The following is a 285898-nucleotide window of genomic DNA, read 5'->3' on the forward strand; positions in this document are numbered from 1 at the left end:
TTCTCTAGCTCAGGCTGGTCTTGAACCTGTGAGCTCAAGCAGTCTACCTGCCTTGGCCTCCCAAAGTTTTAGGATTATAGGTGTGAGCCACCAAACCCAGCCCCCAATTTATTACATTTTTAATGAAGAGAAATCCAAAGAAGACCAAAAATTGTCCTTCATCTTCCCAACTAGAAAATATTTGTTGATGTTTTTGAAGGAAATAAAGTAGTTCATTTGGACAGAAAAATCAAGCAATATAAAAAGATATGAAATTAAAAATGAAAGGTGTTCTTCCCTATCATGAAAGACTCAAGTCTTTTTTTCTAAAAGTAATCTCTGTTAGCAAATTCTTGTAGTTTCTTCCAAGAAAAAAACCCCACACTAATTGGCATCTATATTTTGTTATGAGTAATGCTGAACCTAACATCCTTGTTGTACATAAATTTTGCACATCTCTGATTATTTCCCGAAAATAAATTTCTAAATTTGAACTATCTGCATCAGGGATATGAAAATTATTTTTTAGGGTGGTGCCTGTGGCTCAGTGGGTAGGGTGCCGGCCCCATATACCAAAGGTGGCAGGTTCGAACCCCGCCCCGGCTAGCTAAAACGGCAGCGGCAACTGCATCAAAAAATAGCTGGGCATTGTGGCGGGCGCCTATAGTTCCAGCTACTCAGGAGGCTAAGGCAAGAGAATCACTTAAGCCCAGGTGTTGGCGATTGCTGTGAGTTGTGACGCCATGGCACTCTACCCAGAGCAACATAGTGAGACTCTGTCTCAAAACAAAAAAAAAAAAGAAAAGAAAATTATTTTTTAAAATATAGTTTATTAACTAAGTTTGAATGGTATATAGATTTGTCAGTTTCTAAGCTTGGCCCCAAATTCTTAGAACTCAAAAGTGTGGATTATGACATTGGACTTATGTAAAATATGGCTTGATATCACTTAAAATTAAAGGCAAGTATAAAAACTGGAGAAAGGGATAGTAAAGGAAAAATAATCCCTTTACTGTTATTTATGGCATTATCAAGCTCTAAGGTGTCTTTATAATTAGAGATATTTGAAAATGTCACAGCCAAACAAACCTGGTAAGTATTAATAAAACTAATTTTACCTATCTACTATTTGGCGAGATACAAGAGACTTTAAAAAAAATCACTGGCCTGAGAATTAGATGATGTCCCTTTTCTATCCAGAATGAGATATGTGACCTTGAAGGGCACCAGTGAACCTTCTGAGGCTGAGTTTTCCTATTTATAAAGTGGGAGGCTTGGACTCCAGACCTCAATAAGCCAGCTCTAAAATTCTAAAATGAACTCATCTCTAAAGTACAAAAGTCCCATACTAGATGCCTGTCTAGCACCCAGTTAGATAGGTCTATCTATTCAGAGAAAGCATAGACAGGAGCAAGGATAGCGTGTGACTCTGTAGTAATCATAATGTCACATGATTTGTCATTATAATAACAATAACAATACTTTATATTTTATGAGGCCGGGTAATTAAAGCACATTGCAGAGGGGAGATTCCTTGCTCCCTGAAAGTATATACAACTACAAAACAGGTGGTGTGTGCCTGCAGTTCTAGCTACCTGGGAGGCAGAGGTGGGAGGATTGCTTGAGCCCAGAAGTACCAGGTTACAGTGGGCAATGATCACACCGCTGCACTCCAGCCTGGGTGACAGAGAGACCCTCTGTCTCTAAATAAACAAAAAACAAACAAACAAACAAACAAAAAACCCTACAAAACACATTGATGTACCAATAATAATAGTTAATAGTATCTTACAATATACACAACTCAGGACTATGTCTCATGGGTGTTCATTGCTGGAGATGAAATCTCTTTTTGTGCAAATTCTCCTCTCTATAAGCTTACCTGTCTTAAAGCAAGAGTGAATTATGAAAGGACTGATAGTCAGACTTTATGCTGGTTCTGCCTGTGTAGGTCCCACCTGCTCTTATTGTCATACCTCCCAGGTCATTGTAGCTCAAATGATCACACTCATTTAAAATTTCCTGCTTGGGCAGCACCTGTGGCTCTGTGAGTAGGACGCTGGCCCCATATACCGAGGGTGGTGGGTTCCAACCTGGCCCTGGCCAAACTGCAACAACAACAACAACAACAAAAATATCCGGGCATTGTGGCAAGCACCTATAGTCCCAGCTACTCGGGAGGCTGAGGCAAGACAATCACCTAAGCCCAAGAGCTGGAGGTTACTGTGAGCTGTGATGCTATGGTACTCTACTAAGGGTGACAAAGTGAGAATCTGTCTCTAAAAAAAATAATAATAAAAATAAATAATAAAATAAAATTTCCTGCTTATGATCTTTGCAAAGCACTTGGCAGGAAAGGGATAATGCAGAGTTTTCCATTCAGTAGGAGAAAGCATGAAAGGAAAAAAAAAAAAGGATCAGTGATGACAAGTGTTTGAATGAATGTCCTGGGAAAGAGATTTGAGATTTTCTTAATCTCAAACCAGATTTGGGAATACAAATATCTGGAATCCTGGACTGTGATTCCACAGGAAGTCAAGACTTCCTTCTCCACAGCTGCCCTCTAGGAAGCTGGTATGTCCCAAGTATATCTTCTTTCACTGTGCTACCCGAGGGTAAAAAGCAAAATACTGCAGTACCACATCTGCTAAGTCAGGCAAGGTCCTTACCCTGACTACCATCCAAAAAAAGGTGCTGGATCTGACGTCCTGTCTGGTGTAAACCACATCCTTGGAGGCAATTGAAATTGCATCATCCTCTGCTTTGTTGAGGCATCTTTTACTTTAAATGAAGGGCAAGGGACCATTAAAAGTGGCTCCCAAAATAACTCCGTGGTTTCATTACAATCGGAATGTCTGACATCAAGAACTGAGGAATGGATGTCCTCCCCTGCAGGGGGAGGGGATGGTAGTGTCTCCCTTCACACTGTGACTCTTCACTCTGTTACTCAATAGAAACAGCTGCCAAACTCACAGGTGCTTAAAAATCCAGACGATGGATTATTTCTTAGCTATGTGTTTCAAACATTTAAAAATTAACTCTATCCTATAGGCAAAGGGGAGTTAATGATAGTAAAAGACATTTGATAAAGAGTCAGAATTTTCTCATCATTAGAGTGTAGGAAAACATGGTATTAAAATGCGGAATAAAAAGAAAAGTAAGGTGGGGCTGGATATGGTGGTTCATGCCTGTAATTCTAGAACTCTGGGAGGCCAAAACAGGACGATCTCTTGAGGCAGGAGTTTGAGACCAGCCTGAGCAAGAGCAAGACCCGTCGCTACTAAATATAGAAAAAATTAGCCAGGTGCAGTGGCATGCTACTTGGTAGGTACCAAGTACCCAGCTACTTGGTAGGTGAGGCAGGAGGATCCCTTGAGCCCCCAGGAGAGTGAAGTTGCAGTGAGCTAGAATAACTTCATTGAACTCTATCCAGGGAAATGGAGCAAGACCCTGTCTCGAAAAAAGAAAAAAAAAAAAGGTAAGGTGGCATTTCTTTGTATGGAATAACTTCTGTTTACAGTAACCAAAATCTTTTCTTATTTTGAACTTCCTTAATGAATTTTTTATAATAAGAGAATACAAAAAAATCTTAATTTGTAAGGGGGCAAATATGGGCTTGCCTCTAAAGTAAACTCATAAATTGATGATATCATAAAGTCATTGATCCTGTAATATCAACTGGATGTGAGCAAGGCTGAAGATAAATGTAAGACTCTGTGACATAAACAGAGATTATCATTGGCTAGTGTATCAAGAATAATTTTTATGGCTCTGCGCTTGTGGCTCAAGAGGCTAAGGCGCCAGCCACATACACCTGAGCTGGAGGGTTCAAGTCCAGCCCTGGCCCGCCAAACAACAATGATGGCTGCAACAAAAAAATAGCCAGGCACTGTGGCGGGCACCTGTAGTCCCAGCTACTTGGGAAGCGGGGGCAGGAGACTTGCTTGAGCCCAGGAGTTGGAGGTAGCTGTGATGCCACAGCACTCTACCCAGGGCAACAGCTTGAGGCTCTGTCTCAAAAAAAAAAAAAAAAAAAAAAAAGAATGATTTTTATGACTCTGCACTTGTACCTCAGTAGCTAGGGCTCCTGCCACATACACTGGAGCTGGTGGGTTTGAACCTGGCCTGGGCCTGCCAAACAATGACAATTACAACAACAACAACAAAATAGCCTGGCATTGTAGCAGGCATCTGTAGTCCCAGCCACTTGGGAGACTAAGGCAAGAGAATCGCTTAAGCCCAAGAGGTTGAGGTTGCTGTGAGCTGTAATACCACGGCACTCTACCAAGGGCGACACAGTGAGACTCTGTCTCAAAAAAAGAATGATTATTACTACCTTTTTTTTTGAGACAGTGTCTCACTCTGTCGCCCTAGGCAGAATGCTGTGACATCATACCTCACAGCAACCTAAAACTCTTGGGCTCAAGTAATCAATCCTCTTACCTCAGCCTCTCAAGTAGCTGGGATTATAGGTGCCCATCACAAGGCCCAGCTGTTTTTTCTATTTTTAGTAAAGATGCAAGAACGGTTCTCACATTTGGTCAAGCTGGTCTCCAACTTGTGAGCTCAGGCAACCCACCCCTCAGCCCCAGAGTGCTAGGATTATAGGCATGAGCCACCACACTGGCTGTTATTACCCTTTTAAAACTTCTGTTGTTGGGCGGCGCCTGTGGCTCAAAGGAGTAGGGCACCAGCTCCATATGCCGAAGGTGGTGGGTTCAAGCCCAGCCCCAGCCAAAAACTGCAAAAAAAAAGAAAGAAAACGGGTGGCGCCTGTGGCTCAGTCAGTAAGGCGCCGGCCCCATATACCGTGGGTGGCAAGTTCAAACCCAGCCCCGGCCTAACTGCAACCAAAAAATAGCCGGGCGTTGAGGTGGGCGCCTGTAGTCCCAGCTACTCGGGAGGCTGAGGCAAGAGAATCACTTAAGCCCAGGAGTTGGAGGTTGCTGTGAGCTGCTGAGGCCACGGCACTCTACCGAGGGCCATAAAGTGAGACTCTGTCTCTACAAAAAAAAAAAAAGAAAAAGAAAAAGAGAGAGGAAAAAAACCCAAAAACTTCTGTTGTTTCCCCCATAATAAACTAATATTAGTTATATAATTTAAAAAACACAAAATTTTAAACAGAAACCACAAAATTCTCAGTAGACATAAATATTTTAATGTGAAAAAGGTCTATCTTATTCTTTAAATCTAAAAAGCAAGACAGGACAAATAAATTTGGGTGAGTCTACTCCATTTTCTGGGAACAAAATTTTTCCATGAATTTATTTTTCTTTTTCCTAGTAATTGTTTTATTGAAATATAACATACAGGGCGGCACCTGTGGCTCAAGGAGTAGGGCGCCGGTCCCATATGCCGGAGGTGGCGGGTTCAAACCCAGCCCTGGCCAAAAACCACACACACACACAAAAAAAAGAAACATAACATACAGACAGGAGAGTGCACAAATCATAAATGGAATATACTGTTATCAGTTCCCAGATTAAAATAGCAGACATCACTAGCACCCTGAAAGCCCCCCTCATTTCACCTTTCTCTTCCTCCCCTCCTCAGGATAATCACTACTATCTCAAGTTCTATCCAACACGGATTAGATATACCAGTTTTTGGCAGTGCCTGTAGCTCAGTGGGTAGGGCACCGACCACATACATGGAGGCTGGTGGTTCGAACCTAGCCTGGGCCAGCTAAAACAACAATGACAACCGCAACAACAACAAAAAATAGCCGGGCGTTGTGGTGGGCACCTGTAATCCCGGCTACTTGGGAGGCGGAGGCAAGAGAATCACTTGAGCCCAAGAGTTTTTTTTTTTTTTGTAGAGACAGAGTTTCATTTTATCGTCCTCAGTAGAGTGCCGTGGCATTATATAGCTCATAGCAACCTCCAACTCCTGGCCTTAGGAGATTTGCTTGCCTCAGCCTCCCGAGCAGCTGGGACTACAGGCACCCACCACGCCTGACTATTTTTTTTTTTTTGTTGCAGTTTGGCTGGGGCCGGGTTTGAACCCATGACCCTTGGTATATGGGGCCAGTACCGTACCCACTGAGCCATAGGTGCCACCTGAGCCCAAGAATTTGAAGTTACTGTGAGCTGTGATGCCATAGCACTGTACCCAGGGCGACAGCTTGAGACTGTCTCAAAAAAAAAAAAGATTTGCCATTTTTGAATTTTATATAAAAGAAAAAAGCAATTGTTGCTTTCTTGTGTCTATTACTTTTTTTCTACTCAACAGGATATTTATGAGAGTCATTCATGGCCGGGCACAGTGGCTCATGTCTGTAATCCTAGCACTCTGGGAACTTGAGGTGGGTGGGAGCTCATGAGTTGAAGGCCAGCCTGAGCAAGCGCAAGACCCTATCTCTACTAAAAATGAAAAACTCAGGCAAGAAGATCGCTTGAGCCCAAGAGTTTGAGGTTGCTGTAAGCTATGATGCTATGACACTCTACCAAAGGGGACAAAGTGAGACTCTGTCTCAAAAAGAAAAAAAAATGAGAGTCATTCATATTGTTACAAGTAGTCTACTTTTGTAGTGCAATAGACAATTCCATTGTATGAATTTACCACAATTTATCCATTTACTGTCAGTGGACACTTACTTGACTTGTTTTTCCAATAACTATTACAAATAGTGCTGCTATGAACATTCTTGTACTTGTTTTTTGGTGAACAAATACAGTCATGTATCATATAATGACATTTTGAGACAGAGACTCACTATGTCACCTTTGGTAGAGTGCCATGGCATCACAACTCACAGCAATCACAAACTCTTGGACTTAAGCGATTCTCTTGCCTCAGCCTCCCAAGTAGCTGGGACTACAGGCACCCACCACAACACCTGGCTATTTTTTGTTGCTATTGTCATTGTTGTTTTAGCTGGCCTGGGCTAGGTTCGAACCGGCCACCCTTGATGCACGTGGCTGGCGCCGTAAGACTGTGCTATGGGAGCTGAGCCACATAATGACATTTTGCTGTTTGGTCAATAATAGACCATATATATGACAGTGGTCCCATATGTTACAATGCCATATTTTTACTATATCTTTTCTATGTTGCCATAACATTTAGATATACAAATTCTTTTTTTTTATTGGATATACAAATTCTTACCATTGTGTTACAGTTGCCTACAATACCCTGTACCATAATATGCTGTATGGACTTCAATCTAGGTTTGTGTAAGTATACTCTATGATGTTTGCACAATGATAAAATTACCCAATGATGAATTTCTCAGAACATATTCCCATTATTACATGACACATGATGGTATATTGATTTCTTTAATTTTATTTTTTTATGTGTGGGTTTTGGCCAGGGCTGGGTTTGAACCTGCCACCTCTGGCATATGGGTCCAGCGCCCTACCCCTTTGAGCCACAGGTGCCACCCTGATGGTATATTGATTTCTGTAGGTATATGCTTAGGATTAGAATTGCTGAGTTGTAGGAAGATGTAAGTTCAGCCTTAATAGATACTGCCAAAAAGTTTTCCAGACCCATTGCACAAATTTATAGTTCCACCATTAGTGTTTGGGAATCCCAATTATTCCATATCCTTTTTTTTTTTTTTTTCTTTTTTTTTTTGGCCGGGGCTGGGTTTGAACCCGCCACCTCCGGCATAAATCCTTTTTTTTTTTTAAGAGACAGAGTCTCACTTTATTGCCCTTGGTAGAGTGCTGTGGCGTCATAGCTCACAGCAACCTCCAACTCCTGGGCTTAGGCAATTCTCTTGCCTCAGCCTTCCGAGTAGCTGGGACTATAGGCACGTGCCACAACGCCTGGCTATTTTTTGTTGCAGTTTGGTGGGGCTGGGTTTGAACCTGCCACCTCAGTATATGGGGCCGGCGCCCTACCCACTGAGCCACGGGCGCTACCCATACATATCCTTATCACCATTTGCTATTGTCTTTTTCAGTTTAGCTAGAATGTGGATGTAGAATTACATTTGTGTGTGTGTTTATTGTGATAAAATATATATAACAAAAAATTTACCATTTAGATGATTTTTTTTTTTTTTTTTTGCAGTTTCTTGGCTGGAGCTGGGTTTGAACCCACCTCTTGCTGGTGCCCTATTCCTTTGAGCCATAGGCACTGCCTGATTTTAATTTTTTTTAGAGGTAGGGTCTTGCTATGTTGCCCAGGCTGGCCTCCAATTTCTGGGCTCAAGGGATTCTTCTACCTCAGCCTTCCAAGTAGCTGGGTCTGTAGGAGTGCACCATGGCATCAGGCTTAGAGTGGTTTTTTTTTTTTTTAGAGACAGAATCTCACTTTGTTGCCCTCGGTAGAGTGCTATGGTGTCACAGCTCATAGCAACCTCCAGCTCTTGGGCTTAGGTGATTTTCTTGCCTCAGCCTCCTGAGTAGCTAGGACTACAGGCACCCACCACAACGCCCAGCTATTTTTTTGTTGCACTTTGGCTGGAGCTGGATTCGAACCCTCCACCCTTGGTATATGGGGCCGGCACCCTACTCATTGAGCCACAGGTGCTGCCTATGCTTACACTGTTTGTAAGTGTACAGTTCAGTAGCATTAACTACTCACATTGTGGTTTTAATTCATATTTCCCTGATAACTAAAGAAGTTCAGCATCTTTTGATATGTTTACTGACCACTTGGAGATCTTCCGTGAAGTTCTGTTTAAGTCTTTTGTCCTTTTTGCTATTGGATTGTCTGTCTTTCTTCTTGTTAATGTGTGGGTTCTTCATATATTCTGGATATGAATACTTTTTGGATATATGCATCATAAATGTCTTGTCTCTTTTCACTTTTTTTTTTTTTTGAGTCTCAAGCTGTCACCCTAGGTAGAGTGCTCTGGCATCATAGCTCACAGCAACCTTCAACTCTTGGGCTCTAGTGATCCTCTTGCTCCATTTTTCTATTTTTAGTAGAGATGGGGAGTCTCGATTTTTGCTCAGGCTGGTCTCCAATGCATGAGCTCAAGCAATCCACCTGCTTAGGCCTCCCAGAGTCCTAGGATTACAGGTGTAAGCCACCGTGCCAGTCCAATTTTTTTTTTTTTTTTTGAGACAGAAGCTCATTTTGTCACCCTCAGTAGAGTGCCATGGCATTAAGCTCAAACTCTTGGGCTCCTCAAACACTTGGGCTCAAGCGATCCTTTTGCCTCAGCCTTTCGAGTAGTTGGGACTGTAGGTGCCCACCACAATGCCTGGCTAGTTTTAGAGATGAGGTTTCACTCTTGCTCAGACTGGTCTCAAATTCCTGAGCTCAAGCAATCTACCTGCCTCAGCCAATTTTAATGTTTTTAACTGAAAAAGTTTTATATGCATAATAATATTCAAACAGTACCAAAGCAGCAAAATGAAATGGAAACCTGCTCTAGCTCCAGACTTTTCAAAGCTCCTCCCCAGAGGCAATCACTGTCAGTAGTTTCTCTTTTATCCTTCCAGAGAGTTTCTATCATATCTAAGTATATATACAAATAGATCCTTTTTTCCTCTGACAAACAGTTACTGCACAATGTTCTCCTTTTTTTTCTTTCACATTAATAGATTTTGGAGATCTTTCTGTATCAGCATAGATAGGTCTACTTCATTCTTCTGAGTGACTGTACCGCATAGTACTTAGTTAAATACGTGATTGCATGTGATAATTAAACAAAATAAAATAAAAAGGCATATAATTTATTTATTTATTTTTGGAGACAGAGTCTCACTCTGTTGCCCCTGGTAGAGTGCCATGGTGTCATAGCTCACAGCAACCTCAAACCCTTGGGCTCAAGGAATCCTCTTGCCCTAGCCTCCCAAGTGGCTGGGACTATAGGCACCCATCTCAACGCCCAACTAATTTTTCTATTTTTAGTAGAGACAACATCTCCCTCTTGCTCAGGCTGGTCTTGAACGTCTGAGATCAGTCAATCCACCCATTTCAGCCTTTCAGAGTGCTAGGATTACAGGTGTGAGCCAATGTGCCCAGCTTTTGTGTGAACATTTTTTTTTCTTTGAGACAGAGCCTCAAGCTGTCGCCCTGGGTAGAGTGCTGTGCCATCACAGCTCACAGCAACCTCCAACTCCTGGGCTTAAGCGATTCTCTTGCCTTGGCCTCCCAAGTAGCTGGGACTACAGGCGCCCACCACAACGCCTGGCTATTTTTTGGCTGTAGTTGTCATTGTTGTTTGGCAGGCCTGGGCTGCATTCAAACCCACCAGCTCTGGTGTATGTGGCTGGTGCCTTAGCCGCTTGAGCTATAGGCGCCAAGCCTTGTGTGAACATTTTTGAAAAGCAAATTGTTTTCTGGAAAGCCTATACATTATTCTTCTTCCAGCAGATTACTTTTACATGATGAAAACCTACCACATCGTTTATCTAGCTCCTGTGTATTAGGCTCTATTGTTTCAGGATTTCGTTTAATTCTCACATAGGTCTGGCACAATGGGTAATATAATTTTCATTTTATGGATAAATTAACTGAGGCCCATAGAGATTAAGTAACCAGTCCAATGCAGAACTGCAATCAATCCCAGGTCCCTCTCTCTCAAGTTCATGCCCTTTTTTGATTGTTTTCTTTTGTTTTGTTTGATTTTGGACCTTAGATATAAAGGTTTGAGGTAAATGTACTCCTCAATTCATGATATATTTCATCATTGGTTGGCCTTGTATTTCTTGGATGCTCACAGTTGTGATCTAACTACACTATGTGCAAATGGGATGAATCAATATTTGCACATTTTGACCTACAAATATGGCAGCCTCATATGGTTCAACCTATGACTTATGTTACAGTGTTTATTATATTGTAGTCATTAGTTTCTACATGTATAGTTGAGTCTCATAGTGTATGTTCAGCATCTATGTTAGGCACTCAGGGAAAGTGGACAGAACTGATGAATCACTGCCTATCTGAAAAGGAAATGAGGAAAACAAACTTTTCCTCCTTGAACTATTCTACAGACTTTAACCATGAGGTCAGTTCTTCAATTGGATTCCTTTTCAGATCATGATGAGGAAGGTTTAGGAATGTTATTCAATGGAGGCTGATTCTTTGCAGCATTATAGAATCATAAAATTTCAGAACTGAAAAGAACTTCATATTTTTCACAGGGTGAAAGTGAGTTCCTGAAAATTTGTTAGTTACTCAAAATACAATTAGTTTTTATTTGCACTAGTAAATATAAAAGTATACCAGAATTCAGATAGCCTACCTTGCTAATATATTGCTTTGAAAAGTTTCAATTAAAAAAAATTTTTTTTTGAGACAGTCTTGCTCCTTTGCCTGGGATAGAGTGCGGTGGCATGATCATAGCTTACTGCAACCTCAAACTTCTGGGCTCAAGTGATCTGAGCTACTGCAATCACAGTAGCTGGGACTACCGGTGTGGGCCATCATTCTTACCTATGCATAATATAATTTACTGAAAAAACCCTCAAACTATGAGTTCACACTTATAACCTCCAATTTTTTCTCCCTTCCCATATTTGTAACTTCATTTCCCAGTGATAAACCTGGCTTCATCGTGTTTAATATATTAGTGATTTATTTGATCAATCATCCTGTATGTAATCAATCTCCCAACTACGAGACCTCCCGCACTTGGATGACACGTTTTTTCTCCTCTTGGGCTCTTGCGTTAGAAGACCCTGTGAAGGGCTGCCTCCCTCTTCATCTTTGAAGATTTCCATAGCTTCCTTACCTGCTAGGTCAATGACACCTGGCTCTAGACTACTAGGTGCAAATGCTTACTTTGTTCTCTATACTTAGTATCTTTTAGGTCTACATATTTTAGCAAGGAAAAGGGGAAGAGGAAGCCTATGCAACTGTGAGGTACTGTACCTCTTTTATTAAGCTTTTTACTCACATTTTATTTCTTAGAAGTGGGATTATTGGATAAAAGGGGGTTTTTAGGGCTTTAAAAAAGTATTATCAATCTATCTTTAAAAAGATTGCACCAGGGCGGCGCCTGTGGCTTAGTGGATAGGGTGCGGGCCACATATACCGAGGGTGGTGGGTTCGAACCAGGCCCCAGCCAGCTAAAACAGCAGTGACAACTGCAACAAAAAATAGCCAGGAGTTGTGGCCGCAGGAGTTGGAGCCTGCTGTGAGCTGTGATGCCACAGCACTCTACCAAGGGCGACAAAGTGAGACTCTGTCTCAAAAAAAAAAAAGATTGCCCCAATTTACAATCTTTTAAGTACTGAACACCCATTTCCCATTTCCCTGCAGCGTTGTCAGTATTTACCATTATATATAATAATGCCCTTTTTTGACTGTGTCAGTTTGTGAGGGATAAGGGGTCGATAAGTTTCCTATTCCCCCAACTGCTTCTACTAGGGACACAGAAGAGGTCCTTTTCCTTATTTATTTTGTTATTTCATCTCCTTTAAAGTGATTTGGGGGCGCCGGCCCCATATACCGAGGGTGGTGGGTTCAAACCCAGCCCTGGCCAAATTGCAACAAAAAATGCCAGGTGTCGTGGCGGGCGCCTGTAGTCCTAGTTACTCGGGAGGCTGAGGCATGAGAATCGCCTAAGCCCAAGAGCTGGAGGTTGCTGTGAGCTGAGATACCACAGCACTCTACCGAGGGCGACAAAGTGAGACTCTGTCTCTAAAAAAAACCAACAAAAACAGTGATTTGGGCCGGGGAAGGGGGAGCCAGTTACCGCAGAGGGGGAGGCCGAGCAGCACCTGGCCCCGAGGCGCTCACCTCACAGAACGCCGCGGGAACCAGGCCCTCCTTTCCCAGAGGGTCACCTATGGGTCTCGCTGCAGCAGATGGCGCCGTGGAGCGCGCGCCCGGACCGTGCCTCCGTGACGTATTTCCGCGTCATCTGCCTCCGAGGTTTGCTCCCATTGGTTGCTGGCAAAGTAATAGGGGCGGAGCCGAGTGGGTGTGTGCCAGGCGCCGCAGCTCGGGTGGGGGCTAGGTTTCCCCCTCCCCGGTCCTCCCCCGTCCTCCTGTGGCTCCCGGGGACCGCTTCGCGGAGCTGCTGGGAGCCCAGCTACCGCGGCGGCTGCACTTTCTCGGGCGAGAGCTGGAGCAGGGCTCTAGCGTGCGCGTGGCGGGGCCGCTCGAGCCCGAGGGACTGGCTGACTGAGCGAGAGAGGAGGGATTCCCGGGCTGCTAAGCCGCACATACTGCCGGCTCCGCACCGGCTGGACAGCCCTTTGGCTCCCCACGCGCCGAGCCCCGGGCGGGTGGGGTGGGGAGGTCCCCGGAGACCGCCGCCGGCCGGTGGGGGCTGACAGGACCACGCGGGACGCGCCCCCGGTAGGCAGCCAGTCCCCGGGCACCGCGGCCCCGACTTGGCCCCGCGTTGCGGGCGCGGGGCAGCGCAGAGGAAGCGAGAGGGGCCGCCCTCCCCCGGAGTTGGAAGCGCCTTTCCTGGGTCCAGAATGCCCAAGAAGAAGCCAACGCCCATCCAGCTGAACCCGGCCCCCGATGGCTCCGCGGTTAACGGGACTAGCTCTGCGGAGTAAGTATGAGTTGGGCGGCAAACCTGGGGCTGGGCTGGGGAGGCCCCCGCTGGGGAGCAGAAGCGCGCGCCGGGCTTCGCTCCTGTTGGTCACGTACGGCTGGGGCTGGCGGGGGGCGAGGAATTCCCGGCCGCCGAGGTATCGGTGACTAAGCACTGATTGTGCTCCTGACTCAGACCAGTTAGTAGACTAGGGAGTCTCGATTTTTTAATCCCTTTTCCGGATCTTTCCGTCGTCCCTGGCTAGTGACCAGTTGTCTTCTCCCAAGAAAACAAAAGCTGGCACCTTCCTCCTACTTCCTCCCAGCTGTTTTCTAAACGTGATTCCCCTGGGATTCTGCCCTGTAACGGAGAGAGGAGGCCAATGTCTTGGAAAGAATTAAGGTCACGTCTTCGTCTTTGAGACCGGCTCAGGATATGGAGTGTGAAGTTGGAATGGGCAGGCGAGCAGCATCGTCACCTTCGTGCCTGACACCTGTGGGGCAGGACTACCTTGTTGTAGGCCAGCTGTCTGGCCAGCGGGGGCGTGCACACAGACTTCCCCGTGGCTTTTCCATTGCTGACTTGGGGGCTTCTGGTCCTTGGCTTTCCTGGGAACTGTCTTGAAGGATGGGGCTTTCCTCTTCATTCATTCATTCATTCATTCATTCATTCAACAGGCCATCCCCTCCCTAATGACTCTCTGGCTTTCCTCACTTGACCAGCTTTCTTAAGCGTCTGACCTCAGAAATGAACAAACATCAGGACCACTCCATATTTGCAGCTTTCAGTTTTGCTCATAAACCAGCATTTTATTTCATTAAATAACTATGAGGCTGTTTAATGGGGGTTTCTGAGTTCCCACAACTTTTTTGGGTCCTGCGTAAGGGACAAGACTATGTGAAGAAGAGACAGACACTCTGCTAGCTGAAAGAATAGCCAGAAAAGATGAGGTCCTTAATCTTTTACTGGCAGACTTTAGGAAGCTAGCTGATGAAATGAGCAGAGTAGGCCTGGGCCTTCTGCCCTTTAGTAGTTTCTGTAACCTTCTCTACCCCTCCCCCCTTGATTTTAAAAACTCTGGGACCTGTTGGCTTGGTGACCGTTTATCCCTGTAGTTATCACCACAGGCCAGCAGTGGACCTGTGATTTGAGTTCAGGCAGTTTCCTCACACCTGCTCCCACAGATTTCTTTCTTTAGGTCCTCCTCAATATTGCAATGTTTGTTTTGTGTGATACTGACTTGTATAGGTCAGTGGATTGCATTGCAAGCGTTTGTTTATTTCAGAGTATTTTATCCTCTTAACACAGACTGAAAGTTCCCCAGAGGATTCCTCAGCAGTCCTTAATGTTTTCAGGACAAATTTTGACCGCAGTGGATTCTGGTTCAATGTTGTGGCCTGATGACCCTTTTCCTGTTTAATTTGGAGATGGATACTGAGCAGAAGTACCTGTTGTCATTCTTTTGTTGATTGTGATACCACAGCTGTATTCTCTCAAGGGGGTGGAATTTCATTAAAAGAAAACAGAAGAAACTACCCTAGAGTTTGTGGCAGAAAAAATGTGCATGGATCTGAGACATTCTAACTGCGGGTCCTCTTTCACTTCCTCCATGGGATGGTCCATACTTACTCTAGTCCCTTTGCTGCAGCGCATTCACCTTCTTCCTTGGCTAGGTAGAAAGCATTTTAACCTATCTGCCTAAATGTCATTTCCTCAGAAATGCTCACAACCATTTAATCTAAAGTAGGTCTCTCTTGTGTCACTTGAGCTTTTAATGAGACTGAATCATTGTCATTTTTTGCTGAGGTGTTTTTTAATACCTGTCTCTCGTATACCATAAACTTCAAGCAGAGGGCTGCCTTTTTTGATTCAGTGCTGTTATATAGTACCTAAAACAGTACCTGGCAGATAATAGATGCCCAAATGTTTTTTAATGCATCAATGAGTGAATGAAATTTCGAATATTTGCACAATGTGTTAATAAATCTTTTTATGTCGTTTATTTCTCCCCTTTCTCCCATTCCCTTCATCCCATTTCTTTTTCTTTCACTGGTACCCACTCTAAGGCTTTAATGTATCCTATCTGTTAATTTGGTTGTATGTGTCCCCTTGGGAAGTAGATACAGTGTTGTGTGTTTTTGTGTTTAGGGTGCTAAATGCTATTATGCTATAAATCTGTATCAGACAGGATAGATTAGATATGTTGAGGTAACAAGCACAAAATGTCAGTAGTTTAACACTCTTTCAGGTCAGTGGGAAGCTCTCTAGGTTGAAGTCTTCAGGGAGCCAGGCTGATAAGGCACTGCCTCTGAAATATGCTTACATAAAGGAATCTTGTGAACTACATTCAGGCTCTTTTTTTTTTTTTTTTTTTTTTTTTTTGAGACAGAGCCTCTAAGCTGTTGCCCTGGGTAGAGTGCTGTGGTGTCACAGCTCACAGCAACCTCCAACTCCTGGGCTTAAGCAATTCTCTTGCCTCAGACTCCCAAGTAACTGGGACTACAGGCACCTGCCACAACGCCTGGCTATTTTTTGGTTGTAGTTGTCGTTGTTTGGCAGGCCTGGGCTGGATTTGAACCCACCAGTTCTGGTGTATGTGGCTGGCACCTTAGCCGCTTGAGCTACAGGTGCCGAGCCTACATTCAGGCTCTTAAAGTTTTTGCCCAGAAGTGACACATGTCACTTTACTGGCCAAAGTAAATTATGTGCCATGCTGATCTTCAAAGGGGATGGAGACCTTTTTGAGAAGAAAGAAAAGAACCAGGAGTATTTGAACAGAAGCAATGATATTCCTAAAATTTGCATTAGTTTTTTTTTTTGTAGAGACAGAGTCTTACTTTATGGCCCTCGGTAGAGTGCTGTGGCCTCACACAGCTCACAGCAACCTCCAACTCCTGGGCTTAAGCGATTCTCTTGCCTCAGCTTTCCAAGTAGCTGGGACTACAGGCGCCCGCCACAACGCCCGGCTATTTTTTTGGTTGCAGTTTGGCCGGGGCCGGGTTTGAACCTGCCACCCTTGGTATATGGGGCCAGCGCCCTACCTACTGAGCCACAGGCGCCGTCCTGCATTAGTTTTTTTAACCAAATACAACATTTTTGAGCACAGTATGAGTTATCTAGTTCATTATTTTTTCAGAGCAGTTAATCATGTGCATTTACTATATTTTACTTATTTATTCCCCTAGAATTAAGTATCTTTGTTGTTTCTAACCCCTTGTTATCTCAAACAGTAGTGACCATGACCATTTTCTACATGTCTCCTTTGGGTCTTTGTGAGAGTTTCCATTGGAATGTACTGAGAAGTGGCATTTCTGGGTCTTAGGGTATCTTGCTTCTCCTTCCAAAATGAGGCATATTTTTAATCTTTTTTTTTTTAGACAGAGTTTCACTATGTCACTCTTGGACACAGTGCCATGGCATCACAGCTCACAGCAACCTCAAACTCTTGGGCTTAAGCAATTCTCTTGCCTCAGTCTCCCAAGTATCCAGGCCTACAGGCACCTGCCCCAATGCCTGGCTGTTGTTTTTTTTTGTTGCAGTTTGTGCGGGGCTGGGTTTGAATTCGCCGCCCTCAGTATATGGGGCCAGTGCCCTACTCACTGAGCCACAGGAGCTGCCCAGCTTCCTCACTTTCTTCAGGCCTCTGTTTAAATGTCATCTCCTTATAAGAGGCTTGCCTTGATCACTCTACTGTAGCGCTCCCTGACATTCTCTTTGCCTTATTTTTCTTTGTAGCATGACCACTAAGTGATGTTGCATAGCATATAGGTGTCTGCCCTCTCCATAGACTATAATGTAAGCTTCCTGAGGGTTGGGCTTTGCTTTGCTCATTGCTCAGTGTGTAGAACAGTATCCGCCATGTAGTAGATACTTGGTAGATATCTGCTAATTAAGTGATTGGATAGTTCCTACCTTGAAGGAGTACTGTAAAGATTAACAAGATAACAGAAAATTGCTTTGAAGGCCATAAACTTAGAAGGGTTCATTGCCTGGCCTTGATGGTGTCTGGGTTTTGGATTTTGAACTGGTTCTGTGTAACCCTGAATGAAACACTCAGACTTATTGCATTCAGATCATAGTTCATAGCCTCAGTAGTTATTCACATGTTGGTAATATATACCTCCAATTCTTGGGCTTAGGCAATTCTCTTGCCTCAGCCTCCTGAGTGGCTGGGACTACAGGTGCTTGCCACAATACCTGGCTATTTTTTTGTTGCAGTTTGGCCGGTGCCGGGTTCAAACCTGCCACCCTTGGTATATGGGGCTGGCACCCTACCCACTGAGTCACAGGTGCTGCCCTGGGCATGATTTTAAATGTTATCAGACAACGTGAACTAGAAAAAAAAAATCCATTAACAGTGAAGAACTCGTGGTACCAAATTGGTAAAATCACTTTTCCCCAGGCACCTTGGGTTTATTTCAGACATTGTACTTAACTCCATTCAGAGATGGAGTTGGGTAATATGGAACTTGATGTTTATACAAGTTCTGGGGTCTTCAAAGAGAAATAATGCAAAAATATGTCTTTTGCCAATTTAGCAAAAATATGTAAGCGTATTGTCAGGATCTTAAGTGTTAGAATGAAATTAATTGAAAATAAGATAACATTCCTCTGTTTAAAGTGTTTTTCTGATTCCTTTGCAATTAGAATAAAATCCAAACTCCTTATATTGGGCTGTGAGACCCAGTGATCTGGTGCTGTCTCCTCCCACCCCACCACATTTCCTGCCGCTCCTTTCTTCCCCCGACCCTGGTCCTCTTTCACTTCCTCCATGGGATGGTCCATACTTACTCTAGTCCCTGCAGTGCATTCACCTTCTTCCTTGGCTAGGTAGAAAGCATTTTCACCTATCTGCCTAAATGTCATTTCCTCAGAAACTTACTTGGAAATAGTTCAGGAATAAAAACCACAATGGGTAAAGAAAATAGGGCAAAATATTCACAATTGTTTTGTTTAGTTGGTTGGTTATGGGATTCACTATTTCATTCTTTCGATTTTTTCTGTACGTTTGAAAAATGTTATAATTTAAAAATATTCAAAGAACAAAGTTCATCCCAAGTCTTATGTTTTGTAATGTCAGCTCAACATATTTGTTCTCCCATCCCTAATCCCTTTGTACTTCTGGTTTATATTGTATAATAAACATCGCATTAAATCAAATCTCACTTGCTAATGAATAACACAAATTAGTATTTTATTACATTACCATGTAATTTTTTTTTTTTTTTTTTTTTGAGACAGAGCCTCAAGCTGTGTGGCCCTGGGTAGAGTGCTGTTGCATCATAGCTCACAGCAACCTCCAACTCCTGGACTTAAGTGATTCTCAGCCTCCCAAGTAGCTGGGACTACAGGCGCCTACCACAATGCCCAGCTATTTTTTGGTTATAGTTGTCATTGTTGTTTGGCGGGCCCAGGCTGGATTCAAACCCGCTAGCTCTGGGGTATGTGGCTGGTGCCTTAGCCACTTGAGCTATAGGCGCCAAGCCTGTATTTTTTTTTTTGTCACCCTTGGTAGAGTGTTGTGGCATCTTAGCTCACAGCAACCTTATACTCTTGGGTTTAAGTGATTCTCTTCTCTCAGCATTTCAAGTAGCGGGGACTACAGGCACCCGCCACAACGCCTGGCTATTAGAGACAGGAGTCTTACTCTGGCTCAGGCTAGTCTCAAACTTGTGAGTTTAGGCAATCCACCCACCTGGGCCACCCGGAGTGCTAGGATTACAGGTGTGAGCCACTGCGCCTATCCCCCCTCCCCCCCCCTTTTTTTTGGATACAGTGTCTTACTTTATCACCCAGAGTAGAGTGCTCTGGCATCATGGCTCACGGCAATCTCAAACTCTTGGGCTTAAGTGATTCTCTTATCTCAGTCTCCTGAGTAGTTGGGACTACAGGTGCCCGCCACAAGGCTTGGCTGGTTTTTCTATTTTTAGTAGAGCCAGGCTCTCACTCTCCTCACTCAGGCTGGTTTTGGACTCCTGAGCTCAAGTACTCCTCCTGCCTTGGCCTTCCCTCATGTATCTTTTCCCCTTTCCTTATTAGGGCTCATACCTGTTTGGACCCCTAGTTCAACAGTACTGCTGATACACTACATCATTATTGGTAGATTTGAGAAAAACAAAATAGTGCTTAACCAAAACCTTTTGCTGGCTTTTCACTTTGTGGATGGTAGAAATATCCACCACATCCGTATGAAATGTGGGTCAAGCAGAGTGAATCTTTCTGACATGTTGAGAAAACAAACCCAGAGAATACAGGCTGGAAAGAAGATGAGGTAGGCCTGAGAAGAAAGCTTAGGGCCGAATTTCATTTCTGTTGGTCCCTTCCATAAACTGCCAGTTTTGAAAATCATTCAGGTGTCTCTTACTCGACTGTGTTTTTACTTCATGTCCTGTGCCTTTGTTTTGTTCCTCAAAAGCCAGAGAGAAGTGTTTAGAGACTCACATACCTGTTTGCTAAGTTAACTCCTTCCAAGATGAATGGTGTTTTGTTTTAAAATAGCAGGTGTCCTCTGAATCCTGATGAAGGGCCAATTACTAAAAATGCTTATCCTGTCTCCCCTTTCTCTGTGTACACTCTCAGGGGCATCCTGCTCTGACATCAGAAAGGGAATCAGGTTAAGAAGAGGTTACAGGGGTATTGAAGAAAAAGTGGACAGGATAGAATGACCTCTACCCCCTCCCCCACCATCTTTGTTTGAATAGTTGCCTGCTTAAGGACAGTTCTTCAAAAGTTTTAATGTAAGGTCGGGCTGGGCTCAGTGGCTCACACCTGTAATAATAGCACTCAGGAGGCTATTATTACAGTGGGAGGATTCATTGAGCTCAGGATTTCAAAATCAGTCTGAGCAAGAGTGAGGCCCTGTCTCTACTAAAAACAGAAAAAATTAGCCAGGCATTGTGGTGGGCATCTGTAGTTCTAGCTACTTTGGAGCTAGAGGATCACTAGGCAGGAGGATCACTTGAACCCAGGAGTTTGGGTGAACTAGTCTGACACTAGGGCACTTTAGCCTGGGCAATAGAGTGAGACTGTGTCTCCCCCCCTCCCCCCCCAAATTCAAATGTATAAATACTTTTTAGAGAAGGAATTAAACATTAAATTCCTTGGTTTAACCTCAGTTCCTTTCATTATATGCTTTTTTGGGGGGAGGGTGAGACAGTCTTCACTCTGTCTCTCTGGGTAGAGTGCCTTGGCATTATCATAGTTCCCAGCAAACTCGTAGATTCCTGGGCTCAAGAGATCCTTCTGCCTCATCGTCCCGAGTAGCTGGGACTATAGGTGTCCGCCACAATGCCCAGATAGTTCTTCTATTTTTAGTGGAGATGTGGTCTCGCTTTTGCTCAGGTTGGTCCTGAGCTCAAGCAATCTACCTGCCTTGGCCTCCCAGAGTGAGTGGTAGGAATACAAGCGTGAACCATCACTCTCGGCCTACATTTTTTGATAGTTGAGATCACTTAATGATTCTTCCCCCTAATTTGTACACACGGACATAATCTTTATACTTGTCTTTTTTTTTTTTTTTTTTTTTTGAGACATAGTCTCACTCCATTGCCCTAGGTGAGTGCCTTGGCATTATAGCTCAAAGCAACCTCAAACTCCTGGGTTGGAGTGATCCTTTTGCCTCAGTGTCTCAAGTAGCTGGGACTACAGTGCTCACTTGGCTATATACTTGTTATTTTTATTGGCTGTTGAGTAGAATTTGATAGTCTAGCTGAGCAAATGACACTTTGTTTATTATTTTGCTGCCCAGAGTTTTAAATTTAATGATCCTCTTGTTAATATTTTTGAGCCAGTTTGTTTTGCTTTTAGATGAATTCATCCAACCAAATCAGAGGCAATGGACCATGCATGCTGCTGTTGTTGTTACATATTAATAGAATATGTTCCAGAAAAAAGATTGAACACATTTAGACGGTATATTTCAACTGTTTTCTCAGAGCTCCAGAACTGTTTTTTTAAAGTTAAGTATTTTTTGATAGTTGAATAGGCAGATTAAGGCTCCTTTAAAGTTCAGTTTGCTTTACTTTTAGCTGTATTTTTGAAATGAGATTATTCCATCAATTTGGATTAAACTAATATTTATTGAATGTTTACTGAATGTAAGACATTATGCTGGGAGCTGCAGGTGGGTGACTTGAAGGTAAGTGAGATTATCTCTGCCTCCCAGGATCTTAAAATCTGATATGGGAGAGGATGAGGAGATTGCAGGAGCACAGGAAAAAGCAGAGTAAGAAAAGTGCCCCAAAGAAGAGGTACAAAGAAGTACTGTTTCAGTGCTTGTTCAGAGGAGGGAGCATGCCCAGCCAGAGGGGAGATTAGGAGAGCCTTCATGGAGGAGATGACATTTGAACTGGCTTGTGAAGGATGGCTAGGATTTCCATGGGAATGGGGGGCGTGGCAGGAAGAGAGCACAGGATGAGCACACTCTCACAAATGGGAAGGCTTGGGATGTGTGCACCGGCCAGCAAGGAATTTAGTGTGATCAGTGGGTCCATCGGTGCAGCGCTTGGGAGATGAAGCTGGAGAGGTAGGTTGGGAGTTCTGTGGTACCAGGCTGAATGTTTTGAGAAGTCACATGCAAAGTTTTCTTTCCTTCTGTCCATTTTTAAATAGTATTTCTAAATAGTTTTTGTGTGCTTTGTGTTTTAAAAAGTTATGTGGTGATTCCTACATAGTTCCATTGTGTTAAATGTTAGAGTATGAAAAAATATTTTTACCTTTTCAAAAGCTTGTCTTTTGTATAGGATAACTAACTTATTTTCTTCATTAGTATTTAGAAATCTTCTCTTCATGACCAGCAGGAGTTATGTGGCTTCATTTTCTTCTAGCCTTTTTTCTCTCCCTTATGTAATTAACTTTCTCCCATCTGGAATGAATCAATGTGTTTGGTGCGAGGTATAGGTCTAAGTTAATTTTCTCTGCAGTGAGTTCTATTATCTTACTGGAGTTTATTAAATACGATTTATTTATCCATGTGTTGTACTTCAAGTTTATCTTTACTTGGTTTTGGCAGTTTTTGCTCATTTCTAAAATTGCTTTTTAACCCACTCTTATGTAGGTTTCTTTTTTGGGGGGTTTTTTTGAGACAGAGTCTCACTCTGTTGCCCCTGGTTAGAGTGCTGTGGCATCATAGCTTGCAGCAACCTCAAATTCTTGGGCTCAAGCGATCCTCTTGCCTCAGCCTTCTGCCACTGTTAGGTAGTTTTGATAGTCATGTATATATTTTTTGAATTTGTTAGGGTTGAAGAAAACTTTGAAAATTTTCGTGGAATATCTTTCTATTTATTAATGTCTTCCTCTTTTTTTCCTGTTATGGCAGCAGTTCTCAACCTGTGGGTCACTACCCACAGGAACTGTATTAAAGGGTCGTAGCATTAGGAAGGTTGAGAACCACTGTGTTATGGTATTATAGTTTCTTCTCAATAATTCTATGTGTCCAGAGCTCATATTTCAAATACTTAATATTTTGATGTGATTGACCATTTTTTAGTTAATATTTTTCATCTTGACTATGGTTTGATTTGTATGAATTGTTTATATCCTGCAGCTTTGTTAAATTTGCTTATTTGTTAAATTCTAGTAAAATTTTTTAATTACATTTCTAGGCTTATTAGCATTATCTGCAAAACAGCTTTTAAAATGCAGTTATTTTATAATTGTCTTGCATTGCTCTCAGTAACTGTTCTTGGCTTCCCAAGGATTTTCTGGGTCAAGGACTGTTCTTTCCAAGGGGCCATGAAATAGGAAGCAGCTACCCAGTTTTATAGAAGCAGGGACTGTTAGGGTTGGATGAGACGGTACACATCCTCTAGCTCTGTGTCTTCATTTGAGAGATGTGAAAACCAGACCCAGAGAGGAAAAGGAACTTGCCAGAGTTCACACTCCTGGAGTGGAGGGAGCTGTTTGAGCTTTTTCCTGACTTATTTTCTTATTGTATATATATTACAGTACATTTGGGACCCTTGCTTGAATATTTTTCAAGTTTATCCAACACTGAATTTTGGCAACTTTACTCAATATCCTAAAGAAAATATTTTCAAGTAATAACCTGAAGGTCTGGGGAAGGTATACTCTCCTAGGTGGTTGAGGGAAAAGATAATAGGGAAATGGGGAAATGAAAGGGTATTTTAGTCCTTAATCCTTAGTAGGAGGGCCTATTTTTAAGCTTCATAATGTCAGTTTTAAAAACAGTAGTTTTCAAAATAACCACAAACAAAAGTCCCCTTAAAGTGCTGCCTTTCTGGAATTGACCTGTTTTGAGGTTTAACTGTTATCAAGAAGGATTCATAATCTTGAATGTACTTAAGTATATTTACTTTTTGGGCCAACTGGAACAATTGAATGAGTCAACCACATGGGTTCTAGATTCAGGTTAATTCTTGAAATTTGGGGATTTGTAGGGAGAAGACATGACTGATTAGCCCATCATTGTTCTAAAAAGTTTGTCTGGATCAGGTTAATTGTGTTTCCTTCTTTTTTTTTTTTTTATTGTTAAGTCATTGCATTAGTGCAATCGCCTGTACTGTTTCCTTCTTTATTGAGTTATAAATTGCATACCCAGGTTTTTAAACAGGTAGGAACCTCACCATATTTGAGAGTCCTGAGTCAAAATTGTTTGCCCTCTTTGGTTTCATACCACCGTTCAATAAGTCATCCTACAAGAATGTCCTTAACTCAGGAGGCCTTAGAAGTTAACAAGAATTCTGACCTCACTGTAGACCTTTTGTGTAAAGGCTTATTCAAATCCAGATTGAAATCCTACTAAAATGGCAGCCTATGTATATATTTCAGCTCTTCTTTGTCTTAGAGTCTGTAGAATAGTGGGGAAATAGGAAGAAAGAGCTGCTTAACATTTCAATAATTATTAATGATAGAAAATTTATCCTGCTTTTTTGGCACTCATTTGTGTCCACTGATAAAACTTGGTTATTGCAACTAAGGAAAGATTCCATTTCACTAAAGGAAAGACCAATGGAACATTTGGGCTAAACTTTCTTTTTAAATAAGAGGGGGGGCAGGGGGGCCGCACCTGTGGCTCAAAGGAGTAGGGCACGGGCCCCATATGCCAAAGGTGGCAGGTTCAAACCCAGCCCCAGCCAAAAACTGCAAAAAAAAAAAAAAAAAAAAATAAGAGACAGGATCTCACTATATAGCCTAGGCTGGAGTGCAGAGGCCCAGTCATTGCTCACTGCAGGGTAAAATGACATGGGCCCAGCTGATCCTCCCACCCTAGCCTCGCAAGCAGCTGGGACTACAGGCACATGCTACCAAGCATGGGTAGTTTTAAAAAAATTTTATGTAGAGACAGGGTTGTATTATGTTGCCCTGGCTTGTCTCAAACTCTTGGCCTCAAGTGATCTTGCCTCAGCTCCACAAAGTGCTGGGGTTAGAGGCATAAGCCAGTGTGCCTGGCCCAGCCCTTGACACATTAGTTTAGCTAGAGATTGCAACACTTTTATTATTTTGTTGGAACATTCCTCCTTCTTCTTTTTTTTTTTTTTTTTCCTGAGACAGTCTCACTTTGTCACCCTGAGTAGAGTGCTGTGGTGTCATAGCTTACAGCAGCTTTAAACTCTTGGGCTCAAGAGATCCTCTTGCCTCAGCCTCTCGAGTAGCTGGGACTACAGGCAACCACCATAATGCCTGACTACTTTTTTAGAGCTGGGGTCTTGCTCTTCCTCAGGCTGGTCTTGAACTCATGAGCTCGAGCAATCCACCTGCCTTGGCCTCCCAGAATGCTAGGATTATAGGCATGAGCCACTGTACCTGGCTAGAACATTCCTTCTAAAATATAGTCTCTTTGCCTTGTTTTATTTTGGTAACTAAACTCATGCTGGGTTAGCCATAAATGTAACTTGCCATATTTCTATTTCTGAGTGTTCTAAATCACTGAATAATTTAAAAAAAAAAAAGTCCTGAAGCATTTCCAAATAAAAAAGCTATAACATATTTATTAGGGGAAGTCAAGGGGGGAGAGAGTTAATGAGGAAAGTGCCAAAAACCACTAAGAAGTATTTTGGTTGTATTGAATAAAGATTTAGCTTGGAATGCAGTCACAGGGAAGAGTTTTTAGATTCCTGAATGATGGTAAGAGGTGGAGGGAACACAGTATAAGCAGAAATCAGTAGTTCTGGAGGTAGGGAGGGCTTGAATTACTGGAGGCTTGGGTTCCTGGAGGACCTGGAACAATTTCTGAGTAAGTTCCTTTTGTGATAGACAAGGCTGCATCTCTACCTGCGTGTAGGACCATGGCTGTGAATCTGTGAGGTAAGAATGGGTCCTTGCTATCACACCACGGCACTCTACCCAGGGCAACAGCTCGAGACTGTCTCAAAAAAAAAAAGGAGTGGATCCTAATGAAGGGAGGAAGAGTAGAATAACATCAGAAGATATGAAACTTATTGCTAAAGGATGTCAACTGGAAAAATAGCTGTCTTTTTACTGAAGGCCTATCTTGTCTCTTTACATTTATTATCATCAGTTTGTACTAAAATTCTGCAAGAAAGGTCGTAGTAGTCTGTTATACAAATGAAATGGAGTTTAGGGAAGTTAAGTCATTTCACAAGGTTGCCTAACTAGTAAGGGGAGAGCTAAGTTTAGAACCCAGGTCTGTTCTACTTCCCGAGACTGTAGAACACTAGAGGTCTTTGTAGAACTAAGCTTTCCAAAATTGTAGCAGCTAGCCATATGTGGCTATTTAAATTAATTAAAATTAAGTAATGTTTCTAAATTTTCACTAGCCATATTGCAAGGGTTTAGTAGCCATGCGGAGCTAGGGGCTTCTGTATTGGGCAGCACACCAGGGTGTCCAGCCTTTTTTCTTCCCTGCTGTACATTGGAAGAAGAAATGTTGTCTTGGGCCACATATCAATTACACAAACACTAAGGAAAGCTGATGAGCCAAAAAAAGTCCATGCATAATTTCTGTCACCGCAGATAAAACAAGCCTTAAATAATCTGCATGTGGGTTGCAGGTTGGACACCCCTGGAATGCTACCATCACTGCAGAAAGTTCTATTAGTGCTGGGTCTATATGTCAGTCAATTGTGGCCTTTAATTGTTTTGTTTTTCCTTTTGTTTTGCAAAGGAGAAGATCCAAGCCTTCAGACTGATTGGTGGGATTTCCCAAGCCCCACACTCTGCCTTAAAAAAATGAACAGAATGGAATTGTGTAAATGGAGTGATTTCCCTTCTCTCACAGCTTTGCCTGGCCTTTAAACTAGATTCTTTCTCTGAAAGCACAGCTCTATGTTTTCCCAAGTTCAAAGGGCATGTCCAGATTAGTTTCCCCCACGGAAATGAAAGATGTTTGTTGGAAAGGAATTCCATTCTTAATGTATGAAATAGCACTTGGATTTCCTCTGTTCTTTCTGGGCCTTCCTACCAAGCACTTTGTAATTGAACTTGCGGCTGCTAACCATTTGTCTTCCAAGTAAGACTAACTTCAGAACAGTTCAAATGACAGAGGTATGTATACTTTTAATGCAAGCAGCTGCCTTTTATTTGCTGTTGATTCAAATGGCATTTGTGTTAGGGTCAAATAGATTTAGATTATGACCAAAATCACAACAATAGATTTCTTTCTTTCTTTCTTTTTTTTTTTGCAGTTTTTGGCCAGGACCCGGTTCAAAATGGGCCACCACCGATATATGGGGCCGGCGGCCTACTCCTTGAGCCACAGGCGCCACCCCACAATAGATTTCTAATTTGTGTGTTAATATTAAGATGTATTTCATTCATTGAAATGATGCTTTATTTAGTACAAACCTAATACATGTCAGGCATTGAATTGCAAGATGGACTAAAAGGACATGAGGTGCTGAAAATTGAAAAAGATGCAGATGTTGTAGGCAAGTTGAATGCATTTTAAGTTCTTGTCTGAATTGTCAGTATTTGCATCCACATAGCTACCCATTTAGTCTTGAAATTCAGTAAAAGCCTCAGTTTGAATCATACCTCTGAAGTAAAGTGAAGAATCTTGTGTAAATGTCCTTTTGGTAGATGCTATTAAAGATATTTGAATGATAGACTCCAGTGTTTAAATGACATTCCGAAGTGTGTGCATGTTTGACAGCAAAAAGGAGTCATTGTAGTAGGGTAATATTTTAGGAAGCCTAAATGTGATATTTAATTTCAGCATAACTAACAGACTTTTGGTTTAAAAAGTTGTCTTTCAGAAACTGAGAAATTAATGTTTTGGCTTCTTTCTTTTTTTTTTTTTTATTAAATCATAGCTGTGTACATTGATATATTCATGGGGCATCATTCACTAGCTTCACAGACTGTTTACCAAGTTTCACATATACCCTTGTAAGATGCACTGCTGGTGTAATCCCACCAATCCCCTTCCCTCTACCCACCTCCCCCCACCCTCCCCTCCCTTTCCCCCTTCCCCCTATTAATGTTTTGGCTTCTTAAAGAAATGTGAATGTCATGTGCCATGAATATGTTGAGAGAGATTAGAAATGGGGAAATTGGAATGATGGCAAGGTGTCCAGGGAAGCACCTGCTCCCTGAGAGTCAAAGGCTGGGGTGGTACTTAGACTTTAAAGATGAGGGGAAGAGCTGGAAGAGGCCTCTGGAAATTCTGACATCTGGTCTTTGTAACTGACTGACATCACGTGGTGTGGAGTAGAGCCCCCAGAGGACTCTCTGTATTGTTTTGTAGCATAGGATCTAATTTCTAGAAAGTTGAGAATAGGCTTTTGTCAGTTTTGGAGTTGCAGGCTGGTCTGAGAAGGCGGCTGTTCATCTCTCAGAGTGGTGCTTGTTTTGGGTGCCCACAGTGCAGTGAGAAGCCCAGTTTCCCAATCAGGTTTTTTTTTTTTTGCAGTTTTTGACCAGGGCTGGGTTTGAACCCACCACTTCTGGTATATGGGGCCTGTGTCCCACAGGCGCCACCCCTCAATCAGGTTTTGAATGAGACTTTTTACCTGCCCAAGTGCTGCATTTAAGTCCAGAGACTAATAACCCTTCTCCTAGAGAGGGCTGAAAGTCTCCAGGCTTCACAATTTTTAGGCTTCAGTGCCTGTGGAGTAAAAGAACTCCTTTCCTGTTGCAGCTGTTAACTTGCCACATAACCACTCTGTGTCCCAGGTTTTTCTCTGCAAACCTGGGGATGATGGTGGTGACTTCCTGGTCTTCAGGGTTTCTGTATGAGCTCCACACTTCCAAGCTCAAAGTAGATATTAAGGAGATTATATTTTATTGTTGGAAGGAATCTTAGTGATCTTCTGTTGTAATCCTATCTTTCATCAGAGAAGGAATCTAGGACTATAAAGAACTACTAAGAAAAGCCAGCCATGTCACACAGCAGGTTCTGTTTTGAACTTTGTGACTTTTAAGAAACATAGCCTGAAGGCTGTACGGCACAGTGGAAAGACTTTGGAGCCAGCAGACAGTTAGAATCCCGACCTGGCTCATACTGTCTGTGTAATCTGGTGCAAATTCTTTCACATGTTTACGTCTGTTTCCACGTCTGTAAACTGGGTATAATAACACTCACCCAGCAAAAAGTATTCACAGAAACTGTTTGTGTAGACTGCTTTTAATAATTAACATTACTAAAGGTTTCCCAGTCCAGGGGAGAGGGTGAGAAGGAGAAAAAATTCCCACCTTCCAAAGTACTTCCAATGGTTGAACTCTTCAGCTGTTTTTTTATCCATACAGAATTAGAATAGAGACAACACCGGGCATACTTGCAATTTTTTAGTATGTGCAGGAAGTGAAAGAATTATTTTCAGTGAAACAGGAGTCTGCAAAAGGTACCTAGGAAACAACTGCCACACAGTACATCCCAATATAGACTCCTCTCAGCTTCTCTAGGACAACCATCTGCCCTGACAGGCACCGCTCGGGAAGCTCAGCTTTCTTCTCAGAGTTAAGGAGGATTTCCTCTGTGTGTGTGGGTCGGCCGGGAGGGGTGCAGTTCAGGGGTAGTCACTTGCCTTTGTGGCATAACTGGAAGGTGATGATCTCTTCCTGTGGCAGAAGCCAGATGTCTGGGATCATGGTTCACCCAGACGTCTTCTGAGTGGACTCTGGCCTCTGTTCATACCCTGTCTTCTACTGGGGATTCCCTTCTCCACTGACAATGTATGATGTTCAAATCCTAATCCTACATCAGAGCTCAATTTGTAGGTCACATCTTCTGTGAATCCATCACAGACCTCTGCTCAGCCCCTCTCCAGGCAGCGGTCATCTGCTCCAAATCCCATACGTGTACTCTGTGTATATCCTGTCACACTTTAGAAGTTTGTGTAACTCTGTCCAGTTAGACTGGCCCTGGGGAAGCCTGGGGCTGGATCTTACTCATCCTTATCTCTAATAGATAGATAGCATGTTTCTTAGCATCTGGTTTGGTAAAGTTTTGTTGATGTAAAGATCGAGGGCTGAAGACTCTTCGCCAAAGGACAAGGCTCAGACAATCCCTGTAAAAATCTGACTTTGATTTTTATCAGTGGTTGATTATTTTCAGTTTATAATATCTTGGGCATAGAGGGCCACAGTGTTGGTGATAATCATAGCATTTGTTCCGTGAGTCTCTGTATACTCTTCTTGCTTGTATAGTCACTTATTTCCTCACTTAACCACATGTGGCATATGGGGTATGTGTTTACTTGGTAGATAAAACCCCCCGGATTCTGGTTAAAGAACTTATACAAACCACATAGGCAGCTCTGAGTGCCCCATAGGCCTTTGGATTGCTTTTCAACCAACAGTCCCTTCCTAGCCGTGAGGCAGAAGCATTTGGGAAGCATGTCCTGGTGGTCCCTATTACGTGGTGCCTGGCACAGAGGAAGGCTCTGAGCACATTACAGATTGGTGAGCCTCTGCACGCTGAGCTGCAAACTTATCCCTAGCAAATGCTGGTTTCCTTGATGGATATGTGACATCAATAGCTGAATTTATATGGCACCTGGTGGCTTTTCACACGCCCCCACCACGCCTCTCCAGGGACTGGGATAGGACAGATGGCCACAGACACAGGATTCTCAGCTCTGCATCCTCTCTGCAAATCACATTTGGGGGAAAGTTAAGTTTGTGCAATAACACAATTTTGGTAACATGGTTTCATGCTGCTGGTAAGTTGTTTAGCACTCTGGGTAAATCACACTTCAGCAGAACTCATTTGGGAACAAAGTTTAATTTCACTGTAGGTGGCTGTGATTCCCACCCACCAGTCTTCCCACTCCTCCTAATACATCAAGGCTGATAAGGTGAACGCTGTGCTAAGCCAGCCTATTTCTGGGTCCAGCATAGAATTTCATTATATTAGTCATCTTTTTCTCTACCAAACCCTTTAATTCTTTCTCTCCCAAGTATAGCCACTTGTCCTTAGAATGGAAGAGATGGAAAAGATCATGATAGTTTAACCTCCTAAAGAAATCAAGGCCCAGCGAGACTGCCCAGCCTGTTGGGTTGTCTTTTGGCTGGTGAAGACCTGAATCGAGAGCCACAGATCTTCTTTCTAGTGTGAGGGCCCTTGTCTTCCGTCCTACCCCATTGCCCACTGTAAGCTATGTCTTATGACTGGAGGCGGTCTGTGACCCACCACCCCCTCCTTTTTGGGGACAGGGTTCTACTAGGTTGGAGTTAAGTGGAGCGATCATAGCGCATTGTAGCCTTAACCTCCTGGGCTCAAGTGATCCTCCTGTCTCAGTCTCCTGTGTAGCTAGGACCACGTGCATTACTGCCATGCCTGGTTAATTTTTTTCCTTCTGTTTTTTTGTAGAAAACAAGGTCTTACTATGTTGCCCAGGTTGAGTTTTAACTCCTGGCCTCAAGTGATCCTCCTGCCTTGGCCTCCCAAAGTGCTGGGATTATAAGGGTGAGCTACCACGCCCAGTCCAGTTTGAAATGAATGAAAGCGAATACTTGTTCATTGGTAAATACCCTCAGCATAGGACAAATTATTATAATTTCTCATTAATTCTTACATTTTCTCTCATATCTTTGGTAAGGGCCATTAAATTCTTGACAGATTTCTTTACAGTCATGTGTAGACTAGAGGTTAACCCTTTGATAGACTTTAGCTTTTAGGAAAAAGGAAATATGGAGGATAATTAGTATATTTGGTGGGAGAGAAAAATAGTTTTAACAGTTAATCTGTTTTGCTCTTTGCCTGTAAACATCATCAGATCTTGATGTTTCTTTCTTTCTTTGTATTTTTTTTTTTTTTTTTTTGAGACTGAGTCTCACTCTGTTTCTCCAACTACAGTGCCATGTGGTGTCATAGCTCATAACAACCTCAAACTCCTAAGCTCAAGTGATTCTCTTGCCTTGCTTCAGCCTCTGGAGTAGCTGAGACTATAGGCGCCCACCACACCAACTGGTTAGTTTTTCTATTTTTATTAAAGATGGGGTCTTGCTCTTGCTCAGGCTGGTCTTGAACTCCTGAGCTCAAGCAATCCACCCGCCTTAGCTTCCCAGAGTGCTAGGATTACAGGTGTGAGCCACTGCACCTGGCTTAGCCAGATTTTGATGTTTCAAATGTGGCAGACAGATATATAACCCAAAGGCAGGTGGCCAGACTGCCAAAGATAGTAAAATGTAACAGTACGTCTAATGAAGCCGGAAAAAATTTCTCAGTTGTCAGAGAAGTTCCAGTGTTCTACAGTCTCTTGCTAATGAATCTGGGTGACTTTGGGAGTTCAGCAGCTGGTGTTTGATCAACTGGTCTCTGGTCCTCTCTTCTCAGGATGGTTGTACTCTTTGTCTAAGTGGGAGCTTTTGGGAGAGACACACATGCCAGGCCAACCAGAGAGGACTAACTGACCTGCACTGGGGTGATATACACGTATATAGCAGGTATCCCAGTTGTAACCAAGCTGAAGATTGTAATTCTCCTCTTCTGCACAGTATCTCACACTAGTAGATGGTCAGTGTTTATTGATTTCTTGGTTAAAAAAAAAAAAAGTATTCCTTGACTACAAAGATCTCAAGTTTTTTTCTTTTTTTTTTTTTTTTTGGCCAGGGCTGGGTTTGAACCCGCCACCTCTGGCATATGGGGCCGGCGCCCTACTCCTTGAGCCACAGGTGCCGCCCAATCTCAAGTTTTTTTCTAATTAAGAGGAAAAGGAGATACTAACTATTCTGTGGTCCCCACAAATACAACTGTTTTGACTCTTAGTGGGGGTTTTTGCTTTGTGTCATACGAGTGGTCTCTGGAGACAGACAGCTGAGGTTATGATCCTGGCACCACCCCTGAACTAGTTTTCTGACTAGTAAATGTGGAGATAATAATACCTAACTTGTAGTATTGTTTTGAGGGGTTAATAAGGTCCTTAGCATGACACCTAACTCATAGTAAGCCCTCGATACAATATTTTCATTTCATTTGTGGTTTCTCCCTCTTGTTTTTTTGCCAGTGCTTGGGGGCTTATCTTTCCTTGAATGTTGAAGGCAGATATTATTTTGACCACTGTCTTCCCTGGAAAAAAGCTCTAGGGGGACTATTCACAACCTACCCAGGAAGCTGTTCACTTGGGGAGGGGGTATAGTGATCTTTAAACATATCTGTTTTGATTCATCACCTATATGAGCTTTTGGCGATCAAGAATTCAGCCTTGGTTCGGCACCCGTAGCACAGTGGTTATGGTGCCAGCCACATACACCAAGGGTGACGGGTTCGAACCCAGCCCGGGCCAGCTAAACAATGGCAACAACAACAAAAAAAATAGTGGGCGGGTGGCGCCTGTGGCTCAGTCGGTAAGGCGCTGGCCCCATATACCAAGGGTGGTGGGTTCAAACCCGGCCCCTGCTGAACTGCAACCAAAAAATAGCCGGGCATTGTGGCAGGTGCCTGTAGTCCCAGCTACTCGGGAGGCTGAGGCAAGAGAATCGCTTAAGCCCAGGAGTTGGAGGTTGCTGTGAGCTGTATGATGCCATGGCACTCTACCAAGGGCCATAAAGTGAAACTCTGTCTCTACGAAAAAAAAAAAAAAAAATAGTGGGCGTTGTGGTGGGTGCCTATAGTCCCAGCTACTTGGGAGGCTGAGGCAAGAGAATCACTAAGCCCAAGAGTTTGAAGTTGCTGTGAGCTGTGATGTCACAGCACTCTACTGAGGGTGACTTAGTGAGACTCTGTCTCAAAAAAAAAAAAATTTAGCCTTGATATCCCATCTTAATCTAAGACGTGCATCTAGCATGTGCTAGATGGTCAGTAAACGTGTAATGAATGAAAGCTGGCATTAGTTGAGAGGGCACATGTGGGACTAAAGTTTCGTTCAATTCAGTTTTCATTGGTATCAAATACAATGTTATATGCATTGAGCTTCTGGATAACTATTCTTAAAATTATGTTTCTTTTTGACTATTAAGACTGGACTGATTGGGACCCCCATATGAGACCAAGAGGTGTAGCTTCTGCTTAGGTTGTTGCTGGTAATGTGTTTAATATAGGGCTCTGGCATCAAGGAAATTGGGAGTACGTGTGTATTATCTGGTCATCTAGAGTTTGGTTACTTGATTGTTATGGTGGGTGTGGATGTCATAAACATACTGGTGGTTCGAGGGCCTGAAAGTGTTAAAGCTCCTCTGAGAATAGCCCAAGCAACTCCCAGGAAGTAGCTTCTGAGGCAGGATGTGGCAAACCAGTGGGTAAATGAGAGCCCTTCTTCTTTGGAAGAAAAGGAAGTAGGTGGGGAGAAGTGAAGAGGAAGAGGTCAGTGGACAAATCTTTTTATCTGCTGCTGTAGGAACGTGCCAGATAGGCCCTGCAGAATTTTGACCCAGAGTGACCAAGGTGCTAAGAATGCTAATTTTTCCCCACAGCTAATGTCTAAACTTTAATATGCAGCATAATATTGTTTCAGTAGATTTTATTTTCTAATCTTGATCATTGGTATATTCTTTAGTGCCTTTTGAAGATTCATAGTGCATGTGGCATGTCATACAAAATCACTCTCTTTTTCTAACCAAGAAAAAACAGAAAAGATATATTTTTTTAGGAAAGTGTCTTTAAAATATGTTTACCTATTTATCCATTTCAGATTACATTCTTTTTTTTTTTTTTTTGTAGAGACAGAGTCTCACTGTACCGCCCTTGGGTAGAGTGCCAAGATGTCACATGGCGCACAGCAACCTCTAACTTTTGGGCTTACACGATTCTCTTGCCTCAGCCTCCGAGCAGCTGGGACTACAGGCGCCCGCCACAACACCCGGCTATTTTTTTGTTGCAGTTTGGCGGGGGCTGGGTTTGAACCCGCCACCCTTCGCATATGGGGCTGGCGCCCTACTCACTGAGCCACAGGAGCAGCCCTCAGATTACATTCTTGTCCACTCTCTTTCCAGGTGCTCATAAAAATCCCTTGTGATAAGAGGACAAAAGTCTGCAGAAGAGAGATTATGTTCAAGGTTAGATGACCAGTTACCTGCAGAACTGACAGAGGATTCCATGCCTCCTGATTTCAAGTTTAGGGTTATCTCACATTTTTGATACCTTTAATAGTATATAGGGGCTCTGCGCCTATACTCAGTGGTTAGGGCACCAGCCACATAGACCAAGGCTGGTAGGTTTGAACCCAGCCCGGGCCTGCTAAACAACAATGGCAATAGCAACAGAAAAAATATGCAGGTGTTGTGGTGGGCGCCTGTAGTCCCAGCTACTTGGGAGGCTGAGGCAAGAGAATCACTTAAGCCCAAGAGTTTGAGGTTGCTGTGAGCTGTGATGCCACAGCACTCTACCCAGGGCTACATAGTGAGACTCTGTCTCAGAAAAAGAGAGCATAGTTTATACATTATAGGCACATTATTATTTGGGGATAAAAATAGCCCTTAAGGATCCAGTAAAGTATGTATGAAATGAAATATGTGAAGGGCGGCACCTGTGGCTCAGTTAGTAGGGCGCCGGCCCCATATACCGAGGGTGGCGGGTTCAAACCCGGCCCCAGCCAAACTGCAACAACAACAACAAAAAAATAGCCGGGTGTTGTGGCGGGCGCCTGTAGTCCCAGCTACTCGGGAGGCTGAGGCAAGAGAATTGCTTAAGCCCAGGAGTTGCTGTGAGCTGTGTGATGCCATGACACTCTACCGAGGGCCAAAAAGTGAAACTCTGTCTCTACAAAAAAAAAGGAAAGGAAATAGGTGAACTGAATTTGGTGAGCTTCACTGTCGCTGCAAAAGCAACAATGATTTATAAACTTGTTGCATAGATAGCAATAATGTATATCAGAATTGTGTTTAGGAATTGGCTCTGGAACTATGGTTAGATATGTGGACACACCTTCACCTTTTGGATGGGTTGGTATACATAATGGGCTGAATTTGGCTGTACTGTTAAAAGATGTTTTAGAGGTAATTCTTTGACCTAGGTAAAGAAAAGATTAAGCACCTAAAGAAAAGTCCCAGAGGGCTTTCAGGACCTGGAAAGCCAACCTCTGCAGGTTTTAGACTTCAGATTTCTGCACAGTTCTTCCACTCAAGGAAGCCAGTATCTTCTGAATTTGGCAGCTCTTAGCTCCATTTCTTTGAAGGTTTCAAACTATAATTTTACACTCACTCAAATGTCTACTTTGCATGAGCACATTATGGGTGATTTGGCCCAAAAGCTGCATACTTAAATTGCATCCTAGTCAAATTGGTATCTTGCACCCATTTTAGGTGTTTAAGTATTAAAACAAAAATTCTTAATGGCAATTCTTAATTTTTATTTATTTATTTTGAGACAGGGTCTCAACTGTGTGCCCAGGCTGGAGTGCAGTGTCTGTTCACAGGCATGAGCATAGTACACTGCACACTTGAACTACTGGCCTCAAGCCATCCACCTACCTCAGCCTCCAGAATAGCAGGGACTATGGTTGCACGCCACTGCGCCTGGCTCTCCCAGCAATTTTTAGAAGCTAGGATGTCAAGCTGTTCTTTGCTAAACCCCAAATGTCCTGAGGCCTTCTAGGCTGGTGTCTTGGACCATCTTGATCAGGAGAATAAGCCTGACTGTTCCCTTCTTGGTGTATGACGCTGCATTTTCTTTAGTAGGGCTGCTACAAGCATCAAAAGGAAACAAAACAAAATGTCGTAGGTCAGACTTACGGCAATTAACCCGCTCTAGCCAAAATGAAAAATTTCTTGATGTTTAAAGCTTTGACCTCTGTGTGTCTATTGATAATATACTAAAACAAATTATGGACTTAAGTGACAAGAGGAGAGTTTAGTTAGCATGAAAATATTTCTCACTGCAAATTCTCACCCATTTCTGTAGAGTAGGCTTTTTTTATTGTTTATCATATACCTTACCCTGGGTTAAATCCCACTTTAGGGGATACGTCCAGCCTAGTTGAGAATATGAGCAGACAGTTGCAAGGCAGTGTGACAAATGCTCTAACTTTGATGTGTGGTACAACACAGGCTGTGAGAACTCAAAGGGTAAGTGCCTGCCTTTGCCTCAAGATTCAAAGCAGGAATAGTGGCCTTCCTTTGGGTTTTTGGGCTCTCCTTTTAGCCTTTATACTTGCCCTTTTGGTTCTCTGCGTTCATGGCTATGGTCACCATCTTAGATTGCTGAGCCTGCCTCAGGCCTCTTACAAGTTTCTGGCCTATTGGTCACCCACATGCTGAGTAGCTCCAGGTGTACAGCCTGCAGGTAAATCTTCAACCCAGCTTGTCCAGACAGTACATTTATAATTCTCTTGTGCCCTATAATGACTTCTGATACTTACTCCCTGCAGTTAAACCAGGTTAAGAGCACAGTCCTTCATAAGACTGCCCTCACTTCAGATACCAGCTACAAACTTGGGGGTTCCCTGTTTCACGCACTTCTGATGAATTGACTACAAATTTGGGGCTTTCCACTACCCACTCAGGCTCTATAATTTGCTAGTACAACACATAAAACTCAGGAAAGTGCTACAGTTTTTTTTTTTTTAGAGACAGAGTCTTACTTTGTAGCCCCTGGTAGAGTGCTGTGCTGTCACAGCTCACAGCAACCTCCAGCTCTTGGGCTTAGGTGATTTCATGCCTCAGCCTCCTGAGTAGATAGGAATACAGGCACCCGCCACAACGCCCGGCTATTTTTTTGTTGCAGTTTAGCAGGGGCTGGGTTCGAACCTGCCACCCTTGGTATATGGGGCTGGCACCCTACTCACTGAGCCACAGCGCTGCCCCAGGTCTCTTTTTTTGAATTATTAAAAAATTTTTAATGTTAGTGCTAATTAGGATTGTAATTTTATTGCAGCAAAAGGAAACAATCAGGACCAGCCCAAAGAAGAAACATACAGGATGAAGTCTAGTAGGGTCCTAAATGCAAAGCTTCTGGTATCCTGTCCTGATAGACTTGGGGCACATCACTCTCCTAGTACATTGATAGGTAACAATATGCACAGAGTATTGTTAACCAGGGAAGTCCATCTGAGCTTCAGTGTCCGGAGTTTACTGGGGCTTTATTACATAGGCATGACTGATCGAATCACTGGCTGTGTGACTGAATTCAGTCTCTAGCGCTCTCTGCTCCCTGTGGGTTAAGCTGCCTCACATGTTTCCAAGCCCTGACCCTCTGATCACGTGGTTGACCTCTCTGGTCTAGCCAGCCCTCAACCTGTGTCAGCTCCTGAAGCAAACTGTGTAGGGGCCCACCATGAGTCACCTTCTTAGAATCAGGGCCCACCATTCTTATCACTGGAGAAATTCCAAGGATTTAAATTGCCTCCCAGTGACTGAGGACAAAGGCCAGACAAATTATTTACTATACAACAGCCTCCTACTCCCAAAGCTGTCTAGTCCTCTTCTTTGTGATACTGTAAATAACATTTCCCTGGCTACCCAGCCAGCAACTGGAATCATCCTCAGCGCCTACCTCTCTCTCTCCATATCCAGGTAATTACCCGGTCTTGCCCTCCCTAACTTCATCCTCTGTCCATTTCTTCTCTATTGCCTGGCTGCTGTGGTGGACAAGCTGTCATCTTCCCTTGTTTTCCTTGACTTCAAGCTGACTTCCCTGCCTTGTTGTCCCGCCTCTATGCTCTTAAGTTGTCAGACTCTTGGTTCCAAAATATGAAACTGATCTTGTCACTTTCTTACTTCAGAATTTGCTGTTGTAGAACAAGTGTGTATGTTATAATTCCATCTTTGCAAAACAAAAACATACTATATATACTCATTGGAAATGTACTTAGAAGAAATCTAGAAGAGTATATATTCAACAGTTTTAAAAGTAGTTATCTAAAAAAAAAAGTAGTTATCTAAGGGAAAATGGAACATAGAGTTTTACTTTTAGACTATATATTTCTGGACTAGTATTTTTTTTTTTTTTTTTGTAATGGACATGCATTACTTTTTTATGCCTGGTAAAATTACAGAAGTCTAAAATATCCTAGCTCCCTGTTCTCCCAAACCTAACTCTTTAGCATGGGTGCCATGCTCTTCGTGGTCTAACCCCAGCTTACCTACAGCCTCATCTCAGCGCTGTCCTGACGTACCTACTCTCTGGCCATTTGGAACGGCTTATAACTTTCAGTGTCATTTTACATGAGCTGATGCTCAAGCCTGGACCTCTTTTCTCTTCCCATCTGCTGCAAAAACTGATATTCTTCAAGACTAAACTTAGCCATTACATTTTATGACCTTCACTTTCCCTTTCTCATCTTAGAATTGGGAGTCCTTTCTCTCTGTTCCTATATCCTCCCATGCCCACCTCCCTGGTAGCATTTTGCCTCTCCTGCTGTAGCTCTACTTGTTAGGACCCTTTCCTGTGTTTGGCTTGCACTGTGATACCTCCTCCGCCTGTCGTCTGTCTGTGTATCTTCTCCCTCCCTGTCTCTCACATACACACGCACACACTGGGATAGTCTTGTGAGGGCAGGGGTCTTGTCTTCATGTGCGTCTTCCTAGGCCATGGCACATACAGCGCCGTCACAGAGTGAGTGCTCTGTAATAAATCCTCATTGCATTTTCACACTGTAGGCATAAATGGATATAAGCCAGATGTCCACTCAAGTTCCCTATCCTGTGTCCTCCTCCAGGTTAGAACAGTCCTGGAGGTTCACATTCTCATGGTCAGTTTTTCTACGGGACCCAGGTTTCCCTTTCTATGCCTTTTCTCTTTTGGTTCTGTGTTGAACCATCCTCAAGTTTGGCCCCTTTTCCCAGGTTTCCACCAAACAGTAAGAACAAATATGCTCAGAGCTACTTGTGTGCAAGGCAGGTTGGGCTGCAGGGCTGGGGTGGAGGGTGTATTACATTATAGCAGTACAGATAACTTAAGGTCTAATGGTATTAGGTATCTTTGGTCTTAAATGACCTTTACCACCCTGGTCTGTCTGTCTGGTCTATGATATTACTTCTTCCAGGGAGGGTTTACTTTACCAGGCAAATGGCTGCTGATTTGATGGCCTGGCTAGCAGTATATTTCACCTGCAGTTTAAGAAGTTGCGTGCCTAAGTGAGCACCTGTGTGCACTTCAGTCCTGATGGTGAGATCAGGATTCCCTGAGCAATGCTAGAAAGCAGTCTGGCGCTGGAGTTTTCCCCAGAGGTGATATGTGTTCAGAGATGAGATATTCTGACCCTGTCCTGTATGTACTTTGAGCAGGGAGAACAGTCCAGCTGTAACAAACATGCTGTTCTTCTATATAAGACGGAGACCAGGACTGGTGAATTGAAGATTTCTCAGCATAGACCAGAATTGAGACACATTTTGAGTGCTGTTTCCTCTGCTGTTTCCTGCCCTTAGGTGTGCTTCTGGGCACTGGCTGTTGACCTTTTATATTGGGCCTCAACTGTTCTCATGGTTTTGGGTTATGAGATCTAAGATTGGGTCACATTGAATCCTGTACCTTCTCCCTCGTAGAAGAGCAACCTATGCCCCTGATTCACAGGGCAGCATGGGCAATTTCATTACACAGGGACTTTCTAAAAGGTCTTTTTCTATATCAGCTTCTCAAGAACAGGGAATGAGTAATGCCCAGGACATCATCTTTCTAAGGCACATTCAGCCAGCTTGTCCTTTCAGACACAGCCAGCTATATACCATTTTGTGATTTTGTGGCTACCACAAGGCCCAGGCTCCATTTGTTTTTGTGATGGTGACCACATACTTATCGGATTTTGCTGCCTGGGTTGCCTTTGTTGCTTTCTTTTCAGTACTCCCGGCCCCCTCCTCTACATCCTTCCCACCCACAGTACCCTGGCTCTTTAGTGGTCTGCAGCAGTTTTACGGCTTGTACCAGCAGTGTCTTTACTCTTCCCTCCCCACTCCAATCAAAGTGTGTCAGCCTTGGGTAGATTTAATTTATTGTCCTTCCAGGAACCTTTACATTTTAGCAAAGGTTCTTTACCTTTTTATTTTTTTTTCCCCCGAGACAAATTCTCACTCTTCTTCCCCACGGCTAGAGTGCTGTGGTGTCAGCCTAGCTCACAGCAACCTCAAACTCCTGGGTTCAAGCAATCCTCCTGCCTCAGCCTCTGGAGTAGCTAGGACTATAGGTGCCTGCCATGATACCTGCCTAATTTTTCTGTTTTTGGTAGAGACGGGGTCTTGCCTTTGCTCAGGTTGCTCTCAAACTCCTGAGCTCAAGGGGTCTTCCCACTTTGGTCTCTCAGAATGTTAGGATTACAAATGTGAGCCACTGTGCCTGGCCCACAATTCTTTACCTTAAGGAGTGAATCACAGTAATGGGGGAAATGTCTGGTATTCAGGATGAACTGGTAGAGGGTTTTGTTTAAAGGACATTATTAGCTCTTAAACACAGTGTGGAGAAAAGATCAAAATTTGGAGTTCCAACTCTGGCTGTGTAAGTTACTTAAATGCTTCCGGCTTCTATTTCCATATCTATAAAGAGGGAGCAGCATACCTATGTTTTTTTTTGCAGTTTTTGGCCGGGGCTGGGTTTGAACCCGCCACCTCCGGCATATGGGGCTGGCGCCTTATTCCTTTGAGCCACAGGTGCTGTCCCGACCTATGTTTTAATGGTGTTTTGAGGATTAAATGAGTTAATAGATATACCGTGCCCAGCATTTAAGAAGGTCATCTCTTCAACTGTATCTAAATTTTTTTTTTTTTTTTTTGAGACAGAGTCTTACTATGTCACCCTCGGTAGGGTGCTGTAGTGTCATAGCTCACAGCAACCTGAAACTCCTGGGCTCAAGTGATTCTCTTGTCTCAGCTTCCCTAGTAGCTGGGACTACAGGTGCCCGCCATAACACCTGGCTATTTTGTTGTTGTTGTTGTTTGTTTGTTTAGTAGGCTCAGGTGGGTTTGAAGGTACCAGCACCCGTGCATGTGGCTGGCGCCCTAACTGCTGAGCTACAGGTGCCAAGCCAACATCTAAATTTTTATTCTTTACCGGACTATATCCCTCTTTTGTCACTATCAAGTAAAGGTGGTATTTCTTTTTGTCTTTTATCTTCTGATCTTTTTTTTCTCCCTCCTAACTCCATCATTTTTCTTTTCTGTGCTTCTCCAGAAGACTGATCCTTTAGAAAATAGTTCATTTGTGGCTAATAGGAAACACATTTTGGCCATTGCGGCAGAAGGAATTATATTGGCGATTCTTTCAGGGAACAATCTGACACCCTCTGCTCTGATTCAGAATGTTGTTCAATATTTGAGAAGAGTCAGTGTGAGTGGGTGGTCCCATTATGCGTGTGCGTGTGTGTGTATCAGTGTGACTATCTGCAGAAATGTGTTGTGGGAAGGTAATTTATATGATTTTAGAAACCTGTTTAATTCCGAGGGGTAAGTTGCTTTTTGTTCTGTTTTAAAATAATAGGAATATGTGATTTTTATTCATCTCTCTTTAAGCAAACGTGTTTTCTTAAAAAAAAAAATTGTTTATTGACTTGGAAACTACCTGATTTAAAGGGGAATGAAAAATAAACACCTGTGCTAATTCTCAGTTTCTTATATTTTTTAAAGCTTTATTCCTCTAATACAGTGGTTCTCAACCTGTAGGTCCCGACCCCTTTGTGAAAATGAAAATACATCCTGCATATCAGATATTTACATTACAATCATAACAGTAGCAAAATTACAGTTATGAAGTAGCAACAAAAATGATTTTATGGTTGGGGGTCACCACAACATGAGGGACTATATTAAAGGGTTGCAGCATTAGGAGGCTTTAGGAAGGGTGAGAACTGCTCTAATACATATTCCTTGCTTCTAATATTCTTAATCCTAATTCCATACCATTGTCCACAGAATAGCCCCTACTAGAACGCTATTTATTCTCTTATTTATTCTCTTTTGTTATCTAAATTGTTTTTTTTTTTTTTTTTCTTTTTGAGACAGAGTTCCATTATGTCACCCTCGGTAGAGTGCTGTAGCGTCATAGCTCACAGCAACCTTAAACTCTTGGGCTTAAGCAATTCTTTTGCCTCAGCCTCCCAAGTAGGTGGGACTACAGGCGCCCGCCACAATGCCCGGCTATTTTTTTTTTTAATAATTTTTGTTTGTTTGTTTTTTGCAGTTTTTGGCCAGGGCTGGGTTTGAACTTGCCACCTCTGGCATAAGGGGCCGGTGCCCTACTTTTTTGAGTCACAGGCGCCGCCCCCCAGCTATTTTTTGTTGCAGTTGTCATTATTGTTTTAGCTGGCCTGGGCCGGGTTTGAACCCACCAACTTTGGTGTATGTGGCTAGCGCCATAACCACTGTGCTATGGGTGCCGAGCCCTACATTTTTTTTTTATGACTAAGCACAATGGCTTAGGCCACATAGCGTGGGCAACATAGCAAGACCATGGGCAACACAGCAAGACCTTGTCTCTAAAGAAAGAAAAAAAATTATCTGGGCATACTCGTAGTCTTAGCTACTCAAAAGCCTGAGGCATGGATTCCTTGAGTCTAGGAGTTCAAGGCTAGAGCAAGCTATGATCACCCCACACTGCACTCCAGCCTGGGTGACAGAGTGAGATCCTATCAAACAAACAAGTAAAAATTTAATGTATGGGGCGGCGCCTGTGGCTCAGTGGGTGGGGTGCCGGCCCCATATACCGAGGGTGGTGGGTTCAAACCCAGCCTCTGCCAAACTGCAACAAAAAAATAGCTGGGCGTTGTGGCGGGCACCTGTAGTTCCAGCTACTCGGGAGGCTGAGTAAAGAGAATTGCCTAAGCTCAGGAGTTGGAGATTGCTGTGAGCCGTATGATGCCATGGCACTCTACCAAGGGCAATAAATAGTGAGACTCTGTCTCTACAAAAAAAAAAAAAAAAAAATTAATGTATCATTCTAGACCAATTCAAGTCTCATATCCCTACAAAACTTACTCTGATTATTCCAGCATATTTTGAACTATGCAGGCATCTGTATCCTAGGTATTTTGTGAGAATTATGGGAACTGTAGGAAAATCCTTGCCCCAAAAGTCTTTTGGGGGCGGTAGGTTGTGAAGCCATGATGGTAATAATTAGTTACATTGTGCATTTTCTCCAGGTGATTTATTGCATGAACACACGAAAATGCAAGAATTTAAAAAACTTCTATTCCATCCCAGCAACTCATTTCATTTATCTGTGTTTTCTTCCATTACTTGCTCAAATGCATTCACTTTTTTCTTTCATGAGCAGTTCAGTTTTTTATTCTTTTTCATCTAAGAGTCATTGTCAAAATTTCTGATGCCTTACTTCTCCTGAGACCCAGTTTCTCCATCTCTAAAATCAGGGGTTTAGACTAAATTCCCTGTAAGATAATCATGAATTATCTTATGCTTGTAGAGTAGTTCACAGTTGTTCAAGCATTTGTATTGATAGGCTTTTTGGTAACCACAAGGGGTTGCGTGAACACTCATCTCTTCCTCTTTTTACATATAGTGAAACTGAGGCAAGGTGAGAGTGCTTTCCCAAAGTCACCTGGTGCTTTCATGACAGAGCCCGAGTTCCCGCAGACCCTGGTCCTTTTACTTCTGGCTTGGGTTTTCCTCTGGCAATTCTTGCTGCCTGCCCTGTGAGAATTCTGAGTATCAAGATAGTCAGAAATAAGTGAAAGCTCTCATGGTATCTTAGGTGTTTGAGCTTAGTTTTATTTTCATTTTGAGATATTTTGGCTGGACATAGAATTCTAGGTTGATTTTTTTTTTTTTTTTTTTTCCTTTGTTACTCCATTATCTTTTCACATTGTTTCAGATAAGAAGTCTGCTGAAATTCTTTGTTTCTTGTCCATAATGTTTCTTTTTTTCCTCTGGCTGCTTTTAATCTTGATCTCTGATTTTTAGCAGTTTGACTGTGATGTGTCTAGATGTAGAATTTTTCTTTTTTCTTTTAATTAATTAATTAATTTGTTTAATTGAGACAGAGTCTCACTTTCTTGCCCTTGGTAGAGTGCTGTGGCATCATAGCTCACAGCAACCTCAACCTCAAGTGATTCTCTTGCCTCAGCCTCCCAAGTAGCTGGGACTACAGTTGCCCTGCCTGGCTATTTTTTTTTAGAGATGGGGTCTCGCTCTTGCTTAGGCTGGTCTCAAACTCGTGAGCTCAGGCAATCCACCCGCCTTGGCCTTCCAGAGTGCTGGGATTACAGGCGTGAATTTTTCTTTCTTAAAATTTTGCTTAGGGTGCTTTGGGTTTTTCTGATCTGGGTTTGTTGTCTTTCATTAATTTTGGAAAAAAAATTTTTTTTTTTTTAAGAATCTCACTCAGTTGCCCCTAGATAGAGTACTGTGTTGTCATAGTTCACAGCAATCTCAAACTCCTGGGCTCAAGAAATCCCCTTGCCTCAGCCTCCTAAGTAGCTAGGACTATAGGCATTTATCACATTTTTAGTAGAGACAAAGTCTTCTCTTGCTCAGGCTAGTCTTGAACTCCTGAGCTCAGGCAATCTGCCTGCCTTGGACTCTCAGAGTGCTAGGATTACATACAGATTTGAGCCACTGTGCCTGGCTAGTTTTGGAAAATTCTTGCTCTTTTTTTCTTCACATATTTTTTCTGCCCTGTGTTCTCCCCTCCCTCCCTCCCTTCATTTTTTTTTTTTTTCGTGTAAAAAAAATTTTTTTGTGTGTACAGAGTCTCACTGTACTGTCCTCAGGTAGAGTGCCATGACTTCACACGGCTCACAGCAAGCTCTAACTCTTGGGCTTACGCGATTCTCTTGCCTCAGCCTCCCAAGCAGCTGGGACTACAGGCGCCCACCACAACACCTGGCTGTTTTTTTGTTGCAGTTTGGCCGGGGCTGGGTTTGAACCCACCACCCTCGGCATATGGGGCCAGCGCCCTACCCACAGGCACCGCCCCTCCTACCTTCATTTTTATCTCATTCTTTTCTCTTCCCCGCCTTCCCCACTCAAGATTCCAATTAAATGTGTTAGACTGGGCGGCACCCTTAGCTCAGTGGGTAAGGTGACAGCCACGGCCTAGGCCTGCTAAGACAACAATGACAACTGCAACAAAAAGATAGCTGGGCGTTGTGGCAGGAGCTTATAGTCCCAGCTACTTGGGAGGCTGAGACAAGAGAATCACTTGAGCCCAAGAGTTTGAGGTTGCTGTGAGCTGTGATGCTACAGCACTCTACTCAGTGCGACAGCTTGAGACTCTGTCTCAAAAATAAATATATGTGTTAGACTATTTGGTACAACTTTTGTATATTCTGATTTCTTTTACTGTTCTTGTTTTCTCTTTGTATTTCAGTTTGGCTAGTTTCTATTGACTTATCTTTAGGGTTTCTGAGCCATTTGACCTCTGATGCCAAGTTTTAAAATTTTCTAGCACTTCTATTTGATTCTTTTAGTTTTTATCTTTGCTGAAATTCCTCATATTTTCATGCATGTTGTCCACCTTTAACATACTAATCATAGTTATTTTAAAGCCCCTGTCTTGTATTTCCAACGTCTAGGTCATTTCTGAGTCTGTTTCTGTTTATTGCCTTACCTCTTGATAAAGTTGTTTCTCTCCTCACCCCTCTTGATTTTTGTGTCTTGTAATTTTTGATGGAATGTTAGACATTGGATAGAGAACAGAGACTGAGGGAAATCATCATCTTTATCTCAGAAATGGGCATGCTCTTCTGTCATGGTGTTAGTGTGTGTTAGGCTGTTAGCCAGAAGTTGAACAAGGTTTGGTATTGTTAACTTCAGTGTACCACATGCTTCACATTTCTCCAGTAATGTAATCTTGTGCTTAGAGTGGAGCCTGAGCAACATAATTTGTTTTCGGTATTCCCACTGCTGCCTCAGTTTTAAACTCCCCTTTGCCACAGAGGCAGTCTTTTTCCATACTCTAGCCTATCCCCTGTGGTAAACTGCAATTTCTGTTTGGTGGTGCTAGGTTTGAGGAAAGGTGGTGCTAGGTAGGAAAGTTCTCTATTGTCTTGGTCTAGTCTCAGTCTTAAATATGCACTGTAAATATGGACCTTGGGTATGGGGTTTCCCCAACATTATTTCCTTTCCTCTGCATGGCAACCCAACTCTCCCTTTTGTATTTTTGGCAGGTCTAGAGCAGGAGAAAGTTTCCTGTGCTACCTTGAGCAATAACATACCTTTGCCTTATGTCGCTGTTGAGCCAGGCTTTGGGCTTAGATTCTTAATTAGCTGTGGGATCCTTCAATGCAGTCATTCTTTTGCATGGTTCTTAACGTGTTTCACTGAATTTAGCAGATTTTTTAAAATAGTTTTTCCTTGATGCTGGCTGTTCATGCAGATCACATCTTGGCCGCCTACTCTTTTCTGCTTACTGACAGATGTGTAGGTAAGAAAAGTCTTATAGTTATTGTTCCCAAAAGCAGCTTCTAGACCTACTTCCAGGGTCTGTGACATATGCAGGAAATGAACTGCTTCTGGCCAGCACAGAGCTGGCCTTTCATGGTGTAACATGAAACTACAGTACAACTCTGTAATCTGACCTCTGAAAGGAATATAGACTTTACCAAACTGGTCAACATATGGAGGTGGTCAAAATAAGGAACTTCCATTGAGTACATGTTGTGCATGTCTGGTCTATGAAAATTAGGTCCAAAGAAAAAAACAAAAAAAATTAGGTCAACTTGAAGTGGTCAGTGTAGGGAGCTGGTCAACTGTGGAGGTTCTACTGTACTGGAAAGAAAGAAAAACATACATGTGGCTTCTCTGTGCTTGGGAAATAAGGTGATGGCATTGGGAGTCAGGAGACCTGGGTTCAAGTCACTTGCTCTGTGAACTTGTGCATCACTTCTGAGCAGTTTTTCTTGTAGTTAAAAAAGGGTATTTAAAACTAGATGGTCTTTAAAGTTCTGTCCAGTTCTAAAATTCTCTAATCCTTATATATATTTTCTGTAGTGTTCAAGAATAGAACTCCATAGCTAAGTACCAGGGCCATACTTCTCTGTAGGCACAGTGGTTGGCTTCCCATGTTACATGGTTTAAGGTTGTGGTCATTACTTTTTGTCTACATATAAGCCCCACTGGTAGCTTTATCCTTGTTTTGTTTTGCGACAGAGTCTCACTGTGTTTGCTATGGCATCATAGCTCACAGCAACCTCAAACTCTTGAGCTTAAGTGATCCCCTTGCTTCAGCCTCCCAAGTAGCTGGGAGGCACCCGCCACAAGGCCTGGCTAGTTTTTCTATTTTTAGTAAAGATGAGGTCTCACTGTTGCTCAGGCTAGTCTTGAATGTGTGTGCTCAAACAATCCACCTGCCTTGGCCTTCCAGAGTGCTAGGATTAAAGGAGTGAGCCACTGCACCTGTCCAATCCTTGTTGTTTTTTTCTTTGAGAATAAATTGATTGTTTTGTCTTCCTAGGACAGCTCTGAGAATGCATTAGTTCTGGCGCTAAAAGGCCCTTGGTGAAATAGTGAAAGGAATATAGACAGCTGAGGTCAGTTTAAATTGAAATGTGATGATAAATATTACAGGTAGTTGTAGAGATTAAATGGGAATGAAATGTGAAAGAGTTGGAATCATCTAAATGCTAAACAAATATTAATATTGTATAGGCTGGGCATGGTAGCTCATTCATGTAATCCTAGCACTCTGGGAGACTGAGGTGAGGATTGCTTGAAGTTAAGAGTTCAAGACCAGCCTAAGCAAGAATGAGACCCTCATCTCTACTAAAAATAGAAAAATTAGCTGGGCATTGTGGTGGCTGCCTGTAGTCCCAGCTACTGGGGAGGCTGAGTCAGGAGGATTGCTTTAACTTAAGAGTTTGAGGTTGCTGTGAGGTAGGCTGGAGCAAGACTCTATCTTAAAAAATGCTGTTGTCATCTAATTATTGGTTAATAATATTTGATTTGCTAAAAATAGATATGCCATTCAATCCTATAATTCCTCTACTACGTATATACCCAGAAGACCAAAAATCACATTATAACAAAGATATTTGTACCAGAATGTTTATTGCAGCCCAATTCATAATTGCTAAGTCATGGAAAAAGCCCAAGTGCCCATCGATCCACGAATGGATTAATAAATTGTGGTATGTCTACACCATGGAATATTATGCAGCCTTAAAGAACGATGGAGACTTTACCTCTTTCATGTTTATATGGATGGAGCTGGAACATATTCTTCTTAGTAAAGTATCTCAAGAATGGAAGAAAAAGTATCCAATGTACTCAGCCCTATTATGAAACTAATTTATGGCTTTCATATGAAAACTATAACCCAGTTATAACCTAAGAATATGGGGAAGAGAGAGAGGGAGGGGAGGGAGGGGTGATAATGGGCAGAGGGAGGGTGATTGGTGGGATTACACCTGCGGTGCATCTTACAAGGGTACATGTGAAACTTAGTAAATGTAGAATATAAATGTCTTAACACAGTAACTAAGAAAATGCCAGGAAGGCTATGTTAACCAGTGTGATGAAAATGTCAAATAGTCTATAAAACCAGTGTATGGTGCCCCATGATCGCATTAATATACACAGCTATGATTTAATAATAAAAAAAAATTTGATTTGCCTTAGTCTCCTAACAACCCCATGACACGATTACCACTGTTAACCCTGTTTTATTGATGAAAAACCTGAGGCTTTAAGGCTTTTAAGTAACCTGGCCAAGTTGAGAGAATCTCTGGCCAGAGATTCATACCTAGATATTCAGACTTCAGGTTCAGGTTCATTTTTATAGCATAAATGCATAGCTTGATGAATTTTCAGAAACTGAACATACCACATAAGCAGCACTCAGATCAAGAACAGGGCATTAGGGGCAGCGCCTGTGGCTCAAGGAGTAGGGCGCTGGCCCCATATTGGTTGGCAGGTTCAAGCCTGCCCCGGCCAAAACTGCAAAAAAAAAAGAAAAGGGCATTACTAGCACCCAGGAATTCCCCTTAGGCCCTATATTCATCAAGGTTCTCTAGAGAAACAGAACTAATGGGTGTGTGTGTGTGTACAGAAATAGAAAGAGGTTGATGTTTATTTTAGGGAATTGGCTTGTGATTATAGAGGCCTGGTAAGTCTAAAATCTGCAGGGTAGGCCAGTAGGCTGGAGGCCTAGGAAGAGTTGTGGGCAGTTCAAGTCCAGAGGCACTTCAGTTTACTGCTAGAATTCTTCCTTCTGGGAAGGTTAGTTTTTGTTCTATTATGGCTTTCAACTGATTAGAAAAGTCCCACCCCCACAATGGAGGGTAATCTACTTTAATCAAAGTCCCCCCATTTAAATGTTAATATTATTCCCCCCTCACAAAAAACTTTCAAAGAAACAATGACCAAATATCTGGGTGCCGTGACCCAGCCAATTTGATACATACAATTAACCATCATATCCCCTGTTTGAGTTACTTCCTCCTAGTGCAGTGGCTCTCAGCCTTCCTAATGCCGCAGCCCTTTAATACAGTTCCTGTGGGTTGAGACAGAGAACCTCTGCCCTAGAGGGTTATCACTTTCCTAATTTATAATTGCATGGATTCGTTTTGCCCTTTTTTGAACTTTATATAATGACATAGTATGTACTCTTTTGTGCCTGGCTTGTTTCACGCAGTGGGTGCACATAATCCTACAATTGGATTGTCCACTTAGTTGAACAGTCCCTCCTGTGGGCTCGGGGTGTGGGAGGGTATAGCCCCTTCTCCTCCATGTTGTCTGGCCTGGCCCTAGTCAATGCATCTGCACTTCCTGACAGATGGGCTAGCCTCGGGGGGATCTGGAAATTGGTAAGCTGTGCCTGGGCACCCTCTTCTTCCTCCTTCAGGCCCATTCTCCTCACCTCTCTTGCTTCTCTTTTGTACCCTCATCTCCCAACCCCCAGCCATCTGTGGTTGATCCCAGATACCATTTCTTCTCTTTGTTCTCACACTCCCCTCCGAAGCTCTTCAGCCTCTCAACTTGAACACACCCTGTTCTGTTTCTCCTCAGCGCGCTGTCACATTGACAAACTTGGATTTAAGATATATGTGAGAGATACTTAGGGGACTTGTCCCTTTTGCCTCTCTCCCTCCCCATATGCTGCTCTATGGCTATGGAATCTGGGACGAGAAGGGAAAGTCCAAGACCCCACAGATGGGAAGTGGTAGAGGGTGTGTGATTAAGGGGTTGCCTTACCCTCTAGGTGCTGGCTCCTTTTAGCTTGGGGCTCTCTGCTTTTCCTTTCCTCCTCTTTCCCTGCTTCCTGACTTGTTTTCTGCCCCAGTAGTATTCCTACTTGCCTAATGTCCAAGAGAGGGACTACTTGGGCTTTGTGGTGAGGACACGCACCTGCACTGGGACTCTTCTCCTTCCAACATGGTGATTAGTTTTCATCCTCTGCCTGTCCCTGAGTGGACCCCTCTGGTAGAAGCAAGGCCTGCCACCCAGGCTAGAGCAAGGATCAGGTTGGTGACAGCTGACTGGTGTTTGGTGTGCAATTTCGGCCCATTTCTGTCTGGTGTGTGACAGTTTAAGGATCCTGTTTCTTCATTTAGATATCACCCCCATATTCCAGTCATTTCTTAGGCTAGCTTCTAAGTTCAGTGACAGTCAGGGTTGAATGGGGGCAGTGTGAGACCTTGAAAAGAGCTCTGTTCTAGGAGTTGAGGAGAGCTTCTACCAGCGAACTATGATCTTGCCCTCTTTGGGCCTCAGTTTCCTTATCTGTGAACAGAGGTTGGATTACGTGGTCTTTAAGGTCCCTCCATGTGCTACATTTTACGCTGCTGCTTGATTTAAACCACTGAGCCACAAATGAAAGGTTCTAGTTGTGGCAGTGTAATTACTCTCAGCAGATGGGTGAGATGAGCGGGAAGGCAATGTTCTTGCTGTTCTTACCCAGAGACCGTCCTTTCCCACCCTAGTGTCTGCAGAATGCACATGACAACCCTGGTTTTTCTTTGCTTTCCTATTTCAAGCCTATAATTTTCTTGTATCTTGATGAACTCATGTTTACTCTTAGATAGCCATGATGCAGAATTCAGGTTACGGTGTGCTGTTTTCTCTCTGGTGGTGAACCTCGTAGGGGTGGGAGATGATCACAGCTGGTCCCTGGAGAGAGGGCTGTGTCAGAGATTCATTGAGCTGGAGATCCAGGTGTTTTTTTTTTTTTTTTTTTGAGACAGAGTGTTATTATGTTGCCGTTGGCAGAGTGCGGTGTCATCACCGGTCACAGCAACCTCCAACTCTTGGGCTTAACCTATTCTCTTTCCTCAGCCTCCAAAGTAGCTGAGACGACAGGCACCTGCCACATGTCCAGCTATTTTTGTTGTTGTTGTTATAGTTATCATTGTTGTTTAGCTGGCCTGGGCCAGGTTCAAACCCACCAGCCTGGGTGTATGTGGCCAGCACCTACCCACTGAGCTATGGGCCCCACCTTGTTTTATATTTTTAATGATCTTCAGACTCAGTTTTTCTGATTTCATTTAAAAACCAAAGATTGTGCAGGAGGCAGGTTTTTGCCCTCTGAGTTTTGGAGACTCTTGAATACTAGTAACTTGTTAACTTGCCAATAGCGTTCCACCCCTGGTCCCCGCCCTACACTCCCACCATTGGGAAAGTCTTGTCACCACAGCTTATAGTCTTTGTCATGTCTCCACCCAGCTCCACCTTCTGAAAGCACAAAGCAGGAGCCAGTTCCTTAGGTAGCTGGTTCAACGATAGCACATAGGAGGTGGTAGAGAAAGGAGAAAAGTGACACAAAGACCAGACCTGATTTTTCTTCCTGAAGGTGCAAGAATTAATAATTTCAAAGAGAGTCAGGAAAGTGAACAAAGTCAGCATTTTTTTTTTTTTCCTTGCCAAACAGATTGAGTTTCCTGTGTCTGGTATTAATTATAAGGGAGTGTTAATCTGCCCCAGTAGACTTGCCATCAGAAAGGTGTGCAGGGGAGACAGCTTCGCATCTGGGGTAAAGGGCCTTTCACGCAGAGTATGCTGCCTTTGTGTATGATTGAGCCCTGGTGGGTGTGTTAAGTGCCCCATCCTAGCATCTTACCCATGTTTGTAAATTGCCTCCTTGGGTGTTTTATAAAGAAATGATACAGCATCATGGTTAAGGTTATAGAGATTTATTTTCTCTACCTGGGCCTGAATCCTGGCTATGCTACTTACCCGGTGTGTGATTTTGGACAACTTACCACTCCTGTGTTTGAGTTTGCTTATGTCTTCTCATCGTGGAGTTGTAGATTAAATGACTTAAGGTAAAGCACTGAGAAAGGTACACAGTGTTGTGAGAAGGGCGATTTTCCTTTCATGCAGCCCTCCCCTCATCCCCCCCCCCCCCACTCTGTGTATCTTTTTGAGAGCAGCTTTTGGAGCCTGCATTTCCAGCTATCCTGCTGAGCCCTCCAGGCAGCTGTAATCTCTTCCAGGGTTCAGTGTGGGATCCTTCTGCATTAGACATGTTTCTAAATCTGGTCAACAGTGGGCTCCTTTATGGAGAGATCTGGGAGAAAGGGCATTAGAAGGTATGCACTGTGCACTCGGAACCACACATGTTCTGGGTCCACACCCAAGGGACTGGGGACATTGTGAGACTTAGCTGAACCTTTTAGCAGGATGAGAATGTTGGCCAGCTGCTTCAGTCTGCTCTGGCTTCTGTAACAAAATACCGTAGACTGGTTAGTTTAAATAACAGTAGTTTATTTTCTCACAGTTCAGGGCTAGAAGTGTGAGAGCAAGGTGCAGGCAGGGTTGGCTTCTGGTGAGGGCCCTCTTCCTCGCTTGCAGACAGCTGTTTATCACTGTGTGCTGATGGGGCCTCTCCTCAGTGGTGCACTGGTTGTGGAGAATAGGATGAGGCCACCAGTCCTACCTGATTAGGACCCCACCTTTATGATCTCATTTCAACCTTAATTACCTCCTAGAAGTGTTGTCTGCAGATACGGTGACGCTGGAGTTTAGGCTTCAACATACAAATTTCCACAGGGGGCGACACAGTTCAGTTTGTAATATAGCTTGCCTTCCCCGGTTACCAGTGAGGAGAATCAGTAGCCTTGGGTCCTCTTTGGCCCCAGGTGCTGTTTTTGTAAGGCAGTGTCAGACCTCCCCATGTTGGAGGAGGAGTGGGTGGGAGGGAATCAGGTCTCCCTCTCTCTGCCTTCTGGACGTTTGGGGTAGACGAGAGTGAAGGATGAGGGGAGGATTATGCTTCTACCCTTCAGGCTCAGAACTGGGATGTGTTTGGGGGCCACTGATATGCTGAGGTGTAATGAAGGCTTATCTGTCACTTGTGCTGTCTGTTTGAGTAGGGAATGAAATGCATGAAATTTACAGTAGACACTTTCTTTACCACCCTCCTCTTAGCTCTCTCACAGCGGTGAGGAGCACTCTTCATTCTCTCTATGGTGCGCTGAGCACCACCCACAGCGTGCTGAGTGCTCACTAGCAGGCCGCGCTCTGCCGTGCCCAGTGGCTTTGGCACTCACTGGCTGAATTAGGTGTTTACCAAGAGCCAGCTTGTTCCCAAACCCATTCGTACAGTTGTGGCTGGTATTATAGTTAAGTAATGTATTTGGATATCAGATAAACTGATGAAATAAGAGCGTTTTTTTTTCTTTTCTGTGAACACTAGTTAAAAACGGTGGAAAGATTCAGTATAAATCACTAAAATACTGTCAAACTAGATAAGCGTTAAGATTGGGAGAAATTGGGCAGGGCCTGTGGCTCAAAGGAGTAGGGCGCCGTCCCCATATGCTGGAGGTGGCAGGTTCAAACCCAGCCCTGGCCAAAAAAAAAAAAAGATTGAGAGAAATTATAAAACTAAAATTTTATACTGTGATTACTCTGCAAGAGTCTACATTTCTTACTTCACTTTAAGGAAATAGGAATAGGAAATCATAGACAATGTGTAGGAAAGATGATGTGGAACTTTTACCACTGGCATTTATTCAAAGGACCTTGCCCTACATTAAAAAAATGGGTGAATGAGCACTCATTTGTATGTATTATGCAAAGATAAAACTTTTATGGGCTCGGTGCCCGTAGTTCAGTGAGTAGGGCACTGGCCATATACACTGAGGCTGGCTGGTTTGAGCCCGGCCTGAACTAGCTAAATGACAATGACAGCTGCAACCAAAAAATAGCTGAGCATTGTGGTGGGTGCCTGTAGTCCCAGCTACTTGGGACGCTGAGGCAAAAGAATCGCTTAAGCCCAAGAGTTTGAGTTGCTGTGAGCTGTGATGCCATGGTACTCTACCCAGGGCGACATGGTGAGACTCTGTCTCAAACCCCCCCCCCCCCAAAAAAAAAAACAAAACAAACAAAAACGCTTTTTTTTTTTAAGTTTTTTTTTTTTTTTTTTTGTAGAGACAGAGTCTCACTTTGTAACCCTCAGTAGAGTGCTGTGTCATCACAGCTCACAGCAACCTCCAGCTCTTGGGCTTAGGCGATTCTCTTGCCTCAGCCTCCTACATGAGTAGCTGGGACTACAGGGGCCTGCCACAACGCCTGGCTGTTTTTTTTGTTGCAGTTTGGCCGGGGCCGGGTTTGAGCCCACCACCCTCGGTATATGGGGCCGGTGCCCTACCCACTGAGCCACAGGCATTGCCGAACAACAACACTTCTATGTATATAGTTTTTATGATTCCTTGGTCTAATGTTTTTGATTAAGCTGGTTCCTGGATGTGATGACTTTGGAAATGAGTGTTTCTACCTTTGTGACTCAGTTTATAGCTGGTGTGGTTTAAGTTCAGTGGATTTAAGGAATTTTATTTTGCATGTGGTATAAATGTAATAAAACCGACATTAGTGGGACTTTTTAAACTGGGATTTTAAAGCAAATTAAGGTGACTCATTCTGGATTTTAGTAGATTCTTTGGTTCCTCTTGTGGACTTGAAGTATATTGAAAGACCTAATTCCCTCTTTTTACAAATGAAGAAACCAAAGCCTGTCAGTGGTAAATCCTGTGGGGTGACTACAATGAAGAGTGGGTTAGAGCCCCTCTCTTCTAGCCTCCTCCATTGGTTCTCAGTTGGCCCACAAGCTGGAGCTCTTCACAATAGGAATGATTTTCTGGCTTAACTTCTTTGGAGATGGTACTGATCTGTGTTCCTCCTGTGAGACAGGACCAACCTGGAGGCCTTGCAGAAGAAGCTGGAGGAGCTGGAGCTTGATGAACAGCAGCGGAAGCGCCTTGAGGCCTTTCTTACCCAGAAGCAGAAGGTGGGAGAACTGAAGGATGATGACTTCGAGAAGATCAGTGAGCTGGGGGCTGGCAATGGTGGTGTGGTGTTCAAAGTCTCCCACAAGCCTTCTGGTCTGGTCATGGCCAGAAAGGTGAGTTTACTTTGATACACAGGTAATTAGGTTATCTCTCGGGAGACTGGGAGGCCTGGCGACAAGGACTGAAGGAAGACTGGCTGCTTTCAGTACCTTTTTGTGCTGTTTGAATTTAAAACTCATGTTACCTGTCAAATTATGGGTAAACACATTATGATTGTATTCAGTATATATAGTATATTAATCCCCCACCCCAGTCTGGAAAATAACAGCAAATGACCCGTTAGCTTTCTATGGGCTGTGGAAGGAATGTCAGGATGCCTGTTGACATTTATCAAGTGCACAAGAAGCTGGTTTTGTTTACCCCAGCTCCAGTGATACACAGAACACTGACTCCAAGTTGATTCCTGTGCTGTGGCCCTGCCACTGTCTCCCCTTCATCTCCCTGTATTTAACATCAGAACTCCCCTCCATGGCATGCAGTCTCTGTGCTGGACTAACCTTTCTTGTGTACCCTTGGTGCTCTTCCTGAACACAGCCTACTGTCCCAGAGAGAGGTTGGTCTCTTCCAGAGTTTTCTGCATGTGCATTCACATTTTTGCTTGTGCTGTTCTGTCTTTTCAAACATTGCTCATCTTCAAGGCCCACCTTTTGTCTAGCATTCACTACTTGCTGCAGCCCACACTGATAACCACTGCTTCCATGTCCTCCTACACACACTATTGATGGTATTTTTTAGAAGCTTATCCTTTTAAATAACTCTTTAATGTGGCTGTGCCTTCCCTCCCCAGCTGGAACAAGGGAAAATGTTACAGGGATGTAAGGTAGCACCTGAGACTTTGGCTAAATCTCAGCCTCATCAGGTTCCTTTGCTCAAGAAGTAAACTTAGGTTAGCATACCTTAGTTCCTCCTACCCTTCTATCCTCACAACCCTTGAGTATGAACAAAGTCCTCAAGGCCAGTTTCCCTTCTTAGCTCAGTTCCAAAGGTCATTTTGGAGTAAGCCCTCCATTTAGCTTTGTTCTTTTTTTTTTTTTTTTTTTTTTATTTTGGCTGGGGCTAGGTTTGAACCCGCCACCTCCAGCATATGGGACCGGCGCCCTACTCCTTGAGCCACAGGCGCCGCCCCATTTAGCTTTGTTCTTAAGAGGAGTGATGAAGTGCAGCTGGCCCTCTCCTGCTTACAGCTCTCCATTGACACTCAGTACTTTGGTTGAGCAGAAGTTTGTTTAAAACTTACCTGGTGCCATCTATCCTTAAGAGCTTAAACATATATGAAAAATTTTGTCTATCTTCTCTTCCTCCTTTTCTTTCTTCCATAAAACCTTTTTCCCTCACCTTTCTTTCCCCAGCTAATACATCTGGAGATCAAACCCGCAATCCGGAACCAGATCATAAGGGAGCTGCAGGTTTTGCATGAGTGCAACTCTCCATACATCGTGGGCTTCTATGGTGCATTCTACAGTGATGGCGAGATCAGTATCTGCATGGAGCATATGGTATGTGGTGACGTGTTGGCCTCTGGAGTGATGGCCTGGGAGTTGGGTGGCTCTGGCCTGGTCTTTGGTCTGGGAGGAAACCAGTTGCTTCCCTGCTACTCCCTGGGTCCACATCACTGTCCTGTACATCTGAGAAGCCTGACTGTAGAAGTTCTAATATCCGAAAGATGACAAGCCTTCTTCCTGGGACCCTGCCTGTTTTTAAAGAGAGGTAGAAGGGGATGGGCACGGTGGCTCACACCTGTAACTCTAGCACTCTGAGAGGCTGAGGTAGGTAGATTGCTTGAGTTCAGGAGTTCGAGATCAGCCTGGGCAAGAATAAGATCCCATCTCTACGAAAAACAAACAAAAAAACCCCTAAAAAACTAGCAAGGCATTGTGGTGGGTGCTACTCTGGAAGCTGAGGCAAGAGGATTGCTTGAACCCAAAGAGTTTGAGGTTGCTGTGAGCTACGATGACATCATGGCATTCTACCCAGGGTGACAGAATGAGACTCTGATGCACCAAAAAAACAAAAAACAAAAAAAGAGAGAGAGAGCTGAAAGTATCCCTGGTGGGTATACCTAGAACACATCTGGTTTTTTTCCTATCCAGATGACCTTAAGATACATTTTTTTTCAATTGAGAAGCTTCATATGACCCTAAGATTTTGATGTGGCTAAATACGGTTCATATAGTTTAAATCCATTTATTGTTATACAGTGCTGTTTGTGAGGTACGAGGTTCTGGAGTTATGAAGACGAGTGAGACAGCCCTTCTTTTAGAGTTAAAAGAGCAGCTAAAACCCCCCTGAAGGGTTTCTTTGGGTATGAAGAGAAGTAATTCTACTTGGTGCACATTAGTGGCAGGAGAGGGTGAGAGGGCATTTATGGGCGGATGATATGCGTGGAGCTGCCGGTCCTTTTACCATAATATGCCTGGAGTCCCTCCCTTCTCTTCCCAGTGACTTAACAATAATGTTAATACTAATACTGATAAACTAAGATTTTTTTGGTGTATATTACATCAAGCAAATCAATATTTTATTACATTTTCACCGCAACCTTTTTTGGCAGGTACCTTATTCTCATTTCACACCAGTGAGGAAACTGAGGCACAGAAAAATTGAGTAACTTAGCCTAGGTCATTCAGCTAGTTAGTGGTACTGTAGAATTTAAACCAAGGCTGTCTGACCCCTAGTGGCTATACTCAATTGAATCCACAGGACAGTGATGAGGGGTCTGGTTCTTTTTGTCCATCCTTGAAGCCTAGAACTTCAAAGAGAGAGGCTGGCTTCATGGTTGGTGTTTATTTGTGCTGTTGTTCCCATTAGGCAGCATAGCATAGGGGCCTTTGAAATCTGACAGGTATATATTCACATCCCCTTTCTCTAAAAAAGTCCGAGTAGAAGCTTTACCTTATTTGCTACTGGGTCTCTAAAGCCCAGAATAGTCCTGGCATACCGCAGGCACGCAGTCATTGTTGATTGATTGTCACTTTCTCTTGGTGACTTTGGGTAGATTTCTTTCTTTCTGATTCTCAGTTTTCCTCTTCTGTAAAATGGCTGTTATTATGCCTGTCCGGTTGCGATGAGGAGTAGTTAAAATGAGAGATGCAAGTCTTTCACCACACAGCTTGATGTAGAGTGTGTGCTCTGCACACATTAGCTTTTGCTTTTTTCTCACTGGGCTGACATGACACAAGTCTGCATCCTTGTGTGTTTTTTGTTTTTAATCCCATATTAGTGATTTAGAACAGCAAAGTCTGCATACATTTTGGCTTTCAGTCCAGCATGATTCTGTCAGCTTCTCCTCCATGTCGTTCTTGACCCTCTAGATCTACTCTGCCCTCCGCAGTGAGAGCCCTGGTGCCTGGTCTTACTGAACTCCAGGAGAACCCTCCTGGAAGTACTGTTGTGGGCATCTGCCAACATTCCTGGTGCTATATGGAATGTTTTTTTTTTGTTGTTTGTTTTCTTTTTTTTTTTTTGAGACAGAGTCTCTGTTGCCTGGGCTAGAGTGTCCTGACCTCAGCCTAGCTCATGGCAATCTAGCTTTTGCTTTCCAGCCTAGCTCCTGGACTTGTGATCCTCCTGCCTCAGCCTCCTGAGTAGGTGGGACTACAGGCATGTACCACCATGCCCAGCTAGTTTTTCTCTTTTTATAGTACAAATGGGGTCTTTCTTGCTTTGCTCAGGCTGGTCTTTTTTTTTTTTTTTTCCTTTTGTGGTTTTTGGCCAGGGATGGGTTTGAACCCGCCACCTCCGGCATATGGGGCCAGCACCCTACTCCTTTGAGCCACAGGCGCTGCCCCTCAGGCTGGTCTGGAACCTCTGAGCTCAAGTAATCTTTCTCCTTCAGCCTCCCAGAGTGCTAGGATAACAGGCATAAGCAACTGTGTCCAACCTGGAACCTAAATTTTAAAATGTCCTCTGTATGTGTCAAGGTTATTGAGAAAGCTCCTATTTCCTTTTGCCTCAAAGAGAGTGAAGTAGTCTTGGTGGGAAGCACACGGTCAGCTCTGGCTTGGTCCCAGCCCCTGGCCTGGGTGCTGATTATTTTCCACTTGGGTTTGCCCTGCCATTCCTTATCCTTTGGGTTTCTTGTGTTCTTTATGTTGGTGTTGATTGATTTTCAACTTTAGCCTAAGACTTAAAGGATGCAATGTATAAATGGTGAGGGAGGTTCTGGAAAACTAGAAGGGAAAGAAGGTGGGGGGCTGATAATAAACCAATGACAGCAGAGGCCAAAGGATCCTTTTTTCCTCTTAGGTCTTGTGACATAATAGAAGTTGGGTGGAGGCATGACTCGATATAAGAGCAATAGCTTTTGAACCTTCCACCACTTGCCTAGTCCTTTTCTCATTACATAAGTTATTAATCACATCAGCACCATCACATGAGAAGATTGTTGACTCCCCAGCTGGGAGATGGAGAGAGGAAGGCCCTAAGAGGTTTTGTAATTTGTCTAAGGCACACATGTCTCTAACCAGGTCAACTTTCTTTAAATTTCATGGTGTTTCTATTATGCTATGCAAGTCTTATTTTCTCTCAGGATTTTTCATCTCTGTGGAGAAATAATTGTGTGAGAGCTTCTTTAGGGGCCGTTATCTGTGGTCACATCCTGTGTTTCCATGGTTTTTGGCACTTATAACCAGTCGGGGTTTACATTAATTAACATGGTTCCGTTTCACAAACACTTGTTGTTAGTGATTATTATGTACAAAATGCTGTGTGAGCTGCCAAGATCAGCATCTGTGTCCTTCAGAACTGCTCAAGGCTGGATGACTGTGTTCTAGTACCTTTTCAAGTGAGGAGAGGTGTCAGTGCAGACACGAGAGCTGCTGAGCACCAGGCACATGCCCTCTCATGCCTTCTCTTCTGAACCATCAGAAATTCTTTCCTGAGTGACCCCCAAGTTCTGTACTACCCAGAATTCTCACTTTAATTGGGGAACCGGGAGGCCATTTGTAGGGTGAGTATGGGTTGAACTCCAGAGTGCTTATCAGAGGTTAGGATTGGGCCCCAAACATTGAAAGCCAGTGGCCTATACATTTATTCAGACCCCATGGGAACCTCTTTTACCAGCCTGAATGTCCTTCTTTTATGCGAATAGGACAGTCTTTTTATTTGTCTCACCTTCGACTGCTTTTGAGATGCTGAGGAGGCCTCCTCATTCTGGAATCCGTATTTATTCACCCTGGATTTGTGGACATGGGTCTTAATCACATCCTTTGCTGTGCCCACTTCCCCTAAGCCTTCCTCTCTAGGAGGAGAAAGTGACACTGGACATGACAGAGGCTGATTTTCCATTCTCTTGGTCCATTCCCAGTAGCTGCAGCTCAGTTCCCTCCACTTCATCCCAGCCATGGATTTGGCTCTTTTGGAATAGTGAGATGTCCTCAAACCAATCTCCAAAGGAAAAATATCTCTGGAATTACCCTGGGGAGCCTGAGCCTGAAAAACTGGCTATCAGAGGCTAGGAGGAAAAATCTTTTGAGGGTCAGGTGGTGTGTGTTGAATGGCTGAATTTGGATAGCCAGGATGGGGTTCAATGGGGGAAGAGTTAGGCTTTTGGAATCTGCAATAAGGCCTTCTGTCTCAACTGGAACAGTTTCAGACCTGCCAGAGGGTCTCGATAGGACTCTATAGGAGGCAGTGTGCCTGAAGTCCAAGCAGCCATGAGTGCCAGAGTAGCTTTCTGCTCTATCTCTGGATACTCTCCCCACTTCCTGTTCCCTGAGCAGGTCCTCTTGCAGGAGAGCCCCAATCTCAGCTGCCCCTAATTGGAAAACTCTTGGACTTCCTGCTTCACCTCACTTTAGCATTTCAAAGGTGGTGTCAGGTAAAGAGCTCTCTTCTATAAGCACATCCCAACTTCTGAGGTTCTTTTGTCCTTTTTGCATCATAGTCTTTGCATGGTATTCTGTGTTGTGAACATTTTCCCCAACACTTTATTACGAAAAATTTCAAGTGTAGAGAAAGTTGAAAATTATGTGGTATATACCCAACTCATAAACCTACCACCTAGTTTCTACAACTAACATTTTGCTATATTTGCTTTACAATATGTTGATCATCTATCCATTGTTCAAATCATTTTGGGGGATGTGTTTTAAAGTAAACTTTGCCAATGGTGTTCATTGAGCCCCATCTTCTTCTTTTTTTTTTTTTTTTTGATTTTTACAAATATTGTTTATTTTAATGAAGCTGGTACAGACAATATCCATTTAAAACCCATATCCCAGGCCAAAAAGTACAAATAAAACCAAGAAGAGCAGTGTTCTGTTGTATACACTTCTGCATGAATTACTTTATTATTTGCTAATGAAAATTAGAACTTTTCTGGGATCTTCCAACAAGATTTTTAAAAAATCTTAAAATGCCTTCTCTTCAATGAAGCCATCTTTGGAGTTAGTCATTATTCTCACCTTATCTGTAATCTTGACTCCAACTTGATACTCCTCTTCTTTTGGTCCAAACCCTCAGATTTAAAAAGTAGCTTCAAGTTAAGGAAAGGTCATTTTTCTACAGTTCAGTTCTCTGAAAAACTTCCATCTCCCACTGAAAGTCACAGTCCAGGAGTGAAGCAATTACATGCTAGAACTTCAGGGCCAAATGGAAAGTCATTATGAATACTTCTTGCATTGATTGATCTTATTTATCACCACCACAAGCCTGAAAATGCACAGTCCAGAAAATGGTGGCCTCTCTGTGCACACATGTAATTTTTTAAAAGGAGTAGGCAATATGAAGGGGACTGAGGCTTGATCACCAAAAATCAGCACAATGAAAACAAACAATAATGAATAATGAGCACTAGAATTCAAATTACCAGATGTTTTAAAGAGATGAGGTGCCAGTTTTCAATTGTTTTGAACACCACATTACAAAAGAACTATTTTTTAAAAATAAAAAAGGATTGAGGGAAAAGAAAAAATAAAAGAATATCTAAACTGTTGAATGACCCCCCCGTTTGTTCCTGATAAACTTCAATCACCTCTTCTTCCTCCATTCCCAGTTCTTTTGGAGTATGATTATCAGCAATTCTCTGTCCTTCAAAGAGAAACCTGAGTGAATTCATTGGAACTCCCTGTCTTTGACAGTATGATTCTTTGAGTTTCTTGAGATGTGTTGTCATTTTCACTTTGAAGTGAATCTCACTGCTGTCCAATGACTTTGAGTTTAATGTATTCTCCTTCCTTCTTATCCCCCAAGTCTTCGGTTGAAGGTTTTGCCTCCTGGTCAGACATGATGACGGTGGCTTCACCCGACGGTCTCCGCACAGCAGCGGCCTCGGGTAGGCAGAACCTCGCTCCGGGGTTTACAAATCCGTCTCCCTTCCCCACAGCACAACACCAAGGCTGTCTGAGCCCCATCTTCTAAAGCACTCAGCCAGGGACTGACCTTTTCGAAAAATAAGCTGTGTGTGCACTGCTCAGTCTGAATTTTGAGACCCACCGGGGAAATGGATGTTCCCCCATCAGACCAGGAATGCTTTTTGTACCTGGGGAAGTAGATTTCTGCTTAGGTGGTAGCTGAGCAACCAGAGAACTGAGGACTCAGAGTTGATGGTTCTCATGCAGGAGTAAAAGCTTTTGAGCTATTATTTCCATAAAGCATTTGTCTTTTCTATAGAAAACCTTCACAAAAGCACCATTGACTTCGTTAATAATTGGCTTCTAAAAATAAGTATCATTTTAGCAGCTTTATTTAGTCAGTGAAGGCAAGTTCTTGGCAACAGTGAAGTAGAATTAGAAGGTTGTAGGGTTAGTTAATCCTGACTGGCTCGTGTCCCTTGCATTTCATAATTCCATTGTTCATACTGTAACAGCTTGTAACTCAGTGGAGGTTAAAGGGAAGATAGCCAATATTTCTTTCTTTTTAATAGAAATATTTACCTTACCCAACCCCCAGGGAAGTATAAAGCAAGATGAGAGGTAGTGCTGTCCATTGCTGAAATGGAGGAAGGAACTTGGGAACCACAGGGTTAGCTTTTCTACTTCATTTGAATCTGATTTTGACAGAGTGGCTTTGTTACCTTGTTTTAAGTAGGTAGTCCTCCCTGGTGATTAGGCAAAGCTATTTAAACAAAGGAGCTTAAAAATAATATTCAATTGGAGGCAAAATGGAAATAGTTTGGGAACTTTGTGTACTGGAATCTCTCTTCCCATTGGTAAAGGAAATTGAGAGGAGCCTGCTGGCTTGGGAGTGGTTCCCCAGGTGGGGTGGTGTCCTGCTTTGGCCACAGTAGACCTGTGGCATTGTCAAGGCCGCCAGGATCATAGGATTGATTTGATTGCAGGAAACTCAGGCTGGGTCAGAGCCTGGATAAGGGCTCTTCCAAGGGCTCTTGGAAAGGATGTTTATGGGGAGTTCTGTTTGGTTTTAGATTCATGATTCTATACTCCTCTATCTGTGTGGTGGTTACTATGGCATATTTGAAATTTTAGGCTGAATTTCAGGATCGTCCCCTGTACTCCTTGGTTGACTCACCCACTGTTGGGTAGTTGTACTAGGAAGTTTATTATGGTCAGAAGTCACACATAATGGGGGATGTTTATGTGCTGCATTTAAGAATCCACTCCTGTACCATTTTTTTTCCCCATTACCATCTATGATCCAGAGTTGACTATAACAGAAATTGATTGGTCTAAACTGTCCTTTTAAGTCAATAATCTATTTTTAGCATTGTTTTCAGGTAATATTTTTGGTCGATCTGTATGAATGAGTCTTACTTTCTTCTTTTAGAAAGAAAGTAGTTTTGTATCTAACCTTACAGTGCCTTTACAAACAATGGGTGTTCAGTACTATTAAGTGTTTTATTTTCTTCTCCACTTTCATAAATGAATTCAGTAAATAAAAAGGTAAAACATTTACTCATTATAGAAAATTTATAAATAATAAAAAAACACAAAGAAGAAACTACCATACAACAGAAATCCCTGATAATCTTACTGCCTAGATATGAGGTTAACATTTTTTTAACATTTTTGATTTTGTGTGAGTATACACGCTTTTTTTTTTAATAGAAATGGTTTGTGTTCTTAGCTTCTTTTGTTTATCATGTTATGTATTGTACATGACCTCACATTTGACGGCGGCCTCATAGAAGCTAGGTGACTTGGAAGCAGGTTTTGCCCACCTCCAAGCCTCTACTTCCCTGTCACTACTGTTTTGAGACTTTCTCTAAGCCACTTTATCTGGGAATCACTTTCTTCTTTGAGCACTGATAGCACTGTCTATTGTCTTCATTCAACTATTTGTTCTTGGCCTTATTTCAGAGCAGGATTTAAGGTGCCTTGCTTTTTCTGAATAGGTTCTGTCTTACCAAGCAGTCTGTTCCATCTGTGTCTTGAGGTGGTTTCTATCTCTCATCCTTCCATATTCCTGTGCCTTATACAGAGGCATTTGATAATGATAGTAACTGCTTGGTATAGAGAGAAGGTTTTAGAAGTCAATTTGACGTTTAAGGAATTATCTCTATCTCTGAAAGTAATTTTATTTATTTTTATTTTTAGAGACAGGATCTTGCTGTCACCCAGGCTGGAGTGCAGTGGCACAATCATAGCTCCCTGATAATCTTACTGCCTAGATAGGTGGTTAACATTTTTGATTTTGTGTGAGTATACACACTTTTAATTTTTTTTTTTTTTTTTTTTATAGAAATGGTTCTATACATTTCTAGGTTCAAGCAATCCTCTTGCCTCAGCCTCCTGAGTAGCTGGTACTACAGGTGCTCCCCACAGTGCCCGGCTAATTTTTTCTATTTTTAGTAGAGATGGGATCTCACTCTTGCTCAGGCTGGTCTAGAACTCCTGAGCTCAAGGGGTCCTCCCCCTTTTGCCACCGGTGCCTGGCCTAACTAGTTCTTTTCATATGTGTATTCCCCATAGAAGCAGACAGAGTTCGTGGCACTTTGTAGGAGTTTGTGGATTAAATTATTATTGCTTTTTATGACATTTTTCTTTGGATTTTATTAATTATGATTTGTTAAGATAATAGCAAATGTAAGTTATAACTTACTATAGTAATAAAATAATTAGCGTTGTTGAGTACTTACTATGCACCATACATTAATGTATGTGCTTTATGTGTGTTCGTTTAATCCTTATAATAGCCCTATGATTATTGTAATAGCTGTTTGGTTATTATCTTCATTTTTTTTTGAGACAGAGTTTAGGTCGTTCTCGATAGAGTGCGGTGGCGTCACAGCTCACAGCAACCTCTAACTCTTGAGCTTAAGTGATTCTCTTGCCTCAGCCTCCCAAGTAGCTGGGACTATAGATGCCCGCCACAATGCCCGGCTATTTCATTGTTGTTTTAGTAGGCATGGGCCGGGTTCGAACCCACCAGCCCTGCTGTAGGTGGCTGGAACCTTAACCACTGAGCTACAGGTGCTGAGCCTTATTATCCTCATTTCACAAGTTGAGTAACTTGCTCAAGGTCCTCTAGATAGTAAGTGGGATGCAAATTTAGATAGTTTGCTCCAAGAGCCTGCACTTGCAAACCACTATGCCATATTGTTGCAACTGAAGCCTTTTTTTGGTGACCACTGAATTAGTGATTTGTTTAATGATGTTAATATGGTTTGAATTACTTGCTTTGACACCTCCTACAATGTTTTGCAGTCATATGTTGTTTGATGTCTGGAACAAACCAGTAGATGCTTACCCTTGACTTTCTGGGAGGATTTGCTGTGTGTGAGATTCACTTTCCTCATGAAGTTTAAGATTTCACTTTCCCCCCTGAAGTTTAGCACATGAAAGAATAGTTAGATACATTTTCACTAATGCTCTGGTATTCTTTTTCTTAGGATGGAGGTTCCTTGGATCAAGTCCTGAAGAAAGCTGGAAGAATACCTGAACAAATTTTAGGAAAAGTTAGCATTGCTGTGAGTATGTTATGAAGTTTTTTTTTCCGCCAGGTTCTTCATTAATAAGTTAATGAATTGGTAAGAAATGGACAAGGGAGGAAGGCAGGAAGTCAATGATGGGAAATTTTATTTAAAAAGTGGTGTTTTGGCTTGGTGCCCATAGCACAGTGGTTAAAGCACCAGCCACATGCACCGAGGCTGGTGGGTTTGAACCCAGCCTGGCCAGCTAAAACAACAATGACAACTACAACAAAAAAATAGGTGGATTGGTGGGATTACACCAGCGGTGCATTTTACTAGGGTATATGTGAAACTTGGTAAACGGTCTGTGAAGCTAGTGAATGATGCCCCATGATCATATCAATGTACACAGCTATGATTTAATAAAAAAAAGAAAATAAATAAATATTAATTACAGAAACTATCAAAAATAATTGACTTGTACAAAGCACAGCACACCTATTAAAAAAGAAACCAATGGATAATAAAATATATAGAGTATTCTGTCTTCTAGACATAATTATTCCAAGGCAGCAATTAAATTTATAGAAAACTGTTAAGTTTCTTTAGTGATGCTTTACTACTGTGAACTCAAGACATTCTGAGTGAGAATTGCCTCCAAAAAATTCTTAACAATTGCTTAACATCTTAATAGGAAGCATTGTCATAAATTTAAACATGTGTGATATAAACAACAACAAAAAATTTTAATATACATAACATAACAGACTCTGTTGCATTTGTCCTATTTCTGGAGCCCACAGGACTAATTTTTGCTCCAGTTAGAAACGTCTCATTCTCCTACAGCCAAGTCTGAGCACAGTATAATAATAAAGAAATATTTAATTTAAAAAAAAAAATAGGTGGGCATTGTGGTGGGGGCCTATAGTCCCAGCTACTTGGGAGGCTGAGGCAAGAGAGTTTAAGGTTGTTGTGAGCTGTGATGCTACAGCACTCTACTGAGGGTGACATAATGAGACTCTGTGTCAAAAAAATAGAAAATAGTAAAAAAGGGGCAGCACCTATGGCTCAGTGGGCAGGGCGCTGGCCCCACATACTGAGGGTGGCGGGTTCAAACCCAGCCCTGGCCAAACTGCAACAAAAAAATAGCCGGGTGTTATGGCGGGCACCTGTAGTCCCAGCTACTTGGGAGGCTGAGGCAAGGGAATTGCCTAAGCCCAGAAGTTGGAGGTTGCTGTGAGCTGTGTGACACCATGGCACTCTCCGTGGGCAATAAAGTGAGACTCTGTCTCTACAAGAAAAAAAGTGTTTTCTCACTAGAATCTTCTCTATGTAAAATCTTGATACCATATTCTCTCTCTCACCTCATTAGAATGAGAAAAGTGACTTCTTTACATGAACATCTGTGTCTTAGGACAAAGTATCCAAGAAAATTCCCATTTATGGTCTCAGAAAACTTTTTTCAGATTGCAGATTTAGAAACACATGAATTCAAGGGTAGTGTTTTTGTAAAGTTGTTTAAACTTGTGATAGTTTTACTTAAAAATAATTACTCTATATACCATGTAAAAAGAGGTTGCTTAATAAAGCAGGTTAAAAAGTGAAACAAAAAAAGGAATGAGGCCAGGCATAGGGACTCATGCATGTAATCCTAGCACTCTTGGAGGCTGAGGCAGATGGATTGGTTGAGCTCACAGTTCGAGACCAGCCTGAGCCAGAGCAAGAGCCCATCTCTAAAAATAGCTGGGCATTGTGGCAGGCACCTATAGTTCCAGCTACTCAAGAGGCGGAGGTGAGAGAATCACGTGAGCCCAAGAGTTTGAGGTTGCTGTGAGCTATGATGTTAACAGCACTCTACTGAGGGCGACAAGGTGAGACTGTCTCAGAAAAAAAAAAAAGTAAGGTTTTTGGCAAATTTCTGAGGATAGATGAAATATTTTCCAGATTATTTAAAAATTGAGTGTTTTTAGAAGCATCATAGTTTTTATTTCCGATCTTTTTACTTTCCCTTTCCTCTAGGTAATAAAAGGTCTAACATATCTGAGGGAGAAGCACAAGATTATGCACAGAGGTAAGAAATTACTTGCTACTTATGTTTTAAGTTTTAACTCAAATCCAAAGGTTGTTGATTCTTTTTTTGTATTTTGTTTTTTGTGTAAAAGCCTTTTAATAACATTAAAGTATTACAAGTCTTTGTTCACTTTGATGACTGGGGCAGAAAGTCCTACTCTTGTTTTGGTCTTGGTACACCTGTTACCTGGGGCTGTAATAGGCAGTCACCCAGCAGGCCCAGGCTAGGCTTAGTTTAGCCTCAGCCAGAATTTAGTTGCCCTGGTGTCACTGTCTGTCCACTGGACTAGGTTGGGCATAGGCCCAATGCTATAACTAATCAGCTGCATAGGAATTTGACTATAAAAGACACTCTGGTTTCTACTAATAAAGGTACACATACACTTACCACTCTTAGGTATTCATCTAAGATAAAAGAAAACATGTATTCACACAGACTTGTACACAAATGGTTAAAGCGGCTATGTTTCTAGTAGAAACAACTAAAATTTCCTTTAACAGGCAAAGAGATAAATTGTAGTATATCCATATGGTAAGATACTTTAAATGATAAAACTGAATAGGCTACTGATAGACCTAACTTTGATGACTCGTGAAAAAAAAATTTATGCTGAGCAAAAGAAGATAGAAAACAGTTGAAAAGTTTTCCATTTATTGGTGTCTTGGTAGTCGGGGCCTCTGCCTCAGCTTGGCGACTCTAGAGCTGCTGTGCCCTGCCCATCCCCCACGCTGTTCCCCGCTCGTCCGTAGAGCTTGGCTGGCGCTCTCAATGCCGGTGAGGCGCTCTCTCGCTGGCATCCTTGAACAGCGCATTGTCTCTGGAGGGTCTTCTCCATAGCGCTTGAGGTTCTCCCAGCCCCACCAGCCGTGAGGTACAAGGATTCCTTAAAAGAAGACCTTCAGAAGGCAGATCATGTCATTAGTTACACAGAGGCAGGAAGCTGTTTGGAGACTCTGGAAAAAGGAAAGCCACTTGTTGTGGTTATAGATGAAGAGTTGATGAACAGTCATCAACTAGAATCAGCAAAGCAGCCACACAAAGAGGGGCATCGCCTCTGCTACGCCTGCAGCAGCTTCCTGGGTGTTACAGTCAGTGGACTTATCAACATGGAAATGTTGCCCTCCTGGCCAGCCAGAAAAATTGTCTGCATTTTTGGATAAAGTTGTTGGATTACAAAAATAAACACTGAATAAGCTCTCAACACTTTAAAAACATCCCTCCAAATCCAGCCTATGAAATGTGGTAAAATCAAATTAAACATGTATTTGCAGAATAAACTTTATCTGTAGAATGTAATAAACTTCCTATATCTATAGAATGTATAGGAAATGTGGTGGTGTACACATTTGCATTTGGGTCCAAATCCTAATTAGAGTTTAGTACATTTATTAGGTTTTTCCTGATCTTCAATATGTAGTGAGCATTCACAGGTTTTGTCCTATGATCCCAAGTGGATTTGGAATCATGAAAAAACGAACAAAACTTGGGAGACTTTGACAAGGAGCGTTAAATATAGTTAGTCAGATGTGTGCTGTTTGAGTCTTCTCTAGAAGCCCTAAAAGCATTTGCCGAGAGGCCTGGTCTGTGGAATGGTACTTTTGTATGACTTGATTTTTGAGCAAGAAGCCAGGGGGGAGTGGACAATTCCTAGAAACCTGAGTTAGGGTAAAAATGAGAGAAAGCACGTTTCCCTGTCTTTAGTCTTCCACACTGCTAGCTAGCTCTACCTTCGGTCAAATAAATTCTACCTTCTGATGAAATTTAATCTCTGTTTCTTCTCATTCTGTCCTTGAGGCAAAACAGGGAAGAGTAGAGAGGCTTTTTCTCTGCTTAAAATTTTTATTCTTATTTGTTGATATTTGCTAGAGATAGCTTAGTGATTACTTCAATTACCTTTTGTTATGTAACAAACTACCCCAAAACTTAGTAGTTTAAAAGAACACTTTATTACCTTAAACGATTTTTTTTTCCTGTGAGTTGGCAGGCATTTTTTCACATGTAATTGCTTATCCTCTGTGAGACCTAGCTTCTTCCTAAGCTGGTCTTAGGGCTTCCAGTAGCAAAAGAGAGCAAACCCCAACACTCAAGCACTTTTTACACCTCTGCTTGGGTTGGGTTTGTTAACATCCTATCAACTAAGGCAAGCCATGTGATCAATCCAGGATTCAAAAAGTAGAGTTAAGACTGTTCTTGGGAGGAGCTACAAAGTCATGTGGCCCGTTTTGTTTACTCCATCATATTAACAACAGTTCAAGATTCAAATCCTTATTGTGCCACTCACTGTGTGACCTTGGATGAGTTATTTAATGTCTCTAAACCTGAGGATAATAGAGAAAACAGCCTACCTACAGAGTTGGGAGGATTAATTAAGATAATGCATACCAAGGGTTGACACATAGTAGGCACTTAGTAAATGTTAGTTGTTGGTTAGCAGATAAATCAGTAGAGGTTTCTAATTACCAGCACACAGAAGGTTTCAAATTACGGGCAACAGAAACCAGCCTGTTTCTGTTTCAGCTTCCCAAAACTTATTAGAAGGATCTTGGGGGAAGTTCAGATAATCTTTTAAAAAGCTGAGTCAACAACCCTTAGTAGGGCAGGAACCAAGGCTACTCTGGTTGGGAAGCTGGGTCAGTCAAGCGGAAAAGCAGCTGCCTTAGTCCATGGCTTCCACATTGTTGCTGCTGGGCCCCAGTTGGCCCCTCTTGGCCTTATTGGCAGGTGGGTAGACTGTGGGCTCTGTCCCTTCCCAGAGGAGTCCAAAGTCAGTTTATGTGAAGCATCCACTCTCACAACTACTATGCAGGTATCAAGGGACACTATTCTTTCCTGCTGGGTGTTGGAGACAGGTTGGCATGCAGAGGTGACACGTAGGAGTTTAAATTATTAGGTTGAAAGTGGTTTCTAGGTGTGCCCTGCTCTAAGCAAAAGTAATGTACAAAAATAACTTATAACACAAGTTGTTCTAAAGGCAGTTCTTTACTTTTCTAAAGCATTCACTACAGGATTCCTCAAATATAAGTTATAGAATCTTCAAAAAGACAAGCAGATTTTATCAATTTGATTTAAACATTTTTTCTTAGGAATATATCAGTAATAAAAAGCTAGAAGGCCAGGTATAGTAGCTCTCCCCTATCATCTCAGCACTTTGGGAGGCCAAGATAGGAGGATTACTTAAGGCCAGGAATTCAACACTAGCCTGAGCAACATAGCAAGACCTCTTTATCATAAAGAAAAAAGAAAAGAAAAGAAAAATTAGGCAGAGTATGGTTATCCACACTTGTAATCCAGCACTTTGGGAGGCCAGGGCAAGGGGACTGCTTGAGGCCTGGGTAACATAGTAAGATCCTATCTCTATAAAAAAAAGAAAAATTAACTGGGCATGGTGGCATGTATGCTTATAGTCCTAGCTATTAGGGAGGTTGAGCCCAGGATTTTGAGACTTCAGTGGGTATGAGCCTGCTACTGTACTCCAACTTGCACTACAGGGTAGGAGCCTGTTTTTAAAAAAAGCTAGCATACCTGCATTTACAAATTTTTAAGTGAAAGGAAGTGCAATAATCTTGGTATTTGAGGAAAGGCCAATTGTTTCAGGTATAGTTTAGGTACTGTTTTTCCAACTAGGTAGTAGCCTCTTGAAAGTTTTTCAGTCATTGCTCTTCAACTGCGTGTGTCCTGGTCCTGGTTTGGTACATTGCCTTAGTTGTACACATGGTAGCTTTCCTACGTTAACATATCCACGCCAGGCGGGAACCTGGAGATAAGCAACTCCTCACCTTCATTCCTGAAACGATTTGTCTCTGTCTTCATGGAGCAGAACTTCTTGGACGGAATAATTACAACTAACATTCCCAGTGCTGAGCTGTGTCTGGCTGAATGAATCCATGGTGATTTATTCTGGTGTTGAACAGAATAGCGTATTCTCTTTTCTCTGAGTGTTTCAAATGGAGAAGCAATATCTGGGGCAAAGCCTGGTGTATGTGATTTGTGGGCTGTTGATCAGGTGGTGGGTATTAGATCTGTCACCCCTTTGGGAGTGGTAAGTTTTCTCTGAAAGCTTGGGGTAACATTCTGGTGGATAGTCAGGGGTAGGTACATGTATATGTTCCTCTTTTTTTATTCACCCCCTCCTCATAGTCTTTTCCCATCAAAGACAAGTAATTTATATTTCTAAAATATTTATAGAATACCTGCCAACTGCAAGGTACTGGGTGAATCACTTGTAGGCATAAAGATGGCTCATAAATGAACTCTGTCCTCTTAGAGTCTGACGGGTAAGAGACATCTCTGTAAATGACTCTGGAGTATAGTGGAACATACCACTTTCATTGTTTTGTGCATGAATCACAACCTGCTAAGTTGAAAACATAATCTGACGTGACGTAATTTATTAGTCAGAATTCTTTGATTGTCTCAGAAACCCAGTTTAAGATTACTCAATCAGTCTCGGCGCCCGTAGCTCAGTGGTTAGGGTGCCAACCACATACACCAGGGCTGGTAGGTTTGAACCTAGTTCCAGGCTTGCTAAACAATGACAACTACAAAATAAATAAAAAAAAAAAGTCAGGCGTTGTGGCGGGCACCTGTAGTCCCAGCTACTTAGGAGGCTGAGGCAAGAGAATCACTTAAGCCCATGAGTTTGAGGTTGCTGTGAGCTGTGATGCCACTGCACTCTACCGAGGGCGATACAGTGAGACTGTGTCTCAAAAAAAAACCAAAAAAACAAAAACAGGGCAGCACCTGTGGCTCAGTGGGTAGGGCGCTGGCCCCATATACCGAGGGTGGCGGGTTCGAACCTGGCCCTGGCCAAACTGCAACCAAAAATAGCCAGGTGTTATTGTGGGTGCCTGTAGTCCCAGCTACTTGGGAGGCTGAGGCAAGAGAATCGCCTAAGCCCAGGAGTTGGAGGTTGCTGTGAGCTGTGATGCTACGGCACTCAACCGAGGGCAATAAAGTGAGACTCTGTCTCTTAAAAAAAAAAAAAAAAAAAGGGAAAGTATTGGTTTGGGGTCTAAAGGCAGAGATGAAGATGGGCTTGAAATAATATCCTCAGGTCTCTGGTTACCTCCTGGCTTTATCCATTCTCGTGTGGGCCTCCTTTCCAGTCAGATTCTCTTTGCTGGGGGCAGGGTGGGTCTCACTAGCCCCAAACACATCTAGTCCTCAGTGCTGCCTACCCAGACACTGAGCTCTGCCTACTCTCTCCAGCATCCATATCTGTGCTCAAACCACTGCTTGGCAAATTAGCTCTGCCAGGACCGTTTGCCCACACCTGGCCCACTCACATGCGTAGTCTGGTGGGTCACACTGGGCTGTGTGCTCACCACTGGTAAGACAGATGGAGCCTCTCGTTAGTAACACATGATTCTGGGGAGGAGCATGTTTCAGATTAAAAGGGGGGCTTTGTTACTAAAAGATGGGAGAAGGAGTGGATGCTGAAAGCAAGCAAATTAGAAAAGTTTTCTCACTACAAATTCTGATAAGTATTGGTCAGAAAGACAAAAACCTGCTAACAGGCTCACAGTAGTCAGGCGGTGAAGGCAGGGGTGGCAAACTGGCCCACTTGTTACTTTTGTATGGTCTGCAAGATCCAAATGGTTTTCAGAATATTCTGAACTGACAATTATGTAAAATTCAAATTTTGGTGTCCATAAATGAAACTTTATTGGAATGTGGCCATGCTTGTTTAAGTGTTGTCTACGGCTGCTTTTGTGCTGTAATGGCAAATTTGAATAGTTACTTGTGAAAGAGACTACCTTGTGGCCCTCAAAGTCTAAAATATTAACTTTCTAGTTAATTTTCTGGTTTGGAAAAGTCTTCCAAACCACTGAGTTAAGGGGAGAATCCCTCGAGAGGGGAAACTTTAGAATTGAAGCACAAGATTCAGCTTTACATGGATCAACTTTAAGTTCTCAAGGAAAACATGATCGCTGACTTAGGTAGGAGAGCGGAATTTTTTCCTGACCCTGGGGCTCTGAGAAGAATTAGCCTCCAAAGTTTCTCTTTAGCCTTCCCACTTAGGACAGCTCCAGTTCATCCAAGCTGACCTGGGTAGGGAGTCCTGCTATGAGTTAACACATTGACTTCCACATTAGAAAAAATTTGTTTGCCTTGGGGGCACGGTGTTTTATTAGGTCAAGAGATATGTGAATTATATATGCTTCACAAAGCAGGATGAATATTAGCAAAAGTTAAATGCAGCTCACATGGCAGTTAATGTGTTAAAGAGCCAGAGGCGTAGAGGGTGCTAGGGTGCAGCTCTTTCAAGCTGGGTAGAGCATGATTTGCTGCCAACCTGCTGTTCTTCTAAGCCTATTCTAATTATGAAGGCCTTATTTTTATCAAGACCCGGAGAAGTATTTCATTATTTAGATCAATATGGGGTTCACATACCTTAGCCTGTAAATTTTCTGCCTTGGAGTTGCTGGTTGATAAAGATGAATAAATGCTAAGAACAGTATTAAATTATGTCTCAACTTCTGTTTCTTTACCTTCTGTCAGATGACACTGTGTGTAATCTGCTTGATCTTTATACCCAGTATTGAATGAGCAGACCTAGACTGTGGTGCGCTGAGAAAGTCAGCCTAGACTACTGAGGGGACATGTACGGATGTAGCCCATTGTAATCTGGCATACTGGGTGACTCTCCTCAGAGCCAGCATAACTTAGACCTTGGGGCCATTGTGCTTGGAATGTACTCCAAAAGTGTTCCTTTATTGCCCAGAGTAGGGAGTTCTGTAAAACCAGGGGCTCCCAGATCGGCAGAATGAGACTTAAGGCTTCTGTGCGGCCTTCGTGGGAGTGATTTTGGATCCCAGTCCTGGTGGGAGCTGGGAGTCTCAAGGCATCTCAGTGTCCAGCGGCAGTCAGCTCTAAATTCTCTGCCTCACTTCATTCCAACTTGTTGGCACTGACAGGCAAACTCTTAAGTGGCTCAAGTTTGTTTGTGTTTTGTTGTTTTATAAACCATTTGTAGCAGATTCACATGATGAGTTTTCGAGTGGCTGCTTCTGCACTCCTTACAAGGCACTGTCCTGCCTGCCAGGCTTTTCTGGCATCTTTCCAGGCTTCCCTGAGATGGCACACAGGGTCTTGTCCTGAGCGCAGTCCCTCTGTTTGGCAGAGAAGCCTCGTCTGCTCCCTGAACTGTAGATGGTTGCCTATGGTATCCGGGAGGTGGGCCTGGCTACCTCTCTCTTCTTTGCCCACTACTCTCATCCCACTTCTGTGTGGGCAACAACTTCAAGGGGACAGTGGATTTGTAGGGAGAAGGGATTTTTTTTTTTTGACCCTATCTAGACTGTCCTCCCTTTAGGATGGAGAGAAGCAAAGTGGCTAATTAGTAGCTAGAATTCAGTATGCTAGCCTCCTGATTAGAAATGTGAGTCTTGTTCTCTCTACAGTTTTTTCCTCTGCTAGACCCTCAGTGACGGATCATAGATGAGTCTCTCAGCTCCTCCAGAGAGGTAGAGGGGGTGTTGAAGGAGGGAGAAGGCTTTCTCAGAATCCCTTTAGGGAATCCCTTTAGGGAGGTGGCATTTGAGCTGAGTTTTGAAGCACAGGTAGAAATTGGCAGCGTCAGGGCAGGGAATTCCAGGTAGAGCGAGACACGTGAACAATGGCACAGAGACTGCTAAACACAGATGTTCCTTAACAGGAAACAGCAAGTGGGACAAGTTGCCTAGAACAAAGGGTTCCAAGTGGTGAGGGCTGGAAATGAAAGTATTAATAGTTCAAGTGATGAGGAGGGTCTTCAGTGCCGTGTTCAGGAATTGGATTTTATTATAGACAATGGGGAGCAATGGAATGTTCCTGCACAGGGAAGTGAAGTGAGCTGTCCTTTAAGGACTTGGGCTGCTGTGGCTAAGAGGAGGTGGAGAGGAGGAAGAGATCAGTTAGAAGCCTATTGCCAGGTCCACTGAGGGATAACATAGGTCTCAGGATAGTAGCAGAGTGAAGGGATAGGAGGGGATAGATGGGAGAGAAGTGGTCGGGGTTTATTCTGGACAGTCTCTGGACAGTACAGGGCAGGTACTGGTATGGAAAGGTGGGGAGGGGAGAAGCAGGAAGACTTGCCCATGGCCCTTTCTGTGGTGGGAAGGAGTCTGAGGCCCAAGGCTATGCCCCCGGTGATCCCTGGAGAGCTGTGTCCTGCTCCTTTTCAAGGCACAAAGCCTAATTTCTTTTTTTTTCTTTCTTCTTCTTCTTTTTTTTTTTTTGTTGTTTGTTCCTTTGTTTTTTTAAGAGACAGGGTTTGGTTAAATTGCTTAGGCTAGTCTTAAGCTCCTGGCTTCAAGGATCCTCTCAACTCCGCCTCCTGAGTGGCTGGGATTACAGGCTCCAGGCACTCTACCTAGGCACAAGGCCTCGTTTTTAATAGAGACCTGAGGCTGAGACTGCCACTGTCCTTAGTTATAGGTAATTTCCTAAGGATCCTGACTCCAGGAGACATGATCTAATTTGGCATGATCTAATCTGGTCACCATGTGACCAGAGCAAGATGGCCCCAGCTCATGATGTCCCACACCGTGGAGCAGCAATAATAAAGTCTAGTGGTGCATCTCAGCTGAGTGTAAGGCTTGATGAAAAATTAATCAGAAACGGGTGGTGCCTGTGGCTCAAGGAGTAGGGCGCCGGTCCCATATGCCAGAGGTGGCGGGTTCAAACCTAGCCTTGGCCAAAAACAAACAAACAAAAAAAAAACAATAAAAGCCTATTTATAAAAAAAAAAAAAAAGAAAAATTAATCAGAAACAAATGTGGTAGAATTTTCTTTTACATTTGGAAATAACATCTCAAAATTGGAGGTAAGTCCTTACTGCTTTGTGAAGTTAAGGGCAGTCATGAAGTGGTGGTAGTAGGCACTGGGTCCCCAGGGAGCCTCTGCCCACCATGTGCTATATGACATTGCATCCTCCTCTCCTTTTAGCATTCTTGGCTGTGAATGGAACCTTACAGAAAGTTCCTTTCAAAAAATAGCCGGGTGTTGTGGCGGGCGCCTGTGGTCCCAGCTGCTCAGGAGGCTGAGGCAGGAGAATTGCATAAGCCCAAGAGTTAGAGGTTGCTGTGAGCCGTGTGACGCCACGGCACTCTACTCGAGGGCGGTACAGTGAGACTCTGTCTCTACAAAAAAAAAAAAAAGAAAGTTCCTTTCAGCCTGGTTGTTGGCTTCCTGGGTAATCCTGGCAGAGTTCATTATGTCTGACTCTCACCATCTTCATTCTTTTTTTTTTTTCTTTCTTTTATTTTTGAGACAGAGTCTCCCCCTGTCACCCTAAGTGCTGTGATGTCATGATGTCATAGCTCACGGCAATCTCAAACTCTTGTGCTCAAGGAATCCTCAGCCTCCCAAGTAGCTGGGCGTCAGGCAATTTTTTTTTTTTAAGAGACGAGGTCTCACTCTTGCTCAGGCCAGTATCAAACTCCTGAGCTCAAGCAGTCCACCTGCCTTGGCCTCCCGGAGTGCAGCCCCAGAGTTTTGAGGTTGCTGTGAGCTATGATACCATGGTGACAAAGTGAGACTCTGTCTTTTTAAAAAAAAGAAAGAAAAAGAAAATTCTGAGGAAGGGCTCTGCTTGGACTAATACAAGTTTTGTGCCCAGACTTGCCGGGGTCACCACAGCCAGTGGATGGGGAGCTGTGAGTGGTTCAGCCTAGGTCGGGGGGCCGTTGCTCTGTGTCCAGGAGACAGGGTTCTCTGATATTCAGTCTCCACTGGAAGCTGTTGTTGGAGCGAGGTAGAAGTGTTTGCCCCAAAGAAGTATGTGTGTTCAGATAGTTGTTTTTTTTGTTTTTTGTTTTGGAGTCAAAGTCTGAAGCTGTCGCACTGGGTAGAGTGCTATGGTGTCACAGCTCACAGCAACCTCAAACTCTTGGGTTTAAGCAATTCTCTTGCCTCAGCCTCCCAAGTAGCTGGGACTACAGGTGCCCGCCACAACGCCTGGCTATTTTTGTTGTGGCAGTCGTCATTGTTGTTTTAGCTGGCCCAGGCCGGGTTTGAACCCTCTAGCCTTGGTGTATGTGGCCAGTGACCTACCCACTGAGCTAAGGGGCACCACCCAGATAGTTTTATTTATTTATTTTTTTTTTAGCAAAGTAAACAAGGAATGCCCCTTGTATTTGCCTGACATCTGTCTTTAAATTGTTAAACACATTCTAATCTAAGCTTTCCTTGATGGGCTATCTCAATCTCAGAATGACCAGTGAGTGCTCTGCTGACCTCTTTTCCAGACTTTTCTGGTGAATTATGCTGAGCCATGACTTTGGACGAGCCTAGGTCACCATAAATACAGTGACCTTACTAAATATTCTCCCCTACATACCATTTAAAACTGAACAGAAGACTGGCCTGTCTGCTTTTGCCAGTGTCTTTCTCCACACCCCCTCCTGCGGAGCAAAATTAGCCTTCAGCAAGTCAAAACAGGTTTTTTAGCTAATTTCTTTTGAATAGCATATGATTAAGTATACAAATTAGCCAGCATTGTTTTACTGCCTGTAGGTGGTTGATGGGCTTTGTGATAGATTTCCTATCTGCTCTTCTTCTGAGCTAATGCAGATGGTCTGGGGGAAATAAGCTGCTTTAAGGCAGGCTTCTTTTTTTTTTTTTTTTTTTTTTTTTTGTAGAGACAGAGTCTCACTGTACCACCCTCCGGTAGAGTGCCGTGGTGTCACGCGGCTCACAGCAACCTCTAACTCTTGGGCTTAAGCGATTCTCTTGCCTCAGCCTCCCAAGCAGCTGGGACTACAGGCGCCCACCACAACGCCCGGCAATTTTTTTGTTGCAGTTTGGCTGGGGCTGGGTTTGAACCCACCACCCTCAGCATACGGGGCCGGCGCCCTACTCACTGAGCCACAGGCACCGCCCAAGGCAGGCTTCTTTTAATGGAAAGGTTACTTTGTGATCTTTGGCAAGAGACTTCATCCTTGTGTTTCAGTTTCCAGAAATTATTATGGGGTCGTTAGAAATAAGAGATCAGGGAATCTAGGATCCATAGGCTGTCTGTTTGCCCCCACCCTAACATTATGTTCTGTCTTTTGTTACATCCTGTTTTAAAATTTTAGGTCATTATTTTGGAATGAGGTGTGCTGATGGAAACCAAATCTTAAACTCCCGCAACAATGTCTCATGTTCAATTGTCAGCGTAGAGATGTCTTTTGGGTCAGGGATGAACAGTGAATGGGTAGAGGGGTGCATGAGGGTAGAGAACCTAAAGCATTTCAAAACTAATGAAGCTTGGGAAGGAAGGGATAAAAAGAAACTTAAAGTGCAGTTGCTGGGCCCAGTTGTAAAAATCTTGAAAGTGGAGGGAGATAAAAATAGTTGCTTGTTAGGACCTGGCAGGCCTGCTCTGGCAGCTCACTGTTTGAGTCCATTTGTTAATCACAAAGAGGTGGGAAACAACCTCTCATTCCAGACTCCTCATTGGGGAGGATAATGAGCTGGAGCTAAGAAGCATCCTGCTCCCTGGCTTGTTAAACAGGGGCGGAGAATTCTCTTATAACTGGATTTCAAGGATTTCAGACCACCCTGAGTTAGATCCTGTTCCCAGAAATAAAACTCGTTGTTTCTGCAATGTGAGTGACTCCTTCCCCAGCCACAGTTTAATAATGGCTTTTCTGAAACTTTGGAGTACAACTCCTTATGGGTTGCTGTCTGGGCCCTGGTTATGACTGTGGAGACAACACTTCCTAGGAGATTGAGTTCTCACTCTAGTTCTCACCTTGAGCTCACTGTACAACCTGTACATTCTCTTTTTTTCCCATCAATATTGGGGGGGTATTTATAGGTACACTGTTACTATGAGAATTGAAGAAGATAATGGCCTAGCATAGCATGTGCTCCATAAATCAGAGCTGTCATGGATTCTTCTTAGGTCTCCCAGGCTCCCCCCACCCAGCCTTCACTTCAGTGCTCTTGGGCAAGGCAGTTTGGGTGGAAAAAAGAGGTTATAGGTAATGGCTAATTGAAGGGTTTGGGATTTCCTCTGAATTTTAAATATCTTTGCTGCCTAATTAGCTTCCTGAAGCCATGGATAGCAGGAGGTGGCTCTGTGGAGACTGTGATTTGACTTATCCGGGTCAGGTCCCTTTCTTTTCCTTTTCTTTATTTTTAGAGAAGGGTCATTAAGGCTCTGCCAAGCATTCTAGGGAGAGGTTGTTTGAAGCCGAAAGTCACCATTTAAAGATCTCATTTAATTCTTCTTCTTCTTTCTTCTTCTTCTTCTCCTCCTCCTCCTCCCCCCTCCTCCCTTCTTCTTCCTTCTTTCCTGCTTATTCACTTTTGGATTCAGACTTTGCCACAGTTGAGCCAAAGTCTGGCTTTCAGGTGTCACTCTGCTTGCTTCTCTGTGGGCCTGCCTTCCTTCCACCTCGTTTCTTCTGTGCCCAACCTCTGTGCCCCCTCGCCTCACCTCATATGGATCCTTTTAATATTAGCCTAAACAAACAAACAAAAAAGAAGGTATTGGGGGCATAGTGAGAACACACAGGAGGCTGATTTTCACCTTGGTTCATCTGCTTACGTGGCCTTGTTGGCTAGTCAGCCAGGCATCAGATGAGGGGATGCCAATCCCTTAGGCGGGAAGAATTTGAGTATGTGCCTTCACACATACTGACTAGGGCTTCATCTTTGCTCTTAACCATCAAGTGCATGTGATATGTTCCTGATACTTGGATTGTGTCTCCCTTGGTCTTGATAGTCTTGAGTACAGGGACTGTTTCCTTTTTAGTCGTAGCATAGCCTAGTGCAGGCACTCTGTAAGTATAGAATACAGAAAGGACCCCCTGAATTATTTTATCCAAACATCTTGTTTTAGCAGGGTAAACATAGTAGTTAAACTGCAGGATGTGTGCTCTTGAGGGAAAAATCGAGGCTTTGAGTAGTGGTTATTTATGGGACAGAAAATATCAGAGAAGAAAATGCTTTCTTCTGGCCAGGTGCAATGACTCACGCCTGTAATCTTAGCACTCTGGGAGGCCAAGGCAGATGGATTGCCTGAGCTCATAAGTTCGAGACCAGCTGGAGCAAGAGCAAGACCTTGTCTCTACTAAAAATAGAAAAACTGAGGCAAGAGGATGGCTTGAGCCCAAGAGTTTGAGGTTGCTGTGAGCTATGATGCCACAGCACTCTGCCCAGGGCGACAGCTTGAGATGCTGTCTCAAAAAAAGAAAAAAAGAAAATACTTTCTTCTAGTTAGTTTTTCACAAAACCTACTTGTTCATTTTTGAGGAAAGAGGGGTTGCTCATACTTATTGTTACAGGAGTGGTGCGGGATTGGAGTATAAAGTCTTAGCATCCTGCAGGGATGCTAGGGAAGCTTTGTTGGCCTCGGTGGGTAGTTGGTGGTTCCTCCAGATGGCAGCAGCCTGGCCCATCAGCTGCTGGGGCTCTTCTCAGCATCACCGTGTTGATACTGAAGGATCAGAAAGAGAACTCAGGCCCTGGAGGCGGGGTCAGGAAGTAGAGAGACTCCATCTGTGTTTGAACATTTGAGGGCTGTCGTAGGAGAATGTAGGAAGAAGCCCAGGACTCCAGGAGTGAGGCATTATCCTCAGTTGGGAAGGGGACTCAGAGGAACTGGGGACCTAGAAGTAGAGGTGAGAGGGTGGGTGGAAAGGAGGACATTTTCGTTGCACAGACCAGCACAAGAGAAGGCAAGACACAGGGACAGTTAGAGAAGCAGGCCAGCCTGACCCAGGAGGAGGTGACGACATGGAGATTTTTGCTTGGGGGTTGGGGAGGTGATGTTAGAGAGGTGAGGAAGAAACAGTGGAGGGCTTGGAAAGCCAGGCAGAGGGACTTGGGACTGCTCTAAGGCACATAGGAGCCATAGCAGACTATGTGTAGAGGCTGTCTGGCTGGAGGAGTGGTGGTTTCTGTGCAGACAGGGTAGAGAGGGAAGATCCCTGGGGACAGGACAGCGTGGGGAGGGGCTGGCTATTGTGAGAAAAGCAAGGGTGGGGTGCCAATTGTGATGGAGAAATGAACTCTCTCTGGCCTCATCTGATACCATATGCCCCTTTTCTGTCTCCAGAGAAGAGCTGGGCTTGGCTGGGACTTTGATGGCTAAGGGTGGTGGGGGGAAATGGGGAGCATATCCCTGCTTGTAGCTCCAGAAACATGCTGTGGAGTTTATAGATTTAGGTCTCCAAATGGCTTCTCCTTATGAGGCCGTCTGGGTCACCAGGAGAGGCTGTGAATTCTGCTTCTGGCTCCTAGGACTGACACAGTCCTAGTAGTGAAAAGCCCCTCAGGGTTTCCCCTCTCTTCCTCTCCAACCTCTTTCATCTCTGCAGCCTTACCAGGCAGTGTTGTTCCCTGGGGTGGGTGGGGAAAGCTGGAGCTGTCAGCCAGGGATGGAGGAAAGCAATGTTACATAAGTTTGAAAAAAGGAGGCTTACTTGCCATGTGAATAGAATCCGGATACAGGGACAGCTAGAGGCAGTGCAGCCGGGCCTTAGCAGCAGCTGCAGCATGGAGGGAAGTGTCTGAGCCAGCAGAGGAAGGAGCCCCTGGCTGGGCTGAGGTGGCTCTCCTCTGCCGGGTGGCGGGGGTGGGGTGGGGGTGTGTCTGGATCTATGAATTGCTCATCTTGGAAGGCAACCTACGAAATGATCTCTCTTCATATTCCTGTAACATGGTGTGCTGTTTAGATGCCACTCCTCTTCACATTGATCCTGGGCTATATCTTGTGATGGGCAAACCATGGCCCAGAGAAGGGATGTGATGACTTGCTCAAGGCTGTGTGCAGAGCAGGTGGAAGGGCCAGGATTTGAACACAGGTCCCCTGTCTCATTCGCCAGTGCTGCTCTTTTGCTCTAAAGCAGCAGTTCTCAACCTTCCTAATGCCCCAGTGTATTTTCATTGTTAAAAAGGGGTTGTGACCTACAGGTTGAGAAGTACTGCTCTAAAACAAAGCCTGGTCATAAAGCCTAAACAGGCCACGGGGAGCATTTGGGCTACGGTCCAGCACAGGACAGGGGCACTGGGCGGCTGTGTGGAAAAGGGCATGTTAGAGCGCCTCTGTGTGCTGCCCCGCCAGGCCCAGCAGGCGCCATCTCACGCTGGCCCTTTCCAGGCTCATCCTTTTCTCGGCGTCATTTTCCACATCCTGAGCACCTGACCTCTAGGGGCCAGGCGTTTGTCCTCTGAGGGGCTGTAGGCATGGTGACAAGTACCTGCTGGACTCACACAGAAAGTGTTTGTCAGGCATGTCCCAACACTAGGCATGGGGAAAGAACAAAGTCAGCTCCTCACTTCCTGAATTTAGAACCTCCGCATTGCTCTCCAGGAGGCCACCTGGCTCCCTCTCCTTGTCCAGCTCAGTGCTCAGCACCTTCCTCACAGGCCGCCCCTCACCACCCTGTCACAGCAGCATCCCCATGCTCTCTGTGCTGTGCCCTCACATGGTTTTGTATTGTGATTTTCTAGCTGCCACTCAACACCATCTGGCATTACCATGTGTTCAGCAGTTTATCATCTGTCTACTCACTCTGGCATTTTAGCTTCAGGATAATGGGGACTGCTTTGTTGACTGGTGTCCGTCTGGTGGCCACACAGTGCCCAGTGTAGTAGGTGCTCAGTGAACAGTAGTTGATGAGACTGTTGGGAAGAGCATGGCAGCAGGGAAGGAGGGCAGCTCTAGGTGTCCCGGGGCCTGTGTTCTGCTCTGCTTTGGCTCATGATCTTGAACAAGTTATAGGACTCCTTGGGCCTCAGACTTTTCATCTCCATCCTGAAGGATTGAGGTCAGATGCCTTGCAAGGCTACTTCTGGCACCTTTGTTCTGAAAGTCTTTATGTAAGAGATGGGGGTTGCAGAGGGGTTTGGGAAGGTTTGTATCCCATGCTCCTTACTGAAGAGCCGCTTGGGGGTGTGTGTGTGTGTGTGTGTGGGTGGGTGATGTGATGAGGGCCGGGTCTCTTAGACCATAGCAGTGGCTCTGTGTGTGTACCAGCGAACATGCATGTGTACGTGGTGAGTTCAGTGCTATTGATTCATGCAACAGGACTTTTGGAGTACCTGCTATGCCAGGTATTGTTCTTGCTCAGGGCTTGGAGTGGTGAGGCACACAGCCAAAGCCCCTGCTCCTAGAGCTGATGGTGAGTCAGAGGCTGTTGCTGCTAGAACTGATGAGGGGCCAGATGGAGGTGGGGTAGGGGAGGGGCTTACTGGGATATGAGGAAGTAATTTTATTTTTTATTTTTTACTTTACCCTCAAAAATAACCTTAGAAGACCTCTTAGAATCTGTTTAGGGATAAATAGGTAGGTGTGGTACTCAGGAGGCTCAGGCAAGAGTATCACTTGAACCTAGGAGTTCTAGAACAGCCTGGGTAACATATGGAGATACTATCTCTTAAAACAAAAATGAATGGCAAGAGGATTGCTTGAGCCCAGGAGTTTGAAGTTGTTGTGAACTATGATGCCACAGCACTTTAGTGAGGGTGATAGAATGAGACACCAAGGCTGGCAGCTTTGAACCCAGCCCAGGCCAGCTAAACAACAATGACAACTGCAACAACAACAAAAAATAGCTGGGCGTTGTGGTGGGCACCTGTAGTCCCAGTTACTTGGGAGGCTGAGGCAAGAGAATTGCTTAAGCCCAAGAGTTTGAGGTTGCTGTAAGCTGTGACATTATGGCACTCTACCAAGAGTGACAAAGTGAGACTGTCTCAAAAAATAAAAAAGAACGAATGAATGCATTTGCATGTATATGAAAGAATTGGAGAAAAATGAGCTGTTTTTTCATTTGACTCTGGTAGGTTAAAATTATGATTGGCTTGCTTTTTTCTCTGATTGTTTAGATATGCTATATGGTGTCTATATTATAGTTATTAAAGGTTCCCTGTCACGGCTTAGGATTTTGCCACTGGATGTCTCCAACCCTCAAAGTGAGTCTCTCACTGTTTATTGCTCTCTGGCCACAAAACCCTAACCCAGGGACCTCCTCCAATCCCATCCTCAGTTTCCCCACCTGTAAATGAGGGTAATTGGCCCTGGCTTGTGTACTTTATGAAGCAGTGTATGAATCAGAGGAGATGGTGAAAGAAAAACCATTTGGAAGTTTACATCTCTCTGCAAAGGAAAGACCACGTACTAGTGTTGTTGACAGCAGACCAGGTGGAGTGGTAATATGAGTGCAGGGAAGGGGGATGACTCTGAGGAGCAGCTGTCAGGCTGCCTGAAGACCCATGGTAGCAAGGGGCTCCCCTTGATTACTAGGTAGATATTGCTGTTTGGTTGTTAGGTGAGTGACTTCAGTAGGAGAGAATCACACGCTGGCTCCTACCCTGGCTACACATATTCATCAAACCACATGCTCAGCGCTTGCTACATAGGTCACAAGTAGGAATTCCTGCCCTTGTCCCACCCCCTTTTAGCCTTTGATTGATAGCCTCAGCAAGCAAATAGGTTTTATTATTTGGGGGTTTTTGGTATCTTTTGGGATCCAGTCATAAATATTGTGTGTTACCAGTAGGGTTGGTTGAAGAAATAGACCTTGAAATCTTGACTATTCTTAATAACTCTTTCCCCTGGGTCACCTGGCCAAGTCTCAAAGGGTGGAAATCTACTTGCTTTCTGTCCTTCAGCAGCTGGTTGTTTCATTTCCTGGCAACACTTTCTTAAACCCTGAATTGAGGGGCCTTGGTGTCCAGTGCTTTTAGGCCAAGGGCTGCCTCTGATAGGGGTGGGCCTGGGCTGTCCATCTGGAGTGCTGACCCTTTCCCTCCTCAGGCTACCACTGCCAATTCTCTACTTTTCTATTTTCTTTTGCCTGCAGATGTCAAGCCCTCCAACATCCTAGTCAACTCCCGTGGGGAGATCAAGCTCTGTGACTTTGGGGTCAGTGGGCAGCTCATCGACTCCATGGCCAACTCCTTCGTGGGCACAAGGTCTTACATGTCGGTAAGAATAGCAGGTTCTGTCTCTTACCTTCTCTTCTGGTAAGGGATAGGAGCCCCTGGGTGTCTTCCCTCTGGAGCCAGAGTCTTGTGCTGGGTGATGGGTGAGGCTGAGAAACGAGGACAGGATGAGGCACAGCAGTCCTGAGGAGGCGGAAGTGGTGGGGGGAATCTGGGCCTTTTGTAGAGATTGCAGATCTCAGCTCCAGAGGAGCCTTTCATTCTGAAGAGATTGTGAGCCCCAGCTACCCTCTGGGAATCTTTGTCAGATTGTCTTCAGAACCTTAGGCCACACATGCTCAGACATGACCCACCCCAGCTTCTCCCACCACCTTTCTCCCTTTCCATCAGCAATAAACATCTTCACTTCTCCTGCTCTCCCAAGACAGGGGCCTGAGCATTGACTTGAGCCTTTTTCTGGCTCCCCATCCTTTTAGCATCTGTTAAAATCCAGCTCCAAGAGTCTTCTCAGATTTTTCTAGCCTCTTTTCTCCCGTCTCACTGCGTCTCCCAGATACTACCCTTGCTTCCACGGCAGCTTACCCAGTCCCCCGGCTGGAGTCTCTGTTGTGCTTCAGCCAAGATCCTGTCCTGGGGGTCTTCCCTCTTGCTCCCAACTCCGCTGGCACTCACTGCTACTAGAGTGCTATGTGTGCCTGTCCCCAGTCCCTGGCAGCATCAGTGTGTTCTCCTCCCTCCTCCATATAACAGGCTCCTTGGGAGCAGGAACTAGGCTGTCCGAGTCTCTCTTGTCCCTAGGGTCTGGCATGGGGCCTAGCCTGTGGTAGGTGTTTAGGGAATGCTTGGCAAGTGGGTGAATGTGTGGTCGACTGAATGGGTGGGTACATGGATAGCATGTTCCTGAGAACAGTTCAGAAAGGTGGAAATGAGTCCAGGTGAGTGCTGAAGTGGGGTAGAGCAGAGAGCATTTGAGTAAGTGGGTGGTCTTTACTCAGGTGGTGGTAAGGCAGGCCCGGATGGTGTGGGGCCAGGGGCAGAGGCTCAGGGGATCTTAACACACATATGGAGTGTTTTATGTATTGTTGATAAAACCATTTTCACATCCTTGAAAGATCTCATTTGATTAATGCAGTTGTCCTGTGAAATAAAGATTCTTGCTTCCACTTTAGAGTTGAGGAAATTTAAATTCAGGGAGGGGAAGTGACCTGCCTGCTTCGTCTTGCTGAGTCAAGGTTGAAAGCCAGCGCCTCCTTGCCAGCCATATGCGCTTTGCACCACTCGTCCTCACTTATCTCTTAGCAAAGATTTGGCAGCTGTTCCCAGGTCCCTGTGTGAAAGTTTATGTCCACATCATTGTTTCTTCATTCTGGCTCTGACCCCTACTGTGACTCCAGCCACTGTTGGCACCACTCACCTGGCATTGACTCCTATCCCGCCCCCTGGTGACCCATGGTGGAACGCTATTTTACTCTTCTTTCCCTCGCTGCTGTTTCCCTAAATGTCTAATAACTGAACAGTTGGTGCCCTGGGCAACTTGACTGCTGACTCTCAAGTTCAAAATCAATTAACATTTGACAGTCTCCCAGGTGACTTGGGAGACTGAGGCAAGAGAATCGCTTAAGCCCAAGAGTTTGAGGTTGCTGTGAGCTGTCAGGCCACGGCACTCTACCAAGGGTAACATAGTGAGACTGTTTAAAAAAAAAAAAAATTAATTAACAGGGACTTCCCCCCCACCCCCAAATCTGGGACTTTGAGTTTTTGTGGTTATATGGTGAGTTCCAAAATGGTGTGGAATAGTGAAAAATCCTATAGGAGAAGTTGATTTAATGTGTAAATAAATATACTATGGTTGGAATAAAGATTTTTTTGCAGGGTTCTTGAAATATGTATGCTGCTCAAATAATGCTTGGTAAAAATAATGCTTTGGTATAGCACTATATACTTACTTCTCTTTGACTCCTCCCGTCAACATCAACTCACATTGGTATAGCATTTTGCAACATCTAATGTACATTTTTCATTCGATCTGACCTTTTCAGGAACCATAGTTAATAGAGTGGGTATTTTGTTATGTTGTTCTTAGTGTTTCTACCATTGCCAGCCCCATTCATAGATGAGGGGGCTGAGACTCAGGATCTCTCGTAGCTTAGAGATCTCAGAGTTGGGACTTCTACCCCAGGTCTCCTGGCCCTCTTTGTACTCACTGCACCACCTCATTGGTGACCCATATTTCCCAAGCTTCTTGTTTCAGACTCAGGTGGCAAGGCGAACCTCTCATGCTAGGCTTTTCACTGGCTGCCCTGCATGTGCAAGGCAGTGGCCAGGTTGGGCAAAGCTGGAACCATGGGCTGAAGTGGCAGCCTGGACCTACCTCATTAGCTGTCTTTTCAGGGCGGGTGATAGGGGTGATGGAACAGTGAGGAGGGGTCAGAGCAGTGGGAGCTAATGAGGATTTGGTAAACCCAGTTTATAGGGACAGTTGGGAGGCCAAATCTAAGAAGTTAGTGGAGCTCTTGAAACAGGGTATGAGCTATCGAGAAGGGACAGAAGACGAATGCATTAGCAGACCCAGAGGTCCTGGTTAGCTCAAGTGGTTATAACTGTGTCTCTGTTTCTCCTGCAGCCAGAAAGACTCCAGGGGACTCATTACTCTGTGCAATCGGACATCTGGAGCATGGGGCTCTCTCTGGTGGAGATGGCAGTTGGGAGGTATCCCATCCCTCCTCCAGATGCCAAGGAGCTGGAGCTGATGTTTGGGTGTCAAGTGGAAGGAGATGCGGCTGAGACCCCACCCAGGCCAAGAACCCCTGGGAGACCCCTCAGCTGTGAGTGGCTTGGTGTGTCCCCAGCTTGGACTGTGGGGGTGTCTTACTGTCAGGGGTTTTCTAGAGGGCTGATTCCCTTTTCCAGGATGCCAGGCTGGGGTTGGATGGGGTGGGGGAGAAGAGGCAGAGGTCTCCAGATGGATATAGGAAGTTATTGTTACTACCAGCAACACCCTGCCATTTGTTAAGAGTACCTACTTTGCTCCAGGTACCGCATTTAGCACTTTATATACATTATCTAATTTGTTTTTTAGTCATGACATTTTTTATTAGATTTATTTATTTATTTAGACAGAGTCTCACTATGTTGCCCTTGGTAGAGTGGTGTGGCGTCTTAGTCCACAGCAACCTCAACTCTTGAGCTTAAGCCATTCTCTTGCCGCAGCCTCACAAGTAGCTGGGATTACAGGCGCCTGCTGCAATGCCCAGCTATTTTTTTGTTGCAGTTGTCTTTGGTTAGCTGGCCCGGGCTGGGTTCAAACCGGCCAGCCTGGGTGTATGTGGCCGGCGCCCTACCCACTGAGCTGTGGGTGCTGCCCAGATTTTTTTTATTGAGGTAAACTTCACATAACAAATTTCATTTTAAAGTATATATCCCCTAAAGAAACCCCATTCTTACCTCCCAACTTCCTCCAACCCCATCCCCAACAGCCACTAATCTACTTTCTGTCTCCATGGATTTGCCTAACATTATCTAATTCTAATAGCATTCCTTTTGTGAACACTATTATCATTTCCAATTTAGAGATGAGGAAACAGGGGCAGAGCACTTAATCTGTGAAGGCCATGTATACTTTGTAAGTGGCCAAGTCTGACTCCAAAGATGGTATATGCTGTACAGTACTCAGTGAATATTCTGAGGCAGCTTCCATTTTTCTATGTAGTTTCTGCCTGGAAGCGCCTGTCTGGTTAGGGGGATCTGGTCTTTATCCCCTTGATGTCCACATGGACAAGGGTGCTGATGAGGGAAAAGCAGTGAGACCAGGGTCAGATGAGGATGATGTCAGCTCACGCAGGGGCTGGTGGCTGTGGCCCCAGAGGCTGGCCCGTGACTCTGGGACAGGAAAGAAGGAAACTCAAGTTCGGAGAGAATGAAAACTAAAAGTTATCTCATTTGTTTCTCTCTTAATATAAGAAAGGGGGGAAGAACAGACATAATTATTATCTGTCTCTGCCTTACAAAACTCAAAACCTTGGGCTCGGTGGTCAGTTGATTTGGCCAACGTCAGAAACCTAGAGTGTGGCAGAGTCTAGGCTCTCCCTGGCTAGCTAACTCTGTGGCCTTTGCTGATCCCTTCTGTGTTCAACCTTTACCTGTGACAACTCTGTTTTTCTTCTGTGACCATGTCCAACCTCTTGCCTCTTATTGGCACGTAATCTGTTTCTGAGAAGTGTTTTCTTTTTATAAAATTTGTAGCATATGGAATGGATAGCCGACCTCCCATGGCAATTTTTGAGTTGTTGGATTACATAGTCAATGAGGTAAGTACTGCCCAATTTCCTTGACCTTGGAATTTATTTGTTCTTTTGAGGAAATGCCCATGGTGGGGTTGAATGGGAACCTGTGAGTTCCTGTGTTATGGACTCCAGCATTCTCATGTTCTGGTGTTTGCATCATGCTTTTGGAATTGAGTGACTGGTGTAGAAAGTGCAGAGTCCCTTCCCCAGAGGACATCTTTAGGCAGCTTAGAGTCACTCCTTCTCTCCAAGATCCAGGAGCCCTCAGCTTGCCCATTTACATTCTTGTGCCTTTATCCACCAAACTTTCTTTTGCACTTATAGTGTGCTAAGTAAGCACTGTGGGGTGGGGGTAGGAATGGGGCAAAGACCCAATAATGGAAAACAAAAGTCCCTACCTAGTCTCAAAGACTGTTAATTGTGTTGGGGAGGCAAGGCAGATGCATATGTAATTGCAGTATAGGGTTTTTACTTGTAAGTGCCATTAAAAAGCTATGAACATTAAAAAATAGTTAAGAAATTAGATATGGAACATATTCACTATAAATTGTTTGAAAACAAATTATAAAATAGTATGTATACTGTGGTCATTTTGTGTGTGTTTTGAGACAGTCTCATGCTTTTGCCCTGGGTAGAGTGCCATGGTGTCATAGCTCATAGCAACCTCAAACTCTTGGGCTCAAGTGATTCTCTGACCTTGGCCTCCCAGAGTGCTAGGATTACAGGCATGGGCCACTTATTCTTTTTAAAAAATCTATGCATATATGTGCATATAAAGTCTGGAAAGTAATAAAATGATAGTGGTTATTCCTGAGTTATGAAATTATAGGTGATTAAAATTTTTCTTTCTGCTTGTTTGTTGACTTTCATGTGTATAACACATTATTTGTGAAATACAAATATCAGTATAGTTAAGTGAAAAAAGGAATAGGGAAGGAAGAGACTGACAATCATGACAATCATTCATTAAATTTGGGTTTGGGGAGTGGGAAGCTGCGAACAAGTACCAAGTTGCTTAGAGGGTGGGGCAGGGCTGGAGGTCAGGACAGGGTTTTAGAAGATGACCGGACCAGTACTCCTGACCATAGGAGCAGCCTTAGCATTTGAAGAGAAGGGACAAGTTCTGGTGTATTTGGGAGGTCCCCAGTTGGCTGAGGTTTAAGATAAAGGGTATTGGCTCATTCCTTTCTTCCTTAAGACATCAGTGGAGTAACTTCTCGTATGTTACTATTCTCTACGACTAGATCCCAAAAGGCTCAAAAAGATCCCCTTGCCCATTACAAACTCAACGGGGAAGATCCTGTTTCACCCCTTAACAAATCACTGTCTTTGGTCCACAGTCTACTGGGGAATTTACCTTTCTTTACTGACTGTATAGCTTTATACAAAGCACCACAGAATGTAGAAAAGCAGTTAAGGATCTGATCCTTGCTGCTTTAAGGAAGGCAGAGCATGTTGTATTTGCAGAAGTCGGGAAAAAGCCATCCATCATCTACTGGGAACTATGGTCATGGTTCTGGGTAGGAGTCATATTAAGGGAAGGGATGTCTGGGGTTAAATATGCAGCTGCAAGTCTCCTCGTGTACACAGCTTTCTTCCAAATTGTCATAATCATTTTCCTACTCAGTTCTCTCAAGCAATGCTGAGGTGAGCCAAATTGATTTTGTTACCCTCTTCATACAGGTGAGGAAATTGAGGCTCCAAATGAAATGTAGGCCCTGGTCCTTCACACCTCTCACCCCCCATGTCTGGCTCTCTCCTGCTCAGGAGGGATGGATTACTGCCTGTGGAGGCCAAGCTGCTGGCCTCCTCTATCTCCTGAACCTTCCCTTCATCCCCCCAGCAGCAAGGACAGTCTATAGGTTAGGGCTCACTCTGGCCCCTAGGAGCAGTTCCTAGGAGCTCGGATCTAGTGTTTGACCTCAGATTAGGCTGACATGGCCTTCAGGGAAGAAGTCCAGGCTGGGCTTTTTGGTAGGTGATATCAGTGTTGAATCGCCTGTTGATATTGGGCTTTGTATCAGAGCAGTGGCATCTTGGACACTGTGTCTGGAGGTCAGTTTCTACATATAGCTCTCAGTACAGGTTACATAAGCAACCTCACAGAGTGTGTGAAGTACCATGAGCCTAGTGCTCCAAGGCCTTGGTGCTGCATGATTCTCCTGGGAGAGAGAGCTATTGCCAGTGTTCTGATGCCTGAAAACAGACTTATTCCTAGAGTTATACAGGTTAACATTTTTCTAAACCAAGCCCTCCTCTGCCAGCCAATGTTTTATTTACCTTTTTATGCCTTTCCAGGGCTCAGAATATATATATATATTTTTTCTAGCTTCAGCAGGTGCTGGGAGGCTTAGGTTGTGCCTGGTGGTTTGCAGTCCCCCTAGCTGCTGCTCCATGTATTGCTGGTTACATTTCCATGCCTCACTCCCAGGCATTGTAGAGAATCAGAACTCGAGAAAGGGTCTCAGAGATCACTGGGCCCAACTTCTTCATTTCATAGAAGAGTGCATAGGGCTCAAAGAGGAGCAGAGACAAGAAGGGTAGAACTCTACACTTGACTTGGTCCCAACTCTGTGCTATGTGAGACCAATACAGTGAGCCAGTAGGCAGCTGTTGGCCTCCACCACTGCCTTTCTGTGATTGGATAGGGTAGCACTGTCCAGCGGTACAGGGTGGGATCGGGATAGGAGGTGGAGTGCAGAACTAGGCACTTCTAATGTCTTGACTTATGTTTGCAGCCTCCTCCAAAACTGCCCAGTGGAGTATTCAGTCTGGAATTTCAAGATTTTGTGAATAAATGGTAAGTCTTTGTCAGGTTCCCCACCCCATCTCTGGAAGTACCAGCTTTGCCTATTCTGGGCACAGCTTTCCCCTTCTATAAGCTCTTCTTGCAGAGTGCCACGATGTAGGTGTCTAATTATATTAGTGGATAAAACAACTGCTACTTTCAGCATGTGCTCTGTAAGAACTGGTGTATTGCTTTTTGATCTTAGTTTAATTCAGGGCGGCGCTTGTGGCTCAGTGAGTAGGGCACAGGTCCCATATGCTGGAGGTGGCAGGTTCAAACCCAGCCCCGGCCAAAAACCACAAAAAAAAAAAAAAAAAAGAAATGTATTACCTTACGGTGGGCATTAACATCATGCTCAGAACAGAAAGATGAGCCACCTTTTCTCAGAGCCGATAGTATTTAGGGAGGACAGACATGTAAACAGAAGTAATTTGAGTTAGAACTGGTGCTAGGCAATAACTCTCACATTATGTTTCTTCCTTGAAGCTTAATAAAAAACCCAGCAGAGAGAGCAGATTTGAAGCAACTCATGGTAAGTACATTTATTCCAGATTCTTACAGTGCCTTACTAATTTGTTCTCCTGTCAGCCATTTGTCCACTACTTCCTAAGCCCATTCCCTATCCTACCCACTGTGGTCCAGCTGAGCCTGGGGCTACACAATACCACATGTTAGATTCCTCTATCCTCCCATTAGTTTAAAGGGAAAGCTGGGATGACCCTGCAACCTGAGTGTGTATACTTGGGAGGAAGAGTCTGAGGGAGTCAAAGGAAAGAAACGGCCAGGCTACAAGGGTAGGGGCCTTTTACTTAACATGGACTGACTCACCTCACTCAGCACCCTCCTAAGTCACTCTCTGCCTGCTGCCTCTAGTTGGGTGGTGGGAGGAGGGGGAAAGTTACTGTAAGTATCTGGATTTATGTGCCCTAGCCTGTACAGTATAACATGCACTTAAGTTCACTGTTTGCTTTGTCCCTCCTGACAAGCCTATGAGGCACTGAAGACAGGGTTTCTGTCCCCATTACCCCATTTGATAAATACTGTAAGAGCAGGTTCAGAAAACCGAGTTATTTACTCAAGCCCTTAAGCTGGTGCAGCTGGTACAGCAGGTCTTTGGTTTGTAGCTGTTGCTGCTTTTCTGGCCCCACTGATGCTCAAGGGCAGCACAAACTCTTGATCCAAGGCTCTTGTATTTTCCTTCTTGCTGGATTTTTAACACCACTTCCTCTCCCTGTTTCCTTGCATGCAGGTTCATGCTTTTATCAAGAGATCTGACGCTGAGGAAGTAGATTTTGCAGGTTGGCTCTGTTCCACCATCGGCCTTAACCAGCCCAGCACACCAACCCATGCAGCAGGTGTCTAAGCGATTGGGAAGCAGCAAAGAGGGAGTCCCCTGCCCAATGGTGTGCCACGTGCTTTTAGGCCTCCTTCCCATGCCTGTCTCTGTTAAGACGTGCATTTCACCTATGACAAAGGATGAAAACACAGCATGTGCCAAAATTCAACTTGTGTCATTTTTAATATTACTCTTTATTCTTATTACTATTGTTATCCCCCTAAGTGGATTGGCTTTGTGCTTGGGGCTATTTTTGTGTTTAATGATGATCAAAACATGTGCCAGGCTGAATTAGTGAAATTTTGGTGACTGTGGGTAGTCATTCTTACAATTGCACTGCTGTTCTCATTCTGTGACTGGCTGGCCACCTGTATTTTTGGGATTCTTGGACACTTGGTGGCACTTCACTCTTGCCAGGCGTACTTTCTCTCTGTGTGAGTAGGAGGGAGCCTTGTGAGGTCCTTCACAGGCAGTGCATGTGAAGCATGCTTTGCTGCTATGAAAATGAGCATCAGAAAGTGTACATCATGTTATTTTATTATTATTTTTGCTTTTGATATAGAATTCAGCAGTTTCCATCAAAATCTAACCAGAGCCCTTCACTGCCATGATAGCTGGGGCTTTACCAGTCTGTCTACTGTGATGATTTGTAGACGTCTGGTTATATTTCTATATTTATTTTTAAATACGCTTCGTGGGATATTAGTGGTATATGTCTCTTTAAGTTTTGGTTAGTGTTTCTAAATTGGTGGAGTTGTTTTGAATGTCACCAATCAATCAAGGCATTAAAATGTGTCAGATTTATCTTTACCCATATCCAAACACCAATGCTATTGTAAACGTGTATAGTGCCTAAATTGTATGAAAATCCTTTTAATGATTTTAATCCAGATGTTTAACAAATCTAACCTCTTATTCTAATAAATATATTATGAAGTTAAAAAATGATGAAAGGTCTTTCTACTTTTGCAGTAGGCTTTTTGAAAGCAAGAAAGCAAATTATTTGGCCAAACATCATCAGAGGAGGAAAAGTAAAGATAGGCAGGAGGCTGGTGCTTTGGACTAATGGGGCTTCCTATAATTCCAATTTTTGGACTTGTTCCAACTCTTTTCACCCAATACCTTTATCTGTGACTGTTCCAACCACCTTCCTGTGGACTTGAGAACAGATCCTGTCTATTTCTTCCTTCTCTTTATACAAGGGAAAAGCAGCAGATGGAAGTTGGAAGCCAATCAGAAAAATCACAGACTGTTTCTCATTTTCTACAACACGGTTGAACTGGGGGCTTGCCTGCATTTCCAGGCTACCATGTTCATCAGAGGGCCTTGCTGGTGGGGAAACCTCTGCCTGAGACGAGACAGTCTCCTCTGCTACACTGAGCAGCAGTTTCTCTTCTTTCTCTACTTACACTTAACCACACCTTTCTGGTTGGCTTTGCTATGCTTCTGAGGTGGCAGTGAAAACAAAGCCATGTCCCCAGTGGTGTCCTTCTTTGAAAATTAACTCTTGGAACTTTAGAGGTTAGGTTGTGAGGTTACCTGGTCTCCCTTTACTTTCTTCTTTGAAAAGGTAGGTTATAGAAAACCAATGCCAATGGGCGGCGCCTGTGGCTCAAAGGAGTAGGGCACTAGCCCCATATGCTGGAGGTGGCGGGTTCAAGCCCAGCCCTGGCCAAAAACTGCAAAAAAAAAGTAAAGAAAACCAATGCCAATGAATGTATTTAAAAATAAAAGGCCTATTTAATTTTTAGATTAAAAACATCTTGGGTGTAATAATGTCCTCAGTAAGTAGTTCCATTCTACAACTATCAGAGCTTGGGATATAACCAGGATTCAGATTTATAAGTGTATGTGCTGCTGCCTAAACTAATTAATGGGGTTTTTTTTTTGAGACACAGTTTTACTTTGTCACCCTCGGTAGAGTGCCATGGCATCACAGCTCATAGCAGCCTCAAACTCTTGGGCTTAAGTGATTCTCTTGCCTCAGCCTCCCAAGTAGCTGGGACTACAGGCGCCCAACACAACACCCAGCTGTTTTTTGTTGTTGCAGTTGTCGTTGTTGTTTAGCTGGCCCAGGCTGGGTTTGAAACCCCAGCCTTGGTGCATGTGGCTGATGCAGTAACCACAGTGCTGTGGGCGCTGAGCCTAGCTAATGGTTTTTTCTCTTGCAGTGAGGCCAACAACTGTTCTAAAGTCAACAGGTGACCTTGTTATGTTTCCAACATTCAAGCTGAGTTTTAAAACTCATATTCTATGTCTGTTACTAAAAGACAGGATGCCACCATTACTGAGAATGTCTCCCTAAAATAAGCAAGCTGTATACTAGAAAAAGTAATATAGTATGACCAGATCTCTAAAACCTAGATCTCAACACTTGGTATTTTTTGGAGGGGTGTTTTAAATTCTCTCTTCATATTCAAAGGTACTACATTTTTAGAGTCAAAGGACTTTTTCCAGTTATTTTTTTATGAAGAATAGTCTTGTTTTCAGGAAAGATATCCCCTGTATCAGTCTTCCAGTGTTTTAGCTCCTCATACCAAATCCCTTCCTCAAACTTCTCTTACACCAATAATAGCTGGATTTTTAAATACCTCATTAGCACCTTATAACCTGTGAAACTGCTAGCACAGATATGAATAGCCTCATTTTACAGATGGGAAAGAGAACTGCAGAGTGGAGAGGGCAAGCAATTAGTTACTGAGCTAGAATTCATACCCAGCTTTTCCAGCTCTTAAAACTCATGCTTACATTTTAAATTAGAACCCCCAAATGTAAAAAACTCCTTGATGCTTTTTGTTCCAAAACTGTCTTCACATTTTGTGTTCTAAAGATCACACTCATTTAAACTTCTAGCTATTTCCTATAAGAGTAGCTCAAAAAACCTTTAATAAAAGTTTTAATTGATTAACAAAAAAATGTATCTGCTTTCTTCTGGAACAGTTCTATAAATTGTTTGGAGAGGCTTTTTTGCGTTTTATTTGGCTTTTCTACTGTATATTCACTGGAAAAAGAGCAGTACATAGAAATGACTGTCATTTTCAAACCAAGACCCAAGCATGGCACATTTCCTGAGGGCCAGAAATGGGTTTTAAACCATGCTACTGTATTAATCTGCCTCATAAGAGGAACTGGTTCTTTTCTCCCTTGGTAAGTGGAAGCCACCAAACTCCACAACAGTTATTTATCTGTAATTTATTTATAAGTACATTTTACCAGTGATGTCTCAAGTGAGATGTACTACCGTTTCCTCGAAAATAAGACATCCTCCAAAAATAAGACCTACTTACAGGAAAGATAAGACGTCCCCTGAAAATAAGACCTAGGGCATCTTTGGGAGCACACCTTAAAATAAGACACTGTCTTATTTTCGGGGAAACAGGGTAGCAGCCATACTAACCAGTCTATAATAGGCAGGGTGTTGCAATATCTGTGGGAGGTGACAATAGCTTGTACTTTCAAATGGCCCCTCTTTCCCCTTGTCATCTTTCTCTCCTAAACTATGGCCTAACTGCTCACAAGGGTTCAGTGACATGCAAACAGACTTTAATTGGTTTTTTAAAAAAAGACGCATTGTTGACTAGAAAGACTGGATTTTATTTTAAACTCTGCCCTTTTTGCAAATGCCAGACTTTCTCAATAATATTCCAGAGGAAATTCTGTTTTGAATTACTGAATCTGACCAGATTACAAAGCATCTTCCATGTTGCTCAGTTCTAACACACTGCATTTTTGATTTCCTATGTCACAACATTCTGAAGCTTGTTTTTGATAGAACCATTTTTACAATCATACATTCTCCTATAGTTTTTTTTTTTTTTTTGAGTCTCAAGCTATTGCCCTTGGTAAAGTGCCATGGCGTCACAGCTCACAGCAAGCTGAAACTCTTGGGCTTAAGCAATTCTCTTGCCTCAGTCTCCCAAGTAGCTGGGACTACAGGTGCCTGCCACAATGCCTGGCTCTTTTTGGTTTCAGTTGTCATTGTTGTTTAGCAAGCCAAGGCGGGGCTCAAACCCATCAGCCTTGGTGTATATAGCTCACTGAGCTACGGGCACCGAGCCTCTCCTATAGTTTTTGTTTCCTATCGAGCGGGCCACAGGGCCATGGCAAATAATTTCTTTGGAGAGAAAGAGCCTGAAACTTAGAAATTTAATTTGTGTAACTAACCTTTGCTCTTTTCACCTTTTAGGAATCTGATTCCTCTTCCTCCTCCTCCTCCTCCTCCTCCTCTTCTGTCACACAGTTCCTTGTGCTCAACTCCAGTGCAGTTTGGTTAATTGATGCTTCATTGTCTACATGCATCAGTGTCTGCATTAGCCAAGGACATTATAAATTAGTAAGAAGGATACCTACCTCAAACAGCAAATCCTTACAAATGTTTTAAAATCAAATCTCAATTGCATGTCCATCCTCAATATTTATGATGAAGAGGTAAAAGCACTTTCCTGTTTCTCCAAATTCTACCCTCATCCCTGTTGCCAAAATGGGGGAAGAATAAATGTGGCAGATTTACCAGAATGTTACCTGATTTACAAACATTCATGTGGAAAGATCTGAGGTAAGAATTGTGCCAACTTAAGACACACTGCTTTATAATGGTAGGTTTTTTTGTTTTTTGAGATGGTGTCTGGCTATGTCACACAGGCTGGGTTTGGACTTGGGCTTAAGTGGGACTACAGATGTGTGCCACCGTGCCTGGCTAATTTATTTTTTTTTAAGATAGGGTCTTGCTATATGGCCTGGACTGGTCTTCAATGCCTGGCCTCAAGTAGTCCTCCTGAGTAGCTGAGATTACAAGTATGAGCCACTACATTGGGCTGTAATGGTTTTAAATGCTTTAACATACAGTATCTGGGGGAACTGGTCAAATATTGACTTGAAGGCATTCGGTAACAGATAGGTATGATAGGTATGATGAAGATTGGGACTCATCTTTAGCACTGTGCTTTGTAGTTGAAAACATCCCCCCCCAGTACCAAGATTATTGAATTCACAAATCGGCAAGAATTTTGACATATCACTACAAAAATCTCCACATTCTCCTGGGTTGATTTGAGTAACTAGAGAATGGATGACTAGAAGGGTAGAGGCAATGTATTAGTAACTATATAATAAATTAATCAAAATATAACCAGCTGATAGAGATGTGGGCTCTTCCCTGGTTAAAAGAGTAGGGTGGCGCCTGTGGCTCAAGGAGTAGGGCACCGGTCCCATATGCCAGAGGTGGCGGGTTCAAACCCAGCCCCAGCCCAAAACACACACACACACACACAAAGAGTAGAGTAGCCAGCTTACTGAACTAGAAAACCCAGCACTTCCCAGAGTCCTTTGGTCTAAGTGATGTGATTTATAATAATTTTTGACCACCCAAGCACCACAGGAGAGGACAAGACTGCATTCTTTCCCTAGGCCTGCACTTCATTAAGCTTACATCAGCAGGTGACTGTTCAGGTGCAGGTTGAGAAGACACCATCTCATCTCCTCTTCTTGAGTTAATCATTGATTGCAGGGCCAGTTCTTCAACCTAGAAAAGAAGAGATGAGGATGCTGTCCTTACTATTCCACTGGGCTACTGACGTGGGTATACTGCTGGGCATGCTGTAAAAGGCTGGCATCATCAGAGGGGGTGAACACTGTATCTGATTCTCTACAGGGAAAGGGTGCCAAAAGAGCTCTTAAGCTTTCTCTGCCTTTTAAGGAGTTGAAGGAAGATTCCAGCCCCTTTTCCCTAGGCTGTACAGGTGTTTGGGGCAAGCCATGGCTTCCACTCCCTCAAACCTCTACACCAGTGGTTCTCAACCTTCCTAATGCCACAATGTATTTTCATTGTTAAAAAGGGGTCGTGACCCACAGGCTGAGAACCGCTGCTCTACACCTAGTAGTTCAGGGAGAAAATGCAAGTGTGGCATTTTAAAAAAAAAATAGGTACTATCATCTAATTCTACAGAGGGCCGGATTCCCTAGGCCTGAGCTTACCTAGTCAGTAATGAGAACACCAAGGCAGCAAGAACAGAATATGGAAGTGCTTCCTGAGGCAAGGAAATATGGGCTTTGGAGATGACTATCACACGGTCAGTAGATACTTACAGGGGCACTGTGGCAATGGAGGGACGTAAGTGTGGGCCCTTATAACTGACTTTATGGGAAATGCTTATTATTTTGATATATTACTCTGTACAACATTAGTTTACAAAAGGCTTTCATAATCCTCATCTCATGAAGAAGGATGTTGAGGAGGGGTTATCATGATTATCTCACAGGGGGCAAATTAAGCAAAGGTCTGGGAGTGGCCCTGTAGGCCTAAATCACGACTCTTCTTCTGGAATCTGTAACATAAGAAAACCAAACCCCCTAAGCTTTGGGACAAGTCCGTATTCCCAGGGCGAGTCCTCCTCCGCGCAGGGGAAGGATCCAAGTCATTTCTAGCTATGCAATACTACATACATTTCAAGCGCCAATACACACTAGTAAACAGTAGAGGGGGCTCAGAAGCAAGCGGCCGGTAGGCAGGGGAGAAGGGTCTAAGAGAGGCTTTGGGAGCGGAGACTTCCTCAGGGTGCCCGCCTGTGGGCATCAGCACTTAACGGGAGTCCGGGGTGGGATGGGACTACTTGTCAAACAGACTCGGAATCAAGACTCTGAGAGGGGTGGGGCCTAATAATCTCAAAGCAAACTCCTCAGGTGCTTAAGATGTACGAATTTGTTTGAAAACTAGTAGATTACCGCCGCCAAGGCCAGATGAGGAAGAGAATGGCCGTAGCCGGTGGGCGCCGTAGGCCTGGGTTCGGGGGAGACGGTCGCGCGGGCCCAATGGAGGGATGGGTGGGGGCCACGAAGTCACCTTCAGGCGGTTGAGCTGGTCGTGCAGGGCCGCTCTCAGCCGCAGCAACGTCTCCTCCTCCTTGCGCAGCTCCTGAAGGCGGCTCAGCATCGTTCCTCAACAACACGCCACGCTCCCCTTGGCGAGGCAGTCTGCGGGCGTACACTGATGACGCCATCACCTCCGCCTGCCGGAAACCGGGCGGGGCTAGCGGCCATGTTGGGAAAGAGCAGCAGTGCATTCCTTCTCGGCCCCGGCTGTCTCCTTCCGCCTCGCTGCTCCGTTGAGTCCCAACCTTGCCAAGCAACTAAACTCGACTCACGTGATCGGGACTGCCAAAGCGCAGGACGTTAGAACCGTGAAGAACCTGGAGGTCTTGGGTTTGGACAAGTAACCCTGTAATGTTCACTTCCGGGCAAAGTGGTTAAACGTGGTGTAACAATTCAGGTGGGCAGCACTCGCTATTATCACACAACCCATGTGATGTTACAAGTTGACCACCCACCGTTGTATTTCAAGCAAGGACCAAAACCGCCAGCATCTGGTACAAAGGTGAGGTGCCAGAAACAGCCTATTAGAGGTTCTGCAGGATTGAATTCTCACCGGACTTTAAAGGGGAAAGGTTGTTTATTACATCTTTGGGGCTTAGGGGACCCTAACATGTTTTGGAATCCTACAAATGTCAACTAATATACCTGGATTTAATAAAATCTTACAAGCGGCCTTTCTTCCAACTGTATTGTCATAGCTGGTTAGCAAGACTTTACAGGGCATTCAGTTCTACTCATTTACTCCCAAACTTGTGTTCTACAATTGTGCCCCTTACTTTTGACTTGGTATCACATCTTAAAACCCATTTTCCATTTTGGAAGTTGTTACTAGCCTGCATGATTTTTAAAACATTGATTTACCCAATGGATCTTACCCAATTTTTAAAAGCACCCCTTCTGGCTTGGCGACGGTAGCTCAGTGAGTACAGTGCTGCCACATACACAGAAGGTGGTGGGTTCCAGCCCAGCTCAGGCCTGCTAAAAACAACTGCAACCAAAAAATGGGCGGGCATCTGTAGTCCCAACTACTTGGGAGGCTGAGGCAAGAGAATCACTTAAGCCCAAGGGTTGAGGTTGCTGAGCTATGGCACCGTACCAAAGGCAACACAGTGAGACTGTCTCAAAAAAAATCCAAAACACAAAAACCCTTCACAGCATGGATTTATCATAAAATCCAAGGCTCCATTTTATACTGGATTATAAAATGTAAAACAATGTATTAAAAACTAAATTCTAACTAGGATTCACACACAACATACCCAAGCCATATTTCTTGATCAGGTCTTTATTCAAAATAAACTGTCCAAAATGATTTGATGTTTATGGAATAAACATTAAAGAGTTTATGCAGTAGGTTTCTTTTCTTCTGTGGTAGGTTTCTTTTCTGCTGGCTTCTTTTCAGCTGCTGGTTTCTTGGTAGAGGCAGACTTTTTTCCTACTAGAGGCTTTTTCTGCTTTTTAACACCAACAGGCTTTTTCCCCTTCTTCATTGCTACAGGCTTCTTGCCTGCAACCCCCTTCTCATCTGACTTGGCCTTTAGTCCTGCAGCTGCCTTATCCACCCGAAGTTTGTGCTGTAACAAATTAGGCAGAATCATTAACAATAGTCTTTCCAAGAACTTAATATATTGGTAAAATACAAATCATCACTTACATTCCTGGCCTGGCGAAGAATGGTATTCCGGCGCATGGTCTTTGCATATGGGTTTAGCTTTAACATGATTCTCAGGTTTTTCAGTGGATTCTTCTTCAGGACTCTGCGATGAATCTTTTTGCTAGTCATAAAAGGTAGACACTGTATTAACATCTTCACACACACACATTTTTAAAATAATAGTATTATGGTTGGGGCAAGAGCTACACTGTAAATATAAACTTTACCGTGGTGCACGAAGAGCTCTTTGGATCTCTGGGCTTTTCAAGATTCGGCTAAGGTCTGTGTTCATCATCTTGTGCATGGGAAGGCTGAAAGAAAAAGATTTGACAATGGATACCTAGATTCCAATGTACTGGTTAAAGAATGTGAACCTCCAGAGAGGTTTTAACCATTTATGCTCTCCAGAATTCAATCGTAATTTCTACTACATTACCACTTCAGAATGAGGTACAGTATTTTACCATGTTGCATCTATACATAAGGGAAATAGGAACAAAACACTATTCAGAAAACATGCAAACCAATCCTGAATGTGTATAAACATCTATTTTCAGTACATGAAAAAAACACTCACTTGTAGTTACTCTTAAGGGAAGCAGCTTTACGCCAAGTGCCATACAATTCATCTAACTTCCGGAAAGCACTTTCAGTCCAAATGCAGAAACGTCCCACATGTCCACCAGGAGCTAGTTTCAAAATGTTCAGCTTGCTTACATTAAGCAGAGTAATTCCTTTTGAAAGGAAAAGAGAATTAGGGAGCCTATACTTCAACAAATTATCATTTTAGTTTATGTACTAAAGTACACGAGATCTTATTAATGACATATAATTATTGACGTTTCAGTCATCACTGATGCAATTTATCCAGCCACGAATCAGAACTTCCACAAAAATCATCCGTCTCAGAAACACGGACCATAAAGTGGAAACTCATCATAAAAGCTGACTAAGCTTGCACAGGACAGGCAATCAACATGTAAATACTATAATTACCAGGGATGTTCCTAAAAGCCTTGATGATGCCATTGTCCTCATTATAGATGATACAGGGTCCCCTGCGCTGGATACGACGACGGTTTCTCATTTTGCCCTTGCCAGCCCTCATTCGCTGGGAGGCATAGACCTATAAAGCAGTTTTAGTAGTCTCATTAAGATTTCTGCAATAGATGTCACAGATGATGGGGGGCACAAACAACTTGCCCAGAGTTACACAGAGCCACAGCCACAAAGGCAGTCAGGGCTCAAACCAATCTAATCTGGCTCTGGCTCTAATCTTGCTGTCTTTTACACTAAGACTATACTGTCCTTCACATTTCAGTTTTAAAATTCAAAATGACAAAAATTTATATGGATTAAAGACTACCAAACCGTACATGGGCTTGCCATCAAACCTACCTTTTTGATATCATTCCAGGCCTTAAGTTTCTTAAGAAGCAAAACAGCCTCCTTGGTCTTCTTATAGCCTTCAACTTTATCTTCAACCACCAACGGAAGTTCAGGAACTTCCTCAATTCGATGACCTAATAAAGCCAATTCATAACCAACTGGTTACCCTGAACCCTTTGAAAACAAACCTTTTATATGCTCACAAAAGCAAAATGGTATACAATTTGCCAATTCAGAATTTCCACAAATATCATGTGTTTCAGAAACACGGACCAATGAAGTGGAATCTCATCATTTTGACAGTTAAAATTTAAAAAATGCAGTAGAGAACACAATGAGCATTTTAAGTAGAAAATTTTCTATCCATATACTGTATCACTATTTGAATTACCTAATAATAGGAAATTTAATCAGACACTCTAGGAAAAACAGAATGTACCAATTACAAACAAAAAGGGCCAGATGAAAAAGGATGTTTTGCACCACTCCTGACAAAAAGCATTACAAACCTTTAGACATGACCAGTGCTGGTAAAGCTGAGGCGGCCAGGGCAGAGCAGATGGCATATCGCTTTTGGGTTGTGTTCACTCTACGGTGCCAGCGACGCCAGGTTTTCGTCGGTGCAAACATGCGGCCTCCACGACACATCTATTTTCTCGGTTAAGAATCACATTATTCAAATTTGAGGAATTAAAAGATTATTATCTTGCTCAGTAAGAATTTTCGTCAACCTTCTGTACCAGCTTACTGACAGCAGGCAACTGTCGCTGAGAACAGAGTAAGACGCAAATTACGACATCATTGCAAGCAAACATCCACATGTGAATAGAAGCTGACTGCCCTGAAGAGTTAAGTTCAAGATAGTGAGTTGGCCACATACATCCAGGCTGGTAGGTTCGAACTCAGCCCAGGCTGGGCCAGCTAAACAGCAATGACAACTGCAACAAAAAAATAGCCAGGTGTTGTGGTGGGCACCTGTGGTCCCAGCTACTTGGGAGGCTGAGGCAAGAGAATCGCTTAAGCCCAAGAGTGGGAGGTTGCTGTGAGCTGTGATGCCACGGCGCTCTACCGAGGGTGTCAAAGTGAGACTCTGTCTCAAAAAAAAAAAAAAAAAAATGTAGTTCAAGATAAAATATAAACATCATTCAGATTCCCAATCTCTTAACTGGAACACTTTTATTACGGATGCAAATATATATCAGCATGGATAAACTAGTCTGCTAAATTCCATGAGATAACCAATCTCAATGAAACAAGGATACATTTCCAAAAGCACCCTGGCCAGAACGGTGAGTCCCACCACCTCGAACTCTGGGAATCCTAGCCACAGCTCTGCCAGTACCCCAGGACTCAGCACTGGTCTGGTGACCTAAAATTGGAAAGAAATAAGAATTTTAGCTTACTCATCATACCAACCTATGATTATTATGCACGGCAGTGAACAGCATCAGAAAATCCAAGAAAATCATGTGGTTCAGAAACACGGACCAATGAAGTGTAATTTCATCACTACTGTACAACAGCCCCTAAAATTATCAACTTGTACAAAGCTATAAATCCTTACCTGCTAATTCACTGACAGCATATGGCTGTCTGTTGTTTTTTCGCAAGTTGGTGTGAACAAAGTTCACAATATCTGGTCGAATGGGAGCCTTGAAGACAGCAGGCAAAGTGACATTTTTGCCAGATGACTCCCCCTTTTCGGAGTACACTGTTATCAGTGGACGAGCACAAGCCTTGGGAAAAAAGAAAGGGTATTTAATGTTAGAGGCAAACTCTTCCCATCTGCCAACAATACCATTAAATGCTCCGTTGTAGAAAAGACTAGTATAGTGGGGGTAGACAACTTGCTTAAAGCAAAACACCTTATACTCAAAGAACACCTAGAATCTCAGGCTCTGTTGCACTATTTTCAATGAATGTTTTGTCATAAAAGTTACCCATCTTTTCTACCAGGGCTCCATGCCTCTAAGCTTACATCCCTGTCCTTACCCTCTTCTAAACATATTTTTCAAAAACTAGAAACATTGGTTATTTCTTGGTCAACCCTCTTAAAAGACTTTCCAACGATGGACTACACCAATCTGCTCTCCTCTCCAATGTCATCTTTCATACTGTCTTCCTTGTCCCATTCCCCTCAGAGTTAGGTTTTCACCTTAAAGCTTCTCTTCTCAGAATTCCTCACCTTCTGAGGTCAAACCAAATTTTTGATTGTCCACAGCAGTTATTACCACAGAAGGCTACTATTCATTTAGCACAACTTCACCACAATCCAAATCTCGTAAGGATAATTTTGTGTTTTGTTCGTTCTTCTCCCCAGGCACAGAGAACACACTATAGCTACTTGTGGAAAAGCAGTATATGTGACACCATTACCATCAAAGACATAACCTGAACATAGCTAAGCATTCAGGAAAAAGTGGAAACACAAGTGTTTACTTTTTCTCTTAACAAAATCCCTCTCTTGGAAGATGGAGATACCCCTTTTTAAACAGCACATTAAGACCAAGGCCCCAAACGGATTCCTTTCCCCAGTTCGCTCTTAGGCCCCACAGGACTCCACGTTTTCAGCAGAACATTTTCTAGGGTGCAGAAAAGACTATTGTATAGGCTCTCCCACGTCTGCGAACGACCCCGAGTTTCCTAGAGCTGCTTCCCGGCGCTCCGTGGACCCGGACTCCCACGTTGCTTCTAAGATGGCTGCCGTATTACCGCACAACCCGGCTCCCAACCCGCAAAGGACGCCTCTGGCCCACATCTCCACCCTCCTCGCTTTAACTTCTCCAGACTGTATGTCCCGAACCTCCAATCCTTTCCTACTGGCCCCAAGACCAATGGAAAGCCCAGCCAAGAGACCCTCCACTCACCATGACGGGGAGAGGAGAAGGCCACGCTCCTCTCCACCCGGCGGCTCCTACAGGAAAAGGAAGTACTTATCACTCTCGCTCTATATGTAACCTTCAACTCCTCCCCTCCCACTCTGCGCGCCTCAGAACCAGCGCAGACGCGAATATCTCTCTACCACACTACAAAAACAAAAAAATAACGTGTCCCTTCTTTACGCCTGTCAAATTACGATATCTATTGTCTCCCAAAGCCAATAATAGTTCTTAGAAAAGAGGGACTCCTTTTCGTGGAATGATCCGCAAGGGGGTGTGTCCAGTACTCGGACGACAAAATGTCTCTCTTCCACAACTTCTACACTTATTTAATTTTTTCTGTTAGAGTTGGAAGACTATTGGCACTGTGAATATTTCTGGGTGGTCTAAAACAAAGGTTTGAATTTGCCGACAAATGAAAATTGTTGGGGGTAAAAGTAGTTCCGGCGAGGCGGGGTTATGACCCCGGACGTGGTTAGCCAGGCGCGCGGTTCAGTTTGGCGGTTCCAAAGTCTCCCTGAGATTGGGACAGTATGTGGCAGAGAGTGAACCGAGCGGCTGAGGAGTTTTACTCGCGCCTCCTGCAGTGAGTTATAATCCCTACTCTTGCCTGGGGTCCGGGGACAGCAGTTCTTTACCTGCGTATTCTCGATCTCCGCCACACTTGGGGATTAGCGTTTTGCCGGCTTGCCTGGGGTCCGGGAGTCTGGGGGAGGCCGGCTCTCTCTTCCAGCCGCAGTGTGGAGCTGGCCCTGTGTAGTCTCAGGAGAAAACATCTGTTCCTTATCGCACACAGCGGAAGGTGACAGCTGTTCCAAAGGCGTCTGCCGTTGCACACACTTGTCATAAGTAGAGGCACCTCTCAGGATATTGAAAACTAGGTATTCTTGTCCTTCACCTGTTTAAAGCCTTACTGTATCCCAAAAGTGAGATACTGTTATTTCTAGTCTAGTCAAGACAGTAACTATCTGAGCTACCCTTGTAATGATAGTGGAATGTCGTGTTGGGTTTTAAAACTTTTTATTTCACTGTGCTCCAAGACTTCATTTTGTTCTTTCTTTTTTTTTTTTTTATTGTTGGGGATTCATTGAGGGTACAATAAGCCAGTTACACTGATTGCAATTGTTAGGTAAAGTCCCTCTTGCAATCATATCTTGCCCCCATAAAGTGTGACACACACTAAGGCCCCACCCCCCTCCCTCCATCCCTCTTTCTGCTTCCCCCCCCTCATTTTGTTCTTATAGTGAAGTACTACTACGCAGGAGAGTCCATCAAGTTCAATGTAAACATGAACCCGTGGTTCTCAAAAGAGAGCGATTCCATCAAGTTCAATGTAAACATGGAATCCGTGGTTCTCAAATGAGAGCGTGCAGGAGAATCATCTAGAGGGTTGTCAAAACACAAACTGCTGAGCTTCACCTCCTCGGTTTCTGATTTAGTAGGTCTGGGGTGGGGCCAAAGAATTTGCCTTTCTGACAGATTCTAGGTGAAACAGATGCTGCTGGCCAGGCTGCACACTTTGAACTACATCAATCTAACTCATTATTTTTAAGTTATCTTTATTGTTTCTTTGCTCTGCTTTCAATAGTGGTAATGCTTGTAAATTTTTTTTTTTTATTTTGAGACAAAGTTTGACTTTGTCGCTCCCGGTAGAGAGCTGTGAAATCATAGCTCACAGCAGCCTCAGACTCCCGGGTAGCTGGGACTACAGGCGATCTGCCCACTTAGGTCTCCCAGAGCGCTGGTATTACAGGCTTGAGCCACCGCCCCTGGCCCTGCTTGTAAATTTTGGGGGCATTATTGAAAGAGCACTAACTTTAAAAGAGAAAAACAAAACAAAACAAAACCGCATCTTAGGTATCTTTCCACACAAGAACCTATAGATCTACCTTATTATTTTTAACTGCTATATGGCATTTCATTCTATGGCTGTCGTATATTTATTTAACCACTCCTCTAACTTTATTTGGATTTTTATACTTGCCAGTGATATAATTGATGTTAGCCTTTCTCTTCACTTGTAAGCACCTAAAGTTTATGCTTTTTACTTCTCTTGCATCTCTCATAGTGCCTATGTGTCCAGATGTCTTCTAGAAATTTTCACCTGGGAATCTCAAAGTCAATACCTGCAAAAGTGAATCAATCTGGCCAGGCATGGTGGCTCACCAACGCCTGTAATCCTAGCATTCTGGGAGGCTGAGGCGGGTGGATTGCTTGAGCTCACAAACTTGAGACCAGCCTGAGCAAAAGCAAGACTGTCTCTACTAAAAATAGAAAACTGAGGCAAGAAGAACACTTGAGTCCAAAAGTTGGAGGTTGCTGTGAGCTATGAGGCCACAGCACTCTACCTAGAGCGACAGCTTGAGACTGTCTCAAAACAAAAAACAACAAAACCAAAACTGAATCAATCTTTCCACTATCCTGACCTTCTACTCCTCAATTGTCTCTGAGTTATGAGTTCTAAACCCAAGACCCCTGTTTTTTTCTCCTTTCTACCATCCCCACCTCCTCTAATCAGTTCTCTTATTATTTCTCCATTTGTACTGTTTTCATTCAGGCCATTATCTCTTCTCTGAAGTACTACCAATTATTTTCCCATTTAAAATTTTTTTTTTCTTTTTTAAGAGATCAAGTCTCACTATGTTGCGCAGGCTGGCCATGAACTCGTGGGCTCAAGGGATCCACCCTTCTCCCTCTCCTGAGTAGCTGGGACTATAGGCACATGCCACTGTGCTGGCTCTACTTAAAATATCTTGGCTTTCAGGATAATGTTCAAGCCCTGTAGTTAAATCTCTGCCACAAGTTCCTAAATGTACCACTGTCTGAGCTCTCATCACCCTGTAATGATTGATTTACTTTTTTTGACTTCAGTCAAAATTATGAACCAGGGGCAAGGCTTTTGTTTGATATCTCAGCATCAAGCCTGACCTGTTACACATGTTTGAGAAATGGTTTTTGAATGACTGATTAAGTAGCATCTTTGCATTATATGGCAAAAGTGAATCAGTCACAGGGGTAGCTCTCCTGTTTCTATTTTAGTAAGTCATATAGTATTAGATCAAATAGATATAAATGATATCCTGAAACAATTCCATTGGGCTTCTTCATTGACTTTCTTTCAGAGGGTAAATCAGGTTGATGTATATCTTGGTATGTTAATAGTTTATGGTTTACATGCTTTAGAATTGTTATTTTGTGACTTTTTTTTTTTTGAGACAGGGTCTTGCTCTGTCACACGGGCTAGAGTGCAGTGGTGTCATCACAGCTTATTGCAACCTCAAACTCCTGGGCTCAAGCAATCTTCTTGACTTAGCCTCCAAGAGAGCTGGGACTATATGCACATGCCACCGTGGCTGGCTAATTTTTTTAATTTTTGTAGAGACAAGGTCTCATAAAAACTTTTTCTGAATTGAGCAATAATTATTAAATGATATCCTAGAATTTTGTGCTTACATTTTTTCCCCCTGGGTATGGTGCCGTGGTGTCGTAGTTAACAGCAACCTCAAACTCCTAGGCTCAAGGCACTCCTCTTACCTCACCCTCCTGAGTCACTGGGACTACAGGTGCCTGTCACAACAACTGGCTAGTTTTTTCTATTTTTAGTAGAGACGGGAGTCTCTCTTTTCCTCAGGCTGGTCTTGAACTCTTGAGCTCCTGCTCTGGCCTCCCAGAGTGCTAGGATTATAGATGTGAGCCACTGTGCCAGGCCAAATTTACTAATTTTTAGTAACAGCTCATAAAAATAGAAGATAGATACTTCCACTTTAGCCATAGAAATCTTAAGGCCTGGGACTACCCGTCAAGTAACTTCTCTGTGGTTACCCACTGATTCAGAATGGTCACTGGTCAGAATCCATTTTTATTTTAAACCCCAAATTGATGTGGTAAATCAATTTTTTGAGACGGAGTCTCACTTTGTCACCCTTGGTAGAGTGCCATGGCATCATAGCTCACAGCAATCTCAAACTCTTGAGCTCAAGTTATTCTCTTGCTTCAGCCTCCCCAGTAGCTGGGACTATAGGTGCCTGCCACAACGCCTGGCTGGTTTTAGAGGCAAGGCCTCGCTCTGGCTCAGGCTGGTCTGGAACCTGTGAGATCAGGTAGTGTACCGGCTTTGCCCTCCCAGAATGCTAGGATTACAGGTGAGAGCCACCTTGCTTGGCCTAGTAAATTACATTTTAATATTAATTGGAAATATATTTGAAGAGACAGAAGAGTAGAGGTAGGCAACCTGTCTTTTTGCTGCCTGTGAGAAGCAATTGTACCTAATTGTGGGCAGCAGTTTATTAATCTCTATCACAAGTTTCTTTTTTCTCTTTTCTTGAACTAATCCTCTTTTTCTGCTTTTTTCCCCTTTCTTCCCAACTATGACTTAGGACTGCCATAAGCTACTTTTTCTTTTCTCACAGATGTCCTACAGAGATAAAGTGATGGCAAACTCATAAGTTTAAATAACAGAAGGGATACTATAGTTCTATTTTTCACATGTGGTTCTAAATTTCAGGGAATTTAATGAAGAAAAAAAAGGAATCTATAAAGACCCATTTATCTATGAGGTATGTACTTGGTTTTTAAACACAACTCAATAATACTAAAATTGTATATTTTTAAAAGTTAGGTTTTTTGCAGTTAATTTACTTATAGTAAATTTCAACCTTTTAGGGTATTGTTCTTTGAGTTTTGAAAAATGCATTTAGTCATGTAACCACATTCTAATCAAGATATGGAACATTTTCATCATCTCCAAAAATTTCCTTGTATCCCTCTGTAGTAAACCCTTTCCCCTCCCTTGGTAACCACTAAACTATTTTCTGTCTCTATAATTTTGCCTTTTCCAGATTGTCATATAAATAAAATCATACAGCCTTTTCCTTCTGGCTTCTTTCAATTCATATAATACATTTGAGATTTATCTATGTTGTACGTATCAGTAGTTCATTCCTTTTTATTTCTGAATAGTATTTCATTGAATGGATATACCACAGTGTGAATATCCATTCATCAGTTGAAAGACATTTGGGTGGTTTCCAGTTTTTGATGATTATGAATCAAGCTGTTATAAACGTAAGTTTGTTAAGCATGTAGTATGTCCTAAGTGTTCCATAAGTAAACTCTCTTTAGTTGGGAAGATAAAACCTATGGTCACAGATTCTGTGGAGGTGTGTTGTGCTCGCTTCTGCTCCTGACTCACCGGTGTTCGCTCTCACTGACGAACAAGTCAGTCAAGAAGCCATGCCACCGCTATGGCTTTTAAAGACACTGGAAAAACACATGTGGAGCCAGAGGTGGTAATTCACCGAATTAGAATTACTCTCACTAGCTGCATCATAAAGTCCCTGGAGATGTGTGCTGACTTGATCAGAGGTACAAAGGAGAAGAATCTCAAAGTGAAAGGACCAGTTCGGATGCCTACCAAGACTTTGGAAATCATAAGAAAAACTCCTTGTAGTGAAGGTTCTAAGACTTGGGATCTCTTCTAGATGAGAATCCACAAGTGACGCATTGACCTGCATAGCCCTTCTGAGATTGTTAAGCAAAATACCTCCATTAGTAGTGAGCCATGAGTTGAGGTCGAAGTCACCATTGCAGATGCTTAAATCAACTGTTTTAATAAATTGATGACCAGTTGCTAAAACAAAAAACAAAATCTATAGTCATGAAATAATTAGCAAACTAAAACGAATTACATATTAAAAGAAAATAAGCTTGGAAGAAATAGTCATAAATGATAATGGTTAAAATCTGTATCTGTTGACTAGGGTGGTGGCTCACTCCTATAATCCTAGCACTCTGAGAAGCTCAGGCAGGTGGATTGCTCAAGCTCAGGAGTTGAAGATCAGCCTTAGCAAGAGTGAAACCTTGTCTCTACTAAAAATAGAAAAACTAGGCAGGCATTGTGAATGGTGCCTGTAATCCCAGCTACTCAGGATGGTAAGGCAAGAGGATCACTTGAGCCCAGGAATTTGAGGTTTCTATGAGCTATGATTCCGTGACACTCTAGCCTGGAGCAACAGAGTGAGACTGTTTCAGAATATATATATATTTATATCTATGGAATATATTAAAAAAATCTTAAAAATCAACAAAAATAAAAAAGAACATGAATAGGCAATGGACATGAATAGGTAATCAAGAAAGAAAAATAGAAATATTAGTTATGCCTCACTATCTGAATTCTCACTAAACTCAAGAATCAAATATATCCAGGTAAATTAATTAATCCTTCCCTATCTGAATTCTTGCTTGATATCTGTATTAATTTCCTAGGGCTACAGTAGCAAGTACCATAAATTAGGCAATTTAAAATATCAGAAATTTATTCTCTCATGGTTCTGGAGATTAGAAGTCTGAAATAAAGGTGAGAGCGGGGTATACTTCTTCTGAAGGGTCTAAGAAAAGATCCTTTCTTTATTTTTATTTATTTATTTATTTATTTATTTAGCAGGTTTTGACCTGGGCCGGGTTTGAACCCAGCACCTCTGGTATATGGGGCCGGCACCCTACTCCTTTGAGCTACAGGCGCCGCCCTATCATTATTATTATTATTATTATTATATATATATTTTTTTTTTGAAACAGTCTCACTTTATCATCTTCAGTAGAGTGCTCTGGCATCACAGCCCACAGCAATCTCCAGCTCGTGGGCTTAGGTGATTCTCTTGTCTCAGCCTCCCGAGCAGCTGGGACTACAGCTGCCCCCACAAAGCCTAGCTATTTTTTTTGTTGCAGTTTGGCCAGGGCCGGGTTTGAACCTGCCACCCTCGGTATATGGGGCCGGAGCCTTACCCACTGAGCCACAGGTGCCGCCTGAAAGGATCTTTTCTTATCTCTTCCTGGCTTTTGGTGGTTTCTAGCAATCTTTGATGTTGCTTGGCTTGTAGACACATGACTTCCATCTCTGCCTCCATAGACACATGACATTCTTTCTGTGTGTCAATGTCTCTAAATCTCTTTCCTTGTAAGTATGTCAGTCGTTGGATTTAGGGCTTGTCATGATCCAAATTAGACCTCCTCTTAACTTGGTTACATTTGCAATAAAGGTCACAAGGATGTCAAGATATTGTTTTGGGGAACACAGTTCAACCCATAATAGTATAAGAACCTAGTAGATTAGACACAATATCCTTGGTTCTCTGAATGTGGTATCTAAATGCTTCAATATCCAAACTAAGAAATAGATTCAAATAATGAGAAATATTTGTAATAGGCATATTAGAACTACTTATTTTCATTAGTGATCAAATAAATGATGGTTAGAACAATAAAATACTATATTTTGCTCTGAGATGGTAAAAATAAACAATGAAAATACACAGTATATTTACTTAAGTGATGGAAATGTAAATATGTAGGTATGGCATATTTGAAAGGTATTTTGACAATATCATTGTGGTTTTAGGTATTCATCTTAAGAAAATAAGTCACAGGTGTTCACTATTAATTGTTCTATTATAGAAAATAACTGGAAACTACCAAAATGTCTTACAATATAGAATTAGTTATGTGACGATATAACTAAGATTCTACATAGCCAAAGAAATTTGATGACATGGAAAGAATTTCATGATATGAAACTATTAGAATGGCCTGGGGTTTTTTTTTTTTTTTTTTGAGACAGAGTCTCAAGCTGACACTCTGGATAGAGTGCTGTGGTGTCACAGCTTACAGCAACCTCAAACTTTTGGGCTTAAGCAATTCTCTTGCCTCAGCCTCCCAAGTAGCTGGGACTACAGGTACCTGCCACAACGCCTGGCTTTTTTTTTTTTTTTTTTTTTTTGGTTGTAGTTGTCATTGTTGTTTGGCAGGCCCGAGCTGGATTCAAACCCGCCAGCTCCAGTGTATGTGGCTGGCACCCTAGCCGCTGAGCTACAGGTGCCGAGTAGAATGGCCCGTTTTTAACTGAGCAAAATCCTATCTAGATATCTAAATAGATACATTTCTAATTAAATATATCTATATGCTTTGAAAAAGATCTGGCAGAATATACACCAGCTAGGTTAATCATGTGGCTGTGCGCAGTGGCTCATGCCTGTAATCCTAGCACTCTGAGAGGCTGAGGCGGGTGGATTGCTTGAGCTCAAGAGTTTGAGACCAGCCTGAGTCAGAGCAACACTTCGTTTCTAAAAGAAAAATAGCTGGTGTTCTTTCAGGCGCCTGTAGTCCCTACTTGGGAGCCTGAGGCAAGACAATTACTTGAGCTCAGGAGCTTGAGGTTGCTGTCAGCTGTGATGCTGTGGCACTCTACGGAGGGGGACAAACAGACCCTGTCAAAAACAAACAAAACTTCAGGCAGCGTCCATAGCTTAGTGGGTATGGCGCTGGCCACATACACCAAGGCTGGCAGGTTTGAGCCCTGCCTGGGCCTGCTAAACAACGACAGTTGCAACCAAAAAATAGCCAGGCACTGTGGCAGGCGCCTATAGTTCCAGCTACTTGGGAGGCTGAGGTAAGAGAATTGCTTAAGCCCAAGAGTTTGAGGTTGCTGTGAGCTGTGACGCCACGGCACACTACTGAGGGCGACTTAGTGAGACTCATCTCAAAAAAAAAGTTCATGTAACTATTTTCAAACTTTTCTATAATAAACATCTTTTCCAATTGGAATGAAAATATATAAAGTTTTTATAAACTGACATATTAAAAGTTTTAAAATTTCATAGTACAATTATAATATTTAGTAAAGTGCTAATTTTATATTATGTAATAGTAAATACAACGTGATTAAAGAAAGGATATCATAGTGGTTCTGAGCAAAAGAAGGCATGGTGTATTTCAGGTGAGCCTTGAAGCATAGGTACATGTAGAATATAAGAGCTAGATTTTCTAAACATGAAAATGGGCAAGGAATAAATGAAATGCTTTAAAATATGAACCTGGCACTGTTGTGTATTTCTGTAGTTCCATCACTTGGAGGCCCAGGTAACAGGATCATTTGAGGCTGTAAACACTATGATGGCACCTTTGAATAGCTACTGTACTCCAGCCTGGGAAACATATATAAGAGCCTTTTTCCTTTTTTTTTTGAGATAGGGTCTTCCTCTGTCATTCTGGGTAGAGTCCAATGGTGTGTCATCATAGCTCATGGCAGCCTCAAACTCCTGGGCTCAAGCAATCCTGTTGCCTCAGTCTCCCAAGTAGCTGGGACTACAGGTGCATGCCACCAACCCTGGCTAATTTTTCTATTTTTGGTAGAGTTGGGGTCTGTCTTGCTTGGGCTTGTCTCAAACTCTTGACTTCAGGCTATCCTCTTGCCTCAAACTCACAGAGTGCCAGGATTACAAGTATGAGGTACTGTACCTGATCCAAGAACATGTTTCTTAAAAATAAATTTATAGTTATTTACACAGAACTGATATTTATGTGTTTAAATAGTATACATATGTATGTATATGTAACATTGCTTAACATCTGTTTTTGACAGGCTGATGTCCAGGTGCAGTTGATCAGTAAAGGTCAGCTAAATCCTTTGAAAAATATTCTAAATGAAAATGACATAGTATTCATTGCGGAAAAAGTGGTAAGTAGTGCTTTGGTTTAGTGGTTGTTTAATTGTCAATAACCAATTTGATGTGTGATGTCATATGCCTTTAGTCCTAGATGTTTGAGCTCAGGAGTTTGAGTCTGCAGTGGGCTATCATTGTACCACTGCACTCCAGCCTGGGTGACAGAATAAAACTGTCTCTAAAAATAAATTAATTAAAAAAAATTTTAAATGACCAAGTGTGGTGGCTTATGCCTATAATCCCAGAACTTTTGGAGGCCAAGAAGTTCAAGAACAGTGTGGGCAGCATCTATTAAAAACAAAGAAAAAAATCAACCAGGCGTGGTGGTGTACACCTGTAGTCTTAGCTACTTAGAAAACTGAGATGGATAATCACTCTAGTCTAGGTGTTTGAAGCTCCAGTGAGCCATGACCACATTATTGTAGTCCAGCCTGGGCAAGACTTCGTCTCTTTAAAAAATCAGTTCCTTGGGAATAATCCTATACTGTACACATTTTAAAATCAACATTAGGGAAAGTGGATTCTAATTCTTTTAGGAGCCAGTACAGTGCTGTCCAGTTGAAATATAATGTGAACTACATATAATTTTAATTTTTTAGTAGCCTCACTAAGAAAAACAACTGAAATATCATTAGGCCAGTAAAACTGACTTTTTTTGGTTCAGTTATGAATTTTAACATGTATAGATTCTTTCAATCACCACCACTATCGGGCTGCAGAATAGTTTCATCTCACCAAAACTTCCCTGTGCTGCTCCTTTATAATCATACCCTCTCCTGACAACCACTAACCTCTTCTTCTCACAATAGCTTTATCTTTATCTTTTCAATAATGTTGTGAATGGAATCTATCTATAAGAATCTTTGAATCTTTCACTTAATGTAATGCCCTTAAGATTCATTCAAGTTGTTGCATGTATGAATAAGTTCTTTTCTTTGTTGTTGCTAAGTAGTAGCCTAAGTGTGCATATACCACAGTTTATATACCCATTCACCCTTTGGAGGACATTTTTTGCATTGTTTTCAGTCTTTAGCAATTATGAATAGTACTACTATAAACATTTTTGTAGACCAGGCAAAGTGGCTCATGTAGTAATCCTGGCACTTTAGGAATGAGCCAAGGTGAATGAGCCAAGGTGGGAGGATTGCTTGAACTCAGCAGTTCGAGACCAGTCTGAGCAAGAATGAGACCCCGTCTCTCCCCAAAATAGAAAAACCAGCTAGGCTTTGTGGCAGGCGCTTTGCAGTCCCAGCTACTTGGAAGCTGAGATGGGAAGATTGCTTGAACCCAGGAGTTTGAGGTTACTGTGAGCTATGCTGATGCCATGGCACTCTGTCCTGGGTGATAGAATGAGACTTTGTCTCACAAAAAGAAGAAAAACATTCTTTACTGGTTTTTGTATCAGCGTAAGTTTTCTTTACATTAAATAGGAACGGGGTTGCTGGGTCTGAAATTAAGTTTAATGGTGTTTTTAATTTAATCTAGTATGTATAATATTACTTTAACATCTAACTCATATAAAAATCTTAATGAGGGCCGGGCACAGTGTTTCATACCTGTAAATTTTAGTACTCTGGGAGTCTGAGGGGGGTGGATTGCCTGAGACCAGCCTGAGCCAGAGTGAGACCTTGTGTCTAAAAAATAGCTGGGTGTTGTAGCAGGGATTGTAGTCCCAGCTACTTGGGAGCCTGAGGCAAGAGAATAACTAAACCCAACAGTTTGAGGTTGCTATGAGCTGTGACACCCTGACATTACCAAGGGTGACAGAGACTCTGTCTCAAAAAAAATCATTAATGAGATATTTTAAGTTGCTTTTTCCATATTACATCTTTGAAATCTTGTGTGTATTGTGTACTTGCATCTCAATTTGGACTGGTCACATTTCAAGTGCTCAATAGTGTTTGTGGGTAGTGGCCGCTATTAAATAGCATAGCATAAGTAGCTGTAACTAATGAAGTTGTGCTCTAATTTTTGTCTGTTAAATATATAATAACAAAGACAACTTTTTCTTTTATCATTTTATGATTACAACCTTAAAACTTAAACAGAAGGTAACTATTTTGACAGATCATTTATTACAGAGTGATTTTTATTTTACTTACTGAGTGCTAACAGTGCTATCACGTTATTCATTTGCTTTGGGAAAAATATAGTTCTACTGGTTACATTATTTCCTAAATTGGACAGGCTCTGATATGGCAAAGAAGTGGGAATTTCTTTAGAAGGAATACTTTTGTTTAGCTTAGAATCCTTACGCTGTCTGTAAGAAATTTTGATAGATCAAAACAAGTATCTCTTTATGGGCGGCACCTGTGGCTCAGTGAGTACGGCGCCGGTCCCATATGCCGGAGGTGGCGGGTTCAAACCCAGCCCCGGCCAAAAACCACAAAAAAAGAAAAAAAAAGTATCTCTTTATTTTTATTTCATTTTTTAAAATCTTTCTTCCTCCCTTCCTTCTTCCCTCTCTTTCTACCTTCCCTTCCTCCCTTCTTTCTTCCTTTCTTCTTCCCTTCTTCCTTTCTTCCTTTCTTGTCTCACTCCATTGCCCAGGGTAGAGTGCTGTGGTATCAGCCTAGGTCACAGCAACTTCAGATTCCTGGGTTCCATGATCCTTTTGTCTCATTCTCCCAAGTAGTTGGGACTTAGGCACCTGCTACAACACTCTCTATTTTTTTTTTTTTATTTTTAATAGAGACAGGGTCTTGCTCTTGCTCAGACTAGTCTCAAACTCCTGAGCTCAAGGGATCCTCACACCTTTGCCTCTCAGAATGGTAGGATTACAGGCGTGAGCCATGGTGCTCAACCTCTATTTTAAATGCACACACACACACAAGTACTCCTTTCTGGAGAGGGGAATTACTTTATTTGTCTTGTATTTTAATAAAAGGGCATTATTGCTGCTTATCTATAGTGGAAAGATGCTTGGGAAATTATAGGTGGATTATGTGGTTGAATTTAGATTTTTGCTATGGGGGGAAGGGGAAATGTAGAGCAAAAGCCGGAAAAATTAAAATGATCAGATTAAGATGAGTTATCTAGTAAAATGTCCGAGAGGAACAGAAAGAATTTATAGAAATTTGGGAGGCTGGGCACAGTGGCTCGCACCTGTAATCCTAGCACTCTGGAAGGCCAAGGTGGGTGGATTGCCTAAGCTCACAGGTTCGAGACCACCCTATACAAGAGGAAGACCCCCATCTCTTAAAATAGCTGGGTGTTGTGGCAGGCTCTTGTAGTCCCAGCTACTCGGGAGGCTGAGGCAAGAGAATTGCTTGAGCCCAGGAGTTTGAGGTTGCTATGAGCTATAACATTATAGCACTCTACAGAGGGTGACAAAGTGAGACTCTGTCTCAAGGAAAAAAAAAAGAAATTTGAGTAGGATACTAGTGAGAATGCACCTTGGAGTTGAGAGGTATTATCTAGAGTTCATTGAGGCTCTGGCATTTTTTAATGGGGAATAATTGAAATGGCCTTTATTTCTACAAAGAACAATAGATTTTAAAGCAAATGTTTTTGGAAGAGTAGAACAGGGACTACTGTTCTACTTTTGAAGGTACCCTGTGGTTCTAGGGACTATTTGGAGAACCAAGACTACAAAGGAATGGAATCTGGAATTGGGAATTAGAAATTCAAAGTTGAGGGAACATCTAGGTCTGATACACATTAAGTCAGCACAGAATTTACTGCCAGAAAAGTGGGTAAAAACTTGAGTCTTAAAATTGGACTACCTAGATTGAAATGTTGGCTTTGCCACTTAGCAACTATGTGATTCTGGGCAAGTTACTTAGCCTTTTGCTACTCATTACTAACCAGGGTAGTATCTATCTCAGTGTTTTTATAAAGACTAAAAGAGAACCTAGAATAGTGCCTGGTAATGCTCAAGAAATGTTAACTCTTAATAATGATTGATATTATTGGCAAAGCTGCTGTATTTAACTATTTCATAAGCATACAGACATGTGATATTAGAATTCTATAATACAAATGAGAGCTGATAGTCCTAAGTGGAATTGATGTTAGGGGCTATGGACCTAAGGTGATAGCCCAGAAAGAAGTCTTACAGTTTGGGAGTGAACAAGCCAACAAAATCTGGGAGTCTCTCATAGGTTTCCCTTGGCATTTGCCTTTAGCTAGTCACTTTTTTGCATGTTGGAGCATTTCCTTTTCTAATGGCATCAGATACTTCCTTTACCAATTAGCAACTAAGATCATTATCTTTTTATGGGACAGTGGAAATACTTCTGGTGGCAAGATTTGTTTGTTCTGGCCATAACTTGATGGCTTCTGCCTAAGGATATAGAAATAGTACATTGTGCTCTCTGATAGTCATTCGTAGCATAATAGAGTTAAATATCTTAAGTGCTCTTTTATCTGATTAAATAATTAAGAAAATTTTAAAAGCCTTTAGAAAAGGAAGAAACAAGTCAGATGGAAGAACTTCAATCTGAAGAAACTGCTGTTTCTGATTTCTCTACTGGTGAAAATATTGGACCACTTGCTTTACCAGTTGGGAGAGCGAGGTAAGTTTTTCCTCAGGGTAGAGGTAGTGGGATTTAAACTGAAGTGTTCTTATAAACACTGGAGAAAGTATACATCTGAACCAGATATCACCCTTCCTCGTGCCCTCCCCCCCACCCCCAGATACATATACAGAACTCTGTAAGGATGGCTCTTACTTGAATATCCCATAGGTATTCCAAACAAGTTATCTGCCCTTTCTCCACCTTCTATATCAAGTTATTGTTACTGCTGCTTTATTGTTTTCCTTGTGTCCTACCTGGTTCCTCTCTAGTCTGTCTTCCTCACTGCTGCCAGAGTAATTTTTATAAATTGAAAGCCTGATCATCTTGCTTCCCACTAAAAATCTTTCAGTGGTTCTTCATTGCCTTCATGATAAAATCCAGATTCTTTTTGAGTGACTCATAAGAGCCTTCATTGTGTATCTCCAGTGGTCCTTCACCAGGGGTGGCACCATACCCACTCGGCCTTGGAAATACACGGGATTATTTTTGGTTGTGACAGAGAGGGGAGCTACTAGCATTTATTGGGCCTGAGTTATGGATGGTAAACATCATGGACTCTCCTGCACACTGAAGAATTTCTCATCTAAAATGCCAGTCGTGCCCTTGTTAGAAACTCTGATATCTCTATCTCTTCCACTTCTCATTCTGCCTCCCCACTGTGTAGGCACAGGCAGTTCATTCTGCCCAGCCTCCCCTACCTCCAAAACCAAAAAGTCCTTGTCTTCAAGGGGTTCTGGGGGATATAGTCCTATAAAAAGAGAACGATAACTACTATAATAATGTTCACAAAATGAGTTTTCCTTCATGCTGATTTTTGTTTTGTTCTGTATAAGTTTTAAGAATTTAATCAGTCTTTTCCTTTGTAGCTCCTTGATTTTTTTTTTTTTTTTTTTTTTTGCGGTTTTTGGCCGGGACTGGGTTTGAACCCACCACCTCCAGCATATGGGGCCGGTGCCCTACTCCTTGTGCCACAGGCGCCGCCCTGTAGCTCCTTGATTTTAAGTAAGTTATATTAGGACTGTTTTCTTTTTTCCTTCGTGACTTAAACTTTATTAATTTGTATTGTTTTCTCCAGCCAGTGTTTTGATTCATATGTTTATTAATTCGTTGCTTTCCCTTTCTTCACTTTCTATTTCTTCTTGCATTTCAGACCTTCTGGGATTATGCTATTTCCTTTTGGAAGTAAAATCCCTTAGAAATTCCTTTTTTGAACATCTTTTGGTAATAATTCAGTTTTTGTCTCTTTGAAAAATAAAAATTTAAGCCACATTTTTGAGTGAATTTTTGATATACTTTCAAATTTATAAAAAAGTTACAAGAACTTTCACCCATATTCACCAATTGTTTAATTCTGCTATATTTACTTCTCTTTTTTTCTCCTCCTTTCTCTCTTAGATGTAGATATACTTATACACAAAGCAATATGTATATTGTCATATGTGACTATGTATTTTACACAGCATGTATTGTTGTAAGTGTATAGTGCATGTATGTATACATAGGACATACACATAACACACATACACACTAAATGCACAATTTCTAAAAATGAAGTATTGACAGCATATGGGATGTACCTTCACTATGTTCCTAAGAACAGGTACATTCTCTTAAAAAACTACAGAACAATGATCAGAATCTGGAAATTTAACATTGTGATAACACCATTATCTAATTCAAAGCCCATATTCAAATTTCCTGATGTGTCCCCGTGGCTAATGACTTTGGGCATCTTTTTGTGTGCTTGTTGGCTCCTACTTATTTCTTTTCTTTTTTCTTTTTTTACTTCAAAATGTTAATTAAGCGGGTACAAATGTTTCTGTTACATGGATGCCTCATACAATGCTTAAGTTGGGGTTCCTGGTGTGCCCATCACCAGAATAGTGTTCATTGTACCCAATAGGTAAGTTTTTATTGCACATCTCCCTCTCACCCTCCCACTTTCTTGGTTTTTCAGGTCCTTTAGGCTCTTACTTATTTCTTTAGCTTAATCTCACATCCTACTTCCACTCCTGCTCAGCACCCACCTCTGGCCAGGTTGAGCTCCCTGCTCATAGTAGCTCTAATCGTGTCACACTGTCACTTTGTGGTTTGTGCGCCTTCATCTGCTGGTGTGCCCTTTTCCCACTTCTCTGGATGAAATCTATGTATATACACATCATGCCACTTAAGTTTGAGGTTGTTATTTCTTTGAGACCTTTCATATATTTTTAAAAGAAAATGTTTGATTGGCAACCATTGCCTATAATTGATTTTCCTTTTCTTGTTTTAAAGGCAGTTAATTGGACTTTACACCATGGCTCACAATCCTAATATGACCCATTTAAAGATTAATCTGCCAGTTACTGCCCTCCCCCCACTTTGGGTAAGGTGTGACAGTTTAGATACAGAAAATACCTGTTGGCTGGGAGCTGAGCTTATCACAACAAATGACAGCATTACAGGAATTGTCTTATATGTGGTTAGCTGTAAAGGTGAGTGCTCACTCTTTACACATATGCATGTGTGTTTATTTGTGTAGTTACTGTTTTATGGTTTGTAGTAAAAATTATTATGATTTTTTAAAATTGTTTTTTATTAAATCATAACTTTGTACATTGATGCATTTATGGGGTTCAGGGTACTGCTTCAATATACGATGTGAAATGCTTACATTGAACCAAGTAACAGATCCATCACAATTATGCTCATTTCTTTTTTTTTTTTTTTTTTTTTTTTGTGGTTTTTGGCCGGGGCTGGGTTTGAACCTGTCACCTCCGGCATATGGGACCGGCGCCCTACTCCTTGAGCCACAGGTGCCGCCCAATTATACTCATTTCTTAATAGTTTTGAAATATACCATTGCATCATGCACATTAGGTGAGGTCTCCCCCGAATACCCTTCCTCCTCCCATGTCCCCCCTCGCCTCCCATCTTTCTCCTCTTCCCTTCTACTTTCTGGACTATAGTTATGTTTTGTCATTTGTATGAGTGTGTAGGTGGTTATATATTGATTTCATAGTAGTATTGAGTACATTGGATACTTTTTTTCCATTTTTGAGATACTTTACTAAGAAGAATATGTTTCAGCTCCATCCACATAAACATAAAAGATGTGATGTCTCCATCTTTTTATGGCTGCATAGTATTCCATGGTGTACATATACCACAATTTGTTAATCCATTCATGGGTCGTTGGGCACTTGGGCTGTTTCCATGTCTTGGCTATTATGAATTGGACTGCAATAAACATTCTGGTGCAGATGACTTTGTTAATTTTTGATCATCTGGGTATATACCTAGTAGAGGAATTGTAGGATCGAATGGTATTATTATGATTATGATTATTATTTGGTTTTTTGAGACAGAGTCTCACTATGTCACCCTCAGTAGAGTGTCATGGCATCACAGCTCCCAGCAACCTCAAACTCTTGGGCTTAAGCAATTCTCTTGCCTCAGCCTCCCAAGTAGCTGGGACTACAGGTGCCCGCCACAATGCCTGGCTATATTTTTTCTGTTACAGTTGTCATTGTTTAGCTGGCCCAGGCTGGATTCAAACCCACCCACTTTGGTGTATGTGGCTGGCATCGTAACCACTGTGCTATGGGCGTCAAGCCTAAAAATTATTATTAAATGAAAGTGCACCCAATAGAACTTGCACTAATTGCCTTGAACCTACTGCAGTGTGTAACGTGCAACATGTAGGAGGTATTCTAGAAATACCAGAAACAGATCTCCAGAAGTCTAGACAAGAGTTTGTACTTGTTTTGTTTGGATTTAATTTTATTTGTATTTGTATATTTTGGGGAAAATTTTCACTGGAGGATAAAAAACTGATTATAATGACAATATAATTCTGGTCTCATAGTAGATGTTACATTATATTTTTTGGTAATGGTATTGGCTTTTGCTTCACATTCATTCTTTCATAAACTTTTTGCTTATACATGATTCAAAATTTAATTTCAGCAGTTGTTTTGAGGGATTGTAATTTTTTAGCTCTCTCTAATAACATAAGTTTGAGTTGTAGCTTTACATTTTTTCTTTCTTTCATGTCCTATAGCTGATAAAAATTATTCAGTGAATCTTGAAAACCTGAAAAATTCACACAAAAAAAGACATCACTTGTCTACTGTAAGTATTTTGCTTCTATTCATATTATTTTTTTCAAACTATTGTTGCTATACCTTCTTTTTTAAAAGTTTTTCTCACTTGTGCGGCACCTGTGGCTCAGAAGGGTAGGGCGCCAGCCTCATATGCCAGAGGTGGTGGGTTCAAACCCAGCCCTGGTCAAAAACTGAAGGGGGGGGGAAACAGTTTTTCTCACTTCTAATATGACTAGATATTTTTCTATAGTATGAAAATGTTTGTATTTATTTTTATATCTGTTAATAGCCAAAATTAAAATATAAATCTTCTTGCCTTTTAGCTAATCTTAGGGATCTAAGAATTGTCTGGCCAGGTATGATGGCTCATGCTTGTAATTCCAGCACTTTGGGAGACCAAGGCAGAAGCATCACTTGAGGCCAGCCTAGGCAACAATAGTGAGATTCCATCTCTTTAAAAAAAAAAAAAATTTACTGGGTGTGACAGCATACATCTGTAGTCCCAGCTAATTGACAGCCTGAGGCAAGAGGATTGCTTGAGCCCCCATGTTCAAGGTTGCAGGCCACTCTACACCAGCCTGGGAACCAATACCCTATCTCTTTAAAAAAAAGAAAGAAAAAGAAAAAAGGCAATTATTTTTCCATTTGGGGGCGGCCCCATATACTGAGGGTGGTGGGTTCAAACCCGGCCCCGGCTGAACTGCAACCAAAAAATAGCTGGGCGTTGTGGCGGGCGCCTGTAGTCCCAGCTACTCGGAGGCTAAGGCAAGAGAATTGCCTGGGCCCAGGAGTTGGAGGATGCCATGGCACTCTACGGAGGGTGGCAAAGTGAGACTGTTTCTCTACCAAAAAAAAAAAAAAAATATATATATATAAAATATTTTTCCATTTGGAATAAAAGTATGGAGTGTGATGCTTTTTCTTCCTCCTTTGGGATAAGGATAAAAGTTTTGATAATGGCTTTGGCTATGTGGAAGCAGAGGTAATGGTCTGCGGGTGCCTCTCTTTTCAGGTAACATCTAGGGGCTATGCCCAGTATGAGCTCTTTAAGTCCACAGCTTTGGATGATACATTTGTTGCATCACAAACTATGATCACTTTGGATGTTTCCTGGAGTCCTGTTGATGAGATTCTTCAAATTCCTCCACTCTCTTCAACTGCAACTCTGGTAGGAGTGGAACCTATTTTCTCATTGGGCTCCTAAGGCCCCTAAATTTTGGTTAACTTGCTTCTTGCTGGTGCTGCATGCTTCTAGTCTCAGCAGTCACTCAACTGGTATGAAGCTGACAACTTTGAAAGGCTTGCCTTGCCCCTGAAGTCTCACCAGGGTAGCCAGTGGAGATTTTGTCAGGCGATTTAATCTGTCAGTTGCCCTCAGCTTTATAATTATGTGACTTAAGAATATCCTGGGTGGCACCTGTGGCTCAGTGAGTAGGATGCTGGCCCCATATATCGAAGGTGGCGGGTTCAAACTTGGCCCCAGCCAAACTGCAACAAAAAATAGCTGGGCATTGTGGCAGGTGCCTGTGGTCCTAGCTACTCGGGAGACCGAGACAAGAGAATCGCCTAAGCCCATGAGCTGGAGGTTGCTGTGAGCTGTGATGCCATGGCACTCTACTGAGGGGAACAAAGTGAGACTCTGTCTCTAAAAAAAAAAAAAAAAAGAATATCCTAATGGGGCTTGGTGTTCATAGCACAGTGGTTATAGTGTTGGCCACATACACTGAGGCTGGTGGGTTCGAACCCAGCCCGGGCCAGCTAAGTGACAATGACAACTGTAACAGAAAAATAGCAGGCCTTGTGGCCGGTGCCTGTAGTCCCAGCTACTAGCGAGGCTGAGGATAAGAGAATCGCTTAAGCCCAAGAGTCTGAGGTTTCTGTGAGCTGTGATGTCATAGCACTCTACCCAGGGCAACAATAACAAAAAAAAGAATATCTTAATGTGTCTCTTGAGTGGTTGCTCAAGTGGAATGATCAAAATGACTGTTATTTCTGCTATTCTATTTTTTTGTTTGTTTGTTTTTCTGTTTTGTGAACTAAATAATTTATTCATTTCCTTACTACAAAATATGCAAAACTAGGATGTGTTAAGTATATGCAGAAAGCGTAGAAGAGTATCTAGCACTCGATAAGTTTTAATTATTTGATACTATCATCTGAAAACAAATAACAAGCTTAATAGGCTCAGTTTAATGAAATGATGAGCTATTCTGGTTTATTTTGAAGCAGAGTCTCACTTGGTCACCCAGGGTAGAATGACATAGCTCATTGCAGGCTGAAACTCCTGCGCTCAAGCAATCCTCCCACCTCAGCCTACTGAGTGCTGGCACTACAGGCATAAGCCACTGCACTCAGCCTTTGTCTCTGCTATTATATATATATATATATATATTTTTTTTTTTTTTTGAGACAGAGCCTCAAGCTGTCACCCTGGGTAGAGTGCCGTGGCATGATAGCTCACAGCAACCTCCAACTCCTCAGCTTAAGTGATTCTCTTGCCTCAGCCTTCCAAGTAGCTGGGACTAAGGCGCCCTCCACAGCACCCAGCTATTTTTTGGTTGCAGCCGTCATTGTTGTTTGGCGGGCCCGGGCTGGATTCAAAGCTGCCAGCTCAGATGTATGTGGCTGGTGCCTTAGCTGCTTGAGCCACAGGCATGGAGCCTGCTATATTTTTTTCTTTTCTTTTTTTTTTTTCTTATTGGCTTTGTCTCTGCTATTCTTTTTTTTTTTTTTTTTTTTTTTGAGACAGAGACTCAAGCTGTCGCCCTGGGTAGAGGGCCGTGGCATCACAGCTCATAGCAACCTCCAACTCCTGGGCTTAAGCGATTCTCCTGCCTCTGCCTCCCAAGTAGCTGGGACTACAGGCTCCTGCCACAATGCCCGGCTATTTCTTTTTTTTTGGTTGCAGCCGTCATTGTTGTTTGGTGGGCCTGGGCTGGATTCGAACCTGCCAGCTCAGGTGTACGTGGCTGGCGCCTTAGCCGCTTGAGCCACGGGCGCCGAGCCTGTCTCTGCTATTCTTAAAAGAGTGTAGATATTGGCAACACAGGAATGAATCTTTATAATATTAAGATCTTTCACCCTATATTTACATTTTTAGGAATCCATTTTAAGAAATTAAAATTGCTAACAAAAAATTATGCACAAGATATTCAATGCAATGGTATAGCTATGTTTCCAAAATATTGAAAACCAGTTCTTGTTTTGGCAACACATATGCTAAAATTGGAACAATAGGGAAAAGATTAGCATGACCCCTGTGAAAGATACCGTGCAAGTTTGTGAACATTCCTTATTGAAAAAACAAAACAAAACCCGAATGTTCAATAGGAAATAGTTAAAGTAGATTTCTATGATAAAATATCATTTAATCTTTAAAAATTATGTTTTAAAATGTTTCAGATAGTAGGAGGAAATGCTTATTAATCAAAAAAAGAGAAAAAGTATAAAATTATACATACAGTAGGATTGCAACTGTTTTTTAAAGCCAGGATAGTGTTAATAATGGTAGGATTATGGATAATTCTTTTCTTTTTTTTTTTTGTCACCCTCAGTAGAGTGCTGTGGCATCACAGCTCACAGCAACCTCAAACTCTTGGGCTTAAGTGATTCTCTTGCCTCAGGCTCCCAAGTAGCTGGGACTATAGCCACCTGCCACAATGCCCAGCTATTTTTTGGTTATAGTTGTCATTGTTGTTTGGCAGGCCCAGGCTGGATTTGAACCCCCCAGTTCCGGTGTATCTGGCTGGCACCCTAGCCACTGAACAACAGGCGCCAAGCAAGAATAATTATGTTCTTTATCCTTTTCTTTTCCTGTAATAGGAATTTTCATACACTGGAATTTACTTTTTACTCTTTTTTTGGTACAGCTTTACATTTATAAAACTTAGACCTCTGGCTAGGACTGTTAGAAGGAGTCTAATAAACATAATTTGGGGGGAGGGTTTATTTTTAGTGCATGATAATGCTATGTTCTCATTGAAAATCTTTAGATATATTTATTTAAATATCTCCTACCTTGTTCTCTTGGAAATTCCATGGGAAAGGTCAGGATAGCATGTGAGTAGAGTAGTTGTTTCACGTGGATACTATTGTTTGTGGTATAGAGAGAAGTTATGGTGGTCTGAATTTAGGTTACTGTATTAGGTTGACAAGATATATAGTTTCTCTAATTAAGATGTCCTAATATTTAGCCATAAAAAAAAGATGGAGACTTTACATCTTTTGTACTTACCTAGATAGATTTGGGGGACATCCTCTCCTCCTACGAAAAGTATCACAAAAATGGAAAAACAAGTATCCAATATACTCAATACTAGCATGAAACCAACAGATGAACAGTTGCACTCCCACATGAGAGAAAAACACAATTACATCCCAGTAGGAGAGGAGAAGGAAGGTGTGGGGGGGGGGGGAGAAAGGTAAAAGGGTATAAGGCACACCTTCTGGGTGATGGGCTCAACTACAACTTGGACTCTACCTACTAAATGCAAACAATGTAACCTAATTGTACCCTTATATCAATCTGAAATTAGAAACAAAAGATGTTCTAAATGAAGTGTTGACCTAAATTTACAATTCACTGCGCTTTATAAAATATATTTTTTAATGTGTGGATGGTTTGAAATACAAGTAACTGTGACCTTTATGCAAGGAAGATGGGATTACCAATGAAAACTGACAGACTTTGGGAACTTTGTAGAATATTAAGGTGGAATCAGGAGATCCCAGAGGTCCGTTGAATCATCTCCACAGAGAATTGAAATTCCTCCTTGTGAGTATCCTTCTAGAATTCTTAACTTTAATTAAATCTCATGTTTTCATAAAAATGTTTGCTCGTATCATTTTTATGACATTTTGTGTTCTTCAGAATTTGTCCTGGATATTATGTGTTCATTACATACTCTGACAATTTAGGCAGTTTAATTTTATTTATATACTAATACAATTAAAGGGAACATTAGTTAATAGTTTGGTTTTACTTATATGATGGATTCCCCTCTTTCTAGCTGCCAGTTTATTGCAAATATGCCTATAGCCTGCTTATTGATAACTGGGATTTTAATTGATACTAAAGATAAATGAACATGTATTTCAAAAATTTTATACAAATTGAATCTTAAGCGGGTACCTTATTTTGATACAGTAGACATTTCACATGTCTTAGCCTAGCACTCAAAGCCAGTTATGATCTAGCTACAGTCCTATTTATTTCTTTTGTTGTTGTTGTCTCACTTGTCACCCTTCTTAGAATGCTGTGGCGTCATAGCTCACGGCAACCCCAAACTTAGGCTCAAGCAATCCTCTTGCCTTGACCTATACAGTAGGTGGGACTACAGTCATTCGCCACAATGCCTGGTTATTTTTTAGAGACAGGGTCTCACTCTTGCTCAGGAATCCTCCTGCATTCCTTATCTCGAACTCTACCTGCCTCAACCTCCCAGAGTGTTAGGAGTACAGGTGTGAGCCACCACGCCCAGCAGTACTACTTATTTTCTTTTCTGGTTTTTTTGGCAGCTTGTTGAGATATAAATTACATCCCATAAAATTCACTCATTTTAATTGAAGAGTTTAATGATTTTAGGTCTGTTTACCAAATTGTACAAGTATCACTATAATTGAATTTGATTTTTTAAATTTTTTATTTTTTTACTACTTTTCAATGGAAGGGAACTGTAATTAATTTTAAAACATTTTCATCACTCCAAAATGAAATCTTATACCTGTTACCACTCACTTCCTACACCCGTTTGTCCCTGGCAACAAGTAATTGACTTTCTATATAGTTCTTTCCTTTTATTGCCAAATAATATTTCATTGTATGGTTAAATCACATTTCATTTATCAATTCATCAGTTATGGACATTTTAGTTGTACTTTTTGGCTGTTTTTTAGTTTAGTTCTACTTTTTGGCTATTATGAATATTGTTTCATGAATATTCCTGTACAAATTTTTGCGTACACACATTTTCACATCTCTTAGGTAGAGTTTCTGGGTCATACAGTAAGTCTGCGTTTAACCTTTTGAGGAACTCAAAGTGATTACAGCCTTTTACATTCCTACCAGGAATGCAGGATGATTCTCATTTCTCTGCATCCTTTCCAACACTTGATATTGTGTGTTTTTTTTTGGTATAGCCATCCTAGTGGGAGTGAAGCGCTGTCTCATTGTGGTTTTGATATGCCATCCCTGATAGCTAATGATGTTGAGCATTTGTGTTTATGTTTGTGTGCTTATTGACTCTGACGTATTTTCTCAGCTTTAGCTTCTATTCTCACTGAACCCTCAACCCTCACCACATTGAGCTCCTTGCTTCAATCTTGTCCTGCCCTGCTGTGTGCATCATGATCTGCCTGGTGTACACGTCTCCCACCTACCTCTTTGCTGGGTGAACTGTCTGTGACCTCTTCACTGAGGATGATTGCACAGATTCCCCAGGATGGCCTGTGCTGCTGTAGAATTCAAAGTATTTATCAGATGCAGTAACTTGTTTAACTTATCTGTCTCTGCTAGACTTGAGTGCCAAGTACCCTGTTGCACTTTTACCATCTAGCATAGTACCAAGCATTTTTAATCCTTTTTCCTCCTATTATACTATAAAACTGATACTTTTTCTATCCTTCTCATCTGTTTTGAAAGCCCTTCTTTCAGGGCTTTCCATCCTGCTTTGGCCTTCATATCTCTGCCCTTCTTTCTCTACACCAGTGAAGAGAGCTAATCTATTCAGTAATGCCTTTATAAGCAAACTCCAGACCTTTATCTATAAGCTAATACCAGTTCCCATCTGTTTTTTTTTTTTTTTTTTTTGAGACAGAGTCTAACTCTGTCACCCTCACGGTAGAGTGCCGTGGCTCTCTACATGCCCTCACAGCTCACAGTAACCTCAAACTCCTGGGCTTAAGCAATTCTCTTATCTCAGCCTCCCAAGTAGCTGGGACTGCAGGTGCCCACCACAATGCCCAGATATTTTTTTGTTGCAGTCATCATTGTTGTTTAGCTGGCCCCAGCCAGGCTCGAACCCGCCAGCCTTGGTGTATGTGACTGGCACCATAACCACTGTGCTACAGGTGCTGAGCCAGCACAGGGTTTCTTAATAGAATAGTGTCATCCTTCAGTCCCAGGGAAGGGGTGGTTCTTTGGAAAAACATGAAAATAATTTTTGTTGTCATAATGACTGGGTATACAGGAGCACTTCAGGCATTTCATTTGGTGGGGGCCAGGGATATTAAACATCTTGCTGTGTGTATGATGCTCTCAAATCACAAAGAAAAGTCCTGCCCAGATGCCAATAAGGTCCCTGTTGAAAAATAATGATTGATCAATAGAGTGTCACAGAGGAAGGTAGTAAAGCTTTTAACAAAGATGGATAGAGAGAGCGACTTCAAAGGAAAAAAAGAGAGAGAGGTTTATGATATGTAGAAGAAAAGAAAAAAATCCTACCCATTTATAAAATACAGGTGATTGAACTCAGAGAGACTTTGGCCACAGAGATATGTAAGAGTCTGTCAATTTTTAAGGGAGTTTATAATAGAACACAGACTTTTGAATTTGACAGACAGACATGCAACTGAATGTATGTGACCAGTTATTTACCAGTTTGTTACCAACTTCAAGCAAAATAACTGAACCAGCTAGCCCCATGCCTGGCTCATAGTAGGGCAGCAGCTTCTAGCTGTAATAGGAAGTGGTAGTGGTAGAAACACTAGTTCTTACTGAAGTAAAATATAAGATTTCTAGTCTGGGAAACTCAAGGAATGGTAGAACCACAGAAGTGTGGGGGTCGTTCAAAGAGGAGATGGTCTAGAGAAAATATTAAGTTTTATTGTGGACATACTGAGTTTTAAGAAAACAGCACTGTACCCAAATAGGAAATAATTTGGTGGAAGTTAAAAAGATGGCAACAGTGACAACTGCAACAAAAAAATAGCCGAGCTTTGTGGCGGGTGCCTATAGTCCCAGCTACTTGGGAGGCTGAGGCAAGAGAGTCACTAGAGCCCAAGAGTTTGAGGTTGCTGTGAGCAACCTCACTTTGTCACCCTTGGTAGAATGCTGTGGTGTCACAGCTGTGGTGTCACAGCTCAAGTGATTCTCTTACCTCAGCCTCCCAGGTCTACAGGTGCCTGCCACAACGCTCAGCTATTTTAATTTTTATTATTATTATTTTTTTTAGACAGTCTTACTTTGTCACCCCCACTAGAATACTGTGGCATCATAGCTCACAGCAACCTCAAACTCTCTTGGACTCAAGTGATTCTCTTGCCTCAGCCTCCCAAGTAGCTGGGAATACAGGTGCCAGCCACAACACCCAGCTGTTTTTAGAGGCGGGGTGTTGCTCTTGCTCAGTCTGGTCTTGAACCCATGAGCTTAGGCAATCTGCCCACCTTGGTCTCCCAAGTGCTAGGATTATAGGCATGAAGCACTTTGCCTGACCTCCATCCTCTTCTTGTTCCATGTTCCTTCCCTGGTCTATAGCCAATGGTTACTACATTTGAGTTGCAGCTGAAGTTTCACATTGTTTTCTAGCTATTGCAGCCTGTCAGCCTTTCCTTATTTCTGTTTAGATATTATATGTATGTGCAAGCACATTTATATTATTTTTATGTAAACTTCTATTCCTTTTCACATTTATCATTTCCATATTATTTCATCTGTACCATCTGTCATTCTTTACCAAAATTATAAGCATCTTCAGGATAAGCCCTCTATTCTCAGTCTTGAATCCTCTAGCATCTGTGCCCATGGCATTGGATTATAGATGAGAGCACCATCTTTGAAATTGGTCCACTGGATGCGTGTTTTGACACTGTCAGTTACTAATTGTGTGACTGCAAGCAAGTACTGAACCTCTATTAGCTTCACTAAAACAAAGATAATAGCAGTATCTTCCACTTAGAGTTTTATTAGGATTAAATAATATACAATACATATATATCACTACTACATTGCCTAGCATCTGATAAACATTCAGGAAATGTTCTTACAATTAATATTTTTATTAAATACATCCTTACTGATTAAACTATATTTTCTGCTAAGAAGTCTTTGGGCATTTTAAATCTGCTATAGGTCTTGGCTGATGGTTTGAGGATTGGTGTGACTGAATGGCTCGAGCCTCTGGAAGCAAAGTCTGCTGTTGAACTTGTGCAGGAATTTCTGAATGGTATATTGTTTTTCTTAACTGAGAATTTATACTTACTATATTTAAATATAAGTTGTTTCTTTAGGCTTGTTATTCTTTTTAGTCAGTATGTGTATACACGCATATGAAGCTCTGAGATCTGCGGTTTTTGGCCAGGGCTAGGTTTGAACCCGCCACCTCCAGCATATGGGGCTGGCGCCCTAGTCCTTTGAGCCACAGGCGCTGCCCACGCTCTGAGATCTGTTATATTCAGAATGGCAGTTTTCATTCTAAAGTGCTAATGGTTAAGATATAAATAATTCTAAAAATTAAAAAGATTAAAATTTATATGACATAACCATATATGTCACTGTAGGAAGAGAGGGATGAAACGGTAACATTTTGAGTACCTGATAATGTGCCCAACATTGTGTGCCAGGGGCTTTCTTGTTACCTCAGTTCCTCCTCAGACCACTTCCTGATAGGTTTCTATTACTACCTTCGCTGGAGAGTTCAGTAACTTGCTAAAATCCCCAGTTATACTTCTGTTATTCCCATTTGTCATTTTATGGAATGGAAATAATTTAGAAAACAGAAAAATTAAATAAAGAGTTAATAAACATTTACCACTTTCTAGATTTAAATAAGCTGGATGGATTTGGTGATTCTACAAAAAAAGACACAGAGGTAAGTTATTATTTTCAGTTTAGAAAATTACACTGAAATAGCTTTTAAAATATGGTTGTAGTGGTATTTTTCAAGTGGATCTGATATGGTCAAGGCAGCATTTTATGAGTAGTTTTTGTTAGTCTTTCATGTCAGCACTGGTTATCATTTTCCTTAAGAACTTTTGAGACAGTCTCATCCCTCCTCCTGGATAGAGTGCTAAGGTTTCATCACTCACAGCAACCTCTTGAGCTTGAGCAATTCTCTTGGCTCAGCCTCTCGAGTAGCTGGGGCTACAGGCACTAGCCACAACGCCTGGCTAGTTTTTCTATTTTTAGTAGAGACTGGTCTTGCTCTTGCTCAAGCTGATCTCAAACTCCTGAGCTAGCGCAGTCCACTCACCTTGGCCTCGCAGAGTGCTAGGAAGCCACGGGTGTGAGCCACTGTGCTGATACATATTTTTAAAGAGAGCTAATACAGACCGGGTACAGTGGCTCACACCTGTAATCCTAGCACTCTGGGAGGCCAAGGTGGGTAGATAGCCTAAGGTCACAGGTTCCAGACCAGCCTGAGCCAGAGTGAGACTGCATCTCTAAAAATAGCAGGTGTTGTGGTGAGTGCCTGTATTCCCAGCTACTTGGGAGGCTGAGGCCAGAGAATCGCTTGAGCCCAAGATTTTGAGGTTGCTGTGAGCAGTGATGCCACGGAACTCTACCAAGGTTTACAGAGTGAGACTCTGTTTCAAAAAAAGAAAAAGAATGAGAGCTAATACATATGAATTTCTAGTTTCTGAAATGCAGAGAAAAAAATAAATATGTTAATATACTATAAAATGACATTATTGTAGTATCTTGATAGACTATAAGATGGTTTGTTATTATGCCATGGGATGGTATTATTACATTAGCTAAGTATGTTTTCATTTGATGAAGAGGAAAATGGCGACAAAAGTAATTTAATAAATTTTTGCCTGGAAGGAAAACTGAATACTTGCTCTTAGACATTAAAGTTTTAAAATGATTTTAAAGGTCCAGTTTTTCCACTATGTATTTATTTGTATCTCTTCATTTGTGAACGAAGTTACAGAAAAATGCATTCACATCTTTTTGTATGTTGATAAATCCATAATTTTTCAGAACATCATTTGAAAGGTTAAATTGTTTCACATAAAATAAATAAAATGATATTCTCTAAAGCTTGTTTCTGTTTCAGACAGTGAAGCACGACACTGTTGCAGTTGATCGTTCAGTCAAGCGTCTCTTCAAAGTACGGAGTGATCTTGACTTTGCTGAGCAACTATGGTGCAAAATGAGCAGTAGTAAGTGTCCATCATGATTAAAATTTTTTAAGTCTTTCGAAAATAATATGGTGTGTATCACTAGTCTTGTGCGGAAGTCTGGTTCTTATTTTATCTAGTCCATTTCTGATTATGCATTGGCACATTCTGCTTAAGAATTATATTAAAACAAGGCAATGTGTAGAGTCTGTTCTTTTCTCCTGGCTTCCCCCCGCGAGATACCAAACCAAGTCCAGGATCCTTCCTTTTTTTTTTTTTTTTGAGATAGATTGCCCTAGGTTGTGAGTGCCCTGGCGTGATAGCTCATGGCAACCTCAGTCTCTTGGGCTCAAGCAATTCTCTTGCCTCAGCCTCCCAAGTAGCTGGGACTAAGAGACCTGGCTAGTTTTTCTATTTTTAGTAGAAATGGGGTCTTGTTCTTGCTCAGGCTGGTCTTGAACTCCAACAGTTCACTCACCTCAGCGTCCCAGAGTGCCAGGCTCATAGGTGTGAGCTACCACTGCCTGGCCAGGATAAATATAAGTCTTTCTAAGTATAAATCTAAGGTAGTTTTTATGTTGTATTTATGTGAATAAATATATATACCTTTGTGAAATTATTAGAATAAAGAAAAGATATTCTTAAATATTTTACTATGTTATTTTTTGTCATTCTGAGTTTGATTTTTTCCTTCAGAAACGCATTCCTTTGTTTTTGCCTCTTTAATTTCTTGTCCCTTTGCTCACCCATAAAGTACAGATTCTTGTCTTCTGCTTCATTCATGTGTCCTTAAGATTAATGGCATATTTTTTTTTATTCTACAGAAGTACACTGAAAATAATGTTTGACTTGTTTTCCAAGGTGTGATTTCATATCAAGACTTGGTAAAGTGTTTCACATTGATCATCCAGAGTCTACAACGTGGTGACATCCAGCCATGGGTAGGTTTAATATTGTGTGTTAGAACATTTTCTCGGACCCATAGCATGGTGGTTAAAGACATAGGCTCTGGAGCAAACTGTCTATTTTAATTCCAACTCCGCTACTTTCTAGCCATGTAAACTTGGGCTGGTCCCTTTATTTTTCTGTGCCGCAATGGCCTCATCCGTAAAATAGAAGTAGGAACAGTACCTCCCTTATAGTGTTGTTTCAAGATTAATTTAATGCATGTAAAGCATCTAGTACCTAGCTCATAGTTAAATGCTCAGTATGTGTTAGCTACTAACATCGTCATTGTTAACTGTTGCTGTGAATGAGTATTCTCATGGACTACTGATGTGAATACAAATTGGGGACACTCTAAAAAGTAATTTGGCTAATATATTGAGATCTTCAAAATGTATCATGGCCTTTGAACCAATAATTTTTCTGTTAGGATTCACCTTAAATCATACACATAAATATATATTGAGACTATGTATCCATAGTCGTCATAGCCTCATTTATAGTGGCAAAAAATTATAAATGACCTAAATTTCCCTTTTTAATGGGATGGCTAAATAAATAGTGATATAGCCACACAACCACTCAGGTAATAGTTGCTAAAAAATGATGCTGACGTGTGATATGGGGTAAATGCTTCTAATGTTCAGTAAAAAGAAAATATATACAGTTGTATAACAATGTAAATTTTGGAAGGAAAAAATCTAGAAGCAAGTATGCTAATATCTTACTAGTAGTCACCTCTGGTAGAAGGGTTGCAAATGACTTTTTTCAACTAGATTATATATTTCAATTATTAATTTTTCACAGTAAATTGGTGCTACTTTTATAATCAAGAAAGAGCTAAGAGGGCCAGGCACAGTGACTCAGGCCTGTAATCCCAGTGTTCTGAGAGGATAAGGCAGGTGGATTGCTTGAACTCAGGAGTTTAAGACCAGTTTGAGCAAGAGCGAGACCCTGTCTCTACTAAAAACAGAAAAACTGAGGTAAGAGGATCACTTGAGCCCAAGAGTTGGAGGTTGTTGTGAGCTATGATGACACCATGGCACTCTACCCAGGGTGAGAGTTTGAGACTCTGTCCTCCCCACCCCCCAAAAAAGAGCTAAGTAAAAAATTAGAAACAAAAGAATTTTTCTCATTTAATGGGAATTATTTTAAATACCGTGGCTACCAATTCATGACTATAAAAGTTAGAAACTTCCATAGATGTGAACCAAAGGTACACTCTGGAGCAAAGGCATGCAGACGCTGCCTAACGGGGCAGTCGTGATTCTAGGCATTTTGGTTTTGGCCATTGCATTTCTCTTGAGAGCTCTATGTTTGTGAGATGTTTACAAGTATAACCGTACCATGTCTTATGAGTGCAAATGAAGGGAAACCAGTTTTTAATGCAATAATGCGAAAGATTATGATGAAAGTTAAAGTAGAGAAATAGGAAGTAGTAAGGAAATGACAGATAATTTATGTATATTTAAAGTGAATGATTTTAACGCTTGGAATACGTATTAAATCTATACTTTCATAGTTTTTTTAATTTGCAAATCATCAAGTTAATGTGTTGGATAGTGTGGGCAATAAGGAGTTCCTTATGATCCATGCATGGATCATTGAGGGAGAGAGAGTTTGTTTTTCTGCAGCAACAGATTTTGGTAGATGAAGATGATAAGTTGGAAAAGATGCCCAACAGCAGCTTAAATCAGCCAGGAGGAGAAGAATTCCTTGTAAAGCTTCAAAGAACCAATTCTGATTTCTCTTTGGTGGAGTTATATCTAAGGGTGATAAGTTTAAACCTTTCATAGTTGCTTTTGAATTAAACAGATGAAGTACAGATGGCGTTTTAGAGACAGACATGTTTGTAACGGGAGTTTTTTGTTCAAATCATTTATAGTATCAGGAGACTAAGAATGTTAGCTTATAATTTTTATCTTGTAGCTAATGCAGTTTGTCTTTTACTTACTGGATTTGCTTATATTTTTATTTATGGTTTTATAAAATTTTCTTGATTTTTAGCTCCATAGTGGGAGTAACAGTTTACTAAGTAAGCTCATTCATCAGTCTTATCATGGAACTATGGACACAGTATCTCTCAGTGGAACTCTTCCAGTTCAAATGCTTTTGGAAATTGGTTTGGACAAACTGAAGAAAGATTATATTAGTTTTTTCATAGGTAAGTCTTCCAGCTTTAGAAATTAAAAAACACATCATAGTTATCAACCAAAGATAGTCTTCGGCTTGCCTTGAATCATTTATAGTCCTGCTTTGTACCTGATTCACCATGAGACAAGCATAGATTAAATATAGTTATAATTTTTGTTTGTTTGTTTTTAGTTTGAACATTTGAGATTCTATGATGTTAGTGTAGTAAATAAACCTTTTTAGTTGTTTAAATATCCAATACTTGGGCTCGGCTCAGTGGCTCACGCCTATAATCCCAGCACTTGGAAGGCTGAACTCATGAGTTCGAGACCAGCCCGAACAAAAGCAAGACCCCTTCTCTTAAAAAAAAGAAAAAATAGCCAGGCATTATGGCAGGCACTTGTAGTCCCAGCTACTTGGGAGGCTGAGGCAAGAGAATTACTTAAGCCCAGGAGTTTGAGGTTGCTGTGAGCTATGATGTTATGGCACTCTACAGATGGTGACAAAGTGAGACTCTGTCTCCAAAAATAAATAAATATTCAATACTTGGTTGTTTTATTATGGGTAAGCTGTAATCATTTTTAGAACAAATATTAGTGTATATTTATAGTATAGTATAAAAGCCAGAAAATTTGACTTTTTGTGAGAAAATAACTTGACCATCTTATTCATAGGTAAACTGTGAAAAATTTTACTTAGGTTCCTTAACATGTAATAGATGGTACCTAAAGCTTGTTTGCATATGTGTGTTCTTTCTTAATAGGTCAGGAACTTGCATCTTTGAATCATTTGGTGAGTTTTTTTTTTTTTAAATTCTAAAGTTTTCCTTGTGTTCAGTCATTCTGCATACAGTTATTAAGTGCCTAGAATATGCCGGCCTTTGTCCTAAATCCTAGGAGACAGATAAAGAAGACAGATAATTCTGCCCTTAATTATTACTGCCTAGTAAGAAAGACAGAAAGGTAGTCCATTCAGTGTCATTTCTCATTCTCTCTAAATTTATATTGCTGACATATAGTTGTATCCTACTCAATGCCAGTGGACTATCACAAATTTCATTTATCTACAATGGTTAGAGAATGCCTTTCTGTGACAGGCTCTATAAAAGGAATGTTTGTTTTATATTCTCTTAACCCACTATATCTAAAGGATGATTTTCCAAGGAATTTATGATTATCTTTAATATATTGATTCAAAAGATACTTCTGGGTTATCATTATCTGCTTCGTCATATTTTTCTTGTCTATTAATTCAAAAACTTTGGGAGATTGAACAGCACCGGTACTGACACTTGACAGTTATTAGAAAATCCTTCTAAAAATGAAATTATATCCACTTGTTTGTCATTTGTCTCTTATAATAATACATGTTAGGGTGGCACCTGTGGCTCAGTTGGTAAGGCACCAGCCCCATATACCGAGGGTGGCGGGTTCAAACCCAGCCCCGGCCAAACTGCAACCAAAAAATAGCTGGGCGTTGTGGCGGGCGCCTGTAGTCCCAGCTACTCGGGAGGCTGAGGCAAGAGAATCGCTTAAGCCCAGGAGTTGGAGGTTGCTGTGAGCTGTGTGAGGCCACGGCACTCTACCGAGGGCCATAAAGTGAGACTCTGTCTCTACAAAAAAAAAAATACATGTTAGAAAAACTGTGTCTGTTGTGCAAAATAAGACTCAATTGGATTCTTGTGAGTTTTAATTTTTACTGTTCAAATTTTAAACATTTTATTAAGGGTATATGTTTATAGTGGAAACATACTCTAGCAGAAAATATACATACATATATATGTACAGTTGGCATATACATACATATATATGTACATATATGGGTTCCACACCCCTGGATTCAGTTAACCATGGATGGAAAATATTTTTTTTTAATGGATGGTTGTGTCTGTACTAAACATGTATATAGTGTAAAAACTATTTACGTGGCATTTACATTATATTAGGTATTATAGGTAACTTAGGGATGATTTACAGCATATAAGAGAAGGTGCTTATTAGTCAATAACTGTGCCATTTTATATGAGGGACTTGAACATTGCTGGTTTTTGGTATCCAAGGTGGGTCCTGTAACCAGTCCCCCATGGATACTGAGGCCCAACTATGTCTATAGACATAGTCATGTGTCATGTAATGATGGAGATACATTATGAGACATGTGTCAGTAGGCAATTTCTTTGTTGTTTGAACACCATTGAATATACTTATGTAAACCTAGATGGTATGGCCTACTACACACCTAGGCTATAAGAGGTAGCCTGTTCCTCCTAGGCTATAAACTGGTACAGCATGTTACTGTATTGAATACTGTAGGCCAGCAATCCCCAACCTTTTTGGCACTAGGGATGGTTTCATTAAAGACTATTTTTCCCCTGGACTGGAGGGGAGCAAGGAGAGGATGGGACAGAAGATGGAGCTCAAGATAGTGATCTGAGTGGAGAGTGGTAGTAAATACAGCTGAAACTTGATTGCTCAGCTATCTCTCACCTCCTGCGATGTAGCCTGGTTCCTAATAGGCCACAAGCTGGTACTGGTCCATAGCTTGGGAGTTGGAGACCACAGCTGTAGGTAATTTTAACACAATGGTAAGTATTCATGTATGTAAATATATCTAAACCTGGAAAAGGTACAATAAAAATACAGTATAAAAGATTTAAAAAATGGGCTCGGTGCCTGTGGCTCAAGCAGCTAAGGCGCCAGCCATATACACCTGAGCTGGCAGGCTCGAATCCAGCCTGGGCCCACCAAACACCAATGATGGCTGCAACCAAAAAAATAGCCAGGCATTGTGGCAGGCGCCTGTAATCCCAGCTACTTGGGAGGCAGAGGCAGGAGAATCGCTTGAGCCCAGGAGTTGGAGATTGCTGTGAGCTGTGATGCCACGACACTCTACCCAAGGTGACAGCTTGAGGCTCTGTCTCATTAAAAAAAAAAAAAAAAAAGATTTTAAAAATGGTATATTGTATAGGGCAAATGAATAGAAGTTACAGGACTGGAGGTTGCTCTGGATGAGTCAGTACATGAGTAGTGAGGCCAAGGACATTACTGTACATGACAGCAGACTCTGTAAACTCTGTCCACTTAGGCTGCCCTACAGTTAAAAAAATTTTTTTCTGGCTCAGCACCCATAGCACAGTTGTTACAGCACCAGCCACATACACCGAGGGTGGCAGGTTCGAACCTGACCCAGGCCAGCTAAACAACTGCAACAAAAAAATAGCCAGGCATTGTGGAGGGTGCCTGTAGTCTGGGAGGCTAAGGCAAAAGAACCGCTTAAGCCCAAGAGTTGGAGGTTGCTGTGAGCTGTGACAGCACAGCACTCTACCGAGGGCGACATAGTAAGACTCTGTCTCAAAAAAAATGTTTTTTTTTGTTCTTTTAGCTCTGCGCCCATAGTACAGGTAGTTACTGCGCCAGCCACATTCACCGAAGCTGGTGGGTTCGAACCCGGCTTTGGCCAGCTGAACCAATGACAACTGAAATAAAAAAAATAGCCAGGCATTGTCGCGGGCACCTGTAGTCCCAGCTACTTGGGAGGCTAAGCTGTGACGCCACGGCACTCTACCTAGGGCCCTTTAATACAGTTCCTGTGGATCGTGACCCACAGGTTTGAGAACCGCTGACCTGGGGTGACAGCTTGAGACTCTGTCTCAAAAAAAAAAAATTTATTTCTTCAATGGTAAATTAATATTTGCTTACTATAACTTTTTTACTTTTTAAAATTTTAAACTTTTTAGACTTTTTGACTCTTTCATGGTAACACTTAAACACATTGTACAACTGTATAAAAGTATTTTCTTTATATCTTATTCTAATAGCTTCTTCTATGTTTAATATTTTTATTCTGAGTTTTACTTTTGAAAATTTTTTTGCTAAAAACTAAGACATTACACATTAGCCTAGGCATACTCAAAGTCAGGATCATCAATATTACTATCTTCCACCTATGTATCTTGTCCCACTGGAAAGTCTTCATAGGCAGTAACACACAGGGAGTATCTCTTATGATAACAATGCCTTATTTGAAGCTGGGCGCTATGACTCATGCCTATTATCCTAGCACTCTGGGAGGCTGAGGCAGGTGGATTGCCTAAACTCACAGGTTCAAGACCAGCCTGAGCAAGATCAAGACCCCATCTCTTAAAAAATAAATAACCAGCTGTAGTCCCAGCCACTTGGGAGGCTGAGGCAAGAGAATCTCTTAAGCCCACAAGTTTAAAGTTGCTGTGAGCTATGAGTCTACAGTACTCTATTGGGGTACAAAGTGACACTCTGTCTCAAAAAAAAATACACCCAAAAAAACAATGCCTTCTTCCTAGAACACCCCCTGAAGGACCTGCCTGAGGCTCTTCTTTTATTTATTTAATTTTTTTTTTTTTTTTGTAGAGACCGAGTCTCACTTTACCGCTCTCGGTAGAGTGCCATGACATCACAGGACTCATAGCAACCTCTACCTCTTGGGCTTAGGCAATTCTCCTGCCTCAGCCTCCCGAGCAGCTAGGACTACAGGCATCTGCCACAACGCCCGGCTATTTTTTGAACCCGCCACCCTGGGTATATGGGGCCAGCGCCCTACTGACCCACAGGCGCCGCCCCCCCAAGGCTCTTCTTGAAGAATAGTTTTCATTATAGCTATGAAGTCACTGGCCAATCGGAATTTCTCAGGTCCATTGTGATCTTATTGGACTGTCTGTTGTTGACTGAAATGTTAATGCAGTTTATGACCGTAATTTATTTTGGAAGAATAATATTGAAAGGTGGCAAATTCTATATAGTTGCCTCTGATCTGTTTTAAAAATCTTTATTATCAATCTTCCAAACTTAGGTGTGTAGCGAGCATACTTCTTTCCAAAGATGATACTAATCCCTATTTCACTTATACTTTTCATTCCAGGAATACTTCATTTCTTCATCAGTAGATGTACAAGAACAGGTTTATCGTGTTCAAAAACTCCACCATATTCTAGAAATATTAGTCAATTGCATGCCTTTTATTAAATCTCAACATGAGCTCCTCTTTTCTTTAACACAGTAAGTACTTCTCTATGGTTTACTTACATAGAAATGTATTCTCTTCCAAAATAGTTACAATCAAAATATGTTCATTTTTTATTACTGGTTAGGATAGAAGCTGTTTAGCCTGTCTTTACAGTAGCATGGTTCTACACCAATATCATAGGAAGGGAAGGCTTTGGATTCAAAGGGAATCAGGTTTGATACAGGTTCTATCACTTCATAACTTCCTTAGGAAATTTCCTTCACTGAATCTTGTTTTCTCTTCAATAAAAAGGATCTAATAACCTCATGTGTTATAAGGACTAAATGATGTAATGTGTATAAAGTACTTGATAACAGGTGCTTAATAAATATTAGTTCTTAGATTCTTTGCATCCCTATAAATTGGGGTCAAAATAATCATTGCCAGCCATCTGTATGATAACTGAATGGACTCAAATAATATCAGCAGTCCTCTGTCAATAGAATTTCTGTAATTTTAGAGATTGCTGTACTACAGATTCTGATTACTTTGACAAAGATAGTTTGGAACAATCCTTATACTAATATATGGACTGTTAGCCCCTATTTGGGACCTCAAACAGTAAATAAGTGAGCTGTTCAGTGGAAGGGTAGGGTTTCCTTTCCCTATGGAAAGAAATGTACCAAATGTACCATTACATTTTCTCCAAAATTATAATTTGCCTCTGTTGTGAAGGGGAGAGTTTGAAATGGTTATTATTTATAGAATGTCAAAGGTTTTTTTTTTAAATTAAAGATCATAAAAATGAATAAACTGTTTAATTCCCCAGACTCTGAAAACCAGGGGGCTGTGCTCTTGTCTCTCTTCTGTCTCTTTTTTCTTTCTTCCCATTTAAGCCTTTATTTTGTAATGTATTTTATAAATGTAAAATATATTTTACATTTATAAGAAATATGTTCTTTACAAGGTTTTTGTTTCTAGTCCTTATCCTAAACATTGTTATTGTTATTAAATTTTAAGCCTTTTTAATTTTGTGAAGGCAAAAAGTAGAAAATAAATACATGTATATGTATAGAGAAAATGAAAAAATAATAAAATAAATCTCTTCTTACATATGTATCTCTAAAAATTAAAAAATAAAATTAAAAAATAATAAAATAAATCTCTTCTTACATATGTATCTCCAAAAATTAAAAAATTTAAAAAAGAAAAAGAAATATGTCCACTATTATTATTTTTTTTTAAGTAAACATAGTTTCCTTTTAGAGAAAATGACATAACCTGGGCGGCGCCTGTGGCTCAGTGAGTAGGGCGCCGGCCCCTTATGCCGAGGGTGGCGGGTTCAAACCCAGTCCCGGCCAAACTGCAACAAAAAAATAGCCGGGCGTTGTTGCGGGCGCCTGCAGTCCCAGCTGCTTGGGAGGCTGAGGCAAGAGAATCGCGTAAGCCCAAGAGTTAGAGGTTGCTGTGAGCCGTGTGACGTCACGGCACTCTACCCGAGGGCGGTACAGTGAGACTCTGTCTCTACAAAAAAAAAAAAAGAAAAGAAAATGATATAACCTAAGTTTTATCGGGAGGGACTATTGTTTTTGTTTACATTTGTGGCTTTGAAAACTCAAACTCTCGGGCTTGAGCGATTCTCTTGCCTCAGCCTCCCAAGTAACTGGAACTACAGGCGCCTACCACAGTGCCCGGCTATTTTGTCTTAGTTGTCTTTGTTGTTTGGCAGGCCCTGGCTGGGTTTGAACCCACCAGCCTGGGTGTATGTGGCCAGTGCCCTAGCCGCTGAGCTACAGGCGCCAAGCCTAAAGTATTGTTGATGTTTTAGTTAGTGGTACTCAATAAAATGTTTCTCTTATTGGGTTTAGACTACCAGAAATCCTTTATCTCAAATGACATTTTTCCAAAAGAGGTTCCTTTTTTTTTTTTTTAGAATCTGCATAAAATATTATAAACAAAATCCTCTTAATGAACAACACATTTTCCAGCTGCCAGTCAGACCACCTGCTATAAAAAACTTATATCAAAGGTAAGTAATGTAATAATTAAATTATACCTTAAGTCTAGCCATGGCAGGCAATATTGGAACCCATGTTTCCTGGGGACCTCATGAACCAGAGGTGTGTCACCTCTGAAACCTTAATCATCTGTGTCCTATTTTCTGACCAGATTCTCCCTCTTCTTCTACTAGGCCTTGTGTCTGCTCCCTCCAGAGGTTGGGTTTCTTGTCTTTGCTTTTTCTCCCTATTTGTCATTCCTTCAGAAAAGAGTGGAAAGTATAGCCAGAAATGACAGATTAGGAGAAAAATGACCAGGATAATGACAAAAAGGTCCAGGATTTAACTGTGTGAGGGAGCAAAGGGTTTGGGATTGGAGGAGGCAGGGAAACATGAGGCTAAGACCTGGACCCTGAGGTCACCTCCGAGGATGATCTACCCTCAGCATAAAGTATACTTGCAATTTCTCTGATACTACTGCTGCTCTACTTATGTCTTTCCCCTGTTTAGCTCCTTAGCTAAACTCTCATCACGAAACTGCTCTGGCAGAGGCTGCCAGTGGCTTTCTAATTGTGAACTCCAGTGAACATTTTTCAGTAAAAGAATGATTGTTAGCCCATTGTGTAATTAGTTGGCCCACAAATTCTTTATCAAGTTGTCTGGGATTTAGCATGCTTGCTTTCTTGAACTGTCTCCTTAGTTTCTGTGACATAGTCTTAATTTTAATTCTACCTCTCTCGCCCAGCTCCAAGATTGAGAATATTTCTCTTTTCAAGTTTCTTTCTTTCTTTCTTTTTTATTTCTTTCTTTCTTTCTTTCTTTCTTTCTTTCTTTCTTTCTTTCTTTCTTTCTTTCTTTCTTTCTTTCTTTCTTTCTTTCTTTCTTTCTTTCTTTCTCTCTCTCTCTCTCTCTCTCTCTCTCTCTCTCTCTCTCTCTCTCTCTCTCTCTCTCTCTCTCTTTCTTTCTTTTTTTTTTAGATAGAGTCTCACTTTGTCACCCTCAGTAGAGTGCCATGGCGTCACAGCTCATAGCAACCTCAAACACTTGGGCTCAAGCAATTCTCTTGCCTCAGCCTCCCAAGTAGCTGGGACTATAGGTGCCCATCACAACACCCAGTTATTTTTAGAGACCGGGTCTTGCTCTGGCTCAGGCTGGTCTCAAACTTGTGAGCTCAGGCAGTCTACCCACCTCGGCCTCCCAAGTGCTGGGATTACAGGCGTGAGCCACCGCGCCTCCCTTCTCAACTTTTTCTTTAACCTGCTTTTTATATGTGAGTTGGTACTAGAACTCTCCACCTTGTCCCCTCTTTTTACTTCCTAGTTACAAGGTGAGGACCCTGTGGCCTCAATGTCACTTGTCGCCCCCCAGTGCCCCAAGTGTGGCCCTTGGGCTAAATCCAAGCTTCACACACGAATCCCTTTATTAAAAGGCCACACTCAAGGATCTAGAAGGCCACATGTGGCCCTGAGGCTGCAGATTCCCCAAGCTGATCCTTCTAAGTTTCTGACCCTTGTTTCTAAACGCTTATTAGATATGAATACCCAGCTTTTTAAAGTATTAGTTTAACTTCTAAAGCTGAACACCTGTTTTGTTGGTTTTTGTTTTGGGGTTTTTTTTTTTTTGTTTTTTTTTGAGATAGGATTTTTCTGTGTTGCCCAGGCTAGAATGCAGTGGCAAGAGCCATAATAGCTCACAGCAACCTTAAACTTCTGGGCTTGAGTGATCATTCTGTCTCAGACTCCTAAGTAGCTGGGACTACCGGTACACGCCACCATGCCCAGCTAATTTTTCTATTTTTCTGTAGAGATAGGGTCTCACTTTCGCTCTTACTGGTCTCAAATTCCTGTCCTCAAGTAGTCCTCTTGCCTTGGACTCTCAGAGTGCTGGGATTACAGGCGTGAGCATACTCCAGTGCCTTACTTACTGTGGTCCGTGAAGCCTCTGTGCCAGGCCTGCACCCTTTTGGCCCATGTACCACCATGCCTTCCCACTTCCCTTTTGCCAGGGACACTGTGTTATTGCATTTCCTCAGACATTGCATCTTACCCATTGGTAGCCATGCATATGTCGTTCCTTCATCCTGGACCTTGTCTGCTCAACTAATTCCTTCTTACTATTTCATACTCAGCTCAAATGCCACAATCTCTGATGATTCTTTTCCAACTCTATAATCCCCACCCTGAGTTAGCTTCCTGTCTTCTCTTGTCCCCTAACACATCTAGTATTTCTGTTGTAGCATTTATTTTTTTCATTAAATTATTGCTTATATTATTGTTTCTTCCCTCTCTTGACTGTACTTCTTGAGACCTGTTTGTCTCCTCTTCCTCACATGAAGATTCACTAACTGGCTTATAGAAGGAAGGAAAAACATAGCTTTTTTAAAACTTTTCTTTTGTTGATTTTTTTCTTTCCTTAGTGAGAAGCCACAGAAATGGAGAGTGGAAATAAATAGTGGTCAAAAGAAGGTTAAGACAGTTTGGCAACTGAGTGACAGCTCACCTGTAGATCATCTGAATTTTCACAAAACTGGTAAAGATAGTCATAATCTATTCAGATAAATTATCCAGTAGAAAATGAACTAAATCTTACTGGTAGTGATCATTATAATAGTTTTGGTGTCAAGTTGTTTTTTTGTGAGTGTGTGAGAGAGTCTCACTATGTCACCCTGGGTACAGTGCTGTGGCATCACAGCTCACAGCAACTTTAAGCTCTTGGGCTTAAGAGATTCTTTTGCCTCAGCCTCCCAAGTAGCTGGGACTACAGGCATCTGCCACAACACCCTGCTATTTTTTCATTGTAGTTGTCATTGTTGTTTGGCAGCCCTTGGCTGGGTTTGAACCTGCTAGCCCTAGTGTGTGGCCAGCGCCCTAACCACTGAGCGATGGGTGCCGAGCCCATATTTACTCTTAAAAAAAATTACTATTTGATTTCTGTACAAGTATAATGCCCAGAAAAATCCAGTCTATAATAATGAAAGCTGGGTCTGGTGGCTCATGCCTGTAATCCTAGCACTCTAAGAGGCCTAAGCGGTAGATTGCTTAATCTCACAGGTTCGAGACCAGCCTGAGCAAGAGTGAGACCCTGTCTCTAAAAATAGCCGGGCGTTGTGGCAGTAGTCCCAGCTACTAGGAGGCTGAGACAAAAGAATCGCTTGAGCCCAAGAGTTTGAGGTTGCTGTGAGCTATGACACCATAGCACTCTACCCAGGTGACAAAGTGGTGACAAAATAAGTAAATAATAGAGGTCAAGCAGTATAGTCATAGGAGTAACAAGAGGTCATAAGATGGAAATGCCAGTTCATATTTCACACTTTCAGGCACTATTTAAAATGGTGATGATGATATTTCTGCCATAATGTCTTCTCTGTGACTAGGATAAGGGTTGAGATTTCTAGTACTTTATCAAAAATGGTCCTTTTTAGTCAAAATAAACTTTTGTGTAATTATTAATAACTAGCTCACCAAGTCTTTCTCCTTCAATAAACACCTATAAAACTCTTTATCTTCATGCACGTGGGTTATATGGTGCTGTTATCTTATAAGTCTTAAACGAGTGTGTTCCAATATGTAAGGGTTATTTGAAAATAAATCTGATAGTTTTCAGACAGAATCTAAGATTTCAAAGGCCTGTAATCAGCCACTGCTGGGATACAAATAATTGTGTTTTACCTTGCAGATACATTTCCGGAAAATGTTTATTCGAGTAAATGCAAACATTTCTCAATTAGAAGCTGTGTTTATATAGCTGAATTGTAAAAGTCCCAACAAAACTGAAAGAATTTTCCTCAGAGCCATCAGTTAAAATTGTGCTGTATCTTTTCTAAGTATGTGGAAGCTTTTGAAAGATTGAAAATCTCTATGAAATTAGAAAGATTTTTGCTTTGCGAAAATATCAGAGGCAGAGTCAGCTCCCGTAGCACAGTGGTTACGGCGCCGGCCTCATGCATCGAGGCTGGCAGGTTCGAACCCAGCCCAGGTCAGCTAAACAACAATGACAACTGTAACAGAAAAATAGCAGGGTGCTGTGGTGGGTGCCTGCAGTCCCAGCTACTCAGGCGGCTAAGGCAAGAGAATTGCTTAAGCCCAAGAGTTTGAGGTTGCTGTGAGCTGTGACGCCACAGCACCTACTGAGGGTTGACATAGTGAGACTCTGTCTCAAAAAAAAATATATTAGAGGCAAAACAACAGACAAATGAAAAACTAGGAAAAGAAATTTGCAGCCCATTTTCAGAAAAGGGGCTATATTCCCTAGTATATTAAGAATTTTCACATAAGTAAGAAAAATATTTGAAACTCAATAAAAAAGGGCAGCTAATATAAACAGTTTACCAAAAATAAAATTCAAATGTCATCTTAAAAATAAAAGGTGCTCAATCTCCATCTATAATAAGAGAAATGCAAATATATAGATACCATTTTTTACCTGTCAGAGTAGGAAAGACAAAAAAGCTTGGTCTCACAGTGCTGGCAAAGGTATGGGGAGCAAGCAGTCAACCTCACACCCTTACAGCTTCTGTGAAGGGTGATATCCATCTGAATTGTAAGAGGATACATTCTTTGGCCTATCAGTTTCATCAGTAGGACTTTTATTACATGCATATAACAGACATGTACAAACAGATCCAAGAACAAGGTTATTAATTGCTGTATTGTCTGCTTCAGCAAAAACAAGCAAACTGGAGCATAGAAAGATGTCTGGGAGGATACAACCAATCCCAGAGATGTGAAATAATGATGGCAGTGCTGGTTCCCAGCTTTGGCTGAATTATCTAGGGAGCTTTTAAATTTCTAATCCCCAGACCAGAGATTCTGATTTAAGAGTCTCTGGGGGTAGAGCCAGGACATAGGTAATTTGTGAAGTTCTCTAGGTAATTCCATGTTCCAACTGTGGCTGAGAACCCCCAACCTAAACTAAATGTTCTATCTACATATGTTGTTTCTTTTTTTGAAAGAAGAAGGCACATATGTATTTTGGCTAAAAACAAAGTTTTAAAGACATGAACATGTGATACATTTTTGGAAAATGCTATTTTAAAGTACGTTTTATTATATATATAAAGATTAAACCTTTTATGAGGAAATTCATGCAAGATGAAGCACCCTTTTCCACTGATGCTGACTAAGTAAAGTATACTGAACATATCTTTTGTTGTTGTTGTTGTTGCAGTTTGGTCAGGGCCAGGTTCCAACCCGCCATCCTTGGTATATGGGACTGGCGTCCTACCCACTGAGCCACAGGTGCTGCCCATGAACATTTATCTTTTAAAGTCATTTTGATACAGGTTGTAGCAAAAAGAATGAAAGTTATTTTGAATGTTGGAGTTAAAACAATTTTCTAATGCATTGGTCCAGTGACTCCTTTTACGAAAATAAGGAGTATTGAAAATACATTTCCAATCATGTATTCATGTGCTTGGAAATGCAGTCAGACCCCATTTTGACTTGAACTTTGTAACTTCTACCCATCATATATTCTTGTAGTATTTATTTAGAAATTATTCAGTAACTTTTGACCCAAAACAAGACCTGTTCTTGAAGGAGAATCTAATTTGTAAAAGTGATGGGCTATTCAAACGAGACTCCCAAGTGTTTAATTTTTGGCAAAAAATGTTATGCTTTTAAAAAGTTAGACTTATTTCACAGGATTGAACACTTAGGTCAAATACTAGCTTTTCTAGATATCTGGTTGGTATGATGCTCTTGAGTGAAACAGTTGGCATCAAAAGCAGGGAGACATAAAAGAGAAAGGTATATTGTTAGTCACCATGGGAAGAAAGAATAATGATTTGGAGTTACCAGGAAAGGAAAAACAGTGTCCAACAGAGTGCTGCTCACCCAGTGGTGCTTAGTAAATGATTGTTGATAATGGTGAAAACATGAAACCAAAATGTTGACCCACAAGGAAGAGAACACAATCCCATCTAAATGCTGATTGGATTATTTACTTGTTTATTATATATTTTTATTTTTTTGAGACTGAGTCTTGCTCTGTCATGCAGGCTGGAGTGCAGTATTGTCATCATAGCTTATTGTAACTAACTGCAAACTCTTGGGCTCAAGTGATCTTCTGCCTCAGCCTCCTAAGGCATGCACCACCATGGTTAAGATAGGGTCTCACTCTTGCTCACAAGAGTCTCAAACCCCTGAGTTCAAGTGATCTTCCTTCTTTCCCCTCCTGAAGTGATAGGATTATAGGCATGATTTATTTATTTTATTTGGGGGGGGGCATGATTTATTTATTTTTGAAATAAAATGTCTTCTGGGAGGCTGGGGCAGATGGATTGCCTGAGCTCACAGGTTTGAGACCAGCCTGAGCAAGAGCGAGACCCTGTCTCTAAAATAGCCGGGCATTGTGGCAGGCGCCTGTAGTCCTAGCTACTCGGGAGGCTGAGGCAAGAGAATTGCTATTGCTTTGGCCCAGGAGTTTGAGGTTGCTGTGAGCTGTGACACTACGGCACTCTACCAATAGTGACAAAAAGAGACTCTGTCTCAAAAAAAGAAAAATTGTTTTCTGAAAATTGTGTTAAAACCAGAAAACAATTTTGTTTTCTGGTTGGTATGGCACAAAAAATAAAGCAGTAAGTTTATAAAATCATTTTCTTAAAATCTGCTCCATATTTTAGTTTGTGTTTTAAACACATCAAGAGGTTTAATATTTAAAGCAGTCGTCCTCACCATTTTTTTTTTAACAAATTCTCTTGAAGTAGAAGAGACAAGCCATTCAGATTACCTGTTGATTATTGTGCTATACTAAGATTCAGCATTAGGCCAGGCATGGTGGCTCACACCTGTAATCTTAGCACTCTGAGAGGCCAAAGTGGGTCTATTGCTTGAGGTTAGGAGTTCAAGATCAGCCTTAGCAAGAGGGGAAACCCTATCTCTAAAAAAAAAATAGCTGGGCATTGTGGCTGGCACCTGTAGTCCCAGCTACTCGGGAAGGTGAGGCAAGAGGATCTCTTGAGACCAAGACCAAGAGTTTGATGTTATTATGAGCTATGACACCATGGCACTCTACCGAGGGCGATACAATAAGACTCTGCCTCAGAAATAAATAAGTTAATAAATAAATAAAATTCAGCATTATATATGGTAGAAAAGCCAGCAGGATTTTAAGCAATCCTGATCTCACTCTTTTTCTAGTTACAGACTTTTCCGAATTAACACTAAACGGTAGCCTGGAAGAAAGGATGTCCTTTACTAACCTGGTTACCTGCAGCCTGGTGCATTTCAAGTGAAGTATGGTGATGGAGTCCTCTGTAAGGTGTTTGTTTACTTTGTTTGTTTACTTACTGTGTTAAGTACCTTATATTTTTGTTCTTTCTACAACATAAATACTGATTTTAATACATTAGGAATAGGAATTATTTATCAATAATCACATAAAAGGCTTACCAGATACTATTTAGCAGTGCAAGCCTTTAATTTTCTTTCTACCTTTGTAGTCAACTTAATAGGTCAATTTAATCCTAAAACCAGAGAAATGGAAAGAAATTGAATGATGTCTTTGCACTTAAATCTATATATAGTAGAAAGTGAGTTTGATTTCAAAAGAAGAGGAAAACCCTGAATGTACATATATCAATTTGACATTGAGAACTAGATTTTGTTAAAAACAATTTTATCTCCACTCACTTGTAGGACTAATCCAGAGAAATAAATACTCTTTTCAAAACTTTTTGATTTGAGAGCATATTAACCAAAAGAATTAATGGAATAACATTTTCTATTATCTGTCTTATTGTCTTGGGGTTTCAGAAACAGTATTAAAATCAGATAATGAGTAAAATGCCTGATGTCATTGTCTCTCTTAAGCCATGTTTTGTCTCCAGATAAATGGAAATTAGTTAATTTTAGCATTTTAACATAGTTAAGAATAAAATTGACCTTTACTTAAAAAAAAAATCTGGTTACCTAGAGGATAAATAAACATATGTTAAATACTCCAAATATTTCTTTGTGGTATGCCATTGAGTAAAGTGAGTTGAATTCAGTGTAAGAAGTTTATCTTAGAAAAGTATATGTGCTCAATTACTTGGGATCCTTCTAATGCTTTTCCCTGGTTAGCTAATATGTATAGTATTTACAGCTTGAAAGGATTGTTATCTACAGATTGAGTCTGTCACAAATAGGACAGTGCTGAGATGGCAGTCATTTATACATTAAAGTAGTATTTCTGGACACATTTAAAACTGAAAAAATACCAGGTCACAAAACTGTATACCACGATTCCATTTTTGTAAAATGAAAATACATTCATAGTATACAGCAAAATCTTAATATTAACTTTGGGAGGGGTGAGATTATAAGTGATTTTTATTTCATTTATGCTTATTTTTATTTTCTAATTCTTAAGTCCCAGCACAAGCCAAAAAAGAAAGAGAAAAAAGATAAATTATCGTAGAGCCTAAAAACAGAAATATATGTAAACCTTCGAAGAAGAAAAGAGAGGAAGATCCTGAAGATTCTCCATGAAAGATGAAGCTCCAAATATGACGTTGCTGTCTCAGCTCTGCCTCCTTAGGAGAAGCGTGAGCAGAACAGCAGCAGTGAGTACACAGAGTGTGCAGACTGTAGGAACCACAATCTCCGTAACCATTTGCATGTGACTAAGCAAAGGCTCTGAAACAGTAAAGAAAACAACAGCTGAGAATATCATCATTTTGCCAAATATATCTTTATCCTAAAATTTTTTAACTGTATTGGAATAACTTGAAAAATGGCATCATCAAATTTTCTAATTATTCTCATTTGCCATAAAAGAGAATTTGGTGAATTAAATTTATTTAAAAATTATATGAGAGCTTTGAAAATATTTCAGAAAACATGAGATAAAGAATGCCTAAATTTGGTTCTTCCACAGGTGCTATAATAAAGTCCAAATGTCTCTCAATACTTATACTTATTATCGGTTCATCTTGGAATATTAGCAGCCATATTCCATCTAGCTTATAATTTTAATTGGGGGTATTTGTGAAAGAAAAATCCTTGGGAAACATTTCCAATCTTTAAAAGATGTTACTCTATCATAAGAGGTAGAGGAATGTTTATATTGAAATTATTATGATAATTCTTGCATAGTTAATAATTTTTTTTTTGTAGAGACAGAGTCTCACTGTACTGCCCTCGGGTAGAGTGCCGTGGCGTCACACGGCTCACAGCAACCTCTAACTCTTGGGCTTACGCGATTCTCTTGCCTCAGCCTCCCGAGCAGCTGGGACTACAGGTGCCCGCCACAATGCCTGGCTATTTTTTTTTTGTTGTTGCAGTTTGGCTGGGGCTGGGTTTGAACCCGCCACCCTCGGCATATGGGGCCGGCGCCCTACTCACTGAGCCACAGGCGCCGCCCCATAGTTAATAATTTCTAAGAGTTAAATGATAAGCATATTTCACGCGCATTAATATTAATTAGTAGCCATTTATGTAACATCCACTTTTAGGTTGTATTCTGAGCATTCTCGTTACTGAATTAAATAAGGCACAGGACAGGTTCTCATCGTCTTCATAGGCTTATTAATAAATTCTCTATCACATCTCTACATTCAGTTTATTTTAGTTTAATGGAGTATATATCCTTAACATTGCCTAGTTATTTAGATTTAGGGGGGTATTACTGCATGTTGCTATATTGGCCTATAAAAATAAATGAATTGGGTGACGCCTCTTGCTCAGTGGGTAGGACGCTGGCCCCATATACCGAGGGTGGCAGATTCGAACCTGCTCGCGGCCAAACTGCAACAACAACCAAAACAAAAGAGCCGTGCGTTGTGGCAGGTGCCTGTAGTCCCAGCTACTCGGGAGGCTGAGGCAAGAGAATCACCTAAGCCCAGGAGTTGGAGGTTGTTGTGATGCCACAGCACTCTACTGAGGGCGATAAAGTGAGACTGTCTCTAAAAAAATAAATAACTGAATTGGTAGGATTTGTTCTAGCACTTTCTACCTCTGATACCACATCAAAGATGAGTTTGTTAAAACTTATGTAGAGTTAAAGATAAAAATTCAAAGAAACAAATGATATGTGTTGGTATTTTTTTTTTCTTAACTTTATTCAAATTAATATGAGAATACAATATTTAGGTTACATTGTTCTCACTTCCAGGGTAAAGTTCCATTTGTAGAAGAGCCCCTCACCCAGGGGATGTGTTATACACCCTCACAATGTGCACGTTAGGTGAGATCCCACCTCATGCCCTCCTCCTCCTGCCATGTGTCCTCACTCTACCCCTCCTCCTGCTTCTCTCTACCCCCAAACTAGACTGTAATAGTGTTTTATTGTTCTTAGGAACATGTAATTGTTTATATATTGACTTCTTATTAGGATGGAATACAGTTGGATATTTATTTTTTCAATTCTTGAGATACTTTACTAAGAAGAATGTATTTCAACTCCATCCACGTAAATGTAAAAGATGTAGACTCCATCTTTTTCAGTGGCTGAATAATATTCCATGGTATACATATACTATAGTTTGTTGATCCATTCATGAGTTGATGGGCACTTAGGTTGCTTCCACGACTTGGCAATTATGAATTGAGCTGCAATAAACATTCTAGTGCAAATGTCTTTGTGGTAAAATGTTTTTTGTTCTTCTGGGTAGACACCTAGTAATTGGGATTACAGGGTCAATTGGAAGATCTACTTTTAGATCTTTGAGGATTCTCTATACTTCTCTCCAAAAAGGCTGTATTAATTTGCATTCCCACCAGCGATGTAGAAGCATACCCTTCTCTCCATGTCCATGCCAGCATCTGGTGTTTTGGGACTTTGTGATGTGGGCTAATCTTGCTGGGTTTAGGTGATGTCTTAGAGTGGTTTTGATTGGCATTTCTCTGACAATTAAAGAGGATGAGCATTTTTTCATGTATTTGTTGGTCATTCATCTGTCATCTTCAGAGAAGTTTCTATTAATATCTCTTGCCCACTTATAGAGGGTTGTTTGCACTTTTCTTAATGTTTAATTTGTGTTCTCTGTAGATTCTAGTTATCAGGCCTTTGTCAGATTCATAACATGCCAAAATCTTCTCCCATTCTGAGGGCTATCTGTTTGTGGTACTCTTAGCTGTGCAAAAGCTTTTTAGCTTGATCAAGTCCTGGTTATTTATTTTTGGTGTTGCTGCGATTGCTAGGGGGGGGTCTTCCTCATAAAGTATTTTCCCAGGCCAATATCTTCATGTGTTTTCCCCATACTCTTTTCTAGAATTTTTGTTGTTTCATGTCTTAAATTTAAATCTTTTATCCAACAAGAATCAATTTTTGTCACTGGTAAGAGGTGTGAGTCCAGTCTGTCTTCTGCATGTGGATAACCAGTTCTCCCAGCACCATTTGTTAAATAAGGATTCTTTTCCCCATTGCATGTTTTTATTAGGCTTACCAAGAGTAAATGACAATATGTGACTGCGTTCATCTCTAGATTCTCTATCCTATTCCATAGATCTGTGTCTCTATTTTTGTGCCAGTACCATGCTGTTTTGATCACTATAGCCTTGTAATATAACCTGAAGTCTGGCAACGTGATGTCTCCAGATTTGTTTTTATTTCTAAGAACTGTATTTGCTATTCATGTTTTTTTCTGATTCCATATGAATCGAAGTACTATTTTCTCAAGATCTTTAAAGTATGACATTGGTGCTTTGATGGGGATTGCATTAAATCTATAGATTGCTTTGGTTAGTATGGACATTTTAAGGATGTGGATTATTCCCAGCCATGAGCATGGTAGTTCTTCCATTTGTTGACATCTTCTGCTATTTCCTTTCTCAAAGTTTTATAATTTTCGTTGTAGAGGTTTTTCACATCTTTTGTTAGATATATTCCCAGATAATTCATCTTCTTTGGTGCTATTGTAAAAGTAATAGTCTTTGATTTTGTTCTCGGCTTGACAGTTGTTGGCATATACGAAGGCTACTGATTTGTGGCTATTGATTTTGTAACTTGAGACACTGCCATTATTCCTCGATCACTTCTAAGAGCTTTGAAATTGAATCCCTGGGATTTTCCAGGTATAAGATCATGTCATCTGTGAAAAGGGAGAGTTCGACTCTGTCCCCATTTGGATTCCTTTGATCTCCTTCTCTTGCCTGATTGTGATGTCTAGGATTTCCAACATTATGTTAAATAGCAGTGGAGACAGTGGACATCCTTGTCTGGTTCCAGATTTGAGTGGGAATGCTTTCAGTTTTACTCCATTCAATATGATATTGGCTGTGGATTTGCTGTAGATAGCCTTTATCAGCTTAAGGAATGTTCCTTCTAAGCCTATTTTCTTGAGTGTTTTTATCATGAAAGGATGCTGGATATTGTCAAATGCCTTTTCTGCATCAATTAAAGAAATCATATGGTCTTTGGTTTTGATTCTGTTTATGTGGTTATTCTATTTATGGATTTGCATATGTTGAAGCAACCCTGTGTCTCTGGGGTAAAACCCACTTGATCATGGTATATAACCTTTTTTTTTTTTTTTTTTTTTTTAGAGACAGAGTCTCACTTTCTTGCCCTCAGTAGAGTGCTGTGGCATCACAGTCACAGCAACCTCCAACTCTTGGGCTTAGGCAATTCTCTTGCCTCAGCCTCCCAAGTAGCTGGGACTACAGGTGCCCATCACAATGCCCGGCTATTTTTTGTTGCAGTTTGGCAGGGGCTGGGTTCGAACCCACCACTCTTTGTACATGGGCCCAGCGCCCTACCCACTGAGCCACAGGTGGTGTTGTATTCTGTTTGCTAATATCTTGTTATGTTGGTATTTCCTGATACATAGTTGCATCATGGTTATTGTGTCTCTGATCCTTTTAGATTCCATTGCATAAGAAATAATGCCTTCTATGATGGGAAAGTCCTTCTTTTGTTCCTTACTACATCTCCAGGACTTAAAGCACTAGCAAATTATGAGTGCTTAATAATTACTTGCTTACTTGCTGACTGAGCAAATATAAGAGTATTCTTTGTAGCCAGACGTTGTGGCGGGTGCCTGTAGTCCCAGCTACTTAGGAGGCTGAGGCAAGAGAATCACAAGCCCAAGAGTTTGAGGTTGCTGTGAGCTGTGACACCATGGCACTCTACCAAGGGTGACATAATGAAACTCTGTCTCAAAAAAAAAGAGTATTCTTTGGCTTTTCTTTCTTTTTTTTTTTTTTTTTTGCAGTTTTTGGCTGGGGCCGGGTTTGAACCCGCCACCTTTGGTATATGGGGCTGGCGCCCTACTGCTCTGAGCCACAGGTGCCGCCCTCTTTTTTAGTTTTGTTTTGTTTTTGAGACAGTCTCACTATGTCGCCCTGGAAAGTGCTATGGCATCACAGCTCACAGCAACTTCAAATTCTTGGGCTTATAAGTGAGTCTCTTGCCTCAGCCTCCCAACTAGCTGGGACTACAGGCGCCCGCCACAACGCCCGGCTATTTTTTGGTTGTAGTTATTGTTTGACAGGCCTTGGCTGGGTTTGAACCTGCCAGCCCCAGTGTATGTGTCCGGTGCCCTGGCCACTGAGCTACAGGTGCTGAGCCTATTCTTTGGCTTTTCTTCATTCCATTTGGTGTAATAGTTGACTTTTGCCCTCCTTCCATAAACTGACTATAACAAAAACAGTAGTTATATAGATTTACAGTAGGATTCAGAAAAGATAAAACTAGAGTGGATAAAGGATTTATTTCATGGTAGATTTCTTACATATTTAAAATTCTTATAAAATAGAAATTTTACATTGAAATAAAATTTTTAAAAATCCTTTTAAATTTTGTTTTTGTTTTTTGGAAATAGGGTTTTGCTTTGTTGCCTGGGCTAGAGTGCAATGGTGTGATCCTAGCTCATTGCAACCTCAAACTCCTGGGCTCAAGAAATCTTCCTCCCTTAGCCTCCTGAGTATCTGGGATAAAGGCATGAGCTACCATGCCCAGCTAATTTTTCTTTTTTATGGTAGAGTTAGGCACTTGCTATTGCCCAGGTTGGTCTCAAACTCTTGGCCTCAAGTGAACATTCTGCCTCAGCCTTTCAAAGTGCTGAGATTACAGGCATGAGCAACTAAGCCTGGCCCTCTTTTTAATTATAAGATTGACTTTAGGCTTGGCCCCCGTAGCACAGTGGTCATGGTGCCGGCCACATACATCTAGGCTGGGTGTGGCTCGAACCCAGGCCAGCTAAAACAACAATGACAACTGCAATAAAAAAAAAATAGCTGGGTATTGTGGTTGGTGCCTGTAGTCCCAGCTACTTGGGAGGCTGAGGCAAGAGAATGGCTTAAGCCCAAGAGTTTGAGGCTGCTATGAGCTGTGACACCACTGCACTCTTGAGGGCAATATAATGAGTCTCTGTCTCAAAAAAAAAAAAAAAAAAGATTGACTTTAGGTAGATCTATATTTTGAGATTTTGATAATGTTACATGTATAATTATGTAGTTTAATTATCAAAGGAAAAAATTAAAATATACTCACCTGCAGCAAGCATCTGATTGTTGATAGAGCAAATTTCCAGGGCTTTGAGGTGCCAACTTTCCACCTAATAAAAACCCACTTGTTTAGTAATGTTGTCTGGATTAATTTTTTGCTGTTCAAAATCACTTTTAGAATAAACATGGGGTAAAAATAAATGTGGAGAAGTCAAAGAATAGCCTTTATTCTTGAGGATCATACAACCTACTGCTTTCTAATGAAGAAAAAATAACACATGCCTCATAGCTATCAGTCATAGGTTCTATTTATAGTCCTACTGGGTTCACCTTAAAATAATTTTGGTAAGCATGAAGATTTATTTTTAATTTTTTTCTTTTTATTTCCTTATTGTTTTTTTTGTTGTTGTTGTGGTTGAGGCAGAGTCCCACCTTCTGCCCAGAGCACATTGCAATGGTGACATAGCTCACTGCAACCTCCGACTCGGGCTATGGGCATCCTGCTGCCTCAGCTTCCAGAAGCTGCTGCAATTACTGGCGCTCACTGTGGTGCCTGGCTGGGTTTTTCATGTGAGATTTATTTTTAAAATTATACTCTCAATTATAATTTATACTCCCACAAGGCACAGCAACAGAGAGAGGGCTGATAGAAAAATTTGTAGGTTATTAAAAATGTTTGGAAGACTTAAAGGATTATGAACTGTTTTTTATGAAACAGTCTCACTCTGTTGCCCTGGGTAGAGTGCTGTGGAGTCATAGCTCACAGCAACCTCAAACTCTGGGGCTTGAGCAATCCTCTTGCCTGAACCTCCTGAATAGCTGGGACTATAGGCACCCACCACAATGCCCGGCTATTTTTTGGTTGCAGTTGTCATTGTTCAGCAGGCTTGGGCTGGGTTCGAACCCGCCAGCCTCAGTGTATGTGGCTGGTGCCCTACTCACTGAGCTGTGGGCACCGAGCCTAGAGATAGGGTCTTGCTCTTATTCAGGCTGATCTTGAACTCTTGATCTCAAGTGATCCTTCCACCTCAGCCTCCAAGAGTGCTAAGATTACAGGTGTGAACCACCACATCCACCCTAAATTTGATTATTTTTAATCTCATTTTGAAGTGAGTATGTTTGTATAGCTTTGCTGTTTGGTGGGGAAGTAAATGAAAAGGATATTTCCATTATACATTCGATTTGTTTAACTGTTTTTACATATATTAAAGAGTAAGTAGTATTTGTTTGCTTTAAAGCATATTTAGAATAACATTTAAATAGCTTATTGATTTTGTCCTATCAGAATCTAAACTAAATGGGACTTCTGTCTAACTTCCAGATGTGACTCTACCCTGAATGTTCTATGTGGTAGGTTAAAGTTTAAGGCTTGCTTGCTTTATTCTAAGGAAATGAACAAAGGGGTGGTGAGAAGTGGTGGCAAGGTAAGTGGCCATGTGGTTATACCCCTGTCCTCTTTCTTGGAGAAAAAAGGAAAGATGCTTTCCAAGCTCTTTGCGTGCCCTCGCTTCCTAACTCTTCTGAAATTCAGAACAAGTAACATTGACGATTAGGCCTACCTCTCTTGGACTGGGAAACCCATTGGCAGTGATAATCTTCTTGTAATATTGAACTGAAGCCTTTGGATAGCGAGGCTTATTTCTGTCATTAAATTCGACATAGTAGAATCCGTATCTATCTGAGTATCCTTTCTCCCATTCAAACTTATCCAACAGAGACCAGGAAGTATACCCTTTTACATTAGCACCGTCTTTTATAGCTGCAAAGACATTTATCCCCTTTTTAGTACATTTCATTTATTTAGAAAAACAACTGTGACAATAATATTAAAATGTTTTTATTTATAACATTTAGAAGCAAGTTTTAGTTGATCATTTGTGTTATCAAATTTTGGTTTTACTTAAATAGAAAAACAAATGAAAACGTGGTTTGTATCTCACCTTTCAGCATTTCATTTATGTATCCTTTAAGATAATGAATTCTCCATTCATCACATAATTGAGTACAGTGTAATTTTTGAGATGCTCCATTTTCTGTCACATATATGGGAGGATCACCATATTGAGTCTGAAAGTAAGTCATAGCAAAGAATATCTTAAAAATTCTGGCCTACAGGTAAGGTTCTGAATAAGACGTTCAGAGATGAACCTGCCGTTTAAGCCTGCTGTATTCTAATCAAATGTATTTTATTTCATTTTATTTTTAATTTTTTGAGACAGAGTCTCATTTTGTCACCTTTGGTAGATTGCCGTGGCATCATAGCTCACATAGCTCTTGTCTCGTCCTCCCAAATAGCTGGGACTACAGGCACCCACCACAATGCCTGGCTATTATTTAGCCACTCTGGCTCAGGCTGGTCTCGAACCTTTGAGTTCAGGCCTCCCAAATCAAGTGTATTTTAGTATTTAGTAGATGTCAGATGGTATTTGTTTTGAGATAACGTATATGGGAGGTAAGTTCTTATGAAAGAAAATATGTATATTTTTTCTTTTTTTTTAAAGACTCTTACTGTGTTGCCCTGGGTAGGAAGACCGTGGTGTCATAGATCACAGCAACTTCAAACTCTGGGGCTCAAGCAATTCTCTTGCCTCAGCCTCCTGAGTAGCTAGGACTACAAGTGCCCACCACAACACCTGATTAGTTTTTGTATTTTTAGTAGAGATGGGGTCTTGCTCTGGCTCAGGCTGGTCTCAAACTCCTGAGCTCAAGCAGTCTACCTGCCTCGGCCTCCCAGAGTACTAGGATTACAAGCATGAGTCACTGCGCCTAGCCAAAAGAATATATTACTATTTCTCAGTAGATCAGCATTATTGAAAGGGAACTGTACTTCAGGTTTTGTTCTTTCCCACATGTTCCATTTTAGGTGAGAAGAGTAGCAAAATAAATTTGGGATAAGACTTTTAGCCAAAGTAACATACATAGAATTGGTTATCATAGTAGCTGCTACCCTGTAAGGCCTGTATTTAGATAGTCTCTGAAGTATGAGTAATTAGGTTTATTCTGTTTTATTAACCTTCATGTAAGCTATGAGAACATGAATTCAGGTCTAAATGTCGCATAAATAGTTTAATGGGATAATCACCTGGGCAAAATTGAGGAGCCTTCTAAATCCCCATGGCACAGAATATAGCCATTTAGACCCCAGATCTGGCCAATTTGGGTCAACTAGTTCTATTAAGTCACGATCGTTCTGGTAGCTGGGCCCTTGGCGGGAGGGGTAGATCCTTTCTGTGATATATCGAGTAGTAAAGTGACCTAATCCCAAGAAATCAGATGTGCCTTTAATGTAGCTCTTCTCCTGGAGTGAGAACACTGGTAACCTTGACATATCCAGGCCTTGCTCTGCACTCTTTCTTCCTATTGAGAGAGAAAAGTAGAATTTAACAGTCTTATCTTCCCACAACCACTTTGTTAATATATCCTGATGATACTGACATGTTGACATAGAAGCTGGACTTTCAGATTCCTCTACAGGGAAAATATAACCTTAGCTTTTCAAACTGTAATTTTGAAATTTAAACACTATCCAAAAAGTTTTTAAATTCATATTGATTAAAAGTAATACTTTCACAGATTACTAAATAAGTGGTGTATAGACAACTGGGTAGGCATCTGAGACATCTTTATTATTCCTTACATCAAAAACTCATAATTTTCGCTGCCTCTGGGAAGGGACCTGGAAGGGCAGTGATGGTATGGGAGGGGCATGGACACGTTCATTTGTTGTTGGGAGTATAAGCTGACATGACCTCTGTGTTGGGCAATTTTGTCTTTCAAAAATGTAAAAGTGTATATTCTTTCAGTGACCAATTTCAAATCTGTTTATCCTGCATTTAACTTACATAGGTAAAAGGATGTGTGTACAAGGATCTTCTTTTTTTTTTTTTTTTGTGAGACAGAATCTCACTTTGTTGCCCCTGGTAGAGTACCATGATGTCACAGTTCACAGCATCCTCAAACTCTTGGGCTTAAATGATTCTATTGCCTCATTCTCCCATGTAGCTGGGACTTCAGGTGCCCGCCACAATGCCCAGCTATGTTTTTAGAGACAAGGTCTTGCTCTGTCTCTGGCTCAGGTTGGTCTTGAACTCCTGAGCTCAGGAGATCTACCCACCTCATCCTTCCAGAGTGCTAGGATTACAGTCTGGCCTAACGATCTTTATTGTAGATTGAGTAGCGAAAGATTAGAAATGACCTAAACGTTTGTCAGTAGGGCCTGGTTAAGTAAATGATGAAGTATTTATCAGTCCAACGCTGTGAAGCCACTAGAACAAGTGAAGCAGCACTTTATATGCTAACGTGGAAAGATTGCCAAGATATATGTTTAAGTGAAGAAATACTTAGAATGCTGCATGTATTCATTAAGTACACACACTGGCCAAACAGTAGTTTTTGCTCATATATACAAAGTTTACTTCTTTTGGGAAAGAAGGGTGGAGAGTTAACTTTTCACTTTGTACTTTTTTGTACTTTAAATAATTTGAAACATAACCTTGTATAATCTATGCAAAAAAAGTTTACGTGAATAAAGAAAAGCAACATTTTTATGAATTAATATAAAATGTAACCATAAAAAAATTTCCAAAAAGTCTATTGCTTTAGATAAAATGAGTGAAGTTTGTATTATTAAGTATCTTTAACATATTAGCATGTTATTACTTTCAGTTACATTTAATAACTTGAGAAAAAACATGAGGTATTGTCACTTGCCCTACATTGTTTCATACCATAGCCACTTACCACGTGTGGTTATTAAAGGACAGACCTTTTCATTTTGTTTAATTTAAATAAACACAGGTGGTTAAAGGCTATCATGTTAGACAATGCAGATACAAGACATTTTCGTCATTGTGGGACATTCTATTGGGCAGCATGGGACTAGAGATACTTGTGTTCATATTTTTATTGTCAGTGCTTCAAAGAGGCCTAACTTGTCAACAAGAATTCAGACAGAATTCTCTCACTACTGAAGTAAATTTAAACTGCTTATAGAGGATTCTTCATTCTGTGCAGTACAGAGGAAAAGTTCAGCCCCTTTCCACTTGCATCATTACAAAATTGGAGTTGGTAGGGGATGGGATTATTAATCTTAAACTCGAGAACTGCTCTCTGACAAATATGGCTTTTTAGTGCAATCCTGTTGTAGCACTTACAGTGGCCTCTGAGGGTCCCAGGAGAGCAAATGTACTGTGTGAATAATAATGTGTATTTGCAGGGACATGGGCCCTGTCACATCATGAAGGCTTTTTCCATATGTATCTTGAGGAAATTATTCTCAGGATTTTGAGTGTATGTCTGCAGACATGTTACAGAAATGGTTATTGTCAAAAGATTTCTAAAGATTTTGTTTAATGCCTTCATTTTCAGATGATAGGTTCTGAGACCCAAAGAGGTAAAGCACCTTGCTCACAGTCACTCACTAGTTGATGGCAGAGCTGGAATTAGAACTTGCTGCCTCCTTTTCCAGATAAGTCTGATAAATAGTGCTTTAGAAAGGGAAATTTTTGAAATATTGACTATTCTTAAGCAGATAGCTAAGATATGTAAAATCGTAATGGATTTCAGTGTTATCCTGCTGTTTTCTTTTTTTCAGGGTGGGTGAAGGCTGCTACCTCTAAATCGGGGACAATATGTTTAGATTCCCGTGGCCAGACACTGCTGGTTGCCTACCCAGTGGTCCTAGGCCTAAGAAGAACGCCTGTCTTCTTGCCCTTTTCCTCACCTTCCAAGGGACCACCTCCTTAGAGGAGTCCTGGCCTCTTCTCAGCCTGCAGGGCCCTAGTCATGGTGGTCCTAGAGCATCAGCTGAGCATATGGTGTTCTGTCCATTGAAGCATAAAGGGTAATAATGGGAGTTCTAACCAGAATAATTAGGGAAGAAAAAGAAACAAAAGGCATCCAAATTGGAAAGGAAGAAGTAAAATTGTATCTGTTCGCAGATGATATGATCTTATATGTAGGAAACCCTAAAGATTCCACAAAAAATCTGTTAGAGCTAATAAATGAATGCAGCTATTTAACAGGACACAGAGGGAACATGGAAAAATTAGTTGCATTGTATACATTAACAGTGCATAATCTAAAAAGGAAATGAAAATAATTTCACTTACAACAGTACCAAAAAGAATGAAAAAAACATAGAAATTAGCCAAGGAGGTGGAAGACTTGTATAGTAAAAACTATAAAACATTGCTGGAAGAAATAAAGGAAAACATAAGTGAAACATATGCCATGTTCTTAGATTAGAAGACCTAATATTATTAAGATGTTAATACTACCCAAAGTGATTTACAAATTGCATGTATTAATAATTTCTGTGAAAATTCCAGTGATGTTTCTTGCAGAAATAGAAATAGAAAAACTCATCCAAGAAGTCATGTGGACTATCAAGGGACCCCAAAAAGCCTAAACAATATTGAAAAAGAACAAAGCTAGAGGAATCAGAAATCAGACTTCCTGATTTTAAAACTTACTACAGAGCATGAACAACTACACTCTCACACAAGAAAAGAAAAAGAAACAAATTGAAGTGGCAGGGAAGGGGAGTAGGAAGGGGTGTGGTAAGCTCCCCTGTTTGAGGTGGAGGGTTCAACTACAGCTTGGATTTTACCCAACAAACACAATGTAAACTAATCATTTATACCCATATATTAATTTGAAATTTTTTAAAAAACCACAAAGCTATAGTAATCAAAACAGTGTGGTATTGGCATAAAGACTAGTAGAATAGAATGGACAGCCCACAAATAAACCCTTGCATATATGGCCAAGTCGTTTTTGACAAGGGTACCAGACCATTTTTTTTTTTAATTTCACCTTAAATTATGTTTAGCATATAGACCATTTAATGGGGAAAGAACAGTTATGCTAGGAACTGGATAGCCAAATGCAAAAGAATGAAATTGGACACAACCACCACCATATCAAAAATTAAAATGGACCAAAGGCCTAAATATAAAACCTAAAACTATAAGACTCTTAGAAGAAAACATAAGGCAAAAGTTTCATGATGTTGGATTTGGCAATTGTCTCTTAGCTCTGACACCAAAGGCACAGGCAATAAAAGAAAAAATAGACATATTGGGCTTTACAAAAATTTAAAAAATTTGTGCATCAAAATACTATCAGTAAAAAGGCAACCTACAGAAGAGGAGAAAATACTTGTAAATCATATGTCTGATAAAAGATTAATATCCATGATATACAGATATGCTAAAACTCAACAGAAACAACGCAATTAAAAATGGGTGAAGAGGGCGGCGCCTGTGGCTCAGTGAGCAGGGCGCCGGCCCCATATACCGAGGGTGGCGGGTTCAAACCTAGCCCTGGCCAAACTGCAACAAAAAAATAGCTGGGCGTTGTGGCGGGCGCCTGTAGTCCCAGCTACTTGGGAGGCTGAGGCAGGAGAATCGCTTAAGCCCAGGAGTTGGAGGTTGCTGTGAGCTGTGTGACGCCACGGCACTCTACCGAGGGCAATAAAGTGAAACTGTCTTCTACAAAAAAAAAAAAAAAAATGAGTGAAGAACTTGACGTTTTTTCCAATGAGGATATTCAAATGGCCAATAAACACATGAACAGGTGGTCATCATCATTAATCAACAGGGAAATGCAAATTAAGACTACAATGAGGGGCCAGGGACAGAGACCAGCCTGAGCAAGACCAACTATAATGGGATGACACTTCACACCCATCAGTATGGCTGTTATCAAAGTGAGTATTGGTGAGGACATGAAGTAACTGGAACACTTGTGAGTTATTGTTGGGAATATAAAACAGTACAGCCACTGCTGAAAACAGTATGGTAGTTACTCAAAAAATTAAAAATAGAATTTACCTTGTGATTTCTGGTATTTACCCAAAAGAGTTGAAAGGTGAGGTGAGCTTCAAGATACCCATATTCATAGCATTATTCATAAAAGCTAAAGCATGGAAGCAACCCAAGTGTCCACAGATGGGTGAATGAATAAAGCAAAATATGGCATATACATACAGTGGAATGTTAGCCTTAAAAAGCAGAGAAATTCTGACATGTTACCAAGGGAATAAACCTTGAGGACATTATGCTGAGTAAAATAAGCCAATTACACAAAGAAAAATACTATACGATTCTACTTATGAGGTCCTTAGAATATTCAGAATCAGAGACAGTAGAATGATGACTGCCAAGGGCTGGGGAAGGGACGAAGGGGAGAGTTAATGTTTAATGGGTATAAAGTTAATTAGTTTTGTAATAATAATAATGCTGGAGATGGTTGTACAAGATTGTGGATGTATGTAGTATGATGCCTGGATCACCTTGTGGCTGTGGGGAGTGGTGCTTTGTGCAGCTGAAGGTGCCAGGGGAGGAAGATGGAATGAGCCTGGGTCCTTAAAGACATCCCGGAGGGTGAATTAACTAGCCTTGGATTACCTCTTCTGGACTCAGATGAGCTGATAACATTCCCTACTTTTTAAGCCATTATAGGTGGAATTTTTGTTGTGTGGCAGTTAAAAGCAGCCAAAGTGATAGCCCTGTGAGCTTAACCTATATTCATTTCTTTGACACTCTGGAAACTGGACCGGAGCTTGGAAAATATTCCTTCAGCCACAGAAAGAACCGACACTGGGGCTGACCTGGCTCATGCCAGCCTCTTTGACTCCTCTCCCCCAACTGACTGCAGTGGAAATGGTGTGGGGCAGGAGACACAGGACAGCAGAACAAAGTGAGAGCAACCCAGAGAGCTGCCACACACACCCCCACTGCCCAAGGTTCTGAAAGTTCTCCATTTCCAGGTCTAGGGATTTGGGGGTGGGGGTTCCCTTCTGCCGATTCAAATAATCAGTTCTCAATTCTTTGCCTCACCCAAGCCTAGTGAACTGCTCATTTCACTTGGGCTCATCAACAGTTGCTGTGGTATCTGAAGCTTAAAAATACGACTTGCTCACCAATATGGTCCTTCATGGCTTGAGGGTAGTCACCAGCATAAATGGGGTTAGCAAACCAGCCCAGGCAGAATTGTAGGTATCTCTCAGCAGCCTCTACATCCTTAGGGTTACTAATGTCCAGAGGTTCCCCCCAGTCACAGTTCAGTGAAATCCCCACCAGACCTAAGGAAAGAAAGAAAAGGTGACGGGGGTGGGGGGAGTGACCTTTGCTTCTCTGGGCATTTGTGTGTTCTCAGGACATGTGTCTGGTTACGGCTCACCTTGCTGCTTGCTGCGCCACGTACTGTTATAAGAATGCCAGGCTTGGGCGTGGGCCTGAAAGAGGATCAAGAATTCATTGTTCATTTTCTCCATTTCAATCTGGGATGGCCTTTCTCCTTGCTAACTCACAAGATCCAGTTTAAGACCCAGCATTTACATAAAGTCAGCCTTGATTATCCCAATCCATAGTCCTCAGACCTCTGGAGACAATTATTTTCTTTGTTGATAAAATTTGGTGTAAGTCGGGCATAAATATTTATCAGCCTTCTCTCCTTATATTCTCTCTTTGCCAGCCAGCAGTGACCAACTAGAACAATGAAGGGAATCCTGGGATTGTCTAATGAAGTGGGACATGCCAAATAATATCAGAATCACATCTCTTCAACTCACTACCTTTTACAGATAAGAAGGCCTGAAAAACAACTTCTGTGTTCATTATTGAAGATGTCTTCAGAGCTCTGCCCTTTAAATATTCACAGTTTAAGAAATCATAGGCTAAATACAGAACGAGAATGGGCAGGAGGCGCCTGTGGCTCTATGGGTAGGGCACTGGCCCCATATACCAAGGGTGGCAGGTTCAAACCTGTGTCTGGCCAAACTGCAACAAAAAAATAGCCGGGCATTGTGATGGGTGCCTGTGTTCCCAGCTGCTTCGGAGGCTGAGGCAAGATAATCACCTAGGCCCAGGAGTTGGAGGTTGCTGTGAGCTGTGATACCATGGCACTCTACCACAGGCGACGTAGTGAGACCGTCTCAAAAAAACAAAAAAGAACAAGAATGTCCTCTCTTCCTGACATGAATTTGAGGGTTTGAAGTGGCTCCTTGTCTTCCAGCTTGAAGAGGTTGTCACCTGTGGGACGTGTCCTTGGGAGCCAGTCCGGTCAGGATTGTTCCCCGCCATCATCACCTGTAACTTCATGCATGTCCTGTAATGTGACCGTTCCCTCCCCACTACCTCAAGCCTTCCCTATAGCCTGTCTTCACAGCTGTGCCTTGGGCATCTTCTCTGGGTGTCTCCTTTACTCTGCCCTGAAGACCACTGCCTTGCAGCTCCTCCCAGCAGAGATCATTTTTCCTTGACCTCAGGCCCTGGGAGGAGAGTGGAGTTTGCTTTGTTCTTTGCTGCTTCCAAACTATTTTTCATCCTCCTTCAAAAACCCCAGATCCTTCAAAGCCCATATTGTCAGATGACCATTCCCAACCCCACTTGCAGCTGTCTGTGATCAACCCCCATTTACTACTCTTCATTCACTGAAGATTTTTTTCTCCTACCACCACATCCCCCTTCCTCCTGTCATCATTCCTCACAAGACAGCTTGGATCTGTAGGTGACAAGTTCCCACACACATGTGGTCCATCCCTTTGGCTAGACTGTAAGCTCTCAGCCATAGTGTCCAGTAGAATGCTGGATGACAGGACATGCCCTCCATAAGTCTCCACAGAACTGAAGGTGTGGATTTGGGGCAGAGCGGCAGAGGGCTGAGCTCAGGCTCCCACCCTGGATCAGGCAGAGCTGACACTGGAGCTCTCCCTCCACCAGCAGACCCCATCTCACCTTAATGATGTGATGTGCTGCCGTGTACAGGCCAGTGCCATGGAGCTTCAGGCCAGGTGCGTGGTAGCCTGTCTCATAGCCTTTTTCTGCCATTGCCTACAGGGACAGGAAGTTGTAAGAAGTAGCTGGGAGCTCTTCAGTGTAGGAAGTGGACTTTCTCACCTGAAGAGGGGCCTTGCTTACCTGAGGATCACTGAATGTAATCCAATGTTTCACCCGGTCCCCAAAGGCCTCGAAGCACAGATCAGCGTAATCACTGAAGTAGCTGGTCATGCTCACGTTCTGCCACCCGCCATATTTGACCTGGAGCAGCTGTGAACAGAGAAGCAGATGCCCCAGGGAGACAGTGGCAGTGACAAACCATAAAGCGATTTAAATGTGATCTGCTGTGTGACATCCTCATACAAACAAGAGGGAGGCAGCAGAGGAAATGTGATACTCTGTTGCTTAGAAGGAACGGGCAGAATGAATATTTAATAAAACTTGCCAGAGGAAAGGAGTCTGATACTGCGGAAAACATCTTGAATATAGGTTCTGAAGAAATAACACCAGGCATGAAAGCTCTAATGAGAATTCTGAATGTTGTGCAGATGTCGGAAGCCTCCCAGAAGCCTTGCTGTGGGGCAGGGTCTGCCTTTTTCAGTGGGGGTCTCTCCTCAACCAAGTGAATCTGCTCACAAAGGCATATTGGTTGAGATGACCTGTTGAGCTCTCCTTGGTGGGTTTGAGGGAATGCTAAAGGGGCATTATCCAAGGAAGAAGCCAGAGGAGGTTTCAAATTCATCTCCCTGAAGCCGGCTTTGCCCCCCAGCCCCAGCCCCAGCCAGAGGCGTCCGTTGGCTCCCCTTCCCTCAGAGGAAACCACAGTCCCTAGTCATCTTAGCTCAGCACTGGAGGCCTTCCAGGTACGGCCCCAAGCTACTCCTGCAACCCCTGACCTTCCCTACCCTGCCTGCTCCCCAGACTCTAGACCTGCTTCCTCAGCCCCACTGCAGCCCTAACCCCTCCCGCCAGCAGAGGGGACTTCATCTTCTACATCAGGATTCATACTTACCATGTATTTTATATATATATATTTTTTTTTTTTCAGAGACAGAGTCTCACTTTGTCACCCTTGGTAGAGTGCTGTGGCATCACAGCTCACAGCAACCTCCAGCTCATGGGCTTAGGTGATTCTCTTGCCTCAGCCTCCCAAGTAGCTGGAACTACAGGCGCCCACCACAACACCTGACTATTTTGTTGTTGTTGTTATTGTTGCAGTTTGGCCAGGGCCGGGCTCAAACCCACCACCCTCGGTATATGGGGCTGGCGCCCTATTCACTGAGCCACAGGCGCCACCCACCATATATTATAAACATCAGTTAAACCAGCGTAACCTCCCTGCCATGGGTAAGTGTTTTGGACTGAAAATTTTTGTCTCCCTCACTGCAACAGTCTTGGGAGATGTGCACAGCCTTTGGCAGGTAACAGTCAGCACTCTGCCCTCAGGAATGGGATTTATGAAAGAACTCGATGGAGTTTTCTCTCTTTTGCCCTTCTGCCATGTGAGGACTTCACATTTAAGATAGCATCTTGGAAGCAGAGACTGGACCCTCTCCAGACAACAAACCTGCTGGTGCCTTGATCTTGGACTTCCCAGCTTCCCGAACTGTGAGAAATAAATTTCTGTTCTCTATAAATTACCCAGTCTGTGGTATATGATACAGCAGGACCAGTGGACTGAGACTGAGTCGGAGAGACATTTTCACTCATCTTACAGTCCTGAGCCAGTGTCCAGACCCTAGTCTCGCCTCCACTTCCAGGTTCTCAGGTCTCAATCAGCTCCTTCCTGCTGAGCTGAGCTGCCCTTGGGCCTCTGAACCTTCCCCAGTCCTTACCTGGGGCAGGTCCCAGTGGTGCAAGGTCACGATGGGCGTGATGTTGATCTTCAGAAGGTCATCGATAAAATCACTGTAGAATTTGATTCCCTTCTTGTTCACCTGCTCAGCTGTAGGTGAAATAAAAGAGGACTCTACAAGGAAGGGCCTTGGCTTTCTGGAGTGCAGCATTTGTGCTCTGTGGCTTTTTGCACCTGACAGCACCCTCAGGCCACCAGTCTTCTGAGTCTCAGAGGGATGGTAAAGATACGCCTGGGAGCCCAGTCACCTGCAGAACCTGTGGGAGCTGCTGCTGTCAGAAACCATGTTCATGGCTGGTCTCCCTCCCTAGGACTCTGTGGTGTCCCTGCAAAGCCAACATGGCCGAAAGGGGCTGCACTTGGGTGCAGGAGGGACTCCCCTAACTCACCTCGGATGCCTGTGGGCAGGAGCCGGGGCCAAGACAGGGAGAATCGGTAGTGGTTAACCTGCAGCTCCCTCAGCAGAACGATGTCCTCCTGTGCAGACAAAGGTGAGGAGGCAGGGCTGGTCACCTGGGGCCCTGGGAGGGGAGTGAGGGGGAGGAAGTAGGGGTCAACTATGCCTCAGGGCCAAGGCTCTCGTCTGTAACTCTTGGTGTGTGAGGAGGGACCTGTTTCTTCATATACACAATAGATGTGATTGCCACCTGGCCCCACTTCATGAAAGAGCTATGCCAAGAGTCGAATAAAATATGTGTGGTGGCACTTTGAGGGTGTTCCTAATAAACTTGGATGATGAATCCCCCAAGAAGCCATCCATAAAGGAAAGTGGGTGCTCCATAGGAGAATAATTCACAAGCAGGGACCAGGGGTTCAGGCCACTGTGACCTGCAGAGGCCATGGCATTAGCCCTCCTGCTGCTTATCCCTGGCTCAGGTGGAGGCCCTGCTTCCTTTTCTCCTACATCCAAACCCCCACATTTTGGCACCCTTCCAACCCCCCAGCTCCCAACCACCACTGCCCCCGCGTGACAGAGCACTGGGTTGACACTGTCACCCAGGCTCTCCCAGTGCGTCACTCCCCGCCACTCACCTGGACCTTGTAGTAGCTATCACAGGCCACATCGGCTGTCTCATCCCCGAGCACCTTCCCTTTCCTGCTGTGTGTGAAGGCATCCCAGATGCTGGGCCCTTTCCCATCCTGGTCCCAGGCACCCTCTGTCTGGTAGGCAGAACTGCCCACACCCCAGGAGAAGCCTGCAGGGAGAGACCCATGCTGGGCCCCGGGCAGTCCCACCTCACCTCCGGGGCTGGGCCTTCCCAGCCTCATGGCAGGACCCTTCCTGCCACTCTGCCCTACTCCTTGTCTCTTAGGGACAGGAGCAAGTGAGCCAGGGTGGTTAAAGATATATTAACATTTTGGGGGCATAATTTTAGCTCTGATTAGCATTTATTGTCTGTATAATTTTTAGTAACTTAAGAAAAAAAATCTGTTAGGAACTTCTTTTATTTTGCAACCACATGGAGGTATGCTTCCCATCCAGTCAGGAAACTAAAACCAAACTCCTTGGCAAGTCAGTCAAGGTGGCAGGCAGACAGAGACAGAGGACGGGCAGACTAACACTGGAGTGAACTCACCAAGTGGGAAGGTTCCATAGTAGAAGGAGGCCTCTTCTGGGGACCCCTTCTTGGCAGTCCCCAGCCTGAGCACCAGCAGTAGCATCCACCAAAGGGTGACATCCCGCGCTGGCTTCATGGTACCCGGTCCTTCCCCATACCTGAAAAAAGCACACCTGCCTCGTGCAGGCCCACACAGCTAGGCTGGGGGCCAGAGGCAAGCTAGGGGCAGGGGGGCAGGGTAGGAAGTGGGGGAACTTTATCTAGTAGACCCACCAGCAGAGGCTGAGGCTGGGCGCTGCATACCATTCCCGTGTTAAACTGAGGAGGAGACAAAGGCTGGGCTTGGGGAGCTCCGAGTCTGCTGACCAAGGCCCCAAAATACCCCTCTCCCCACCTGGCTCCCTATCTTATTGGGAGACCCAGCTGGTACCCTTATCTAATGGCTAAGCCATCTCTGCCCTCAGGAAGCTCCAGGGAGCCCACGGAGCCCCTACAGTACCCCAACTTACACACTGTGACATATGTGTGGGGGATCAGCTCCCTTCCCCAGCTGGGGCCACCCATCCCAGGGCTTTAGTCCTGAGTGTTAGCAAGATTTTCCCCCCACTGGGATCCCCTCTTTGATGCCAGCCAGCTTACCCAGGATCATCCTTGGTCCCAGACACCCCCAGAGCAATAGCTGGCAGCCAGAGCTCCCTCTGACTGACCCCCCAGGGCCTATGCTGCTCCCTGAAAGCAAAGCCCACGGTGCAGCCGAAGGCTCTAGTTGGGGGTGTGGTCTGTGACCTGACCCCTCCCCTAAGAAGAGTTTCAATAGCCCCATTCAGTGGGGCCAGGCAGGAATGCTGAGCTGGCCAGTGGGACCTGAGTCAGCTGCTGGGGACTTGGCACTGGCTCAAGCTTGAGGGGCGGCTGAGGCTGGAGAAAACCCAGTACTCCTGGCCCCTCCTGGGCTTTTGTGCCATTTTCAGCCCCTCGGTCCTGTGACTCTTGAGTCCTGGGGGTGGCATAGGGACCAACATGTGTTTGCATCTGTCTGTGTCTCCCCTCCCTGCCTCCAGAAAACAGTCACTGTAAAGTTGGTTTTTCCACCTCAGCCAGTCTTTGGCCCTCTCATTCATTTCCTCACTCACTCATTCGTTCAGCCAGTGCTGCCCCTCCTGGAGGCTCGGGCCCCTCCTGCTGCCCCCGAAGTGCCTCCCAGAGCAGCCCTCATGGGGCTCTCTCACTGTGCTGTCAGCTGGGCCTCAGCCTGTCTTCATTGATTAATTTCTTCCTACACATCCTCTCATGGGCAGCAATTCATCCAGGAAGCCTTTCTGGACAGGCACTTCCCCGCCTCCTTGTAGACTCCGGGAGGCAGGGGTGAGCCTGCATTGCTCACTCGGCATCCATAGTGCCAACATATGGTTGGCACTCAAGAATGTGAGTTGAATCTAAATAATACAATTATCAATCTAAAAAATGACAAACATTTATCAGGTGCTTTCTACCTGATAAATGTATCGATTTGACTCCTTTAATCCTCCCAACAACTCCTTTTTTCATGTATCGATTCGACTCCTTTAATCCTCCCAATAACCCCTGAGTCAGGGTGAGAGAAGTGGCGTCAGCGTTGGTACAGTGGGGGTTACTAGGCCCCAGCAAGGGCAGGCTGGTACTGCTGGGTGGCCATAGTTAGCCCTTCTCTAGACTGACAACCAGCCTCAAGATGGCCTTGTTCTGCGGTTGGTGCTTTTCCTGAACCCATTTTGAGTTTGAGGGAATTAGAAAGCACCTCTAGGCCTCACCACCCTGGCAAGTGTGTAGAGATTTGCTGCAGGAGGCCTGGGGAAGGGTGGGGACCTGGACACTGGCAGCAGCTGCTCCCCCGAGGGACCAGCTGGGGGCATGGGGCAACTCCCTTGGGCTTCCGGTGGCAATGCCTGTGGTAAAGGGACTAAGATCTCTGCCCCCAAATTCTAACGTTCCCAGGTACATTCATGGGGGCAAGAATGCTTTTCAGAGTGAGTGTGAGGGCTGGATCCCTTAGCACAGACATAGTGAGTTGACAGGGGTCTGACTTACACGGACATTTCCCACCTGTCTGTCCCCATCCTTTCCTTGGTAAACATATCCTGAGTCCCTACCAAGTGCTATGAGAGGCTCTAGCCCAGTGGTTCTCAACCTTCCTAATTGCCGTGTTGTTACAAATGGAACAAAGGGGTCACAACCCACAGGTTGAGAACTGCTGCTGTAGCCACAGTGAAATGGGACATGCCTGTCCCTTCCAGAGCTGGGGTCTGATGAGGACAGGAGTGGGAGGAAGCTCTGAACGTTGCATAGGGTGATGGGGGCTGTGATAGAAGGATGGATGAAGGATAGACGGAAAAATGTGAAGCTCAGGAAAGCAGGGCTGGCTTTGCAGGGACAGGATACTGGAAGAATTTGGGGGCATTTGCTGGTAGTGAAGGCATGTGACCGGGAAGGCATGGCAATCGGGGAAGTGGCACAAGCAAAGGCCCTAAGATGTGTTTCGGGACCTGGGAGGTTATGCCTTCTCTCTTTTCGCATCTGCCCTGCAGTGTCCAGGCAAAGTTGTGTCCTCGGGGTGAGCGGGCCACTGGACATTTCTCTTGTGGGTTTCTAAGGTTAGTGACTACCATCCCCATCGGTGCTGGTGCCTGCCTCACCAGGCTGCAGGCTCTGGGGACCCTGTTTCCTGGGCTGAGGTAGGGAAGAGGCAGACATCTTTGAGAGCCCATGTCATCTCTGAGCCCTTCGCATGGAGCCAGGGGCCCAGTGTTGCTGTGGGTGGAGGCGAGTGGTCTTCACAGGTCGGGGGTGGGAGCAGGGGGGAGGGGGGGACAACCCTCTGCTATAATCTGAATGTGCCCTTCAAAGTCATATGTTGAAACTTAATCACTGAAGTGACAGTGTTAAGACGGCCTCTAGCAGGTGATTAAGTCATGAGAGTGGAGCCCACATGAATGGGAATAGTGAACCTTATGAAAGGACTGGAGCGACTTAGTTAGGCCCCTTTCATCCCTCCATCTTTCTGTCCCTTCCCCACTTGAGGACACAGCGTTTGTCCCCTCTGGAGCAAAGAGCAGCCCTCACCAGACACTGAACCTTTAACACCTGTCTTGATCTTGGACTCCCCAAGATCTCTCAGAACTGTGAGAAGCAAGTTTCTGTTGTTCGTAAATTACCAGTCTGTGGTATTGTATTATAACATTGCAAATGGACCAAGACATGCCTCCCTCCCTTTCTCTCCCCGCTCCATATTCTCCAAGGGCTGCTGAGGCCTATCTGAGGCCTGGGGCTCCCTGTGCAAGGGCCAAGGCAGGGGCCATTCCCTCAAGCAAGAGGTCTGAAGCCCCCAGAAGCCAGGCTCTGGCTGACAAACAAGGTGTGGGGCATGGGTGGGTGATACCTGCGCCCCTGTAGCCTCATTTTCTTTCTTCCCTGCAAGGGGCTGCAGAGGTGGGGGCCCTGCTTTTTTTTTTTTTTTTTTTTTGTGGTTTTTGGCCGGGGCTGGGTTTGAACCCGCCACCTCCGGCATATGGGACCGGCGCCCTACTCACTGAGCCACAGGCGCCGCCCATCGGGCCCTGCTTTTTTGTGTATAAAAGCAGGTGATAATAGTATCTGCTTCTGCTTCACGGTGTCATTTGAACATTAATTAAATCATAGCTATAAATGCCTAACAATACCTGGCAGAGAAAAAAGCCCCAATGAAGGACCCCCGTCATTACCACCAACTTATTGTCCAGGCTGAAATCCTCTCTGCCACGTATAGGGGTGCTGGGCAGGAAGGGGGTGGAACCTCAAGGTTAGATGCCCCTGACAGCCTGACCCGGATGACCTGAGAGCTTCATCTGGGAGCCACCAAACTCCAGAGGCCATGCTCTGCTCTCTCTGCTTCTGCTCTGCCCATGCCCGAGCTCTGCACCCCTGAGCTCCAGGAGCTGCCCAGGGGAAATGTGCCAGGGTTCAATGGATATTGAGGCCTGCTGCTAGTTCTGGCTGTGATCAAACTCACAGCTTTTTCTCTCCCGGTTGTGGAGGATAACTCTCAGAGCCCACTTCATTTTGCAGAGACCCATCTTTTTATTATAAAAATGTTCACACAGGCTGGGTGCAGTGGCTCAAGCCTGTAATTCTAGCACTTTGGGAGGCGAAGGCAGGAGGATCACTTGAGCCAGGAACCTGAGGTTGCTGTGGGATAGGATCATGCCACTGTACTCCACCCTGGGTGACAGAGTAAGACCCTGTCTCAAAAACAAAAATGTTCAAACACACAGAAAACTTAGAACTGCGCAGTCCACACCATACGTCCACCCTTGAGATTCTGCATGTCACTAGACCTGCTTTATCATGTGCCACATCTCCCACGTCAGGTCACTTCACCCCAAACCTTTCAGTAGGCTGTCATTACCTACATTTGTTTATAGTTCTGCTCTTTCTTTTTTTTTAATGAATTTTTTTTTTTTTTTTTTGTGGATTTTGGCCGGGGCTAGGTTTGAACCCGCCACCTCCGGCATATGGGACCGGCGCCCTACTCCTTGAGCCACAGGCACCGCCCTAGTTCTGCTCTTTTAATGTAACATTTGCGTACAGTGATATGCACAAGTCTTAAATATGCTATTCTGTAAGTTTCTCATGTATCCGTATGTGTGTGTATGTGAGAGAGAGAGTGTGCAAGTTCTGTTATAGACCAACAATGAATTTTTTTTTCTCTGAGAGCGAGCAGGTCTCGTTCTTTTGCCCAGGCTAGAATGCAGTGGCATGATCACAGCTCACTGCAACCTAAACTCCTGGCCTGAAGCGATCTTCCTGCTTTGGTCTCCCAAAGTGCTGGAATTACCGGTGTGAGCCACCTTGCCTGTCCCATTCTGTGGGTTTTGACAGTTGTAGTCACTTGTGTAACCAAACCACTGTGAAGATATGGAACATGAATTTGTTCCCCTCTAAACTTTCATCGTGCCACAATCCTTTCGGAGGACTTTTGGGGGAAATACCTGATGGTCTCAAGAACAGGAATCACGTCATCTTGTTTCCCTCTTAGCTCTGGGTACTTAGAAATTGTGAGGTGCGCTATGGCCTGCCTCCTAGTTACCCATTTCCACGTGTCATTTTGCTGTCCCTGCTTTCCTTGTTTGTTATTTTAAAATGCTACTGCAATGCACATACAACTCTGCAAGCTGGTTCTCAAATCCTTTCTTTTTGGGAACAAGACTGAAGGAGTGCTGCAAAAGAAATCATCATATTGGAATTTTCAGGCCATTTCCATGGCTTGTGGTGTCCAACTATGTGAAATTGAACCTGTTCCAGTAAATCTGGAATGAGTTGACACCGTCTCCACAGAGTGTGGATCTGTGTGTACACACATACACATGTGCACATACGAAGAATTCCTGTCTTGCTCCAGACACTGGCATTGGCAGTGAAATAGCGATTCCAAACCCAGAGAGCCCACTCAGGCCTTGCTGCCCGGGCTCCCTGCAGGGCGGAGGTGTAGGGAGTAGACAGAGGTTTGACTATCGGCCATGGACAGCTAGGGGCTGGCGCCAGTGAACCAGAGATGATGCTGCTGATGTTGATGACGATGGGCCACCACCTCCCACCAGCGCTCTTCAATCAGAGCTCATCTTCCAGGTTTTCAGGTCCTGCCCTGCATTTTCTCCCCCCTTGTCCACATGGGGAGCCCTGGGTGGGGCTGGCTGCCGAAGATCCCAGCCAAGCCCACAGGTTCCTGTTCCCGATGGGTGCAAGGGGAGGCGGAGGTGGGGGGTGGGGAGAGGAGAGAGTCTCAGTAAAAAGGGGGGAAGAGCCCCTCCGCTTTTCTCACCTCAGGACTGCCCACTGGCCTTGTCTTCAGAGCATCACAGAGCTCATTTCACATTTTTTAGGAGGCTGTTTGATAAATCTGTTTTTATTGGATGGCGCCTGTGGCTCAATGGAGTAGGGCGCCGGCCCCATATGCCGGAGGTGGGTGGTGGGTTCAAAAACAGCCCCAGCCAAAAACTGCAAAAAAAAAATCTCTTTTTATTCACCTAAGAACCCAGAGCTTTGCCCAGGGAAATACTATTTGTTTAAGGAATGAATAAACCTGTCTTGGTGCTTATAGCTTAAGCGGCTAAGGCACCAGCCACAAACACCAGGTGAGTTTGAATCCATCCCAGGCCTGCCAAACAACTATGATAACTACAATAAAAAAATAGCCGGGTGTTGTGGCGGGCGCCTGTAGTCCCAGCTACTTGGGAAGCTGAGGCAAGAGAATCACTTAAGCCCAGGAGTTGGAGGTTGCTGTGAGCTGTGATGGCTTGGCACTCTACCCAGGGCAACAGCTTGAGGCTCTGTTTCAAAAAAATAGGCTGTGAGAACAAGCTCAAAGGGCCACCCTTGGGTGGGCAGCAGGCCTGGGTAGGGGTGGCCTCGTCTGGGAAGAGATGCCATCTAGGAAGGAGGGAGCCTGGGTCCTTCTTCAGAATGATGTTGGTGACTCCATCCTAAGGGATAAGTGCCCATGAGGCCCCAGTGGCCATTGCAGTTATCTGAGTAACCAGGGATCTAAAATTTTTTTTTTTTTTTTGTAGAGACAGTCTCACTTTACGGCCCTCAGTAGAGTGCCATGACGTCACAGGACTCATAGCAACCGCTAGCTCTTGGGCTCAAGCAATTCTCTTGCCTCAGCCTCCCGAGCAGCTGGGACTACAGGCGCCCGCCACAGCGCCTGGCTATTTTTTTGTTGCAGTTTGGCCGGGGGCTGGGTTTGAAACCGCCACCTTCGGTATATGGGGCCGGAGCCCTGCTCACCGAACCACAGGTGCCGCCCTGGGATCTAAAATTTTAAGGACAGAGAATAATTCGAAGGCTCGTCTAGCTTCTTTGTGTTTGTTATTTTGCCTCTGGAGTTAGTTCTCTGGGGCAGTTAGCAATGAGACCTTGTAACAGAGTGACCTGTGTGCTTGTGTTTGGGGCCAGAGTGGAAGTCAAGGCCCAAGGAAACTACAGCTCACGCCTGAGGGGTAAGCCAGTGCAGTCTCTGTGCCAAAAGGGGAAACAGAGGCCCAGAAGTGGTGAGGGTCATGGGCAGTCAGGACTAGAATCCATTCCTCAAGGTAAAACAATATTAAAATAATACTGAAAAAATAACTTTGCTTTAAATACTATATATAAAATACATGAACATACTCACAGCACAAAGAAATGGCAACTATTCCTGAAATATCTGTAGAAAAAAGCATAAGGTGGCGCCTGTGGCTCAGTGAGTAGGGCGCCCGTCCCATATGCTGGAGGTGGCGGGTTCAAACCCAGCCCCGGCCAAAAAAAAAAAAAAGAAAAAAGAAAAAAGCATAAGAAGGGGGCCTTCTCCTGGGCCTCCTCCCCATGACCCCTCCCCCAGTGGCCACTGCTGGTAACTGGCTGTGTCTCTCCCATCTCCCCTGTATCAGATTAAGTATATAGGCATATGAGTAGTTTTGTTTGATCTTCTACATCAGTTGAGGCAGATATGGTAATATTGTTTGGAACTTGCTTTTTAAAAATTTTATAATATATGTTGGAGATCTTTCTGGATTTGTGCATCCTGAGTTGCCTCATTCTTTTTCCTGGCTTCATGGCACGGCATTGTACAAATGGTTCCATAATTGATCTAGCCAACCTCTTATAGATGGAATTTTCTTCCCTTCTTTTTCTTTCCTTCTCTCTCTCTCTTTTTTTTTTTTTTTTTAGACAGAGTCTCACCCTGTCACCCTAGGTAGAGTGTTGTGGCATCATAGCTCACAGTGACCTCAAACTCCTGGGCTCAAGCGATTCCCTTGCCTCAGCCTCCCAGTAGCTGGGCCTACAGGCCCCTGTCACAATGCTCAGCTAGTTTTTTCTATTTGTAGCAGAGACAGGGTCTAACTTTTGCTTACTCTCACTCTTGAACTCCTGAGCTCAAGGGATTCATCTGCCTCAGCCTCCCAGAGTGCTAGGATTATAGGCAAGAGCTATCGTGCCTGGTCTGGACTTTCTTTTTTTCCTTGATAATGCTTTGCTTTCACAAAAGGTGCTACAATAAATATCCTGATATACACCTCCATCCCTGCATCCCTGCATACACATGGGGAAACGGAGGCCCAGAAAGGGCAGTCAGGACTAGAATCCATTCCTCAAGGTAAAGTAATATTAAAATCATATTGAAAAAATAATTTTGCTTTAAATATTATATATATAATACATGAATATACTCACATAGCAAAGAAATGGCAACCATTCCTGAAATACAAATCTATTCCAAAAAGTGGTATTGTGATTTTGATGGAGGTTTCTAGATTCTCCTTCATTAGAGGTAGCTAAATGAACCAAAGCATATTCTACTCCAACACGGACCCCACGTAGCTGGTTAGAGGGTGGAACCGTGGCTCCATACATGGCAGCTGGCCAGGCTTGCTGCCCACTGGCTGGAGGAGGGTTTGACTCCCGCTGGGAGCTCAGTGGCAAGAGAGGGGTAAATCTGCTGTGGTTAATCCCTGAAAAAACAAAAAAAATCACGCATCCAATGCTGTACAGTTTAAAGAGCATATTTCTGTGCATGATCAATCCCATTTAACCCTACTGAATGAGGAACGGTGATGTGACTTTTTCTTTTTTTTGAGACAGAGTCTAACTCTGTTGCCCTAGATAGAATGCCATGGCATTATTGGAGCTCACAGCAACCTCAAACTCGTGGGCTCAAGAGATCATTTTGCCTCAGTCTCCTGAGTAGCTGGGACTACAGGTGCCCTCCACAGTGCCCCACTAGTTTTTCTATTTTTAGTGGAGACAGGGACCCACTCTTGCGCATGCTGGTCTCAAACTCCTGAGCTCAAGTGATCCATTCACCTCAGCCTCCCAGAGTGCTAGGATAACATGTGTGAGCCACCATACCCAGCCTGTTTCTTGATGTCTTAATTTAAGATTACACTCATTCCCACCACATGCAACTACGAAGATCGCCTCTAAGATGCCCCCCTCGACCCCGCTCCTGGTATTCATGCTCTGTGTAATCCTCCCCCCTTGAATGTGGGCTAGACCTAGTGACTCACTTCCAAGGAACAGAATATAGCAAAAACGAAGAGTTGTCACTTCCAAGATTAGGTAGCCAAGGATCGTGTGGCTTCCACTGTGCTTTCCCTCTCCTGCCCTCTTGTCCTGAGGGAAGCCAGCTGCTGTGCTGTGAGCTGCCCTGTGGAGTGGCTGGTGTGCTGAGGAACTGATATCTCCAGCCCAGAGCCAACAAAGCCCTGAGACCCGCCAACAGTCTTGCGAGTGAATTTGGAAGTAGATCCTCTTCCAGTCAGGGTTCGAGATGACTGCAGCCCCACCCACACCTGGATTGCAACCTTGTGAGAGACCCCGGACCAGAGGCACTCAGCAAAGGCAGCCCTGGATTCCAAACATGCAGAACTCTGAGATAATCAATGCTTGTTATTCAAAAATGTCACTAAATTTGAGGGTAATTTAAGTCAGCAATAGGTAGCTAAAATACGTTCTGTATACTACCTTTTCCTATGGCTGAACCCTGGGGCTGTGTTTAAACTTCCCATTAATACAAAATTCACTTTAGTGAACATCTTCCTGTCTGGCTAGCCTTTTCTGAATTTAGTATTATTTTCTAAGGGCAACCCCAAGAGGGAGCTGATTGTGGCTAAGATTCTAACATGTATGATTTTTTGTAAACAGCCCCAAATTGTCCATCAAGGACAGGGACCTGACCAAATTGGGCTACCAGGAGTGTCTGGGTCCCCATTTCTGTGCGCCATTGGCCAGAACCTTCCTTAAGCTCTGTGATCCTCGTTCTCTCCAACAGCAATCAGGTAATGGTAGCACTTTTCCTGCCCACCTCTCTTTGAAATAAAAACCATGTAAGTGCAAGGTTTCCTGGAGATTGCACAGTGCTCTATAAGGCAGGGTGATGGTATAAACTCAAAATCTCAGAGCTCAGCTTATCCCAACCCATCCCATTTCATAGCAGAGAAAGCAGGGGCTGGGAAATGTCCAGGGCCCAGGCAGTAACTCACAGCAGGCACAAAAGAACCGGGTCTTTTTCCTCCTTGGGTAGCTTCCTTCCCTCTGATCCACATTGCCTCCCTGCTTGACTGCTTTGTCTGAACCAAAGCAAAACCTCAGGCTTCTTTTTCAACCCCTGAGGACTCAGAAAATCCTTTACATTTCGAGAAGAGCTGGATCCCCACTCCCTTTGCCGACCTAGCCACCCAACAGTCCATCCTCAGTTCCACCTAAGACCAGCAAACTGCTCCGTGGGGTCTTATCTAGCTCAGTCCTATAGCCCATCAGGTAGGCTGGCCTTGCAGCCCACCTCCTCCTCCTCTCTCCAGGGCCCTCTCTTGGACCAGGAACCCCAGCTCAGGCTGTGTCCATCCCCCCGCCACTGTGGCCAAGAAAACAGGAAGCATCTGAGTCACCCATTCTCCCCCTGGGCTTTGGCTGTCTGGGCCCACGTTCTGGAGTCAGAGAAGGACAGGAGGGAAGAGGCTGGTCCCACAGAGGTCAAGACTGTCTTGTGGGGTGCTCTCTAGCTTTGGGACTCCAGACAGGTAGTGGAACCTCCCTTCGATTCTTCTTGGGACAAGAGAGAGAGACAGTCCTGCCTTGGGATTTGGGATTCTGGAGTTAGCTCCGCTGCCTACTGGCTGAGGGCCCGGGGCTTGTCTGGTGGTTCTCAATTTTGGTTGTACGTCAGTATCACCCAGGAGCTATAAACACTACTGACACCTGAGCTTCACCCACAGCCCTTTAGATTTAATTTTTAAAATTTCTGCAGGTGATTCTGAAGTGCAGCCAGGCTTGAGAACTGCTGGGCTGCTCATTAGTCTCCGGGAGCTTCAGTTTCTCCCCTGTCAAAGAGAGCTAATGATGCCTGCCTTCCGCAGTGGCTGAGGAACAGGGAGAACCTGGGTGTGTGCAGGCCGAACAGTGTAAACACTAGTGTAATATGCCTATGCATGTCCCCCGAGGGAGGGCCTGGACAGAAGTGGGGTGCCCTCAGGGGTCCCTCGGCTTTAGAAACCAGGTCAGACTCCAGTGGCGGGTCATTGCCAGGATGCTGACCCTATGGCCGTCTTCCACAGTGCTGGGCACTAAACAGAGGAAATTCAAGGCGAGAACGGCAGGTGGCAGTCGGCTCAGCCCCGGCAGAGCTCTGAGCAATGCGGAGCCCAGTGACTGGAAATACAAGGCAGGGGGACGGAAGTGTTCCAAGGGAGGGAGACAGAGTAGGAGAAAGAGATGGCTGTGGCCAGAGGTAGGCAGGCTTCCTGTGGAAATGGGAAAGTAAGTGTCCTTCCCAGGGCCCCAGTCAGGTTGAGGAGTCCCAGGCTGAGGGGACTGCAGGAGCAAAGGCACAGACAGGGAGGTGCGGCCAGGACTTCTCAGGGAGCTGTGAATGGAGAGGGGCAGGCAGGGGGCCGGTGTCTGAAGGCCAGCATGCTCTTCCAGCCCCTCTCCCTGGAGGAAACACTGGAGTACAGACTGTGTGATTTATTTATGAGAAGTAACGAGCACATTTGTTTTACAGTGTCAGCTGGAAATTCCGTATCTAGAGTGCTGCTGGGTCCGTTCTTGGTGTCTGTGGTCTCAGCTGGCCCTTGGATGTGTTGCCCTGTCACGGCTTGTGTGTGGTTATCTTGTTTGGCTTGTGTGTGGTTATCTTGGTTGTAAGACCGTAATCACCTTTACCTTTAGAAACTACTTGAGACCCTAGGCAGGGCGGCTCACTTGTATAATCCTAGCACTTTGAGAGGTCCATGTGGGTGGATTGTTTGAAATCAGGAGTGAAACCAGCCTGAGCAAGAGTGAGACCCTGTCTTTACTAAAAAAAGAAAAACTGGGGTGGCTCCTGTGGCTCAAAGGAGTAGAGCACTAGCCCTATATGCCGGAGGTGGTGGGTTCAAACCCAGCCCCAGCCAAAAACTGCAAAAAAAAAAAAAAAAAAGAGAGAAAGAAAGAAAGAAAACTGAGGCAAGAGGATCACATGAGCCCAAGAGTTGGAGGTTGTGGTAAGCTACGATGATGCCACGCACTCTACCCAAGGCAACAGAGTGAGACTATCTCAAAATAAATAAATAAATAAAATAAAAATAAAAATAAGAAATTACTTGAGTCCTAAAGGATGTCTTCTTCTTTTTTTTTTTTTTTTGTAGAGACAGAGTCTCACTTTATGGCCCTCAGTAGAGTGCCATGGCGTCACACAGCTCACAGCAACCTCCAACTCCTGGGCTTAAGCGATTCTCTTGCCTCAGCCTCCCGAGCAGCTGGGACTACAGGCGCCTGCCACAACGCCCGGCTACTTTTTGGTTGTAGTTTGGCTGGGGCTGGGTTTGAACCCGCCACCCTCGGTATATGGGGCCGGCGCCTTACCAACTGAGCCATAGGCACCGCTCAGGATGTCTTCTTCTTTCAGTTGGGACTTCAGTTAGCTCCAGCCAGGTATGTGGGGGCACTAGTAATCCAAGATCACCTTGATTCATTTTCAAGGCTTGAGACTTTCTGGCCTACCCAGGTAAGCTCGCTCCTGGGGTGTTCCTACTCTCAGTGTGCACACTGCCCATGTGTGGAGCATTTTCCTAGTTCTCCACCTTAAGTTTTCTTCCTTGATCCACTCAGGGCCCCCAGAGGCTCTGCTCAGCTTCTTGGGCTTGGCAAGCTCTGCCACGGCAGAAGTGGCTCCCAGGGCTGGGCTCACTGATCAGGCAATTTCATTGTATCTTATTAGCTCTTTGATGCTTTTAAGGTTATTTTAGGCTGGGTGTGATGGCTCACGCCTATAATCCTAACACTTTGAGAGACTGGGTAGGGAGAATCACTGGAGGCTGGGAGTTCGAGACCTACCTGGGCTATCTCTACAAAAAGTAAAAAAAAAATTAGCTGGGTGTGGTGGTGCATACCCATAGTCCCAGCTACTCAGGAGGCTGAGGCAAGAGGATTGAGTGAGCCCTGGATTTTGAGGTTGCTGTGAGCTGTGATGAAGCCACCGCATGCTAGCCCAGGGCAACAGAGTGAGACTCTGTTTCCAAAAAAAAAGTTATCGCTGAGGGCGGTGACTCACGTCTGTAATCCCAGCACTTGGGAGGCCGAGGCGGGTGGATTGCCTGAGCTCACAGGTTTGAAACCAGCCTGAGCAAGAGTGAGACCCCCATCTCTAAAAAACAGCCCGGTGTTTTAAAGGGTGCCTGTAGACCCAGCTACTTGGGAGGCTGAGGCAAAAGAATTCCCAGGAGTTTAAGGTTGCTGTGAGCTAAGACTCCAGGGTACTCTACTGAGGATGACCTAGTGAGACACTGTCTCAAAAAAAAAAAAAAAAAGTATTTAGGCAGGGCGTGGTGGCTCACGTCTGTAATCCTAGCACTGTGGGAGGCCAAGACTAGTGGATCACCTGAGTTCAGGAGTTGGAGACCAGCCTGAGCAAGATCAACATCAACATCCTGTTTCTGCTAAAAATAGAAAAAAGTAGCTGGGCATTGTGAGGGATGCCTATAGTCCCAGGTACTTGGGAGCCTGAGGCAATAGAGTCTGAGGTTGCTGTGAGCTATGACTTCACAGCACTCTACTTAGGGCAACAGAGTCATAAAAAAATGAAAAAAAAAAGGTTATTTAATATATTGTGGCAAGTTAAGTTGCTTTCAGGAGGAAGATTGGTCTGAATAACTAAACATGCCTTTATTAAAAGTAGAGGTCCTCCCCAATTGAGTTTTAACATTACAGTGTTTCTGCTTAATTATTTTATCTTATAATTGCTTGAGCCTAAGAGCTTGAGGTTGCTGTGAGCTATGACGCCAGGGCACTCTTTTTCTTTTAATGAAAATACTATCCAACAAAATTTACTTATTTACCTTTTCTTTTTTCTTTGAGACCGAGTCTTGCTCAATAGCTAGAGTACTAATAAATAAATGTAATTTTTCTTTTTTTTTTTTGTGGTTTTTGGCCGGGGCTGGGTTTAAACCCGCCACCTCTGGCATATGGGACCAGCACCCTACTCCTTGAGCCACAGGCGCCGCCCAAATAAATGTAATTTTTCTTTTAACTTTAACACTTCTGGATTCAATGAGATCTTGAGATATGTAAGTATTCATTCCATTGAATTTTAAGGAATTTAGAGTGCCTGCAACAATAAAAGTACTGACTCAATCACATTTAAGGCTGTCTACAAAGTTCTATTCACCCAGCACACTCTGCTGACCACGTGGGGTCGGCTTCCTCCCATTGCCCCATCCTGGGTTGCTGTGTAAGCTCTGCCTGATGGGTCATTCTTCTCACTTAGACCATGTTCACAGCCAACAGCAGACAGTCTGGGTTCTTGGAAGGTGGCATCAGCAGCTACAGGGCTTCTTGATGATATTTAGGTACCAGAGGACAGTTGTAGAAGTCAGTCCTATAACCACTTTATGAGACAGATCCCCTCCATTTTCCTTCAAACACTCCTCCACCACTGTGCTGAGGGCCACAGCGACAGTGAGGCTGGGTCTCCAGCTTCATAGAGCTCACGCTGTGATAATTGTGATAGAGCCAGTTGGGCAGATCATGCTTCCAGCACTGAGGGAAGAGTGAGGGTGGAGGGGACAGTCAGGGAGGCTCAGAACACACATGCTGATGAGTCCTAGGATATTCGTGAGGACAGCACACCAGACTGATCCTTCTATCAGCTCACGCGCAGACAGGTGGGGGCTCCAAGCCCAACCATGTCTTGGGATCTCAGTTTCCTCATCTGAATAATATTATTTACACTAGAACCTTCCTTTCCACAGGGAGGCAGCGGAAGGCAGCCTACATTTAGGAGGCTGGCTGCTGACCTCAGAGGGTAAGCTGGGCACCAGTCAGTGAAGCCAGTGGGGGTCTGAGCCCACTCACCTTCAAGGAAGCCCCCTTCCCTAAGTCCCTTTCCCTTCTTATATGGAATATTGTGGGTGGCCCTTTACCATCCTGAAATGAGATGTTATAACCAATCCACAGACATAATTAAAAGTAAATATGCTTTCATAATTGTAATATAAAAGAGAAATAAAAAGAAAATTGTTGTTAATAAAAAGAAATGTACTTCAGTCTGTAAATGTTTGAGCATCACTACATCAGGAAGACTCTGTCATGGTTAATCACTCCTAGCTTTTAGTTAGAAATAGAAACACTGAGAAGGTGACAAGTGAGATGCAGGTAGCTACAAGGAGTTCCTCTGAGTCAAGCACCTATTATGATTTTCTGAAAGAGGAATAGTTCTTAAAATTCAAAACTAAACAAAATGCATGCATGTAAACTACATTTACCACTGAACTACATTTTACCACCATGCTTAGAAAATTCAGTGCATGTTTTAGCTTTCTTTCTTTTTTTTTTTTTTGCAGTTTTTGGCTGGGGCTGGGTTTGAACCCACCACCTCCAGCATATGGGGCCGGCGCTCTATTCCGTTTAGCCACGGCACCACCCCTCAGTGCATGTTTTAAAAACTACATAACAAAATACTTTGTGTCTGTATGTGAGACAGAGTTGGGTTCTAGATTTGCAGACTTATAAATAGGGTTTTTTACCCATATGGGACTAGGGATAGTTCATGATTGCAGAAGCATCCTCTTCCCCCACCCCACCCCATCCGGTGACAGCAATTACACATACGCACAACTTCATAAAACATGTCCCAGGGCTCAGCGCCTGTAGCTTAGCGGTTAGGGTGCCGGCCACATACACTGGGGCTGGTGGGTTCCAACCTGGCCCAGGCCTGCCAAACAGCAATGACAACTACAACAAAAAAATAGCCGGGTGTTGTGGCAGGTGCCTGTAGTCCCAGCTACTTGGGAGGCTGAGGCAAGAGAATCACTTAAGCCCAAGAGTTGGAGGTTGCTGTGAGCTGTGACATCACAGTACCCTACCAAGGGTGACAAAGTGAGACTCTGTCTCAAAAAAAACAACAATAAAAAACCACATCCCAGGTCAGTGTCTGCTTTCCTCAGACCAGCAGGGGGCAGGGGAGGGGGCCCACAGGGACCTCAGAACTCCTGGCTTCTAGCTCAGCCACCTGCATTGCAGCCTCAGCCTACCTGCTCCCTGCTCACACACACGTCCCTGGAGCAAGCCCCGCGTCTGTGCCCACAGATGGAGGGCTGGGGGTGTTGGGTGGGAGGAAGGAAGCAAAGGTCACAGGATTGGCTCAGCCTCCGGGTTCCCACCCTCCAGGGCTCTCTGCCTGGAGCATGTGAGTTGCTGGCAGGTTGTGATGGAGGGAGCCACACTGCCCCCATCTCTGGGGTTTCCTGCCCGGCAGCTGAGAGTGCTGTCGGGATAGCTATACCTCTTCCTCAGGTGACACAGCCACTGTGTCAGGGGTATGAAGGCCTGGCCATCTCAGCCTCCATCAGGACACCTCTGAAGAGCACCTTTGTCCGGAGCTCCCTGGGAGGCTGGCTGTGGTGGCAGCAGGCCTGGACCGTGGCTCTCCGTCTCTCCCCGCCCACGCCTGCTTGGTCCCCTCCCTTTCACAAAAGTTGAGCCCAAGGGCCCTTCTTAGTAAGCACCCTGCAGCCTAAACTCCACTGCAGAACCTGCTTCCCAGAGAACGCAGCCTGTGACACATGGCATTAGGCAGTGTCGGCAAATTGTGTGACCCCAGTCCTAAAAGATAAGCCCAGGAAGAGAGGGTTCATTCCTGCCGGGGGGCAGGCACTTGAGAGCCCCCAGGAGAGGCTGGGATTGGGGCTGTCTTGAAGGACATGGTAGGGCTGTAACAGTCTGAGACTGGGAGGAGGAGAAGGTCAATCCAGTTGGCCCCTGTCATCCTCCTTGTAAGGATGTGCCTCTATGGTAGCCACTGTGTGCACTCATTTCACGTGAGCAGGGGAATGGTGAAGTCCTGGGCATGCGGGACTGTTGTGAAACTTGGGGCTAGAGTGGGAGGGGAAATCAACTTTATTTGAGGACAATGGGGAGCCACTGAAGGGCTGGGGAGAGGTGCCACAGGACAGGTATTTTCAGAAAGCTCTCTGTACAAATCTATGCTGGATTAAGAGTTTTAGTGGCTCATGGCTATAATCCCAGCACTTTGGGAGGCCAAAAGGGAGGATTGATAGAGGCCAGGAGTTTGAAACCAGTCTTGGCAACACAGTGAGATCCTATTTCTACAAAAAAAATTGTTCAAATTAGTGAGGCGTGGTGCCACGTGGCCATACCCTAGCTATTCAGCAGGATCTCTTGAATAGCAGTACAAGGTTGCAGTGGTGATCTATGTTCATGGGAGACAGAACAAGACCTCGCGTCTTCAAAACAAAACAAAACAAAACCCACAAAAGTTTGAGGCTATTGTTGACTTCTGGGTGAGACGGCTTGAGGCCTGCCCAGAGCAGTGGCCATAGGAATGTAAAAGAGAGAGATTCAGGAGTGGAAAGCACTGAACAAGGGGAGGAGACAGTTCACCTTTGTCCTGGGTTGGCTTGGGGACACATCAGGCCTGGGGACTCCAACTTGTCTCAGGCGTCTGCCTGAGGGGAGAGGCCGGAAGAGTAAGGGCTGGATATTAGGGTAGCACAGCTGGACTCCCCCACAACACACACACTGTGTCGGCTTAATTGGACAGCAGCCTAACCTTCACCCCCACACCAGGCCAGTGCAGGCATGCCTGGGTGGTGGGACGGGGTGGGGTCTCTTCTCCATAGGGACCCAGGCTCTTTCCAGCTGTGACTCCATGAGGCCACAGTGTTCTGCATGTTCTGTGCGTGGATGGGGGAAAAGAGGAGAACACTCACTTCTTCACTGCCTTGACCAGGAAAGGACACATGTCACTTCTGCTCGCAGTCCCTTTGTGAGGACCATGCCCAGATGCGGGGGGTGAGGGGGTGGAGAAGGGGCTGGGAAATCAAGTCCTTGGCTAGGCAGGTATGTCCCAGTGACGACTCCTCACTGAGGAAAGGAGCACAGGGTTTGGTGACAGGCAGCCACATGTGTCACAGTGGGGCCTAGCCTCTTTTCTTGTTGCCTCCTGGTAGGAAATGCCCGCAGGCCCCAGCAGGCTTCTGAGAATAGGTGGAAACCAAGAAATGTGAGGGAACCTTGAGTTGCCTGTGAGTGGGACCTGCCCACAATAGGTGGCTGTGGAGTGTGAGCCACGAATACGCAGTGACGTGCACTGTGTGCTCTGCCTTATGTACAAAGGTCGTATTCGTTTCTGTTGCTGCAGAACAAATGATCCCGGGTTTGCAGTTTCAAACAACATCCACTGGTCAGCTCACAGTTCTGTAGGTCAGCAGTCCAGGTGGGAAGACAGGGCTCACAGGGTCCCAGCTGAAATCAAGGTGTCCACTGGGCTGGGCTCTTATTGGGAGGCTCTGAGCCTGCTTCCAGGCTGCCTTTCTCTGTTGACAGAATTCAGTTCCTTGTGGCTGTTGGACTGAGCCTTGTGTCCTGGCAGTCAGCCAGGGGTTGCTTTCAGCTGCGAGCAGCCGCAGTCTGGATTGTGGGTGTCCCCTCCATCTTCAAAGCCAACAACAGTACATGGAGCTTTTTTGGTGCTTCATCTCTCCCTGGATTCCCTGGTTCTCAGTATATAAACCTGTAGTTATTTACTTGTTTTCTGTCTCTGTACACTGGAACATAATCTGCACACGGGCAGGAATCCTGTGCTTTGTTCACTACTGTACCAGCAACTAGGTTAGTGCCGGACACATACAGGGGGTGAACACATGCTTCTTGAATAAACGAAGGGGTGGATAGGCGAATTAGAGGATATGGCCATAGCAGGTCCTGTAACAGGAGGTCCGGACACTCTCCAGGATGAAGGGGTCAGGCTACTGGGGTAACCCCTATTCCCAGAGGGGAGAACTCAGGAAACAGTTGTCGAATGACAGGGGTAGGACGACATTGCAATGGGACTCTAGAGACCTGGATTGGAGTCCTGATTTGTCCTGTCTGCTCCTGGCCATTGGGTGCTGCCTGTCCTGGCTCCTGTTTCTTCTCAGCCATCCCAAGCTCTCTAAGAGGTCAGGTGCCTTGGCTGGGGCTGGGTCACTTGGGTCACCGACCCTTGCTGGGTTCTGCCCGTCACTGTTAGAGGGATCAGCCTACTGATCTTACTCTACTCTTTTGCAAAGTGAGGATAATCATACCACACAAGGATATTGTAAGGATTAAATTTATTTTTATTTATTTATTTATTTTTATTTTTTGTAGAGACAAAGTCTCACTTTATTGCCCTTGGTAGAGTGCTGTGGCGTCACAGCTCACAGCAACCTCCAACTCCTGGGCTTAGGTGATTCTCTTGCCTCAGCCTCCCGAGTAGCTGTGACTACAGGCGCCCGCCACAACGCCCGGCTATTTCTTTGTTGCAGTTTGGCTGGGGACTGGTTTGAACCTGTCACCCTTGGTATAGGGGGCCGGCGCCCTACTCACTGAGCCACAGGTGCTGCCCCAGGATTAAATTTATGCATTTATATACTCCACAAATATTTGGCAAGTAGCTGCTTTGTGCCAGGCACAGTTCTAGGCCCTGGGGAGACAGCAGCAAAGATGACGTGTATGTGAAGGGTCCCAGCGGACATCGGCATACCACTTGTGCTTGGGCAGTCGAACAGTCACTGGCTTTGGACCGGCATTTAAGGCTGTCATGCTGAGGGCCCGTTTCTTTCCTCTAGTGTCCAGGCCTCACTGTCCCTCTTCCCCCGGCTGCCTGGTGCAGACAGCTTCCTACTCCTTCCCCCAGGCCCGGGAACAGACATCTCCATGATGCTCAGGCACAAAAAGTGAGGACAGCATCAGCGTCTCCACCACCAGCTCCATTCAGGGATTTAGGACATTTGTCCTCAGACAGCTCCTGGAACACAGAAAACAGTGAAGGCAAATCTTTACTGATTGCTGGCTCTGGTCCATTTCCTCCAGGCGGCCTTCCCAGCCTGCCTGCAGCAGGGCGTGATCCTTCCCTCTCTTGTAGCACTTTGTGCCCCATCCCACCTGGGGTCAACATCTTACCTCCATTCCAGACCCCTGGCAGGGAGGGCTACTAGGAAAAGTTGCCTGAAGAGGCAACTGATTAAAGTTCTGCAAATTCCAGCCTTGACCTCTGCAACTCTATGCTTGAGAAAATAGAGGCCACAATGGAGTCTTCTGCCATCCTCAGGTGTTATGCTCTTCCCATACCTTCCTGGTACTCCAACTTGAATGGCCTTTATCCACACTGCCAACTCAACCCCCCTTCAGACCCTTCTCTCCCACGTCTTCAATCCCAGCCACATTCCATTGCCTACTACCACCTCAACTGGCATGTGCTCTCTGTTCCCCTGTCTTAACAATAGCTACCTCCCCAGCCCCGCCCTGCAGATGTCTGTCCTGGTGAGAGATGTTGGCTGATAAGGGCGGGGCCCGGAGTGGACTTGGGTCCTGGCTTTTGCACTGCACGGAGGATGAGACACCCAGTCGCTCTGAGCCCTGTTGGGGTGGTTATGCTCACTGTCCTAGGGTCCCTAGTATCGGAGAGGCTGCCCCCACGACAGGTTGGAGTGCAGACAGCTGGGAGGAGGACCCTGGGAGGCTATCTGCCTACAGCTCAGAGAAGGCTCTAGAAAGGAGTCACTCTCCAGAAGAGAGTTAGGCCCAGGACATGGTTTGGGACAAAGCTTGGTTCTCCGAGGAGAGGGTCACCTGGGAATCACAGGGGGTCTTGGGTTGTGATGGAGATAGGGGATTCCAGTCAAGGTGGCTGTGAAGGATGAAAATTTTTAAAAAGAGTAGAATAAACTAATATTTATTAGCTGTCATCCCTTTGAGTTCAGATGAGACACCCCCTGGGATCCTCCAGACATAATTAGGGAAGTCCAGCAGGGGAACGGGAGGCTGGATGGGTCATATGCAGACCTGAGCTTGGGTCGACATTTGCCACTAATGATGATCTCTTTCTCTCCTGAGAGCAGGGGCTGCTGCTTCTCCCTGTAAAGTCCACCTAGCCCGCTAGTAGACCCCGGGTTGCGGTGAAGGGATACGTGTGTGCTCACATCATCTGTCTTTGGACCATCTCCCTGCCGCACCTGCAGCCCAGATAGGAGGGAGCCGACTCTTCGAGAAGGCTGAGGATGTGCAGGTCCTGGTGACTGCTTGCTGAGAGCAGGAGGCTGCGACGTCAGGCGGGAGGAATCCAGGCTGTGTGAGAGCACAGTGATGACTGACGGAAGGGAAAAGGCTGCATTCTTTCCTAGAGCGGAGTTGCCAAGTGTGAGCGTGCACATGTGTGCTTGTGAGCGCACGTGTGTGCACGGGCGTGTGAAGCAGGAACGTAAGAGATTGACATTTCACTGGCTGAGCTCCAAGTCACCCCCCAAGAAACTTAAATTAAACGACACTTTCGGTCTTGCTTCCTGACGTAGCCCTGGTGCTCTCACTCCAGAATGACTTGCTGGCCGGCTGCGTTTCAGGTACTCAGGCAAAGGCGCTGGTGCTTTCAGCCGGGGGCCTGTTTGGAGCCAGGCACCTTCCTGTTTGCCCAGAGCCCTCCTGAGGATTTCTACCTTGCTGCTATGCCGTAGTCAATGCCCAGCTTCCATCCTGAGTTCCACAGTGACTTTGTCATGTCCAAGCTCACAGGAAGGGTAGGGGGGAGTGGAAGTGAGCTCATGCCTTTCAAGAGCACAACCTGAAAGTTGCATCTATCCCAAGTGCTCCCACCCTGAAGCCAGAGCTACCCACGTGGTGCCACCATGTGGAAAGGTAATCGCCAGCTAGTGGCCATGGACAGCCCAAACGCAGGGCTTCTGTTACTAAGGGAAGAAGGAGAGAATGCGTGTTAGAAAATGTTTAGCAGTTTTGTCCACAAAGGGAAAGGGAGTAGGAGACGCCATCTTCCAGTAATTCACCAAAATGACAAACACAAAGGGAAAGAGGAGAGGCACCCGATACATGTTCTCTAGGCCTTTTAGAAAACATGGAGTTGTTCCTTTGGCCACATATATGCGCATCTATAAGAAAGGTGATATTGTAGACATCAAGGGAATGGGTACTGTTCAAAAAGGCATGCCACACAAATGTTACCATGGCAAAACTGGAAGAGTTTACAGTGTTACCTAGCATGCTGTTGGCATTGTAAACAAACAAGTTAAGGGCAAGATCCTGGCGAAGAGGATTAATGTTCGTATTGAGCATATTAAGCACTCTAAGAGCCGAGATAGCTTCCTGAAACGTGTGAAGGAAAATGATCAGAAAAAGGAGGAAGCCAAAGAGAAAGGTACCTGGGTTCAACTGAAGCGCCAGCCTGCGCCACCCAGAGAAGCCCACTTTGTGAGAACTAACGGAAAGGAGCCTGAGCTCCTGGAACCCATTCCCTATGAATTCATGGCATAATAAGCATATAACATGGCACAAAGGAGTACTAGTGGACCCATGTTTTTAGGAGCAAGAACCTATTTATTCCCCATTAGCTCATGGCATAATATGTGTACAGCAGGGGCACACAAGATAACCAATAGTCCCCATGTAACAGTGATACAAGGTGCTGGGACCTATTTCCCACGAATTCAAAAGTCAATCAACACTTTGTCACATTCAATGGCAAGGTGCCTCCCTGAGCTGCTGGAACCTCTTCCCCTATGAATTCATGGCATGGTAGATACAAATAATAGCATAAAAATGTTTCTTGTTCATTCACTACAAGTGTGTTTTTTTTTCCCCCCAAAGAAGTATTAAAGCAAATTTTAATGTGTCCTAAAAAAAAAAAAGGGAAAGGGTGTAGATGTGGAGAGCGGATTGGAAGGGGTGAGCATGGAGACAGGAAGACCAGGCAAGAGGCCACTGTTGTACTCCAGGTGAAAAATCATGGTGGCCTGGACTGGGAAGTGGCAACTGGGAGGACAGTGAAAGAATCTGGAAGTCTTGAGAAGATAGGATCCAGAGGATTCAGGATTTGTTGAATATTGAGGGTGAAGAAGAAAGTACAATCAGGGGCAAGATCTGTGCATGTGGCATGAGAATTTGGCTCTCTTTTTTTTTTGGCCAGGGCTGGGTTTGAACCCGCCACCTCCGGCATATGGGGCCGGTGCCCTACTCCTTTGAGCCACAGGCACCGCCAGAATTTGGCTCTCTTCTTCAGCAAACAGTTATCAAGTGGATCCCACGAGGCAGGCCCCATGCTTTGGTCCTACTGAACAAGTGGTGCCATCTCTGTCCTCGCAAGGGTGTTGGAGGAGAAAGGGTAACAAGGGGAGACAAGGGGAGAGCTAGATGTTTGGAAACTACTTAAAACTGACTACAGGTGGACAGGATTCAGGGAAAGCAGAGTTCGGCAGTTAGGCTTGGGGGCATTCAGTGCAGCTGGGCACTTCTAGAGGAGGAGGCGGGCCTTGCAGGTAGGTAGGCAGGAGGACCCAAGACTTGGATCTGGCTGTGGCTTTAGTTTCCAGTATTGGTAGTGATTGTCATAGTGCAGCACAAAGAGCCTTAACTTTGAAATCAGATGGACTTGAACTCAAATCTGTCTCTGTTCTCAAGCATTGCTGGTGGAATTCTAAATTTGGTCAACCACGATGGTAGATTATCTGGCATTATCTATCAAAACTACAAAACGCACATACTCTTGAAGTTAATAATTCCATGTCTAGGAATTTATCCTACAGGTATACTTATGTGAAGCAACAAATACACAAGGGTATTCATCACAGCATTATTTCTGTAATTGCAAAAGATTAGAAATGACCCAAATGTCCATCAGTATAGGATTGGGTAAATAAATTAGGATGCAGATTTTATCTGTGTGGGCCGACTTATATGTGAATTCTCTTCTATAAACATATTGGAATTTTTTTTTGAGACAGAGTTTCACTTTGTCATCTTCGGTAGAGTGCAGTGGCATCACAGCTACGGCAACTCAAATTCTTAGGCTCAAGTGATTCTCTTGCCTCAGCCTCAGGAGTAGATGGGACCACCACAACACTTGGTTATTTCTTTTCTTTTTTTTTTTTTTTAGAGATGTGGTCTCCCTCTTGCTCAGGCTGATCTTGAACTCCCTAAGCTCAAGCCATCCACCTGTGCTAGGTCTCCCAGAGTGCTAGGATTATAGGCGTGAGCCACTGTGCCCAGCCAATATATTGGAAAATTGGTTGGAGATTTGTGACAATTTGAAAAAACTCAAAGATAAACCATATAGCCTAGAAGTATTTAAACAAATTAAGAAAAAGCTATATCACAAATGTGTAAAACACACGTAGACATAAGTCTATTTTATCATTTACTATCATAAAATAAAGACAAATCTATTATAAAGTTAAAATTTATCAAAACTTACCCATATACAGGTTGTACATGGTACCACGGAGTGGAGAGAAATGTAAACAAACGTAAATACGCAGCATTGACTCGTAGCTGCCTAAGATGAACCGTAGCACATCCTGTACTACTGTAATAATTGTGTAGAAACCTCTTGTTGCTACTGCAGCCAGCTCAAGTGTTGCAAATATTGGAGAGTCCAGTATTGTTCTGGTACCTTTCCAGGAAATGGAATATCACAGTGAAAAGTGATCTCTCTGGGTTCTTGAGTCTTTTCCTTCGTATTTAGTGTAATACTGTAAGCCTAGAATAACATGATGGAATCTATATGAAGGGCCACTAGTGATACTGGAAATGCTCCCAAAAGGCAGAGAGAAGTCATGACATGTCAAGAAAGAAGCTGAATTGCTTGCTGTGTACCGTAGACTGAGAGGTCTGCAGCTGCGGTGGCCTACCATTTCAGACAGACGATTTCATCTTGTAAGTAGACGACATAAGCTTATCGTATCCCTAAATACAGTACTGTCCATGTAGAGTCCCTGCTTACGGTTTTCTTAGTAACATTTTCTTTTCTCTAGGTTATTTTATTGTAAAAAATCCAGTGTTTAAAATACAGGTACAACATTCATGTTAATAGACTGTTTTGTTGTTGGTAAGGCTGCTGGTCAACAGGAGGTTATTAGTATTAAAGTTTGGGGGGAGTCAAAAGTTACTTATGTATGGATTTTTGACTGTGCAGGGGGTCAGTGCCCCTAACCTTCACATTATTCAAGGATTAACTATATTTATGTCATCGAGTACTAAGTGAAAGAGAATGAAGTTAAGTCTCTCGGTGCTAATATGAAAACATTGCCAAAGAGAATGAAGTTAACTTCCTCTGTGCGAATATGAAAATATTTCTAAGACATATGGAAAAAGCAAGACACAGATCAGTATGTATAATTTAGTACCGTTGGGTAAAGGAAAAAAGCAGGGAAGAAATGATATCTATCTGTATCTATTTATCTCTTTAAACACATGGGTATGTATTATTTTTGTTTGTTTGTTTTGCAGTTTTTGGCTGGGGCTGGGTTTGAACCCACCACCTCCGGTATATGGGGCTGGCGCCTTACCCCTTTGAGCCACAGGCACCACTCTATGTGTATGTACTTTTTTTTGGTATTTGCTCGTATGTGATAGAATATCTTTGGAAGGACACACAGCCTAGTTGCTTCCAGGATGGAGAACAGGTGGCTGGAAGAAAGGGCTGGAAGGCAGACTTTCAGCTGTGCATTTGAGATTTCAAATTACGTGAATGTATTTGTACATCCCAGCTGTGTGACCTTGGGCAAGTCCACTGACTTCTCTGAGCCTTCATTTCCTCTTCTGTAAAAGGTGCTATGCCACCATCAGCTTCATAAGGATGTCTCATCGGGGTTGTCTGGCAGAGGGGCAATGCCACACACACAGCCCTCTCACCTCTTCTTTCCCTCCTGGTACCAGCTGCTCAGCCCTGCCAACCTCCCCCAGACTCACTGGTGTTTGTGATCAGAGTTAGGGGCACTTAATGATGGTTGCCACAATTCCCTGACCTTACCAGCCAAGATGGAAGGTTGGGGGAAAAAACAGAATTGGAGGTGCAGAGCATAAGGCCAGCTCTAATTGGGCCAAGTATGGCGTAGCTAATGGAACTCATCTTGTGGACTGGGGATGCAGATTTGATGGTCTTCAAACTCTGCCGCTTCACAGGAACAGTAACTGCAATAATCATGATAGCCAATATTTATTAAGCATATATGTGCATTATCTCTAACTTCTCAACAACATCTTGAGGTAGATCCTATGATTGTCTCTGAAGTTACCCAGGTAGGCAATGGTGGGCTAGATTCCAACCTGGTTACGTTTAAAGCAGATCCTCAAAATCAGCAATTTGTGGACCGGCAAATGTTTTCTATAAAGGGCCAGATAGTAACTATTTTAGGCCTCATGGGCTATTGGCATTTGTCGTGAGAACTCGACTCCACTGTTGCATTTTGAAAGGAGCCATAGACAAACTATAAATGAGTGAGCGTGCCTGTTACAATAAAACTTTATTTTTAGGGATATTGAAATTTCAATTTGATGTAATTTTCATGTGTTGTGAAATATCACTAATCTTTAAAATTTTTTTCCCAACCATTAAGAAATATAAAACTGGCCAGGTGCAGTGTCTCACACATGTAATCCTAGCACTCTGGGAGGCCAAGGTGGATGGATCATTTGGGTTCAGGAGTTTGAGAACAGCCTGAGCAAGAGTGAGACTCCTAAAAAGAGCAAAATTAGCTGGGTGTTGTGGTGTGTGCCTGTGTTCCCAGATACTCGGGAGTCTGAGGCAGGAGGATCACTTGAGCCTAGGAGTTTGAGGTTGCTGTGAACTAGGCTGAGGCCATGGTACTCCAGCCTGGGTGACAGAGAAGACTCTGTCTCAAAAACAATAACAAAATATGTATATGTGTATATATTCATACTGTTCTTAGCTCACAGGCTGTATAAAAACAGGCAGTGTGGCCCTCGAGCCATAGTTTATTGACACCAAATCGCCTGCAAATCCTCTGATGGCCAGAGCAGTTGACTCTGGCACCAGTGCCTTCATCAGTCTGGATTTGTCTTCCCAGAGGCCAGTGGCCATGGTGCTAATACCAGCCCCTCACTGTCTGCATGCTTGTCTCTGGATTAAAGGAGGAAGGGGTGGGCGCCTGGGCTGTGTTCCCTGATAAGTCCAAGTTCTTTGAAGATTCGGCTTCTTCTAAACGAGAAACAGGCCTTTTCGAGGGTGGGCCAGGAACTGGAGTTGTCACCAGGCAAAGGCTGGCCTCCAAGGTTTCCCCTCTTCTCCACCAGTTCCAAGCCTGCCTCTGGGCCAGTCCCTGACACAGCCGGCTCAGGTGGTGGTGGGGCACTGGGCTCAGGGAGTGGGGTGTGGACCTGGTGGCGGGTGCTGGGGGAGGCTGACTGTGTATCTGGTGCCTTTCTTCCTGTGGGTAGAAAGGGGTTGGAACATGTTTGAAAGCTTGAATGTGGAGCACTCAGAGGAGGAGAATTTTACTACTTTTTTACAGATCCTTGCAAGATAACTATTCTTATCTCCTCTCTGTTCTTTAGTTTTGGCTGATCTCCTCTTCCCAACCTGCCTTTTTCATTGTTTTTTTTGTTTGTTTCTTTTTTGTTTCTTGAGACAGAGTCTTGTTGCTCAGGCTAGAGTGCTATGGCATCGCAGCTCACAGCAACCTCAAACTCTTAGGCTCAAGCGATCCTCTTGTCTCAGCCTCCCAAGTGTCTGGGACTACAGGTGCCCACCCCATGCCTGGCTAGTTTTTCTATTTTTAGTAGAGATGGGGTCTCACTCTTGTTCAGGCTGGTCTGAACTCCTGACCTCAACCAATCTTTCCTCTTCAGCCTCCCAGGGTGCTAGGATGAAAGGCGTGAGCTACTGCGCCCACCAGCCAACCTTGTTTTCATCCTCTACTTTCTCTATTTCTCTGTTTCCCTTCCTTCTGGTCACCCCTGGCCTGCCCCACCCCCATCCCTGCCAACATGCCCACTCTGCTGCCTCTGACCCTTTGCTCAGTTAGCTTCTCCACCAGGGATTCCTTTCCCCACCTGAGAAATACTCTTCTTTCTGACACCATGTCCTCTTCTCTCCCCTGGGGCGGTGCAGGGGTCTGGGCAGTCTCACCAGGATGCTGAATGCACAGATCTGGCCACACAAGTACCACCTTGCAATTCAGAGCACTCCTCAGCCCAGCAGCCAGCCCTTTCACAGCCTGTCTTGGATTCTGTTTCCATCCGCTGCCCCTTGCTACCCCCAGAGAGCTGGCGGGGAAGGGAATACTCCAACCCAGTGCTGTCCAGTAGAAATGCAACGTGAGCCACACCTGTGAGTTTGTTTTACTAGCCACATTTAAAAAGTAAAATTAACAGGTAGAATTAGTTTAAAAATATTCTTTGTGTAACCCCTTATATCTCAAATGTTGCCGTTTTAACACAGAATCTATGTAAAAATTATTAATGAGACACTTTACATTTTCTTCGGCTGAGTCTTTGAGCTCTGGATCGTGATTTACATTGACAGTACATCTGTACTCAGACGGGCAGTTCAGGTTCTCTGCAGCCCCTGGGCAGGCAGCCCCTGCCTCAGGCAACTCAGGTATAACCCACCCTAACTCCCAACCCTTCACTTAAAAACAGCATGATTAACTATAAGGTAAGTGTAGGAGAAGGCCCTACTGGAGATGGAACTTGTGGGCTTTTTTTTCTTTCTGCTTTGCTTTCTCAGAGAAAAGGTGAGGGGTGTCTTTGCCGGGGGGATTACACCTGTTGGACTATCTCAGGAAAAAACCAAGTCTTGTCCAGAAAGTGAGGAATGGGCATCCCCTTGTGTGGAAAGGTCAAAGGTGGAGGGGCTTCAGCACAGGCTCCCCGGGAGAGAACCCGGGGGTGTGGATGTGTGTGTGCATACGCTGTGGGCAGCTCGTTGCCCAGGACGACAGGGAAGGCTCTTGTTAGTATCAGCTTTGAACAACAGGTGAGCCACAGCTCTGGAGCTGGTGGAGTCTCCTCTGGGGGCAGCCCCTCCCTCTTCTGGGCAGCAGGGAGGGTTTCTAGGAGGGGGACCTGGGTGTCCTCTCTTCTTTCAGCACTTCCTTCCACCCTTTTCTCTCTCATGCCCCAGAACTATTCAGATGAGTATTTCAGGTGAAAAGCCCTGTTTCTCCATAGAATGCTGGGCTTCTGCATGGCTGTGGACAGGAGTCCTGGGGGAAGGGGCTGCAGATGCTGGATTCCATTCACCTGGAGTCCTGACCTCACCTGCCGGCAGGCCCCTCTAAACCTGCACGTTGTGGTGGGGCAGGCAGCCTGGCTCACCTGTCTGTGGCCTCAAAGACCAGCCCCTTCCCCTTGGAGTCACTCATAAAATGTGTGTGTGTGTGTGTGTGTGTGTGTGTGGAGGGGACTCCCAGGCTGAGGGTGGTGCAGGGGGCTGTCTGGGGGCACAGAGTTGATGACTGGGGTCTCCAGGACTGGCCTGGCATAAAGGGTCATTCATTTCTGGCAGGTGTGCAGTAGGTGCTGGGCCAGGTCAGGGCCAGCCAGAGCTTTCAGCAGAATTTAATCAGGACCGAGGTGGGCCCCTCCCTCCGAAAACTAGACTTGTGCTTTTGGCAGAAGTCGCTGTTTCGTGCTGAGACTCTCTGTTGGGAACAGAGGGCCAGCCTGGGCAACTGACCATTTGGCCAGAAAGTTGCCTGGGTGACCAGCCAGTGCAGCCTCTTGTGATACAGATGGGCAAACTGAGGCACCTGGTGGAGGTGGAATGAACAGGGACCCAGGCTCAGCAAGTACAGAAGGTAGCTGTCTTGGCTGGGGCTTGCTGTGCCTATTTTGAAGACAGGAACAGCAAGATTCAGAGGCTTTGTGAGCATGGCAGAGGCTGGAGGCCAGTGAGTGTTGGGGCCATGACTGCAGCCCCGAGACAGCGATGCTCATGGCCTGACGGGGCTCATCCTTCCCTCAGCTCCTCTCCTCTCCCTCAGGACCTTGTTCAGCAGAGCTGTGGGCAAGAAAGAAAAATTTCAGGGCATGAACCCAGAACATAGCGGGAATAAGTCTCAGGTCAGTTACTCAGCTGAGTGAGCAACAGAAAGTTATTTTTCTATCATTCCACTTACTGGTGGTTTCATCTTTGAGGAGGGAAGCAGGAGGCAGAAGTGGTGTGAACTCCATCTCAGGCAGTTTGAGTTCTTCTCCTTTGCCCCAAGGTGTGGTCTCAATCAGACCTGGGGATTTAGTCCTAACTTTAGTGCCACTTCTGAGATCCTTGCTGGGATCCAGATACTTCTGTGCTGCTCACAGCCCTGTCTGTCTAAACGTGCTCCCCAGTTGCCCTCCAGGCCCTGCCATCTAAGGAGGTTCTCCTGGGGAGGGTTCCCCTTTGTGTGTGGACCCTTGAGCTCAGCAGCTTCCCAGGATATCTCAGATTTCTAAGGAGGATTTTTATCGTCACTCTTCTCTGCAGCCCAGGGGATGGACAGACCACCAGTGTGGACAGAGCACTCATCCTGGGCCCTGGCTGCTCTGCTGGTGGGTGAAGGCCATGTGCTGGTTGCCTCTGAGGGTCCAGGTGGCCATTGGTTCTCTTTCTTATGTTCACACGCTGCTCTGATATCATCAGTTAACCTAGCCTGGCCTGGCAGGCCTGGGGAGGAGAGGCAGGGTCAAGGGCCCTTCGTCTCTGTCTCTGGGCTTGGGACAGAATGCTGGGCAGACCAGAGAGAGTCTGTGGTGGATGATACTAAGACCAGCTTCAGATCTTCCTACTCTTCCCACCCCCGGGTTTATCCTAAGGTTTGGGGCAGAGTTTTTATTGTAACATCCATTTGTGACAGTTTGAACCTAAAAGCAGTGTTTTAAATAACTTTTCTTTTCTTTCTTTCTTTTTTTTTTGAGACAGAGTCTCACTTTGTCGCCCTCAGTAGAGTGCTATGGTGTCACAGCTCACAGCAACCTCAAACTCTTGGGCCCAAGCGATTCTCTTGCCTCAGCAAGAGAGGGTTCTCCTGGGGAGGGTTCCCCAGGAGCTACTCCCAAGTAGCTGGGACTACAGGCACCTGTCCCAATGCCCGGCTATTTTTTGTTGCAGTTGTCATTGTTATTTAGCTGACCTGGGCCAGATTCGAACCCGCCAGCCTTGGTGTATGTGGCTGACATCATAAGCACTGTTCTATGGGCACTGAGCCATAAATAACTTTTTTTTTTATTGTTAAATCATAGCTGTGTACATTAGTGCAATCAAGGGGTACAATGTGCTGGTTTCATATACAATGTGCTGGTTTCATTTCATTTCATCTGAAATATTCTGATCAAACTGGTCAACGTAGCCTTCATGGCATTTTCTTAGTTATTGTATGTAGACATTTGTATTCTGCATTTAGTAAGTTTCGCCTGTACCCATTCTAATAACTTTTCTTTTTTTTTTGTAGAGACAGAGTCTCAGTTTGTCCCCCTCGGTAGAGTGCCGTGGCCTCACACAGCTCACAGCAACCTCCAACTCCTGGGCTTAAGCAATTCTCTTGCCTCAGCCTCCCGAGCAGCTGGGACTACAGGCGCCCGCCACAACGCCTGGCTATTTTTTGGTTGTAGTTTGGCTGGGGCTGGGTTTGAACCCGCCACCCTCGGTATATGGGGCCGGCGCCTTACCGACTGAGCCACAGGTGCCGCCCCTAATAACTTTTCTTATCCAAATATTGGTGTCAAGTTAAATTCCACGGTGATACTGGTATAGAGCTTCCTGGGACATTGGGGTGAGCTGCCTGGCCGGGGCTGGGTGGGGGCAGCTAGGCAGCAGTTGTAGCTAGGACGGAGCCTGCACTCTCTCCAGCTAGAGGTTTTCAGGAAGGGCAGGAGACACTCCCTGGGCTGGGGTGGGTGCTAGGGTGCTGAACTTTCAACTGCACAGTAGGACCCCCATTAGGAGAGGGATCCCCGGAAGGTCTATTCCTGCCCAGAGTGGTGCAAGTGTGGGCTTCAGGGAATTTGTATGTACAAATGGCGTAAGGAGGACAAATAGAATATTTTTAGGGAGCAGGCCTGTGGTTTCTATTAAATATTACAAAAAAGGTTGGAACCTTCCATGGGGGAACCCTTCTCTGCAGACCAGAATCCCAGGACAGGGGAGCTACCCCTGAACTGTGGCCGGCCGGGCACTTTGGCATCCCTAGGCAGGGTAGGCTACTCAGAGACCCCTATTCTCTCCAAAAGTGGGAGCCACTCAGAAAATCTACTCTATTTCCCCTGCCCCACTGTCCTGTTCTTCCTGACTGGGGTCCTGGCCCCTGTGTGAGGGCAGTAGCAAGCCCCATGCCTCTGCTTCTTTGTCTGATGTCTTCACTCTCTGGGCCTTGTTCCCTTGCTTGTCAAGTGGGGCCACGGGGACCTGCTGCCTAGGGTGACTCAAAGGTGGGGATTCTCATGGGCAGGCCTGCCGCTCTGCTGAGTTGGGCACTGCAAACCCCTGCTGGCCATCCCTGGGTGATGGCCCCCTCCAGGGATACAACCCTCTGTCCTGCAGGGCAGAGATATGAGCAGAGTGTGTGTGTGCTGATCAGGCCTTTCCAGCTGTGGCAGGACAGCATTTGTCTCCCCTAAAATGTAATAGGTAGGGGGTGTAATCAGGTTAGGATGGTCATTCCACAAGGGAGGAATTGTGTCTGTTTTGCTCACTGCTGTATCCTCAGGGCCTAGAATGGAGCATAGCACATAGTAGGTGCTCAATATATATTTATTGAATAACAAATGAGGCATTGGAGAAGGGGCAACAGGCATGCCCAGTAAAGCATGGGGAATGGGTGAGGAGGGACTGTGACATTCTCTTATTCCATTGCCCACTCTTGAGTTGTCTCTCATTGATTGTACAAGTACTCTACACATGAAGGATGTCATGGAATCTCTCACTTGTCATTATTACTGTCAAATTTTTTCTTTGCTTTTTTTATTTCTAAAGTTAAAATAGTAATTTTATTAGTATTTTATGGAATATTAATTATAGTGCCTGTGGAGGTCCTTAACCCACATGTTGAGATTCAGGGGAGAAAGGTTTCTACTGTTTGAAGCTGAAGAGCCAGAGAAGTTCTGGAATCTGACACCTGGAGGGAGAAGGTGCAGAGAGAGAGACAGCGTGGTGTGTTGGAGGGAAGTCTCAGGCTTTAGTGCCTCTGACAGCTGCCCTGTCTTTCCTTGACTTTGATTTCTCTAAATACAAAATGAGGCTGAATCAAGTGAATTCACTCCTAAGTCACTTCCTGTTTGAACACTTATGAGTGTGTTCATACACAGTGTGACCCTCAGACAGGCGGTTGCCACTCTCAGGCCTATTTCTCCTCTATAGGAGGAGAACATAAAGTGGGTGTGAGGATGACACGCAAATTTGTGAATTGTTCCATATTTTTGATCCCATAGTCCCATTATTAGGTATCTGCCAGAAGAAATCAATTTACCATAAGGACATTTGCACTGGAATGTTTATTGCAGCTCAAGTCACAATCACCAAAATGTGGAATCAAACCAAGTGTCCATCAACCCATGAATGGATTAATAAACCGTGGTATATGTATACCATGGAATACTATTCAGCCATAAAAAGATGGAGACCTGTCTTTTCTATTTACTTGGATGAAGGTAAATATCCAATGTACATGATATTAATATGAAACCAATAAACAACTACACACCACGTGAGAGAAAAACAACTGAATTCAAATGGTGGGGGAGGGAAAGGGAAGTGGGGGGGATTGGTGTGCTCTCACCTAAGGAGCACAATGTAAGGGTATACAGCACACTCCCTGGGTGAAGGGCTCAACTACAACTTGAACTTTACCTAAGACATGCAAACAATATAACCTAATCCTTTGTACCCTCATATTAATCTGAAATAAAAAAACCCAAGCTGGGTACATTGGTTTGTGCCTGTAATACCAATACTCTGGGAGGCCAAGGTAGGTGGATTGCTTGAGCTCAAGAGTTCAAGAGCAGCCTAAGCAAAAGCGAAACCCTGTCTCTACTAAAAATAGAAAAACTAGCCCAGCATTTGGCAGGCACCTATAGTCCCAGCATCTTAAAAGGCTGTAGAAAAAGGATCACTTGAGCCCAAGAGTTTGAGGTTGCTGGCAGGACTCTGTGGCTCACGCTTATAATCCTAGCGCTCTAAGAAGCCGAGGGGGTGAATCTTCTGAGCTCAGGAGTTCGAAACCAGCCTGAGAAAAAGTGAGACTCCATCTCTACTAAAAATACAAAAATTAGCCAGGCATCATGGCAGGTGCCTGCAGTCCCAGCTACTTGGGAGGCTGAGGGAAGAGGATTGCTTGAGCTCAAAAGTTTGAAGTTGCTATGAGCTATGATGCTACAGTACTCTACTGAGGGCAACAAAGTGAGACTTGTCTCAAAAAACAAAAAGAAAAACACTGAGAAAGGGGGGAAAAAAACCCCAAAACATCCAGAGAGAAGGGTCAGGTCCTTTCTAGCCCTGAGGACTCCTGATGTCACAGCTGAGCTTCCTAGCCTTCTCTGTGCCTGAGAGGTAACTGGGGAGCCCTCAAGATGCCGATTCCCAAGCCCTGCTCTGGGACAATTAAATTAGAAGGTGTGGAGATGGGGCCTCAATTGTCCTTAACGCTCCCAGCTGGCTCTGATGCTGTTATGTCTGGGGTGGAGTCTGAGATTCTGCATGTCCCAGGCTCCGGGAGAGTGAGGCCGCTATGTGTTCAGGACCACACTTTGAGAAGACAGGCTGGTGTGAATTTTTAGAAATGCAGACTCTCTGGGGTTCCACCTCCAACCTCCTAAACCAAAGTCAGCTGTTTAACCAGATCCCCAGGTGACTCCCATGGATCAGCCTTGTCAACAAGACTCATTTAGGTGCCTGTAGCTGGCAGGACCACAATGCCCAGGGACCTAGTTCCCCGACCTTAGCCCAGCCTAACCTCCCAGTCTGGCTTCTCTGAGTGCTCATTTTCAAAAGAAGGGTTTTGCAGGTTACGCTGTCATATTCACTATTTGATAATTCATTGAGCTGTGTACTTATGACCTTGCCAAGGAGAAACAAACAAAATCAGTTTATCCCATCTCAGACCCCCCAAAGCCTGAGTAGCTCTGAGGCAGCTGCCCTTTGCAGTACAGGCCAGGTACACAGGGGCAATATTTGGGAGTAAAGGCTGGGGCAGGGTGGCTCATGCCTGTAATCCTAGCACTCTGGGAGGTTGAGGTGGGAGGATCCCTTGAGCTCAGGAATTCAAGACCAGCCTGAACAAGAGTGAGACCCCATTGCTACTAAAAATAGAAAACAAAAATTAGCTGGGTGCATTGACAGACACCTGGAGTCCAGTTACTTGGGAGGCTGAGGCCGGAGGATCACTTGAGCCCAGCAGTTTGAGCTTGCTGTGAGCGCTAGGATTATCAGAGCACTCCAGCCTGGGGCAACAGAGTGAGACTCTGTCTCAAAGAAAAAAAAAAGGGAGGAATCAAGAAGATAGTGCTTTAGTTTTCTTTCTAAATTGTAAGGAGGAGGGGATGACGGGCTCCAAAGAGTGCCTGGGCCTGATATTTGAGGTGGATCTTGGGTAACATTCATCTCACCTCAGTTTTCTCATCTGTACAATGGAGCTAGCGATGCCCTCTTCTCTAGGGTAGCCAAATAACATTCTTCAGTGTAACTGGCCTGACACACATCAGGTGCTTGTTGGGAGCTTACCATTGAAGCAGGGTATGGCCAGAACTTGGTGCTGGGGTCCTACGTTGTGTTTAATGGGGTGAGGCAGACCTGCTCTGCCCCTTACTAATTGTGACAGTTTCGATGAGTCATTTCATCTCCCTTCACCTCGGTTTGCTTGTCTGTTCAATCAGATGGTTGAACCACCTTGGCAGGTTTGTCAAAGGATTAAATGAGCTTGAGCATGTGAGGTGTGATGGCCAGTGCCAGGCCCAGAGCTGCTGGGCTCAGGCAATGGGTAGCCATGGCTTCAGGGAATTGACTCTGTCAGCCGCTGTGGACATTATCCCACAATCACTGAGCCTGGAGGGTAAGCAGGCCCAGCCTTTTCCTTGGCTGCAGCCCCTCTAGGCAACCAGAGTTAGGTCAGCAGCGCAAAGTGAGTGCCTTGGCTTTGATGTGAGTAGGAGACCCGGGGTATGCTGCAGTGGGGAGGGTGGGCAGCCCAGAGCCTGGCAGGGCCCAGCTGCCTTGGCCCAGTGGCAGGAGAGCCCCAGGGGGCCCCAGGCCACACCATCTCTAAGACACAGGTGTGATTGTTATCCCTCTTTTATAGTTGGAGAAACTAAGGTCCCAGCTCTGGGACCACCAGGGTGCACAGGAAGGCAGAAGTCCTTCCTAATTTGATCCTGCTGTGGGTCTGAAGGTCCAACCCATTCTCTGGGAAGGGCTTTGTCTCCGGAAGATCTCCTTTGAAATGGGCACGACAGACCTCAGCAGGGCTATCTCACGCCTGCACAAGTTCACTGAGCATCTGATTTGTGCCGGGCTCTGTTTCCATGCCCAGGGAATGAGAAAACGTGTCAGACCTAGTCCCACACAGGCCTGGGTTCAAATCCCAGCTCTGCCACTGGCTGGCTATAGGTATGAGTCATGTAGACGCCCCCCAACCCTGCCCACCGGGCCTAAGTTTCCTAATCTGTAAAATAGGGGTGTAGGAATTAAAATATTTTGTGCGAAAGTGATTTTTTTTTTTTTTTTTGTAGAGACAGAGTCTCACTTTATGGCCCTTGGTAGAGTGCTGTGGCATCACACAGCTCACAGCAACCTCCAGCTCCTGGGCTTAAGCGATTCTCTTGTCTCAGCCTCCCGAGTAGCTGGGACTACAGGCGCCCACCACAGCACCCGGCTATTTTTTTGTTGCAGTAGTTTGGCCGGGGCTGGGTTTGAACCCGCCACCCTCGGCATATGGGGCCGGCACCCTACTCACTGAGCCACAGGCGCTGCCCGCAAAAGTGATTCTTAATACTGTACTGACATATGTAAATGAGGGATTATTAATACTCCAGAGCTAAACTCAAGTCTCTATCCTTGAAGCAGGAAAAACACAGGGGAGAAGGGTGAGAGGCCCTGGGCAGTCCCCAAGCAGAGATGCAGGTGGTTTGCTGAGGGATGGAGATGTACTTCTGGTCAGAATTTTGGAAAGGGGTGGTGCCTGTAGCTCAGTGGGTAGGGCACTGGCCACATACACCAAGACTGGTGGGTTTGAGCCCAGCCTGGGCCCCCTAAACAACAATGACAACTGCAATCAAAAAATAGCCGGGCATTGTGTTGGGCACCCATAATCCCAGCTACTCAGGAGGCCGAGGCAAAAGAATCACTTAAGCCCAAGAGTTTGAGGTTGCTGTGAGCTGTGATGCCATAGCACTCTATGGAGGGTGACATAGTGAGATGCTGTCTCAAAAAAAAAAAAGAAGGCTGGAAGGGGCAGAAGCCTTGGCCAGCCCTTCCTGTTCATTTTTCAGAGACCCAGCGGCATTAGCGAAAGGCTGTGGCTAGGGCAGGAACCTGTTGCAGCTGTCAGCCGGAGCTCCAGTCTGGACTTCCGTGCATCCAGTTTGAAACTAGATTAACAGCTACATGCTCACATGAGAGAAAAACTAAATTAAATTCAAATAGGGGGGCGAGGGAGAAGGGGCAGGGTAGGTTCCCATCCAATGGGTACATCGCATGGATATATGGCGCATTTCCTGGCTGAAGGACACAACTGCAATGCAGACTTCAACCTTACAAAAGCAATTCATGTAGCCTAATTGTGTACTCGTATCCTCATACAAACCTGCAATTTAAACAAAAATAGATTTCTCTACAGTTCTGGGGAACAGTTTAACCTCTCTGGCCTCAGTTTCACCCTCTATTGGTCACATGGGGGCTCCTGGGAGTGCTTCACGTCATTTGTACGCGGTTCTCATGGGGTGACCCAAGGGTCCTTTGAGGTGGTCTGGCAGCTCTTGAAGTGCCAGAGTACGGTCCTATGAGGAATGGTACTTCGTCCCTTTCCAGGTGGAGTTGATCTGACCCCAGGACCAGGCTATGTCAGGCCAGGCTAATAGGGAAGGGCTCGATTTGGAGATCCCCTCTCAGTGGGCCCCAGGGATCCCTAAGGGAGGAGGTGGACTTTGGAGGTCACAGCAGTTTTGTCTCCCTTGACTCTGCTGTGGACAAGGTGTCCTGGGTCCTTGGGAAATGAGGGCCCCCTGGGCCAACCCATAGATGTCCCTATCCCAGGGTGGGACCTGAGGAGAGAAGTCAGCCCAGAGGTGGGACCTGGGGGTCAGAGAGGAGGAGAAGGAGGAGGAAGTAAGGGATTGCTGCCAGCCAGGAAATGTCTGCTGGCTGGCATCGGGCGTTCTCCAGCTAGCGTGCTTCCTGAAGGCAGAGCACACAAGCCCGTGACTTCACCCCTCAGACATTCCGGGACAGCCCCCCATTCCAAATAGGCCATCCCATTGTCCCCTGGAACAGCAGACAGCAGCAGGGCCGATCTTTTGGCCTCTAAACAACATCCATTCATTCAGCAGTGTTTACCAAGCATCCACTTTGTGCGGGCACCATGCCAGGCACTGGCCTTCAGGGCTCAGAGGCTACTGGTCTACATTTTCCAGCCCGCCTCCTGCTGCAGGAGGGCGAATCTCCTTGCCTGCTATTTTGGTTGGGGCACTGAGGTCACCACTGATGAAGAAGAATCCCTAGAGTGAGTAGGCCCCCGGGCTGGGGGTGGATGGCCCACGAGCACTGAACAGGCCCACTCCTGCTGAGCGCTGCAAAGTTTGGTCTCATCTGTTTCCCAGTGATCAATAGAGTGCCATCCCCCTCGTTTGCAGAGACAGACACTGAGCCTCAGGTGAGGGAGCTGGCTCTGGGTCACGGAGTTCCTAAGAGTCTCGGCCCAGACTCAAATATCGGTTTTTCCTGGACACAAAGACCTCGGATACTGAAACTGGCACCATTGAGCCGCTGACCTCAGTTTGAAACCTTGTTTGGAAATGACTTATTGGCTTGGTAACGTTTGGGGCAAGTTTCCTCAAGTTTCCCTCTGAGCCTCATTTTTCTTATCTGTAAAATGGGGCTTGTGGTGTCCAGTCTGAAGGATTGCTACAAAGAGTAAGTGAGACAACAGATGCAAAATGCCCTGGCCACCAGCTGAGGCACGAGGCTTCAGGAGGCCTCACCCAGAATCCTCTGGTCAAATGGCACCTGGAGAAGTCATTGTCCATTCCTCTGCCCCAGGCCTAAATGCTTTAGGTAATCAGCAAGAAATGACAGCGCTCACCACTTTACTGGGCACAGTGAGTGGGGACAGATGGGGGAGAATGAGAGGAACGTGCCGATAAAGGATAGTGAAGAAAACAGTGTCCCTCTTGCTCTTCGTCTCTTCTCTCAGATAAGTTAGGATCTTGGGAATGAGGAAGAATCATCCCGTGTGAAATAACAAGGCCAGTGGCCGCCATGATGATTGTCTCTTTCCTTATTATATTTTCTTTTCTTAAGATAGCTCATGTCCTAACTCCCTTCATGTCCCAGTTATCAGTTGCTAACAAACGAGGAAACTGACCGTTGGGCAGATTTATCTAAGATCTCCAAGCTAGTAAGTGGGTGGGATTTAAGCTTCTGCTGGTAACCGCACCTCTTGTAGGGAGTCTTCCCAGTAGAGACGAGAAGACCTTGTTTTTCAGAGCTGTGCAGAACTTTTGCAAAAGCATTGATGCAGGAGAAAGAGAAGTCGCTTGAATGAAAAGCCCTTCAGATGTTTTGGCCCCTCTTCGGCACCCTCTGTTATAAGAGACTCCGGTAGCACGTGTGCCCTTCTGGCTGTAATTCCCACACCTCTCCCCTGTCCAGCCATCAACGGTCAGCACAGGGACACCCTCTGGAGGGACAGACAGGTGCCTGAAGGCCTCTGCAGCAGCGCCTAAGAACAGCTACACAGGTCCCCCAGTTGTTGGGGGCAGAGTCTTCCAGAACCATGGGCTCTGCTCATTACTGCATGAGAGGGAATTATTTGTTCAGGAAGTGATTCTCCTCTGAGGATTGGAATTTTTAAATTCTCTGAAGGTACCCTAATTGAAACCAATGCATTTGTTCTCCAAGGGCAGCTCCACTGTAATGCTGGGTGTGTGCCTGTGCACACAGATGCCCTGGCTCTGCCAGGCTGAGGCCTTGGCTGGGTTGACAACTTTGAGGCATCGACCATTCTGCCCAGGTATCCCCAGCTATCAAGCAGGCTTTTCCATGGAACTCCTGCACTGAACCTAAGGACCCCAAACTCTAGACTGCCCAGATACACCTGGGGGCCTGCTGAGAGTCTTAGCTATGATCATCAGCTTGGTGACCTTGAGCCCATTGTGATCTCTCTAAGCCTCAATATTGCCTTCTATTAAATGGAGATATTCATAAATAGAGCAATGGAAGTGCCATTTTGGGCTATGTTGCTTCCTTGTTTTCCTTCTTCTTGAAGATGGCAGTAGATAAAGAGAAGCAATTTGACGGCATGTGAAAATCCTGAGCATGGGCTGAGAGGGCTGAGCTCAGAAGTGGACTGACTTTCCCTTGTACCAGATGTGTCCTGGATCAACTGAGTCACTTCTCTGAGCCACAGTTTTCTCATCTGTAAAATGGGGAGACAATGCCAACCTCCCAGAGTTAACTCCTTTTAGTCACCAGAGGGTGCTACCCACCAGACAGGAGATTCATGACAAGACGGATGACACCAACTAGAGGGCAATGCCCAACTAGAAGAATGTCTCAATGCTGGTGACATCTCAGAGCAGTGGGGAAGATGCTTCAGGGTCAGGTTGGGGAAGGGTTTCTAGTAAAATCAAATTGCCTATATTATTAGTTACCCAGATGTTAACCTGGTTCAAATATTCATAGAGGGGGATTGATTTGTTTCAAGAAGGGATGTGACTTAAAAATGACAGGGCATGGGGCGTTGGCCCCATATACTGAGTGTGGCGGGTTTGAACCTGACCCTGGCCAAACTGCATTGAAAAAAAATAGCCCGGTGTTGTGGCGGGCGCCTGTAGTCCCACCTGCTCAGGAGGCTGAGGCAAGAGAATCGCCTAAGCCCAGGAGTTGGAGATTCCTGTGGGCTGTGACACCACAGCACTCTTCCGAGGGTGATAAAGCCAGTGTTTCTAAAAAAAAAAAAAAAAAAAAAAACGAAAGAAAGAAAAAGAAAAGAATGACAGTTGCAGATTGGCAACAGAGGCCTGGAAAGGGAAGTGGCTTAAGAAGTGGGGTTCTCCTGGTTTTTCTGCCTTAGTTTAATCCAGATTGAAGCAATAGAAACCCTCTGGGTTTCTATTATGTGCAGGCACTATACTAGGCACTTTGTATCATTAGGCAAATCCTGAATCAGACATTAACTCTGCCCTTAAGAGGCTTACAGTTCAATAAAAAGAATTAACAATAATATAAATAGGACATCTCTGTGCCCCTCTGCTTCACAGACACCTTGTGTGGAGTCTGGCACATAGCAGGCGCTCAGTACATGTTGATTAAATGTAAGAAAACTACAATAGTGGGCACATCCAGAGCATTGGGTTAGGTTCCCAGAAGAAGGGTCATTTATACTGGGCTTTGATGGTTGCTCAGGAGTCCTCTCTTCCATTTGTCCATTTGTCCTCCCTCAAGGCTGATGAAGATCATAGCAGGGCAAGGCCCCAGCTTCTCCTGTCCTCCTGTCCACCCAGCCCTCATTTGAACTCCGAGGAGTCTCCGGATGTGAAGAGGAAGTGGCCGGGCTGCGGAAGGCAGGCTCATTTCCAGTGTGGGGCCCAGCCACCAGCCCCCGGTCCTGTTTACACAGCTAGGAGGACCAGGCCGACAGAACTTGGCGGCAAATGCGCTTCTGCCTCTGAGAACAGAAGGGGCTGGCAGGCCCTGGCCAGGCCAGGCGATGGGAGGTTTGTGCCAAGGGGAAAGTCAAATCTAAAGAGTGTTTCCTCCTGGCCAGGCGGCCCCAGACTTTTGTCTCCAGTCTGTGAGCAGTTCCTCCAGTGATTCATAATCAGCGGGAACTTATAAATAAACCCCACCTCAGCCTCGCACCACAGCCTGGCTGGGCCCTGAGCAGGGATGTGGTGGGGGATTGGGAAACAGGGAGGTTGAGGTGGGTGCCTGAGGAACCGTGGGAGACCTGGGTGAAGCTAGTTGTTGGTCATCTGTGGAAAGTGACTACAAGGCTTTTGCTAGAAGTCACGTTTTCCATAGAGAATTGGGCCACCAGTCTGCAGCAAAGAACTCTGACAGACCTGTTTTTTTTATCCCTTCCCCAGGAGTGTGGTAGAATAAAGTAGGTAACACTTTGAAACAGCTGGGCTTTAAAACATTTTTTGGTAGAATTTCAAAGGTATAGAAAAGTTGCAAATAACAGAACGAAGAATCCCTGTCTACCCGGAGACAGAATCATCAGTTTACATTTTGTCCCATTACGCGTCTTCATTCTCTCAACCTACTTTTTCTGGACAACCTGAAAGTGGGCTTCCAGCATCAAACCTCTACGTCCCTTCAGCGTGCATTTCCTGAAGCAGTCAGTGTTTGAATTCCTGACCAACCACTTACTAAGTGTGTTTCAGGGCAACCTCTAAGACCCGAGTGTCTTGTCTGTGACATGGTGCCATCAGGGTCCTTCAGAATGGTGAGGATGAGGAGAGGTGACAACAGGAAGCCTCTGCTATAAAAATAATGATAAACACAGCTCATTAGTGTGCACAAAACAACTTGTACACATTATGTCATTTGATCGTCATGATGGTCCTCCTAATAAAGAAACTGAAGCTCATGGCCTGGCATAGTGGCTCACACCTGTAATCCTAGAGGCCAATGTGGATGGGTTGCTTGAGCTCGGGACTTCAAGACTAGCCTGAGCAGGAGCGAGATCTCCACCCCTACTAAAACTAGAAAAATTAGCTGGGCATTGCAGTGGGTGCCTGGAGTCCCAGCTACTTGGGAGGCTGAGGCAAGAGAATCACTTGACCCCAGGAGTTTGAGGTTGCTGTGAGCTTCACTGCCAAGGCACTCTATCCAGGGCAACAGACTGAGACTCTGTATCAAAAATAAACAAATAATAAACAAATAAAGCAAATTATGGCACATTCACACTATGGAATACTAACTATTCAGCCATAAAAGATGGAGACTTGACATTTTTTGTCTTAACCTGGATAGAGATGGAGAATATTCTCTTAAGTAAAGTATCACAAGAATGGAAAAGCAAATATCCAATGCACTCAATATTAATATGAAGCAGTAGATGATCTAATGCATGCCCATACAGAAAGAAAACTAATTTCAATTCAAGTTGGGAGGAGTACTGAGGGAGGTGGGGGAGGAGTTGGGGTTCTCTCACTTTATGGGCACACCTTTTGTGGGAAATAACCAAAGAGGGACTCTACCTAACAAAATCAAATATTTTGACACGATTGTTTATACCCTCACATTAATCTGAAACAAATTTACTTAAAAAAAAAAAGAAATTGAGGCTCAGAGATGGTATTCAATTTGTACAAGTTCACACAACAGGTAGGCTTTGAGGCTAGATTTTGAAGCATACAGTAAGCACTGAATTAATTCTGGGGCCTGTCTTCTTCCCCACTTGCTGTATGATCTCAGTCAAGGTCCAGGCTGGCCTTCCTAAGGCCTCGCTGTCCCCATATCATGGTGTAGACACCGGGATCTCTGGGGTGGAATCTCCAGGTGGGATGCAAGATGCTTCCACAGCAGCTCAGCATGAGAAGTCCCAGAGACCAGGTAAGAAAGAGTCCTTCCCACGTCAGGACTGGAATGGGAGCTGCTCCAACAGCCAAACCAGCTTCCTCTGAATTCTTCCGGCTGCCTCAGGATCCCTGCTCAAAACTTTTGCAGTTTCTGGAAACTCCAGGAAATCAGACCTGAGGCCCTGGGTCTCCCAGCCCCTCAAGCTCCTGCAGTGATGGAATCAGGCCACCAGATGGCATCACTTAGGGCCCTGTGCTCTCAAGAGGGCGGTTGCCTGTCTTGGTCCCAGGTCTGTTGCAGAACCACAGCTCTCCTCCCGGCATTTCCACACCTCTATCCCTTAATTTCAGGTCGCGGCCAGAGAATGTAGCCTAAGAGGGGCAGTGAACGGCCATGGTTGCATGGTCCACATTTTGTGCTTGTTACCTTGGTTGAGATTCTTGCTTGCCCTCTGCCTGGGACAATGACAGAGTTGTTAGATTTCCCAACATTAGTTTCTGCTTTTGTGGAAAAGGTGCCAGTCACTTCCGCCTGGTCTGGGTGTCAGGTTAAACCCTGAGTCTCAGTTTTCCAGTCTGTGAAACTGGTATAGTGGGAAGGGCTGTCTGGTGTGAGGATGAAAAGCAGCCCGCATCCAAGTGTGATTTGAGGCACTAAGCTGCAAGCCAAATTCTGGCCACCCACAGGTAAACCTGAGTCTGCTTTGTTCTCCCAGGGAACAGCATCTGAAAAGCAGTAGAGAACCTTAGAGCAGGGGAAGACTCAGGGCTCATTTCACCTGCACCTCCACTTTCTCAGACATAGGAAAGTGAGGTTCAGATCCCTTGGATTTGCCCAAGGTCTCTTCCACAGCCCCACCTGACGTCACCAGAACCCAGATCCACCAACCCTGGGACAGCTGTCATTAACACTTTTCTCACCTCTGCCCAGAGGCCCAGGGAAGAAGCCCACATGGGGACGGACTGGAAAGGGCACACAGGAGCCACTGTGAGAAGGATGGCCATGCTGCCAGAAGGCCCAGCACAGAGCCCAAGGAAATGCCCTCCTCTTGAGGGACAGCCACCCCCTACCCCAGAGCTTGCCCATGGAAAAGCCCCCTAGGGTTTACCTGCCCAGACCCTGGGGGGAATATTTTTAAAAGTTTAAATACTCTCCAGGGAACACGCTCCATTTCTATTCATACAGTGTAGCTATGCTTTTATTTATGAAATAAAAAGGCTTCTGTTCTCTCTTAATTAGTGGGATCATATAAACCCTCTCCTCCAGCCAGGGTGTGGGGGGCAGGGAGAAAAAAACCAATAAAAATTAAAAAATTTAGAATTCCAGATACACTGGCCATGACCAGCCTTCCTTCCTGGGGAGAAGGAGGAGAATATAACCCCCTAATTAGTAACTATCCAGTGTCCTGGGATGATAACATACATACTCTGGAATGATCATGCTGGTAACTTGAATTCCCTCATATTCAACTGGAACTGAGTAGCTTTCCCTAGAGCAGGTTTGGGGGTGGGAGAGAGAGAGCAGGGCCCTGAGAGCATGGGGCGGGCGGAACAGGGCAGAGGGGTGAAGCATGTGCACAGAGGGCAGAAGCTGAAGGACCCAGAGACTGATGGCATCACCCATGCAACCAGAAGGAAATGAGAGACTTACTGCTGTTTCTAGGAGAGGTGTGAGGGTGGGGGAGAGGGACACGGATAACTCAGTTTCCATGAGCCAGTGCTTGTAACCTGGGGGAGAAGGGCCATCCCTGTAACCCCAAGTTTCCCCCAGGAGGAGAGGCTGCCCTCTCTCGGCAGCACCCCACATTGCCTGAGAAGGAGACCCTGGCAGCATCCCCATTTCTCTCACAGTACACTGAAGCCCAGAGAGATGGGGGGACTCGCTCAAGAGCAGTCACACCAAGTTAGGGCCAGAACGCCTAGAAGAACCATGGTCTCCCAGTCAGTTGTTTTACTATCACTCTGCCTGAATTTGGAGCTAGGCCTACCTGATTCCTGGCTTTGTGACCCTAAATAAGTTAGTGAACCTCTCTGAGCTCAATTTTCCTCATCTGTAATATGGGGGTCAGAGTGCTCATTTGGGGCACGGCTCACAAGGAGCTTAATCAAATAAAAAATTCCCTAGAAAATCCTCTAGGAAGGAGCCAGAAGAGTTAAGTCCTTAATAGGGGTAGGTGAGGAAGGCATCACTGAAGAGAAACAGCGCGCATGTTTAGGATTGTCAGGGGGTGGGGGGTGGGGGGCTGGCAGGTACTGGGCGCTCAGTGACCGGATGATGAATGCCAGGGGAAGGGGGCTGCTGCAGACACTGAGGTGACTCCGTGTGAGCGCGAACTCCCCCACCCTGGGCTGTTTCTATGTGGGAGAGCCGGGCCAGTTATGCTCCTGGCTGCCCCAGCAAGGCCTCTCCCCGGCCTTCCTCCCCCAGCCCTTCCCTCTCCGAGCTGTCTGGCAGCCAACTGAATTTTATGTGGGGAATTTAAGGAATTTGAAAAGGCAGAAGGCAAATGCCAGTCTTAGCGATTTCCTTGTCAACCTCTGCAGGGGAAAAGCCCCTTTCTGCGGGGGAGTGGGAGCAAGTGTGGAGGGTGGGGTTTGGGATTCTGGTCCCCACCGATGTGAGCTACCGGGTGGCCTGGGCAAGTCCTTTAACCTCGCAGGGGTTCACCCCCACCTTCAGGAAAAGGCGTCCTGGACACCCCGCCCCTAGAGGTACACAGGGTCAGACTCAGAACAGGGGAGAGGCCCCGAGTGTCCCCACCAGGTGCGGGGATTGCGGAGCAGTCCTCAGCGCCCGCGCTTCGCAGATGAGGGGACTGAAGGCGGGGGGAAGGCTGTGGTCTGGGGTCCCCGCGGCAGCCCTGGGTCAGGGCCAAATCCTTGCTGGGCGTGGGGGCCTGGGGCAGCCGAGGAGGGGGCGGCGCGGCCCTGGGCGTCCCCGCGGGCCTGCCAGCGGCGGGCGCCTGGGAGCCGCGCCCCAGCCCGGGCGCCTCTATCTCCCGCGGCCGCGGCGTCTCCGAGTCTCGGCCGCCGCAGCGCCGGGCGTTATCTGCGCCCGCCGGGCCGGGCCCCTTCCCGCCTTCCCTCCGGGCCGGGGCCGCCGTGGCGGCGGGCCGCTCCCGCCTTATCGGCGGCCCACGCGAGCCAGCGGGGAACCTGCGCCTCACCCCAGCCTGACCAGCCCCCTCCCTGACCCAGCTGCTGGGGCGCTCTCCCCAAGGGGCACCGCCACAGAACAGGGGTCCCTACCCCAGATCTGTCCTTTCCTTCAAAGACAAGCCTAACTGTATCTCATCTGGTGTTAGTCACTATCTCGTGTTAGGGAAGGGAGGGTCATGTTTTAAACAACTTCACAAGAGAAGCAAAGTTCTGCAAAACTGAACACAAAAGCACCAACCCCAGCTCTCCCTATAATGCTTCTGCTTTGGAGTTAATGTCTTAAATGTGCCACTTTGAGTTTCTCTACCTTGAATATTTGAATCTGTAGGACATGAACCCCCACCCCCCCATAGTGTTGGTGGCAAAGAACACAGGTGCAGCCTCTGTAATAACAATTTGGCAATATAGATGCGGAGCCATAGAGGTAGTCACCCTTTGACTCAGTAATCTCACTCTGGGAAAGTATCCCAAGGAAACAGTTCATCAGCAGCAGCAAAAAAAAAAAAAAAAAATTATGGGTTCATCAATGTGTTATTTGGTAAAGCTAGTGAACTTATCTTTGTAAGTGAAAAACTGGAATACATGAGCCACATGAACTGGGTTTGAACCCGCCTCAGCCCCCTACAAACCCTGAGTGAGGGGCTTAACCTCAATGAGTTTCTGTCCTCCTATCTGGAAAGTGGCTAGCGCAGCACTCTGAGGGCTTTGGAAAGAATTCCAGGAGACAACCAAAGAAAGCAGCTAGGACGGGGTCTGGGGTAGACGAGGGGCTTAAGAAATGCTCATTTGTCAGGCTCTATCCTCGTGGAAATGAAAGTATGGGATATTTCAAGTCACACTTGGGAATACCAGAGGAAATGTACATGGTGGTTAAGAGCTTGGGATTTTTGAATTCTTCTCCCCTGGACTGGATCAATCCTGGCTTCAACACTTAGGTGTGATCTTGGCAAGATGTATTTCCCAATTTATAAAAGGAGATAACAGAACCTACTCCCGAGGGTTGTTGTGAGGGTTAAATGAACTATTATGCAACTTGGTTAGGTCTATGTCTGCTACGTAAGGGACACTCAGTAACAGGTAGCTATTGTTGCTATTAAATAAGGTTTAAAACTACAAACAACTTCAGTAGCCAAAAATGCTCCAAATTAAATAGGCATCTTCCAGTGGAATATGATGAAGCCTTGGAAAAGGCTAATGAGGAAGGATGTATGTGATAAGTGACAAAGCAAGTTGCATCCGTCTGGAGAAATGACCTAAATATGAAAAACTAGATAGTAGAAGTATAACATGAATATCTAGTAGAATTCTTGTATAACTGTATAATCTTGGGGATGGGAAGGAGTTCCTCAAACAAGCTAAGTACTCAGAAGCATATAGGAAAAGATGGACAGCTTGGAGCATTTAAATGTTTAAACATCTCCTTGCGTGTTAAGAAACTCCAGAAAGAAGTGCAGAGACATAGTAGATGGGGAGAAATATTTTATGTATATGATAGATTAAGGGTTCATAGTCTTCTTAGGCAGAATCCTTACAAAATAGTTGGAAAAAGTCAAACAATAGAAAAACGGGCAAAACCACAGAAGAAGAAATGCAAATAGAAATATAAACATGAGAAAGGTGCTCAACCTCCACCTTTGTTGGGGAAATGGGTATAAAAAATATAAGCAAATGCCCTTTATCTCTAGGCAATGGGCAGTGCATCCACACAGGGGACTGTGGTGGGGCTAAGAATGAACTCACTGAATTTATGTGCAGTGATTTGCGGGATTGTAGGTTAAAAAAGGCAGCTGTGCAGTGTGTGTACAGTATGGTCACCTTTCTTGCTTTAAAAAAAGTTAAAGGGCTCGGCGACCATAGCTCAGTGGTTAGGGCACCATCCACATACACCAGGGCTGGTGGGTTCGAACTGGACCTGGGTCTGCTAAACAACAACAACTATAACAAAAAATAATAATAATAAAATAAAGCCGGGCGTTGTGACGGGAGCTTGTAGTCCCAGTTACTTGGGAGGCTGAGGCAAGAGAATCGCTTAAGCCCAAGAGTTTGAGGTTACTGTGAGCTGTGACACCATGGCACTCTACTGAGGGCAACATAGTGAGACTGTCTCTCAAAAAAAATAAAGTTAAAAGTGTGTTTGTATGTGTGTGCATAAGATGGAGGAGAAAGCCTTCAAGCCTTACCTGTGTGACACAATCGTGTGTTGCATAGTGACATTTTGATCAGGGATAAACTGCATATATGACAGTGGTCCCTTAAGATCCTAATGGAGCTGTCACCTAGTGATAGCATAGCCATGGTAATGGTGTAGCACAAGGCATTATACACCTGGTTGTGATGAGGCTGATATAAACCTTCTGTGCTGCCATCACACAAAAGTACATCATGTGCAATTATGTACAGTATGTAATACTTGATAATGATAATAAATGACCATGTGTTTACTATACTATATTTTTATTGTTATTTTAGAGTGTGATTCTACTTTAAAAAATAAGTTAATCCTGAAGTAAGCTGCCTCAGGCAGGTCATTTGGGAATATTCCAGAAGAAGGCTTTGTTATCGTAAATGACAGCTCTGCGTGTGTCACCGCCCTTGAAGACCTTCCAGTGGGACAAGATGTAGAGGTAAAAGACAGTGATACTGGTGATCCTGACCCTGTGTAGGCCTACAGTAATGTGTCTCAGTTTTTAACAAAAAAAAAAAGTTTCAAAAGTAAAAAGAAAAAATAAAGATATAAAGAAAGAAAATATTTTTATACCTCTATACAATGTGACTAAGTGTTATTACTAGAGTCAAATTTTCACAAATTTAAAAGTTTATGAAGTGAAAAAGTTACAGTAATACAGTAAGCTAAGATTAATTTATTATTAAAGAAAACCATTTTAAGACCAAATTAGTGTAGCCTAAGTGTCCAGTGTTTATAAAGTCTATAGTTGTGTATAATAACATTCTAGGCCTTTGGATTCACTTACCACTTGCTCACAGACTCACCCAGAGCAACTTCTAGTCTTGCAACTTCCATTCATGGGAAGTGCCCTACACAGGTGTATCATTTTTTATCTTTTTTTTTTTTTGTAGAGACAGAGTCTCACTTTATGGCCCTGGGTAGAGTGCCGTGGCCTCACACAGCTCGCAGCCACCTCCAACTCCTGGGATTAAGCGATTCTCTTGCCTCAGCCTCCCGAGCAGCTGGGACTACAGACGCCTGCCACAACGCCCAGCTATTTTTTTTTTTTTTTTTGGTTGCAGTTTGGCCGGGGCCGGGCTTGAACCCGCCACCCTCGGTATATGGGGCCGGTGCCTCACCGACTGAGCCACAGGCGCCGCCCCATTTTTTATCTTTTATACCATATTTTTATTGTATCTTTCCTATGCGTAAAAACACAAATACTTAAAACTGTGGTACAATGGCCTACAGTATTCAGTACAGTAACGTGCTATACAGTTTTGTAGCCTAGGAGTAGAGGCTATGGCGTGCAGGTTTGTGTAAGTATGTACAATATGATATTTGCACAAGAACACATTTCTCAGAGGGTATCCCCACCATTAAGAAATGCATGACTGTTGGCTATGTTTATATGGGCCTACATTGAAAGAAAGCAGCAAGGGGTTTTGCCCACGTTTTAATTCTTTTACTTTTTGTATTCAATTTGTAAAAATTCTGCATCTAGGCAGTGCCCATAGCTCCATGGGTAGGGCACCGGCCTCACCGAGGCTGGCAGGTTTGAACCTGGCCCGGGCCTGCTACACAATGACAACTAAAACCAAAAAATAGCGGGCACTGTGGCGGGCGCCTGCAGTCCCAGCTACTAGGGAGGCTGAGGCAAGAGAATCGCTTAAACTCAAGAGTTTGAGGTTGCTGTGAGCTGTGATGCCACAGCACTCTACCCAGGGCGACATAGGGAGAAAAAAAAATTCTGGATCTAAGGGATATATGTCTTCTTTTCCTGCCTGAGGAAAGTTTCTCTTCAGCCTGTTCTGGACTGTTCCATGGATCCCCTGGTGGTGGGAGGAAAGAGGGGTGGCCTTTTCTTGGTCCTTGCTCTGTGACATTTGTCCCGGCAGCGTGTGTTATTGCAAGAGTTTGGAGGGAAAAAGTGCAATTAAATAAATGTGGTCACACACAACAAAAGAAGAGAAGGACTTGCGAGGCAACACGTATCTGTGTTTCAGACTTTGTGAAAAAGAACCGGCTGTGTTTATGCACACGTAGAAGGCTGCCAGGGGACGTGGCCCAGTCTTGGAGGTCACTTCTGAGCGGTGAGGTAGGCTGAAGTGGATGCTAAGTTTTATATGTCTCTATTGTTTGGATTTTTTACAATGAGCATTTTTATTTTTGTAATGGGAAAACAATGGAGTATTTTTCCCCTTGAAGTCTAAGTTACTGTTTGTGTATTGTGATTATGAGGATGGAGTATGGACAAGAATAGAGATTGGGTTAGGATGGTGGATCCCTCCCTAGTATTTTAAAGAGGTGGATTGCCATCAATTGATTTCTGAACTTGTGTCTCTGCAGGCAGGCTGAGCAGATCCAGGAAGGGAGCCGGGATTCCTACCTCGGGAAGAAGCTCCTCTTGGCACAGCCTGAGGGGGTGGCACTGTCCACCCACCTGGCCCTCGACCAATGTCTTTCTTGCTCTGCTCCCTCCCTTTCTTCCTTATTTCTCTCCCTCTCTCCTTCCTTTCCTCCTTCTAGCCCAGCTGAATTGGGCAACTTTTTTTTTTTTTTGAGACAGAGTCTCATTATGTCACCCTCAGTAGAGTGCCAGTGGCGTCACAGCTCACAGCAACTTCCCACTCCTGGGCTTAAGTGATTTTCTTGCCTCAGCCTCCCAGGTAGCTGGGACTACAGGTGCCCACCACAATGCCCGGCTATTTTTTGGTTGTAGTTGTCATTGTTGTTTGGCAGGCCCGGGCCACGTTTGAACCTGTCAGCTCTGTTGTATGTACCGTAGCTGGCGCCCTAGCCGCTGAGCTACAGGTGCTGAGCCTGAACTGGGCAACTTGCCTAAAGCATCTTAGGAGCCACATACAGGTCCAGTCCTCCCGGCCTTTGTCCCTCTCCTTGGGGAAGAGAGGAGGGAAGTGACTCATCTGTAGCACCTGGGGTTGTCCAGGCTCCATGCTGTGTAAGCTAGGAGGACATTGATGCTTAGTAGCCTGCTACCTGCCTGAGGTTACACAACTCCCCCTTAATCGTAGCTGATATGCATGACAGGCCTTGGTGGTCCTTTGGAAGCGCCCCACAGGGATCATCTACAGTTATCTACCTGGCAGCACTGAGCGGCTGGGGTCATGCAGTTTGCTAATAAAGGAGCTGGGATCCTAACCCTGGCATTGCTCTTGAGCCTGTGCTCCTGTTCGACACCCACTGCTCCTCCTCACCTCCCACAGAAGCCTTTGGGCCAGTTGCCACAGGCGGTCATTAGGATTACTAGTGACAGAGCCATTATTATAACTGATGAGCTTAAGGCTTGATTCTGCAGCTTCTAAGGTACCAAGTGTCCCATGATCTCACAAACACAATGAGGAAGGTGACAATCCTGTGTGAGTGTGAAGTGTTGGATTTCACCATGTTATGAGGAAGGGCATCCTAAAACCGTGGAACAGCATAAAAATGAAAATGACGCCAGCCAACAATTAGCACTTATTCTATGTCAGGATTATTCTAAGTGCTTCATATATGTAACTAATATAAATTCATCTAATCCACCAACAAAGCTACAAGGCAGGTACTACCCTGTTTCCCCGAAAATAAGACATCCTCCGAAAATAAGACCCACTTACAGGAAAGATAAGACGTCCCCTGAAAATAAGACCTAGCGCATCTTTGGGAGCACACCTGAAAATAAGACACTATCTTATTTTCGGGGAAACAGGGTACTATGTATTATTATTTCCACTTTATAGAGGAAAGTGAGGCTCAGAGAGGTTAAATAACCTGTTTGACAACACACAGCTAGAGTGAGGAGGGGCTGAGCCAGGAATGATGCTCCATGGCTCCAAATTGGAGGTGAGGCGGTGTGTGTGAGGCAGAGCCTTTTTTTTTTTATTTTTAAAGTAGAAGGGGGTCCTTAGGCAAAGGCACAGCCACCCACAGCTCTAGGTCTTCAGGGGCCAGGTCATTAATCCTTTCTAACCTGTGCATTTAAGGAAAGGACAATGATTTTTGCCTCCCGTTCAGAGCGTGCCACCTCTGCTGATGGCAGAGATTATTCTCAGCTTTGCGGCAAAGCACTGGGGCTTCAGGGATGGTGGTGCTATTCCCAGGAGAGCCCTCACTCCAGCTCCTCAGGGCTAAAGCTGGGTGTCTCCTTAGGCCTTGGCCAGCCCAGGGGGCTGAGGGAGCCCCGGGACCTCTTCCTGCCTAGCTCACTCTCTGAGGGAGCCCATGCAGGCAGCATGGGGGACCCTGGAACCACTGTGCACCCAGAGGCCCTGGGTGAAGACCCTGGAATCCTGGCTGCCCCCTCACTAGGCAGGACTATTACTGGTGCTGAGCAGGCTGGGATGGCAGATCTGCCCTCCTGGATCTCAGTGTCCAGCAGGGTAAACAACTGTCATGGTTTACCTGGGCCTGCCAGCTTTCTTAGGACTTAGGCATATCAGCGTCCAAACTGGGAAAATCCATAGCAAACTGGGACAAGTTGGTCACCCTCTCTATAGCTGGGGTGCCTGTTAAACAGACCACCTCAAGAAGGTGTGGGGAGGAAGTTTGGGGTGTCATGGAAGCATCACCCAGGGTAGAGAACTAAAACCTGGGCATGGGTGGGTTTTTGAAGGAAGAAGCATTTGAGCTGAGACCTTAAGGATAAAAAAGGAGTTGAGCGAAGAAGGAAAGCAGAGGGGGAGGGGAGTGGAGGAGAGTGTCCCAGGCAGAGGAAAAGCATGTGGGTAGAGAGAATGGCTGGTGAAGAAAGACACACATGTGTGCCAGGGTGTTAGACCCAGGCATGAGCGCCCGCCATACCCTGCACAAGTACTGAGATGAGGATGTGAAGGGAGGCTTGGCAGGAACATATGTGTGTGCTACAACGTATTTATATGTTTGTAAGTCCACAAATGCCTGCTGTGTTGCCTCTGGGGGGGAGCGCTGGGGGAGGGGTGCTGGAGGTAAGGGATGGAAACCCCATCCCTTTGTAAACTGGGGGAATGTAAAACGTACACTGTATAACAAAATAAGCCAAGGCCACACCTTGTTGCATGCCTGTGCTCACCACCACGCCCAGCTCATTCCAGAAAGGGGGCCTGGAGACAGTAGCGGGAGGACCACTGGCAGAGGCTGCTCCAGCCCCAGGGGCACCAAGCTGGTGTAGGAAGGGGAAGAGGCCACAGCCACACTGTCTGCCGCCTGGGCCAGCTCCGGCTGCCCCCAGCCTGCCGCAGACAGAACTAAACAGGCTGGCTTATCAGCTGTCGCCACTGCGTCCTACCCGGCTGAGTTGAGCCCCGGCTGCTGGGAATGTGGCCCCCAGCCTTTTGCCAGGGACAGCACTGGGCCTGGGTGGGGAACCAGTGGGTTTGTTTTCCCAGGGGTCAGCTGGGGTGGGGGTGTTTATTGGGTGTATAGAAGGGGGGCCCAGGAGCCTAAGAGATGAACTGCCACAGACTCGCTGTGGGGTTTTAAGGAAATAATTTTTGTTGTTGTCTTAAAGTAACATTAGTAATCTAAGAATGCATTCTCCTTATAAAATAATCAGGCCGTTCTTTAATGTGGGTTATGTGCCTCCCTCTGGAAACAGGCCTGCTGGGTGGTGGGCCTGGGCCGTGCTGTGTAACCTACACAGTGCTCATGGCCTTGGGAGGTGGGCACCACTGTACTCGTTTTACAGATGAGCAAACTGAGGCCCAGCCTGCAGAAGCTTTTTCCTGGGCCTGTGGAGCAGCAGAGCTGCCTCTGTTTCCCCTTCTCATCCTCCTCCAGGAGCCCCACAGTGAGCTCACTGAGAGATGGGGAAACTGAAGCCAGAAGGGGGGATACACTTGAGCGAGCACCATCTGGCCTCTCTGGGCCACAGTGTCGTCCTCTGAGCAATGGGGTCAGACGTTCCGGTCCTGCTCCCCCTTCAGGGTGGTTGTGAGGGTGGGCCAGGGACTGTGGGTCTGCGCATAGGGCGACGAAGGGATGTGGGGCTTCTCCCATGTTTGCCTCTCTCCTTTAGATCCCAGGGGTCCCAGCTAGTGGTGGGAGGTTCCCCCAACCACTGATGTTGTCAAATGATGCCTGTCAAGCCCCACTGGGTTTGTCCTAGAAACAGCAGGCCTGGCCTCCTGAAGCTACCCCTGACTCCTTGCCCAGACTGTTCTGGCTGGGCCAACCCACAGCAGCTCCCAGGGTAGAGGTGGTGCAGGGAGAGGGGAGGAGAGATGAGAGAGGGGCCATAAAACCCAGCCCATAGCCGAGGGAGGATTTGGACAGACATGATGGAAGCTGGGGGATGGGAGCTGGTAGAGTCAAGCAGAAGTGGGGTCTGAGGCTGAACCCCACCACTATAAGGGCTCCCACTGGCACCTTGCTCAACTATTTGGACATGAGACTCAATGAGCTTCTCCAGACCTGACACAGCTCTTGTGGGGTGTGCTATCCACCTGGCCCAGGCTAGAAGCTATGTATGCTGCTGTCCCTTACACCCCAGGAACAGTCGGTCACTGCAACTTGATCCTCCAGCCTCCTCAGGATCACTGCAGCCTGGGCCACCTCCCCACCCTCTCAGGGGCTCAGGCCTCTCTTCCTCTTATCAGGACCCCACCCTCAGTGTACACCCTCGCATTCCCACTTCTTCCCAGCACCCCCTAAGTTCCAGCTCCAACATGCACATCTGACACCTCGCCTCCCCGTTTAAACCTTTTAATGGCTCTCTACTGTCTAGAGGGACTGTCTCAGCTTGGCCTTGGAGGTGCCCAGCCACCCCATCTATCTCATCAACTTTGCTTCTGCACCCCCTGTTCTGCCCCAGAAGAAGTCTCTGACTGTTGCTGTCCAACCTCAGGGGTCCTTCATGTCCCCACGCCTTTGCCCTTGCTCTTTCCTGCCTAGGAATTCCTCCTTGCCACCTCCCCTAGACTCCTTCCCCAGGCACCAGTCACACCAGGGCTCCAGCACAACTCTGGGTCCATAAATCACAAGGCAGTGCGGGAGGGGCTCTAATCTGTGAGGGCCTCGGCGTTCCTTGCGGCCTTTCCTCTCCTTGGAACATGGCCAGGAGCTCAGTGAGTGTCTGCTGAGTGGGTGGATAAGAGCAGGGACAGAGTCCACTGCTGAGGGCAGGGAGCTCCCTGTGGCATCTAGGACTGGAGGCATTCAATTCTGGTGGCAGAGACACAGTCCTGGGGTGGCCTGGGCAGCCCAGTGCATCTCTCACAGCAGGTCCAGCCTGGCAGTTCTCCCTCTTAGTGGGAGAGGGCATCCTGGCCCACACAGCCTGTTCCTGCGGCATCAGCATCTTCCTGAAGATGTTCCCAAATACTGCCCAGGTGTCCCTCTCTGGCTCAGAACTGTCCTCAGCAAGGAGTCCACACACCTACCCATGCTGCTCTCACCTCTCCTCTCAGCTACTGTCCCCACTCTCTGTCCTACAGTCTGACCTCCCCACAACACCAACACCCACAAACAGAAAACAGCCTCTGAGTTCTCATCTTTAAGCCTTTGTTTGTGCTGTAAATTCTGCCTGAAGTTTCTCCCGACTCTTTCCCCAGGTGCACAGCCTCCTCCTCCCAGCACACGCCTCTGCAGTGCAGCCTCCTGGGGTCACCTTGTTGAGCACCGCTTAGCTTCCTCTGCCTTGTATTGGAGTTAATTTTTCTGAGCTTATGTCCTCGTGAGCCAGGAGCAGAGCTTCTGAGCCCCAATCCCTGCCCCTTGGGGTGCTTTTCTGTAGACTGGGGTGACAGCTTCACTTTGCTCAGTCACTGCTGCCTGGAGACCTGCCGTCCCCTCAAGGACAGGTAATCTCAGGTTCAGAGCCTGCCAGCCCCGAATGTGAATTCAGCTCACCCCATCCTGGCTGTGAGGCCTTGAACAACTGACTTAGCCTCTCTGAACCTCAGTTTCACCTTCTGTAAAGTGGATATAATGACTGAATCCCCCTTCAGCAGAGCTTTGGATTTGGCTAGGGCTTCCTCTGGACAAGCCCTCTGGCAGAGCTGAGAAGCTATGCCACCAAGAGCCTGGCTCCCAAGCACACTCCAGCCCCGGGGACCCCAGAACTCTCTCCCTGTGGCCTCAAGTGGCTGAGGGACTTCTGTTTGTAGGAGGTATGAGCAGAGCTGGGGATAGAAAGAGAAGTGGGGAGGCTGGGGCTTGGGAGCCAGCTTTGCTCCTGTCAATACTCTGGTGAGGAACTCTGAAGGATTTAAGAAATCTAAATTTGAACCTTTCAGGGATGGGGAAAAAAATAAATAAAAAATAAAAAATAAATCGAAAACTTTCCTCCCAGTTATTTCTTTTCTTTTCTTTTCTTTTCTTTCTTTCTTTCTTTTTTTTGTCTCACTTTGTCACCCTTGGTAGAGTGCCATGGCGTCATAGCTCACTGCAACCTCCAGCTCTTGGGCTTAGGTGATTCTCTTGTCTCAGCCTCCGAAGTAGCTGGGACTACAGGCACCTGCCACAATGCCTGGCTATTTTTTTTGTTGCAGTTTGGCGGGGGCTGGGTTTGAACCCTCCACCCTCGGTATATGGGGCCGGCGCCCCACCCACTGAGTCACAAGCGCTGCCCTCCTCCTGGTCATTTCTGAAGGTACACTCACTACATTTGTCAAGGCGGGAGGATAGAACATTTAAGTGTTTGTTAGTTTAATTTATAACTTTTTTTTTTTTTTTGTGGTTTTTGTCTGGGGCTAGGTTTGAACCTGCCACCTCTGGCATATGGGACCAGCGCCCTACTCTTTGAGCCACAGGCACCGCCCAATTTAATTTTTTTTTTTTTTTTTTTTTTTTTTGCGGTTTTTGGCCAGAGCTGGGTTTGAACCCGTCACCTCCGGCATATGGGGCCGGCGCCCTACTCCTTTGAGCCACAGGCGCCGCCCTTTTTTTTTAATTTTTTTTTTTTTTGGCACTGCCCAATTTATAACTTTTTAATGTTTAGACGTAAGGCAAGTGGGCCTTGAGCCCTATCAATGGTCAGAGAGGCCTGGACACCTCCGAGGGGAGTTGTGAGGACTACATGACATGGCCCCCGTGAAGCCGTTAGGTTAGTAGGTTGCTGGAACCCAGAAGCACAGGTAGTACTAGTTAGTATCACTGAGATGTAAAAGGCTGAGAACAGGCTTTGGGGAGAGTGTGGCTGCCCTTGGCTGAGTCTGGGAGCAGGAGGGGGAGGGGAGCAGTCTCCAGCCCCCAGCGACTGAGCACATGGCTGAGTTCCCCTCCCTGTGGGGCACACACCTGCTCAGGCACTGGGCTGTTCTGCTGCTGGTGTGTTGGTGCCAGCGGGACCTTTTTTTGTCCCTCCTGTAGGTGCTCGGTTGTGATAGCCAGGAAGGGGTCTCCCCATCTCATAGTGAGGCTGTTTATGTAAAGAAAGAAAGCTGTTATGCCCGGGGCAAAAATTGAAGCTAGTACAGTTAATGTTCTAATTTTGAAAACTTATTATTTTTTACTATATAACAATGTATGGTTGAGTCATTGTTAAAATGTTAGCATATTGAGATAAGCCAAGGGAAAAAAAGCCACTGCTATTCTCCCAGCTGGGACAAAGCCATCATGAACATTTTTTTTTTTTTTGTAGAGACAGAGTCTCACTTTATTGCCCTCGGTAGAGTGCCATGGCATCACACAGCTCACAGCAACCTCCAACTCCTGGGCTTAAGCGATTCTCTCGCCTCAACCTCCCAAGTAGCTGGGACTACAGGTGCCCGCCACAACACCCGGCTATTTTTTTGTTGCAGTTTGGCCAGGGCCGGGTCTGAACCTGCCACCCTCGGTATATGCGGCCGGCGCCTTACCGACTGAGCCACAGGTGCCGCCCCATCATGAACATTTTATTGGAGTTTCCTTATAGCCCAAGGAGTCAACCTAAAATTCGCTTCAGATAACACTCTCTGCGATGGGTTGGGAAAGTTTAATTCTAGCAAAATGCCTCCCTTGGCCTGTCCTCTCCCTGTCCCTCGAGTGTTTCCCCACCTAGGCTCCTCCCACCCTGAACTGCCTGGCTAGTCTCAGTTCACTCCCAGATCTTTGCCCCAGATCAGAGTGAAGGTAAGCAGCGCTCAGCTCAGGCTGAGGGCTTGTCTGAGCTAGCCTCGTTGCTTTATGTGGGGGGGAAGGAGGGACACACAGCAACGTGGTGGCATGGCTGGGGCAAGGGTTCAAACCTGCCGGCTTTGGTGCAATGCTTTCTCCACCATAACCATGATTTTGCAGCCGTTCGCTTGCCCTGTCCCATTCCTCTTCGTCCACCAAACCACCTGCCTCCTCCTGGGAGCCTCTCTGACTGCTATGCAGGAAGCCTTCTCTCTCTCCCGCAGCTCACTGGTAATGATAACTAACATATTAAGCACTTACTGTGTGCTAGGCACAATTCTAAAAACCACAGAATGACCCTATTGTCCTTATTTTATAGATAAGGAGGCTGAGGTTTTGAAGCATGAAGTGATTGGCCAAGGTAATCAAGAGTTGGCAGTGGGAGACAAGTTCAAGCCACTTCTTTCTTTCTTTCTTTCTTTTTTTTTTTTTTGAAACAGATCCTCAAGCTGTCACGCTGGGTAGAGTGCTGTGGCATCACAGCTCACAGCAACCTCCAACTTCTGAGCTCAAGTGATTCTCCTACCTCTGCCTCCCAAATAGGTGGGAATATAGGCACGCGTCACAACACCCTTTTGATTGCAGCCGTCATTGCTGTTTGGCGGCCCCAGGCTGGATTTAAACCTGCCAGCTCAGGTGTAGGTGGCTGTCACCTTAGCCGCTTGAGCCACAGGCGCTGAGCCAAGCCACCGGTCCCTTCTCATCCATCACTCCCTCCTCCTGGGTGGATAAGTCTGTACCTCCGTGTCAGTCCAGGCAGCCAAGACACAGCAGAAAGAGTACTGGACTTAGAGTCCAACTCGTCAGGGTTCAAGTTGCAGCTTTTCTGCCCCTGCCCAGCTGCGGGAAACTGGGGAACCCCAGCACCTCTCTGGGTCTCCATTTCCTCCTCTGCAAGACAGGGCCACCCTGTCTGCCCTGCCCACTTCATGGGCCTATTGGAGAACCAGTGAAGAAGGGTATGGTTGGACTGATGGGAGAGTTTGTTCCTCAAATCTGAGACACCCCGAACTCTCAATGGCACTCAGTGCACAATTTTGCACAGAGAACAGGCTCACTGTAGGCAGGGAGGTTTTTCTTCTGAGGGACCTGAAGAAGGGCAGTTGGGGATAGGGGTAGTCCTGGGAGTTAGGAGAGCTGGCCCCTTCCTGGCACCCTAAGAGTGTGTAGCCTCCTGTCCCCTCCCTGGCTTCCAAGAAAGGATTGTTTGAGTGTCAACTCTGTTCCCATGTACTCCATGCTGGGTTCTGAGCCCAGCCTGGGGCTCCTGACCCTGCCTCCTTCCCATGGGCCCATCTCTCCCACTCGGAGGTCTTGGAGGCTGGCCCTGAACTCTGGGGCTTGGGCCTTGTCGCCTGTTTTTATGTGGTTGGGAAGGACAAAGAAAGCCTTTTGCCAGTAGGGCAGAAATTACATGGTGGGTATTCCTGGCAGGAGCAGGGGAGCGTGATGCTGGCCCTCGGTCTGGCACGGGCACCACTGGGCCATGGAAATGTGCTTCTAATTACAGTGTGGATGTGGCCAGCCACCCCCTGGCATTTTACAGGACCTGAGTGCAAGGAACATAACCAGTTCCTCCCATGGTGGCCGCGGATGGACTCCCAGATGCTGCCTGGCAGATGTGAAGACAGAGCAGGGCGTGTAGTGGGGCTGAGGGGACCGCAGGAGGAGTGAGGTGGTAATGTGACACGAGGAGAGAGGACAGCATGCAGAGTGGCTTCAGGGAGGAGATTTGGGGGTTGGGCAAACGTGAGGCTTAATTCAGCCTGGCCACTTCCTGGCTGTGCTTCTTAGCCTTCGAGAACCTTGGCGTCCATTACTCCAAATGAACATAATGGTCGCTTTAAAACTTTTTTTTTTCAGATTAATATGAGGGTACACATGATTAGGTTACAATGTTTGCATTTGTTAGGTAAGGTCCCTGTCATAGCTGTGCCCCTCACCCACGAGGTGTGCCATGTACCCCTACATGGTGCCCTTTCGGTTGGGCACACCAATCTGCCCCCCTTCCCTTCCTCTTCCTCTCCCCGTCTCCCAACTTGAATTGAGTTTTTCCGTTTGTGTGGGTGCGTATTAGTTCATCTACTGGCTTCAGATTACTATTGAACACGTTGGATATTTGCTTTTCCATTCTTGTGATACTTCGCTAAAGAGAATGTTCTCCAAAAGGAGAATGTTCTCCAGGTTAATATAAAAGATGTAAAGTCTCCATCTTTTTTCGAGTGAATAGTGTTTCATGGTGTACTTATACCACAGATTTTTTTTTTTTTAGAGACAGAGACTCACTTTATTACCCTCAGTAGAGTGTCGTGGCGTCACAGCTCACAGCAACTCCCCCCCCCAATTCCTGGGCTTAAGTGATTCTCTTGCCTCAGCCTCCCGAGTAGCTGGGACTACAGGTGCCCGCCAGAACGTCCAGCTACTTTTTATTGCAGTTTGGCCGGGGCCGGGTTCGAACCCACCACCCTTGGTATATGGGGCCGGCGCCCTACTCACTGAGTCACAGGCGCCGCCCTATACCACAAATTATTAATCCATTCATGAGTTGATGGGCACTTGGGTTGATTCCACGTCTTAGCAATTATAAAGTGAGCTGTGAGAAACAATCTAGTGCAAATGTCCTTAGGATAAAATACATTTTTTTCTTCTGGGGTAGATACCTAGTAGTGGGATAGCAGGGTCAAATGGAAGTTCTATTTTGAGTTCTTTGAGGATTCTCCATACTTCTTCCCAAAGAGGCTGTAATGGTTTCTTTCTGGCAAGGATACTATGACAATTCTAGATAAAGTTCATACCGGGCTCAGCAGAGAGCCTTTCCATAGAGGTATAAAGAAAGAAAACCCTATGCCCTGGGGTAAAAACCAAAGCTTGGCTTTTTGTGAATTTCATAATTTTGAAAAATTATTTTTCTTACTATAGGGATAAAACAATGGTATGATCATTGTCAAAACACTAGTATACAAAGATTTTTGTTTGTTTGAGATGGAGTCTTGCTCTTTCACCCCAGCTAGAGTGCAGGAGTGTGACTATAGCTCACAGCAACCTCAAACTTCTGGGTTCAAGCAATCCTCCCGACTCAGCCTCCCAAGTAGTTGGGACTACAGGCACCTCGTCACCATGCCCAACTAATTTTTCTATTTTTAGTAGCGAGGGAGTCTTACTCTTGCTGAGGCTGGTCTCAAACTCCTGGTCTTAAACAATGCTCCCTCCTCAGCCTTCCAGAATGCTGGGATTAGAGGAGTGAGCCACCACACCTGTCCAGTATTCAGAACTTTTAAAAAGCCACTGATAAGCCCTTTGCCAATTATTATTTATGATAACTATTAAGTGTTAATGGTGGTATTTAAGGCATCAAAAATGGTGGATGGCCTAAATATGCTCAGAGTGCCTCAAATTGTTCTGCTTAAGCTGACTCTTATTTTTCCAGGGTCTCCATTGCCATGAGGGCAGTGCAGAGGGTGACAGACCCTTTATTTGGGGATGTTGGAAGCTGGTGTTGCTCCCAGAGGACCCCCAGCCTTCCCTTGAAAGAGTGGCCTACCCAGCTGTCTCCCATGGCAGCAGCTATTTCCAGGAGAGGCAACAGAAAAGGGCAAAGAATTCAGGGTTTGGAGCAGCACAGCCCTAGGTTCTAACCTGGCTTTGCCTCTCAGATGCTTTAAAAACAACTTTATAATTTTGGTAAAAATTATGCATGTGATTATAAAAAAAAAATAGCATAAAAAAGTATACAGATGGCTGGGCGTGGTGGCTCACACCTGTAATCCTAGCGTTCTGGGAGACCGAGATGGGTGGATTGCCTGAGCTCAGGAGTTTGAGACCAGCCTGAGCAAGTGAGGCCCCATCTCTATTTAAAAAAAAGAAAAAAAAAATAGGCTTGGCGCCTGTAGCTCAAGTGGCTAAGGCACCAGCCACAGAGCTGCTGGGCTCAAATCCAGCCCAGGCCTGCCAGACAACAATGACAACTACAATCAAAAAATAGCCGGGTGTCGTGGCAGGTGCCTGTAGTCCCAGCTACTTTGGGGAGGTTGAGGCAAAAGGATCACTTGAGCCCAAGAGTTTGAGATTGCGGTGAGCTGTGGTGCCATGGTACTCTCTCTAGGTCAACAGAGTAAGACTCTGTCTTCAAAAAAAAAAAAAAAGCATAAAGAGGAAGCTTACCAAGAGGTCGTGGGAGGCAGCCTTCTCTATGCAGAGAGGGGTGTGCAGGGTGTATGTCTCAGCACTCACCTAACTCAGCAGAGGGGGAAAGCAGAGCATTGGCCCCCCTCAGGGACCATGGTGGGGCTGGCCCTGTGTACCTAAGTGTGTCCCAGTCAGGGGCTGGGAAGTGCCACGTGTGTGCAGAGAGAGAAGAGAGAAGGAGCTATGAGAAGGCATGCCAACTGGGACAGAGCCTGAGGGTCTCCCATATGGCCTGGGCCATTCTTCAGGGACCCAGCATGATCTCGTGGTTTAAGACAGTGAACACGGGTGCCAGGATACCTGGTACAAATCCCACCTCTCTATGTGCTAGCTGCCTGAGCAAGGGTGGGGAGGGCATGTTTCTTCATCTCCCCGTGCCTCAGTTCCCTCATTTGCAATCTGGGGGATAATGATAGAACCTCCTTCGTAGGATTGCCTTGAAGTTTAAATAAATTAATTCAAATAAAGCACTTATCATTCCTGGTGCAAGGTGAGTGATTCGTAAGTGGTTGGTTGTTGTTGATGTTGCTATTGTTATTTTATGTCCACACTGCTCAGGCTGTGGAACCAGCAGGGCAGCTCCAGAGTTACAGGGAACAAAATGGTCTGGGACTGGGCGCTCTGGGCTCGCAGATGGTCCTGTCCCCTCCCTGAAGCTCTCCCTCTCTGGATCTTGCTCACCAACAAGATCTACTTTTATCAAGGTTTGGGGAGGCAGCAATCACGCTGGGTATTTGGGAACGTAGGGTATAATCTGCAAAGCCCTGGCCCATGTAAAACCCACTATTATTCTTGGCTACCTCTGGCCTTTCATCCCCCAGACTAGAAGCAGAGCCAGAAAAATTGTTCTTGTGATGGTTGTTTTTTAAAAGCTGGCGTTCCAGGGCCATCTCCATTGACCTCCCATTTTACATAGAGGAAACCCAAGGTCCAGGGAAGTGACGTATTAACACTCACTATTAAGTGGCTTTTCTGTGCCTCCAAGTGCAAACTAAGAGATCTTTTCCAGACTCTGGGTGCTGATCCTCCTGGGAGATCTATCCGTGGTCGTGCTGTAGGCTCTGAGAGCCGTGGTACTGCCCGGACTTAGCTTGAACCTTTTAGAAAAGCTCTGCATTCAATTAATGCTTGTTCTGGAAGGAGAATAGAAGCATGTCTTTCCCTCTTGTTATACAGAAAAGGCCAAGAGGAGGACTCATTGCTCTGGGTCACACAGGGAGCGAGGATGGTGTGGAGAGCCCAAGGCTCCCAGGCCTGGCCACTGCTATGCCCACTGCCCTCTGTTCATTCATTCTTTCTCTTCATTCAGTCACTTGCTGAGTGCCTCCGTGAAGGAGCAGAGCTGTGGTGCAAGGTGCTGTGTGCATCAAGAGGATAGGGACGAGGAGAGGCTGGGAAGGCGGCTCTGGGGGCCAGGCCTGAGGCAGGACAGAACAGGATGTGGCTCGGCCTCAAACCATATTTGAAGAAGTGGGTTTGTTCATCCACTTTAGATTAAACCTTTCATAGGGATGGGGGAGGGAGAAGGCCAGGCTTGTTCTTCTATCCTACAGTTGGCAAAACTGAGGCTTCAGAGCAAGACATGGATTCATCTGGGGCCAGAAAAGTTCATGCCAATGCCTCCAGCTCTCAGCCCTCTGACTTCCAAAGGTCTGGCCCAGATACCCCAACTCATGAGGGCACGTCCAGACTGAAGGGATCTAGAGACAGGGGGTGAAGCCCACTCTGCCTCTCACTTGCCAGAAGATTTTGGAACAAGTCTCAGCCCTTCTCTGGGCCTCGGTTTCCTCATCTGTATGATGTGTTAATAGCAATCCCTGGCCTTACTCATCCTCTGAGGATGGATGTAATGGATGTGATTTTTCCTTGAAAATGATAAAGGCATGTGTGAGGTTCATTTTTTTTTATTTTTTATTAAATCATAAACACATAGATCATGTATACATTAATGCATTTATGGAGTACAATGTGCTGATTTCATATAGAATTAGGATCGTTTACATCACACTGGTTAATATATACCTCGTCTCATTTACTTAGTTATTGTGTTAAGACATTTATACTCCATACTAATAGATCCGACATGTACCCTTGCGTTATGCACCATAGGTGTGATCCCACCATTAACCCTCCCTCGATCTGACCTCTCCCGTCCCCTCCCATCCTCCCCTTCTCCCTCCTTCATCTTGGGCCATAGTTGTGATCTATTCTTCATATGAAAGTGTGAGTGATTGTAAATTGGTTTCATAATAGTACTGAGTACATTGGATATTTTTTATTCCATTCTTGAGATACTTCACTAAGTAGGATATGTTCCAGCTCCATCCATGTAAACATAAAAGAGGTAAAGTCTCCATCTTTCTTAAGGCTGCATAATATTCCATGGTGTACATATACCACAATTTATTAATCCATTTGTGGGTCAATGGTCACTTGGGCTTCTTCCATGACTTGGCTTTTATGAATTGAGCTATAATGAACAATCTGGTGCAAATATCTTTGTTATAAAGTGATTTTTGGTCTTTTGGATATACACTTAGTAGAGGAATTGCAGGATCAAACAGTAGGTCTACTTTTAGATCCCTGAGTGTTCTCCAAACTTCTTTCCAAAAGGAACGTATTAGCTTGCACTCCCACCAGCAGTGCAGAAGTGTTCCCTTTTCTCCACATCCATGCCAACATCTGTAGTTTTGGGATTTTGTTATGTGGGCTACTCTTACCGGAGGTAGATGATATCTCAAGATGGTTTGATTTGCATTTCTCTGATGATTAAAGATGATGAGCATTTTTTCATGTGTCTGTAGGCCATGCGCCTATCTTCTTCAGAGAAGCTTCTGTTAAAGTCCCTTGCCCACAAAGAAATGGGATCACTTGTTCTTTTCTTATTAATAAGTTTGAGTTCTCTGTGGATTCTGGTAATCAAACCTTTATCAGAAGTATAACCTGCAAATATCCTCTCCCATTCTGAGGGCTGTCTGCTTGCTTTACTTACTGTGTTCTTGGCTGTGCAGAAGCTTTTTAGTTTGATCAAATCCCAGTAATGGATTTTTGGTTTTGCTTCAATTGCCCAGGGGTGGGGGGAAGGTGTCCTCCTCATAAAGTATTCTCCCAGGCCAATTTCTTCAAGTGTTTCTCCTGCACTCTCTCCAAGAATCTTTATAGTTTTATGTCTTAAGTTTAAATCTTTTATCCAGTGAGAGTCAATTTTTGTTAATGGTGAAAGGTGTGGGTCCAGTTTCAGTCTTCTATAAGTCGCCAACAAATTCTCCCAGCACCATTTGTTAAATAGGGAATCTTCCCCCAATTTATATTTTTGATGGGCTTATCAAAGATCAAATGATGGTAAATATCTGGGTTCATCCCTTGGTTCTCAATTCTGTTCCACACATATACCTCTCTATTTTTGTGCTAATACCATGCTGTTTTGATCACTATAGATTTATAGTACAGCGTGATTCCTCCTGATTTGTTTTTATTTCTGAGTAATGTCTTGGCTATTTGAGGTTTTTTTCTGATTCCATATAAAATGAAGTACTATTTCTTCCAGATCTTTAAAGTATGATGTTGGTGTTTTGATAGGGATTGCATTAAATTTGTAAATTGCTTTGGGTAATACGGACATTTTAACAATGTTGATTCTTCCCAGCCATGAGCATGGTATGTTTTTCCATTTGCTAACATCTTCAGCTATTTCTTTTCTCAGAGTTTCATAGTTCTCTTTATAGAGATCTTTTATGTCCTTCATTAGGTAAATTCCCAAATATTTCATCTTCTTTGGCACAACTGTAAAGGGAATACAGTCCATGACTGTTTTTTCAGCTTGATTATTATTGGTATATATAAAAGCTACTGATTTGTGAGTATTGATTTTGTATCCTGAGATGCTACTGTATTCCTTGATCACTTCTAAGAGTTTTGTGGTTGAGTCCCTGGGGTTTTCCAGGTATAAAATCATATCATCTGCAAAGAGTGAAAGTTTGATCTCTTCTGACCCTATTTGTATACCCTCAATTGCCTTCTCTTGCCTGATTGCGATGGCTACAACTTCCATTATAATGTTAAAGAGCAGTGGAGACAATGGGCAACCTTGCCTGGTCCCTGATCTGAGTGGAAATTATTTCAATTTTATTCCATTCCATATGATAATGGTTGTAGGTTTGCCATAGGTGGCCTCTATCGGTTTGAGAAAAGTCCCTTCTATATCTATTTTCTTAAGTGTTCTAATCATGAAAGGATGCTGGATATTGTCAAAAGCTTTTTCTGCATCTATTGAGAGGATCATATGGTCTTTGTTTTTTAGTTTGTTTATGTGATGTATTATATTTATAGATTTATGTATTGAACCGACCTTGAGACCCTGGGATAAAAACCACTTGGTCATGGTGTATAATTCGTTTGGTGTGTTGCTGGATTCTGTTTGCTAGGATCTTATTGAATATTTTTGCATCAATGTTCAATAAAGATATTGATCTATAGTTTTCTTTTCTTGTTGGGTATTTTTCTGGTTTGGGGATCAGGGTGATATTTGCTTCATAGAATGTGTTGGGAAGTATTCCTTCTTTTTTGATGTTTTGGAAAAGGTTAAGTAATATAGGTATTAGTTCCTCTTTAAAGGTTTGGTAGAATTCTGATGTAAAGCCGTCTGGTCCCGGACTCTTCTGTTTTGGGAGGTTTCATATAGTAGATTCTATTTCAGTACTTGATATAGGTCTGTTCAGTATTTCCAATTCTTTCTGATTAAGTCTAGGAAGTTGGTGTGCTTCCAAGTATTGGTCAGTTTCTTTCAGATTTTCATATTTCTGAGAATAAAGTTTTGTAGTATTCATTAAGGATTTTTTGAATTTCTGAGGTGTCTGTTGTTATTTTGCCTTTGTCATTTCTGATTGATGATATTATGGACTTTAATTTTCTATTTTTTGGTTAGGTTGGCCAAAGGTTTATTAATTTTGTTGAATTTTTCAAAAAAACAATTTTTTGATTCATTGATCTTTTGAAAAATTCTTTTGTTTTCTATTTCATTTAATTCTGCTTTAATTTTAGTTATTTCTTTTCTTCTGCTGGGTTTGGGATTGGAATGTTCTTCGTTTTCCAGTTGCTTAAGATGTTCCATTAAGTTATTGACTTCCTCTCTTTCCGTTCTCTTGCATGTGTGAGGTTCATGGAGCAAACTCAGATGGCAGGCACAGTGATACCCTGTGTGTGCTCTTAACATTATTTTTCATATTTTCTTCTATAGTTAATTTTTTTGTTGTCCCACAAATAGACTTTACTATTAGTGGAAGGAAATGCAAAGAAGCTGAAAAAAAGAATCAGGCACAGAGGTGCATGCCTGTAGTCCCAGCTACTGGGTACTGAGGCTGTCATGGGACAATCCCTTGAGCCTGGAAGTTTGAGTCCAGCCTGGGCAGCATAGCAAGACCCCAACCCTAAAAAAAGAAAGTAAATTCATAGTGTGCACTCCCAAGGAAACCACTATAAACATTTGGGCAGAGTTCCTTCCAGGCTTTTCTCTATGCATGTGTGTCGAAATCTGTGTATATGTCTATTAAAGACTACAGAATAATATTTTACATCTATTGTTTTATTAAGTTTTGTCCTTTTTCCCCACTTACTGGTATTTCAATAACATTTTGCTTTGTCAACCAACATTTTCCCCAGCATTCCTTTTTCATGGCTGGGAGCATTTGGTGGATGGGCATGCTGTGGCTTGGGCTGCCAGCCGCTACACAGCCAAACTGTTTAAGTGACACAGACACTGTTAACACTATAACAAGGTTTCCACTTCCAGCCTCTGCCCAGGGGGTGAGGCTCAGGAAGGCCTCCTACTCCCTGACAGCTTAGGCTGGGGGGGAACTCAAGGGGACTCCTGGGGGCAGACGAGGAGCTAGCTCCCCACAGGCAGGCCCGGATCAGCTTGCCCCCCAGCCCTCCTCGGCCTGCTCCCGGGGCCTCCTGCTAAGCTGGGGATGCCATCCTCCTCTACTGTCCTCTGGCCAGGGCCACACAGCGTGGGCACAGTAGCAGAGAACACAGAGAAACACTGGGGCATCACTCCCTGCTCGGCCCTTGAGGGCCTGAGTCCCTAGAAGGGACTTTGTTCCATGAAAGTGAGCCCAAAGACTGCACTTCTGGACCTGGGGAAGGCTTCCAAGGGGCAAGGAAGAGGGAAGGGGGTGGCTTGCCTCAATGGTCTCTGATCTTACCCATTTATGACAGGTGGGAACACTGAGGCCCAGAGACAGGCCAATTTTTGGCCAAGTTCCCACTGCAAGTGGGAGAAGTGTTAGGCCAGGTGACTAGACTAGGGCTTGTTCCACGACACCTCACCTGGCAGGAAGGCACTGCCACTGAGGACACAGATCCTGGAGCCAGACTGCCTGGATTCAAATCCTGAAGTCACAATCCCTACTCATCAGCTGCGTGATGACAAGCAAGTCACTTGACTCCTCTGTGTCTGTTTCCTCGTCCTTGAAATGGTCATAAGAATGATCTCACACACTGTATCCTGGGCTTGAACGATTTAATGCATGCAGAGTACCTTGCACAGCAAAATGTCAGTGTTGCAGTTTTCTTTCTGGCCCTCCAGAAAACGTGTAAATTTATGTCCCCTCCCTTCCCTTACCAATGTCTTGAAGCCCAAAGTTTGCTGATCTGGGAGAAGACATGGGCATGAGGACATCACCTGTTAGGTCTCTTCAGCTGAGCGACTTGAGGTCGGATTATCTTGTCCCTGGCGGTACTAGTAAGAGGCTGGACTTTGTGGATATGTCTCTTTGCTGTGTCCATTGGGATAAGTTACTTCCCTCTCTTGAGAACAAGGGTTGGACTTTAGGATGGTTATAGATCCTTCCAGAGCCAAAGAAGATTTGGGGTGCAGCCTGGAATGGGTTGGGAGGAAGGCAGATGGGGACTTGGCAGGTGTTATGGGCTGAATTGTGTCCTTCCAAAATCCGTATGTTGAAGTCCTAACCTCTAGTGCTTCAGAATGTGACTATATTTGGAAATGGGGCCTTTAAAGAGGTGATTAAGGTAAAATGAGGTCATCCAGGTAGGCCTGAGGGGAATCTGACTAGTGTCCTTATAAGAAAAGGAATTTGTACAAAGATACGTACAGTTGGCCCTCCACATCTGTGGGGTCCACATCCCTAGATTTGATCAACTGTGGACTGAAATATTTGAAAAAATAAATAGAGGGTAGCATTTCTACTAAACATGTATGGGCTTTTTGGGTCATTATTCCTTAAACAATGCAGTGTAACAACTATTTACATAGCATTTACGTTGTGTCAGGTTTTATAAATAATCTAAAGAGGATTTAAGTATGCAGGCAGATGTGTGTAGGTTATATGCAAGTACTAAGACATTTCATGTGTGGAACTTGACTTAAACGTCCATGGATTTTGATATTCAAGGGAGGTTCTGGAACTAGTCCCTCACTGATACCGAGGGACAACTGTGCAAAGGGAAGACCACGTGAAGACACAGGGCAAGAGGCCCAGAAGCCACCAATTCTGCTGACACCTTGATCTTGGACTTGTAGAGTCTGGAACTGTGAGAAATTCCTTTCTGTGGTCTAAGTCACCCAGTCTCTGGTACTTTGTTCTGACAGCTCAAACAAACAAATACAGTGGATTAGAGGTTGTTCATCTGGTCCAGTAAGGACTGGTTTTGATTCACCAGGTTGCCAGGACCTGTTGAGGACAAGGATTCATGTGTCCCTGGTGTTCCAAAAGAAGAGAGAGTCCTTCAGCATTGGGCCTGTGGCCCCTGGGGTCTCTGGGCTGGGTCTGTAGGGTTAGGGCCTTACTCCAAAGACTGTGAGACGTTCCTCAGTCTCTCTCAGTCTTCTCTATGACACTTAATGTAGATATTCTTTTTTTTTTTTTTTTTGGAGACAGAGTCTCAGTATGTCATCTTTGGTAGAGTGCCGTGGTATCACAGCTCACAGCAACCTCAAACTCTTGGGCTTAAGAGACTCTCTTGCCTCAGCCTCCCATATAGTTGGGACTACAGGTGCCCGCCACAACACCCAGCTATTTTTTGTTGCAGCTGGCCTGGGACAGGTTCGAACCTTCCACTCTTGGTGTATGTGGCTGGCACCATAACCACTGTGCTACGGGTGCCGAGCCTTAACGTAGATAATCTTAGCCACATTTTGCCAGAGGTAGGAACAGAGGGCTTTAGCTCTAGACTGCCTGACCTCAATGCCATGCTCTTTCCTGCATACCCTGGTGTCCCTCCAAGAAGGCCTCCCCTACTGGCCTGGCGGGTCTGTGCCCTTGTCCCTGTGGCAGCGTGGGCTCTGGCATCCTGCACCCTGGGGCTGAGGGAGAGCCAGGAAGGGCCCCGGCTCCAAGGCAGGAATTCTGCCCCCCCCCCCCCAACTCCCCCGACCCCAGCTTTCCTCAGCTCTTTTTCTGTTGTTTCTTTGCTCAGCCAGGCCTTGTTATCTTCCTCTGAGCCTGACGCCTGGTTCTTCCTGTTTAAAATTCAGACTCTGGACTTTTCCTTTGGGGGCAGCTGTGTGTTTGTTTTGTATTTTGGATTCTCCCCCAGCCCCTGCCTCTGGCACTTTAGGTCACCCAGCCTCAGCATTGGCCCCGTTTTGAGTACCCCAGTTCCCAAGTGAGTAAAGGGTTCCTTTCTGCCCAAAGCCCTGCTCGGGGCACTTGATGGCAGGGGAGGAGAGAGGATCCTGCTACTTTTTCTGTGAGCCCCTCCTGCTGCCCCCTGTCTACCCACAGCTCCTCCTCTCATCCATCCCAGCTGAGGATCTCCAAGTTCCCCACAGCACTCTGCCTCGAGTCCAGCGTACCCCAGGAAGAGACTCAGCCATAGAACGAGAACAAAGTTCAGACAGAGGCCGCCTTGATGGGTTCCATTCTTGACTATGGAGACAGGATCCTAAAAAGCTGAGCATAGCTGCCTGCTGGGGAGAGCACTGAACCATGAATCAGGAGACCTGAGCTCCCGTGTCAGCTGTACACTCTTTGCTGTGTGAGCTGGGGCATGTCCCAGCTCTCTCTGGGCCCTAGTTTTGTCACAGGAGGGTAGGTAGCTGAGGAGTTGGGCCAGCCAGCCCCTGAGGGCCTTCCAGCCTGATGAGCTGTGAGTTTAGGTCTCCATGGGATGCTCTTAAGCATCCCAGGCAGAGTGATTGTGGGGAGACATGGGGGACAAAGCACAGGCAGGGGTGACATGTGCTCAGCCTTTGCTGTGCACACCCAGCCGTACCTCCCCAGGCAGCCCTCTCTGTCCTTCTAGGCCGTTCTCTGAGGCCCTCCAGGAAGCTCACCCTCACCAGGAAGGCTGGGAAGGCTTCAGGCCTGGAGTAAGACTTGGAGAAGTTCCTCAACTTCTCTGGGCCTTGGTGTGCTCCTCCATCAAGTGGAAATAAAAATATTTGTTTGCAGGGCTGCTGGGGGGACAGAGTATGGCATGGTGCTCGCACGCAGGACGTGCTTGGTGAAGGCTGGTAGCATTAACTTCTGTGGGAGATGTATCTAAGGGCTCCTTGCTGGCTGTGAGCTCCCAGAAGGCTGGCATCTGGCTTCCCCCATCCTTGGGTGGCCCTGGCTCAGGGACCTTGACTGGGAAGGGGGTTGCATCAGTGGGGCATGGTGTCAGTGCCTCAAGCCCTTCTCACATCCACTCGGCTCTCCCTTTACCCCAGCCCTCACAGGGGCAGCTGGGTCTGCGCAGGAGTAAGCTGACGGCAGCCTGCCTCATAGCCAGCCTAGTGCTTGATTCTGCCCCAGGTGAATCAAGTGGGTGATGTTTTCTGCTCCAACAGATTCTGAGCAATAAATTCTGAGGGGACAAATTCTGAGCAATATCCTATACATTTCTTGGAGGGTCCCTGGCAGGATGGGACCCTGTAGCCCACAGCGCTGATTGGCTTGTTAAGGTCTCGTGGGTTGGCTTTTATTCTTTCCCTGATTCACTCATCTCAGGCCCCCATTTCTGACTCTGGGGGTCATCTGGGAGAGGCCAGAGTTTTTGAGGAGGGTCCCTTGGGATGCCGGTCAGGGTGTGTGTGTGGGTTGCAGCCAGCATGCCTGAAACGCCGGGCTGACCCGGCTGGGTGGACCGGAGCCTGGTGATGGAGCCCAGCCCCACGCGGAGCCCTTGCTGGATCCTGTCTCCACTGCTCAACAGTGGAGATGTGGGGGTTCCCTGTCTCACCCGTGGATGGGGCAGCCAGATGCAAGTGGCAGAGGTGGGCATGGAAGCAGACTCCTAGCCTACCCAGGCCTCCCTCATTCTGCTGGGTCCCCAAGGAAGGGCCAGAGCTGAGTTCTGTTCCGCTCCTTTCTCCGTTCATTTGCAGCTTTATAATACCTTTCCTGTTTACTGATTTTAGAAAAAGGTCTAGCAGTTCTTCTCCATCTCTCAGCTTTCCCCTCTGAGTCCTCGAGGAAGGCCCCATAGTTCAGAGGCAGGGGTTCAGAACCCACCCTGGGGTTCTGAAGCCTTCCAGGCAAGGGGAAAGCTGGCAGCCCTAGTAGGCCCTGGAGAGGCCCTAGTAGGCCCTGTCTGGAGCATGAACTCTGATCCCAACCCAGTTCCCTGGACGTGTTACTTAACTTCTCTAAATCTTAGTTTCCGTATCTGTAAGGTGGTCATTGTAACACAGCTGACCTCATAGGGCCCTTGTGGAGACTAGTTCAGATAACACAGAAAATGCCTGCTGCACCATGAGCTGTGTCTTCTTTATTTCCCTGTTCTGACTGGCTCCCTGCCTTCTCAGACAACAGAAGCAGGTTCTGGCAGACTTGAGTGAGGCATGAGATGGGAGACAGCCTGGAGATTGGAGCCAGAGAACTGGGTATCGGCCTGGATTTGCTGCTGACCAGATGTGGAACTTTGGCCCCCCTCAGAGCACCTGAGATAACACCCGTACCTGGGTACACTGTGGGGAGGCTCCAATGAGATGGGAGGGCGGGTATGCTGTCCTGGTCCCAGTCCCCACCCCATCGAGCTAGGGGACTAGGAGGCGGGCACATTGATCAGCGGGCAGCTAGGCTCCCAGCATCCTGCCGCCAGCTCCCCAGGCTGCCGGTCTGTGCCCTGCCCAGTCCTGCCCGGCCCTGCCTGGCCCGCCAGGGTGGCTGAGGGACTGGAGCCGATGGAATCAGCGTGCCCTTCCCTCCTTTGTCTGCTGGTGCTTCCTTCCCTTCACAGAGTGCTTTCTTTTTTCTGGTTTATCAGGCCCTGGGGAAAGCTGGGGCCAGCCAGGCTCCCAGCCGAGCACCCCTGGGAGGCCGCCAGCCAGGAGCAGACATCCCTGTCTCAGTCTCCAGTTGGCGGCTCAGCCATCCTCTCCCTCCTCTTGACTCCAGCAAGGAGTGAAAGTGAGGAGGCATGATTAGTGTGCTGCTCATTGAAATCACAGGCCAGCCCTGGAAAGGCCAAAGAGATCCACTTGTCCAATCCCCTCATGTTATAGATGGGGAGACTGAGGCCTGGGCAGAGCCCAGATGCAGTTGGCATTGCTCTCACAGGAGGAAAACTCTCACACCTGAAAGCTTGGCCACAGATGCTATATGCCATAGGTGTTCCTGGTGGCCAGGCCCCAGGAACCCAGGCCATCCTCCCAGCATGAGGGCAGGTGCACCCAGTGTCCTGGGACCTCAAAGTCTCCCTTTCATAGGCTGGAAAGGGAGACTTTGAGGTCCCTCCTTACTTTAGGAGGGAGGAAACTGAGGCCCAGAGACAGAAAGCACGTGGAAGAGCCAACCCAGGGCCTTTCCCCACCAATAGACAGCTTTCTCTGTTTCCCCCATACAACAGGCACCTGAAAGTCCAGCTGTGCACTCCAGCCCCGTGACTCACTACCTGGGCAGACTGTTCCTTAGCCTCCAGATGTGCACACTGAGGATGATGGTGGCCACCCCTCTGTCTTTTGAAGGTTAGAGGGAATAATTTCCATGACTGCCCACCCTGAGCAGGCATTCTCAGTGGGAGTGTCCTTGCCCCTAGGGGACAAAAATTGCATTAGGTGGGGGTAGGGAGAACCCTTAAATTATACATATAACTGGCTTGGCATCTGTAGCCCAGTGGTTAGGGCGCCAGCCACATACACCAGGCTGGTGGGTTCGAACCCAGCCTGGGCTTGATAAACAAACAAACAACAAAAACAAAAATAATAGCTGGGCATTGTGGTGGGTACCTGTAGTCCCAGCTACTAGGGAGGCTGAGGCAAGAGAAATTGCTTGAGCCCAAGAGTTTGAGGTTGCTGGGACTATGAGCTATGATGCCATGGCACTCTACTGAGGGTGACAAAGTGAGACTGTCTCAAAAAGAAAAAAATTACACATATGCCTACCACATGGAAACAAATACACAGCATATCTGTATAGTTAGAATTTTAGTGAAGAGTGATTAGGAAAAACTGTCTATAAAGGCTCCTTGGGGACAGCAGTAATAGTGAAGAACGGATTGGTAAACCACTGCTCTGGGCTTAGAGATCAGTCAGTTCACGCCTTGGTCCATCTCTTTCCTTCCTGCTCTGGTGGGTCCTACCCAGCCCGTGCCATACAGTAAGATGAGGAATCAGATTATGCCCATCTCATTAACTCCTGAGCATAGATCATGGGAACACTCAAGTTTTGGGCGTTGGAAAAGCTCACTCATTTGTTTATTCTTTCCTTTGACCTTTGTCCAAGGTCACAAAGCTACCCCTCAGGACAAGATGCAAACTGGGGGATGATGACCCTGGTCGCAGCTCTCAATGGCTGGGAAATGCGATAAGCCAGTAGTGGATGTGGGATCAAAGTCCTGTGGGCAGGCTAGGTATAGTAGCAAGTTCATCACAGAAAAAGGGACAGATGAGGTGGGCTTTAATGGATAGATAGGAGTTCTCAGGTGGAAAGAGGCAGAAGTGCCTGGTAGAGGAAACACAACCTGGGCCAAGATACAGAAGTATTCCTGAACACTGTGAGTAGGACCGGAGCCCTGGTAAGGAGGTGGGCAGAGGACCACCATTACTCAGTTGGCTTCGCAGGGCAGCCTCATTCATAATTCCTCCATGACCCTATTTCTCCCCTATAATACCTTTTATATACGCGTATACAAGTAATGTGTGTTCCTTGTAGATAAGATAAAAGCCTCAAGAAGTAGACAGAGGCCCCAGCCTTCCACTTTGGAGGGGATTTTTGCAGAGGTTTCTGTCCTTTTGTCTTTGTGTCTTCCCCATTTCTGATGTGCTCAGCCCTGTGCGGGGTGCTTCACATGCATTGTTCCATTTCCCGCCACACCTGCTGGGGAGATGATCTTTCCCTCCTTTTCATGGTGGGGAAACTGAGGCCCATGCTTAAGTGACTCAAGGTCACACAGACAGTGAGTAGTGGGGCTTGCACTGGAACTCAGGCCTGTAGGGCTTCTGGGCCTACTCCCACAATTGAGGTCCACAGACAGGCCTTGGGGGAACCAGGAGTTGCTGAAGCTGCAGGTAAGATCCAGACGGGCAGAGTTTTGCTGGGGCAGGTTTGATGGTCTTCATCAGACTTCCAAATGGGTCCATGCTCCAAACCACAACCGCCGTGGTCTCAGAAGAACTCTCAGATCTCATGGCTCTTCTCAGGGGAAACACAGATATAGTCACTCGGGACGTGATTGTGGACGGGGGTGGGGGGAGCTCAGCGTGGAGAGTTGGGTCCTGGAATGATGTGTGTGGGGGGCATTTCTCTAGCCTTAGTTTCAGTGCCTTCCTTGGCCCACTTTCAGGAAGTTCTTCCTCACCTCCGTTCTAAAGCTCTCTTGCTGAATGAAGCTCAAGCTTATATTTTCCTGCTTTTTATGCGCTAACAGGTCATGGGTGCTTATTCTATTAGTAAAGATAACAAACCAAACAAAGTGGGCCATAAAAACAAACACAAAAACAACTCCTTTCAGGCCCCTTGGGAAGAAAGAGCTTTGCCTGGGACCTGTCTTCAGTTGCCCCTGAACCTCAAGTCTTTGGACAGAGTAAGTCTGATGACTAATAGCATCTGTGGCCAAGCTTTTAGGTGTGAAAGCTTTCCTCCCGTGAGAGCGATGCCGAGTGCACCTGGGCGCTGCCCAGGCCTCCCCATCTGTTACATGAGGGGATTGGACAAGTGGATCTCTTTGGCCTTTCCAGGGCTGGCCTGTGATTTCAGTGAGCAGCACACTAATCATGCCTCCCCGCTTGTGCTCCTGCTGTCCCCTCTACTAGGGATTCTCTGCCTTGGGTTTCTGTCTTCCTATCTCCTTCCCCTTCAAGGCCTGCTTCAAAAGCCACCGCTTCTGGGAAATCTTCCCAGATGCTGCAAACTAGAAGGGCTCGTGCCTTTTTCTGGAGTATCACCTCACAGTGCTTGTATGATATGTTTTTTTTTTGAGACAGACTCTCACTTTGTCACCCTCGGTAGAGTGCTGTAGCTTCATAGTTCACAGCAACCTCAAACTATTGGGCTTGAGCAATACTCTTATCTCAGCCTCCCAAATACCTGGGACTATAGGCACCTGCCACAACACCTGGCTAGCTTTTCTATTTTCAGTAGAGACAGGGTCTCATTCTTGCTCAGGCTGGTCTCAAACTCCTGAGCTCAAGAGATCCACCCTCCTTGGCCTCCTAGGATTACAGTGCTAGGATTACAGGGGTTAGCCACTGTGCCCAGCCTAGCAGGGACTATTTTGCTCAACACTGAATCCCCAGCACTAGCACAACACCTGATGTTTAGGTGGGAATGCTCTGGGAATTTGTGGAATGAATGAATGAGAGGAGTCAATGGCTGAATGGCCCTACAGGCCAGTAGCTTGGAGGGCCTTCTGCACTGCCTGTGTCTCAGCATCTTGGTATGATTGGCCTGTAGTTGGTATTTGATGCAGCTCAGCTGGGAAGGCGGGGTGAAGTGCATACACCGGATTATTTGGCTTGGCTGGCCTGTCACCGTGCACAATGCTGCTTTAGTCTGGGGAAGCTCACAGGGCCTGTGGGGAAGTGGGACAGGGAGGGCCCGCAATGGTCTGAAGATTCCGGCTGCCTGGGTCACCAGCCATCTGGGCCAGCTTTCTGGCCTCTGACACGTCTTCAGGAGCCAGGGCACAGAGATTGTCCAGTTAGTGCTGGAGGTCACCAGGCCTAGTCAGCAGAAAGAAATGACCCCTGAAAGCAATTGCTTTCAGGGAAACTGGGGGCTAGAGGGATGAAGGCCCCTGCCCCGAAACACATCATCAATGTGCTGGAATCATAGAAGCTAAGTAGGGTGGGAATGCAAAGGTTACTTTGGTCCAATTCTTTGAATTGTTTTCTCTACATTTATGATGAAAAAATGAGGGGTAGTGCCTGGAAGCCCACATATCAAGTATCACCATGACAGCTTTTTATGTGGTTGTTGTGGCTGTTGCACGTCAGACACGAGGCTAACACTCCACTTCCAGAAAGTGTCCATTCTATAAATGAGGGAACTGGCTCAGAGAGGTTAAGCAATGTGTTGAAGGTCACACAGCTGCTGAGCAGTACAACCACACCAAAACTCAGTTCATGGCTGATGCTTGTACTTGCACTCCTGACCTCGTGGCAATACTGTCGCTTTGCTGCCAGAGGTGGGTGGGTGGGTTAATTGCATTCTTTGATTTTTAATCAAAATTTCTGCATTGTCCAATCTTTCTTTGATGGCTATGGAATACTTGTAAAATGGAATCCACTAAATGAAGATAGCAATTGTGTATGATTTTGTGTGTATGTGTGTGTTTTAGTGGTTTTAAACAAATGGTGGCAAATATATGTAGCACTAAGTATTTCTAGACCTTTCTTTATGCCCTTCCCCTTGCTGTGTCATTCTTTAAGCAGCAGCCCCCTTTAAAGATTATTAAAGAGAAAATTTTCACACCTCCTCACCTCAACTTAATTCACTGCATTGTCACCAGTGCCTTTTGAAAACACAGACCCCATTCACTGCATGCCAGGGTGCCAAGGCCTGGAATCTGGGGTCCTGAGATGGGCCTAGTGCCTGTCGTAGCCCTGAGCAAGACACTGTCCCTCTCTGGGCTTCGACTTCTCTATCTGTTAATAAGTGGTTGGACCAGGTGATCTCTGAAGACCTTCCCTGCCTTCATGGTCCTGTCTGCAGAGTGTTCTGTCAACATCAGAGCCAAGATAGAGCTAAAGGCACTTCAGGTTATCCCATATCTTTATGATGGTAGGAATTTCAAAGAACTTTTCCCTATGCCAAGCGATTGGCAGAGCTAGGCAGGACATCTGCCCTGGGGGAATGGTCCTCCAGGCAATCCCTCCAGTGAGTGTGAACGCACAGCTCCTCCAGGTCCTACTTTGTGTAAATAGAGTGTGAAAACATCAATATTGTCCTGCACTATAGCCCTGGGCTGCCCACTGTCTTATCAGGTTTGGATGCTACCTGGGGAGGGTTGATCTTTAAGGCAGCTTTAGCAAGAAGTTGTAGCTCAATGCATGTATTTCTTCTTGCAGAGATTTTATCAAAAGGAGGGGAGGTGGGGCACAGTGGCTCATGCCTTCCCATCTTGAAATAGGCTCCCCTGTGATCATCCTACTGCCCCAGCCTAGGGCTGGGCTACTCTCTGTTCCTGACATCCCATGTTTCTGTGGCTGTGACTCCTGGAACTGTTAGTCCAGGCCTCTTCCCGTGGTGACCCTGACCACATAGGAAGGGCAAAATTCTGGCTCTCCTATTAACTACCAACAAGCTGGAGAAATACAGGAGCAAGTGTAATCAGGAGTCAGGGGAAGGCCGTGAGAGAGAGTGGAGAGTCAGCGACATCCCTGAGATTCTGTGTTGGGGAGGGAGCAGGGGAATCTCAGCATGGCCTTTTGGGTCAAGTTGCTTTTAGGGAGGCTGAGAAAAGCCAGGTGGGTTGTCTAGTGTGAAGCTGGACAAGGGCACTTGATGGTTGTGAGCCAGATATGACCTCGTGAAGGCAGGTCACTGCAGGGACGGAACAGAAGCCAGGTGGACCAAGGCCCTGGCATGCCTTTTGTGAGCACCTGCCACTGTCTTCCCTTTGGCCTCCCTGCTTCTGAACTCAGCCTTCCGGTCTGTTCACCATGCTGGCCAGGCGGCTCTGAAAAACATGAGGTCACCCGCTCTCCACATCTGGCCTACTCTGTCTCCTCACCAACATCCTTAATGTGGACCACTGTGGCCCATACATCTGGCCTCTGCCCCCTTCCCTTCCATGCCTCAGACCCCTGCTCTGAATAAGGGGCCGGCTTCCAGCTTCAGGGACCTGGCTTCAATACCTCCACCAGGAGGCCTCCCATGGCCCACACCCTCGCCCCTCTCCTGGGTCTATCCAGCCCCCCAATCTTGGAACAAACAGTGCCTTCCAGAGGGCGCTTCCTGAACACTCCCTCCCACCCTGAAGTAGTTCAGGCTCTCTAGTTTTATATACACTGCACCCTAGCACAAAATACTTCTCACTAAATAAGTTTTTAACTGTGTTTTTAATTTAAATACACCCTAAATAAGTTTTTAATTGTGCCCCTTATCTGTCTTTCTGATTAGAATGTGAAGTGCTGTGAGGCACAGGGGTCAGTTCTGCTGTGTCCCTCATAAATTGCAACCAGGCAGGGTGCCTAGTAAACTTGAATGAATGTTAATAAATGAAAACACAGATACAAAAGGATTAAAGGAGGTGTATAGGGCAAGTGTTGTCTATTGAGATGTTTGTGTCAGAAGTTGGAAAGGCGGGGGGGGGGGGGGGGGAGGAGAACTTGAGGGGGCAGGGACTTAGCCAGCCCAGGGAGTCTCTCTCAGGCTTCCTACCTGATAGTTACTGGGCACACAGTAGGTGGTCAGTAAATGTTGATAACTGGCCCTGCACCCACCTCCTTTTTTGCAGTTTTTGGACAGGGCGGGTTTGAACCCGTCACTTCCTGTATATGGGGCTGTGCCCTACTCCTTTGGGCCACAGGCACTGCCCCTACCTCCTAAGTCTTTTTTTTTGATTTTTGTTTGTATCTTTTTTTTTTATTGTTGGGGATTCATTGAGGGTACAATAAGCCAGGTTACACTGATTGCAATTGTTAGGTAAAGTCCCTCTTGCAATCATGTCTTGCCCCCATAAAGTGTGACACACACCAAGGCCCCACCCACCTCCCTCCTTCCCTCTTTCTGTTTCCCCCCCCATAACCATAATTGTCATTAATTGTCCTCATATCAAAATTGAGTACATAGGATTCATGCTTCTCCATTCTTGTGATGCTTTACTAAGAATAATATCTTCCACGTCCATCCAGGTTAATACGAAGGATGTAAAGTCTCCATTTTTTTTAATGGCTGAATAGTATTCCATGGTATACATATACCACAGCTTGTTAATCCATTCCTGCGTTGGTGGGCATTTAGGCTGTTTCCACATTTTGGCGACTGTAAATTGAGCTGCAATAAACAGTCTAGTACAAGTGTCCTTATGATAAAAGGATTTCTTTCCTTCTGGGTAGATGCCCAGTAATGGGATTGCAGGATCAAATGGGAGGTCTAGCTTGAGTGCTTTGAGGATTCTCCATACTTCCTTCCAGAAAGGTTGTACTAGTTTGCAGTCCCACCAGCAGTGTAAAAGTGTTCCCTTCTCTCCACATCCACGCCAGCATCTGCAGTTTTGAGATTTTGTGATGTGGGCCATTCTCACTGGGGTTAGATGATATCTCAGGGTTGTTTTGATTTGCATTTCTCTAATATATAGAGATGATGAACATTTTTTCATGTGTTTGTTTGCCATTCGTCTGTCTACCTCCTAAGTCTTAAAGCGCAGCCCCTCTTGGGCTGATGGTCAGGTCCCACCGCCCCAATCCCATCCCTGTGTCTGGAGGGCGACTGCTCCTGATGCCCAGCTGGACCAGCAGCTGAGGACAGACGCTAGCTGCCAGGTGTGGGGCCTGTGGGACTCAGGCCTCTCCATTCTCAAGTTCCCAGGGACCCTGCTCGCCCCAGTTCCTGGCTCCCCAGCATCTCCCTGCCAAAGGGAGACAGAGGAGGGGAGCCCCGTGTCCTGGCATGTCACCCCCAGCCTTCTCTGCCGCCTGCCTGCCTGTCTCACCGGCGTTGTTGGATGTTTGAGTTTGGGTTTTGTGGTCTAACTGAGCCGGGCTGGGAGGGGCGGGCCACCGCGTTACTGCGCCAGTCTCCACCCTGTCTCCTCCCGGCTGTCTCCACCCCGGCTCCGCTCCCGCTCCCCCCACCGGGCTCCAGCCGGCTCCACGCTGGCGGGCTGGTCCCTCCAGGTTCCGCAGAGCAGGGGCGGTGCCTGCCCCCCTCCTTGGGTCTGCGGAGTGGGTGGCTGCAGTGTGGCTGGTAGCAGGTGAAGGGGTCCAAGAAGGCACCCCAAGGGGCGGGAGGTCCCTAATACTCTTGGCTCCTGGAGTGAGACTAACTGGAGGGCCTTTGGGGCGATTGCCCCATTCAGACTCTATGGAAGAAATACTTGGGACCCAAAAAGGACACAATTGGCCAGTTACCTCCTATACCCGTGAAGATTCTTCCCAGCCGGGGCCTAGAAAACCTTTCCTTTCCCAGGGACCATTCCCTGTGACCAAAAGGTAGGGCCATCTGGGCCCCAGAAAGTGCCAGCTTCCAGTGAAGCCTGTGGAGCCCCAGGACCTGACATAGAAAAAATAACTCTTCCTCAGTGGCTGGGGAAGGAGACAGCAGAGTCCCTACTCCTAGCAGCGTCTCTCTGTTCTCAGCCCCACTGGCCACTTTTGGCTCTGGGATGGGAGAAAGTGGTGTCATCTGCCACCTGGAGTCTAAGAGAGGTCAGCCCTGCAGGGCCTGGTACCTGACACCCAGGAGGGGATGGAAGTGGCTGAAAGAAGGAAGGACAGAGGGGGAAGGTGCAGAGCCCCGCACAGGCAAAGGCCTGGAGGCCGCTGGAGGCAGAGGCAAGAGGTAGGGGTGTCTGGGGAGGAGGGGTGGAAAGGTAAGCTGGCGTCTGATTGAAGCGACTCTTACACCCAAAGCAAGGGTAAAAGAACACATTTTATATCACATGACTTTACCACATAAATGAAATAATAAATATGAGGTGTTCTGCCCATTTTCCAGTCAAGCGAACTGTGGGTCAAAGAAATGACTTGGCCAAGACTCCACCAATATCTGGGTGAAGTGGAATTAGAGCTGGTATTATCCCGTGAGAAAAGCCCAGCTGCTGCCCCCCTGCCCCAGACTCCAAGGAGAGGTGGGAGGGGAGGCCTTGGGTTCATTTGCTCCAGCCTCCTACCCCTCTGTCTTTAGGGATGAAGACACGGAGGTCCTGAGAGGAGTCAGGTATGGCCTCACTATCATTACTGATGTGACCCCCCTGTCATCCTTCAGTGCTCCCAGGCCAGGAGCTGGTTAGTAACACAGATTTCCCTCCCCACTCTGTAGCCTCCTGCCCTCTCGCTTTGTGGGTCCTGAGTGGGGCCTGGGAATCTGTGTTTTTGGCAAGCTGCTTGGTGGGTCTGGGCCTGCCTTTTCCCCTCAGGCGTTTGGGGCCTATCAACTTTCCCCTCAAGCCTCTCACTGAGTCCTCCACTGGCTTCCTCTCTTCCCCCTCGGCTTTTCCGCCAAGGGCACAAATTCCCCCCATCCCCACAGCTTGTGTGCACCCCAGGCCTTCCTCTTTGGTCTCCCCCTCTCTCAGAAAAGTGAAAACACATGGTTTCCCAGGCAACCACATCCCTCCTCCCAGCTTGCCTGGAGACCTCCCAGGGGCTCCCAAACCATTCAGAAGAATATTTCAAATACTAGCCTCACTGTTAGCCAGGGCTGACAAAGGCTGAGTCCCCCTCAAACCCTTCTCTCTGAGGGGCCATAGCCCTGCTTTCCTCCAGCCTAGAGTCCTGGGGTCTCAGGGGCAAGTTCCAGGCCATCACCCTGGTTACCACACAGTCCCACTCTGCTCATGAGCTCTCAGCACAGAAGATTGTCACTAGTTGGCCTTAGAGTTTCCTTTAGATGGGGAAGCTACAGCCCAGAGAAGAAAAAGACTCACCCAAGTCACAAAACAAAACTGTGGTCTGACCAAGGGGCTGAAGGGAAAAGGAAGTGGGATTGATCAGGCATCTACCACCTGCCAGGCACAGTGTTGGGTGTGAGGTCAGTTGTTATTCCCACCTCATAGTTGAGAAAACCAAGGCTCAGAGCTGAAGTTCCTTGCCTTAGGGCACCCAGCAAGTGATGCTTGATTCAGGACTCAGGATGGGTACCACCCCTCCTCCTCGACCCTCTCGTGGGTGTGGCAGGGCCAAGGAACCTTGTAGGAGTCGGGGAAGCCCGCAGGGCAGCAGTGATTAGTTCCAGACACTGCAGCATCACCTCTCTCTGCCAGGGAGCCTGGGGGACTCTGCAAACATGTTCAGGCTCCAGCCAGTTCTTTTTGAGGAAAAAACATTAAAGAGGGGAACTCACCCCCCAAAGCAGATCTTTCCTGAAACATTTTGTGACACACACACCAACTAATTGATTTCCTTATTAGTGGCAGATGATTTTTTCTCCCAGCCTCTTTTCCCTGAATTAAAAAAAAAATGATGTGTGGGAGACAGTCCAGTGCAGACCTTACCCCTAGTCCTCCTAGGGCAGAGTCACTCAATGTTTGCCTTTCTGGGTACAGGTGGGCGGCAATGATCACCCATGGAGTCAGGTTTCAAAAGCCCAGAGAAAGTCCCTGGCCATCCCTCAGTTTCCTCTCCCTGGCCCTTGGCTGCTGCAGAAACCCCACATTAAGGAGTCAGTCGCTTTCCTTCAGGTGGAAATGAAGGGCCTGGGCAGGATCCCTCCGCACCCCTCAGACGTTCACACATAGTTCATCTATGGGTCTTGGGGGGCCTCTTTCTCATGGGTAAAGTGGGCAGTTCCTGTTATCTGTGTTACAGGGTGGATGTGGAGGTTAGTCGAGATCAAGTGTGTGGCCCCAAGGCAGACTATAAATGCAGTTTGTGGCACAGACATGGACGGCAAAATTGAAGGCCTGGGACTTGCAAAGTACTGAGCCCAGCAAGGAGGGCTGGGCATCTGCCAAGTTCAGGCAAGGTGGTTAAGGTCCCTCTCAGGACACTTTTCCCTGCAGCCAGAAAGCCAAACCACCCTTCTTCCTGGGCTTGTGGCAGCTGGTGGCTCAACCTTCATCAAAGGGTTAGTGGAAAGGAAGAGAACTTTACCTAAAAAGTTCCCACTGATCCTTTAGGCAACCATTCGTACTCCCATTTGTGAGAGTACACCATACAGCACCTAAGTCTGAGAGGAAGGGCAGGGATTTGAACCTATGTGTCGTTCTCATTCAACAAACAGGTGCAGCCCCTTTTGTGGAGAAAGAAATGGACAAGACAGCCTGAGCCCACTCCTGGGAAGATCTCAAGGGACGGGTAAGTGAATAGGTATTGGGGATCATGGTGTGACAAGTGCTGTGACAGGGGTAAGTATGTCCACTTAGAAAGCTTTCTAATTCTGGTGGGGTCAGGGAGGGCTTCCTGGAAGGGGTGGCACCTGAATAGCAGAGGGGGGTGAACCTGCAGGGCAGGCCTTCACCTGGCATGTTCAGGCATGACCATACCAGTGGTATGGTCATTGATGTGCTTAGATACCTGTTGTGACTATTTGATGCCAGCGTCCTGGTCACCTGACTCCTCTTCCCAGGTCCCTGGGCCTCCCTATATGCAGAAACCATAAAGGCACAACAGTGACACCCAGGACCCTGCCAGAATGGCAGGGGAACATTGTGACACAGAACCCAGAGGCCGGGAGCCCAAGGCTGGGCTGGTGTCCCTTGCTCTGATCTTATTATCACATGCTCACATGGGGTGGAAGCTGGAGTCCAGACTGGCCGGCAGGCCTGCTACAGGACACGTCCCCTTCCATTCCACGTGAACTTCCTGGGAATGACCAAGGGCCTCTATGAAGTTCCTGTTCCCAGCGGCTCACAGTCGCCAGGCCCAGGGAGACAAAATGTCCCTGAACGCGCTGGGGTGGGAACAATATGGGGTGGGCGGAGGAGGCCACAGGAAGTGTGGCAGGGACAGCCGGGGAGCTGGCTGTGGGGCTGGGGGTGACTCAGGGACTTGTGACTTGATAAGGTAAGACTCTGAAGGAAAATAGCCAGAGTCCAGAGAGACGCTAAAGGGCCGTCAGGACAGGATTTCCGGCACCTGTTCAGACATTCGTTTTTGAATCTTCACGTGTCACCCTTTAGCAAAGGACCATAAACACCATTGAACCAAACACATTATAGTCAGTGGGACTTCACCGAAGAAGAAACTGCGGCTCAGAGAGGTGCAGTGACACAGGAAGGTGCAGTGAGCCAGGATCCACACCAGGCCAGTCTGATTCCAGAGCACGTGCACCGAGCCAGGCAGCACGGCCCCCCCCACCCTCCCAATAACCAGGCGCTCCTGGATTTGATTCCAGAGCCTCTTAATGGGCCTTCATGTCCTTGCTCACAAAGCCAGGGCCCTCATTATTCTCCCCAAAAGACTCCCAACAAATAGGGCCATTTTGCCATTGGAATTTAGAGCTTAAGAAAAATGTTTGAAACAGGGAAAAAGAAAATATAATAATGTCTTGGCTCCCAAATATAATAAGAAAATGGCAAATGAAACTAATTATCACAGTCAAAATCATATTCACTGTAGGATCTGTGGATTTAATATGCCTGATATGGGGTGCTCAGGGTGGAAGAAAGGCTTTAAACAGCAGCTGGGTGCGATGGCACATGCCTGAGCCAGGAGTTCAAGACCAGCAACATAGGAAGGTTTCATTCCCTGCCCCTTAAGAAAAAAAGAAAAAGAAAAGAAAAAGTAGTCCACTGACTAGCGTCTGCAATGGTGTGCTGTTATGCAAGGCACAAATATGTGATAATAGCTCCATCAGCTATCATTATCCTTGTGACCCCGGACTTTTACTTCACTTTTCTGAGCCTTGGTTTCTTTATTAGTCAACTGGGATCGTGATAACTTGCTCATACTGGGTTGATGGGAAGGCTAAGTACAGCAATGTGTGCGGGGAGACTGGGCCCATAGTCGGGGCTCAGCTATTGTTCCTGTCTCCTTTCGCTGCCCTGCCCAATTTCAGGAAGTTCTTTTTTGGCTGGAAACTTCTTAGGATGAAAGAATGTTGCAGAGAGAAGGCCATTGGAGATAAGGTGGAGCCAGCCTTCCAGTGGGAAAGTGACTTCAGAAATTCAGGAGGCTCCAGGCCTTCAGCTCTGTGCCGCCCGCCCCCAGCTCTGTGTCTCAACTCTGCCCTTCCAGTTGCACCTTTCCAGCCTCAGGCTCTGATTAGGTTACAAGGCACAGCCCTCCTCTCCTCCCCCAGATGGTACGAGAAACACAGTCCTGGTCAGACTTATCTCTGTGCTTCTTTCACTTTTAAGAAACTGCTCTATGAGGTGTGGTTGACGTGCAGCAAACTGCACATACTTAAAGTGTATAATCTGATACGTTTTGACATATGTTTACATTCATGAAACCATCACTATAATCAAGAAAGTGAACGTGCCCATCACTGCCAAGAGTTTCCTCATGTCCCTTTGTAATCCTTTCCTTCTCTGCAGACTCACCCCCATCCCCAACCCAATCCCCAGATAACCACTGATTTGCTTTACATCACTCTACTAGTTTGCATTTTCTTTTTTTCTTTCTTTCTTTTTTTTTTTTTTTTTGCAGTTTTGACTGGGGCTGGGCTTGAACCACCACCCTCAGTATATGGGGCCAGCGCCCTACTCCTTGAGCCACAGGCGCCACCCCTTAGTTTGCATTTTCAAGAATTGTATATAATTTTTACAGTGTGTACTCTTGTATATAAAGCTTCCTTCACCACTCTTTCAACACTTGTATTTTGAGATTCATCCACATTGGGCATGTACCAACGTGCATTCCTTTTTGTTGCTCTGTAATATTCCATTGTGTAGCTATCCCACAATATGTTTATTCATTCACCTGCTGATGGGCGTTGGGAATGTTTCCAGTGTTTTTACTATTATAAATAAAGCTGCTATTGGCCAGGCGCAATGGCTCACACCTGTAATCCTAGCACTCAGAGAGGCCCAGGCAGGTGATTGCTTGAGCTCAGGAGTTAGCCTGAGCAAGAGTGAGACCCCCACCTCTACCAAAAACAGAAAAACTAGCCAGGCATTATGGTGGGCACCTGTAGTCCCAGCCACTGGGGAGGCAAGAGGATCACTTGAGCCTAAGAGTTGGAGGTTGCTGTGACCTATGACGCCACGGCACCCTACCCAGCACTACAGAGTGAGATTCTGTCCTCCTCCCCCAATGCTGCTATCAACATTGTGCATAAGTCTTTATATGAATAGAAGCTCTTATTTCTCCTGGGCAGATACCTAGGAATAAGAAGCTAAATCGTGTAGCATATATAGTTTAACTTTTTAAAGACATGACTAAACTGTTTTCCATGACTAAACATGACTAAACGATTTTCATTTTAACAGGCAGTGTGGTAGAATCCCAGTTGCTCCATATCCTCACCAATACTTGGTACAGTCAGTTCTTTTGGTTTTAAACATTCTGACAGGGGTGCGGTGCAATCTTATTTCGGGTTTTCATTTCCATTTCCCTAATGAGTAATGATACCGAGCATTTGCATTTGCTTATCGGCCACTTGTATATTTTCTTTGATGAAAATAGCCGTTCAAATATTTTCCTCTTTTTTCCAATTGGTTTGTTTATTTTCATACTGAACCCTTCTTTTTTTCTCAGTGAGGGCACTGGAAGCAGAGTCCAGATGCTACTTCTCTGTGTTTCTTTCTTTCATTCAAAAAAACCCAGCACTCTGGGAGGCCAAGGCGGGCAGATCTCCTGAGCTTAGGAGGTCAAGACCAGCCTGAGCCAGAGTGACACCCCGCCTCTAAAAACAGCCAGGCTTTGTGGTGGGCACCTGTAGTCCCAGCTACTTGGGAGACTGAGACAAGAGAATTGCTTGAGTCCAAGAGTTTGAGGTTGCTGTGAGCTGTGATGCCATAGCACTCTACTAAGGGTGACAAAGTGAGACTCTGTCTCAAAACAAACAAATAAACAAACAAAACAGCTCGACTGAAGTGTGGTGGACGTACAATAAACTGCATGTACTTACTCGTGAAGTATATAATGTGAGAGTTCTTTATATGTTCTGGGCACAAGTTCTTTATCAAAGATCTGATTTGCCAGCATTTTCTCCTACATGTGGATTATCTTTTTGTTCTTTTAACTATGTTTTTCAAAGAGCAGACGTTCTTATGCTGGTGAAATCCAACTTATCTTTTTTTTTGTTTTCTTATAGACAGAGTCTTGCTTTTGTACCCAGGATAGATTGCCATGGCCTCACCCTAGCTCACAGCAACCTCAAACTCCTGGGCCCTAGCGATTCTCTTGCCTCAGCCTCCTGAGTAGCTGGGACTATAGGTGCCTGCTATAATACTCAGCTAATTTTTCACTTTTTAGTAGAGATGGCCTCTCTTGCTCAGGCTAGTCTTGAACTCTCGAACTCTTGACCTCAAGTAATCATCCTCCTGCCTTGGCCTTCCAGAGTGTTAGCATTACAGGTGTGAGCCACAGGGCCCAGCCCCAATTTATCATTTTTTTCTCTTGTATTAATTGTACTTTTGGAATGTATCTAAGAAATCCGTCTTATCTGAGGCCACAAAGATCTACTCTTATGTTTTCTTCTATTATTTATTTATTTTTTTGAGACAGAGTCTTACTATGTCACCCTCGGTAGAGTGCTGTGGCATCACAGCTCACAGCAGTCTCAAACTCTTGGGCTTAAGCTATTCTCTTGCTTCAGCCTCCCAAGTAGCTGGGACTCCAGGTGCCCACCACAATGCCTGGCTATTTTTTGGTTGTAGTTGTCATTGTTGTTTGGCAGGCCCAGCTTGGGTTTGAACCCGCCAGCTCTGGTGTATGTGGCTGGCGCCCTAGCTGCTGAGTTACAGGTGCCGAGCCTGTTTACTTATTTGGGCAGAGTCTCACTCTATTGCCCTGGGGTTGAGTGCCATGGTATCATTGTAGCTCACAGCAACCTCCACCTGTCTTGGGCTTGAGCAATCCTCTTACCTCAGCCTCCCCAGTAGCTGGGATTACAGGTGTGTGCCATTATGCCTACAGGTGTATGCCACTATGCCCAGCTAGTTTTTCTATTTCTTTAGTAGAGACCGAGTCTCATTCTTGCTCAGGCTGGTCTCGAACTCCTGAGCTCAAGCAATCCACCTGCCTTGGCTTCCCAGAGTGCTAGGATTTACAGGTGTCAGTCACTGCACACAGCCTTCTAAATTTTACAATATTAAGTTTTATATTTAGTCTTCTGATCTATTTTGAGTTAAATTTCATGTGGCAAAGCATTTAATTTTTTACATTCTTTTTCTTTTTATTCTTTCTTTTTTATTTTCCTTGCTCTCTCTCTGTTTTTTTTTTTTTTTGCATTGTATATCTAATTATCTGGCAGCACCATTTGTTAAAAAGACCACCATTCCCCCCACTGAATTATCTTGGAAACTTGGTCAGAAATCTCAATTGACCATTTATGTGTATGTCTATTTCTGAGCTCTCAATTCTGTTTCATTGGTCCATTTGTCTATCTTGAAGGCAATGTCACACTATTTTGGTTACAGTAGCTTTATAATAAATCAAAATTGTTTTGTCAGATCCTTTGCATTTCCATCTGAATTTTAGACTCAGCCTGTCAGTTTCAACAAAAAATACTTGCTGGGATTTTGATTTTGATCCCATTGAATCTAAGTGTTAATTTGGACAGAATTAACATCTTTGCCATATCGAGTCTTCATCTGATATATGAAGATGGTGTATCTCTCCATTTATTTATTTATGGTTTCTTTATGTATGCTTTAATTTCCTCTAGCAGAGTTTTATAGATTTCATTGTATAGGTCTTACACATCTTTTGTCAGATTTATCTGCATTTAACATTTTTAATCGTATCGTAAATGATTTTTGTTTTAAATTTAAATTTCTGATTATTGACACTTTCAGGCAACAGGAACTGAATTTACTTGGTCACCTAAAATAACTAAAAGAAAAGACAAAATATAACCTAGGCACGGTGGCTCAGGCCTGTAATTCCAGCATTCTGGGAGGCTGAGGCGGGTGGATTGCTTGAGATCACAAGTTAGAGACCGGCCTGAGCAAGAGCAAGATCCTGTTTCTAAAAATAGACAGATATTGTGGTTGGGGCCTATAGTCCCATCTACTCTGGAGGCTGAGGCAAGAGGATCGCTTGAGCCCAAGAGTTTGAGGTTGCTGTGAGCTAGGATGCCATGGCACTCTACCCAAGGTGACAAAGTGAGACTCAGTCTCAAAAAAAAAAAGTCTTTAAAAGAAGACAAAATATGAGAACTGAAGACTCTTAAAACATTGGATATCAGTCAGTGGAGAGCAGTGATCCTTAAATGATAGAAAAAAAAGGAAATGAGTTGTAATCATCTCAGCTTACTATCTAGAGAGTAGTTCCAGGCCGCAGTAACTTGACGGTGAATCCAGGCAGAACCCAGCAGTTCCCTTGAGTTGAGCAGGTAGCGCTGGGAGTCCAAGGAAGCTAAGGTAGCTAGAAGTCACAGGATGGGATACTGGAGAGGAGGCAACTACACAGGGAGATAAAGTCAGAGACCCCTCCAGTATTCAGTTGAGTAATTTTTGGCACATGTGTGAGAAAACGACCTGAGTTCAGAAAAGGACCCCAAAAGTTGAGAGGGTACGGTGCCTGGAGCTCTCCCTGGACTCAGAATACGTCTGTTCTCAATAGTCAGAATGTATTATAAAACACCGTAACTTACAGACATCAGTTAGAGTACTATGAAAGGTCTCATCTCACTAGTAGGGAGACAAGACTACACTAAATGCAACTTTTGTCCTGCCTAATAAAGCTTAGAATCAAGACCTAAAAGGATCCATCTCTTTCCGTGTCATTTATACACATCCCAAAATTAATCTTAAAAACGATTTTAGGAATACAGAAGAATTTTACCCAACAAAATTCACAAGGCCTAGTATCTAAAAAAAATTACCTAAACTTCAAAGAAGAAGGAAAATATACAATGAAAAGAGGTCAGTCATGAATAATAAAGAAAAGGCATTAGAATAGCTACTATGATTAGATCCCATATGTCGAGATGCTAAAGGAAGGAGTGAATGCGTTAAATAGAGATGCATAAAACATTAAAAAGATCCAAGTCAAATTTCTAAAGATGAAAACCATAATATAAAGCATCTGAGATGAAAAATATGCTGGGTATTGTGTCAGCACTCATAGCTCAGTGGTTAGGGCCGGCCACATACACTGGGGCTGGTGGGTTCAAACCAGGCCTGGCCAGCTAAACAACAATGACAACTGTAACAAAAAGATAGTGGGGTGTTGTGGCGGGTGCCTGTAGTCCCAGCTACTTGGGAGGCTGAGGCAGGAGAATCACTTAAGCCCAGGAGTTTGAGGTTCCTGTAAGCTGTGATGCCACGGCACTCTATCAAGGGCAACATGGTGAGACTGTCTCAAAAAAAAAAAAATAATAAAATAAAAATAATATACTGGGTAGGATCAATGACAGATTTGATGTTGCAGAAGAAAAGAACAGTGAGCTGAAAACATATTTTAAAAACTATCCAAAAGCAAACACAAGAGAATTAAGAAAAATGAACAGAGAATTGATGAATAAAAGATTTAAAGAAATAATAAATGAAACCTTCCCAAATGTGATAAAAACTATAAATCTACAGATCCTAGAAATTCAACAACTTCCAGCAAACAAACAAACAAAAAAACACCATAAAACTATACCAAAGCAAATCATCATTAAATTCCTTGATACCAGCAATCAAGAGAAAAATTTAGAAGCAGGCTGGTGAGAATAGGAGTGGATAAGGACACATTCCATAAAGAAAAACAAAGCTAAGGATAACGGCAGATTTTTCATCATAAATAATGAAAGATAGAAGACCAATGGATCTTCTTATTTTATTTTATTTTTTTAGAGACAGAGTTGTATTTTATCGCCCTTGGTAGAGTTCCGTGTCGTCACACGGCTCACAGCAACCTCCAACTCCTGGGCTTACGCGAGTCTCTTGCCTCAGCCTCCCAAGTAGCTGGGACTATAGGTGCCTGTCACAACACCTAGCTTTTTTCGTTGCAGTTTGGCTGGGGCCGGTTTGAACCCGCCACCCTTGGTATATAGGGCCAGCGCCCTACTCACTGAGCCACAGGCGCCGCCCGGGCCAACTGTTTTAAAGAGTCAAAACCAAAAAACTAGAGATCTGTAGCAAGTGAAAACATCTTCCAAAAATAATGATGAAGGTCGGGCATGGTGGCTCATGCCTGTGATCCTAGCACTTTGGGGAGGCTGAGGCAGGTGGATTGCCTGAGCTCACGGGTTCGAGACTCCTCCAGAGCCAGAGCGTGACCCCTCCTCTGAAAATAGCCAGGCATTGTGGCAGGTACCAGTAATTCCAACTACTCATGATGCTGAGGCAAGAGAATTGCTTGAGCCCAAAGGTTTGAGGTTGCTGTGAGCTATGACACCATAGCACTTGACTGAGGGTGAAAGTGAGACTCATCTCCAAAATAAAAAAGATGAAGTGAAGATTTTTTTCTAATACATAAAAGTGGAAAAAATACATCACCAGCCTATCTGGCTTACAAAAATTGTTAAAGGAAGTCCTTCAAGCAGAAGGAATATGCTGCTGGGTGGAAACCCAGATTTACTCAAAGGATAAAAAATACTGGAAATGGTAACTACAGGGGCACATACTAAAACTTTTTTTTATTATTGCTTAATATCTTGAAAATGTAATTTACTGTTAAGGAGAAAATAATAACAAAGTATTGTTGAGTTAAAATGACAACAACAGTGTAGAAGCTGGAAGAGGACAGATGCAAGAGTGCTATTGTTAAGATTCTTGTACTCTGCTAGGATCCTAGCCCTCTAGGAGGCTGAGGCAGGTGGGTGCCTTGAGTTCAGGAGTTTGAGACTAGCCTGAGCAAGAGCAAGACCCTGTCTCTACTAAAAATAGAAAACCGAGCCAGGCATTGTGGTGGGCACCTAGGAGGCTGAGGCATGAGGATGACTTTAGCCTAAAAGTTTGAGGTTGCTGTGAGCTATGATGTCATGGTACTCTACCAAGGGCATCAAAGTGAGGCTCTGTCTCAAAAAAAAAAATTCTTATACTCTATGTGACATGGTATTGTTATCACTTGAAGATAGACTGTGATAGATTAAAGAGGTATACTAAAGAAATAACTAAAATAAGACAAAAAAGAGTTACAGCTAATAAGCTAGCAAAGGAGATAGAATCATTAAAAAAAAATCTTCGGTTGAATAACAAAAGGAAGAAAATGGAATAAATAACAGATGGGATAAATAGGAAGCAAATAGCAAAAAATGATAGAATGATAGATTTAAACCATATGATGTCAATAATCATATTAAATGTGATTTAAGTGAACACCTCAATTAAAAATAAGAGATTTCCAGATTGGATAAAAGAGTAAGAGTCAATTTTATGCTGCCTACAGAAATTTACTTTAAAAATAAAGAAAAAATAGGCTCGGTGCCCATAGCTCAGTGGTTAGGGCACGAGCCACATACACTGGGGCTGGCAGGTTTGAACTCAGCTCAGGCCTGCTAAACCAACAATGACAACTGCAACCAAAAAAATAGCCAGGCACTGTGGAGGACACCTGTAGTCTCAGCTACTAGGGAGGCTGATGCAAGAGAATCGCTTAAGCCCAAGAGTTTGATGTGGTTGCTGTGAGCTGTGATGCCATGGCACCATACCAAAGGCGACATAGTGAGACTCTGTCTCAAAAAAAGAAAACAAAAAGATGAAGAAAAGAAAAGAAAAAAGAAAAATAGATTTACAGTAAAGGAATAATAAAATATACACTACACAAACATTAATAAAAAGAAAGCTGAAGTGGGTATGTTAATATTAGAAAAAGCAGCTATCAGAGCAACACATATTGCCAGGGATAAAGAAGGTCATTTCATAATGATAAAGAAGTCAATTCATCAAGGTAACCTAACAATCTTAAATGTTTGTGTACTTAATAACCACACTTCAAAGTACATGAAGGGAAAAGTAACATGTAGCCTTGCAGGTGAAACATCCAAATCCTTTGTGGAAATGTTCAATACCCACCTCTCAATAATTTGCAGAAGAAGTAGACTTAATAACTTGACCTAATTGACCTCTCTATAACACTATGTCCATTAACTACAGAATATATTAATACATTGTTTTCAAGTGCATATAGCTCATTTATCAAGACAGACCACACTTCAGGACATTAAACAACTCTCACCAAATTTAAGGTAATTCAAGTCATGCCAAGTATGTTCTCTGATCACAATGGAAATAATTAGTAATCAAGAACAGAAAGATCTCTGGAAAATCCTCAAATATTTGGAAACTAAGTAAACTGATTTTTTTTTTTCTGAGGCAGAGTCTCTTCTGTCACCTAGGCTGGAGTGCAGGAGGGCAGTGATGTGATCATAGCTCACTGTAGCCTTTAACTCCTGAGCTCAAGTGAGCCTCCTACTTCAGTCTCCCAAGCAGCTAGAACTACAGGTATGTACCATCATGCCTGACTACTTAAAAAAAATTGTAGGCAGCACCTGTAGCTCAGTGGTTAGGGCACTGGCCACACACACTGAGGCTGGTGGTTTGAACCTAGCCTGGGCCAGCTAAAACAACAAAGATAACTGCAACAACAACGAAAACAGCTGGGTGTTGTGGCAGGTGCCTGTAGTCCCAGCTACTTGAGAGGCTGAGGCAAGAGAATCGCGTAAGCCCAAGAGTTTGAGGTTGCTGTGAGCTGTGATGTCACAGCACTCTACCCAGGGTGACAGCTTGAGACTCTGTTTCAAAAAAAAAAAATTATAGAGACCAGGGTCTTGCTATATTGTCCAGTTTTGAACTCCTGGCCTCAAGCAATCTTTCCACATTGACCTCTCAAAGTACCAGGATTACAGGCATGAGCCACCATGCCTGGCTAGTAACGTATGTAGCTAGAGCAGTATTTAGAGGAAAAATCAGCACTAAAGTGCCTATGTTAAAAAGAAAAAGGCCCTCGTTCCATTATTTAGGTGTCTGCCTTCAAGAACTAGAAGAATAAATGCAACACAAAGTGAGCAGCAGAAGAAAAATAATAAAGATTAGAGCAAAACTCAATAAAATAAAAAGCAGAGAGATAATACTGGGAATGAGAGACATCACCACAGACTTTACATGTATTAAAACGATAATAAGAGACTGTTACGTACAATATGTGCTAATATGTTTGATAACTTGGATGAAATGGGCAAATTCTGTCTGGGTTTGGTGGCTCATGCTTGCAATCCTAGCACTCTGAGAGGCCGAGGCAGGTGGATCGCCTGAGCTCAGGAATTAAGAACAGCCTAAGCAGAAGCGAGACCCTGTCTCTACTAAAAATAGAATAAAAACTAGCCAGGCTTTGTGGCATGCGTCTGGAGTCCCAGCTACATGAGACGCTAAGGAAGGAGGACAGCTTGAGGCCAAGAATTTGAAGTTGCTGTGAGCTATGATGATGCCATAGCACTCTACTCAGGGCGACAGGGTGAAACTCTATCTCAAAAGAGAAAAAAAGGAACAAAAATGAGCAACTATATGACCATTTCAACAAGTGCATAAAAAGCATTTGACAAAGATCCAACTTTCATATATAGGGATGATGAACATTTTTTCATATGTTTGTTAGCCATTCGTCTGTTTTTTTTGTTTTTTTTTTCTTGTGGTTTTTGGCCAGGGCTGGGTTTGAACCCGCCACCTCCGGCATATGGGACCAGCACCCTACTCCTTGAGCCACAGGCGCCACCCTCATCTGTTTTCTTTAGAGAAGGTTCTATTCATGTCTCTTGCCCATTGATATATGGGATTGTTGGCTTTTTTTCATGTGGATTAATTTTAGTTCTCTATAGATCCTAGTTATCAAGCTTTTGTCTGATTGAAAATATGCAAATATCCTTTCCCATTGTGTAGGTTGTCTCTTTGCTTTGGTTATTGTCTCCTTGGCTGTACAGAAGCTTTTCAGTTTAATGAAGTCCCATTTGTTTATTTTTGTTTTTGTTGCAATTGCCATGGCAGTCTTCTTCATGAAGTCTTTCCCCAGGCCAATATCTTCCAGTGTTTTTCCTATGCTTTCTTTGAGAATTTTTATTGTTTACACTGCAATAAAAACTGGTGGGACTGCAAACTAGTACAACCTTTCTGGAAGGAAGTATGGAGAAACCTCAAAGCACTCAAGCTAGACCTCCCATTTGATCCTGCAATCCCATTACTGGGCATCTACCCAGAAGGAAAAAAATCCTTTTATCGTAAGGACACTTGCACTAGACTGTTTATTGCAGCTCAATTTACAATCGCCAAAATGTGGAAACAGCCTAAATGCCCACCAACCCAGGAATGGATTAACAAGCTGTGGTATATGTATACCATGGAATACTATTCAGCTATTAAAAAAAAAAATGGAGACTTTACATCCTTCATATTAACCTGGATGGAAGTGGAAGACATTATTCTTAGTAAAGCATCACAAGAATGGAGAAGCATGAATCCTATGTACTCAATTTTGATATGAGGACAATTAATGACAATTAAGGTTAGGGCGGCGCCTGTGGCTCAGTGAGTAGGGCGCCGGCCCCATATGCCGAAGGTGGCAGGTTCAAACCCAGCCCCGGCCAAAACTGCAACAAAAAAAACCAAATAAACAAACAAACAAAAAACCCCAAAACAAAACAAAAAAAACATGAAGGTCATGGGGGTGGAAGGAAAAGCAGAGAGAGGGAAGGAGGGAGGGGGGTGGGGCCTTGGTGTGTGCCACACCTTCTGGGGGCAAGACATGATTGCAAGAGGGACTTTACCTAACAAATGCAATCAGTGTAACCTGGCTTAGTGTACCCTCAATGAATCCCCAACAATAAAAAAAAAAAAAAAATCCAACTTTCATTCCTGATTGAAAAAAAAAAATTCTCAGGGAACTTCTCAATCTGATAAAGAATATCAATGAAAACTCCACAGCTAGCATTTTAATTGTGAAAAACTAGATGCTTCCCCTCTAAGAACAGAAACAGGAAAAGGCTGTCTACTATCACTTGTATTTTATTTTTTTATTTTTTTGAGACAGAGTCTCACTCTCTTGCCCTGGGTAGAGGGCCGTGGCTTCAGTCACCACTTCTATTCTACACTGTATTAGAGGTTCTAGCGAGGGCAGTCAGGCAAGAAAAAGAAAGAAAAACCATCCATACTGGAAAGGAAGAATTCTGTTTTGTGGGCCTGCAGGGAGGATGGCACACACACGTATGTTTGGCAGTGTTGTGCTGGTGCACATGCTTCTCTGAAATGCTCCTCTGCATTGGGGAGCAGAAACATATACCTCTGAGAGTTGGCAGTCATGACCCATGCAGTCCCCTAAATCCCCCTAGGTCTCAGGCTTTTGCTCAAAATAGCTTTTGCACATTACTTCATAATATGTGTGCTATTTTAATAAAGAAAGACTATTTTAGGTAGAGAAACATTACAGGGAATTCTGGGAAGATGGTTGACTGGTAGCAACCCTTGGCAGAGGCGCCTGAGCAGAGGAAGAAAAACTGGATGGAATCAGACTCTATGAAGCAAAGGTGGGGAGCTGAGCCAAGAAAGAAGTTTGGCAAGCTGTAACTCCAAGCAAGACCATACAAGAAAACAAATTACTGGGTGGTGCCTGTGGCTCGAAGGGGTAGGGTGCTGGCTCCATATGCTGGAGGTGGCGGGTTCAAACCCAGCCCCAGCCCAAAACTGCAAACAAAAGAAAAACAAACAAACAATCCCCTTCCCCAAGATAACAAATTACAGGTACAAAGCCTATTGACTAGAGGACAGGAGACCCCTCCCCCAAGCAGGGGGCCTGCTGCAAGCTGTCTGTGAATGAGCAGGAAAAAAAGACCTCTCATTTTACTTCAATGGAGAGAGCCTCTGAACGCCAGGTCTCTTTCTCCAGTGTGGTCCCACTTATGAACCTAGATGTCACCCCACCAGGCATAAAATTAAACAGACATTCCCCCCACAAGTCAAAATTCCCAGTCCACCCTTTCCCCCTCACATGGCAGCCTGAAGTTCTGCCCCCTACAGAGCACAGAGTGTTTGGTCTTATCCTGAGAGATCTGGGCATAGTGTGGACCACCAACCATCAGTATGGAATCTGTGACTAACAAGGAAGAAAGAGGGTGTGGGAAGAAAGGGACACTCGGCAGGAGGAGGAACAGTCCCCTGGTTATGACTATGCCTGGCCAGTGGTGGTGTTGACCCTCGGTTTGGGCTGTGTCTGGCAGGATGGGGTGCAGAACCCTCAACTCTGAGGGCACCCACAGCAGGAGAGTGGTTGTCCCAGGTGGACTGAGTTTGGCAGACAGGGCTGGTCCCCAGACCCTGCTGGGCCTGCGAGTAGAGGCTTGCTAGGTGTGGACTGAGACCTGAGAGCAGGGGTGTGGTCCCCTGATTCCAACAGAACTCTTGAGCAGTGGCTTGCTGAATGTGAACCAAGACCTGAGGGCTAGGGCATGGTCCCCTGTCTCCAGGGGGGCTGGTGAGCAGAGCCTTACCAGGTGAGGACTGAGACCTGCGGGTGGGGTGCCATGCCCTGACTCTAACAGAGCCTGCAAATAGAGGCTTGCCAGGCAGTGGACTGAGACTGGCAGGTGGGGGCGTGGTCCCCTGACTCTGACTGGTCCGGCAAGCAGAGGCTTAGCTCTGTGGACTGAGACCGGTGGGTGGGGGTGTGGCCCCAGCTCCACCTGTTCCTGTGAGCAGAGAAGTGGACAACAGTGTGGACTGAGTCTGGCAGGCAGGAGTGTGGATCCCTGGGTCCAATTGTGCTGTTGGAGACCCTTGAATTCCTCTCTGTTGAGCAGGGTTTGCACTGCCTGAGACAACTTAATTGGAACCCATGTCTGGGCTGTCCACTTAGGGACATTCTGAGGTTGACCTTCCAAGTTCTGTAGTGGAAAAGAATTAAAGGGTGGGGGCTGGGCACTGCAGCTGTTTGTATCTCTTCACAGTCGAGATTTAAATCTGATACTGTGGTTTCTTAGGATAGGGTAGAGTTTGGCTGAGATTAAAACAGAGCTAGCTTGTGCTGTCTCACTAAGTTGGTCCTCAGAGTCTCTAGCCAAAACTCGGAAAGGGGCCTTGTAAGGTTGTAGGAGATAAGCCACAATTACAAAGCCTAGCACTTTGGTAAGGGGCTATCTCTACTACCCAATTCAATCTCACCCTACCAGTTCTAATAACCAAACAGTGGAAAATAAACATGGTGCAGACCCAACAGAAGAACTCTGGCAACATGAATAATCAGAATAGATCAACCCCCCCCCACACACACACACAAGAAATGACAAAAGAGATATAACTGAAGATGCCATGCATAGACAAATGGCAGCAATGTCAGAAATTGAATTCATAACATGGATGGCAAATAAGATAAATAGAATGGAAGAACAGATAGAAATTGAATTCCAAAGAGTATTCTAAAGTTGTCTCAAGAAATTAATGAATTCAAAGCCCAAGTCAACAAAGATATGGACATAATGAGAAAAGAGATAGCAGAGCTCAAGGAGATGAAAATGTTAGTTGAGGAGCTCCAAAATACAGTAGAATCTCTCAGTAATAGAGTTGACCAGGCAGAAGAAAGGATATCTGAAACTGAAGACAAAACTTTTGAAAGTTCCCAAACACTCAAAGAGGCAGACAAATGAAGAGCAAAAACTGATCATTCCCTGAGAGAATTGTGGGATCACTTCAAAAGATCAAACATTCGTCTTATAGGAATTCCCAAAGGAGAAGAGGATGGTCCCAAAGGTACAGATGCTCTACTCCAAGAGATTTTGGAGGAGAATTTCCTAAGCATTGCAAGAGATACTGAACTTCAGATAGTAGACAGTTTCAGAACCCCAGCAAGACTCAATCCCAATAAAACATCTCCTAGACACATTGTGATTAACTTTGCCAAAGTTAAGACGAAGGAGAAAATTCTGCAAGCAGCCAGACATAAGAAAAGCATCACCTACAAAGGGAGAAGTATCAGAATGACTGCAGATCTCTCAGCCAAAACATTTCAAGCCAGAAGAAGATGGTCATTGACATTTAATCTCCTAAAACAAAACAACTTCCAGCCCAGGATTCTGTATCCAGCTAAACTGAGTTTCATTTGTGATGGAGAAATTAAGTACTTTAATGACATAGACATGTTGAAGAAATTTGTCATAACTAAACCAGCTCTCCGGGATATTCACAGACCCATTCTCTACAATGACCAGCACAATGCTCTACCTCCAAAGTAAACTCACCCAGAAATTTTTTAATAAAACCCAACTTTCACAGTGGTGAAAGGATTAAAAATGTCCACTTGACATACAAAAATCATCACACCCAAAACACAACCAGGCTTACCAATTCTCTCAATTAATGTGAATGGTTTAAATTGTCCTCTAAAGAGGCACAGGCTGTCTGACTGGATACATAAACTCAGACTGGATATCTGGTGTATACAGGAATCTCACCTTACCTTAAAGGATAAAAATATACTCAGGTTGAAGGGATGGACTTGTATATTACAGGCAAATGGAAACCAGAAAAAAGCAGGAGTTGCAATTTTAGTAGCAGATACAATTGGCTTTAAACCAACAAAGATAAAGAAAGATAAGGAAGGTCACTACATATTTGTAAGGTAAACACCCAACATGAAGAGATTTTGATAATTAACATTTATGCACCCTACCAGAAAGCTCCTCAATTCCTAAAGCAGATCCTAATGGATATGAACAGATTGATATCTTCCTACACTATAATAGTTGGAGTTTTTAACACACTTTTGATAGTTTTGGATAGATCCTCCAAGAGAAACCAAACAAAGAAATATTAGACTTAAACCTGACCCTAGAACAAGTGGACTTTACAGACCTCTACAGAACATTTCACCCTAATAAAACTGAATATACATTCTTCTCATCAGCCCATGGGTCATCCTCCAAAATAGATCATATCCTAGGGCACAAGTCTAACTTCAGCAAATTTAAAAGTATAGAAATTATTCCTTGTTTCTTCTCAGACCACCATGGAATAAAAGTTGAACTCAACAGGAACAGGAATCTTCATACTCAAACAAAGTCATGGAAACGAAATAATCTTCGGCTGAATGATAGCTGGGTCAAAGATGAGATTAAGCAGGAAATCACCAGCATGTCGGTGATGGGAGCTCCAGAATTGGTCAGAAATGGCAGAGGTGGAAGAGATACTGAAGTGACTTCAAAGCCAGAAAGGAGTGCAGGGAATCATTGTAGTGAACATAGAAGGTATTCCCCTAAAGAGCACCATGGACAGGGCGGCGCCTGTGGCTCAGTGAGTGGGGCTCCAGCCCCATATACCAACGTTGGTGGGTTCAAACCCAGCTCCAGCTGAACTGCAACAAAAAAATAGCTGGGCATTGTGGCAGGTGCCTGTAGTCCCAGCTACTTGGGAGGCTGAGGCAAGAGAATCTCCTAAGCCTAGGAGTTGGAGGTTGCTGTGATCTCTGTGATGCCATGGCACTATACCAAGGGTGATAAAGTAAGACTCTGTCTCTACAAAAAAAAAGCACCATGGACAATCCTACCACCACACAGTAGGCCAATCTCATGCACAACTTCATCTTGAAAGTATGGAGCACCATGCATGAAATTGACCCCAGAATGACCTAACCTTTCTTCAAATTCATTCCAAGAAAAATAAAATTATGGTTGCACCAGATAAAGACTATTTCCTGATTGTGACTCAGAATCCAACTGAATAAGCCACCCTCTTGGCTCCCTGTGTCATTCCTTAATTTAATGCCCCCTAGTAATAATAATATTAATCATGTCAGTGGACTGGCACGTAGAAATTGCTTCAGAGCCCACTCAGACCAATTCAGTGACCATTGGTGGGCTGGTAGCTCTGCCCACTCTGCCAAAGGAATCCCCCCTGCTGCACCAGTCTCTCCCAGAGCTCCCAGGAGGGCCGTTTTTCCTCTTTTCCAGGTTTTGGAACAAGAGCTTATGAGAACCCCACACCCATATTCCTTCTGACATTCTGTTCACTTTGTCGCCCTTGGAAAAGGCTGTTTTTCTTTAACTAAAAATAACTGAAATGCTACAAGGAAATCACTGGGAGGAGCAAGATGGCGGCCAAGTAACAGCTTCCTTGCAACTGGGCATGGTGAGACTGGGGAGAGAAGACTTTAGCATCTATGGCTGGTGGGATCTGCCCAGAAACATCCCTTTGGGGACACAAGGAGTCATGAGAGACGTCTGGACCCGATGAGGAGGACAAAAGCAGTGGAGAACTGGCAGTGTTTTTGTTTGGTCTAATCCTGCCGGCAGCTGTAAGTACAGTGGCAGTGAGATTGCAGACTGGAAAGGCCTTACCTGTGAGCTGTTTTGTTTTTTCTTTGGACTTGGCACTCAGTTGAACTACATTGGGAGAACTTGGGCAAGAGTGCGGAGTACTTTAAGCATTGTCTAGGCCCCCAGAATGAGCTGCTGAGCTGGACGGAACTAATAGTGTTCGGCTGTGGGCTGTGCAGAGCCATTGTGGGAGAACTGCCCCAGCAAGCTCCGCCCTCAGGGTCACAGAGCAAGGATGGGGCAGGAGACCTTTGGCAAGTAACCTAGTGACTGAGCAGCCTGAAGGCAGGGAAGGAGACACCTTACAGCCTTGGCCCTCATGGGCATAGAGTGAGACCAGTTTTGGCACACTGGGTAAGTGGACAGCCACTTTAGAAGTAATCCCAGCAACAAGTGGTTTCCTGGAAAATCTTCTGCTTAGCCAAGGTTAGCAGTTTAAAGTGCCTTTTAGCAGGCTGAGGAGAGATTTAGGTTCTCCACCCTGCAGTATTTGAGAAATCAGGAGAGGCCTCCAGTCTCCATCTCCTACAGCCATATCAGCATTGTTATTAACATCTCATGCCCCAGGAGATCACCTGTTGCCCAGAAAATATTCAGCAAGATATATATATAGCTTTGTTTTTGTTTTTAATTTCAACATTTTCCCTCTAGATTTTTCTCTTTTTTTCTTTCTTTTCTTTCTTCGTTTTTCTAGTTTAAATATAATTTTCCACTGTTGCCTTCTTTAACAATTAGAGCTTCATTTTTGCTAGTGTTTCTACCCCTACTATTTGGTTTTTCCCCCAATTTTATCCCCTAAGGTTTTCTGTTTGCTTGTTTTGGTTTGATTTATAGCATTTTTGTCTTTCCTCTCTACTTGGTGGAGGTGGGGTACTGTGTCTGAACAGGCTAACAAAGAGCTGCTGACCTCAAGGGAACCACCCAACTGGGCACCCCCAGAGGTTGGGGGGGCGGTTTAAGATTGGGTCAAAGTACCATACTTTACACCTATATTGCTCCTGTCTTCCTCTTTCTGTGCCTCTCTTCTTTTTATCAATATTCCCTTTTGCTCACACCCTCTCCTTTCTCTTTTTTCTTTTCTTCTTCTTCCCCTTCAATCTTCTCATCCTTCTGGTCCTGCACCAAAAGGACTTATCGAAACCCTAGTCCAGAGGCATGGCAACTTAAAGATCAAGAGGAAATGAAAAGAAAATTAGGGCAAGGAAACAGATAAAAGAAAACATTCATGAGGAAGAATCAGCAGAAAAATCCTGGCAACATGAAAAACCAGTCCAAAGCAACCCCCACAAAGGACTGTGAGGATTCCAACTATAAAGAAATGAGGATTACTGCAGAGGATTCCAACTATAAAGAAATGTTAGGAATAACAGAAAGGGAATTTAGAATACACATGATGAAAACAATGAAGGAAATGATGGAAACAATGAAGGAAACTGCTGATAAAGTGGAAAATAACCAAAAGGAAATCCAAGAACAGAATCAAACAAGAGATGAACAATATGAAGATATGGAAAGGATATAGCAGAGCTGAAGGAACTGAAGTAGTCAATTAGGGAACTGAAAGATGCAATAGAAAGTACAAAAAAACAGATTAAACCATGCAGAAAAAAGAATCTCAGAGGTAGAGGACATAGCTCTTGAGATAACTCAGACAGTTAAAGAGAGAAAAGAAGAGAGAGAAAGCAGAACATTCACAGACAGAATTATGGGAATTTATTAAGCGTTCAAACATACGAGTTATAGGTATCCCAGAAGGGGAAGAAGAATGCCCCAGGGGAATGGAAGCCATACTATAGAAAATTATAAATGAAAATTTCCCACATATCACCAAAGATTCTGACACACTCCTTTCAGAGGGATATCAGACCCCACATTGCCTCAACTTTAACTGTGCCAAGACACATTGTGATGAACCTGTCCAACGTCAATACAAAAGAAAAGATTCTTCAAGCTGCCAGGAGTAAGCGCCAGTTTGCCCCTATGAGGGCAAATCCATCAGGGTGACTGCAGACTTCTCTAATGAAACTTTCCAAGCAAGAAGACAATGGTCATCTACCTTTAATCTACTTAAACAGAACAATTTCCAGCCCAGAATTCTATACCCTGCTAAGCTTAGCTTTAAAATTGACAGAGAAATCAAATCATTTACTGATATACCAATATTGAAGAAATTTGCCACAACAAGACCAGCTCTACAGGAAATTCTTCAACCTGTTCTACACACTGACCATCACAATGGATCAACAGCAAAGTAAGAACTCAGAAATTAAAGGACAGAACCTAACCTCCACACTGATGCAAAAGATAAAACGAAGCAATGGACTCTCACAAAATAAGATGAATAGAACACTACTACACTTACCAATTATCTCAACCAATGTTAATAGCTTGAATTCCCCAGTGAAGAGGCATAGATTGGCTGACTGGATTAAAAAACACAAGCCATCCATTTGCTGTCTGCAGGAAACACACCTAGCTTCAAAAGACAAATTAAAACTCTGAGTTAAGGGCTGAAAGACAATTTTTCAGGCAAACAGAATTCAGAAGAAAAGAGGAGTTGCAATCTTATTTTCAGATACATATGGATTTAAAGAAACTAAAGTCAAAAAAGACAAAGATGGTCACTTTATATTGGTCAAGGGAAAATACAACAAGACATTTCAATTCTAAATATTTATGCACCCAGTTTCTTGAAACAGACCTTACTCAGTCTGAGCAATGTGATATCCTATAACACGATAATAACAGGGGAATTTAACACTTTAACAGAGCCGGACAGATCCTCTAAACAGAAATTAAACAAAGATATAAGTGACTTAAATGAGACCCTGGAACAACTGTGCTTGATGGACACATATAGAACACTCCATCCCAAAGATAAAGAATATACATTCTTCTCATCATCCCATGGAACATTCTCCAAAATTGATCATATCCCAGGACACAAAACAAACCTCAATAGAATCAAAAGAATTGAAATTTTACCTTGGATCTTCTCAGACCATGAGGCACTAAAGGTGGAACTCAACTCCAACAAAAACATTCAACCCCATACAAAGGCATTTCAATGAAACAGCCTTCTGTTGAATGACAGTTGGGTGCAGGAAGAAGTAAAAAAGGAAATCATTAACTTCCTTGATCATAACAACAATGAAGACACAAACTACCAAAAACTGTGGAATACTGCAAAAGCAGTTCTGAGAGGAAAATTTATTGCTTTAGATGCCTACATTTGAAAAACAGAAAGAGAGCACATCAACAAACTTACACACCATCTTATGCAATTGGAAAAAGAAGAACAATCTAAGCCTAAACCCAGCAGAAGAAAAGAAATATCCAAAATTAAATCAGAGATTAATGAAATTGAAAACAAAAGAATCATTCAGAAAATTAATGAAAAAAGGAGTTGGTTTTTTGAAAAAATAAATAAAATAGATAAAACTTTGGCCAGACTAACGACAAATAGAAAAGTAAAATCTCTAGTAACCTCAATCAGAAATGATAAAGGGGAAATTACAACTGATGCCAGAGATACAAGAGATCATCTCTGAATACTACCAGAAGCTCTATCCCCAGAAATTTGACAATGTGAAGGAAATGGATCAATATTTGGAATCACACTCTTTCCGTAGACTTAGCCAGGAAGAAATAGAACTCCTGAACAGACAAATGTCAAGCACTGAGATTAAAGATACAATAAAAAATCTTCCAACAAAAAAATGCCCTGGTCTAGAAGGCTTCACACCAGAATTCTACCAAACCTTCAAGGAAGAGCTTATTCCCGTACTGCAGAAATTATTCCAAAAAAGTTGAGGAGGAAGGAATCTTCCCCAACCCATTCTATGAAGCAAACATCACCCTGATACCAAAACCAGGAAAAGACCCAACTAAAAAGGAGAATTTCAGACCAATTTCACTAATGAATATAGATGCAAATATTCTCAACAAAATCCTAGCCAATAGATTATAGCTTATCATCAAAAAAGTCATACATCATGATCAAGTAAGTTTCTTCCCAGGGATGCAAGGCTGGTTTAACATATGCAAGTCCATAAACGTCATCCCCTGTATTAACAGAAGCAAAAACAAAGTCCATATGATCCTCTCAATAGATGCAGAAAAAGCATTTGATAAAATCCAGCATCATTTTCTAATTAGAATACTGAGGAATATAAACATATGTGGCACATTTCTTAAACTGATTGAAGCTATCTATGACAAACCCACAGCTAATATTTTACTGAATGGAGTAAAACTGAAAGCTTTTCCTCTTAGAACTGGAACCAGACAAGGCTGTCCTCTGTCACCATTACTATTCAACATAGTGCTGGAAGTTCTAGCCAATATAATTAGGCAAGACAAGGAAATAAAGGGCATCCAAATGGGAGCAGAGGAGGTCAAACTCTCCCTCTTTGCTGATGATATGATCTTATACTTAGAGAACCCCTAAGACTCAACCACAAGACTCCTGGAAGTCATTAAAAAATATAGTAATGTCTCAGGATATAAAATCAATGTCCAGAAGTCAATAGCCTTTGTATACAGCAATAACAGTCAAGATGAGAGGCTAATTAAGGACACAACTCATTTCTACCATAGCTTCAAAGAACATGAAATACCTAGGAATATACCTAACAAAACAGGTGAAGGACCTCTATAAAGAAAATTATGAAATCCTATGAAAGGAAATAGCAGAGGATATTAATAAATGGAAGAACATACTCTGCTCATGGCTGGGAATAATCAACATTGTTAAAATATCTATACTTCCATTAAAATACCATTGTATTTTCAAGACTTGGAAAAAATGATTCTGCATTTTATATGGAACCAGAAAAACCCCTGTATAGCTAAGGCAGGTCTTAGTAATAAAAACAAAGCCAGGGGCATTAGCATACCAGATTTTAGGCTGTACTACAATGCCATAGTGGTCAAGACAGCATGGTACTGGCCCAAAAATAGAGACATAGACATTGGGAATCAAATAGAAAACCAGGAAATCAAACTGACATCTTACAACCACCTAATCTTCAATAAACCAAACAAGAACATACCTTGCAAGAAAGACTCCCCATTCAATAAATGGTGCTGGGAGAACTGGATATCCACATGTAAAAGACTGAAACTGGACCTACATCTTTCCCCACTCACAAAAAATTGATTCAAGATGGATAAAGGACTTAAATTTAAGGCATGAAACAATAAAAATCCTCAAAGAAAGCATAGGAAAAACACTGGAAGATATCAGCCTGGGGAAAGACTTCATGAAGAAGACTGCCATGGCAATTGCAACAACAAAAATAAACAAATGGGACTTCATTAAACTGAAAAACTTCTGTACAGCTAAGGAGACAAAACCAAAGCAAATTGATAACCTACACAATGGGAAAGGATATTTGCATTTCGAATCAGACAAAAGCTTGATAATTAGGATCTATAGAGAACTCAAATTAATCCACATGAAAAAAGCCAACAATCCCATATATCAATGGGCAAGAGACATGAATAGAACCATCTCTAAAGAAGACAGATGAATGGCTAACAAACATATGAAAAAATGCTCATCATCTCTAATTATTAGAGAAATGCAAAGCAAAACCACCCTGAGATACCATCGAACCCCAGTGAGAATGGCCCACATTACCAAATCTCAAAACTGCAGATGCTGGCGTGCATGTAGAGAGAAGGGAACACTTTTACACCACTGGTGGGACTGAAAACTAGTACAACCTTTTTGGAAGGAAGTATGGAGAATCCTCAAAGAACTCAAGCTAGACTTCCCATTTGATCGTCCAATCCCATTATGGGCATCTACCATTGTTTTTTTTTTTTTTAATATTCTTTTTTTTTTTTTTTTTAGAGACAGAGTCTCACTTTATGGCCCTCGGTAGAGTGCCGTGGCATCACACAGCTCACAGCAACCTCCAACTCCTGGGCTTAGGTGATTCTCTTGCCTCAGCCTCCCGAGCAGCTGGGACTACAGGCGCCCGCCACAACGCCCGGCTATTTTTTTGGTTGCAGTTTGGCCGGGGCCGGGCCTGAACCCGCCACCCTCGGTATATGGGGCCGGCACCCCACCGACCGAGCCACAGGCGCCGCCCAGGCATCTACCATTGTTAAGGAAAAAAATCCATTTATCATAAGGACACTTGCACTAGACTGTTTATTGCAGCTCAATTTACAATCACCAAAATGTGGAAACAGCCTAAATGTCCACCAACCCAGGAATGGATTAACAAGCTGTGGTATATGTACACTATGGAATACTATTCAGCCATTAAAAAAATGGAGACTTTACAGCCTTTGTATTAACCTAGTTGGAAGTGGAAGACATTATTCTTAGTCAAGCATCACAAGAATGGAGAAGCATGAATCCTGTGTACTCAATTTTGATATGAGGACAATTAATGACACAGTGGGGATGGGGGAAGGGGAGAACAGAGAGAGAAAGAAGAAGGAAGGGGTGGGAGAATGGAAGAGCAGAGAGAGGGAAGGAGGGAACTGGTAGGGCCTTGGTGTGTGCCACACCTTTTGGGGGCAAGACATGATTATAAGAGGGACTTTACCTAACAAATGCAATCAGTGCAACCTGGTTTCTTGTACCCTCAACGAATCCCCCCCCATAGAAAGAAATTACCAAATTTTTGGAACAAAATGATAATTCAGACATACATTATCAAAACTTATGGGATACTACAAAGGCAGTCCTAAGAGGGAAATTTATAGCATTGGAAGCCATCATCAAGAAAACCAGAAAGAGGGCAGCACCTGTGGCTCAATGGAGTAGGGCCCTGGCCCCATATGCTGGAGATGGTGGCTTCAAACCCAGCCCCAGCCAAAAACTGCA

The 285898-nt window shown here is 44.3% G+C and overlaps 5 protein-coding genes, 4 non-coding genes and 5 pseudogenes across 18 annotated transcripts; 6 read left to right on the forward strand and 8 right to left on the reverse strand.

Moving 5' to 3' along the window:
- Positions 1–12817: 12817 nt before the first annotated feature.
- MAP2K1 (mitogen-activated protein kinase kinase 1) lies at positions 12818–95946 on the forward strand. 2 transcript variants are annotated; one of them, XM_053596095.1, is made up of 11 exons: positions 12818–13405; positions 55685–55895; positions 57192–57338; positions 66632–66709; positions 68672–68723; positions 86504–86628; positions 89209–89410; positions 90828–90892; positions 93607–93668; positions 94143–94188; positions 94906–95946. In XM_053596095.1, exons 1-11 carry the CDS (start codon positions 13326–13328, stop codon positions 95017–95019), a joined length of 1182 nt encoding a protein of 393 aa, XP_053452070.1. In that variant the 5' UTR covers positions 12818–13325; the 3' UTR covers positions 95020–95946. The 2 variants fall into 2 exon arrangements, with proteins under 2 accessions (XP_053452070.1, XP_053452071.1); XM_053596096.1 differs by lacking the exon at positions 12818–13405 and adding an exon at positions 21853–21911.
- On the reverse strand, positions 62102–63183 carry LOC128589182 (small ubiquitin-related modifier 1-like; annotated as a pseudogene). Its single transcript, XR_008380865.1, has one exon. The product of XR_008380865.1 is annotated as a small ubiquitin-related modifier 1-like (transcript).
- SNAPC5 (small nuclear RNA activating complex polypeptide 5) lies at positions 68734–102071 on the reverse strand. Of its 4 annotated transcripts, XR_008380866.1 has the most exons (5): positions 101831–102071; positions 100421–100513; positions 99157–99297; positions 96532–96671; positions 95018–95120 (listed from the first exon to the last, which is right to left on the reverse strand). XR_008380866.1 is itself a non-coding variant. In XM_053596098.1 (4 exons), exons 1-3 carry the CDS (start codon positions 101918–101920, stop codon positions 99175–99177), a joined length of 306 nt encoding a protein of 101 aa, XP_053452073.1. In that variant the 5' UTR covers positions 101921–102071; the 3' UTR covers positions 68734–69676; positions 99157–99174. The 4 variants fall into 4 exon arrangements, 3 of the variants coding, with proteins under 3 accessions (XP_053452073.1, XP_053452074.1, XP_053452072.1); XM_053596098.1 differs by lacking the exons at positions 95018–95120; positions 96532–96671 and adding an exon at positions 68734–69676; XM_053596099.1 differs by lacking the exons at positions 95018–95120; positions 96532–96671 and adding an exon at positions 81066–82306.
- On the forward strand, positions 69658–70615 carry LOC128589184 (UDP-N-acetylglucosamine transferase subunit ALG13 homolog; annotated as a pseudogene).
- Positions 102072–103126: 1055 nt separating the features above from the next.
- RPL4 (ribosomal protein L4) lies at positions 103127–107893 on the reverse strand. The gene is made up of 10 exons (XM_053596105.1): positions 107770–107893; positions 106467–106638; positions 106165–106271; positions 105412–105550; positions 104912–105036; positions 104510–104639; positions 104091–104247; positions 103741–103824; positions 103514–103634; positions 103127–103433 (listed from the first exon to the last, which is right to left on the reverse strand). The coding sequence occupies exons 1-10, from the start codon at positions 107770–107772 to the stop codon at positions 103203–103205; spliced, it is 1269 nt and encodes a 422-aa protein (XP_053452080.1). The 5' UTR covers positions 107773–107893; the 3' UTR covers positions 103127–103202.
- LOC128589464 (small nucleolar RNA SNORD18) lies at positions 104388–104458 on the reverse strand. Its single transcript, XR_008381034.1, has one exon. It is a non-coding gene; the product is annotated as a small nucleolar RNA SNORD18 (small nucleolar RNA).
- On the reverse strand, positions 105131–105202 carry LOC128589463 (small nucleolar RNA SNORD18). Its single transcript, XR_008381033.1, has one exon. It is a non-coding gene; the product is annotated as a small nucleolar RNA SNORD18 (small nucleolar RNA).
- LOC128589467 (small nucleolar RNA SNORD16) lies at positions 105610–105708 on the reverse strand. The gene has a single exon (XR_008381036.1). It is a non-coding gene; the product is annotated as a small nucleolar RNA SNORD16 (small nucleolar RNA).
- Positions 106346–106417, reverse strand: LOC128589465 (small nucleolar RNA SNORD18). The gene has a single exon (XR_008381035.1). It is a non-coding gene; the product is annotated as a small nucleolar RNA SNORD18 (small nucleolar RNA).
- A 136-nt stretch (positions 107894–108029) lies between the features above and the next one.
- Positions 108030–155894, forward strand: ZWILCH (zwilch kinetochore protein). 5 transcript variants are annotated; one of them, XM_053596101.1, is made up of 19 exons: positions 108217–108367; positions 112286–112337; positions 117200–117295; positions 121680–121798; positions 124076–124275; positions 125844–125914; positions 126899–127054; positions 130589–130660; positions 134954–135047; positions 135643–135692; positions 136884–136989; positions 137809–137888; positions 139900–140056; positions 140789–140817; positions 144919–145055; positions 146936–147031; positions 149416–149528; positions 154139–154254; positions 155352–155894. In XM_053596101.1, the coding sequence occupies exons 1-18, from the start codon at positions 108315–108317 to the stop codon at positions 154231–154233; spliced, it is 1776 nt and encodes a 591-aa protein (XP_053452076.1). In that variant the 5' UTR covers positions 108217–108314; the 3' UTR covers positions 154234–154254; positions 155352–155894. The 5 variants fall into 5 exon arrangements, with proteins under 5 accessions (XP_053452079.1, XP_053452076.1, XP_053452077.1 ...); XM_053596100.1 differs by having other exon boundaries at positions 108218–108367; positions 154139–154259; XM_053596103.1 differs by lacking the exon at positions 112286–112337 and having other exon boundaries at positions 108285–108367; positions 154139–154259.
- LOC128589188 (40S ribosomal protein S20-like) lies at positions 113025–113378 on the forward strand (annotated as a pseudogene).
- On the forward strand, positions 129086–129183 carry LOC128589440 (uncharacterized; annotated as a pseudogene).
- Positions 155502–176316, reverse strand: LCTL (lactase like). Its single transcript, XM_053596107.1, has 14 exons — positions 176206–176316; positions 175585–175724; positions 175040–175203; positions 174397–174484; positions 173988–174097; positions 172294–172422; positions 172111–172206; positions 170555–170609; positions 170295–170456; positions 164451–164725; positions 163309–163435; positions 162928–163127; positions 161415–161478; positions 155502–155617 (listed from the first exon to the last, which is right to left on the reverse strand). The coding sequence occupies exons 2-14, from the start codon at positions 175700–175702 to the stop codon at positions 155502–155504; spliced, it is 1704 nt and encodes a 567-aa protein (XP_053452082.1). The 5' UTR covers positions 175703–175724; positions 176206–176316.
- Positions 176317–277904: 101588 nt separating this feature from the next.
- Positions 277905–278473, forward strand: LOC128588982 (dynein light chain roadblock-type 1-like; annotated as a pseudogene).
- The last annotated feature ends 7425 nt before the right edge of the window (positions 278474–285898 follow it).

The sequence above is a fragment of the Nycticebus coucang genome, chromosome 6 (assembly GCF_027406575.1).
Source record: "Nycticebus coucang isolate mNycCou1 chromosome 6, mNycCou1.pri, whole genome shotgun sequence".
Taxonomy (NCBI): domain Eukaryota; kingdom Metazoa; phylum Chordata; class Mammalia; order Primates; family Lorisidae; genus Nycticebus; species Nycticebus coucang.

What these genes read in the sequence shown, in the direction of transcription:
- ZWILCH (XM_053596101.1), top strand. Translation starts at nt 108,315, where the DNA reads ATGTGGCAGAGAGTGAACCGAGCGGCTGAGGAGTTTTACTCGCGCCTC. An exon ending in TTACCAGTTGGGAGAGCGAG is followed by an intron (nt 121,799 to 124,075) that starts GTAAGTTTTTCC and finishes CTTGTTTTAAAG; the next exon opens with GCAGTTAATTGGACTTTACA. An exon ending in TGTGCAGGAATTTCTGAATG is followed by an intron (nt 135,048 to 135,642) that starts GTATATTGTTTT and finishes ACCACTTTCTAG; the next exon opens with ATTTAAATAAGCTGGATGGA.
- SNAPC5 (XM_053596098.1), bottom strand. Translation starts at nt 101,920, where the DNA reads ATGCTGAGCCGCCTTCAGGAGCTGCGCAAGGAGGAGGAGACGTTGCTG. An exon ending in ACCAGCTCAACCGCCTGAAG is followed by an intron (nt 100,514 to 101,830) that starts GTGACTTCGTGG and finishes CTTCTTTTCTAG; the next exon opens with GTTGAAGAACTGGCCCTGCA. An exon ending in CTGAACAGTCACCTGCTGAT is followed by an intron (nt 99,298 to 100,420) that starts GTAAGCTTAATG and finishes TGGCTAATGCAG; the next exon opens with ACACTGATGCATGTAGACAA.
- MAP2K1 (XM_053596095.1), top strand. Translation starts at nt 13,326, where the DNA reads ATGCCCAAGAAGAAGCCAACGCCCATCCAGCTGAACCCGGCCCCCGAT. An exon ending in GCACAAGGTCTTACATGTCG is followed by an intron (nt 86,629 to 89,208) that starts GTAAGAATAGCA and finishes TTTCTCCTGCAG; the next exon opens with CCAGAAAGACTCCAGGGGAC. An exon ending in CAAGATTTTGTGAATAAATG is followed by an intron (nt 93,669 to 94,142) that starts GTAAGTCTTTGT and finishes TCTTCCTTGAAG; the next exon opens with CTTAATAAAAAACCCAGCAG.
- LCTL (XM_053596107.1), bottom strand. Translation starts at nt 175,702, where the DNA reads ATGAAGCCAGCGCGGGATGTCACCCTTTGGTGGATGCTACTGCTGGTG. An exon ending in AGCCATGAAGGACCATATTG is followed by an intron (nt 164,726 to 170,294) that starts GTGAGCAAGTCG and finishes CTCTCTCAATAG; the next exon opens with GAAGAAAGAGTGCAGAGCAA. An exon ending in CAATCAGATGCTTGCTGCAG is followed by an intron (nt 155,618 to 161,414) that starts GTGAGTATATTT and finishes TTACTGTTTCAG; the next exon opens with AGCCTTTGCTTAGTCACATG.
- RPL4 (XM_053596105.1), bottom strand. An exon ending in GCCAGGGTGCTTTTGGAAAT is followed by an intron (nt 105,551 to 106,164) that starts GTATCCTTGTTT and finishes CCGAGAAAATAG; the next exon opens with ATGTGTCGTGGAGGCCGCAT. An exon ending in GGCTTTTAGGAACATCCCTG is followed by an intron (nt 104,248 to 104,509) that starts GTAATTATAGTA and finishes TCCTTTCAAAAG; the next exon opens with GAATTACTCTGCTTAATGTA.